At 40.2% G+C, this 258,303-nt stretch overlaps 4 protein-coding genes across 5 annotated transcripts; all 4 read right to left on the minus strand.

The window, feature by feature from the left end:
* Positions 1 to 10,138: 10,138 nt before the first annotated feature.
* LOC121947951 (putative monooxygenase p33MONOX) lies at positions 10,139 to 20,575 on the minus strand. Its single transcript, XM_042493156.1, has 8 exons — positions 20,378 to 20,575; positions 19,245 to 19,361; positions 18,459 to 18,646; positions 18,160 to 18,271; positions 17,790 to 17,905; positions 12,908 to 13,059; positions 12,573 to 12,748; positions 10,139 to 11,355 (listed from the first exon to the last, which is right to left on the minus strand). The coding sequence occupies exons 2-8, from the start codon at positions 19,270 to 19,272 to the stop codon at positions 11,150 to 11,152; spliced, it is 978 nt and encodes a 325-aa protein (XP_042349090.1). The 5' UTR covers positions 19,273 to 19,361; positions 20,378 to 20,575; the 3' UTR covers positions 10,139 to 11,149.
* A 3,929-nt stretch (positions 20,576 to 24,504) lies between these two features.
* Positions 24,505 to 25,614, minus strand: LOC121948435 (C-X-C motif chemokine 11-like). The gene is made up of 4 exons (XM_042493831.1): positions 25,444 to 25,614; positions 25,190 to 25,310; positions 24,867 to 24,944; positions 24,505 to 24,682 (listed from the first exon to the last, which is right to left on the minus strand). The coding sequence occupies exons 1-4, from the start codon at positions 25,505 to 25,507 to the stop codon at positions 24,607 to 24,609; spliced, it is 339 nt and encodes a 112-aa protein (XP_042349765.1). The 5' UTR covers positions 25,508 to 25,614; the 3' UTR covers positions 24,505 to 24,606.
* A 9,812-nt stretch (positions 25,615 to 35,426) lies between these two features.
* On the minus strand, positions 35,427 to 42,586 carry si:dkeyp-72g9.4. The gene is made up of 4 exons (XM_042493840.1): positions 42,568 to 42,586; positions 38,134 to 38,211; positions 37,877 to 38,031; positions 35,427 to 36,452 (listed from the first exon to the last, which is right to left on the minus strand). Exon 4 carries the CDS (start codon positions 36,448 to 36,450, stop codon positions 35,677 to 35,679), a length of 774 nt encoding a protein of 257 aa, XP_042349774.1. The 5' UTR covers positions 36,451 to 36,452; positions 37,877 to 38,031; positions 38,134 to 38,211; positions 42,568 to 42,586; the 3' UTR covers positions 35,427 to 35,676.
* A 2,593-nt stretch (positions 42,587 to 45,179) lies between these two features.
* On the minus strand, positions 45,180 to 189,138 carry adamts2a (ADAM metallopeptidase with thrombospondin type 1 motif, 2a). 2 transcript variants are annotated; one of them, XM_042493310.1, is made up of 23 exons: positions 188,914 to 189,123; positions 186,867 to 187,276; positions 122,682 to 122,856; positions 80,858 to 81,063; positions 68,323 to 68,406; positions 66,349 to 66,505; positions 64,586 to 64,691; positions 64,182 to 64,325; positions 63,125 to 63,257; positions 62,353 to 62,382; positions 61,136 to 61,249; positions 60,614 to 60,759; positions 60,089 to 60,267; positions 56,868 to 57,001; positions 56,649 to 56,772; positions 55,942 to 56,022; positions 54,866 to 55,029; positions 54,565 to 54,721; positions 54,312 to 54,447; positions 53,934 to 54,141; positions 53,372 to 53,501; positions 52,548 to 52,634; positions 45,180 to 49,335 (listed from the first exon to the last, which is right to left on the minus strand). In XM_042493310.1, the coding sequence occupies exons 1-23, from the start codon at positions 188,999 to 189,001 to the stop codon at positions 46,382 to 46,384; spliced, it is 6,147 nt and encodes a 2,048-aa protein (XP_042349244.1). In that variant the 5' UTR covers positions 189,002 to 189,123; the 3' UTR covers positions 45,180 to 46,381. The 2 variants fall into 2 exon arrangements, with proteins under 2 accessions (XP_042349244.1, XP_042349245.1); XM_042493311.1 differs by lacking the exon at positions 62,353 to 62,382 and having other exon boundaries at positions 188,914 to 189,138.
* Positions 189,139 to 258,303: the final 69,165 nt, after the last annotated feature.

Consider the following 258,303-nt stretch of genomic DNA (forward strand, 5'->3'; position numbering starts at 1 on the left):
CAATTAAAAGAGATTATGAAACAACTGATCTGACAAATGGCGACATTAAACTGACTGATTTACAATTCACTCAGATGTATCATTCACAAAATAGCTTCAGCACTTAAGTTGTGTTATTACCAGGTCACTGAACCATCACAACAGCTTTCCTACACTGAGGTCAGGTCATGCACTTACTGTAACGTTTCAGTGTTTTCACTCTGGTTACTCCTACTGCTTCCAGATTTCCCTGTGCGAAGGTCGTGCCAGAGCTCACATGTGATGCCAGGCAACATTTAGAGCAACAATTAATGATAAAAAGTAATTGACTTGGACAGGTTTATATGGATTTATTGCATGTGCATTTGCATGAGGCAGGTACCAAGGGAAATTAAATTCTAGGATAGTTTGATCATCTATTTAAACTATACTTGAACTGTGGTTGGAATATTCAAAAACATATGAGAGATGTCAGTAAGAGTGAGAGTTGGAGACGTTACTTATGTCAGGCTGGAACCAACAGGCACTGAGTGGATAGAAGGAGAGAGGTGGCGTGATAATGTGTAAGACAGTGTGTAGGCAGAGAAACCCATAAAAGTAATGAAGTCACAAAATTAGATTCAGCAGTTCCAGGTCTTCCTATATGGCATAAGCATCTGCCTTGAGTTTTTTTTTTTCTCCACAGTACAAAACATAATGGAAATTGTGGAGTTAAACGTATGTAGAGAGCAAAGAAAACGTCAAAAGCCATTTTGGCGAAGTACAAAAACAAGATGAAGGCAAAACTTTAAATAAGCACGTACCATATTCTCTTATTGTTTTTTAAAAATTATTCTTTTTAATTCTTTGTCAGCTAAGTTCTTTATTTGCAGTTATTTCTTATAGGTTCTTGTTAGTAAAAACACGGGGCTTGCCTAGGGCCCTCAATGTGCTAGGTCCAGCACTGAGAACCAGAGGAGTATGAAATGGGTGCTCGAGTGTTTCTCTCTGACAGCATTATGTCCACTTACTGTCCATGTCTCTGCTTGAGGAATGTATTAGCGTCTCGCCAAGTCACATGCCTCATCTCGCTTTGTCCAAACCACAATAGCCCATATAGGATCATGAAAAAATAGAACAGGGATGGACCATATAACAAGTGGCCTATTATGAGTGTATAAAAAGATTAAAAATCATATTTGCTTCGGACTGTATTCCCAGCCCCAACCCTTAAAAATTCTGCACAAAACTCTTAACACTAAAAATACTGTATCAACTGTAAACACTGTATGACAAGCTATTAAGGATTGTTTTCCTGATGCTGATCTGAAGTCCTCTATGCACAGTCCACAATTCTATAACTGAGGACTGTGCAAAGAAGTTTGATTAATGGGATTATCTTTCTTTGAAACCTATGATGCGATTCACTCAACAGCCTGTTTAACTGCTCCTAACGCAAATATCTAACCGACCAATCACGCAACCAAATGTATTTAGACACAGTCAGTATGATCTGCTGAAGTTCAAACTAAGCCTCAGTATGGGAAGAAAGGTGATTTAGGTGACTGTGGATGTGCCATGGTTGTCAGTGCCAGACGGGGTCTACTGAGGTTTTCACGCACAGCCTTCTCTAGAGTTTACAGGGATTTACATTATCAGAAAAAGAGAACCTATCAACTGAGCAGCAGTTCTCTGGGTGAATATGCCTTGTTGATGACACAAGTCAGAGAAAAAAGCCAGACTGGCTCAAGCTGAAAGGCAACGAAACTCAACTAATTAGTTATTATGACTGAGGAATTCAGAGGAGCATCTCTGAATGCATAACATGCCAAACCAGATGGACTAGAGCAGCAGAGGTCCACACTGGGTGCTACTCCTGTCAGCTCAGAACTGGAAACTACAACTGTTGGGGTTTACCAAAATTGTACAAAAAAAGATTGGAAAATCTTAACCTGGTCTGCTGAGTTTTGATTTCAGCTGCGTTATCCAGATGGTAAAGGTCAGAACTGGGCGTTAACAACATGAAAGCATGGATCTATTCTGCCTTGTATCAACAGCTCAGGCTGGTGGTGGTGGTGTAATGGTGTGGGGGATGGATGGGGGATCGTTAAAACACCACAGCCGACTTCAGGTATTGTTGCTGACCACATCCGTCGCTTCATGCCCACATCTTCTAATGGCTACCTCCAGCAGGATAATGCGCCATGTCACAAAGTTAAATCATCTCACTGGTTTCTAAAACATAGCAATGAGTTCATTGTAATAAAACAGCCTTGATCACTAGATCTCAATACAGCGGAGCACTTTTTGGATGTGGTGTTTGCTGACATATCTACAACAACTGGGAGATGCAACCGTATCAATATGGATCAAAATCTCTTAAGAGTGTTTCCAGCACCTTGTCAAATCTACAACACAAAGCCAAAACCTGGTGATAGAAAGGAGCAACCCTACCCCTAATAAAGTGTATGGTGAATGTACAGTATGTTCAGGTGAGCTGAGGATGTGCGTGAGTGAGAACTAGTGACAGAAGCCAAAGAACTGCATTCCTTTACTGGCTTAAGAGATTAATAGGTATAATTACGTGTGCTCCATGACTTTGTTATCCAATGAGATCCAACCCAAAGATCAAAGGTTCCTTAAGTACTACGGTGATATAAAATGATGGGCAAACAGTGAGGTGGTGCCACAGCTTATAAAGGAATTTCACAGAGTTTCAGCATTTTAATTCGTCTTCACTTTTAGCTTTTGAGCCTTTAAGCTTTAACTTCTGCTGTCTAGTTTGTCATGTGAGATATAATTTTACTTAATTGCTACACTGATGATTCATCTTCTCTAATTTGTCATGTACTCAATATAATTATATGCAGTGTCAATAAAGTGATACTGTCAAAGTATTTGTGAGGATACACCCAGGTAAACTACTCTCGTGTCCCTGTTGTGAGTAAGCCGAAACACCCAACCCTTTTTTAAAATGAGGTTTGATATCGAGCATGTTAAAAAAAACAACTAGTACTATAAGTACTTATAGTCATAACCTTTTAAAAATATTTTAAATATTTATTCCAAATATTTTAAAACTTATATTAAACATGTATTTTTCACTTCAGGATTCACCACCTTGATCAAACCGATCGCTTTAAAACAAATGGAAATTTGTTCATTTACAATATTGACTCAGTGAAAGAATAATAAACTATTAGTTGTAAAAAGTAGAATGCACACATGTTGGCAACAGTTGCTGCATGTTTGAGGGATAATACATGAACTGATGTGTAATCTGTAGACCAAGTTCAGAATTTCTGTAAATGGTAATAAAAATAACGATAAAACCAGGTCAACAGCCAAGTCACGGAAATAAATGGGAAAGGAGACACCTTAATCTTTGGCTTGATTCCAGGAGAAAAATATCACAGAGATTTAGATTATGAAATATTATGCACTTTGTGAGATGATTTACATCTTGGATGAGTTTAATACCCAAGATACATGTTGTGCAATTGGCCACACTTCACACACACACACACACACACACACACACTGGGCTCTATAACGTGGTGTGTGTGGTTGTGTTAAAAGCTTTCTTGTAGTTTCTCTTAAAGACATCAGTGAGTGCATCGACCGGATGTGGCTCTAGTAAGTTGAGCACCTCCAGCTGACTGTTCAAACCTTGTTGAAGGGGATCTCCCTGTCCACATCTGCTTCATGTTAGGGCCTGGGGGCCAGTACAGGAGGGCCCAACAACACACACAGCTTCTCAGTGGGGGATGGCAGGAGAATGCCTGATGAATAGCACAGAGAGACACACATAATGAGGCTGGAAACAGGGTTATATTAAACAGGTAATATTTTAGTTAAATACAGCCAGTCCTTTTTTTTCTTCTAAAAAGCAAAAGAAAAGAACAGATTTTTTCATCTTTGGGCTTAGGGATGGTATTGAGAATTTTCAAGTGTAAAAATCTTTAAAAAAATTATTTCTAAAAAGCTAAGGAAAAAGCAACATTTACAATTGTCATAATTACACATTATATACATATTTAAATTATGTTACAAATTATATATATTTTTATATAAAAATATATAGTCTTATTTGCCTTGTTTATTGAATGTTTTTTATTTTACTTTTTCTTTTTTCTTTCTTTTTTAACCTAATTTTCCAGTGATTTTTCTCTGCATTTTTACTAATTTTTTTGCTGATTTCTGGGTGATTTCTTCTCCCATTGCTCATTGCATTCTTCCCATGATTTTGAAAGACATCAATGCAATTTGCTCAGGTTTCAAAGGGTTAACGACCAAGTTGTGTTGCAAGTCTTTTGATTTTGCCAAGTTGAGCCTAAAGTCACCAGATGTGTGACTCGAGTCTGACTCGTGTCCAAGTCATGTGACTTGAGTCCACAGCTCTGACTGCTAAACAAAAACAATATGCTATCCCTTTAATTTTTTTGGAATGGATGAGCTTAAAATGAGAGAGTCAGTTTTGTTTTCTTTAGGTTTTCGTGGGCAGTTTTTTTTTTTCCGGCAGGATAGAGACACTAACAACCTCATGATAATTTCATATCAGACCGTGACATCAGCCATTGGTTTGATGACTGCCACTCTGAAGCAAATTCGGCATTTTGACCATTGCCATTTTGGCTTTTTGGAGCAAACTTTGGGCCTTAATGAAAAGTAAAGGGGTGAGTTAAATAAAAATTCACCCCCTGTGCAGTTGTGCTGTGAATGTCAGAATTAACTATAGAGACTTAAACTGTGCTTTGTACGCGGCTGTAAAAATGTTTTTGCTCTGCTGTTTGGGCATTTTAACATGGGAGTCTTTGGGGATATACTCTGTCTTGGAGCCAGTCTCAAGTGGCCAGTCGATTAGCTGCAGTTTTTGGCACTTTTTCATTGGCTTCATTGTTAAGCTTTGGAGGTTGCTGCTTGTTTCAGATTAGCAGGAAAGAGAATGAAAACACAAGGTAGAACTCAGGAAATCAGATAGCAAAGAGGTTTTGCAAATTACAAGTTGTGAATACATTAATAAAAATGGATAAAATGAGACTTCACATGCCTTACACTAAAGACAATCTTCAAAAAGTATTTCCTCTTTGAAGTGCTCAGACAATGGCAACCCCCACATACTACATTGCTTACACACTAGCTGCAAAAAAGATGCACCAATCTTCTGCTGGGACTCTTTCAGGACACGGAGATACTGTAACAGAGGTCATGTCTTCACAATTTATGAGGTACAGCAGCAGTCTGTTATTGCGTAACACAAGCACACTGATTTGATTTGTAAGTGTGACCCACATCTGTGTTCATAGTGGTAAAATTGTAACCCAATCCCCAGGTAGTGGGCATGATTGATGTTTACTTTTCACAGGATTCAGTATTTGAAGACAGCCATCAGCTTTGCTCAGGTCACAGTGTTCCTCCACCCCTGAAGTTCCCCATGCTCCTTTTTAGCGTGGTGGGTTCACCTCCGGGCCAGCTCACAGTGAATCAGCCCCAGATGTGTTTCTGGAGTTAGATGGTGTAGTGTATGACACAGGGAACCCACCCAGCAACAGACGTCATAAGAGACCCCCTTCAAATCCCTTGTTCAGTTTGGTCACCAGCTGGATTACTTTGAAAAAACCACATTAGTTATTGCTATGGTTGGTGACGCTTGTTACACAAACAGTTTGTCAATTTAAAGGTCCCGTATTCGGCTCATTTTCAGGTTTATTCTTGTGTTTTGGGTCCATATTAGAACATGTGCAAATGTGCTAATGTTAAAACAAACAAGCTCTTTTTCTCATACGGTCTGCCTCAATACACCTGTATTCACCCTCTGTCTGAAACGCTCTGTCCTTGTGCCTGTCTCTTTACGCCCCCTTCTGAAAAAGCCTAGTAAGCCCTGATTGGTCAGTGTTTTCTGGTGTTCTTCAACTGTGCCCTCAGCATCTTTGTACTGTCATTGCAGCAGGAGGAATCACCATAATAACACTGTAGCACTTTCTATCTATATCGACTGTTTCCCAGGAATTACATTGCTAGGCAACAGTTTTGGGTCTGTGTTTACTTCCTGTAACTTGATGTCATTCATATACACTGTGAATTGTATTCCACAAGAAATACAAAAGAACCCATTTCCAATGTTTATCTTTCAAGATGGAAATGGTCTACATTCTACACATTTTCATCCCAACTTGTCAATATATCACAGCTTGGTCAGCGCTGTTCATGACGCACAAGGTATCCTCCTGTGTTTTCTTTTTTTTTTTTTGATGATCCGGGACAGCATGTCAATGAACCCCTGTTAAATGCGTTGTCTTTTCAAAATACATTTCTGTTTTCACAGAAAATGTACACTTTCTGCTCCTTAGATGCATGCAGTCTTGTTTTTAAATAAACTTACAGCGAAGGCAAAACACCTCATACTAACGTTTATTCCCTAGTGCTACAAAAGCACATTTGACTCAAAATTCAAGGGGAAGCGAACACTAGGCCTCCAGATGAAATGCAGAGTTTGTTGGACTGATTCACCATGTGTCCCAAGACGCCCTATAGTGACTTTCGTCACTTGGGATTTTCTTCTGCATGCACCCCACCTCCACAGCTTTGAAAGCTGTTGGTGAGTTAGTTTGTGTACAACTTGTACATGACAACACACAACACAGACCATAAAGAGACGAGAGGCTGTGTGTCGCAAACTGTGGTGAAACCCCTGTTGAGACTCTGAATTGGCTGTATACATGCCCAAATAATGGTTCTAAAACCCAAATAATACCAGCATATCCCACGTCTTAATTGAAAAATGCTAAATTCAGAAAACAGCCTGATTTGGAATATTTAAATGGAATAAGCTGTTTATATACCAGTATCAAAAATTCTGAATATTATCATATTCAAATAACAGGGGAATAATAGTGTATGCATGTAACCGTAGCCAGTGTCTCACGCATATTTGATGACTTTTGAAGGAGAACAGGCTGATGAAGTATAGTTGTGACATCACAACTTTACAAAGGTGTAGTTTCTGAATACAGATGGTGCATTTATCTGTGGATTAAGTATTTGATACTTATAGAATCATAATACCTTTATAGTCATTGTACAAGTATGTACAACAAAATTTAGTTGCACTACCGGAGCGGAGGTCAAATATAATAAAAGTAAAAGAATAAGATAGATAGATACATAGTAAAATTAAAACCAATTTAGTTAAAAACTCACACACACCAGTTCAAACATGCAACACAGTACCAAGATATACGTAGACATGAGCAGATTTGGACCTGCTAGTATTGCACTTGTATCATACAAAAGAGAGAACATTGCCCATAAAATAAGAGTATTGCAAAAGTGTAAAAGTACTGCATGGTCAAGAATTTTATATATCATTTATACCTGTTTTATATTAAAGAAGACATGGAAATTTGATGTTTAAAATATCTGACCATTAATTGATGAGATACTGTTGGAAGCAATAAATGAAATGCATTTCCAGTAATGAAGTCTTGTCAATCCCTTACACACATTATCTTATCACAGCAGCTTCTTTATTGTAACATAGCTTGTAGCTTAGTCAGTAACATCTCATGTGCTGCTGATATAGAAAACATTGGAGACTTTATTGTCTCTTGAGGGTAATTAATCTGTGTGGGTAGAGTATCAGCAGCCCAGTATCTGTATAATACAAAATCCTTGTAATTGAATCAATGCACTCAAGAGCTGGTGAGAGGATTTCCTGGCATATTCTTGGAGTCAACCTGACATAAAGGGCTTCTACCACTCCTACATGTATTAGATGATCACAACCTTCCTCAAAGCTGACCTTTATACAGAGCACATTTAGACTCCGTTTGCCAAAACACTCAGAGAAATAACTCTGGATCACGCGAGCAAAGTGACTTGGAAAAAAAAAGTAGCTTCTTGTAAACTGGTATAGTTTCCTGTTTTTGTGACCACATCATGGTTGCTTGGCCAGACTGACAGGGCTAAGCTTTGTCAAAGGGGTGTGAGGAATTGAAATATAGCCCATAGGGTGCAAGTCATTGTTTTGAGGTTGTTATGGGAAGAATTTGGCTAGACCAGTTTTTCGAAATACAGATGAGTAAGTGAGTGTGTCGTGTCAGATTGCAGATGAGACTCTAGTGTTTGTTTTGGTGCGCGGTCACTCTGGCAGGGCGGTGCTTGTCATTGCACATCTGTGAGTGAGCTCAGAGATTTGTGTGGGATCGGAGCAGAGGTGGGGGTGGGGAGCCGGGAGGGGGGGCTACAGAACCACGTCATGTCGCACCAGAGAGTGAGAGCCATCTGTATTATGTCATGGCTGCTGGGGCACTCCACCCTTTGCTCTCTATTTCCCCGTGTCCCTCCCTCCCAGTCTACCCCACCCACTGCTTCTCTTGCCTCTGCTATAATGCTGAGTTTTGGTTTAGTGTTACTGACAGTCAGTGTTGCCATGTTGCATGCCTCCTTTAAGAGAGATACTGTATCTGTGTTTGTCCTTTTACCAAACATTGACACCATCTTCGCCCTATTGCTTCACTTTCCTCTCTCTACCTTTCATCTTGTGTCCCTCCATCCATCACTTCATTTGCCACTAATGACTGTCCAGCCTCTGAGTGGCAGCTCCCTGTCTGCACTTGCCTGTCTCATTAGATGTTCCCCTTTGCTCCTGTGGCACCACCTGAAAACCAGACGTGGACTCTCAACAGCCTGTAATTAAGTAAAGTTCCTTTAAGGAGCTTCAGCTAATTTCACAATAAATAAAAGTCAAAGTTCAAAAAAGAAATCTTGCCTCAAGCTGAGGCCTTGCCATTACACTAAATGTACTGTGAAGGAAGATACATCACTGACCTTTTCTTTGAAAGTGACTCAACACACAGTATACATGTCCTGTATGTGCATCCTGGTGCTTCTCTCTCAGTAACATCATGAGAGCAACAGGCACTCCCTGTCATAAATCTACAACAAACACACTGCTGCTGTCTCACACACAGAGCAGAGCATCAGACAATAACTGTTAAGAGCTTTAACAACGCTGTAAACTCTTCCAGTACATGGCAGAGCCGATGGGGGAGGGACTCTGCTCCCTACTGTTTCTCCCTGCTGGCTCATTGTTGGATGGCCTGGATGTTTGCTTTGATGTAGAAACAGGAGGTTGGGTGCTTAATAATGCTCAGCTATCATTTGGTATTACTGACAATAAAAGGGCTGTTGCAATAAATCAATCTCTCTAACAACAGTGAGACGACATAATTAAATCAATGTGTATGCAGTAGATGAACTAGTCAACAAAGATATTCCCCTGATTCTTTTCACCCCTGCCCTCCATGTCTGTGGGGCAACATTAATTTCCTTTCATCTCCAACACTTTTCATTTGAGGAAAAACTAATATCATAGCTATTAAATAAATCATTACATTCTGTTTTCGATTTTAATCAGAGTAATATAACTCATGGAGTATCATAAAAGGTAAACTAATGAATATTAAACTTATTTTGCAATAGCCATGTGTTTATATTTTAAGCTTGTTGCGCCATCTTCTGGCCAAATACTGTAGTTAAAAGTTGGTCAAAAGTACTTTCACCATTTCACAACAGGGGTCAAATTTCACCTTGACCATGAGTTGATATCACACCAGTGGAAAATTCAGGTCTGGTGCTGGTTGACTTTTTTACCATGATGAGAAAAATTTAGAAGACTATTACTGCTACTTTTACTTTGATGCACGGTACAGTTAATAAATATGAAAAGGGAGAACTACCACCTGTTATGGGAATTTTGCACGTTTATTATACACCCCCCCCCCCCCGCATTCATCATTTATTTTCTTTCTCACTTGTTTAAAAAAAATTAAATAATAAAAATATATTAAGCATAAGATAAGGCTGCACTTTCACAGCACAATTAATATTCTGCTTTAGTTGTGATTTGCCAGGCAACCAAAGGACAATGCCCACTGCGACACTCAGAGCTCTAAAAGGGTCACTTAAGAACACTCGTCTTTTGAGACACAATTGCCATGATACTTCTGATAACAAAATTGTGTCTCTACAATTAAAAAAAGCACAATGTTTAACACACAGAATTAATTTGTGAATTATTGTGTACTCTGTAGACACAAAGGTGTGCAGAGTATGGTATAGGAGTAGGCTGCTTGTTATATTTCCATATGGTTACACAAAGAAAATATCCACAGAACCATTTTGCTTGTTAGTATCAGATTTATTTACATATGTAAGTAGGAGATCATCTCCCTTGTGCAATTACTGGAATTCATCAACATCTTCAAATAACAGCAGAGATTCTTGTATTATGACACGGAAAATGCTAATATGAAAATGACCACTTCAATGCTTTGTATTTTTAAAGCGCGTTGGAACAAAATTGTGACGCAATACAACAAAATGTGATAAATCCAACATAATATCTACTGTTTAGAATGAGTGATGATTTAAAGCAGAACAATATTAAAATACTTAAGTTGAAATAATAATAATAAAAAAATCACTTCAGGTCATCAGTCATACTCTCACAAAATAAGATGCTCATCCATATAATTGAAAAAAAAAAAAAAGAACTGTACTCAAACACGCTGCAAAAGCAAACACGCTGCAAGTTTAGGCACAATTTCAGTCATCCCACACTAAACTCTGCATGCTCACAGAGAAAAGCACTACACTACTAGAAATCTGTTAATTGCAAAATAAAAAAAAATGAAGCAAATGAGCATTATGAATCGAAATACCTTGTCAGTTTTATGAGAGGCAATGCTTAGGTAATTAGCTTGAGCAAAGGACTGACAAGATATTTCAACTTCCATCTCATGCCTTCGTTTACTATGGAACAAGGCAATGCACGCCGATGCACCCATAACGTGACAGAATGACAGTAATAAGACAAAGCAATAACATCTTAAGGGATGGCAAATGAAGCTTCTTCATATGGTGTTTTATTTGGACCAACGAGCTGGAAGAGACAGGAAGGGGAATAATAGAAGATGGTAATCCATCAGAGTAAGTCAGCTGGGAGGAGTATCAGTGCAGTGATGTCTCTGGGGCTGGTAGGCTAATACTAAAGGTGGTCCTCATTCCTCTCAGCCTCAGTGAATTTGCAGGGAGGCAGAGGGGACAGAGAAAAACGAGAAGGTAAATGAGCAACCAGAGGGAGAAAAAATGTGTGGTTCAGAGGTGCTACTGCACAGCTGGCATGGCTTCAGAAGCCCGAAGGTGTCAAAACATTCATGTCCCGGGGTTTAAGTTTGTGTGGCCGTGTTGGCGCTCGCTTGGCCTCGATGCCCGAGATTTCAATTTTGGGGGGCATGAAGTTGGCAGGGTCGTCTACCTTGAAGTTGACCTGGGGTTTGGTGCCATCCATGGTAGTGGATTTCTGCATACCGAAGTAGGATTGCAGTGAGAAGCCTGCGAGAGAGACGAGGAGGTGGAAGATGATGTTAATGACCAAACTCCAGCTGTTATAAAGAGAACATCTTTCGTGTCTTCATATTTAAGTTACTTTAACCTCCTTACGGTTGGGTGTGGTTTCCCAAATGTGAAAAAAAGGACTCACAAAACATTAATTACACATATTGTTTGTCCCGTGTTGGTCTATGTATTAAAACAAAATAGCTCCTGTGTAGTTATACAAATGATAAAAAGGCCCCATTTTGATTTTTGGGTACTGGGACATCCTGTTGTTCAAATTTGGATCGCAGATTGAGTCCTCAACAAAGCCCAACCCTGTCACTGGAAATCCCTGCTGGCTTGAAGAGCTGTTCATTTCCAACCAGGGTTCATTGGGTTCATCGTTGGAACCAGCGCTGAATGCCAACACCGCAAAAACAAACAGCGGGGCCTCACCAGTCTGTTGTGGCATGGAGTCAGATAAAATTTTCACCACATTCCCAAAGTAAATGCTGGGCGTCCCAGTTATAAAATATCAGTTTTCTCCCATAAAACTATTTTAACAATTAAAAGTAATGTATGGCATGAATAGAATATCATGAAAATTATATACATTATAAAGTAAGTCACATTGTGAAAGGATTGTTTTTTTTACATAAAGCACATATTCATTTACTAGCTCAAATATTACAATTCATATATTTACCTTTTTTATTGTCGCATCTGTATGGGGGGAGGTGTGGGATTGTTGTCCTCTTCTTTGTCACTGTGCCTTCTGCACTAGGTTTATGCTGGTGTGGCTTTTTTCGGGATGCCATTGTAACGGTGACAGTCGTAGCTGGTGCACTGCCTTCAGATGTTACAGTTGCAGTTCATCTTCAAACTATCTGCGTCCGTATCACTGTTCTTGCGCGCTCATGAATTCTACACTGACAACTTCTTTGGAGATTGTTATGGTTTGAATGCAGTTGTTTTGTTTTTTTGGTTTGTTTGTTTGTTTGTTTGTTTGTTTGTTCACCTTCTGTCCCCTGACCATTCAAACTTTTTTTTTTTTTTTTAAATCATACCTGACGCTTTTTTATGTCCCAGAGACTGCAAAACACCCTTATGTTGGAACCGTTGGGGTTCAAGATAATGCTCTGAGATTCTCTGCTGACTACTGTCTGTTTGTACTGTAAAAAAATGACTGTAATACAGTCAAGATCCGAATGCAGGACTTGATATAAATCTCTTACCTGTGCTGGTTTCACAGCCAGGGTCAGTGGGGGACTTCTGTACCACAGGTCGATTTCCAAAGAAGCTCCACCTCTCTCCTCCTCCTCCCTCATTTCCTCCCATGTCTGTGCTGGGGTTGGGACTGTTGAGCTCTGGGGTGGTAAGAAAAGGTGAAGGGCTCAGCTGGAACCAGCTCCTATTCCCGCAAAACAAGAGTAACACATAAATATACTAGCATACACAGAAAGGATATGCCATAACAAAACATGGGCCATTTTGGGAAATGAAGCATGTTTTAATTAAGGACTCTGGTGCCACTGATTCCAACATAGCATTTCAGCAGCATGATACCTACCTGCGACTTAGAGCCGGTGATGTGTGGGGACTAACACAGGGGGTGACACTGGGGGTGACGGAGGGGGTGACAGATGGGGTGCCACTTGGGGTGGATTGTCCTGATGTTGTACACCTGTCCTCCTTGAAGTCCCCGCTTGGCATTCTCAACTTCTGCACAGACAGGAAAAAACAAGCAATTAAACAAACAATGAACAAATTATCTTCACTGACCCAGAATCAACCTGTACATTCAAAAGTAATTACAAAGGTTTTAACATTCTTAACCATGGCTGGCGGGTTGTTAACTTTGGACTTGTGCACCCTCTACAAGCAGCAAAACTCTGATCTTTATTTCCCCTCATGTCCATGTTGGACTAACGGCCCATGTTTGTGACAAATGCATTGGTCTTATTTAAATAGCAAACATGTCCTGAATACACAATGAAAAAGGTCAGAACTGTTTTTCTGCACCTGCAGACCAAAAAAAAAAAAAATGTGCGTCACAAAACCTCAGATCCTATCACCTTTGAGCATGTGGTCTAGGTGGGAAAGAGAGAGAGAGAGAGTGGGGGCAGGGGGCACAGAGAGAGGACCACTCTGTGATAAGTTTGGGGGATTTCATGAAACACATCAATATTAAACATCGCAGCCTTCATGCATGTTTTAAAAAGTTCATTACTGTAATGAATATAAACTGCTTGAAACTCATTAAGAAAACTGGCTGCTCTACCTGCAAACCACAAGTCCAGCTGAATATAACCTTTGCATTACACCTCAACCTCACCTTTTACTCAAACAATAAATATTCAAAACCAAGTTTTACATTCTGATAACCAACCAAATACATGTTCAACCATACTTGCCTTGACATTTAGATTTATTTCAGAAACTCTGGAAGAATATTTTAATGTTCAGTTTCCATTCAATGTGAGTATATTCCTATCCATATGTTGAGCATCCTTCCAAACATGTATCAGTATTGTAGTGGTCCTGTATTGTGCTCAGGGCAATGGCAGACTGCAAATGAATAAAATGAAATGCCAACATGTCTTTAAATTCCCTGCGGAAACCTTGGGTATGTAACCTGCTGGATATCATCACTGATCCAACCCAGCTGGACACCATCCAGCATATTCCAAATTAGGCTACAACAACATTTTGGCAGTTAAAACTGTGTCAGTGGATTAAAAGGTGGAGGGCATAGAAATCCCAATAATCACATGTTCAACGCTGTCTTTCTCATCCTATTTATAAAAGAAAGGCAGGTACATAGTACTGTGCAAAAGTCTTTGGCCACCATAAATGTGTTGTTTTAGCAAAGGTGTAATGAGGATATTTATATATTTGTTTTCTAGCCTCTTCATTAAGATACAAACAAAAAACATAGGGAACATGTACAATATATTAAAACACCAAAACCTCTGAATAAACTGGCTTCTTCAGACTGAGGTAAAAATTAATTGTAACCTACTTAAAGGATTATACATTGCTCCCTTTGAAATCTCTTGGGCAGACTATCTTGAAGTTTTCTTAAATAATCTCAACCTGCTTTAGCACTTCCCAGAGCTCTTCTTTAGACGTGAACTGTTTTTATTTCCTTTCTCTGTCCAGGTTATCCCACACTGCTTCTACAGTTTAGATATGGACTCTGTGCAGGACACTCCGTCACTGTCAGTTTTTCATCTGCTGTTTTATTCTCCAAATATGATTTCACTGCATTGGCAATGTATTTGGGATAACTGTCAGGCTGAAAAGTAAAAGTAAAACCATCCCAAATCCAGACGTTTTCCAGAAGGCATGGCATAGTAGATTAAAATCTGTCAGTATTAAACAACGACAATCAATATTGAGCTTTGGGCATGTCTTTAATGCAACGTAGTGTAAATACAGCAAAATACTGTAAATTTCATATTGTCTACTCTGGTAGTATTTAGTAAACAGACTGCTTAGGAGTAAACAGACTATGTATAATTATTGCAACCTTGCGCTAAAATAACAAAGCTTGAGTACTTCCAAATACAATTTCTATTATCACTTTTATAATAGCACAAGGCAGGCAGAAGCGGGGCTAGTGTGGATTATGTTTTTAAAAATCCGAGCAAATGTGAAAGTCAGTGGAACTGCAGCGAATTCATTTCCTCAACTGTGTTAACATATAGTTATCTTACTTGGTAATACACGAAGGACACAAGCCCAGGCTTGTGTTTATATTGTTTAAAAATGGGAGAAGTCTCTGGGAAACTTTTTTATTGTAATTTTTATTCTTATTTGACGTTGTCAAAATTACCGTTATGTGAAGGGCTAACATTGGTTCGCGGATGCTAAGCTAACCGTGGATAAACTGCCACATGACAACTGACGTCTTTTTACCCTATAAACCGATAGAGATACATACTGTGCTAAGGTTGCTTGAATAATGAGCTGTTACACCAGTCTTTGTGATTCTAAATCTGCTATTAAACCAACAGTAGTTTAACTAAAGCAGATGTAGTAAGAGTAAACGTTATGAAGAACTCTTCGTTGGTTTGTTTACTCGCGTTAGCTCCAATGCTAGCTAGTCTACGATGTTGCTTTGCTACCGGCCTGCTTTCCGGTCGGAATGTACAATTTAGCTAGGGCTAAATACGATCGTTTCTTGACATACCTTTTTATGATATGATTTCTTTGACGTTCCCGTCCGTTGGATGCTTTGATTTTGTCCATAATTAGCTGTTTAAACACTTTTTTTTCTCGAAACGACAAAGGATGGCGTCTGTACACACTGCTGTGGGCCTCGACAAACGTCTCATTAGTAAGCAGCTCGCTGATTGGTCCATTTGAGAAAATAAGGGGGCTCGAGCCATTTCAGGGCGTTGCCTGGCAACATTACTGCCAGAAGCCCCTGTCTGCGGAGCCTGCACAGAGCTGATTATGTAATTTGTTTACCAAGATGTTTTTTCCCCCCATCTTTACCCTGCAGTCAGTAAACAGGCTAATCAATGACAGGCAACCTATAGCTTGTTTTGAGTAATAACACGGACACCATGATTCCTTTAGTATCCTTCATTATGTGCTTCTGACCTTGAGTGTTCAGCATCTCAACATTGTGTGGCCTTATGTTGTTTTCCTTGTGACAGGTCAGCTGAGAGCACTTGAAACATGAGCATGGAGGGAGGTGGCATATTGGGCAGAGAAGCTGGCCAAGTTTAGCCAGAAAAAAAAACACAACCTTTGTGCACTGACAGCAATCGTTGCTAAACTTCCATCTGAACCCATGGTCAGAAGATAAAGCCTAACATTTCATCCTTACAGATAATTAATATTTAACTCTCAATTTTGTTTTTCTTTTTTTTTTTTTTTTTTTTTTTTTGCAAGTCATAGCTTGATGACTGAGATGTAGTCTTGCTGTCAGTGCGCAAGGGGTGTTAATGGACTGCACTATGGTCATGAAAACAAATTTCCAGAGCTTGCGTAGCAATTTCACACTTCCAAACCACATTTCAGCAATTTGTTGAAATCTAAAAAACTAAATTTTGCCAACAGTTCACTGGTGGTAGAAAAAAAATGTGAATTAAAGTAAAAAACAAAACAAACAGATAAAAAAAAACAACCTCATGTTTACTCCTGGTTTGTTACAGCCTAATAAGATCAAATTTTATTCATCCTAAGGAAAATAGCTGCATAGCAGTTGCAATAAAAAGTGGCAAATATGAAAAGCCTAAGTTAAAGGGAAACATTGGTATTTCTCCAAGACCTCATTTCCCCACATATTTGTGTCTAAACTGCTATTGGAAACAAAAACACTTCTGGAAATTGTTCCTGTATTGAGAGCCATAGCAGCAAAACAGGCTGCAATCTAAAGCAATCACAGAACATCAGTTTACATCCACTGAAAGTGTTAGTTTTTGTCACTGACAGGCTCATGTTGTTATTGAACATGTCTGATAACTGCACTGAAAAGACTCCACAGAGAAATGAAACTTTTTTTTTTTTTTTAACTTTCTGCTGGTCTGTTTGATATTGTGACCATGTCTCTCTGAGGGAGAAGAGTTGTTCTGATATCTTGCAGACTTTTTCCCATAGTCAAAATCAGCTACATATTCAGCCGTGACACTGACAACACTAGACAGTGCTTTCTGTACTCCGACACAACACACTCTAACATGCACACCTCTCTTCAACTCTCACTGATGTTTCCACCATTGACACCTTCCATGACATTTTAAAACAAGAATTCTCTTTGAGTTAGACTTGGTCACAATGACAAACAGAGGGGCAAAATGTAAGGAACAACATTTCATTTCTCTGTAGGGTCCTTTCTGTTATGTTATGCGTCACTTCCGATAACAATGTGAGCCTTTCAGTGGCAAAAACAAGCACTTTTGGTGAATGTAATTACTCTGCTTAAATTCCCACAGGGTTTACACTGCAGCCTGTTTTGCCACTGCGGCTCTCTCAACACTTGACCAATTTCAAAAATTATTTGTGGTCTCTGTTATTCACATAGACACAAAAACATTCGAAAATAGGGTCCAGCTAAAAAAAATACCTAAGTGTCCCTTTAACAATTAGGTGTAAATAAGGCTCAAATCCAACATACAAACAATACCAAAATGAGGTTACACTTCACCATCAGACACACCTGTTCAGGTTCGTCAGGTATATCTGATGAAGATCACGCCTGTGATCTTTCATTTGCACCTGAAGTTTGTAATAAACCAGCAGTAAGCAAGAGAGTGTATAGGAGATCTTTTCTGTTTTTGTGTATTTTTTTTTCACTTTTATTCAAGTTGTGCTGCCCTCTAACACACTTCTCACACCTTCAGGTGGAAAGAGATATTTTCAGTTATTCATTGCAGTGATAAAACTTACACTGCTCCTTGCCACATCAAGGCTTGTACCTCACATGTGTTCATACTCACTGGCAATGTGCCGTAAAGGCGGGTCTCCTCAGTAGAGAGCCCCTTGTGGGGAGAATACCCGGCATCGGTGAGCCCTGCCTGGTGCTCAAACTTCTGGAGGTTCTCATGGGTCTGCTCTGAGGGAGGATGGGCACACAGTCAACAGTGGAGACAATATGAGTCAGTGTTTTAACATGCTGCACTCCATTACATCCTGCTGATACGCTGAAGATTGTTTTTCCAAATCTGGCAGCCAAGGCAGCGGCCATTTGGTGCAGCTTACGTAATTCTGGGACATGTAGTAAAGAAACTTAGTTTGTCTGTGCCTTTGTATCTTCAATGTCTTAAACATTCAAATAAATTAATGTTCTTCTTTGTTTTGTTGACTTACTGATCATAAGTGAGCTCATCAAAGAGGTGGCTTTGGCTTTCACGACAGGCACTGGGGACTTGACAGGCACTGCTGCATCTACCGTCAACATCTTCCCACCACTCTCTCTTTCCTGGTCACACAAGTGAACACAGTCATGATTATCATGCAAACTGGTTACATTACAAATAGGAGCTAGTCAAATGTGCCCAGGCTGGCACCTTCAGGAAGTTTCACACAAGCCAATACAAACAGCATTTTGTTCAGGTGACCAGTTCAGAACAATGTGAACCAGATACTCAAAGCAAACGGGAAATCACCTCTGCAGTGTTCCTGAACTTGTGCTGTGGAATTACAGGGTCCTTCCATAAGATGTTGACACTGAAGTCTGAAGGGGGTGAATGTATGGGTGCATCCATGAGATCGTCATAGCTGACATTGCGCCGAGGCATTCCAATGGGAGACGAGAAAGCATTAAAGAGCCCGGACGACGTGCCAGGCTCAAGTGCTGAAAAATGAGAGTACAGAAGAAATTTTAGGACAAAAACAGCAATCCTTTTACAAGTGAATCCTTTGAAACCTGAGCAAATTGGCTTGATTTCTTTCAAAAACAAGAGAAGGAAATGAGCAACAAAAGAAGAAATTTGTCAAAAAGTACAAGAAAATTACCAGAAAATTAGCGTAAAAGAAAAGAAAAGAAGAAACACCAAATATAACAAGCAGGGCAGACAACACTTGGAAAAAAATGCTTTAAAAATATAATAATAGTGTAATTTTATTTTAAATACGTAATCATAATGAATGTATTTATATTTTTTCCATAGTTTTTTTTCTTCCTTTTTTTCCAGAAAAAAAATCTCCTGCTTTTTTAAAGATATTTTTCTAATTCTATTAGTTTCTTGCAATTTGTGGAACATTTCTTACCAAACTGTTTCATGACTTTTTCCCCACGATTTTGAAAGTCATTGCACCCATTTATTCAGGGTTCAGAGGTTTAAATACTTGTGAAAGGTATCTGACAGCAGCATAAAAAGTAATGTTGCTCCAGGTTTCAGAGAGTTAAAAAATGTTAAGAAACCACACCAAATTCTTATTGACTGCATTACCTGGAATGTCTCCCTGTTGTGAGGTCATCTGGACACCAGATCAGATGGAGCTGACCACAAGAGATTGTAGGTTGAAGGTGTAAAGGTCCACTCTGCTTAGCTTTGGGCTCCCGAACACTTAATCACACAACATAACACAGTGTTGTACAAGGATGCACGTATAAATGACTGCTCCTTTGTAAGCAAAGTGTGTCATGCAACATAACATTGATGTCAGTCGGAAATGAGGTTCCTAAATGTTACTTGCGTGTTTTTATGAGCGCATGAAACACGTCAGAGACTGACTTTGGACAGTGCATAGTGTCCTGTTACTGACTTGCTCCAAATAGAATCAAAGAGTCTGGTTACAGCTCTGTCATTAATTTCAGTTTATGTAAGAGTCATCCTCATTTACCAGACTCTCCTCAGCCAAAAGCAAAGAAAAAACAACAACAACTGTGTATTAAAGCAGGCTCATTTTCACAAGAAAATGAAACTTTTTGATTTATGGAAATAGTAGAATAGAATGGAGCATGTCATTAGTTCCTTGTGGCATAAAATACAATGAAAGCAACAGTCATTCGTCTTGCATTATGGCGTACCTGTCTACCTCTGTTATCAGTGCTCTTTATCAGCCTTGTCTGAGCTCACTTTCCGTTGCAATCCACCTGCATCTCCCTCGCTTAAATGAATGACCGTGCGCTGTATGCAAAACCCTCATGTTAATGCCGGTAGATTTCACAGTTTGCAGATCTGGACCGGTGGCATTTTGTAGCCTATTCTGGTCTACTTTGCAGACAGCTGACATCTAACCGAACTGCTGCTGTTCACGTCAGCACTGTGGGGAGCCAGATACAGTGACTTGCAAAAACAGGAACCGAAGTCACGCCAACATGGGCGTGTGGGAATAACGACCAAAAAATCTGTAAACTATAATTAGCCTTTAGGATAATAACAATTTACATTTACCGAGGCCACCTGAGTAGGCTACTAAAACCTGTCGAGTATTTAAACATGAATTAACTGGTAACCTATGTTCCATATTGTCTACACGTTAATTTTCATTGTCATTTAAAATAATAATGTTCACTTTGCAGCATTTACATGAAGTACAATAGACAATACACTTGTCGTGCAGTATATTTAACACTCACCTGTCAATATTTCCTCTCCTGTCCTGCCGAAATTATTCCACAGCTGCACTGATTTCTTTGCCACAATGACGCCGACTTGACAGACTGAACGAACAAACACTGAAGCCTATATGTTTGCTCATCGGTTGGTTCATCCATGACTTTTGGACATGCAGAGTGTAAACAGACCGCTGAGCGCCGCGTTCACACGCCACAAGATTCCAGTGAACGCACCTTTCCGACAACCGAGCCTGCGGAAGTGATCATCCGAAACTTGGAGCCCGCAGCCTGTTTGGGAAGTGGTGCAACGTAAATGCAAACGAGAAGAGTAACGTTTACTGAGCAACAATACCAACAGGCAGTGATGGGACAATAACTGAGGTCTTTTACGCTCACAATACCACAGCGTAAAAATAATTAAAAAAAACCAAACAGATATTAGACATACTTATAATAAAACGTCCTGCATTCAACATACAATTACTGTAAAGTACCAAAAACTACTTATCATGCAAAATGGTCTTTTGAAGTATAATGTAGACCTATCTTATGCAATTCAATTGTGATTATTTATGCGTGAATGTGTACATCATTTTAATATTGCAGATGTCTCTTTCTCTCTCTCTCTCTCTCTCCTCTCTCTCTCTCTCTCTGTCTCTCTCTCTCTCTCTCTCTGTGTGTGTGTGTGTGTATTATAGCCAACAAACACACCTTTGTATAATATTAATCCTACTATAAGCCACTGGGCAGCTTGTGAAATCCTGCTATGAATCATTAACACTTTCTTGATATAATATGTTAATTTACTTGTTGATTATATTTGGTGTTATTACAGTAATTTGGATCTGGAAAGAAACTTATCAACCACTTGTAATGAAGTAAGAAGTAGCCTAGACCTTTTGCTTCTGAGGTGCAGTGAAGTAGAAGTATATATAAAGTAGCAGAAAAATGAAATATTCAGTAAAAGTACAAGCACCTCAAAGTTATACTTAATTGCTTGTGTAAAGTATATTTAAACCAGGGCAACTCAAATGTCACATTACAAAACTGAGATGGGCAGGCAGTAAGTCATGGTAGCGCTAGGATTATGCATGCTAATAGTTAGGATTGAGGTTAGGGTCTCCAGGGGATGAATGCCAATGTGTGTGTGTGTGTGTTTGTGTGTGTGTGTGTGTGTGTGTGTATTTGAGGGGGTGTGGAGGATTACAGCCTATGAGACTCAACTGATCTGAGACACCCCTGTCGTCACTCAACGTGAACACATGGTGTTTGGTGGGTTATTCATCTTGTAATCTCAGAGTCTGCGTGTAGCTTTCGTGCTCCTGGTATCTGATACATGTAAGTGCCGGTACAATGTCAGAACACATATGCAGATATTTGTTTATGTTGATTAGTACTAAAGAACCCATTAACTGTGTCTACAAGGTACCTTAACTGGTTACTCCCAGGCTAATTTTGCATGAGATCACAAGATACATGACCTGACAAATACTGTATTTCTTGCATTGGCAGCTCTGAGCCACAAGATAGCACTGTTGGTTTAGGACACAAACACAGTAACAGACTTCAAACCACAAACATTTACTTATGGCTTCTGGATTTTTTTTTAAGCATTATTAACAACAATGAAATTGACAACATGCTGATACTTATCTTGTTTTAAGTAAGATAACAAAAGATAAGTGGACAAAAAGTTTGATTAATTTCAAATCTACATTAGTTGGATGTGCCTGTGTTGTTAGGCTGCAACCCTGTCTCCTAAGCTTCTTACTGAGTTACAGAGAGTCAGTTGCAGCTTTGTTGATGCTGCCTGGATGTCCTGGAAAATCCTCTGACATGAGAAAGGAATTGGTACAGTGTGTAATGCTCCTTGGCTGATGTTGAGGCTGTTTTCAGAAGGCAAGACTTTTTTGACAAAACATGTTTTATTCAGCTCAAACAAATGAATTGGGTGGTATACACTAGTTGAATATTTGTTTGTTAAATAATCTCCCTTTTTCACTGCTCTTAACATGATGATGGTAAATAGAGCTTTTGAAATCAGTCATAGTTAAAGATTGTCACCCAAGATGCCCCCCAAGATAATCAACTTGAGTGAGTTAATGTAAATGCACAAGTTCATACAAGTTTGGGAAAGAAGGGGCAAACAGCTTCTTCAGGAACAATGAACTGGGGTGTATTAAGGAAAAGGTGCACACATTAAATACCAGTTTGTGTGTGTGTGGAAATGGTGTATGCATGTTCTTTTTGCACATACTCATCACTTACACACCAGGCCCAGGTATAATGATAATAATAATGAAATAAAAAAAAAAAAATAATATGATAATATAATGCAAATATAAAATACTTCAATCAGAAAGCAGATTGTAGAAATTATCATATTAGTTTGATAAACAAAACATGTTTAAACTTTATGACTCAATGGCGTGACAGCAGATTAGGTTGATTGAACATAAAAACATTGCGTACATTAAGTAGTCATTTTGGTTTAAGTGACAATAATATACTTAATACAATAAAAGCTCTTGAAATTGACATGGAAAAGTTATGTTACTTTAACAAAGAAGAATTCAGTATTCAGTAAGAAGGAAAATTGAGCACATAACCCTGGTTTTAGCTTCACTCCACTGGCTCCCAGTATCTTTTAGAATAGATTTAAAGATTTGTTTAATTGTTTTTAAAGCTCTTAATGGTTTGGGACTGGCCTACATTGCAGACTCTCTATCATTTTATATTCCCTCACAAGCTCTCAGATCCTCTATTGCTGGGTTTTTAAATACACGCAATCATACACGCAAGAAAATAGGCAGAGCAGCTTTTGTTCACTATGCTCCAAAATATGGAACAACCTTCCAAAAGCCATAAGAGAAGCGGGCTCTGTGAGTGTTTTTAAACAACAACTGAAAATCTATTTAATAAGTCTTATGTTAAATGTTATTATTATTATTATATTGAACATGAATAAATCATATTTAATCAACATGATTTTAATATGTGCAGCCAATGTACATATTTTTTTCACACTGATTCAACAGATTTTTTTTATTCAGTAGAATATTGGGTGGAGGATCAGGCTGCTGAGATTCCTGGTCTCCTGGAGAATACAATAAAACAAGAATTTTGTAATATTTATTCAGCACATTTCATGCAAAGATGCAGCCCAAAGTGCTTAACAAGGCATGATCAGATGAAAACAAACAATAACAATACAAAAGAAACAAATGGCAATAATAGCTATAGAAATAAGTGAGACAAAAACAAACAAACAAACAAACAAACAAACAAAAATCTATTGCTATGGCCCTCCGCTACAATAGCTGTGCCCCACTGTCCCCAAACCTGCAATAATACTATTGTCTTAAAGAGGCTGTGGTGCAGTTCATTTTTAAGCAAGTCTAAAAGTAGCGACATCCTTTGTAACTAGACAGCCTAAGGCTTTGGTACAAACCACGTTGGGTCTTTTAAGGCTAAGGTAACAACTGGCCATGACCATAATGGGGTCCCTTGAAGTCTCACCTCAAGATATCTGATTGAAAATGCATTCTATGGATATCCACAAGTCTTTCTCTAAACTTGAGAAGGCTCGTTCACAGAAAATGTTTTGTTCCTTACAACCACTTTACACCTTCAAATTAAAGCTGTATATTTATCTTTTTAAGGACAACTATATTATTTGAAGAACAATAATTCACCCAACTTGTATAGATACATAACACATAGAAAGAGAATTGTTGTGGAGCTCAAAATAATAATTCAGTCTATCAGCCTATGCACATCAGATAATTAGTAATATTCACTTTAAAATATTTAATATATGGAGAGTATATTCGAATTTCTGACATCTAGTTATGACTTCTGCTTTTGGTGTGCCATACCCAAGATTTTTCTAATGGCCCCACCTGGCCACCCCTATGAAAAATTTGTATGAGTGCCATTGGCATTAGCAGCTCTGAACCACAAGGTAGCACTGTTGATATAGCACAAACAATATCAGGCTTGGAAGAGAAAACAATTACTCACTGGTCCTTAGATTTTTAAATTTTTTTATTAAAAAACACTGAAATTTTCAAAATTCAGAAAACTTGGTTTACACCACATAACGCTATTCACAAAGACGAATGAAATGAAATAATATAGAACAGAGATATAGTATAAATAGAAGATAAATAGATAAAACATTTTATTCATTTCACATCAACATTCGCTCAAGGTGCTTTTGTTTGGGGGTCAGAGGTCATCTAAGCTTCTTATTGATCTGGGGAACCAAAGTCTGTGGTGGAAGAGGGCTCAGTTGGCCCGACTGTGGTGGAGGTTTTTGGTTTCCTGAAATGACAAGAAAGCAAGAAGGACACACATAAGACACATCACAACAGTGCTGAGAAGACATCATGCCACTTATTTCAGTTGTTTCTATCAAAAATGGTGATTCAGTTACAAAAATATATATTATTAGTGATTGGGTGGTCAGCGTATTGAGACATGGATTCATGTCTATAAATCTACTTACATGATAGAAGCCATGAGTTTTTGCACTGCCTTCAACTTGGGGTTCAGGCAATAGCGAAGGCCGTTGTTGTTGGTGACACTGTTAAAAGGAAGAGTAGAGATTAGCTCAGGTTAAGTCATTCTCTTCCCTATAGGAGATAAACAGACACATGCATGACTCCAGCAAGTAGACTTATGACGAAGTTTTAGTAGAATTCATTTTAATTTTCACTTTAACTGAAGAAAAATACAAACCTCCTATTAGCACAAAAAAATCCAATTTTGAAAATCTATTTTTGTGTTTATATCACAATATTGCATTGATCAAAGACTTTAAAGTCTTACACAATCTCCACTTTGTCACAGAAGATGGTTGCTTGGTAGATCTGGACGTCCTTTATGTCAGACATTGAGGTGATTTTGTTTCTGACACGCTGACACAGACACTGCTGTCCCGTTTGACGGTCTAGAGAGAGAAAAGGGGAAAAAAGCAAACAAATATTCAATTTAATTAGTTTTTTAAAATTCTTTTTCACTGCACAAATGAACCCTACTTTGTCTGTTAGAGTAGAAAATGAAGAAAAAGTATAAAAACTTACGCTGGGCTTTAGAAATGCAGACCATGACAGCCAGGAGAAGGAATACTTTCATGATGCTGGACATGGTTGGTTTCCTCTTTGGTCAAGATGTCACTGGTGCGAGTAAAAATCTTGTTCCTTGTGGTGGAGATGACAGAAGTGCAGCTTGAAAGATTAGCAAGCAAAGTTTGTTGACAGGAGATCTGTGAGGAGTAGGGGCTGAGGGGCTGATCTTAAATACTCTTTTCAGACACAAACCTCATCATACTTCCTGTGATCATGGGAATTTTCGGAGAGTGGAATGTGAAACTTCAAAAACCACAAGAGAAAAAAAAACCCACGAAAGACAAAAAAACACTCGCTCTTTCCACTTGTCTTCTCTTGTGGTTATATTACTAATAATCTACCCAGATTCTACATTTTAAAAGTACATGTTATATGACTAATGAGAAAAAAACACAAAAACAGTTTAAATTATGAGTCTACATGTGCAACTAAACCATGACAACAAACCTATACCCACACTGTTTGTGTAAATTTTCAGACCTAAAAACAAATCCATTCGGACATGTTGCTCCCTTTTTTAATGCCATGATTAACAAAGATCCAAACAAAAGGGTCATGTCGAAATGATTTATATATATAAAAAAATCTAAATTAATGCTGGCATTTGAGTTACCTTTTTTAATTTCTCACTTACAATAAAAGGTTAATACAAAGATCATGTATAGTGCTTGGGGCCCATAGACACTGTAATATTCCCATTTATTAGCTATAGTCCCTAGTGTGACACTGCATTTTGTTATTCCTTTGTAGGCTATTAAACTCTTTCTTGTCTGGCTTTTTTTGTTTGGTTTTTGATATGTGAAAAAATAGTAACACAATCATTATTTTTTCAGATTATGTCTCTTCTGTCATAATCAGAGAAACAAAGTAAAATATAAAAGTAATAATTATTTGACATGTACATTGAATCAATACTACATTCATTTTTTATCAAATCAGTTGAGATTTGCATTGACTTTTTTGAGATTTGGTATTATAAAGTGTGGGCCGATGATCTTTACAACATCTGGCTATGTATGTATTTCATGTGCATCAGTGGTTAACACCTTCAGCGCCTGCAGCACCAAGTAAAATGTGTGAGAGTTTGGAACAATACAAAGGCTTTCATTTCTTTCCACTGTAGCTGCGTGGTAGTTACACTTTCATGACATTTGCGGTGTGAATAAGTCACTATTATCAGTATAATATGATGGATTCTGATTTTAATTTACTCATTATATTCTGAAGATGTTAGATATTATCTCCTCAGTCAGACAGACCTTCCTGTGGTCATAGGTTTGAAAGGAAAGGCTTGGTTTGAGCAGAAAGCATAGTCTGAACTTAAGTTTCAGTTTTATGTCCTCTTTCACTTTCTGTACAGTGAAGTTAACTGAAGTTACTTCACTTTTTTTTAACCTTCCCTATTTTTGATATCCTTCTCCTTTCTTCTGCCCTTTGGCAACAAAATTCCTCCTTTTTTCCTGGAATGTACTATATTATTGTAAATAACGAAAACAGGTGACTGTTAAAAGAATGATAAAGGACCCTAAAGGCAAAGCAAGGTGATTTCTCAGTTTTGAGATCAATAAAGTATATCTATCTATTTATTTAAGAATGCTGTAAAAGTCAAATACTGTATCTCCAAATTGGGGGTGTAATCCTACACAAATGTCCCACTTCGGTATGTACCTCAGTTTTGGGGTCGTAATTTGGTGAAACAAACAAACAATCAAAAAAAGGGCAGAAAATATACTTTATTTTGTAAAATCTAAACATTAATTGGTGGCTCACGGGCCAGAATTCTTACTGTAAGAGCTGAAGCACTCAACTCCTGGCATACTGTCAATAAGAAAAAAATAAATAATAAATGTTAATAATGTAATGTCTTTCTCCATCCTAACACTCTAGCCTCGTACAAACAGCCCAGCATCCCACTGCTAGCCAGCGGGGTTGCCTACACACATGCACACACGGCCAGACGTCTTTATACTGGGCAGCACAACAGACTGAGTAAAAAGCACGTGTGATGCCACATTGTAACAGAGATTAAGCACTTTGACCATTATGCTGGCAGATTCACCTAACTACAAAAATAGATAGTATTGATCTAACAAGGCCTGTTTTTCAGATATCTATCTCTGTCCCCTAAAAACCAGGGTAAGTAAAACCAAAGCTGTTTACATGGTGTGAAACAATGGATGGATCATAGAATGGGTCTACTCAGCACGGGCACAGAGGCCCTTAAGTGTTGGGGAGGGTGGCCTTCACTTGCAAAATGTCACGTTAAATTAACATGTACCAACCAGGAAGAGACACAAAATGGCAAAAAAGGACACAAAATTTCCTCAAAGAAAAACAGAATAACCACAAGGAGACACAAACCCACAAAAAGATGCCTGACAACTACAGAGACACTAAATTACCACACATGACTCTTGCTCCAATGTAGGAGAGGTTGTAGGTCCCTTTGCATATCTGTTTCCACTTTAAGCATGGTGATTGTACATCTTTTAAAGAAGTGTGATACAATACAGAGTGTATCTATTGTTCACAGTTTGTCTGCACACAACTCTCAACATGGAACTAACGGTCCTAACAGCGCAAAAAGCAAACAGTGCTAACAGCGCAAACTGTGCTAACAACAGCAACAGTATTTACAGAACTAATGGTAGTAACCAGAGGGGAACCAGAGGGCAAAGTTTCCCCAATGAAGCCGTCCCTATATCAGCGGAAACTGCCGCATGAGAGCAGTGCAGAACTGCAGTGATTAGCTAGCCAGGCGGATACACAAACAAGGACTCACATGCACTTCAATGCATGCATAGCCAGACCGTTAAACAAAAAAACAGAGGGGCTCGAATTTCAACACACAGAGCAGCATGACTTTATATTCTGGTTAGGATGCCATCAGTCCACTGTATCTTTACATGGTATTTAGTGGTTTGCTTCAATTTTAGAGCTCCATCCAGTAGGCTTTGAAAGCTCCTACAATGTCTTTAAAATCATCATAGCTGGAGATACATAGTGCTCAAGTGTTAACTCTGAGGTACATGCCATTGCCTTAAAACCAGAACTTGAAATTGGTGTAAAGTAAAAATGTGTTTTTTGCTTGATGTTCCACTAAGTTTCATTTATTAACCCTGGAAATAGACTGAGTTTGTTGAATCCTCTTTAAACCTGTCAAAGCCAAACTGTGCTAATTTTAGACGCAGGGGTCTTCCCTGACAATAAAGACCAGTGAAAGGGACTTTCATCTATTTCTACATACCGTTAGACCAAACAACAATGGTCAGATGGTCAACAAGTTTGACTTCTCTAAAACTGCTGCTCTCATGAGAGGAGAGCTCATGACACAAATTAAATCCCTTTTATCAACACAAAAAATGTGAGTAGAAAAATGTGAGTCACTTCAAAACTTTCTCTGGTTGACTTATCGGGAGATTTATCAAGCAGTGGTTTGCAGTTGTACAGTTTACTGCTGCCACCTCTGATGAACTCCATTTTCACTCTGACAGACAGACTGCACTTAGCAAGCTTGAATATTTTATACTTCCCTTCAGTTAATATTTTATGGGCTTTACTTACTGGGGACTGGAGAGTGCACCAGCTCACATCAGCAAAGTACAGCTTGCTCCTTCATACACTGACTGGCAGATGGACAGAAAGGGGCAACTCTGCGGTCCAGCTTTCAGTGGCAGTACATGTATGACCAGCAGTCGCCCTTTTGGCTTTATTTTTGGCTGTATACGGGGTGAATGTGGTTTGGGTACTTGAGGGGATTATCAGCCATAACTATTTTTAATAATTCATGTTTCCTTTTTGTGAAGCAGTACACCTCTTCACCAAAAAGCAGATACCACAAATGTGACCCTGCGTAGGAATGAACCGACAGGAACTAATAACGTCAGCAGACTCTTCCTCTGCAGACTGAGTATATAGCCTGGTGTGGTTGCACTTCTCATTTCATTTAAAAGGGATTGTAATGATCAGCAGAAAAGTTGTGATGAAATACTAAGGAAATTAAGAGAAAACGTTGACAAGAAAAAAAGATAGACTGAAAAACACAAGTAATCAGATCCTTTATTCAGAAATGCCATTTCCACTAAATAACCCATAATAAAAACAGTTTTGCATTCAAACTCCAACTGAACATACAGCAAAATGTACTTAAAATACTGACAAAATACCCCTGTGATTAGATATTTAACACTGATGCATCAAGAAGCAAATCACTGTAGCATTTTGCTGCAGTACCTGTTCAAGATAGTTTAACTACTTCAAAAAGTTTGGTAGTTTAGCCCAAAAGTTTCCAAAAAGGCTTTTGGTCCATGATAGTTGGATAGATGAGGTTCTGCCACACAAATTTGTGTCTTTGGACTTTTCTGTAATGTTTGCTTTTTGTTAAATATTGGATAATTTGCCCTTTTTGTGCATAGTGCTGTCATTTAAATGAAAACATTGGTAACCTCTGTTTTAATGGATTTTTTTAGGTTATCATACACACACACACACACACACACACACATACAAACATATAATATATAAATGTAAAATCTCATACTTAAACAATAAAACAATATATTTTATGTTTTTTTATTAATATTTTATATTTTTATTTGAAATCTGCTCTGGAAGTATAAAGTAGCATAGAATAACCTCTAAAATTTTATTTAAAGACAGTACTTGAACCCATATACTCTCTACCATACATCCTCTTTAACTGTTTATACACAGAAGTTCAGTATACTCTTCTCTGGACTTGTAGAGTTGGTTCATGAATATCTAGATTGTAAGTGACCAATTGCCTCAGCTGTTGTACAAGGAGTTTTTATGGCAAAGGGGGGAAATGGTAAACAATGGTTTTCTCTATAATCTTTACAGTTGTTCCTTTGTGTGGGGATCCCACACAAAGGATCACACAAACCAACCCTTTCCTCAGCCTCTCCACAGCATTGTCGAGACGATTCTTTTTTGTTAAAGATTGCATGTAATTCGGTTTTCAAATTGTATTCAAATACATCAGGAGGACTACAGCTAAGCTTCCTTTTTTATACAACTAAATTGGAGAGATGTTTTCTTTTTTGTTTTGCCTCAAACGCATAACTGTAAAAAATAAAGACACCTGACTGTTGTGTGGGGAGCACTGTGTTGACATCCCAAGGACAGATGAAGTGTTTTGGCTTGGCACCACAAATCTTTAAAAAGGTATATTGAAAAACCACGTTGATTATGGCATTTATTTACAAATGGTGCTGAAACAAAGGCCAAAAAGGAACCGGAGAGAGTCAATAAAATAACATTAATCTGAAACAAAAGAACACCAAACAAATGAAAACTGCAGCCTAACAGCAAGCTGCCAACTCCCCTTATGACCTCCAACTCAAGTGAACAGCATTTCAGCTTCTCAGCATCACCTAACTGGAGCTTACCATCTGTCCATAGGTATGGGGGGAATGATGAATGCAACATTTCTAAGTTACTACTAATGGCACAATTTATCTATGGGCACCCAATGATACCAGTGAGCAAACTAAATATAATGGCACATAATTTACTACAGAACTATCTCACCTATCTATCAATATCTTAACAGGGCCAAGCCACTCCCTGCTAACAGGACACAATAAGGCAAACCTGTTTGTACTATCCTTGATTGAACTCTACCCCAACAACCAGAGCAACGACAAAAAAAAACCCACACACAATAGGGCGTACAGTGATCCTATTTCAATAAACTTTTTACTCAAACAAGCTAAACAGGCATGAGTCATTTATGCACCTCGATTCATATTGTATCAAATAAAGTGAAACACTGGACTGAAAAAAATGCAACATTTTCACAGGGAGTCATTCCAAGACTGAGACAGTTGCTTTTGTCTGTCTGAAACAGTCTGCAGAGAGAAAGATTTATAATTTACATAAAACTGAGTCAACAAAATCTTAAAATGTCTTTTTATACAGATTGCTGTTATCTGGTTGGTGACAATAGGCCTCGCTTTTCATCATGGTGTGGTGATGTAAGTGTGAAAAGAGAGACAGACTTGAGAGCGAGTATGAGCGGAGGATGAGAGTCTTCGAAAGTTTCCAGCCCCTAAAAGACTGTTTTCCTGTGACAGTGAGTGTGGTTTTTCTCTTACTGGAACCATCAGCATGTATGTTTCCCCCCTGTGTCCCCACATGTCTTGCAGTTTGAACCTACTCTTAAAACTTTTAAATGATAATTATGGTTTGTCACAGAACCTTCTTTTGCTAGTTTTGGCCATCACTGCAGCTGGTTATGATAACATTGTACTCAACTCCCAAATAATGCTGAGATGTGTGAACATGATGATAAACACAGAGAAAAACTAATCTTCAGACAGTTTGTGAACACACCAACAATTCAGTCCTATTAACTAATTCATTGGTGGTCAAACCAAAAGTGAGCAACCAAAATGTTTGTAATAGCATTTCGTTCCACAGGGAATACTTTGTTTAAGCACAACTAACAGCGAGCAGTTTGGACCAATATGAACCAGGAAGATTCAAACATCTAAAGGCATGGTTACAAATTAAAAGAATGCAGGTGAGTGACGGTCACCTGCCGAGGGGATATTTATATTAAATGTTGGCAGTGCCAGATGTGACATACTTCTCTTGCACTGAGCAGAAGTGAACAGGACGCGAATATTCAAGAATGTTATTTATGTTCATGTGTGACTGAGCCCTATACAAGGGGTTTGTTGGAGGTTACGGTTACATATGTCTGAAATTAGGTTAATTGGTTAATATTTGCATCCCATTCATTCTTCCATTCAGTGCAAATAAAAAACAAGTAAAATATTTGCTTCGGGTGGTAAAGCAAACTGGCGTCTTTGCATCACATGGAGTTCAACTCTAGTGAAATTTGAACAGAGAGGTTGAAGTCTTAACCAATAGCAAAGGAGTATGTCAGGAGGAACGTGGATGGTTTGCTACGATTATATCAGCCATGAAAAATAGAAACCTAACATAAACCTCTAAAGCTTAAATATGTTTCTAAAAATATTTAAGGCGAGAAATAGCCAGTAACAGAATCTTGATTCATATTTAATATTTTCTGCTTAGTATCAGGGTTCATATACATTTTTACCAATACATTTTCAGGACTTGTCTATGAGTTTAAGGCAAATTTTTAAGCCCGTACACTCTCTGAAACAACCACAAACACTCCTTATTGGCTCTTTTTCTTTAACTTGCTTTATAGTATATACTTTTTTTTTTCAAGATTTTTTTCTGGGGCTTTTTCAGTGCCTTCATTTGATAGGACAGATAGAGTGTGAAAGAGGGAGAGAGAAGGGATGACATGCAACAAAGAACCGAAGCTGGACTTGAACCTGCGGCTGCTGTGGTGAGGACACAGCCCCTGTACATGGGGTGCCTGCTCTACTAACTGTGCCACCAGGCACCCCCTTTTTTAGTTTTTTAAATTGATTCAGAAGAGGACATAGTGGTTTAAATAGGGTATCTATTAATTAATTAGCAATTAATTAAAATTATTAATTAATTAATAAATCAATACCAAAATACGTAACTATAACTCAAAGTGCTAAATTATGACCCAGAAACATGAATTGGTAAAAAGATGAAGTGGAGTAATGGGACTCAACTTCAGCTATCAGGAACAATACGTTTACATTGAAAATTAGAGTTTAAAAGCCTTGTAGCACCACCCATTAAAACAGAAAGGTTGATGGCCCATTTTGCCTAATAAATTAATTTAGTCTCATAATTTGAAGTTTGCTACAGAGTTCTTTTTCCAGGTGTACAGGGACCTGACATTATACACACACACACACATCACAAGATCAAGTGTCTTTATAAATGAAAGTTTTATTAAACTACTCACTACACATCAAAACTACTTCTAAAACTACAAATGAATGAGTTTAAGAATCAGTAGGGATAAATGACGAAACAATGAATACAGCAAAGACACAAAGTGAATAAAATGACTAAATGAACAACAAACTCATAAATGAAGCGACCATAAAAATGAGAGGATGAAAACCAGTGAGGAACTGAATTAGATGTGACATCTGGACTTGATCAGGTGCACTAAAATAGTGCAAGATTACCAAGCAGATGAAAAATTAAGATTTAAAAAAAGTCAATGTCAAGCATCGATCAACAGCAGAGAGGCAACCTATTCCATAAAACATTGAAGGAAAAGATAAATAAGAGGCCTGATCAGAGAATAACCCAGAATTCAAACTCAAATGGGTTGCAAACTAGGTTCATCCCCACCGGAAAACAGGATTAACAAATTTTGAAGTCAATCTGGCAAGAGCTGTAGGAGAAGTAGGATTTGAAAAATAGCAAAAAATGGGGGACTTCCTGTTGGGTTTAGAGTATGGCTGCCACTGACTTTTTTGTTTGTCTTACACCAAATTTTTGTATGTCAACATGAAACAGGCCAGAGGGGCTCCTTCGTTGAAGTCTGTTAGGTGGCGCTCTTGAGCCATTTTTTGAGCCCATACAAGTAATCCGTAAAATATCAAATTTTTCGTCAGTCCTGATGTCTGTGCAAAATTTGGTGATTTTTTAAGTATGTTAAGGCCCTCAAAAATGGGTATCACATCAAAAAATAATAATAAGATAAATTCCTTCAGTTTCAATAGGGTCCTTGCCCCGTTGGTGATTGCGCCCTAATTATTGTATTGTGGCGGAGGCAGAAATGTCTGATATCAAAACAATCTTTTTTGTAAGCTGGGTAAATTGCATTTTACCATGACCTCTAATGTGCCAGTGTTCAATAAAACTTATGGCTCTTCAAGTTTCAACACAGTTTTAGGAGACTTGAGTTTGTAAAATGTGTGATGTAAGTATTTTCTAAGCCTGCCCTCTGGTGTTTCAGATTCATAACTACATCCTACATCCATGAGTGATGTTTCTGGCTGAAGCTACTCAGATAAAAACAGCTCTAATTAATCAAAGCTGATATTTAAAAAAAAATGTATACCACTAAAGTCTGAATCTTCTGTTTTTTGTAATATTTAAATGTATTTATGTGAATCAGTAATGTCACTAGTGGGCTCATTATGACACCTGCATGTTCCCCACTTTTGATAGTGACACGCAGGCGACGTGCGGCTATACCACTGTGCAACAGGTGACCTGCAGCTCACATGTTCAGGTTCAGCAGTGTCTCTTTGCTCAGCCTGTGTTTCTCAACACTTGTGTTTACTCGAGCAGGATCCCCACGACAGTTACCATAGAAACTCCACTGCCTGGCACCAGCAGCAGCGCCGAGAGAGGAGTTCATTTTCGAAAGATTCAGACATGCAAGAAAACACAGCACAGAAAAACACTCCAACAGCTTAGTTTACAGTATCAAAAGAAGGCTTTATTGATTCATAATTACTTCACAAAAACACTGGAAGATTAAAAAAAAAAAGATTTTGCAGATTTGTCAATTTTTAGGATTTTGTATGATTACCAGCATACATCAAGTGCAGTAAGGTGGTAAATAATGACATTGATATAACATTACAGATGGACAATCATGACAATATTTACTTGCCTCTGTATGTTTAACCTTTTGAGCCTCAAGCAAATTGGCTTGATTTCTTTCAAAAACATGGGAAGAAGGCAATGAGCAATTGAAGAAGAAATAAATTAAAAATTTGCAAGAATTGAGAAAAAAAGTATAAGAAAATGACCTGAAAATTAGTAATAAAAAAGGGAAAAAAAAGAAAAAGAGAGAAAAAAGAAAAAAAGAACAAAGAAAAAGCACCTTAAAATATACAGAGAATTTTGTCACTTATTTTAAATATGCAATTAGGATAATCATATGGTTTTTCCAGAGCCTTTTCCTCCGGACATTCTCCGAGAGCTTTTTTTCCATGGACATTTTTCCCTTCCTTTTAAAATGATTTTTCTAAAGCTATTCATTTCTTGCAATTTGTAGTACATTTCTTTCAAAGTTGCTCATTGCCTTTTCTCCATGCTTTTGATTAAAAAAATTAGGTTTAAATACTTGTGAAAGGTGTCTGACAGCAGAACAAGAAGAGTGATTTCGCTCCAGGTTTCAAAGGGTTAAATGTGTATTTAATCATATCCCTTTAATATTATCTGCATAATACACACATATATATATATCTCCTAATGTCAGTGTCTCATGCACTGACAGAAAAAGATCATTTTCTTGAGGAATGGAATCTTCTGTCACAATGTCCATCTATTTGCGCTCTATATCTCAGCGATGGCAGGCAGCATGCAGGCTCGTACACGCGCCTCTCTCCATGCCGACCTGCACTCAGAGATCCACTGGGAGATGATTGATTGTTTGATGGTTGGATTCTGTGTCTCCCCCTCTGCTCCTCTGTCTGCCGGGCTCCCTCTCCTGGCAAAGCTGTGCTTCGGGGAGATGTTCGCAATAGAGGTGTTAGTGCTTGTGTGTAACTCAGGGCAGCTGCTCTTGCGTTGGCGTGGGAGGTCTGGACTTGAAGCGCGGGGGATGCTGTGAGCTCTGGAGCGAGCTGTGCCTTCCCATATATTCCCATGCTGCCTTATAAACCTTCCCTCGACAACTGCCCTCCTCACACCTCCTGACGGGTTGTTCTGGTGTCCATAAAGATACTCCAGCGGGTCGGTGTTGCCAAACATCAGCTTGCCATTCAGTTCTTTCTCCTTGACGTGCTGCTTATTGATGGCCTCCTCTGTGGGGCTGATTTCACAGGTGGTCAGTGTTGTCCCGCTGAGTCGTGACAGCCGCAGCCTCTGGTGCCCGGCGTCCATCTGCCGTGTGTGGATGTAGTCTTGAGAGGCGTCCCTGGTGGGGAAGGTTGGGTGAGCCAGGTGGCAGATGGAGAGGAGGTATTCCTCCGAGGAGACGGCCTGGCTGTGGCTGGGGATGTGGAACGTGTTGGCCTCATTCAGATCCTTTACTGTCTCCTCGGTGCCCTCTCTGATTGTGGGCAGTAGGAGTGTCCTCTTGGACAGAAGTCTGGACCGTGGCCGCATAGCTGAGAGAAAGACAGGGAGGAAGGATGTCATATTTTGTGCCAAATGTTTGGGATAGGTATGTCCCGATTGGATTGGAAGGATCTGTATCAGACCAGACTTACACATTTTTCAAGTGATTGGGATCTTTTAGGCCTATTTTAAGCCAACGCTACGCCCAATTCCTTGATTGCATCCGCCATCACACAGGTGTCATAAACAGAGACCATGATTTGCAGCAGATATTCAGGTTTTATTGTAATACTGCTACTTCAATGATTACAAACTGATTTTTCTCATGTTTAACTTAAGCTGCGACGCCACTTTAAGTGAAATTTCTAATAACTTGAAGTGTGCATTGTGCAGCTGTATTATTTAGGTAAATACAAGTATTGGATCAGGACTTGGTATTGGCAGATATTCAGTATATCAAATGACTCAGATCTGATCGGGGGTAAAAAAAATTGATCAGGACATTCCTAGTTTGGGAACAAAAACAAAAAGCAATGCATAGTCAGGAAGGCCATTTTCCATAGATTTCTTATCAGTTTTACAATAATTTAATGGGATCGTATGAGGTTTTTCTTGCAAAAGCAGATTTAAACAAGGTAACTTCACATTGTAGTAACAGTGGACAATGATTGACTGTTTGTAGATGTGATTTGACCAGGTGTGATAGACTCATGGCTGTCAGGTTCTGCTTTGTTGGAAAACAGCTGATATTGCCACATCAATGTGCTATCAACCAAAGAAAACATTTGATAGGACAGCATTTCTGAGAGCCTAATCGAGAATAACATGTTTCTAATAGACGGGGAAAAAAACACATTTTTTGAAAGACAATGTTTGTTTATGCAAATGCCTCAAACTGTTTTTCCAAAGATTTAATTTTGCTGCAACATCTGGATGAATACCTGTGAGCAGCAAGAAGCAAAACAGAATCCTCTGTTTTCGCCCTGACTGTATTAATCAAATTCAATTTACATATAACCCCCCTTTCTCCCCATTTCAGACTCCAATCCCTGCTTACTTTGGAGTTGCAGTGTAAACAGCCCAAAATACAAACAATCCCAGCAAGGAGCAGGAGGAGGAAACATAAATAGATGCCTATTTTAAATGCCATCTCAGTCATGTAAAGCCACAGAATGTGTCAGCTCATATTTTGTTATGTAACCCTATATTGTTACAACCCTGAGAGAAGCCCACAATATATTTTCGTCTCGACCTCCGTGCCAAAAATAGTGCAAGCCAAACCAAAATGCCAGCCTCTCCCAGTTTCTTCCAAGGTGTAACCATTGCTAAATTTAGACCACACCTTCGGTATACAACAGCTAAAAATGGTTCCAAGGCAGCAGCTCTGTGCTCGAGCGCAGAACAGGCACCCTGTTTATTTTCACCTCATGCATTTTCAATAAAGATTTTCTGCACAATTTGCTTTCCCACTCACCTTTGTCTTTGTCAAATCCAGGTGGTCTTATCTTCTGTCCTCTGCTCTTGCAATCTCAGATGACAGTCTGCAGCTGTATCTGTCTTTTCTCTATGATGCTGTGTCTCCAGCCAGTGATGCTGCTTCGACTTGAGCGCGCTCAGCTACAACTGTCTCTGACCAGAAGCAGCGGTAGAATGCAGATTTATCTTCTCCTCACATCCCTCATCCCTCCTCCCTCTCTCTCTCCCTCCCTCCCTCCCTCTCCCCCAGCTTACTTTTGGTTTGCCCTCATTCCCTGGATCTAAAAATAGACACACCATCCATTTCCTCAGCCCCAGCACTGTCATTGGCCACTGTATTGATGGAGAGAGAAAAACAGAGTCAGAGAAAGAGGGAAGACAGAGGACTAAGACATGGAGAGAGAAAGGGAGACAGAGGGGAAAACAAAACAGGAAAAAAAGAAGGAAATTAGATGGTCTATTTTTTCTTCATTTTGTCAAGACGTGCTGTTTCCGAAAATGACTAAGTGAACACAGTAATTTTGGTAAAGCTACCAAATCTAGACATCATCTTGTGATGAGACAACTCCAGCAGTGATAAATAGTTGCATGTAATCATCTTATAGAATAAATGTTATTACAATCTGCTATAATTACTGAGAATTACACTAATCAAAATGCTGATTACAAAAGGATTACATCCAAATATGTTCTTCTCCATTCTGTTACTTTCAATCTTTTCAACGTGAAGGAATACCTTATTTTGGCATAGCCTATTTCTGGATATTTACAACATTTTATATTACAAATTTACAACATTTGTTAAGAAATAATAAGAAAGTAATCAAATATTATAAGTTACATTACTTTGAGTAATTAAAAATTACATTGCTTATTACATTTTTAACAGGATAACTAGTAACATGTAACCTGTAAGCCTACATCTCAAAAGTTTACTTCCCAACACTGGACATTACCACCATACAATGTAAAAATGTAAAAATAATGGACGGAGTTACCTTGACACCATCCATTGGTTTGAAGACTGAAGAGTTCATAATTTTGGCCATTGACGTCTTGATTTTTTGGGCCAGAAGTGACCATATTTGGGCGAGAAGCCACTGAGGAGGAACAAGGGGTGGCAGACAACCTGTCACTCAAAGCAACTTGCTCTTAATTATGGATAAATTTAAGCCTTAAAAAATTGAAATGAATGAGTTTTATAAAAATTCCACACCCATATACTTGTCATGAGCAGGAAAATTAGCCATAGAGACCAGTAAACATGTTTATCTGTGTTGTAAAGTTGGGCTTTTTAACATAGCAGACTGTTTTGGAGCCAGCAGCAAGTAGTCATTTTGCTTCATTATCACGTTAACAGAAAGACAGACATAGAAACAACTGCCAAAGTACTCAAAACTACTTCTGTGGTTGATCTTGTTAGCACAGCTGTCACCAGGACCACATTTTACAATGATGACACACATTCACTCACACACACACACACACACGACTTTGTGCCAAGAAATACAAATATAGTGCAGCTATTGTAAACATGTTTGAGACTGATTTAAGATCATGTGAGAGCTTTGCACGTGTTTACTTGTATATGTGTGTGCATGCATCACAGCTGAGACAGCTGGAAGCCTCAATCTCCTCTGTTAGATGAATTTCTCAGTCATTAACTATGATTTTGAAATCTGTAAGACACTATCTCAATTTGATCTTATACAAACGAATATAGACTACTGAAATGTGCTTCATTTAGACTTTCTGGTGGGCTAGTAGACTGCAGTTCATGTAAATTAAGATTTATGCTGACTGAATTTCGAAGACAAATTTAGAAGCCATGAATAATAAAGCCGACTTTCATCCCCCAACAATCATTTCAGCTTGTGTTAAACTGGGCACTTTGAAAAAGAAAAGGTCTTTTTGGATTTGGGGCAGATGTAACAAGAGTTGCATAAACATAAAGACAGTCCGTTGAGCAGCTTTGTGGTAAAATTGTCTGTTAGCTGTGTCTCGCTTAAGGAAAAAGATGTGATACTTAAAAGGTGACGGCAATTGTTTGGATTAGACATTTTTTTTCCCCCCAGCTCTGATTTTTTCTCTGATACACAAGACAGAAGTCGTTTTGAGGGCATTTATGTTTTGGGAGATTTGGACCTCTGACCACCGTCTTCCATCACAGGTTTGTAGAGAAAGGGTGTAATTTATTTTGTAAAAACTCCTTTCAAAGTGGTTAATTAAACACATATGATCTCTGACCACCTGCAGGAAATTTGATTTTTTTCCCTCAGATTTAACTAACAGAATTTCTTATAATGTTTATGGAGTTATATACTATATGTCAAATTCAATAATTGTCCTTTTTTAAAAAAAAAAATAGAAGTTAGTTGAGTGAACTCCTTGCACAAACATTTCACAATGAGCAGTCATGATTCATTTCCACAGTAGGTAAAACTTGTTAAAGCCATTGCACACCAAATGTATAGATATTCTCTGCAATTATATATATTATATATATATAGGGGGGTGGGAGGGGCACTTTCGGAGTGGTGTGTTTGCGTGTGTGTGTGTGTGTGTGTGTGTGGAGGTAGCTTGCCCTCTGATGAGTCAGATGAGTCACGTCTTCTTTGCATCCAACCTATAAAAAGATTCCTGGCTTTTTACGGGTCTCTTAATGGACGCATCACAAGGAACTAAATTTGCCTCAAAGACACACACACACACACACACACACACACGCGCACACGCACACACACACACACACACACACACACACACACACACACACACACACACACCACACACACACACACACACACACACACACACACACACACACACACACACACACACACAGAGAGAGAGAGTTCTGTAATACTCCTGACAGACTCTGGCAGCACACTGACTGCATTCATCAAAGTGCATTCTGCTAATGACGAACACGAGGCACAACATCAAGCAGGCTGCAACTGGAAGTAAAGTGACAGGATGTAAATTTATGAACAAAACAACAAACACAAGATTAAACACCAGTCATGCTGCTGGTATTTGTTGTTGTGTGTGTGTTTACAGGGAAATAGTCGTCTTATCGGCAGCCATATTAAAGAGATTACAAATAGGTCTATAATCTTGTTTTTTATTGGTTCTCAGCTGAATTACTCAGAGCATACGGACACTGATGCTGTGTGTACTGCAGATAAACAAACAATAGACCTCCTTCACAGATGGCATTTTAACACAGTTGTTAATAATGAAATTAATGATGGCTTAATTCTGTTTAGCTTTAATTTCAGGATCCATATCATGCATGCTGACTCTCTGTCACTCTCACTGGAGAGCCTAAATAGAGAGGAGCCATCATTTGTGTTATAAGTATCACCTGTGCTTTTCCTATGGCGAGTCGAAATGTCTGCTGTGAAAAAGGCCTATTAGCCACCGTGAATTCATTTTCTAGGACAATTACATTAAAATTGAGGTAGTGTGTATTTAAACATCAGACAACTACAGACTGATTTATTGCTATTCTATTCAAACATTGTTTACTTCTTGTTAAATACTACACTAAAAAACCTTCCTACAGAAAATAAATATTGCAAATGGGTCCAAGTGTAATGCTGTGTTTACACTAGAAGTGACAATGCAACTGCGTGACCAAGTGCATTATCGCAGAGTCCGCATGGAAGTGTTACTCAGTGCTAGTTAAAATAGTTATGGGCTTGTAACAAAGCACCTTGACTGAACCTCATGTAAAGTTAGTATTTTCTTTAAAACAATATCTAGGCTTAGCTTATCTTAGGTTTAGCGTCTAAGCCCCATTTTTACATCTCATTTCACGGCCCCATTGCATTGTCTTTTGCCTGCAAGGCACATAAAGCTAGCATAGCATCAGCTAACTAAGCTATATAAGTCAGCACCACAGCTAGGAACAAAAACATATGACTGGTAATTCCTCCACCAGGTCTCAAAATTTGAAATCCTTGTATTCTTTTTTGTCAGTCTTTGGTATTTCACCAGAACATCTTCATATGGCTACATGATCATAAAGTTTGGTATATTTTTGTATGTGAGAGTTCTCCAATAATGATACTCAGTAGCTGTATAGATAGCTACATGCATGCAGATAAGTGCATCAGGGACAGAGCTATGAGGGGGTGTGGGCTTTAAGGGCTCTAGCTCCAAATGTTTTCTCAAAAGCCCCAAATCTCTGCTAAAGAAATCTAACATTATTGAATAAATGTTCTTCTTTTGGCAAAACATTCACTTTAAAGTATTTGAGACCACATTTAGTAGGCATTGTTGGGGATTACTTGCAATTAGAGTAGCCCTGATTATTTAAAATAGATTTAAATGTAAAAGATTTTTCAGATAAACATTCATTCTGTGAGCTCTACCGTCGCAAAACCCCAAAAGCTTCGGGCACTTAATATTTAACACTTGTCAAGGACATCCAGGGCTTGGGTGCCCGTACATATATGACAAGAGAGTGAGCGTACAGCTGCCAGGCTAAAGGTAAGGGATGTGGGCCTACCTGTAACCTTGCTGTCCTGGCATTGATCCTATAGCCGGCACTCGGTCAGCTTGCTCTCTGTGGTCACACACTGCTTAGCACTGATTTTCCACTGACAGTTTATTTGAAGGCATTTAACAAGCAGAGGATAACTTAAAACAAAAACTTCATTGGAAGAAAAGAGGAAACTCTACCGTCTGTCTTCCTCATGGCACACAGAAACATCTCTCATTGACTGCAGTCTCACACCTGGTCCAAATCATCTTTAAACAAAGCCCAACCCCCCCTCTCCTGACAGCCAGGCAGGACAGCCAATAAGGACAGTGTGCCATGAAATAATATATGACAAAAACAAGTTTTGAGATAACTAATGCTGTTTCAATCCAACATCTACTATTACATTCTTTTTGATATACAGATATTTGGTGCATAGAGCTGCCCAGAAAAGCGTGCCCCCAGACCCGTGAGGTTTGGGCTGAGCCCTGAATGTCTGTGTCTGGCTCCATCCCTGATGTGCACACATACAGGTGGTTTAAGTTCTGCCCATTGTGACACATGGTTTTCAAAGAACAAAATCTAGCAGAAAAACTAAAAACAGAAAAGATTTTCTCACCCTTCTAGGCCAAGGTTTACTATATATGTACTGACTTTATACACAAACAAGTGTTTTTTTTTTTTTTTTAACTTTCCAAAGCAAAAAAACACAGGTGCTACTTATAACAGTAACGATGGCTGGTATGAGCCAGCATGAGCAATAGCATGTCCCTAAAACACACTGAAAGCCCTGAAATCATAAATTGTATAATTTACATATGTGCTTCTCCTACTGTGATATTGTGTAATGTGTGGTGCCAAGTAGCTCACCTGGTAGAGCGGGCACCCCATGTACAGTGGCTGTATCCTCACTGCAATGTTCATCAATGTTTTAGCTGTCCTATACTCACCTAACCATCAAATTCTATCCTTTCTTACAACAAAATGCAACAATTTTTGAGCAGTTTACACCAGGGATATACAATGTCAGCAAAGTATTTTCAAAATAAAAGATGATTTCAGAATGTTTTTATACACAAAATACAAAAGAAAGGTTAATCACTTTATTCCTCTCCTGCTGGTCTTGAGCCACTTCTTCGCAGTCACTTATGGATCCAGTAAGACTTTGATTCCTACAGTAGGATGCTTATATAATATGGATGATAAAAGCTTCAGCGTAAAGAGGGCTGGGCACTCCCAGTTGAAAAATGGATGAATGGAAGGGCTGTGATTGTTGAGCGTGGTTATTGATTTTTATCACTGAGCTTCCAGTGAACTGGTCACAGAGTCGTCCTCTGAAGGGTTTTCTCAGAGAGATAACATCCTCTTCCAAGATCAAGTTGCTTTGAAATATGTTTGGGGAAAATAAAATCATGGGGGTTGAGAGCATTACAATATAATACAGTTACAGTGAGTAGAATAACACAGCAGTACATCCTGATTTATGAAGCTCATAGAATTGATATTTTGAATCTTTCAACATTGAGCTATCTATTGCAACTAAAGTGCAACGTATTACCTAAAAAAAAATCAACAGATTTGGATCAGCACTTCTCTGAAATAGTCTCAACCCAAGATGAATATAATCGCAATCATAATCTTCACCACGGTGGGCTGTGATTTCATTAGACTGTATGGTGTCAGAGTTACTCTATTGCAGTGATACTCACTTTAAGGCCAACCGGCCAAATCTGGCCCCCAATAGGGTGCCGAGTAGCCCCCAGCCATTTTCTAATTTACAATATAAAATAAAGTGATTCACAGTGGAAACTGTATCTGTACTTTTAGTATACATAGGTGCCAAAGTGCATAAAATAGCATAAAAATAGACCTTGGTTATCAAATACAGTACAGTACAGTACAGTTGGTTATCAATACAGAGCATAATCTTTCAGCACTTGTGTGAGTTCAGTGTAACAGTATGTTTCCCATATCACTTGTAATCCCATTAAACGTGTTTACAGATCATTTCTACTCATAGAAACAGATCTGTCCTGGGGCCCATCTCATGCTTAAGGGTTAGTTTATCCAAATCAGAAAAATAAACAAACAAACAAACAAAACATATTGTCCCTCTGACTTCGAGGATATCTAGCTATGCAATTTGAGTTTTATTTGCAAAGGTTCTGATTATTCGCCACCCCAATACAACTGAGATGAAGGGAATCTTTTTGTGCTCAAAGTGAGGAATATCAAATCAAAAGGCCTTTCACACAGCAGACATGAAAAAAAATCACGGCAAGCCATTTCCTGGGCTTCATTTCAAATCCCATGGGTGAGAACAATGCTGCCAAAGTCAGATGTTTTGTGAAGTCATGCTGACTTGCGCTGGAGCTTTTCCATCAACAATGAAGAGAATGAGCTTATCTTTACCATGTTAGACTGCATTTTAGTGTTCAGTGACTTTATATTTTGGAAATAACATCAGTCCACAGACAGTTCTGCCCTGAACCTGATATTCTCGCAAGACTTAAAAGGCAATTTTAAAAAGTCAATAAAAAGGTGGTTTGACCACAAGCATCAATACAGTGTACATAACTACAGTGGCTAGGTCTCCCCCTATGTGTCAGACGTAGCATTACTATGCAACTGAGTTTAATTCAAGAAAAGCTTTACAGCTCACTGTTGATAATTTGAGGAGATTGCTTGCACTGGGTTAACTGACAACCAGTGACATAACAACTGCTAGCTGCAGCAAATAAGAAAAAAGGGCAGCGTGACAACTGTCAGGAAAAAAAACACAAAACACTGAAAGTTTGCAAAATACCACAGGCACTTAAACTTTAATAAATATTTAACATTAAGTTCTTTTTCATATGTACAGATATCGTACAGAAAGATCCGTAGATGCTTTTGCAGCTGCTGCAAGTTAGAGATGTACCAATAATAACATTTTTAGAAAAGAAAACAAACTGGCCCTCAAAGCTTCTATTTGGATACAGTTAATACAAACAGGCTTGTTTATCTATGATTACAATTTTGTATTTTTTTGTACATAAATGAATGCACAAGGGACAACGCTTTCAGCAATACTGACAAAAAAAAAGCACCATACTTGACTGACCGTTATAAAAGAAAAACAAAAAATGCAATCACAATAGTTTTTTTCTCTTCATTATTTTGTTTTTTCCACCTAGCTTAATGAGATATCAAAATATATCATCAAAATTCAGGAAGCACCACATGTTTGGCAATGTCCCTCAATATACTGTTATTTAACTTCCTGAGAGATGAGAGACCCTTTGCAGTCAGACAGACGTTAGCTTCGGAAAATAAAACACAATCCAGGCAGTGTAAACTTTATACAATTCAATTAAACCAAAAGGGAAACTTTGACTTGCTGATCATATCAGATTACCATATTGCTTTCAGGTTTCCAAAAGCTCCAATTTGCAGTGTGTATATGGTATTTAGAGTGTTAAACATGTTCATCTGGTCCTACAGGAGTTATATTATGTGTTTGTGGGGAAATGAGCTGCAGTCCTTGGCTGTAGTATAATATAGAGATGGAGATTTGGATTCTAGGTGGTAGATTTTGTTGCTCAACAAGTGCCAATAGGGATAATACCATTCTACAAACAACATTACACCTTATCTACATCAGCGTTGTAGATCCAGAAAACAAGACTGTGAGTGGTTTGGGGGGATAAAAGCTTGGATTTGTAAAGTGCTGGTCAAACTGGCAAACTGGATGTACACTTTTCATCCCTTCTGTTTCTCATTATTGTATTTACACAGGTGATGCGATTTGCTTCAAATCTGCAACAGTCTGTACTCTGAAGGGCTTTTCTTTGTTCGAAGCAACTGTTCAAACATTTGGCCACAATATTCTCTGTCTGCAGTCCTGACCGTCATGGGAGTGATATGACAGAAAGTGTTTTTTTTTGTGCACAAAGGCCTGATGGAAATCATCATGGCAATTCAAAATGGTTTAAACTGCACATCTCTATAAGAGAAATGAAAAGGCTCGGTCTATCATGCTGCATGGCCTCTCTTCATCCTGAGGAGAAAGTTCCTTTTTTCCTCCAGAAGCTCCTGAATGCGTTTGTTCTTGGTCCTCTCTCGAAGGTTGACCCGACGCTTTGGGATAAGATTGTTCTGGGAGATGTCGTTATCTACGCCGATGATCCTGTTATATATTATGTCAATCGAGTTGTCCTCACCGTTCTCCTCTGGTCTTTGCTGAGGTGGGGTGATGGTGGTGATGGCTGTTTTTTCTGTTGTCAGAGTTATTGTGGTGGGAGGAGAGACTGTGGCAAGGTCTGAGGTTGTTGTGGGAACAGGGAAGCTCACAGGGATGTACTCAGATAAGTCTTGCCAGGGCGAGGAAGCAAGGTCCATCATATCCTCACTGTCAATGGTTGGGATCACCATATTGAGGCCTTCGTCTAACACCATAGTGTCACTGACCACTGCCCCATTGCTGTAAGACACCGTGATGTCATCACCACTGGGAATGGTCCCACTTGTTACTGTGATATCACCACTGCTGGTAATTGTGACGTCACCATATGGCACGGTCCCACTAGGCATGTTGACTTCTTCAAAGTGAGCAGTTCCAGCTGGCGTTACGACATCACCAAAAGTGTGGGGTTTTGTGGCTGAAGTGTCATGATACCACAGTGGAGTTTCATCTGTAGTTGCTGTGTTGTTATTGATGTATGTGACATTAATCCTAGACTCGGGGAAATGCACGTCTACAGTTGTTGCATATACACTAGTACTGGAGGAGATAGTGGAAGAAAAGTACTCTCTCGGTTGTTCTGGACTTGTATATGGAATGGGAGCTGTGGTATAATAGGAATTAATTGTTGTTAGTGTTTTCTTTTTTGGATTAGTCTTTGCCTTATTCTGATTGACCTTGGCCTGAGAGTGTGTGACATTTTTGGGACCTAGTTTTGGGATCTTTTGATCTTTCATTTGTGTTTTCTTTGTAACTTTTGTCTTTGCTTGAATGCTCTTGGCCTTTGGCGGAGACTCTTTTTTGAGTGTGGGTTTGGGTTTTTTCTCTGGAGTAGTCTTCAATAGAGGAGTATCTTTGGGCATAGTCTTTGCCAGAGTCATCTTTTTGGGAGTAGTTTTTGCCAGGGTAGTCTTTTTGAGAGTAGTTTTTGCCTGAGTAGTCTTTTTGGGAGTAGTTTTTGGTGGGGTAGTCTTTTTGAGAGTAGTTTTTGCCTGAGTAGTCTTTTTGGGAGTAGTTTTTGGTGGGGTAGTCTTTTTGAGAGTAGTTTTTGCCTGAGTAGTCTTTTTGGGAGTAGTTTTTGCCAGAGGAGACTTAAGAGGAGTAGTCTTTTTGGGAGTAATGCCTGGTGGAGTAGTCTTTTTGGGAGTTGTTTTTTCTGGTGTCATTTTTAGGGGATTGCTGTCTCCTAGGGTTGTTTGTTTTGGAGTAGCGTCTGTTTTCTTTATCGGTTTAATCTTTGGTGGAACATCTTTTCTGGTAGTATTTTTAAGTGCAGTATTCTTTTTAGGATTGATTTTTGGTGGAATCACCTTTTTGGGGTTTTTCTTTGGTGGAATCTTTTTGGACTTGGACTTTAGTAGGGCGTCTGTTAGTGTACTGCTCTCTGTAGGATTTGTCATAGTTGGACTGGTTGTTGCTGTTAGGTGTGTGTTACTTATCATTCCAGATGTTGTTGGACTATTTGCCGTGCTCTGTAACTCTGGGTCTGTGTTATCATCTATGTTTGGGGCAGGTAGAGGTAGGAGATGAGTTGTAACACTGGGAGAAGCTGTAGTAATTGAGGTGGTTGCCAAGGAAAAGGTAGTGGGGAAGACAGGAGCAATGGTGGTCGCTGGAGGATGAGTGGTAACCATCTTTGTAGCATGTGGGGTAGCAAGTGGGGTAGAATGAGAAACACCTGTGGAGGGTGGAGGATGAGTGGTGATAATATGTGTCGTAATTAGTGAAGGAGGGGTGGAGTGAGGAACAACAGTGGTAGAGTTAGGAGAGGTGTTTGTTGTCTTTTCAGGATTGCTCTTTGGTGGACTATCTTTTTTGGTGGTATTTTTGGATGTAGTGTTCTTTTTAGGGGTTATCTTTGGTGGAAGATCTTTTTTGGTAGTATTTTTTGGTGCAGTACTCTTTTTAGGGTTGATCTTTAGTGCAACATCTTTTCTGGTAGTATTTTTGAATGTTGTATTCTTTTTGGAGTTGACCTTTGGTGGAACATCTTTCCTGGTAGTATTTTTTGGTGCAATATTCTTTTTAAAGTTGATCTTCAGTGGAACATCTTTTCTTGTAGTATTTTTAAGTGGATAATTCTTTTTAGGGTTGATCTTAAGTGGAATCACCTTTTTGGGATTTTTCTTTGGTGGACTCTTTTTGGGCTTGGACTTTAATGGGGTATCTGTTTTTGTACTGCTTTCTGTTGGATTTGTCATAGTTGGACTGATTGTTCTTGGAAGGTGTGTGGTAGATATCATGCCAGATGTTGTTGGATTACTTGTAGTGCTCTGTAACTCTGGGTCTGTGCCATCGCCTATGTCAGGGGCAGGCAGAGGTAGGGGGTTAGTAGTTACACTGGGAGAAGTTTTAATAATTGAGGCAGTTGTTATGGATAAGGTAGTGGGGAGTAAAGTAGCACCGGTGGTCATTGGAGGATGAGAATGAGGAACACTGGTGGTGGTGGAAGGAGGATGAGTGGTGGTCCAGGGATTGATGGTTGAAGCTGAAATGGTGGTGATGACAGCTCTGTTGGGTTGGGTGGTGCTGAAGGCAGAGCTGCTGCTGGTAGGTGGAGGGGCTGTAACACTGGGCAGGATGGCTGTGATGGGGGTGGATGTAGAGGTAGTGTTGGGTAGGGGCTCTGTAATGGTCACATTGCTGCAGGACTTGCAGCATATGCGCTGGAACTCCAGTATAGAGCAGTGGCGCTTCAGCACTTCCATACGACAAAACACGGAGCGGTCTCCATGACAACGCTGGCCTGTGGAGGAGAGAACAGAGAGCTGAGACTGGGTGCAGCCAGCGGTAGAGACTATCAAGAGGTGTGTGCTTATATGTCCGTTTGCTTGGATATGTTTTTGTAAGTGACAGAATGTGCAACAATAAGAATATTTTACAGTAGCATTAGTCTTTAGGTGCATGTTCATTTATACATAAAGTACATGCATATGTGTGTGAGTGTGTGTGCTGGTTCCACACCGTGCAGAGAACAGTAGTAAAGCCAGACCATTAGCGGAGGATGCAGAAGGAAAGAGGAGAGAAACCCAAACATCAAGAGCAGTCATGAGATTAGTCCCGAGAAACTGAAATGGAAAAAGAAGGGTTGCCAGTCTTGTGTTGTAAATGGTTAAAATTCTATTTTTTTTTTTTTAAATTTTGACTTCCTCCTGCCCATGCAGCTTTGTGTTGCCTTTGCTTCAGGTGTGCATAATTCTTCAGTTGTAAAATTTTGAATCCTATTTCACTTGACTTTTACCCTTTTTGCACCATGCCAGTACAAATAATTGCATTCTTCTGGCAATGTTTGGCCTTTTTCACAAAGTATCTAGCCAGTGAGCATTCCTGGTGAGAGAAAGATCACACTTTTTAAAACATTTTTATTGATACAACTTTGCTGTTGAGAATGACAGTAACTGAAACAATGAGATGTACGCCCCCCCTGCTCATTATATAGATATATTCTTTTCTTAAGAAAAATAATTCAACTGTATCGAAAGTTACAAGTTCACAGTCACTTTGGTAAAACACTTCATTACTTGGAAATCAACCAGTCAATCTGTTTATCGATTGAAAAAATAAAACATGAAGTACATAAATGATATCTGCTGTTTAAATGAAATACATAATTTCCATGATGATGTAAAAACTGGAATGGCACATTAAGTGTCATATGAAACATTTACAAAACATTAATAAAATTTCCCTGATAAATCAAAGTGCATATAGACGCAGTGCACGTAGTCCATCTGAATGTTTCTTCAACGTTAGCCAAACGTTAGCCAGCCCCACGCAGCAGGCCAGTGAAGCCACAAAACAGTTACCCATAGTATAGAATATTATAGAAGAAGATAACAGTCATGAACATTATTAAATACAGTCAACACCAATGTTATATACAGTCGCACTGCTAGGTCTGGCTTGGTCTCATACAGTCCAACTCCAGCAGAAGGAAACCTTGGATAGCTCGCTACATAGTCACAACAGAAATATGTGATCACAATACAATGACAAGTCTGAAGTGTTTTTTTTTTCTAGATGCCATATGTGTCGATACCCTAGGCCCTTTGTAAACCCAGTAGTCGGACATTGGTCCAACATCACCTTGGTAGGTTTGATGGTTGGCGGGTGTGAGTTTGTTAAGTTGGTTTGAAGCTGCCTCTATTCCAAGTGAAACTTTGAATGAGTAAAGCCATCTCTTTCACAGATAAATGCCATTACATTCAATCCAAGATAAGGCATTGTTCATGTGGTTAATGTTCATCAAAATAAAATGAGATCATCGGACGCTCTCAAATCAAAGTATATGAGGTATTTCTGTATCTGATCGCAATGTGTAAAAGCCCGAATGATGAATCTCCCTTACACACACACACACACACACACACACACACACACACACAGACACACACACACGCACACACACAACAATCAAACACACCTTCACTAGCAACACAAGTGAATTTAATTCGATCACGCATTCTTTAACTCACTTATCTAAGCGTACTCACACGCATCCATGCACATACACATACACACAGATGCACTCACACACATATATACACATGCATACAGGTGATGGATGCAAATGTGCATGACAAAACGTGATCCTATCCTTAAAGAAAACAAGAAGCGACAGTAAACCACTGATCCATCTGAGAGAATGGAGAGGCAACTAACTGACCAAGTCCTGCATAATATAGGTCTAACCCCTTCCCCCCGAAACACTTTACCTTTATTAAATATTCATCTGTATTCATGTAAAATCAATAAAAAAATACACATAACAGTCAAGGATCTAAGCGATCAATAGCAGTCCAAAGGTTTTAGGCAAATAAGCTACAGCTTATTCATGGTAAAACATTATTAATATTATTGTTACTCATATAGATTTAGATTTATAGGTATATATAAATACAAATATATATATATATGTATTTGTTTAAAGTCTGCAAGCACAAATAAGCTGCATTTATTGAACTTTAGTATAACAGTCAAAGAGAGGATGGCTGATGATGAGGTGAAATGGGAAGCAACCTCAATGGTCAGACTACCCTGTTTTTTTTTTCTTTGTTTGATTTTTTTAAAATTAGCCTTTCCTCAAGATTCTTCACCTTGCTGTTCCCTCCCCCAAAAATCAAAAGGTTTACTTATGTCACTTCCTGTCCCTGTGCTGAGTTCCTGTCAATCTGAGAATGGAACGTAGAGTGAGACGCCATTCTCATCTCCGAATGGAACCAGGATGTCAGATGAGCACTTTAGCAAAGATGTCCTCATTGTGACAAGATCACATTCACAATAAAGCTTTCATATTTTTTTATAACTTTTTTTTTTCTATATAGATATTTATATACCTTTTCTGTATATTTTCACACCTGTGTCTCCCCACAATGACAGTGCGCTACAAAAAGAAAAAAGCGCAGCTGCATCTTAGGAGTGGTAACCCATGACAACACGCAGCTAGCTTGCGCAAAACATGGCCGCCAAATGCAGAGGGGGTCCCCTCACACATGAACGGCTCTTCGACACGTTCTCAGGAGGTGCCCATGAAAACCTGTTCGCTTTGCCACTTCGAATCCTTTTCACATCAAATTTTTTGTTGATCTTTTGAGTTTTCGACTGGCCAGCGGTTACAACACAATGCTCCACAAAGGAGAGAGAGAGAGATAGAGAGAGAGACAGAGCAAGAGAGAACCAACTAGCACACACAGGAGCCAGAGACCTCCCCCCAGTCAGAGCCGTCTCAGACACACAGAGAGAGAGGCAACGTCCCCCCCCCAAAAGAGAAGCGAAAGCTTTGCCGCTCGCTCACGGGCGTGGGCACAGGCACGGGCCGTGGGGGAGGTCAGGGGGCCAGCCGGGGCCGACCCTGCAGAGACAGGAGGACAGAGATGGGCAGGGCCCAGCAGAGGACAGACATGCAGCTGCGGCTGCCGCTGTGGAGGCCAGGCTGGGAACTATAGAGGGAGGTTTTACGTGAAGAGATCTTCGGGAAGTTGGGGTTGGGGCGAGACAGCCACTGGATCAGGATGTTGCCGTTCTTGTTGAGGTCCGATGAGCCCTCTGCAGAGAAAAGTGGAGAGAGGGATGAAATAGTTACAGAAGGAAGGGAACTCTTCGAATGGTTATTGTTATCACCTTTCACATCTTTTTTCTGCACTGATATCAGGGCCTATTTCATATCAGGGCTTTATGTACTCCAGTGTTGGGATTAACATGTTACAACAATTCTGCTATTTTTTTTTCTTTCAAAAGAGTAAAAACTAATTTGATCAAAACATATTCACTGTGTTTATTATTCCACTATTTACATTTCATTGTAGTGATAATGGCTACAATCATTGTTAAAATCTGGCAGTCGTCTTGTTCCACATTCTGCCACAGCAACACGAAAATAACGTGTGCCTCAATAAGAGAATTGAGGCAGATATTTAAAGTAATGCAAAGGTTATTTTCCCCAGAAACTATTATTAGAGAAGTAACTAGTAACTGTAACTTATTGCTAATTTTCCATAACTTGCGCAAAACTGATGCATAATTGCAAAATCCCTGTATATTACAAGGATTTGCTGAGATCTGACAATGTGGTGACATTGATAAAAACAAGGTAAAAAAACAAGCATAATTTGGCACGATTAGCTGAGGAAAACTAAAACTTCCAAATGAGTTGAGGGATTTATTTAAAATGTGTATGATTTTTGGTGTTTCTTTCCTAATATACTGAACTCCTTTAACAATGACAGAAGTGTACTATTTACTGATGCAGGTCATGTGTGGTTTTGAGGTTCCTCAACACTCACTGGGACATGGATCCAGGCGACAGACTCTGATGGTGTCAGGCTTACTGTCCAGACACAGGCCGATGGTGTTGTCCCTGGTGTGGCACAGAGCCTGCCTCTGCTGGGTCCCATTACCACATGTCACAGAGCACTGGAGGTGCAGGACATGACCAAAAACCAACAGATTATAACAAACCACTTGACAAATACAAACAAACAAATAACTAAATATATAAATAAATAAACAAAATGTTTTAAAGTTCACAAAATGTGAAGCAGTACAAAGGCCTGTAAAGTACCCTACTGTTTTTTTAATCATTATCCCTGGTTTACTGTTAGTAGTAACAGTTAGGATCATGAACTGTTTCTCAGAGGCTTGTCAAACCTGCCAAGAATACAATTCTGAGGAAGTCTTGTGATATTTAAAACTCTGCATGTCTTACAAAAATACCAGCTGTTGGGCTTCAATACAAAAATACCAGCTGTTGGGCTTCAATACAAAAATACCAGTGCAACTATTTTCCTGCAAAAATGGGCCAAACATTTTCTTTCCATTTCCCTGACCCGTGTTCAGCCTGCGTACCTGTGACCACGGCCCGACCCTCCACTGGGTGGGGCAGGGGTGTCGGTTGCAGGGTCTGCGAGTCTCGGGCCGGTTGTCATTGCAGTGTTTATTGTGGATGGCTCGTGTGGTGTTGTCATCTGACGGCTGGACACAGGTGACCGAGCGGATTTGCATTCCAGTCTTTCCACATGGTTTGCTACAGTTCTGCCACTCCCCTGTCACCCAGCTGGAGATCATCACAGGAGAGAGAGAAACATTCAAAACATCAAAGTGCTGAAATAAACAATGACAGAGGAGAAAAGAAAGTGACAGCTGAAAGAAGAAAAAAACCCAAAAGTTGTCTCTGACAGTTTTGTTTGATTTTTTACGATTGGCAACATATAGTACAATGCATACATGGGTGGAGGGCAGGGCTTCATGTTGCAGTCTCTGGTGTCTCCTCTAGGTTTCATGTTGGATTTGTTACAGAAGCTCTTGCGAACCATCTTACTGTCAACTTTTCTTCTGCACCCGTACCGCAGGTACTGCTTCCCTACAGCAAGAGGGGACAGAAAGATTTAACAAGCGTAAGCACCATAAAAATAAAGAAAGGCATGAATCTCAGGGACATAGCAGCTTAACAACAAGTATTTTCCTTGCTCTACTGTACCTCCGCCGCAGGGTTTAGAGCAGTAGGACCATTTCTTTGGCGCCCACTCGTAGGCACTGTCCTCTACCAGCATGTTGTTCTGAATGGCAGAGTCACTGTCCATGTTCATCATGTACTTATAAGACAAATTCACATCCTCATCTCCATGTAATTTCATCTGCAACAGAAAATAGTGACAAAACTTAGGTCAGCTGACAGTACTGCAGACATTGACATTTGAGTGTAATTTGAAAAAGGTATGCAGAAAATTCTTGTGTGTAACCAAATTTAACACTATCTTCAATTTAAAAAAAAAGTGTACCATGATCAGAATTCCATGTCTGAGAGGACCAGTGGTCTGAAGTGTCTCCTTGTCATTGTCATTCTCATATTCCCATTCCACGCCCTTTTCTATGACCGAGTGGGATTCTGGGTATTCATTTTCCCCATTCAAGAAGAACAGTCCTGATGCCACATTCTTTACAGCTAGAAATGGGTGAGAAATATTCATCAATTACACATGTAATGGGTTAGATTGTGGAATGGATGAGACAAGGAATTAAGAACGTGTAGGTTAACAAATACAAAACTGAGGTATGATTGTTGCTGTGTATGAAATGTTTGCATCTTTGTTTCTGTTTTGTTTTTGTCTCTGTGTATTGAGGTATGACTATTACTGTGTAAAGCCCTATTTTGCATGGGATTATCAACTAGGGACCAACCCATGTCTGTATTTCATGTGATCCATTTGCACGAGGTTCAGCAAAGTTAGTATTTTACTCAGATTTACTGACATTATCCTTTGGATCTGATGTGCGCAGTCACTTATAACTTCACTCGACACAACACAGAAACACTGCACAGCACTATTAGCAGTGATGTACAGTGTTAACCTCCCTTTTTCTTTCAAATGTGGGTTAAAGAAACCGATTCTGCTACAAACTCACATCTTTTCCATCTCATCATCTTTCCAGATTTCTCTCTTATGATGGATTTGAGCTTCCCCTTTCTTTAAATGGGTCTCCATGCTGTGTAGCAAGATAAGTCACCTGTACCCTAAATGCAGTCGAGTTTTTATTTTAAATTGTGAATGCAGCCTCCATATTCTCCACCTCAAAAGAGGCAAAAAAGAGGGACTTATATTTACATTATCACACAACCTTGCCATACATCAAAAGGGCATGTATAATAAAAACTTCAGCCTAGACCTTTTGGGTCAATATTTTTGTTATTGCATATATTTGTTTTAATGTTATTTATTCCTTTCTATGCGGATTCTTTTTGGAAAACTATTAATAAGGTCTAATAATAATAAATTACTACTATTACACACACATGAATATAATTCAATTTAATACATACACACTGAGAGGAAAACAATGTACAGTCTTCAAATACCTAAAGTGTGTAAGGTTGCTTTCAGCTCTTGAATGAGTAGGTGTCTCGCTCCTCTGGGGATTTCAAGAACTTTGAGGAAACCTGAAAAGAAACACACATTTGGTTCATGACTCCAACATCATTTAAAGCTCATTTTACAGTTTCTTGACTAAAAGTCTCAGCTAATCCAGTAAAGAGCTCTTAATTTTAGTTAATCTTGAATTTCATTTTTCTTAAACCACGTTTAAGAGAAACGACAAATAAATCTACCTTGTATATTTGTACCTTGTACCTTACTCATTTTGACCCTTACTCGTTTCTCTGCTCACTAGTGAAAACCCTTACAGTCTTGACTATTTTAACCCAGAGTAAACATCTGATTCTGGGAACTTTGGTGATATAACTTTGTCTGTCCTGACGGCAAACGTTAGATAATATACTAATAAACCTTCAATCATGGAGTGAAGTCTGACCTAACTTCTTGGGAATGCTTGACTCGCGTGGAAACGTGTCAACTCAGAGTTCACTGAGGTTTGGACATTGTTACAAATCTTCCTCTAGAGGGCGATATTTAGCTGTCAATAACAGCACAATACACAGACTAGGAGAAAAGGACATTGGCCAACTAATTATACTGTACTTATAGGCATTATAGACAGCTGCTACACTGATGTCATGTCTGTCTTAGATTTAGATCAGGGTTATTGTGACTGTGACGGTGTGCATACCTTGTTTCTTGGCAGTGCGTGTGATGGTGTCTTTGAAGGTTTTGCAGCTGGAGTTGTCTCCTCCACACACGCCACACTTGTCCTCCTGCTTCGAGGAGCCCACCACACCGTCACAGCCCACTTTCTGTACATGAGGACATGGAAACTTTAACACGTGTCCATCTAACCACACGCAGCTGTCTTGCTTTCTCACACACACACACATGTGATATCACTCACCTCACACTCGCCACGCACACACACACTGTGCGGGTCCTTGTATGAGCAGCGTGTGCCGTCCAGGACCATTCTCTGCATGAAGACCACATCTCGGGTCTCCTTGGATTGGCAATGCAGGTGGCAGCGTTTGTTAGCTGGGGATCAAACACAAAAATGACCCAATTGGCATATTTGCAATCCGTTTTGATGATTTCATCTTTTCAACCGACATTTTACTTTCTGAATGAGCTCTCCATGAGTCAGCGTGATGCTCTGTCTCTTTGTGTCTGTCTGCGTGACTCATACTACAACTACATGAGCCTCCAGAGACAGAACCTGGCAGTCCATCGTATTGAGTGCTTCATCACGTTTATAACACATGGACATAATGCAGAGACCCTGTCTTATGGTGCTTAAAATGACACTAATAAGCAGGTGGCAGACGTGCTACTGTCTAATTATTATATGAAGAGAAAAACACTCTTTTCTCAAGTTGAACTGAAAAAGCACAGAAACGACTGGAACTAACTTTCTTCTACAACGTGGAAAATACGCTCTGATAATTGAGGGGGCTGGTGTAAAGTATGTGCATTATAGGTGTAATAACTATATTTGTGAGTGAGTCACATTTTAGGCAGATTTATGTGTGTGTGTGTGTGTGTGTGTGTATATATACATATAATTATAATAACTCATAATTAGCCACTCTATCCAAGTACCTACCAACGTTCTCTTAAGTTTAGAGGATGTTTAACAGTGCAGTGTGATATTGTAATATTTGTTTGGCCTTATAATGGTATAGTGTCCACACCATAAAGCAAAAAATTCTACTGGACACATTTTAAAGATCTTTTGTAATTTGCTCAGGTTTTCTATTATAAACACCCAAATGTTACAGTTCAGTCAAAGTAAATTGTTTCTTTTACTTTACTTAATAACGCATTACTCCCAACACTGTTCTTGAGATATTGCTTTCACCGGAGTGAGACCCAAGTGAGATCAAAGTGACCTTATTCTTTGACCTTTGACCACCATAATCAGGTCAAGTCATTATTGACTACAAGTCAAGGACATTCCTACCAAATTTGAAGAAATTCCTTAATGGTGTTCTTGAGGATGGGACAAATGGACAACCTGAAGACATAAAGCCTCAAGCCACAACTATCGCCTCTGTGGAGGCATAAAAATGGTAACTGTGTTTTAAGTTACAAAAAAAACATTCCTGATAAATTTAGCAAAAATGGGGATTAGAAGATGGGTTACAATTTTAAAATACCTTTGAAAATAAAGGACAATATACTGCCACTTATGACCCACTAGAAGTGTGTGGTGGTGTATTTATCTGCAGAGACTTTGCCCTCTGTGTGTATTTTCTGAATTTCTTGTTATTTTCTGTGTTCAGGGTGTTTTTAGACATATACCCTCACAGTGCTGAGGTGAAATCGGGCTGCAAGTGCAAAAATAGCGAGGTGAAATGCCAACGAGAGTGAATCTGACATTGGCTTTTGCACTCACTTTTACTAGGGAGCCTGTTCACAAACACTAACTGACAACCCTGCATAGTACACCAGCAAGTTGAAATAAAAGTCATCTTATTTATATTTCTCTTATGTTGTGTCTACTTGCATATTTGGTATTAAGGTAACCCGCAACCAAAGTTATTAGATTACATCACTTTAATGTTGCTTAATTTGGATTACTTTATTGGCTACATTTTTGAACAGGTGATTAGTTATCGTATTGAAATTGATTTTTAAACTAACCATTCTGAGAGCAATGAGGATTTTCAAATACGCGGTGAGGTAGCAGAACCACACAAATAAAATATATTTCCTAGCCTGTATCTATGTTTTACATGAAGCAGCAGTGGCATCAGTTACATTACACACCGAATAATTAGCTGCAGATACATTTTCTGTGTTTCAACATGCAAATAAATTTACAATGAAGATAAATAGACAATAAGTAGCTTAATTTTTGAGACCCCTAAACTAGAATTTAATGTCCTCAGGAGGTCCAAGGTGCTCATATACTTGTCACTGAAATGTTTCACACACTGCTCTATGAAGAGTCTCTGCTCTATGACAACCAATCACATCTGTGTGAAAACAGTGAAAACAGGAGATACTTTTTGATTGACAGTAATGTGATAGACCAAAGGAGACTCACACACACACACACACACACACACACACACACACACACACACACACACACACACACACACACACACACACACACACACACAGGGCAGCCTTACGCTTCATGTCTCTTTGCTCAAGAGTATATTACAGTATATCTGTTGACTTGGCAAAAGACCCAAATAGAGACAGAAAAGCGACAGTGTGTCAAACGTCTCTAAACAAATACTACAATTTCACACTCGGAGCAGACACACTTTTTCTCTCCCAACACTATCTGAAACTCAGGAGATGACAGACCATGAATGGAATTCAATTTCACCTCCCTGTTCACTATTTTCTCTCTCTCTCACACACAGACACGCACATCTACACTCGCACGCTGACACGCACTCACAAAGAAGTAATTTGAGACTGAGAAAGCCTTGCTGGAAAATATGGCATTTAGAAATGATAAGAACGACGAAAAACAATTTAGCAAGGCCCCTTTTAGCGGAGTCTGCGTAGCATGACCTCCGATTAGATATGGAGACAGCTCAGCACTTTTCTCTCAGGCTGCCCTTTAGTTGGATGATAATTTAATACCTATCAGGACGGCAGTGACACCTCCACTTAGAGACAGGGTGGCTCTTATAACCAAACATACGTTTTAAATCTTCTCAGTGATGTAAAGAGGTTTTCGATATTAAGTGGAGAACTCTGATAGTTTGTCCACATGTGCCAACTGATACATGGAGGAAGAGAGAAGAGAAGTTTAAATGACATCAGTGAATGGGTGGAGAGAGAGAAGAGTTCAAAGAAGAATGTTTTTAAAGAGATTTCCAAAGAGATGCCATGTTTTTATGGGAGGGTGTAGTCGTGACTCAAAAGCCAGCCAGATGTCAATGAACATAACAGAATGCAACCTATATATATATGTATAATCCACTAAAACCCAACCACATCCAAAATTATGTGCTTCCTTCCTCTTCATGGCTTCCGTTCATATCTAGAGCTTCTACAATGTATCGTCATTCTCAGGCTGGTATCTTTATTTTGACAGCGTCTTTCTGTGTCCACCAAACTACTTCATCCTCCTTCAGTCTGCGGGTGTATACTCACGGTCTGTGTGTTCATAAGGCAGCCAGTGGTGCTTATTGTTGCTGTGGATTTCAAAGCGGGGGTCCCAAGCATGGCATTGTTCTTCTCGCGGGTCACTGTATATGTCCTCACACTCGTTCGTGTTACACATCTGGAACTGGTATGTCGCCCCAACGCAGGTACGGCCTCCGTTAGCTGGTCTGAAAGGTTAGACACATCATCATTCAAAATGTGTGTTGTGGTTCGCTTCCTATATTCATTGGACTTCATCTAAAAACTGGGGCTTGAAATGATGCGTTTAACAGTGCAAATTATTGCAAATTGCAAATTGCAAATTATCTATGTTAATGGAACAAATTGTCACTCTCAAGAGTTACTGCAAGAAATATCATAAGTTAAGTACCAGAAATTCATCACAGTATGCTTGCTAAAACACGTTTAGAGCTTCAGCTGCATTCGGCATAATTAGGCACAGACTGAAAACTTGCAATTTCATTTTTTTACACATACAGACACATATACACACTGGGAAACACAGTTTCATACCTGGGATTGTCACAGTCGCGTGTGCGAAACTGTATTCCTCCATCACAGGTGCGGGAGCACTGACCAAACTCACTCCAGGAACCCCAGTTTCCATCTTGTTTTATGATGTCAGGTGTCAACCAGATGCAGTGACCCTTAAAGCAATGCTGCAGGAGGCATAGTAGACCAGAAACAGTTGCTAATTTGGAAACAGTGTGCTGTCAAATGACTTTTCTTCAACAGAACTTCCGTTAAAAGAATACTTTATTGCACAAATACCATTTGTATATCAATTACTCAGTGTATTACTTTGGAATCTTGAAGAAAACTTTGTTTTGTATGCATCCTCATTAAACAGAGTATAACAAAAATTGATCCCCATGACTTCAGAGAATTTTCTCTGTTTTTGGATTCTTTGTCCATGTGGAGGCATGTGAGACAAACAAAGTTTACTTTATGGTTTCAAGGTGCCACATGGTAAGTTACTGATATACAAATGGTCATTTTGCAGGTGAAGTATTCCTTTAAAGTACATATAAATACCTTCCCATTCCCGCACGTGGTGCCATCAATGGGCGGCCCTTTCTTGGTCTTGCAGAAGAAGGGATTCTCTGGGTGGCTACACCACAGCTGCTTACATGGGTCAAATGTGCGATACTGCAGGGCACAGAGAGAGAGACTCCTTCTTACAATTAAAAGCCCTGCTAAACAGTACACACACTGGGAAACAGACAGACCTTCAATAACAACAATCAACCACCATGAAAATAGAAAACAAAAAAATCGAGATGAGAAGAGAAATATCACTACAACAATAACCACAACAGTGTTATACCCAACAATAACAACATCGACCCTGCACTGCGTCACTGCACTGTACACTACGCTCCACTGAGAAACACACAGCCATTCATGCAAACTAAACCAAAGGATGAGAGAGAGACAAAACTCTCAGAATGAGACAGCCCATGGTTTAATTAGGTCACAAGGGAGGTCAGAGGGTAGAGGGCAAAAGGTTAAAAGGCCAAAAGGTGAGGTCTCATCGACCTCTAAAATTCCCCTAGACACAGATCAAGGACCAAATTCTCCTCTTTCTCTGAAATGAACCATTGATGAGGATGCCACCAAACTAACCCGCAGTCCAGTGTCTGAGGGGCCGTGCCCTCCTCCCTCCTTTCCACAGACTTTCATACCCACCATGACCCCAGGGGACCATTGCAGGTCGGAGGGCGAGTCACAATCAATGGCTACACTGTGGTAGGTAATCACCAATGACATCAGACTGGAGGATCCTAAAAGCTGAAGTGAAACATGGAAAAACAGCCTCTGTTCTGGCTCAACTTTTCCCCCCTTGCATGGGAAAGACATCTTTCCAACCTTTTCCACTCGTTTATAGTCATGAGTGTGCCAATATAATGAGGCTCTCCCTGCCAGCACTGCCGTGATTTAACACAGATTCGCAGGGAAAGAGCCGGGATATGGTGTGGTTCAACTGTTGAACGGCACCATAGCCACTGAACCAGTAAAGTCAAAGTGTTTTTAGGGATTTTACAGCCACTGTCTCTGGAAATGAGCATTTTAGAATCCTGCAGACGAACGTCCAAAATATGACGATGGGTAGAACAGAGAAACAAAGTACAGTAAAAAAGAAAAGTAAGGAGCAACATTACAAACAATTACTACTTCAGAGGACAAAGAAAAGAAAATCTGAGAAAACAAATGACGGGCCACATGTCTTCCGGGAGGAGGGGTTACCTTACCTGTGTTCCTGACTGGCCCGCCTTTTGTAGCTGAGGGGAATGGGTTTGACAAGAGAATAAAGGGTGATCTAGCAATGTGTGCAAAGCCTCTGAACAAGCCCTTTGTCAATCAAGCAACAGCTTCCCAACAGCGTGCCACAGTGGCTTCACAGTCATAAAGTGGGTGAGGGTGACTGGGGGGGTTAAGATGCCTGGCGAGGTGCTGAAGCTGGGTGAAGCTCGTCTACTGTGTGGCGGCTTGTGTTTACAAAAATACTGTTTGTGACAGGCTCATGTAAAGGCACTGTGGTATCAAGGTAAGTGTTGTGTTAAAATATTCTGTTATCATAATTAACATTAATAACAGAAAAAAGAAATAGCTATAAAAACCAATTACCTGCTTTTAAGCAAGATGCCAATCCCACCAGTGGCCGGGAGAGGAAAGCAGAGGACATCAGAAGAATGTGAATAGCTGTGTATGTGTTTCTCTTTCATTACAATGCAGATCAGAGATAGATGTCACTGCTGGGTTCAGTTCACTAGCAGAACCTTTAGAGTTTAGGAGTTCCCATACAAATGTATCTTTCACAGTGAAATTCAGCAAATTCAGAATTAATTGAAGAGTCTGAATTCAAAGTGAGTTTAGCCCAACTCTGATAATCTCCATCAACTCAGGAGATAAAGAGACACTAAGCTCGACTGGTGGCAACTGTTGTAGACGTCACCTTCAGTTAGTGTTAGTAGACTCTAGCTGTGTTAGTGAAGAGTCTGTGAGACTATGGGGATCTCTTACCGCGGTGCACATCGTGTAGCCCACACCAAAATCAAAGCGACACTGTTCGTTCATGGAGTAGTGCAAACCAGGAAGCTGAGGCAGCGATGGCCAGTTGTGGTCAAAGGGGTCGTCACGGAGACAGTCATAGGAACTGCAAGGAGAGTCAAAAAATGTTATGAAGTTATACTTACTGTGTTAATTTTTTCCAGTTTTCATGTCAGGTGTAGTATTAAAATCAGGGCTACAACTAATGATTAACTACACTTTGGAAAAACCTTTTGAAACCTCGGCAAGTTGTCTTGATTTCTTTCAAAGACGTGTAGAAGGCAATGAGCAACTTTAGAAGAAATGACACAAAAATTTGCAAAAGGTTAGAAGAAAATTACCTGAAAATTAAAAAAAAAAGAAAAAAAGAAAGTATTTTAAAAAAATGACCTAAAAAGTGCTTAAAATAATTTTATTGCAAAAACTTACTATACATTTGATATATTATGATTATTATAAATATGTTTTTTTGGAAATCATTCCCTATCTTTCCCAATAATAATTTACAAATCTACCAATGTCTTTTAACTTGTCGGACATTTTTAAAATTTTTTACCAAATTTTTAAAAGAAATCACACCAACTTGCTCAGGTTTTTAAAGGGCTAATATGATGTTTGTTGGAAAAGCTGTATGTTACAAGATGCAATGCAATGAGCCTTCTTCGCCACTAGTTCTTTGATGTCGGGTTGGTGTGTCTGGGCCTTTGGATGTAGTATGTGTGGTGGATCACGATGCCTAAAATTACCTAAAAACTTAATTAAAATGGATTTGATGGAAAGTTTAATCAGACCTTAAAATCTGGGTGACTTGAAAACCACCACTATACCATTTTGGCAGCAAGACTTGACTTGTATTATAATAACTTTCAGGATTACAGCAAAATCACACAGAATATCAGCAAGATGCAAATTCTGTCTAAAATATTGATGAAAGTGTTGACCTTTAAAAGCCATACAATGAAATGTTAGTGTGTGTGTGTGTGTGTGTGTGTGTGTGTGGGTGGGTGGGGGGGCGGTGTTAGTGTCTCACTGAAGGTAACGTCCCAGCTCTTGCATGCTACATCTGGACCAGTGAAAGCGATGGAAGGCAGCCTGCACCAGTGGAGCCATGATGCTGCCCATGTGCACCTCGTCTCCACAGCGGTTCCCCTGACCATCGTGCTCCATCCCGAGCCTGCAGAGAGACACAGGGGGAGAGAGAGGGTCAGAGGGGAAAAGAGACGAACCAGCAGATTGAGAACATGGGTGGGTGGAGACAAAGACCAAAGAACAAAGGGAGGGAGGTGGAAGCAATTCTCTCATCAGATACTGGCTGAAGTGACCAATGGACCAACACTGTAATAAATCAATACAGTCCTATAAGAGACTGCTTTGTTGTCTTTTGCTATAGCATGAGAGCAGGCTTGAAGACGTCATTATGAAAAATGCACTTACACGTGTCCGGTCTCGTGTGCAACCACAAAGGCAGAAGAGAAACCGTCCTCATGATTCAAAGTGCAACTCCTCACTGGATGGCACATGCCTGTCACTGGGGCGTAACCTAGGCAACCGGGAGGTGAGACACAGTGATTAGGACTTATTGTGTTAAGTTTGTGTTGTAATGAAAACTTATCATTGTTAATTTATTTAGGGCTATACCAAATGTAATGTTTTTTTCACGTGAAGCTTCTACTAAGGTTTTCGAGCAAACCTTCAAAAAATGCTGAACAAACAGTGTTAATAAAGTAATTCACAAGATTAGTCTTTTGTTTATTGAATTAAAATGAAATGAATGAATAAAAGTATTTTATGGTGCTGTTATTTTGCTGCAAAACCACCCTATTAATACAATGACTGAGTGCTGCATCGTGTGTGTGTGTGTGTGTATGTTTGAGAGAGTGACAGAAGAGGGGAACAGAAGTGGAAGGTGGGCTATTGCATGCAGTGTTACTGAAAGTCATAATAACTTAATCAGAATGCTGCTTTGTCACTTTTTGACTCACTCACCTGAATCCGTCACATTTTCTCCAGCCTGTTTTCATTCTGAAGTCGTTAAATAGCACTGCTCTGTCAGTGCTTTTGCCGTAATAGCGCAACATCAAAAGGCACCTTTAACATGCACGTGCAAGTTAAATTTAACTTGTCAATTTGTACATACTATTTTAACTTGAATAATATTTTAAAGGTAAACTGTGCAGGATTGCCTGTTACTTTTTGAAAACACACTCATCAGCAAGTGAAAATAAAAGCCAACCCCAGATATACTCTAATTGTCATTTAGCCTTGTTAGATTTGCATTTTTTTTTTTTGGTGTTGTGTCTCTTGTGGGCCTGCTGGAACCTTACTTAAAATTAAAAATTAAAAAACAAAACACCCCCCAAAATTTGCTGAAGATTTAAGATTTTCTGTAATATAATTTTAAATAGAAAGTTATAATAATTAAAATAAAAAATTCCAGGCATTTTTTTCTTAGTTTTTTGTTAATTTTTTAAAAAAAATCTCTCTTCTTTTTTTAAAACTAATTTTCAGGTCATTCCTTACCTTTCACTAATTTCTCGCAGTTTGTGGGACACTTCTTGCCAAGTTAGTCGTTGCCTTTCTTCCCCAAATTTGGTTGACTATACTCACTTTTGTCAGCTCAAATCTCATCAAACTAAACTTATTTATTTCAATGCATGCATGATGTGAACCACTTACACACACACACACACACACACACACACACACACACACACACACACACACACACAGCTCTTTCACACACACATACACATATGGGTGCATGTTTGTGTGTCTAATCCTAACCCTAAACCGTCGCTTTCCACGCCTACATGTGCCAATCTCCAACTCCCTGTGTGCTTGTCTGTCCTGTACTGCCTTTAATTGTGGGACTGTGGCTGGCCCTGCTCTGCCTATTGATTTTCTGCTGCTGAAGGCTGAGCCCAAGGGCAGCTGAAGGGCTTCTGGATAGCTAGGCCACTGCCTTTAGAGGCCTCTCCCCTGGGCCTGCCTGTTAGCCTGCACTCTGCTGCACAGAAAACCACCAACCACCAAAGCCACAGCGCACTATGCAGCTGTATAAGGCAGAGGAAGAAGGACGGGAGTTTTCTATGTGCACTTGCGAGTTTTAAGTCCTAAAGAGGGTGGGCGTTAAGTTCCAAATTGTGCACTATATCTTAAAAGGTAAGGGTTTGGTATTTGTTCATGTGTTTCTTTACCCTGCATGCCTGTCGGTCCAAACTCCTGTCGTGTGAGGAAGATGGCGTGATCGTGATACTCAGCGTCCCCTGTGTCCTGCTTCTGCTGCAGGAAGGCCCAGCGACACACGTTCTCCAGACTCTGAGATGGGTTCCCCAGTTCGATCAAACTCACGGACTGGGAATAAGAGAGAGACACACAAGTGGGTAAGAGAGATGAGGGTCTAAAAAAAAAAAAAATCATACAAAAACAGGGAGCTAAACCTCCTTCTTGTTTCAGTTCTGGTACCATAACATTTAATTCAACCCTGTAGGGGGCAGTGTCACAATGTTATATATTGTCAGCACATCTTGCAAATTGCTGAGGTGTACAACACACACACACACACACACACACACACACACACACACACACACACACACACATACACACACACACACACATATCGAGGGATTCACAGTACTTGCACAATAATGCTTAGGATCCGGTAGTCTTGATGGTTTCAATAATGAACATGAAACTGAGCACAGAGCTGCCGATTAATGAGCCATGCACTAAAAGTCAAAAACATGTCCAATTACAGAATATTTACTTATGATTAAATGCATAACACCGACACCAACGCAAACACCCAGATGCCAGCGATTCCTTCCATTCACCTTCACCTCTCATTCCCTTCCTCATTAGGATCTCCGCTCCCCTCCCCTTCCTCCCTTCACTCTGCTGTACAAGTCTTTCCATCTCTCACTGCTTCCTTTTTTGCCTTGCTTTCTACATTTCCTCGCCACTTTCATGCAAGCACAATGCACAGCTGAATCAAACAGTGAAGGGTGTGTAGTGTGCTGTGGAGAAGACATATGGCCTGCCTCTGCACAAACACCCCTCAGACAGAGTGCGCTGTGCGCGTGTGTGTGCTTCATCATGTTCATCAGGTGCTTGTGTGTGTGTGTTTCAGTGTGTTTTTATGATCTTTAAAGATGGATTTGGAGTGGTGTGTTGTGTTGGAGTGTGTGCGTGTGTGTGTGTGTGTGTGTGAAGTGTGTGGGTGTGTGGGTGCGCCTGCATTCAGGGTCACATAGCCAATCTGCAGGCTGTCTGGGTGCAGCGCTGTTGCCACGGTAATTGGGGATGATGGACAGCCAGAGCTTTGGCTGAAGCTGCATAGGGGCTGGCCCAGAATGACCAATGTAGGAGTGTGTGTGTGTGTGTGTGTGTGAGAGAGAGAGAGAGAGAGAGAGAGAGAGAGAGAGAGAGAGAGAGAGAGGGAGGGAGTGTGTGTTTCCACAGCTCCTGTGGGACTGTAGACATGTAGAAAGGAGAGGAAGAGATAAGGCTACAGCAGCATAAGTGTATCGCAGAGCACCTATCCAGCAATAAAATCACTTGTATCATCCTGTGGGGTAATCCCTGCCCGTCTCCATTCCTGCCATCTCTTGCTTTATCTCTCTTTTCCCCTCTCGTTCACTCTTTCTCTCCTCTCCTCTTTGCACAGACAGGAAGATAGAGTTACAGTCAAGAAGAAAAGGATGCTGCCCCCATCGTCCGGTCTCTCTGTTTATGAATGAGGGAGGGCTATCATTGATTGTTTATCTTTGCCTGGACTTCCCATGATTCTGTGCTGCAGCCTACTGGGAGGAAGGCTGATTGCATAACGGGCAGAGTTTCTATGTGCTTTGGTGCTGAACTGTGAAGGCGTGCGACTTGAAAACACTCCCCTGGGATGCTGCATGCTTTTAGTTCCTCTTTTGCTCAGTCCACTGGAATAACAGGCTCCGGGCATCAGTGCGTGCTGATGAGTGCGTGTGTGTGTTTGTTTATGAGTGTGTGTGTGTGTGTGTGTGTATGACTTGGCTGTGCTTACTGTAGGTACTTAAAGTGATTGTAGCAAAATCCTAGTATCAAAGATAGTGCTGATAGAAAGACTAGGCATCCACTTTTCAGGAACTGCATCTCAGTCGACTTTTCAGCAGAACTCGTGTCTCAGTGAGTCTTACCTTGCCGTGCCCCAGCATGATAATCCGCACCAGCACCACATTAATCTTTGCTCCCAAAGACTGGTCATGGTAGATCTCATTCACCTGGAGTCACACAAAGAAAGACAAGAGGGAACACAAGTTTCAGTAAGATAAATTTAAGAACATCCTTTCTTATATGAAAAGGGTGTAAGTTATGGATCAGTTATTAATGAGAGCAAGTTTTTGAGTTGCCAGGCTGTAATGATAGCATCAATTAATGCTCATTCAGTGCTTCCTCACCTTCTAATAAGCCACCAGGTCTGCTGTTAAAAATATGAGTGAATCATACATGCAAATGAAGATGTTTTATGATGAGTCATCAAGTTTGGAGTTGTAAATGGATATTGTATTTGCGCCTGTCGATCTTACCAGACCTGGTATCTTGCACCACCAGAGGATCACATTGGAAATAAGCCTGTGGCTTTATTGTATTATTTAATCTTAACAGTTATAGATGTATGTGATAAATGCCTTCAGGTAAAGCAGTTTTATGTGGATTTTATGACTGTAAAATCAATCTTAACCTAAATGTTAAAGGTATACTATGCAGGATTGTCAGTTACAGTTTGTAAACACTCATTAACAAAAGTGTGAGGAAAGGCCGACCCCAGATTCAGTGTCGTTTGGCGTTCTGCCTCGCTACATTTGTGTGTTTTTGGTGCTGTGTTGGATGTAAGCTGCTTACAGTCTGGCACCTGGACGCTACCTTTTTATAAAGCCCTGACCTTACCTGAGTGCTGTGGGAGTACACACCCATAAACCCCCAAATAAAGAAAAAATAATAAAATCCAGGCAGAGGGCAGAGTGGGCCATAAGTGATGACTGAGAAGGATGACTTTTGTATGAGTATATACATATATATATATATATGTGTGTGTATATATTATTTTTATATATTTTAAAAGTAAAATCCTACATAGTATAGATTTAATAAAAAGTTAAGGTTCACAGTGGCTTAGAACAGATTTAAAAACACTTCATATGCTACTTTTCCACTTTTCCACCAGAATTACCATGTTAATGCAGGCTTGTTAAACAGCCTGTGGCAGTAGACCACAGTTGTGTCTACAAATCAGCAGACTAGTATGCCTTTATGCTTTTTTTTTTGTTTGTTTTTCTGGTGTGTCATGTTCAACATCATGGATGGTTTTCTTACTTAAGGCAGTTGCTCACTGAGCCCGTTTTTTTTCCCCCGAAATCATTACACGTTAAAAATAAATACGACCTCATGTTGTGTCAGGCACGTTTGCACACTGTCTCAGAAACTTTTGTCCATCATTTAAGTTTTCAGAACAGGATTGATTTTTTGCATTTCTTGCATCCGTCAAAAGCTTCTAGAGCATTACTTCACCGAGAAACAGTGAAGAAAATGTGAGAACACAAAACATCCGCAATAAGACAGAGAAGCAGTGTCACACAGTATCCTTTCATAATTCAGATAGATAACTTTTAAGAGGTCAGATACTAATATGCAGGTGAAGGTTGATAACAAAGAGGTAGATATGGACCACAGACAGAGAGAGAGAGCAAAAGAGACAGAACGGAGGACTACTCAGTCTCTGCAGCTGCGTTGCCAAATGAAAGACAAGGGGAGAGAGTACAGACACACAGGGAGGTAATTCCAACTGTGAGAAGCATGGGAGCAAATGTGGTCTAAGAAAAGGAATAAAACGCATCAGATTCAGTGTGCAAGGTTTCTGCTTGTAATGTTTGTTTTTTGGATGACAAATTAAAAAAAAAACACCTGAAAAAAATTGACAAAGGCCTTCATTCAGTTTCTCTCTCACACTCAGTGTTGACGCTGCTTGGGCAGAGATGGGGGGTATTTTCTGGTGGCCTGTCATTGCATCAAGCAGGCAAAAGGGGTAAAATTAGTGTGTCCACCTGGGTGTTGTATTTTCCATCACTGACAATCAGAGCTGATCAGAGCTGGATCCGAGAAATACCCATGACTACTGCGGAGTCATTTGACTCATGATTGAATGCCGACTGTAACCTTTCTCAATAATCAAAAAAGCCAGATAGTATTAGTTTGGTTTTCTTCTAGTTGGAAAGGGGCGTCATTAATGATGAATTAAAGTTATAAACCTGTTATAAAAGGGTTCCTTGTTAGAAAAAGGCCTGACTAGAAAGACTGGGAGAGGACAGAAAGGCCCACCAAAAATAAAAGTTGAGGAGAGTGCAAGGAACTCAGTTTCCCACGAGCACAGATGGAGAGGAGATGAAGGAAGAAAGATGCAAAGAAAGGAAATAGCCTAATGTAAGGAAACAAGGTAATGTGTGACAAGGGAGATGCAGAGAGCTTTATACTGGCAAAACACACACAAGTGAGAGAGGGAGAGGGAGAGAGAGACAGAGAGAGGGAGAGAGAGGGAGAGGGAGAGGGAGAGAGAGACAGAGAGAGAGGGAGAGAGGGAGAGGGAGAGGGAGAGGGAGAGAGAAAGAGAGAGAGGGAGAAAGAGAGAGAGGGAGAGAGGGAGAGAGGGAGAGGGAGAGAGAGACAGAGAGAGAGGGAGAGGCAGAGAGAGGGGGAGAGAGAGAGAGAGAGAGAGAGGGAGAGAGAGAGAGGGGTAAATTGGTGCAGGAGTTGAGGCCTGCTGTCCTCAGTGGCTGTGTGTGGTGCCTAATGAGGCAAAGGGATGTAAAAACAGACAGCCGTAATGAGATGGCTGATGGACACACTGTGGAGAAAGACACACAATACTGTACACACACACACAGATGAAGAACAAAATTGAAGACACACCCAGCGAGAGAAAGGTATGAGAGAGTTGAGAAAAAATGCCACGAATAGATACAGAGAGGCAGAGGGAGCAAGACGAGAAGCTGAGCGGAGAAGGGAGAGAGAATACAGAGGCAAAGTGAAGGAAGAAGAGAGTGGAAACGATGCGTTCTTAGAAAACAAATGTAGCGTGGAGCTGGGGTTTTTAAGGAAGCCGGGAGAAATTGGGAGTAATCTAATGCTCTGTTCCATCCATGGTGTAAAGTCGGAAATTCCAGCAACCTATTCGGAAAAAAGCAGCGGAGTTATCCTTCAAGTTCTAATTTGTTAGCCACAAACTGCCTGGAATTAATTTATTTGATTACATCAACACATAAACATGGCTTCAATATAAGGCATCGCAGCTTTACATCATTTTCAGAAACCTCAGAACAAAGTTGTGTTTGATTTTCAGTGTGGGCCTTCTGTGCTATTAGAAACATCTGTCTGGTGAATGAGCACATCTACTAATGAATCTTCTGAAATGTAAAGTTTACAGCTGCCAGCATTCCAAGCTAACTTGCTAATGTAGTCAAATGTCACTAAAATTAAAGGTTTCAGGGGAAGCTGTATTTATCGTCAGGAGAGTCAAACCTTGTGGGCACCCATGTGTTGGTTTTCCAAGCTGGAACACTGGAAGTAATGGAGGCTGTAATTAGTCTGTGACAGTACTGTGACTGGGACTTTTTGACCTTCAACTGTGAATGGAACACAGCATTACGTGAAGGAAAGAAGGGAATAATACTTGAGGTCACGATCACAAGGCTATCCAGCTATTTTGGTATTGCACTTCCAGATTTGGAGAGCTTGCAAAAGACTACGGAGATTACAAATTAAAGCAGAAGAGGCTGAGATTTCTTGAGTTTTAATCAACTGTGTATATCAAAAACACTGGATCCTACACTTCCCATAATGCAACCAGCATTAACCCTGCCTGGTCAATAGAGAACCCCAGTAATGAATCCTAAAACCTGGAAATCAATTAGCATTTCAGCAGCTCTGATTCCCGAGTCAATCGTTTTTTGAATGGATCTTTGTGGTTAGAAGCATTAAATAAAGTCTGTGGTTCATTCTACAACATAAAATTCATCAATAAATACCCCACTTGCAAACTTTGAAGCTTTTATGTGTCTCAAAAAAGGCAGTTGCTAACAAGTAGCTAGAAGAGACTACAGGACGTCATTACAAGGAACTGCACCGGACACAGCTTCAAAGCCTTATAGCGGTGGCGGCACAACCGTAGTGTAGATGGTTTTGGCCCAGCATTAGCTTTTTACTTCTGGCAACTGCATTCCAGCTTCACAAATCCTGAAATTGGTGTTCATTTGTAAAGATTATCTTCCTGAACTAAATGCTTAAGTATCAGAAACATTCGTTTACCACAGGGATTATTTTCTGCAATGATCCAAAATCCGATGGAAAAATCAAATAGGCTTTTTGAGAAAGTAACCAGGGGGGCATCAGCTTCCTTGGTTGGCCTATAGAAAAACATCATCCCTGGTGCTCTCTCTGGTCACATATTTGAAACTACAAGCCAAAATTTGTCAAGTGATGCTTCATAAGTAATTTCCCCCAGACTTAACAAAGCTGTAATTCATTGTCCTGGGTAATACTTGCATAATTCCTACAGGACTATAACTGAAGTGTTTTCCTCAGGGACTTTTTGTATTCCTGAGGGATTTTTTTTGTAGTACAACTCTTTTTTATCTAGTACTCTGACATGTACGGGACCTGTATAAAAACGTCTCAGAATTTATCTTGATATAATAACTTATTAGGTGAGAAACATTCTACTGTTGTGGTTTTTCCGAGTGGTTATCTGTTATAATGAATGATATTTTATGAACTGTTAAGCATTTAAGATCCTCAACTGCAAAGTAACACGTCACTACATATAACTGTCAAATTAATGTTGTGGGATAAAAGTGCAATATTTCCCTATAAAATGTAATTGAGCTAAAGTATAAAGTAGCATAAAATGTTAATAGTTAGGTAAAGTACATATCATTTCAAAATGTATTTTAGGAGTAGGGCAGTACTGAAATTTCACTGCTGAAGATATTGGTTTAAGAGAGGTTTTTGTAAAAAAAAAAAAAAAAAAAAAAAAAAAAAAAGGAGTCTTTGTTGATGTAGCATTTCTAATGAAAACCATCAGTGAGTAGTGAGTACAGCAATCTTTTTTTCATGTCACACCAAGAGCGACATTAATGCATTTCAATGAAGTTTTTTAATGATAATCCACATGATATAACTACATGTGCTACTTTGCTCTGGATCAGTTGCAGTTTTCTTATATTTTCTGAAATATTTCTGATGTTGTTTGTTTGACAGTTTGTTGCATCAAATATTTTACACATAGACATGTTATCATGGACACATGACGACCATAACCGTGGCTTAGGCGATATGGTGCAGTCATTGATCAACAATGACCGCACCATATCGCCTAAGCCTAATATACTTGTAAATGTACTCATTTAACTTCCATAATTGAATATATACAATATATAAAGTTCAGGGGGAGAAACCAATGATGTTAAACTAATCTTATTCTCTTTGAGTATACTTTGTTGGATTATGATTTAGTTGTTGAAATGAAGTACAGAGGAGTAGGGACGAGTTTTAGAGTGAGGGACATGAGAGATGACAGGAAGGGAAATGTTTTTTTTCTAGTGACCTTCAGTTCCACGTTTTGGATGCGCCTTTTACACATTAAAAAAGATACAGAGTTGCTATGCAACCACCAAACAAAGACAGAATTCTGTTGTCTTCTCAGTTTGACCCTGTCTGAGACTGTGTGTGTGTGTGTATGTGTGAGACAGTGTGTGTCTGCAGTTTTCATCTTGCCTGTCTGGCTACCTACTGGTATTTCTGTCTCTGTGTGTCTCATTCGGTAACATTTGTCTCACTCCCTTGTTATCTTGGCAGGCTGAAGTATACGTGAGTAAGTGACACATAATGACTCCGCGTATGTGTGTGTGTGTGTGTGTGTGTGTGTGTGTGTGTGTGTGTAGTGATGTTTGTCTGAAATGATATGGACACTTGGGTGGGTCAGTTCACACTTGGCCTGATCCAGCCCATTTCCTTGACAACTGTTAGGCCAATTAGGAGCAGTTGACTTCCAGGTGACCCCGACACTACGATATCCACCTTAATGAGACACACCGCAGGGTAGTGTCCTTTCACTCCCAACTTTAGCTTTATGCGTCCTCATGCACATTAATACTTGCATATAGTTGGACACTTCTTAAGCATATGCTGTACACTAGAGGACAGATATGGCACAGTGTTCAACACCAGCCGACATTCCTGTCTTTAAGAGGCTGCACCGGGTCCCTTTCCAGACATGCCCAACTCATGCTAATCCCCTGCAGCTCTTTGTTGTCATTTGATTCCTAATCAAGACAATCTGGTAAGAACTGTGTTACCTTGTCAATAAGGACTACATAACTTAACTGTATATACATAACTGTTTTAAAATGCAAAATACTGGAATTGTAAATATGCAATTAAAAAAATACAATTAATTGTGATTAACTATTGAAATTCTGCAATTAATCGCAAAAAACTTAATAAAATAAAACCTAAATTCAATTATGAAACAATAATTTGGCAGCCTCCCTACAGTAACTTTGAGGACCCCTTTGGGATCCCGGACCCCCTAAATTGTCATAATTGTCATCGTCATGTCTAATTGTCATAAAGATTACTGACAATTAAAGGACATGACTAATAAAAAAAAACAATGACAGAGAAATGAAAAGCCAATGTAATTGTATTGTTGTAAATAAAATATGTTAGAATCTACAGTGAATGTATGCAGTTGCCTCAAGCAAACTCAGCGAACAGCATTTTGTTTTATCTCCAAGGTAAAGGATGTATGGGCCAGAGGGTTAAAGTTTAGGGCACAATGTTATGATGAAGTAGTATTTCCTGACTGTATGCATACTGCACGCAATAGTATGTACTTTTTAAGGGCAGCTGCAGTATCTCCTAAAAGTAAAAAGAAAAAGTATGCCATATGAAACGCACCAAGAATGTAGGAGAAAGATTGCAAAGTAGGAGTAAGTTGTGACACTTAAGGCACTACTTGTTGTAACACATATATTATAGGTATAATTAAAATGTTTTTCTTATAAATTAAAAAAGGATTTTGTTTATTTATGCGCATCATAATTGGAAATACAGGCCCTGTTTTACTCGTGTTTGCAAACAAAACTCATTTAATTAAACCCTCAGTGGCAGGAAACATTAATATCTTCAATCCTGCCGTTGTTGGTCTGTGCTTTTACAACCTGTTAATCAGATTGTTTTTTCAGTGTCAGTGTTGGGTTACGGACTCAATTAAAATCTGGAGCATGAAAGGGATGGAGGGTGCGGAGATGTTAACTGTGAGTTAAGAAGCAAAGCACTGCTCTTAAAGTGAGAATAAAGGAGGGACAGTTCACACTGGAACCCAAGAGCAAGAGAGACACAAGCACTTCTGTCTACTTTTAATCTGTACTTTATTAACCGCTGGCACCTCATCTGCAGGTTCACACCTCAATTTAGTAATAAAGTGACACCTTATTTTACATATTCAAATATATAGAAGGAAGAATTTGCCTAATTCTGTCTGGATTTGTCGATATCTTTGCCCTTACTAATACTAAGGGATACATACTGTGGTATTAAGATAACTGTTATTACATGGACATTTTCACATTTCTTCATACTCAGCTCAAGTGTTTACATCAACTCATCATGGAGACTCAGCTTTACTTCATAGGCGATTAAAATTTGTCAGGAATCATTTTGAAAAAACGCATTAAAAACACTCTCAGCTGCTGATGAGGCAGAACTGAGTCATCAAATAAAATTTTGCTAGAGTGCAACATAAATTAGATAAGACTTTGGACAGCTTCTCTACATCTTTTTGTCAACACACATGGGAATATTTAAAAACTGAGACCCAGAATTTTGACAGTGCTCCTTACATATCTGTGACACTTCCAGCTAACAAGGTGTCTATTATTACCTGGACTACCTCTCCTTTTCCAAGCTCTTCCTGCCACTTATTAATGTGACTTTTCACTGCCTGCAGGAGCTTTGGTAAAGACAAGACTGAACAATCTGCACCACTTCCAGACAGCTCCTGCAGAAAAGATTCCTATCACATACTGGGGGTATAAAGGTGCCGACAAAATACACCTCAGTATGCCAATATGCATCATTAAAATTAAACACACACACGTGTGTGCCTCCTTCACCAGCAGTGACTATTCATATCCACGGAGAGTGTGATTAACACTTGGCGGCATCTCTCTAAAGGTCTCCATTAATGGGTGAGACAGACAGGTAGACAGACAGATCACTGTTGGCCACTAAATCTATCACCATGATGTTCGCCACAGGAAGATTACTGCACAATGGCCTCCACTTGGCATTTGGCACGCTGCATATTTTACAGGATTTGCCACAACATTGTTGCTACAACACTCTAGCTTTCAAGCGCCCATATCAGCCCTCTTTATCATCTGTGGTTCAGGCTAGAGACAATATACAGAGAAATGTGGGGTAGAGATGCAAGCAAAAGAAGATCCCTAATTTCTGGTCAGAGGAAAAAACACACCTGCTTTTAAACTTTCTGGAAGACTTTGATATCCACAGTTTTTTTTGGTAAGCTCCAGTAGGATCAAAAGACAGAGTGCAAACAGTGTGCCACTGGTAGTATACTGTAAAAAAAAAACTTATTGTGATGAAAAAAAGCAAAATGACAAGCAGCTCCAGCTGTAGAGTACAGTATACGCAGCTGCATGTAAACAGGAGTGTTGATGGAATATTCATTTTTTTATTAAACATGTAAACAGCTTACATGTTTTTTGGCCTTTTTCAGAAAAAGTGTGTGTTTTCGGTCTCCACCACGTCTAAACAAGTTTAAACAACTGAAACATTTCTGTTAAGATAAGGGAACATAGTGACCATGGTTAAAATGAACCTCCAGTGTCAAAGTTACACTTTTAAAATAAACAAATTGTGCATATATGCACATACATGCACACTCTCATCCATTGATGGATTGTGTAACAGTAAGTGAATAATCAAGCCACGTGGTTAGACCTATTCTTGTCCATTGATGCAAAGATGCAATGTGGGAATTGGAGGTAAACACATGAGAAAGGAGTGGGAAGTAAAATTACCAATAACACACATTTAGCTCAACCTACACATTAGCACACACACACGCACTTTGACACTCCCGCTGAACTTCGCAGACAGGATTTAGTGGTTTCTGTGGGAGCGCTTTGATGTCCTGCAGACAGCAATACTACTGCCACAACACACTGTCCACCTTGTGGACAGTGTGTTGTGGGGGGGGGTCAGTCATTCAAACTGACAGAAAGACAGAACAAGAGGAAAAGGCGGGTGATGTAGAGTTTTTACAAAACAAAAAGATGAGTGAAATAACACCATGAAAAAGAACACATACATTGTAGCTTAACTAAATATCCTTTTGAACCGAAACACAAGCGCTTTATTTATTCTTTGAAAGTGACTATACAGCGGTGTAACAGTTGCTGCAACAAAAGACAGAGGATCACTGCACACACTTTTTCAGGTGTAAACATGAACATGCACACAGAAGCCTCTCTGTCAGATACACTCAATTCAGGCTGGACGTAAGCAGGACTGACTAGAAGAATTTAAGGAGAAAAGAGGTGGTAGAAGGAACTAGAATTACTGATTTGCAGTTGTGTGCCTCAGTGAACCAGTCAAGATGACCCAAGTCAAGTCCTCCCCCTAAGATCCACAATCTATACAATTAATGTCACCAGTTAAGTATCTAACCAAATGTCTCCCCTTCTGTTCCTGTGTTATGATGAGAAATGGCCAAAAAAATGCTTGGACATTGTGATGTCACTGTGACGTTGACCTTTCACCTTTTGGCTAATTCATGTCATCACTTCATCATTTTATCCTGTTAGACATTTGTGTGAAATTCTGTCATAATTAGCACATGAATTCTTGAATTATGGCCAAATACATGTTTCATGAGGTCACTGTGACCTTTGATCTTTGACTACCAAATTCTAATATGTTCGTTCTTGAGTCCAAGTAGAAATTTGTGCCCTATCTTAGGAAATTTACTCAAGGCCTTCTTGAGATATTGCATGTATGAGAAGGAGACTAATGTTAGGTCACAGTGACCTTGAAATTTTACCTATGACAACCACAATCTAATCAGTACATTGCTGAGTCCGTGTGGATGTCTGTGCCAAATTTGAAGAAAGTCCCCCAAGGCATTCTTGAGAAAGATATTGCACACACAAAAACCCCAAAATATAATGCCACCAGCAACATCTATCGCTGGCATGGAGGCACAAAAATACTGGAGTAGGTAAAGAGAAGAGGACACATCATGCCATAAATGTCATGGTTTTACAATGTCAAACAGTGTCCTTGTTTCAGAGAGGAAATGTATTTTTCTCTTTCTGTGTGGTTTAGCAGCCACACTATTACCACACTACATATCAATGCCTTTAGAGGGCACCTGTGGGAAACATATACTCTCAAATCTCTGCCTCCTTATCCTAAATTTACCTTGTCTGTCTTTCCATAAACCTGTGTTATCACTCACATTATGCTTGGAAAGTTTTTTAACATCATTGAGGATTTGTTGCCATAAACTACCCCAGCCAGGGAGGAGTAACGATGCAAAAGAGCTCAGTGTGGAGCGACTCGGTGCTGCTGAGAGAAAGACAGAGGGAAAGAAATAAAACAGAGAGAGAGAGCACACCCATCCTGAAGTGAGCAAAGCAAACTTTCAAGAAGAAAGTCGCCCAGATGCCACGCGTGGGAGGCAGCCTTTATTTATTTATTTCTGTTTATCTGGCTGTCAGTAATTTATTCCGAATGCGCTTTTTAAAATACTCCTTCTCCCTCTGTCTCTCCATCTCTTCCCCACAGATTAGAGGGGGGCTGCGACAAGGCTGCGTATTCCCTTCTCCTATATTGTCTAACAAATATCTAAAAGGGGAGGCAGAGAGCACAGCGGCTCTTGTTCTTTCTCAAGCGCTGAGCTGAGACAAAGAGGTGTGGTAGGATTTGTTGCTGTATGCTTGCACCTGCTTAACAGTCGGAGATTGGCTCCTTGCGCAGTGGGTCGCAATACAAGCAAAAGCAAACAAGGAGCACGCACACAATCATGCGTACACATGAATGCGGTGTGCGCATGCGTGCAAATGCGTGCAAACAGCACTCTCACCACAGGTTTAATTTGCAAAGATTAAAGTCTGCAGTGTGTTTAGTGTCACATCAACACATGAGCGCATGTACACACACACATACACACCTGGGAGTTTGAGTGCTTGGCTAAGTGTTGTTGTGGCCTGGAGCATACTGCCTGCTGTTTCTGCATCTCTCTCACTCTTTTTCTCCCTTTCAGACACACACAAACACACTCACAATGAATGATGACATGACACAAAGCCTGATGAAATGATATGTAGGAGCCCCTTCAGAGCACAAGGCTCACCTACATGCATGCACACACACACGCACGCACGCGCATGCACGTGTGCGCACACACACACACACACACACACACACACACACACACACACACACACTCAAACAAATGAAATCTCATCATATTCAGATAGAGAAGAAAGGATTACCCGCGGCTGATTGCTGGATGAGAACATGTAGGAAGGGAATTGAATCCTCATTCAGTTGCTCTGTGTGTGTGTGTGTGTGTGTGTGTGTGTGTGTGTGTGTGTGTGTGTGTGTGTGTGTTACCCTCTTTCTTTGACCTCTCTGTGACTTACTTCACATTCAACTCAGATGGAACAGTTTTCCCATTTAATGATTTTATTTTTTAGAATAAGTCATCGAATGTCATGTCAGGGTATTTGAGACGATAGGTTTATATGAAGATGCATTTATATGTTTGTGTGTGATAGCATGACGTTTGCGTGATGTGCAGATCCTATACTTAAATAAAAGTACTAATACCACACAGCTAAAAATTCTCCACTAAAAGTAAAAAGTTCTCTATTCCAAATCTTAATGGTGTAAAAGTATGTAAGTATTATCAGCAAAATGTGGTTAAGTATGAAAAGTAAAAGTGGTCATTTAAATAAAAATTTAAGTTAAGTCTTAAGTTTTTTTTATACTATATCTGATGTTTTTGGAATAATATTCCCTCCCAAGGCATTAATATGTGTTGCATTTTTCTGCTGTAAATACTAAAGGTCATGTTAATTTTAACTCCTTTATATCCTGCTGGGTAGTTTAATCTACAGAAATGCATCATATAATATAACATCATCATATGTTTGTAGTGTCACTGTCCTGTGAGAACAACGTAACTCCAGAAAGTCAACTTTTATGAGCTTAGAAAAATAGCCCTGTATTCAGCTTTGTAATGACGCATTTTCCAGCTGATGCAAAAGGCTTTTTAAATAGTTCTTTTAGCTTAAGAAGTAGGAGAATTTTCTCAACACATCTAGAGTTTAGAAGAAAATTAGAATTATTTTTTTGTTTTGTTTCATTGGACAGGAAAAGTATAAAAATGTAATCAGTAACTCACACAACACAAATTGTAGTGGATTAAAAACTACAACATTTGACTCTGAGATGTAGAAATATAAAGTTCCATATATGTACATCTCTCTATCTATCTCTCTATTTATCTCTCCATCAATCCACACTATATCACTTCTCTATCTGTGTTTGCTTGTGTTAGTGTGTGTGTTTGCTGGCAACACTTACAATGTTCATGAGTGTTAGCAGGTACTTTTGGACGTTCTCCTTCCCGTGAAACTGGACCACCGAGTCATCGACACCCAGCAGCACCTCGATGTTGTAGGCCCTGTCAAGGCTCTGTCTGCGCATTCGCCCTGCTCGTGTGTGGTTGATACTCTGCTCCACGCCACGGTACAAAGACTCCAGGTCCATCAGACCACCGAGATCAGCACCTGAGGACAGAAAAACAACAGGGTTATTTTAGCTATAGAAAATTGGCACCTAAATTTATTGACGAGCATTCAACTAAGCACATGTCAGCAGCAATATAACCAAATCACACAAGCAACAAGAAGATGTTTGCCAATCAGGAGCCTGAAAATAAGCTATTATCCAACGGCTATATAATGCAGCGGTGACCTCTGTAGCGCTTTCAGATGCCTCTGCAACCCCTGTATAGTGGAAGACCAGCACTATTTTGGCCATGAACGTCAGTGCAAAAATGTCGCCTAGTTTGATAATGGTGCACAATCTGACATCGCATGCCAGAAACTTCCCCGTCCACACATTAAGACATGAAAGATAAGTTTCTCAAATCTTCACACTGTACGTAAGTTTGTAAGTTTTACAAAATGTCCTTTTTCAATAACCTTAGATGCAGTTTGCATGAGGACAAAAGTCCAACATTTAAAAAAAAGTGCCTGTGAACTTATGGACCAATCCTAATTCTTTGTAACACTCTAAAAATTGACTATTTGGGTACATGTTATGCCTTTATTCTGATAGGACAGCTATAGCGTGAAAGTGGGAGAGAGAGGGGATGACATGCAGAAAAGGGCGAGGGTGGAATCCGACCCATGACCACTGCGGCAAGGACATAGCCTTTGTAAATGGGGGCGCCCACTGTACCAGGTGAGCTATAGGGCGCTCCAAAAATGAATTTTTGTGGTTTTTAAATTGACTACATTCTCATACTGTGGCTCTGGCAAGTTGATTAAACTGGAATTATCATTTGTCAAAAACAATCTGATCTAAACCCAAACTAAAGCAAGACTTAACCTTAACCTTACAATCTCTGTGGATTTGAACAATGGATGGTGGTGGCACATTGCCCATCAAAATTTTTTTCTTAATGGAAAGCAATCTGAGAACCCATCGGCTATTGGTTTGATGACAATAAGCAGCAACAATTATTTTTGGAGATCCAGTGTAGCAAGCAGCCATTTATACTACAATCTGACCACAAACTGGAACCAAAAAGCTTCTAAAACCAAAATCTTGTCCTGTTTGATTGAAAGGAAACTCACAAAAATTAACAAACATAGGTCTTATTGTTATGAATTACCTTGTCCCTTAATCTTTTCAATTTCCCCACTGAGTAGGAAATTTGTGTCTATCTGCACATATTTGCATTCAATCCAATCTGCTTCTCTCTACACTGTTAGTGTTTTCAACACGTGTGGTGTGTTAAGCATGACATTCACGTGCACAAGTTCACTCATTTGAACACTCGCATGTTGATGTCTGTGTATCTGTCTTCTGTTTTGCCTTCCAAGACACCAGTTGACAGAATCGAGCATGTGTGTCCCTCGTAACCAGCGCTAACGGTGCGGCTATCCTACACAGATCCTCTCCTAATCAACCAAATATTTCTACTCCCATCTGAATAAAAGCAGCAGATGGTGCTTGCTAAACACATGGATTAAGACAGCTCCCTCACACAGGGGCTGCCCACCCTGCTCCTTTTCTTGGCTTGCTACATGCTGGAAAAAAAATGCTAATTACACAAGAAACTCAATTTGAGGTTATTCCATCGGAAAGTGTGCAACCTACAGCAGCCCTGATTCGTTCAGATCACTGATCACGTCTCTCTTTTCGCCTACACAGGTATGGCAGACAAAGTGTTGTTTTGTTGTTTGGGCATTTTTTGGATAAACTGCAGTCCTGACTGCTACATGACTGTATTCAGTTTTAGGCGTCTGGTCTGATCCTGTTTTTCTTTTTCTTTTTTAAAGCAAAAAGTTGGAGTCAGTAAGGATACACAAGATAAATTGTCTTGTCCCCAGAGCCAAGGCCATCCTTTCCTCACTTGCTGTCCTCCCTCACCATTCCTTTGTCTCTCTCATCCTCCTGGTATGTAGACACAGCATGGCCTTGCTTGTATGGAAGCCATGGAAGGCCAAGTCATGCAGTCTTGAACATGTGGTCTCGGCGGATTCAACAAAGCACTATCCTCCCTGACTCGAGCCAAGGCCTCCCACTGCCAAGGATGACACACAACACAGCTCATGGAGCGGCGTGTGTGTTCCAAGTGTGTACGCAGGTGCTTGTGTGTGAGCGCCGCGTGGACAAACACGTCTAATTGGGCCATAAATCACTGTTCCAACAGGAGCTTTGACTAAGCTGGAGACTAACTATAATAGATATGCTGTTTTTGAGCTTTATTTGGACGAGCTGATGCAACACGTGGCATGAAGGGACAGTTGGAGCTCCAGTGTTTTGACACATGCAGTTAAACAAGTGTCGAGCGGAGGGAAAAGAAACGAGATGCGAGGGGGAAGATACGGGAAGACGAGGGGAGAGGAAGAGAGATCTGCCACCTTGTCTCCCAATCAGCAAGGGGCATCCTGCTTTCCCACTCCCTCTTATGCAACGTTTCCAAGGCAACGGGCTCATGGGTAAAACAACGACCGCATGGCTAATATTGGCTCCTGAGTCGCTCGCAGAATGAATCTGGAAGTCTGAATATGATCCCATATCTGCCCACATTCCAGTGAGTGACAGAATACCCACACAGAAAGAGAGAGATTAATATAGAGGAGAGACTATGAGAGGAGAATTTAAAGGTTTTCACACGCAGTGAACGTTTCTTCTCCTTGTTAGCAGAGGGAGCTGAATTTGAGGCGCTGCACTTTACAACAACCCTTGGCTCTTCCTAGTTATAGCTGCCTTTAACAAGCCTGATGTCATAACCACACCATCTGCTTTAAAAGACAGGTCCAGATATTTTTACCTTTTGCTTATGTAATGTTGAGACAAAACAGAAAAAAAACCCAAAACTATTGTGTTCTCACGTTTAACTCTGCGCCTTTACAAAATTGCAGTGCCTTGAAAAGCTGCGAGACAATGCAGGGACATTGCATAACACGGGGCCACAGCTGTATGGTAAGTGGAAGGACTATAGAGATAACTCAAAGTGACAGCGGCAGAGTGGGAAACAAGAAGTCACTAAACCAAAGGTTGGAAGGTGCCTGACCAGGTGGTGTGCTCTAACTGTTTAAACCTCTCTGTTTTATCGCACCTCTGTCCTTGCTTACACTTGCTGGAAACACTATTTTTCTCTCGCTTCAGCTGTTTTGGAGCAAGTTTTTCAGAGAGAACTGCGGAGGAATAAGGTGCCAGAGAGATTGAGGGAGGCGGCAAGGGAGGCGAGAGGTAGAGCTGAGGGGTGTGATGGATGAGAGAGAGAGATGAGAAGAGACCAGAAGGACCTTGGGTGTTTTGAGTTCCGCTTCAAGCTCCTGCAGTGATGGAGAATATCGCTCTCTTGTAGAACATCCGAGTCTGTCTGTGTGACTGCAGGCGAAGCATCAGGGCGCGCTGCCACGTTTCTCACAGCGATAGCTTACATTAGCCTCTGAAACCTAACTGTTATCAACCTACAGATAGGGGATTGATCGTAACATTGTTCATTTTTCTTTCCTCTCAGTCCCAAACCTCCTCCTCCCACACCTCTTACCTGCATGCACACACAAACACATGCAAGCCTTCATGTCTCTTCCAGCCTGAAACTTTCCTTTTCCTGTCCTACCTACCCATTCTCAATGCTCTTTTGCATTTTCTCTCTCCTGTCTGTATCCTATATAGACCGCCCCCCTCCACCTCCATCACACTCAAACACGCCACCCTACATGCATCCCCCTCTCTCCCCCAGTATTCTCATTCAGGTGGGGTGCAGAGAGCGGCCTTATTAGGAGACAAAGGTTCTTTGTCTTTCAACCTTTGCAAAATGTCAAGAATGTCTGGTTGCCCGCTGAATACCAGGTGGGGAGAGAGGGGGGATCAGCAGTGTAAGGAGAGACTATAAGCCACAACAGGAGAGAGAGCGAATGGTGATGATAATTCAGGTCAAGCCACATCTTACTATTGAGCAGCGGCCTTTGGTTTAAGGTGACTGTTTGGCAGTCAGGTGTGGCATATCGGTCTGCTCCGCATTCAGGAGCTCTACTGTATAATGACCTACTTCAACCTTACGATGGTCACTGACCAGCCTCAAGGTAGGTGTGCACCAAAGTGTGTGTCTCTGTATGTGTGTGTGTGTGTGTGTGTGTGTGCAAACATCTGCCTTTGGATGAATCTGATTGCTGTTGGCTCAGCCCAGTTGCCAGAAAAGAATGTTTGCATTGTACATTTCAGCAAACTATGGATAGTTAACCTCTGTTTGTTTTATACATTGCATATCAACAGTTCTATTGTGACATGGTTCAGATGATATGAATGTGAGCTGACTTTAACAGGTGGAAACGACAAACCCAGGCAAGATGGCTGCCAAGCAGTAGACTACTGCAGAACACTGTTTGAGACCAACAAACAGCAAAACCGGTGTTTCATTTGTCTGCAAATGTTGCAGATCCATGGTTTAAAGAAAGATACAATGCCAACATCTGTTCTGGCAGTTGGGTTGCTCTGTTTTATGGACCTCCAACAAAACAAAATGACTGCCTCGTGCATGGTTTATTCATGCAGCAAAATAAATTCAGTAAATACAGTATTTACATAGAGGAATATAACAAAATGTAGGGCTGCCTTTTGAAAGGCAGAGGCTCGAATCATCAGTCGGAGACCCTAAGTCAACTGAGATAGCTTCAAGTCGAGCAGTTGTTTTTTTTCTGAGCAGTGTATCTCTGAGGATGTTTTGGGCCCCAGATTTTGCTGCGGAGTGAGTGCTCTTGACTTTCACGCTACTCTTTGCAGGCAGTGGCACGAATGGTGAGGGACACTGCACTGAAAGGAAGAGAAGTGGTGATTTTACAGCCCACAGCAAGTTAATCCAATACAGTCTCTGGCTTTATCTGATATCTACTGTCATCAAAAAATGTTGTGGTGCATTTGCAATGTGTTGTTCGGTCATAAGCGTATTTACTATATTTAGTGAATGTTGCTGTCACACTGAACATCCCGCAGAGCCCATTCAGACTTTAAAACTTGGTACGGAAAACAAACGGAATTGTGGAATATTTTTATTGAACAGCAAAATCCAATTCAGCTGGCATAATTCTGAGTGGGGTACAGCCCTATCAAAATAGCAATTTATACAGTATCATATTGTAAATACACACAAACACACACAGACATACATAGCTACATGGTGACTTCACATTTATATATATAATAGCTGACTTTTCATTTTGGTTAGAACAATTTTATACACTATAAACTATAAACTTTTGCCTTCTGAGGTCAGATGACATGACATACAACTGGTTCTGTCCAGCATGTCCCAGCCTTTGCACTCAAGTATAATCTTGCAGTTTATGGTAAGGTCTTGCAGGACTGTAAGGTAAATACAACTAAGTCTTAGAAATGAAGCTGATGTAAGGGGGTTAGGGCAGCTAAATTAGAAAAGATTATGTGACTTAAATGCACGATTATGCATTTATTTTCTCTGGGTAGTCTTGGCTTTAAAAATAATGATAGATTATTTGCTTTATTGATTGTAGAAATCTATTTGAGAATTCTGCCTGTTTGTTCCAGTCCTTACAGTAAAAGTTGCCTACTATAAAAGTAATATAAAAGTAGTTATTTAAGTATTAGTTGACAACTGGTGCACACACTTTTATGGTGTCTGCCTCCACAAAGTCTTCCCTCAGGAGTGATGATTAAAATCTCAGACTTGTGTGTTTTGGTTATTTTGCTATGAGTGGCATTGGGCCTGAGGGAAGATGCTGAACTCATTAGTGCTTACCTGAGTTCAAGGCTGTCTGTCCACCTGGAGGCACAGTTATCCATACATGTGAACTAATTTACTTACAGGCACGTCTTGGTCACATAGCTCTGGGCATGGACATCTTGTCTCCCTGGTGACAGCTTTATGGGTTGTCATGGTGATGAGTGGCTTGGACAGCGGACCGTTAAAGCCGCTGTTAGCATCTGGGCAGGTAGCAACATGCCATGCTGTCCCACACAGTGTTCCCATACTGAATGCTCATTATTTCTAAGCTGCCATATGACAGCTGTAAAGGCTGCTGAGTGTGGAACACATAGTGAACTATGCTTCCAATAATCGTTCTGCCGTTAATTATTTAGATTGGCAATCAGCAATCTAATTTTACATGGACAGCTCCCTGAAGACCACAATAATTATTCATACATCAAGCACTGAACTTTGCCCATTTATTAATATCTGCTTTAGGTTAGGGCTGTTTATTTTGAACCATGATTTCTATAACGCTGAGATGTTTTTAGTGGCTGAGCTTTGGAGTTTTACGTCCAAAGATCCATTATATTTAGGCTGATGCATTGTATCTATCTGCGCTCCCTGAAGTGGAGCAGGGGACCGTTTTCAATATTGCATAAGGCAGCCTTTATAATCAGCAGGCGAGATGGCCACCTATCCTCATGGCTGCTCGGTGTGTCTGTGTGGATTTCTGGTGGTTCAGGAGACAAGGCAACCTTTAGCTCTCCCCTCTTACATAACTGTCTGTCTGTCAGAAACATAGAGTTGGCTGCTGGGGAGGTACTATGGTGCACACCGATTCCCCTTGTGTCTTGCTGTACCACCGTTTCATTAGTGGAGCTGAGCTATTTCTTTATAAAGTTACCTGCATATTCATAATGCAAAGCCGCCAAATGAAATAAGCTTTATTGTGGTTGAAATTGACAGATGTCACACTTGTGATTGGTGGTGTTATCACAAATGAGACCAAATTGAGTGGCGATATTTCCCACAATCTGCAAGGAGCCTTGTGAGCGCCTCTTGTCACATCAATAATTACAGCAAAGAAGACCAGCCCATGTAAACATTACAAACACATCTCAAAACACAGTAATCCAATCATCTCCATCCACGGAGGCAATATTGTTGGCAAAGATCAATAATGTCCCCAAACTCTCTCTCTCTTCGTTCTGTGGTTGGATCCGCGGATCTATGTAAACTGGAGAGCCTTAGTGTCCAATAAGACAGCAAAGCCAGGCTGATATAGGGCTTACTGCAGGTCTCATCCAGTCTGAAACTGACCTGTCTGCCTGTCCCTCCCTGTGTCTGTCTATATCTGCCTCAGCAAGCCAGACATTTATAAAGGTCTCTTATGAAATCAAAAAGTACGAAAACACCTCCAGCCACAACAGCACCAGCATGCAGACTACAGCGTATGCAGACAAGGTCCATTCTTCATCGACATCTCTTACTACTGTCATATCAAGCTCCACTGCCTGTCTACTTTAAGAAAACTATGGATCAATCTTACCGGGAAGCTGTGCGCGTGCATCAACAGGGAGATAAAGAGAGAGGTTGACAGCGAGGTGCAAGGTCCAGCTCCCAGAGAAGCTATAAATCTCTGCAGAGACAGCATCCTGCTGGCTTGAAGGGTTTGTGGCCCCCTTGCCATCTCTCTCCCCCAACCCTGCAACCCCTCTCTGCCTGTCACATCATCCTCTAATCTTATATATCAACCTGTCTCCTGAAAATTATGTTCATACACAATTCATTGGTTTCTAGGAAGCTTGATGCTGCTGGCTTTACATTTACATCAACATAAAGAAGAAATGTTTATGATAAACGTACCTACAAAACATTCACTGTCACCATATCTCTTTTTCCTACAATATTAGCTCTTGTAATCAAAGCATAATGGACATTTTGATGTTTAGGTTTTATGGGTAAGTATGAGTGGCAGTACTATATGCATAGAGAAGAAGGTTTTATTTAACAAAAGTTTCATGCACCCAAAGGAACCAATCTGGGAGGATTTTTGGAATTATATTACACTATCTGAAAACCCTGAATTGTTCTGTCTTCCTCGGCCTGTTTATTTTATTTTATGTTTTACATTTTATTTATCTATTCTTATCTCAAACTTTTTTTTTTGGGGGGGGGTATTTTGACTTTTGTTGTCCCTCTCTCGATCTCTTTTATTCTATAGCCATTTTATTTTGATTGTTGATTGTCCGTTCAAAACATGCTGGTTCGGAACGGGCCGACTGGCCAACAGCGGTCTTGAAAATTGCTCATCCAACAACTTAACACTCAACACTGCAAGCTGTACCCAGCATGCTATTTGTTAGTGTAACAGTTAATAGGGTCCCCTTTCAATACACGACACAGTGTGTACATAACGCACTAATAAATACAGTGTTTCCAACAGAAATACATGAGTTTTGGGTGGAGGTGCTGCCAATCACCACAACCTACACCCTTCTTTTTTATTCATTATTTTTTCTGTGTGTATATGTCCCTATGTGATCATTATGTGTCTCCTCTCTGAATTCTGAGGTTGTTACGGGTCATTCTCTGAAGCATAGGCAGAATTCTTCACGAGATTTACTCTTTTCCTCAACAGCAGTTTGTAGAATTTGAGTATTGAGATGGAGAATTGAGCAACAAACACTTTGATCGTCACACTTAAGGCCTCCTTCAATCAGTTTGTGGCCGGATCAATCTGAGTTTATCAAATCAGATTGATGGTTTAGAGGAGCAACTGCTGAAGAGGCGAGTCAAAGCAAACTTCTGCTGCTAGACCCGGCGCTACATCAGGGGATTTGAAGTTTCCATGGAAACGCAGCTGGTTTCATTTAAAGTAGTTTGAAAAAAAGGATAGACAACACTGAAACTATATGAGGTAACATTTACAGTTCCCTTCTCCACTGTGCTGCTCCGTCTGTACCAAGAGTAATCCCACCAAATTTACAAGCACCATTAAATCCGCTAAAAATGGGCTTTAAACCAATTTCCCACTGAGCAAAGCTTGTATACAGCTCTGTAACAGACGGGTGTGCCTCTATCAGTGTGTGTGGATTGTTCTGGTGTGTCCATTTCATGTCTCTGACAGGCCGGCAAACAGCTAAAGAGTAGAGAGCAGCATGGATGGAGGGCCGTGAAAACTTTATGGTGGTTACTTCTCTTCATATACTTATTCAGTCTCACTTTCAAACTCAGGGAGTGCAAATCAGGTCTGTACACTGAGGATAATCTTCACTCCTTTTTGACTGGGAAGAAACGCCACAATTTATTGAGGTCTTAAATAAAAAGCAATAAAATCAACAAATATTAAAACCCTTGTTTCCCGCTTGTTTCCCCTGTCCTCGTTGTTCATATCCTCATTTCTCCTCCCGTCACCCATAGCTCCAGGAAATGTCCTGTCCTGTCCTGTCCTGTCCTGGCTGTGAAGTACTCAAAGAACAGCCAACGCCAGCCACCTGAGACACCCAGCACCACAGTTATTATGACAGGCCAGCCAGCCAAGCATCTGTCAACCTGAGCACTGTAGGGATGGAGCAAGTGGAGATGTGGGAGGAGCAGAGGAGGGGGAGCAGTGGAGAAAAATAAAAGAATAAAAAAACAACAACAACAACAAAAACAACCAAAACCTGAGTCCAGGAAGGGTAGAGATGTACACACTTTTAGCCAGTAGGTTTTTCACTCTTCATCTTAAAGCTTTGGTTAGAATCGCAACCAATTTCTACAGCCCTACGAAGCTGAAACCTTTGGGTAAATCGCTATGTTATATCAACATAAGGAAATATGTGTTTTGTTAATTAGCAGCATTTAGAGGCTAATGAATTAAGCTGATTTGTTTTTTATAACAGCCAACTGACAATCAAACAGACTGTTAACACAAGATAAACAGGACTCATGTCATGCTAAAATATACAGAGTGCAAATGGCAGAGCCTTGGTGTTAATGCTTCGACCTGCTGTGAGATAAAAGTGTCAAACAAGGTGTGTGTCAACAGTCGTGTCTAATGCAAATGTCCCCTCTCTTTGAGTTTACTCAGATCTTTATCCCTCTGCCTTTCTCCTTCCTGCCACTCATTATTAGCTCTCAAATTATCTGATGAGATTATTCATGTCAACACCTGAATGTTTTTACAAGACGACCACCACAAGTGGACCAGTAAAAACTTGCCCTGGAGGCAAAGTCGGTGGGAAGAGCCAAATAACAAAGGCCACTAAAACAGCTCACCTGTGCAAGCGGCTTCCACAAACAGGTTACAGGTGTCTCAGTCTAATGGCCTACTGACCACCTACAAGTTCTCCTTCAACCATCCTTATCTTCACATTCCTCTCCTTTCCTGCTTCCTTCATTTCCTCTTTGATTCATTAAATGTACTTTTTTGAAAGGGTAGATATAGAGTAAGAGTGGGCGAGAGAAAGAAAAAGTCTATCTAAAGGTGTGAGACAATATGTATGCAAATGTTCTCGCCAAGCAAGTTCACCAGCAGAGCCGAGCCCCAGCATGCCTGCCAAAGGGCGGCAGGATGAGGATTTATCATCCAATATCACCTCATCACAAATGATAATGATAAACATGTAAGCCAGGCTGTAACATAGCTATATAGCATCTCTAACACAGATACATGAGCAGGGTAGTAAATCAGCAGAGATATCATTTTATTGTTTTAAACAATTAAGGCACAGAGGACTTGAATAAGATTTGGACGCAGGGTGGTGAATAAAAAATAAAGAGTGTTTTGGCATTCAAGAACTGGCATGCTCTCACACCACGAGTTATTACTGCCGAGTCGGCCCACAAACGCACAGACGGAGTTCTTTTCAATCGCACAGTCCTCTAGCCAGACGGGAGAGAATTAATAAGGCACTACAGTGTATCGGTGTTACTAAATTGGCGGTGTTTCATAACAAAGTCTTTCAGAGCAGTTATCAATTAGAAACAATTAAAAGAGCCATTCATCATTCTTACAAAGCCGGCTCTGTACAGGGAGCAGCGCTGACAGAGCGGCTGATAAAATGTAATCAAAACCATAATCAGCTAGCGCTCTTTAACAGAGGCTAATGTTGACAGAGAGGAGGCAAGTTTATGTAAAGATCACACCTCCAACGAACTCCTTTGGACAGAACGCTGCACGTGTATCAAACACATGGCCACTGGAGTGAAATCTGTGCAGAAAAATATTGTCAACAGGGGAGAAAAATAGGATAAAAACAGGTTTAAAGTCAAGCTGCGAAGATGCCTCAAAACATGCTAGAGAAATCACACAAACAAGTCCATCTTTGGCAACTGTCAGTCGGGCATGTGTCAAAGCCATGTGCTGGTCTATCTGTTGATTGACACGCAGTTTCCTGCATCGCATCATTCCCGGAAAACCCTTGCAAAGGCTTCCCATATTAATGTCCACATGAGCACTGCTTTGTTGGTAACCAAGAGAGATAGGATCTTAATGCAAAGATGCACTGGGGGAAAGTATCCCATACACAATATATCTTCTAACATCCCCAGCTTGCAGTCCCCCAGAGGTGACCGTGATGGCACAGGGTGAGGCTGCAAACCCCCCCCACCTCCCGGGCATATGGCTAATCAATGCAGCCTCTTCCGTGCAAAGGTAACTCTATCCTTGAGAAGGGAGGATAGGGGAGCTACCAGTGCGGCCTCCCCGTCTCTCTGTCCAAATGAAGCTCCCTGGTAATCAAATCCCTGCACACACAGGCAGATGGCCAATAAGGGAACAACCACCGGGGCTCTTTGATGGGATCATGACAAAGTTTTTAAACAAAGCAGAATCAAATCTGATTTCAGTATGTGGCTCCGAGTTTAAAATACTCAATGTGCCCTTTACAGCACTATCTCTGATGGTGTATGACAGAGACAGTGTTAAAGTCAGGACCACCTAAGCTGAGACCAAATCATGACCAAGACCAGAGAGTATCGAGACTGAAACAAGACCTGGGGCCAGATGCATAAAATTCTGTGTAGATTCAAGATGAAGGAATCAATGAAGGCATTCATAGTGAATAATAATGGTAATTCATAATGCTTTATGACTACACTCATAAACACACAATCTTACACTAAAACACACGGTTAACTCGGCCCTCCCCCCCAATCATCCCTTGTCACAGCCACCACAGTTAATGCATGCATAATCTAGCACCCTGCCCAGCAGTATCCACGTCTCCCTGTCCAGTGTTTGCCTTAAGCCTCAACATTGATTGTCACTTTGTGACATTAAACCATTGAGTGTATGGGTGTTGAAATAAATATATATGTAAGTAAAATGTGTGCTACTGTATGTAACTTTATTTTTTCTAAGTTAATAAAGGGGGTGCCATTTTTTTTTCGCTTAAGCACCTGTCCAATAAAATGCCTGTGCATGCTACTGCTGCACAATACACTTACGTACAACCATCAAATTGATGTGAAAGATCCAAACTTCCACAAAACCTGCAGAAAATTAATGAAAATTATTCTTCATTCACTTCTCATATTGCCATACAGCATTTATGTGTGGATGTATAAGTGCACCATGAGAGATGTCTTGTTAAAATACTCAAAAGGACTGCAGAGGTAAATTTTGCATGTGGGAATGTTCCTTTGGTTGCTATGAGCAAACAAATACAAACACACACTAAAGAGCTGAAATCAACTTAACCACCCACATTCACGGTTCCCTTTTTGCACACAATTCAGTGATATCTCCACAGCTGTGGCTTTGATGCCTCTTGAAAAAATGCGGTTGATTCTTGATGAAACCTTCAAAAAGTGGTCTTGAGATCATGGCTAAGCTCAGGTTCTACAACACTGGACACAGAGAGGCTGAGAAAACTATCATTACTGCATAGCCACAATAACATGCTGCTAAAAATGGCTGAAGATGCAATTTTATTGGGAGGACTGGATTCATTTGCGAAGGATACTCTGGTTAGGTGCCGTTTAATAGCTACATAGAAAAAATCTGCATCTGGATAGAAAGTCAAACAAAAACTGTGAACATCTAATCGGGAGAGTTAAGTCAGTTAAAAGTTAAAGATAAACTATGTAGGATTTTCCTAAAAAACAAGTCATGCGTCATGACCAACAATAAGTGAGTGGTGATTTTTCTGCATTCTGCATCCCCCCCTTATTTTCTGTGCTCAGGATGCTTTTGGGCATGAACCCATGCAGCACTCAGGTGAGGTCAGGGCTTTCTAAAAAGTAGCGACCAGGTGTCAGACCATAAGCAGCAGGCATCCAAGAGTCACAGCACCAAAAAAACGCTAGCATAGCGAGGCGAAACGCCAAATGACAGTGACTCTGGGATTGATTTGTTCTTTCATGTTCACTTTCACCGAAGAGTCTGTTGAAAAACATTAACCAACAATCCTGCACAGTATACCTTTAAGCGAAGGGAAGTGAAATAACTATGACAAGTTTAGAATTTGCCACAGCTCTGATTTGCACCTCTAAATGATGTCTTCACCATGGCAACGGCCACTGAGCCTCACAGGTATCAAAGTGCTTCGAGCAATTTACCAGACAGTAAAATTGTCATTTTTCAGAAACAAAGTTAACATATTTATAACCTATTCATAACCTTGCAGTCAGAGTAAAACAGCATTTTGAGATTTTGTAGCTTCTCTGTGACCCAGAATATGTGGGCAGGGCTTAGTAACAAGATTCAAATCAAATCAGTTAGTTTAACATTTTACAATAAGGAAAAGGAGAGGTTTTGAGCAATACCGATAATGCCTTTAAAAAAAAAAAAAAAAAAAAAAAAAAAAAAAAATTAACACTACATTTAGCATATCCCAAAAAGTATCTTCACAATTATCACAGAAATGTGACTGGAAGTGGGAAAATGTAGTTTCTAAAGTACACTATTGACTGCTAATTTACAGTGGGGAAGTATATATGGAAATTGTGGCTCCCTCCACTCCACTACTCAATAAACATAATGTAATATGGCAGAATGCCATTATAGAGTAAGATGAATGTTATGTGGATGTACTATAAGCAGTAGCCACAGTATTGAACTTAACATACAGTCTATTAAATAAGAACCTAATCATTCCCTTTGGACCCATCTGTGTAACCGCATAAGCTGGAATGGTGAAGTGACCCACCTCATTCCCACAAAGTTTTGTTAAACTTTGGACAGACTATCATGCTGATTCATGGCTGATTGGTGGGATAAAAGATTTAAGCTGATTCTTGTGAATAAACTATCGTGGTTTTATAAATAAATAAATCAATAAATAAATATAAATAAATTCTGAAACAAAGTTATATTTATGATATTTTCTAACTTTTTTAAAAGCAAATTTCTAAATCTACTAATTTCTTGCAATTTGCGGGATATATTATTTATTTAAGTTCCTCATTGCCCCTTCTCCCATTTTTCAAACCAATTTGCTCATGGTTCGAAGGTTTGAATACTTGTGAAGGCTGTGTGAACGCAGCACATGACAGGTGATTTCATTTCAGGTTTCAAAGGGTTAACTAATCACCTTTCCATCAACATGTTGACAATGTCTCAATCAGAAATACTTGGCTGAAGACAGCTGTTGGCAGTTACTGTATAAAGACGGCCCACTCAGGGGGGACTAAACAACCTGCTGTATGTCCTCCAGCTAGATTTAATAAAGAAAGGTCATTATAAAGGAAAATTTTCCACACTCGCCCAATCTAGGAACTGACAGTAACCCTGTCTCATTCTCCTCGCTCTGCAGAGCAAGTAATACCCACTAATCCCAGACACAGAAAGAGGCTGTGGGGACGAGACAAAGGGAGAGAGACAAAGAGATAAAGAGAGAGAGAGAGGGCAAGAGTTAATGTCATTATTTACAATTTTTATGCCAAACCTTTTCTTCAGCCATTCACACCCTCACCCTTAGACTCCATCATATTGGTCTGTGGGTGCAAGAAAAAGTGTGTGTGTGTGCTGTCACCAGAGCATGCCCAGGGTGGCGGACTAGACACAGACCAAAGAGTCGCAATCCCCAACAGTGTTCATTTAGAAGGGTTCACGCTGGCAGTGCGGACATACACACACGCACGCACGCACGCGTGCACACGGACACACAGACACACACAGGAAGCTCCCAGGCCCATCCTATCCAGTGTGATGTAATGAGATATCTGCTGTTTCCCATTCGAGCCTCTTCATCCTCCACAGAGCAAAACCCACTGACGGACAGGAGAAAAAGGGAAAGAAGAGGACGGGAACCAGAGGACAAGGAACAAAATCAGATATTTCTGTTTTTGTCTTCCTCCCACTCTCTGTTTAAGGGAGTAATATGTCTCCATCTCTGTCTATCCTATTGTAATGGAGTAGGTCTCACTACGCTGCCTGAGGAAATTGCCTTATAGTCCCTCTGCCCCTCTTCTATATGTGGACACGCACAAACAGACCTCACACACACATGCACACACACACGCACACACACTCTCATGGCGTTGGCCCCAGTGACACTGCTTAAATATTAATGACTTGGTTCCCTCTCATTAATAATAGCTGCAGCGCTGATTACTCTGTGAATACCACTGTGTGTGTGTGTGTGTGTGTGTGTGCGTGTTGACATGCTGGTTTGTGCATGTACACATATGGAAGTGTGCCTACTCACATCGTGCGAGCCAAGTATTTGTTCTGTCTGTCATTGGCATATTACACCGTGAATCACTCCGAAAGGATTACTGACATTGCATTACTGAGGTAAATTAAATAATACTGAATTACATAACGGTGAGGATGTTAAAGGTTAATATGCGGTGATAAATCCATTGTCAGTTTGTGTCAGAGTGTGTGTTTCTGTGTGTGAGAGAGAAAAGAAGTCGGTATGGAGGGTGTATGGATAATGTGAGCAGGACATGCACATAAACACGCGGAAAAAGAATGAAACGTGGATAAATGACACACACAAGCACACACGCATATACTTACAAGTATACAGAAACACCAACGCATTTGCTCAGTTAAGCCATGCATGAGGCATGTGAGATGCAGCTGGCTTAAGGTAGCTTAGTTCTAGAAACAACACACACACACACACACACACACACACACACACACACGCGCGCACACACACACACACACACACACGGGGGCCAACAAAAAGCATGAGTAGACATCAGTATCCACTGGGTTGTAATGGAGAACTTTGCGTCCCCCTGCTAAGAATAGTAATACTGTAGCTCTCCATGAAAGAGGAGAGAGAGGGAGGCTGCGGGAAAAAAGAGGAGTGTGATTTGATGACCTGTGTGTCCTTTAGTAATGATGAGTCAGCAGATTACAGCACACACATGGTCAATGGAAAGCAATCCAATAAAAGGTATTTCTCCAATATCAGTTGAAACTTACTGGTTGTTCTTGAAGTCATTTGCTTGTTAATTATTTGTGAATAATTGTTAATATATTATTCTGTTTTTAGATTATTTTACTGTGTTTACTACAGCCTGCTGCATGTGTGTGTGTGTGTGTATACTTATGTGGGTAACAAACTCATAGAATCCCCATTTCCCTGATGAATTACATTGAACTGCATTGAGACAAGGGGAGAAAGGAGGGGAAAAAGAGCGAGAAAGAGAGAAAGAGAAAAGGTAATCAGTGTTTCTTTCAATTGTAATGCAGTTACAGAGTGACTGAACACTGTTTAGGAATCACAAAGAAGCACAGTTTCCACATCTTTTATCACTTACTTAAACAATACAAACATCATCTTGCTTTCGTTCATTTTTTTCAGGCCGTCCTGACACCCCTCTCACCACCCGGCCCTCCTCTACCCCTCTAGCAGAGGCACGAGTCAGACTTCAGTTCCCCAACCCTCTGCCCACCCACCCCAGGTCTCTGTGGCCCTGGCTGTCGTTACCTGCATTGTCTGGCTATTGCTGATGGAAATCATCTTATTAGTACTGTGCTAATGTCTGCTCTGGATTCCTGGGACACTCCGGCTGCCCCTATTTTAATTGGCTGACTCTATTAATATTTCATTCGTTTAAACACAGCACATCACCTTTCCCTTCGCTGGCTCTGACCCCGTGGCTGGCAGCTCAGTATGTCGAATGGGGAATATAGATGGGAGGGAAATTATTTTCGAAGTGACCCACCACAATATTGCTTTGGATTTTTGCGTGTGTGTTTTACAGGATGGTTCAGGTGTGTTTTGTCAACAGTTTGAGTCACTCATTGAGGAACTGATATTGATGGCACATTTATGGATTGAAGCAAAAAGACCACTAGTTGATTAATAATTGGAAAGCTTTGGAGTACCAACACGCTATTATATGCAAGACCAGAATGCTAATTTCAGAACTGTGTATACATGCTGCTATTATAGTGACTTGCCTCCTTTTCTATTGCTGATCCATGGAGAGCAAATTCCTACTCAAAAATTTGTTTTTCTTCTATGTCCTTTAAATTTTCAAAGCTTTACTTCATTGATTTATATCTGCACAAAGTTTGTCATGTTCCTTTTCACATTCCTCTACTGAAGGGTGCAATTTCTGAGCATTTTCCTAAAATCTAAGATTCAAAATAGATTAGTTACGTCACTAATACAAAAGCAAATGGTTGTCTAATATGGACTCAGACTTCAATACAACATCTTGAAAGAAACCTGAAACCTCCAACAAAGAGCAGACTTGTCAGTACAGAGAGCAGAGTCAGCATTAGCATAGTGAAAGTTTTAACAGCAAACATGGTAGAATTTGTAGTTTTTGGATGTAAACCAGACCTTGAAGCTTACTTCCACAATCTACCAAAAACCTCATTTTAACAGATATTACTGCATATTTTACAACCACTAATGGTGCCTCAGCCACAACCAGTTAGCTAAAGTTTACTTACTTACTCTAGAGTTTTTACTTTATGTGGGAAAACAATATTAAACAGAATATTACTTATATAGCAAAGTATACATACTTTAAAATTTGTCTGGAGGGGGACTTTAATCTTTTCTGGCCTGTAACCGGATCTTTAGGTTAGGATTTTTCATAACCCAAGCAAATAGTGTATATATCAGCTATCATAATGCTGTTACAATGCCATGGGCATTTAACTCTTTGAAACCTGAGCAAATAGGCTTACTTTCTTGGTGAGACATGGTGAGAAGGCAATGAGCAACAAAAGAAAAAAAAAGACTCAAAAATTTGCAAGATCTACGAAAAATATAAGAAAATTTGTTGAAAATTTGTTTAACAAAATTAAAATAAAAAAACAAACAAGGAAATTACTTTGTAAAAAATGTATAAAAATTCCAATTTTGTTAAAATAATTTGATATATATATTGATAATTTGAAATAATTTCCCCTACTTAAAAAAATTAAACAATCCTAAATCTACTAATTTCTTGCAATTTGTTGAACATTTCTTACCAAGATGCTTACCCATGTTTTTCTCAAATTTTCTTAGAGTTTAAAGGTTTAAATACTTGTGAAATGCAACTGAAAGCAGCACAAGAAAGGTGATGTCACTCCAGGTTTTACAGGGTTTAGTATGAAATGATTTTGTTTTCATGTATTTGAAATTATTACAAATCATTTTTTCAATTTTAAAAATTTCCTGATATGGGGTAGGGGAAACTGCTGTCGGAGGGGAAACTGCTGTCGTTTAAGAGAGGGAACGATATGGGAGCAGTGGAGACAATCCAAATGTCCAATGAAACATGAACTTGATGATTCGTTGACAGAGAGAGAATAATTCAGCTACATGTGGATACACTGGAAACAGTGAACCTGACAAGCTTTAAAGTAAGATGTGGATTTGCTGCGTAGAAGCTGTAAAAATTGCAGGTGAGCACGTTTCTCACTCAGATAAGCTCTCTTTCTCTCTCTCTCTCTCTCTCTCTCTCACACACACACACACACAAACACACACACACACACACACACGCACACACACACACACACACACACACACACACACACACACACACACCTGGCAGCCCTGGGGCTACCTCCAGGACAGAACGGGTGATGGAGATGGGGGGAAGGAAAGGAAAGGGGAGGGTGATATAAAAAGATAGAAAAAAAAGAGAAGAGACATGACAGCTGACTTAATTCAACAATTCATATTTTAGCTAATTTAGAAGTTGTGCTATCATAATAACATCATTACGATTCACTATTGTTTTTGTGGCCATGTTGGTTTTGTGATTTATTTAATGCAATAACAGCAACAATGGACTGCTTCATCATTTAACAGTACAGTTATGAATCTTTTAGTCTAGTTCTGAATCGCACATCTTCTGCAATGATCAGGTACCTTATCTGCAGAGCGCAAGAGACTCTGATGTGCACTCACCGTCTAATTTTGTGGTTCACAGTGAAGCAGACATTTTCCTCTTCACGCTTGAAATGTTGAGCAACAAAAGCTGCTTGAGGTTAAATGTGACCAACTACTTTTTATGGTAAAAGTTTATCATATATACCCCCCCAAAGATGACTACAAGTTGAAGACTGCTCTGTAATGAAAAAACAAACAAAAAAACAAAAACCGAAGATATCTATGAGTGCGATTACTGTGTCATTTTTAAAGGGACACGGCACTGATTTTACACATTAATGTGTGTGATGGTCTTGAGGAGAAAAATGTTGCATTAAACCTTTTATGGTCTTTTTTTCGGCCAAAACGGTTGACTGCAACCAGCCTATAGAGAACCCCAATGAAGAGTCATGAATCTGTTAACATTTCACTTCCTCCGGCTCCTTTGTCTCAAAGTCAATGGGTTTTATCTGATATCTGATATGCTGATAAATAATAACCCATTTGGCCAATAATCGATACCCATATCAACATATCCACTTTTATCCTCACCTAATTTTAGTGATCAATAAGTGTCTTATCGTGATGGCCCACCAGCAGATGGAGAAATACAACACAATACTTTTTAATGTATGTAATATTAATTCAATGTGTAAGATAATGTAGAATACTTCAACTTATATATATGTATATATATATAGATATATATCATACATGTCATGTTATATGACCTATACCACATTACTCACATTACTCAATTAACAAAGTACTTATTTAAAGCCAAAACATGATTGTTTTTAATAAATGTAACCAGCTACCTGTGTTGCCTAAACCTAACCCCAAAGTTTTAAAGTGTAACTCTGATCATTTTATAATGTTAAAGACGTGTTTAAATCTGCGACTGTTAGCACGGTAATAAATCTTGTTTTGGGGACAGTCATATATGTCATTTGTCTGTGGAAATAAACCTAATCTGTCATATAGGTATGATTAAGTGTTGGCTTGGCCTAAAAACTACAAGTTAAAAAATGAGAAAAAATTCTGGGGGTGTGGCATAAGGGAGCAAAAGGTTACCAGACCTTTGCAACCCGTTTCTCAACTCTGCTTAAGGCAAGCGATTTGTGATTACTTTGGAGGCTACTAGCACACATCTGAATTTCAGTGCTTTGTTTTGAAAAGAAAGAAGAATGAGTAAATGGAAAAGGTGCTTCAATTTTGCTACATTTATTTCAATCCTCTTTCTAAACTCTCCATCATGACTCAGATGTTATGCTGCTAAATCAGTGGTGTACTCTGAACATCTGTTCAAAATGGTCTATTTTTACTGTCATTGCGTTGTCAAACTGTGGTTCTGACAAAGAGTTTGAGAACCCATTTTTAAGCTCTTGGTTACAAAGAAAGGAAAATACATTTTGCTCCATTGTGATGACAGATGCAGCGTTCGCTTTTGGGTGCTATTTTGAGGAATTACAGTCAGCTTGGACTTACTGGAAATGCAAAGAAGATTTTTTTTAACACAGTCCAAAGCTACACAGACACCTTCTCTTTCATAGGCATTTACATGTACCACATCTTTCTGCATAACCATATCTTGAGCTAATATGAGATTAGAGTGGAGAGACAGAAACCAACTTATTGCAATGTAAATCCCATGATGCAGTGTTTATTTGTAATCTCACTCTGAATTTGAATCATTGTTGTTCTCCATATGTTAGCACAACACTTTACCTCACATGTTTTAGCTGAATATAATCCCAGGATTCTTAATGTTGCCTGGTTTTGTTGCTTTTGATTAAAAGATTAATCTACATAAGGTATGCACTTACATGTACAATTTGGGTGTGAGCCATTAACCTGGAAGTTTGACACAGTGAGGCACACAGGAGCAGAAAAACAGTGTCAACAAGAAACTAAACAGCTTTAAAAAAAACAACAAAAAACTTACACTTGGTAACTTTTTGTGAAAATAACTAACTGATATTTGCTGAAACTTTCACTGCATCCACAAAGTATTACATGTGACAGATATTTTTGGAGAAAAAAAAAACAACTCCTGCCTACTGCTTGTAATGGCTTTTTCTAGAAGCTATTACCACGCACCAACAACAACCAGTCAGAGCTGAGGAGTCTCTAATAGAGCTGTTAATCATCTCAATCACTGCTCGTGAACAGTGGTCAAACTAGGTAGTACTAATCAAATATGAATCAAGTAACGCTGCCCCTTAAAAATCAGACATTTGAATCATCAGTCGGAGACCCCTCAGTTGACTGAAATAGCTTCAAATTGAGCAGTCGTTGTGTATTTATTTATCTATATTAATTGCTAGTCAGTGTGCTGGGCCATGTGCCTCTGGGGATGTTTTGGTCCAAAGATTTTTGCTGCAGAGTGAGTGCTCTTGACTTTCACATCACTCTTTGTTACAAGCAGTTGTGTTCATGATGCAGCGGCACGGACGAGAAAGAGACCCTGCACCGTGGGCTTCAAGATAACATTGTCTTCTCTCTTCTGCTTAAAATTGGTGAATTTAAAGTTCACAGCAACTTAATACAACACAGTCTCTGACTTTTGCTTGATATCAAGTGTCTGCAAAAAATGTTGTTGCACATATCTGATCTGTTAATGCCGTTGGGTTGTTAACATGAAATGCCACAGTAACACTGGACCCGTTCAAACTTTAAAACTTTATATGGAATAAAAATGAATTATCAAATATTCCTTTTGAATGGCAAAACCTGATGTGTCTGGTACAGCCCTAGAGCTGCTTAAGATGCATTGCCTATTCCTTGACTCAAATGTTTTTGAAACAAATTGAAAGATTTTTGTGTACTGTTTAGCTGTAGAATGAGAACATTTTTGACCCGATTGCCATATTGGAACAAGTTGAGCAATGCACCAAGCTCTGCTAATGGGCTGGAGCAATTTTCTCATTTTACAGCTAAACAGCAAACTAAAATATGTTTCTCAAAACATTTGAGTCATGAAATAGGCAATGCAGTAACACTGATCACTAATCAGCACACTTCACAAGCTATGACTGACAGCTGGGATGCACATGTATTGCACGCACAGTAACGCCATTATTAGCACTAAACTTTATCTGGCAGCCATAAAGGTGAAAATTGGTGATAGGAGGAATGTAAGCACAGGTAGGACAGTAATGTGACAGCTTTTGCTGCTAGGAGTTTGTGCACAGGCATTTGTGTGTGTGTGTGTGTGTGAGTCATGGCTGCTCCTGCGGCCTTTAACACCCAGTGATCTGTCATCCATCAGCTCAGTTCTGCACTGCTGCTGTCTCAATCACCTGACATAATATTGCACACACACAACACACTTTCTCCGTCTCTGTCCTTCTCTTATACACACACAAGCGCAGTATTTTAACAACGTGCCACCAGCGCCAAGTGTGAGTGGCACAGAAATGCACACACTGTGTCCCCACAGTGTTCCCTGATTAATGAGATGGTTTGTCTCTTCCTCAGGCCTGGACCAATCAGGCTTGAGGACACAAATCTCTCTCTGCTGGTGATACCGAAGGCCACTGGCCACTATTTATTAGCAATCTCAGCCTTGACTACCCAGACAGAGGGAGCAACACGCCTGTCACAGGAAGACACCGTGTCTGCCTCTGTGTGTGTTTTTCTTGCGCTCCAGGTAAATTCTGCTGTGGGAAATAAATACGCCCGTTAGTATCATGAAATAACAGTTTCAAAGAGCGTCGCACAAACACACAAGATATACTGAGGGATCTCCTCATAGATTGTGTGGGTGTGTCAATAGAGAGGAGGCATTAAAGCCACAAACCCATCAAAGCTGTGATTAAAGCAGATTAAAACTCCTCCACTAAAAGAATAACATCTTTTTATATCTCGACAGAATTATTCCTCCTTTTCTTACCTCTCTGGACTTAATTAGCAGGGTTTAGCAGGCTCGGTGTTTTAGCAGCTCAGCTAAACATTAGTAATTGCCGTGTTTATCCGCTTTCAGAGTAAAAATAACCCACACTGTGAGGTTGTGACAGTGTGGCTGCTTCCACCAAAGCAGTATTCCTGTTTTGTTCGCTGAAATCTGAAAACAGCTCCTCGTGGCAGATTCTTTTTTTTTCCCCCTCTGAAAGGCCTCGATGACAGCTTTGTTGGTGAAACATTTAACAGTGTTCCCAGCAGTTATTTTAAGAAGACTTTAATTGTTTACAGTGTTTCTCTTTTTAATGGCTTTAACATCATATCAGCAGCTAAATTACAGATAGTCCTGCCATGATCTTGAGCCTCTGAGGTTTGAACTGGAGTGACAAGGAGTTTAACAAGAAGGCAATTTGCCTCTCATCTCCTCATCTCTCTTTATGCTTCTCCTCTGTCCTCTGCTCACTCGCTACTCACTATCCCATTTCTGTCGTCTATCTTGTTTATCTGCCTAATAAGAGCAACCTTTGAAATCTGTGCTGACTTATTATTTGTTCATCTCCAAAGACAACAAGCTGCATATGTAAGAGACACTGCAGGACACGGATTCAAAACGCACTGCAAACATCCAAGGTATGCATGATTATTTCGCTTAACATTCCAAAAGTAAGTGATGAAATATGAGTCAAAGTAGAGTTAGGAGAAAGTCTACATCTACTACGCTCTAGTGATATCGATGCCATACAAGAATTCAAATGCAGGGAGACGTAGTGGGAGGAAACGTGGAAGAACAGGAGCCAGAACTGAACTTGGCCCGTGCTGTACTTTATGTGAGTCATTCTTTGCATAGTCAGACACGCTGTGATCTCAAACCTGGCGCAAAGTCATTACAGCAGGGAGGCCAGAGGGGATTCAGGGGCAGGAAAAAATGGGGGAAGGAGTGAAAAGATTAAAGTTTGACTCAAAGTTATGATCCCTCATTTCATCAAACCCCGTTTTTGACACTATTTATGGTTGGTATTTTTTTTAGCAACTACCATTTAATGTATTTGAGCTCTGCAATTTCCTCTTGATATTGACCGAATGCATTTCAGCTAAACAGAAGTGCTTCAACTCCTTTGTTTTGTCTTTTAATTTCCTGTCTACACCAGAGGAGGGATGCGTCGCATTGCAGATATTGACATCTGCTGCTCACAAACACTTTGCTCCTACATTTTACCAGATATTTCATCAGTGATATAATAACATACAGTGCACAATACAATAACATACAGTGTTAAGGATGGCCAGAGCTGGAAGAAAATTAGTCTGCCATTCCTGCACTGGATTAAAATTGCCTTTGCACCAGGGGCGTTTCTGGAATTTGAGGAAATTGGGGGCTCAGCCCAGCTTTATTTTGAAGCTGTTTTATACAATCTGGCACCTTATTTACTCTAAAAAAAAAAATGTTTTTATTACGATCCAGCTTAATCATGAATTGTTATGAGAAATATTAGTAGTTGTTAATAAAAGTATCGAGTAGAGAATACTTCACAAATGCTAACATTAAAAACATATTGCCTAGAGTTAGGAAAATAGTTAAATGTATGTATTTATGTTAATAATATGTATAGATTACTAGATCTGGGGCTGTTTTTCTTATTAATTAGACCTATTCTTTTTTTTATTATATAAAGCCTATATATTTAGATTCAGGGCTATTCATAAAACATTCAGAGCAGAAGCCTCAGACACATGGGCCTAAGGATGCCTCTGCTCCGCATCCATAAGGGATTCAAAGGAAATGATACATGTACTTTAATACATTTCTTTTAGTTAGCAAATAGATGCAGTTGATTTTTTTGTAGGAAGTTTTGATCCTGGTCTCAGTCTGTGTGTTCAAGGCAACAGTAGCAATTTTTTACTCAACTCAGTCAAGTGCATCTGTGAAAAATCAATGATGCTGCCTGTTACTCCACCCCCTTAAATTACAGGGCAACATCTTTTCTGGGGGTTAACTGTCCCTTTAACTTCACACCTTGCTGTAGTGACACAGAAAGGTGTGAACAGCACACTGTTCAATGAAGTCACAGGTTCAACAGAACATACTTCTGACCACAGCCAGCAGTAATGCTGGTCAAAGATGAAACAAAAATTGCTTTTAAGGCCAGTGGTAAAGCAACATTATGTAACTTTCCCACCTCAAAATAGCAGTTTCATAGTCAATCTAATAGCACACTAACTTTCAACAGGGAGAATGGGGTCAACTCCATCCCTACAGAGCGACCCAGTCGCCTGCTTTCAGCATTATGTAGCGTGCCAAGTGGGTTGCAGTTCTTTTGTGAGAAGTGTGTATGTCTTTATTACACTACATCAAGCCAGTTAGCTCCTTTGTATCTGTATGCATTTTTGTAGATGATCCTGTGTACAATAAAGAAAGTACAAAAAAAAAAGCCAGTTATCTTGTCTCTGTAATTTGATACAATGGCTGAGGCTGAGAGACAGAAAAAAAGATGGTGACGGAGGAAGCTAGGACGAGAAAAATAGAGACTGACTGAGCAAGAGGCCAGACTGTTGGAAAATAGTCTAGTAAATATTGGACTGGCTTTTACACGTTGGCAAGAGCTTTGCAAAACAGTAAACTGCAAGTCCAACACCGAACTAGCTATATTGCTGTTGGACAGGTGAGTAATATGCTTTTTTACAATCTTTATGTCTAATTTGTTGCATTTTTTTTGTTAATGGCTGTATTATTATAGTTATCGACTCGTTATTTTTTCATCGTAAACCCATTCAGCCTACCTGGACAGAGGATTAGCAGGTAGCATGTTACAGCCTGCTGTTAGCAGCACAACATTACTGTCCACTGATATGTTAGCAATGCATACTACTTGTCAGAGTTTATGTGCAGTGGTTGTGCAGACTTTGACTGTTTCAGGACAGAAAAGTCCAGTAATATCACTGTACATTGTCTTTCAAAATGGTTCTTTGGCCTCTCACAACGTCTTTGCCAGCTCTGCATCCCTCAGCTTGTCAACAAATGCACATTGTCTATGAGGGGGAGGCGTAACAGCGTTATGTGTATTTTGCGACAGTGGTGCTGCATGCAGAGACCTTTGGTGGGCATCAAAGCGAATTGAATTGCTACATAAAGGGACTTTAATTCGTTCTCTAAAAGTGAGGAAGTGGAGAAGAAAGGGCAAGCAAAGAGGAAAAAGAAAGAAAAGAGATGGCACGGATGGGTCAATAAAGTGAGGGAGGACAGGAAGAAATAGACAAGGAATAGAGGTCAAAGAAGAAAGCAAAGGGAGGGGTTAGCTTCTGTGTATGAGCAGGGTAAAAGTAGAAGAGACACACACACACACACACATAGATGAACACAAGCCAGAACACTGGGGTTTATCAGCATGATTGGGAATCTTTTCAGAAATCTCCCATAGTTCTGAGCGATGGGAGGAAGTCTGGAGAAAGGGAAGGATCACAGGGGGAACGTGGATAATATGCCAGGGAAGTAACTTTTCTCTTCCGTCAGCACATCTGCTGTGGAGGATGATCTATCTCCCTCGCATGGCTGCAGGACGACACATATGGCAGGAGAGGTAGAGATGCACATAAGCTGCTCTGTGACAACACACACACGCAGAGAGCGTGGCAGAGAAGACATGCCGGTGTGCTCTTTAATTGTCTCAGCATGATTGTGACCACAGCTGCAGAGGTCACATTACATAAAAGCAAAGGGCTTCCACAGTCACTTTCGACTGACTGTGTAAACCAGTGGCTCAATTATATCAATTACACACTCGTCAGACGCAGAGCGGAACAAACTGAACACTCTAAAACAGATGACCCCTCCCGTCTGGCTGTCCCAGTGGAGTAAAACTAACACTTCAAACTGACCCTGATCTGATTTATGTAGCTTTTGATGTGGTTATTATGAGATTATCAGCGTTGCATTACCAAAACTTGCACTATCAAATAGAATTTGTGTAATGTAATGCCAGCATAACAAGGAAACATTTATACTGCAAACTGTTCACTGTCAATGTATTTCATTGCTGCTCCTGGCAACTAAAGCATAACTAATATGCCTGACTACATAAAAGGTTTTTAATACACCTTTTGTCCTTGCTCTGCCTAAGAGTGCCTGAGGAACATTTTCTTTTCCGTGGACGGTATTTTTTTTTTTTCTTTTCTACAAGTGCACCTTAAGGTTACTGCATGTTAAGCTGATTGAGCACTCGGCCTCTGCGTTCTTTTTATGATTCATGTTTTCATGGTTATGTTTCAGAAACTCAAAGAAAATATTGTAAAAAGTAAGCACGCAGGACAAATAAATGACACATACTTTAACTTTAACCAAGTGTTTTGGCAACAGGACTGAAACTTTGTATGCTCAACCACCGAACAAGTTTAGGAATGTCACACTTCTTTAATTCAAAGACATTTAGGGTGATCCAGTGCAGCAATGTGTCATCCAAAGCATATTTGGCAAAGCAAATAAGTAGTATGGAAACATATAAACTGGGATAGCTACTGGGATTTGTCAAACTGAGGTAATCCATTCTACTGTGTAAATTCTTTGCAGTTGCACATGGAGGTAGTTATTAGAACGAACCATCCTTCTGCTTTGGGGTCGCATCCAAGGAGGGCTTTTCTCCTGAGGCCAGCATTATCTTTTTGATTCTTTCTTTTGATTCAATTATAGGTAAATAAACACCTACACAGTACACAAACACACGCATGCAAGCACGCACGCACACACACACACACACACACACACACACACACACACACACACACACAGCCACACTGCACCACACAAACCTTTGGGCTTGTAATCTTATTGTATGTAGTTCTTCAAACTCAAATTTGGCTGTGATGTAATATTGAATTTTGCAGTTATATTAAGGGTAATTTGCTATAATAAACTGTACGTATTTTAAATGAAATTGCCATGCATTCTATTTTTGCAATTAATTATGGTATCCAATTATGGATAAAATGCCGTGCATTACCCTGCATGGCCTTCCAACCACCCGAGAGGAACTAAATCATGTTGCCGTGGCCACAATACACAGGGTGTGAACAGAGCCTGCGAAGCAAAGAAAACACAATTAAAAAATATCATTAGATTATTGTAGCCTTGAAAAATGAAGACTAATAACCAAGCCCGCAGTTTGCCTCCTACCATCACCGTGTTACTGTAATTACGCCACACAAGCACACACTATTAAAGGGTCAGGGATCAACAGTGTACGGACAACCACATGACCCGTCTGGGTTTGACAGCCACTCCGGTTCATCAGGAGCAGTAAACAGAACGACACAAGTGTATTTTCAGCTCCTGCTAAGCGGGCCTTGTTTTCTTCTCCCTCTCTCCATCCTCTGATCTCTACCGCCATTCTCCACTTTTATTTGAGCTAAATCTGAACACATCAGACTAATGCTACAAGACATATCAGCCAGCTCAGTGGAAGCAAAGAACTGATGACAAACGAAGATGGAGATGATTGGATTTCTCCTTCCCACCTGCCCTCTCTCTGACATAGAGAGATCCAGAAGGTTCTTCATCACATTTAAAATAAAACCATACCTACCCATTTTTAACCAGCTGATTGTCTGAGCTGTGAACTAGTCTCTCCTTGATGCTCATGGCTAGTATTATAGCCATCGTTGAATGAAGAAGCACAGAGCTGTGTTTTATTCAATTAAACTTCCCTTGGGTGCGCAGCGGCAAATGAACTGCAGCCTAACAAACTCCCACCACCACACATCACTCTGCTAATCAGACAGCAGCCATGAGGCGCACACTCCACTTTGACAATTTCATTCTGAGTACATGGACGTCTGAGCTTTTGTCGCCATTGTGTAAACAAATAGCAGCATATTCTGTCTGTTTGTTTGTGAATATATGTATATATATATATATATATATATGTAACACATCACACACATCAGTTTACTTGGTTGTTATGGGGATGAATCTGTTGACATGATGAATGAGAAGCTATTGCAATTACAATTACATCCAATTCAGAAAAACGTTATTGTTCCGAGGGGGAAAACTTGATACGTACAGTTGCTGTGAAAAAAGATAATTATAATAAAGAAGAAATAAAAAGTTAGTAAAATTATTTTAAAAAATGTGTATTATGTGTATAAATATAAAAAGATTATAAAAGTATTATGCTATTTATTTATGTTAAAGTAAAATAATTTTACTAACCTTTTATTTCTTCTTTATTATAATTATCTTTTTTCACAGCAACTGTAACGTATCAAGTCCCACAATTACTATGGATAAACAGCATCCATTACAACTGAACAAATGTTTACTGATGAGGATCATGTGATATGGTTGAAAGCTAAAAAAAAAATGCAAGGGGATTATTCAGTAATTTTTTTCATATTTTTGTAATTTTGTGTTTTTGCTTTGAGAGAGTGGTCAACAAAATACACATATATCACGGCCATACAGATTTTACCACAGACACATACGACTAAAAGGACAAAACCACACACTTCCACTGACTCTACTGCTTCTGCACTTGAGGAACATGTTTACTCGTCACTGAAGGAGATGACTGCTGTGCACGCTGCACACACAACAAACAAGATGCTCAGAATGAGAAAACTGCTGTAATAGCGGTGAATTTACTTGGGTCTCCAGAGCGATGTAAGCCTCATTCACATGAGAGGCTCCATTAACCTCTGAATCAGCGTTACATCCGCTTTACACACACATTACTACAATAACCTACATGGTGCTTCAGCGAGTGGGTGCTCATACTGTGTAGAAGCTTTAACTTAAAGAAACAATGGGCCTCATGCAGCATCATTCTCTTACATTTCTCTTAAAGTCTCTCTTAATTTTTCTGTAAGAGAAAATATAAGAGAGGTCAACTGCACAAAAGGCTCTTCACCATCCAAATCTGCTTTTACCCGGGAATGCTCAATGCTGAATCCCACTTGATCTTAAGTCTTGCATGCAAAAAGATTTAAATAAATTTAATTAATCAAGATAATTCAAATAATTAAGAGAAAAATCAACAATACCTCATACATTAAGTATACATAAGAAGAATTTTTTGCATGAAAAATGACTCACATGATTATAAAAATAGTTGCCAGTTAATTTTCTGATTTGGCGACTAATTTTGTTTCTGTTTTAGCTGCTCTTGTATATTATCATATGGTTTGTGAGCACAAATCTTAATTTGTAAAGTAGTTAACTAATGATAATAGTGGAGTAAAAAGTGCAATATTTCCCTGTAAAGTGTAACAGGGTAGAATTGGAAAGTGGCATTAGATGAAAATATTCAAGTAACGTAATGTTCCTCAGATCTGTGCTCAAGTAAAGTACTTGAGTAAATGTATTTAGTTACATTCCAGCACTGGTCATCAGAGGGATGCACAGTAACTGAGATTACAGTAATTGGGATCAGTAGACCAAGTATAATAGTATTTCTTTCTTTCTTTTTTTCCCTGAAATTTAATAATCAAACGATTGTAATTACCGTAAAACATAATCTAAATTTGATTAAATGGTATTTATGCATATTTTAAATGTTCCTAAAATGTGAAACAATTTGGGGGCCATTTTATGTGTAATCTTGACCACTCGTAAAATGTTGTTTGACGTACAAACAAAAAAAGAAACAAATCGTGGATACAAGAAAAAATATGAATAAATTTGTTCATATATTGTTTCTTGCATGAGGCCCAATGTCACATTTTCCTGCTCAAGCGCGCATATCAAGGAAGCTTATTCAGCGATGGCAGTGGCTCCCACACTTCTCTGAGGAGCGCCAGATTTAACACAGCATGTGTGTACGTGTGTGTGTGCATGTGTACAGAGTGTGTTTGCAGCATTGTGACAGTAGTGGGAGGAAGGAAGTCACACGCCATCTCATCTTCCATGAGCTTCTGTCCCTTAGGTTGGCTGGTTACATAACTGATGCTAACACAGAACAGTGGCCACCTCCAGGGAGGTCTGCTGCACGTAATTGTAGTCACAGTTGTACCTGCTGCTGTGTGTGAGCCCTGCATTTTAGCCTACATACATCAAATTACAATACTATCTTATCTCTGCACTTTCATGGTCCAGCACCTGCAGGCACATACATTTTGCTTTTGGAATTTAAAATTTGAAATGTGCAAAGAAAAAAGTCTTGACAGCTGTATGATCCAATTATAATGCCTGAATAGGTTTTCTAACGTCATCACACACACTCTAAATACACTACCCCTAAAAACTTAATCTTTACATTGTGTGACCAATCTCACATTAAAGTTTTGAAAAGGTGAAACTTTACTGTATTTATACTTATATTCCTATTCATTTTATTAGCAACCAATGACAATATTTTTAAAAAAAATATTTTTAATGTCCACAATATTTTTAATATTCTTAAAGTCACGTAGTTAGGTTTAGGAAAAGATTATAGGCATAACACATGGTTCCTACGGCTCAAAGCAAGTTAGATTTAACAGTTTTTGAGACTTTACCCCAATGAAATTTAAGACCAATTTTACAAAACCACGAACCAACATTTTATACTTAAAGTTACCGACAATTTTGCACAAATGGTTATTGTTACTTAACATTCTGGTCCAGTGAAAAAGTAAGATCTGTTTAGGACTGTGAAATACCTGGCATTTGTTGGTGAGTTTTCTTGGCAATTTTTGTTTGTGGGATTCCACTGCCTTAATTCCCATCATGACGAGTGTAAGAGCAGGGATTTGGGATTTTGATTAAAAAAAAAATTGTTACCCTTTTTTTTGACATTTTAAACGTCAGAAATGAAACGACTCATAAAATATTAATTCCCATGTCTGAGCATTTTTAAGACATTTAAAAGACATTTTCATACCAATTAGAGCATAATGATTTAATTTAATGCCTTCTAAGACTTTTTAAGAATCCACAGAAGTCCGGGAAACAGGTTAAGAGTTAGGAGTTGGGCATTAATTGCAGGTCTGTGGCTGGACACAAACTGCAGATTACACATGCATCTACCAAACTGACATCCACGCCCCTATTTTCCTCCTGACTATTACTACTACTACTAATGCACACTTGGTACCAGTGTCTTTACTCAAAAAAAGTAAAGAATTACAAATGACTTGTTACTTTTTAAAAGCATAATGCAATACTGTGCTTAATTGCTCTGTGTAGAAAGTTCTTTGCTACACTGCTCATTACATTACTCTTGTGGTACTCTGCAACATCGCCTGAGATACACTATCACATAACTGCAAGTTAACAATCATATGCAGCCAGCTACAACTGCCTCAAAATTACAGTGTAGCAATATATCAAAGAGGCTGGCCTTCTTAACACTGCACAAAACAAATATTTATTGCCTAAAAGGCTGAAAAGCATCTCCTTGGGCGCACGTAAGGTAGTCATCCTCCAACCTCTTGAGGGGTCCTGACCCCAGATTGGGAACCACCACTTTGCTAATCACAACCTGAATCCTAGTCATGTAGGATGATCATTGCTCATAATACATATAAAAATAAAAGGGCAAGCACGTAGCTATGTAGCATGAATTCAACATTAGGAGTCTGGTACTGAAAATATGAACACCACATCAGAGGCGGCACTAAGGCGCAGTGTTAATCTTGTCAAAACACTATGATCACCATGATTATAGTGACGCTCTCACAATCACTGAGGCTGTAATAACACTATACCTCTTTATCCCTCCAAGGCTTCCCTTCTCCTCCACCTCATCCTCTCCTCACTCTCTCTTTGTCTAACAGACAGACGAAAACCCACACACAGACACACACAGACTGTGTGTGGCTCAGTGCAGCAGCGCTGGCTGGAGACTGGAGCAGAGGTCGGCCGCACCCTGCTATTATCCCAGGAGTCCTGCTCTGTTTAAAGGCAGCGCTGTGGCACAGTGAGTGATGGCTCAATGGAGGGCCTGCTGGGAGCTTACTAGCAGGTGAGGAGTCAGACGATCCAGAGGGAGAACACACACAAAGGGACGCGGTGCAAGCACACGCACAACATACACACATACACACCGGTGGACGCAGCAAAAGCTGTCAGTCTGTCATGAGTGAAACAGGCAAGAAAAAAAACCTGCAAAGGAGCACACGCATACATGCAGAGAAGCATGACTGTGCGCGCCCATGCACACGCACACACACACACACACACACACACACACATGCTGAGTGTGGTAAAAAGCCAGTCGTGCTCTGCAGGGATAGAGCCAGTGGCCACAGAGAGGGAGAGAGGAAGCAGCTGGCTGCTGAAATACTTCCCTTCCTAACACTGTAATTTCCTCCCAGAGGCACACCTGGGCCAGCACTCATTCCCACATATATACTGTATCTTTGTGTGTGTGTGTGTGTGTGTGTGTGTGCGCACGTGAGAGTATTTTTGCACCTGTGTATGTGTTTGTTCTTCTGTGTGTGTATGTTTCTGCTTGGCTGCATGTGCGCGTGTTAATGCAGGTATGCAGACACTGCTGATCTAAAGTGGATCCCTGCTGCCCAGTATAACACCCATATTATTATATGGCATTACACATTATTACATACATAAACAACATGTTAACACATGTTCCATATATAATGCAAGCTGTGAAACAGAATGTGGCGCCGCTGCTCTGCTGAACTGAAATCAGCAACAGCTGCTGCTACAGTGTGGCCAGTACTGAACAACCGGCTGATCTAAGACCAGTATTTAGTACCCCAGTAGTAGGCCAGTACATTCGGGACAACAAATGCCTTCGATAAGCTTAGATAAAATAGGTTGTAATTTAGAACCAGTGCAAAACAATTTGAAAACAACATTTTTTCAGGGGTTGTGGTGGGCTACAGAAAAAAGTTAGACACTTGAATTAACTTTTCTCGCAGTGGATGTAAGTCTTGACTGAATGTTTTCCTATTTAACACCTTCTTTTCCTGAATACGGTATACTTAAATGTTGGACAACCCATATTTATCCACGCTATAATGGTTCACTGAAGTTTCCAAATTCTGTAAAGCTTTGGGGTTTTTTTGTACTAAAAATACTCAGCCTCAGACAAACCTTGGCAGATGACATTATTTACATAGAGTATATAGGGTGAAGGAATTCCCTTATAAACTACTGGTTTTAAAGCTTAAAACAGCAGCCTAAAGACACTTAGGACAGACTGACACTAATTTGATTCACACAAGGGCTCAGACAGACAATTTTGCCTGTGGGCGAATGGGAGAGTGTGCTGAAATGGGAATATGTTGTTCAAGGAACTTGGCAAGGTAATGGAAAAGGGAAGAAACATTTTTGGGTTTTACAAAAAAGATGAGAGGCATTTTTAGGAAAATGATGTTTGAATGCAATCTACCTAATAGTGAATATAGGAAATTCCCTGATTATTACAACGTAGAGGTCTGAAAACCACACAGGATAGTTACATTAAAGGTATACTATATAGGATTTTCCTTAAACAATGTATAGACTCTTACAATAGTAATCACTTATGACCCACTAAAAGTGTGTGGCAGTGTATTTTTCTGCAGAGACTCTGCCCTCTGTATTTACTTTCCTATCTTCTTCCTTTATTCTCTGTTTGGGATGTTTAAGGGCCCCCACAGTCCTCAGGTGGCTTTATAAAAAGAAACTGACCAGGTGCCAGACTGTAAGTGGCAGGCACTGGAGAGACACAGCACCGTAAAGACACAACTATAGTGAGGCGAAATGACAAACAGGAGTGAATCTGGGTTCGGCTTTTACTTCCACTTTATGTTGCCATGTGTGTTTACAGAAAGTAACCAGCAGTCCTGCATAGTATACCAATGAAGAACTATTTCACTGATATAAAGAAGGCCCTCACATAAAATGAGGCTATCTATACAGTAAAAAGATGCAAATGCTCTTGAAATAACCACCACATTTCCAGAGAAAAAGGATGCTTTTGCTCAAGAGGTAGAAAACCTACAATTACCAGAACTCTGTGCGCCTGACGTAATGTGAAATAATCCACGTAAAACAACGGCGGCTGGCCAGATCTCGTATTACAGTTAAACGGTAATCTAAAATATGTTTCTCAAAACTTTTGAGGTGAGACATATGCAACTTACTGAATCTTGGTTCACATTTGATCATTGTGGCTAAGTTTTACCATTTGATATCCTTAATTTGGCTTCTTTTTTTAACTGTGCAGGCAGGAGTAGCGCTCACCTCCTATTCACAAACTCTGCATTATGGCAAAACGGGGCATGAAAATACGTTTCTGAAAACATTTTAGACTAGAAAAGAGCAGCGTAGTAATATTCAATCTAGGTGCTGCCTAGTTTACTGATCATGTCCGAGTTTGAGAGACAGAGAGAGAGGCAGGTGTGTGTCTTGCTCAGCTGTATACTCTTTGAGTATGAGATGGCGGCAGTAGGGTTTGTGGTGGTTGGCGGGCAATATGAAAATGCGGAAGAACAGCCTGTAATTTGAGCAACAGTCCCGAGAGCCAGCTAAACTCCTCCAAATGACATAATTTATGCCATTTGAAGAAGTTTTGCCAGGAGGGAAAGAGGGATATCTGGGCACTGGTTAAATAGAGGGAGGTTTCCCACAGTTCATCTAAACATACTACCCACATTGCTTTGACAGAAAGCTGGCTGAAAATCATTACAATATCCTTTTAACTAAATCACTTTTTTTGGGAGGTAAAACAGAAGTGAGCACACCACAAAGTCAGTATTTCTCAAAGGGAAAACTGTTGCATAACTACGGCCAGGAGAATAGGTCAAAGTTGAGGTAGACAATGTTTACAAACAACATTTTTGGTAATAATTTACTGTTAACCTTCATTTTCTTCCCAAAAAAGTTTGTATAATCTGAGGGATGTTCCTCCTCACACATCTCTTCAAGACGTATTATGCGGGATCTTTCTGAAAACAATGTAGACTCATACAAAACTAATCCATCTCAATCATCACTTATAACCCACTGTATTTTCTCCTTCTTGTGTTGCTGAGTTTAGGACAGGTCCCGCCACAAGTGACTGGGTGTCACGCCATAAGCAGCAACCAGCCGAGAGCAAGTGCCAGAAAAACCATGAATATAGCAAGAAGAAACACCAAGTGGACAAAGCTCATTAAATAATTCAGAATCTGGGTACTCATTTATGCTAGCAATGGTATTTACGAAAAAATGACCCACAATTCCTGCACAGTATACCTTTAAATAAGCCTTATAAGGACATCAGATGTCACCTTTCCGGGGTTTTCAGGTGGCTATTTGGGATTTCAACAAGAGGCACGCTGTACTGCAAAGTGTCTGCTGGGACTCCCTGTTACATACTGAAGATGAGTTCAGGCCATTTATGAGTTATGTGTGTGTGTGCGTGTGTGTGTGTGTGTGTGTGTGTGTGGGGTGTGGGGTGTGTGTGTGTGTGTGCACTGACATCTCTAAGTGCTTAGTCACGAGTCTCCTCTTAAAACCCTTGCACCATATGACTATCCTTGTGTCACACCAGCAGAGACAGAGACAGAGCAGGGGGTGAGAGAGAGAGACAGACAGAAAGAGAGTGGTTTCTCGAGGGAGACCCCCTTCATTTTCAGGATGTGAGAGGCAGACATTAAGCTTCAGTGACTAGCACCACTGGCCTCTGTCTGACCCCCTCCAATTTCCACTCAGCTCAGTTCAAAGCTGACGCGTCACTGTATCGGTGCTGTGCGACGTGGCATACACCGACCGACACAACAACAGCGACCAGACAAACAGCTCATATCAGCCCAGAGCAGTAAAGCACAATACAGTACAGCACAAAACATACAACAGCAGCAGCGCCTGAGGGGTAAAACAAACGCTGGCTTTGTGCAGATGCATGGGGTCCTGTGTAGCTGCCTCACTCCTCCGCCCAGTGTCAGTCCACCAGCTAATTGCAATCACTTTGCCCCAGACTCAACAGGGAGCCCCTCTGCCTTGGGAACAATACAGATCTTTGAAATGTCAATGAAAACAAGTCAGCTGCAAAGGACTTCATTTTGTACGTGAGCTGAATGATATGCTGGCAAAATATAACATGCAACAGTGTAACACGATGCTTGTATAGCACTGAAAGGTGTCACGAGACAAGAAAAAAGCAAGACAAGATGTCTTGTAAAACAGAGAAAAATTGTGACTTTTTATGTATAATATTTACGTGGGAGTTAAGTCCGGGTAGAAGACTAGGTGAGGGGGATTATGGGAAAAAGCCCTCTGGTAGTCCATCTGTTTGGGCATGTCTCAGTACCCTGGACCCAACACTGCATTGGCACGCATGCACATGCTTGTATACTACACACAGTTATAGCAACACACCCACACAGGCAGTCCAGTCCCGCTAGACAAAATACCAATCCCCACCCTCACTGTCCAGCCTCAGAAAAAAAACCCAACATGCCTGCAGAAACAAAGAGTTTGTTTGCGGCACACTGTAAAATCTGACAAGTTGATCTCACGTAAAATAATCCTGGAAACAGACAGAAACGGCCTTGAAAAAGTAAATCTTGCTTTACATTTGCTTTATTTCAAGGTGTTAAGTTTACTTGAAATTTAGCTGTATTTACTTAATTTGTGAAGTTCTTGCAACTTACAAATGACAAGTGAAATCACCTTGTTCTTTCTAAGTGTTAGCAGCTTCAGTAAACCACATTAGTCTGACTTAACTTGATCATATCAAAGAGGATTTTGCCAGTGAGTTCTGTTTTGTTAACATTTTTACATTTTAATATACAGATATGATTGACTAGTTTGTAACCTGCAGCATACAGATATATAGCACAGCATAATTAGTTTGCTGAGGTTGCTTAACTTTAAAAAGATTGATTTAATTAAACTTGTCATTTCTAAATTTCAACAACGCAACAAAATTAAGTAAATATTACTAAATTTCAGGTAAAGTTAACAATTTGATAGAAAGTACACATTTATTAAGATCCATAGTTATAATTACTTACATTTTTCAAGGCAATAGGTCAAAACACACTCAACTTGTCAGATTTTACAGTGGAAGGGAAGCTAAAACCCAGAGGAAAAAATGGGAAGAAAGGGAAGTAAAATTAGCAGAACAGAAAGACATTGATGAAAACCTCAGATATGAGAGAGATAAAATGGAACTGTTAGGGCCGAAGAAAAGACATATTGAAGGATGGAGCTCTGTCCGCCCAGCATGAAAAAAATGAATGGCAATCCTTCGTTTTCTATCACCACCGCAATTAATTGACAAATGTGCCACATTAATAATAAAGCTTGCTCTCTCCACTTAGGACATTGATTCACACCTTCTCAGCTTATAGTGTAAGAAACCGATCAATCTCGCCTCCTTCTTCATCTCTCTTTCTCTCGTTCTTGAGCTCTTCTATTACGTTGCTAAATATAACTTCCTTCCCTCTGTCTTTAAGCAGGAAATGAGTCCAACATTCAATAATGGGCTGTGAATTAAGACGGCTTGGCAGGGGAGATCTCCAGAAATGATTGATTGATTATTAATTAATTCGCTAATGACCCTGATTGATCGACCGGAGGAGTGATTGTCTGAGAAAGACCATGTCAGGGGAGAAAAAGGGGAGGATTTGGTTTTAAGTGAAGGATGGAGGGGGAAAGAAGGCAGCAGGATCCGTAGCGTTCTTTCTATGTGTCCACGTGGTTGTGATATTACAGTGATATGATGTAACAACTGGAAGGTAAACCTGTGTTTACATAATGTTGTGGTCTAGAATAGCTAAGATAAAAAGGAAGAAGGAGAAGAGAAACAGAGAGAGAGATCCACATCAAATGCTACAGGGAGCAGCACATGCCTGCTCGTCTGTCAGTCAGTCAGTCAGTCTGTCTGCTTGGCCTTGAAAATCCCAGCACTCAAAGCCAGACGACCACAGAACTCATGCCCACGCCATACATGCACGCGTGCGCACGCATGCGTGCACGCGCGCGCGCACACACACACACACACACACACACACACACACACTGTGGCCTGTTCTATCCTACGCTATTGATCTGCACCCCACTCTTCATTAGAAAGAAAGATTCAAAGGCAACAAGGAGCAGTGAGGCGTGTTGTGTGTGTGCGCGTGTGTGTCTGCGTGTCTGTATGTGTTTTCAGAAGTGTAAATGTATGATCAAGGGAGTTGTGTAAGCTGCATGTGGTTACATCCTGTACATGTGTGTAACTTTCTGTATAGGTTTTTTCAGCGTACTTGTGCTCACATGCGTGTGTGTGTGTGTATGTGGATGTACTGCCAGGTATCAGTAACAGTGGGAGCAGATCTGTGTTACTCTAATGCAGTCTGTCCTCACTGGGTGTTCCTATGGAAACTCTCTCTCTCTCTCTCTCTGTATATTATTAGACATTCTTGAGTCAACGGCTCAGAATAGGAAGACGCAGATCTCATGTGTTGCGATACGCTTGTTATAAAGCGCTTCGACTCTTTCTTGTACGACATGGGAGACTTGATTCTATTAGAATATTTTTGCTTTGGTGATTAGTGGAGGTGAAGATTCCTGCACTGGTCAGGGTCACAATTGATTGACTTGCAGGCATCAGATCAATCACGATGATTGGGCAGCCACTTCTACTGACACAAGCTTGAGGCATGCATTGTAGTATTATTTTTCCCAGCAAACCAAAGTCCTGACTGTACAGTTGATAAGACTGAATATCCTCTATTCTGATCATTTTTCTTCCTTTTCTTTTTCTTTGCACTTCTGTTTTGATCAACATTAAGATTTTTGGCATACAGGATAATAATGAGCACTTTTTCTCACCAAAAAAGAAAATCACTTAATCAATAATAAAACTATTAAAGTCCAGATGAAACAGCATTGTGAGAGTGTCTAGATTTAGTATTGTGACCTATTGAAACAGGACAGTAAGGTAGGATATAACTCTAGGAGGAATTTGATTTTTAATTAAGGGGTTGTGTCATAACAGTGAGGCCCAGACAGTGTAAAGCTGACGGGATACTAGTATTTGACAGGGAGAGAGGGACAAAGTCTGTCGTATGTGAATGACACTTGCTGAAATAGTCCACTGTAAAATGCCTTGTGCATAATCTGCTGCTGTCAAAAACCACTTCATCAAAGTGAGAAACTAGCGAGAGGGCCAGTAACCACGGTGTTTTAGGGAAACAAACACAGTTAAGTAAAATGCTGTTGCAAGCTAGGTAGCTTAATCTCCGCTCTATGTAGCTTAAAGGTGCAGGGTGGTTCAAGGATGGATCTTTTGTTATTAATAATTGAAACTGGCTGGGACTAGTTTAAGTAAGCACATGCCATATTTTGTTTTACAGGAAGAAAGCACTATTGGATTTTGACTTTTTTTTAAAAAGCAGAAATGTATTTATTTATTGGCAAATATTGATAAATAGATGCATAATATGAGCAGGGTGTTATCTAAAAATGTAAAAAGCCTTTTTATTATGCTTTTCCTTCTTTAGTTAAATACATATATTGTTACAATATGGATGTTTATATTAAACATGGCGAAAGTTTCAAATAATGAGTCAGCATATGTAAAAGTGATCCTTGTGAAGCCTCAGGTGATTTTTTTTTAACTCTGTTGCTCTGTTTTCTCTATGTTCTAGACGAGCTGACCTCAGGTCATGACAGCATTATTTATATGCTCATCTTCTTCAGGCACACTACTGCAAGTGTGTACATACACACAATTTACATTACATACACTGCTACATAGCTACATGCTAGCATCAGGAGAACATGTCAGCTTGGTAGCTGCTGTTGTTAATTTCTCTCCAATTTTTAAACTAAAAACACAGCAGCATCCGAAACATTAGACTGAGAATTCTGCCTGTCCCTTTGGTTTATAGAAAATAGTGAATGTTTGCGTAGTCTCCATTTCTAAATTCATTAAAATGTCTCTTTATCTGTATTCTTTATCTAAAAGGTAAAGTAAAAACACAGGAGCATACACTTTTATCAGTCATGTGACATCACCTTGAGGCAAGTTGAACAACCTCTTTTAACTGGTTAAAGGCCACATTTTGCTTTTCTCATTTCATTGTAAGGAAAAAGTATTCAAGAGTAACACGATAAAACCGATGGATAGATGAATTCTTATGATGAAAAATATAATTTGCCTTGCGTGATACTGTTCAGACCTTGAGTATTAGAGCCTATTTCAATGCATATTTGTCTTCCCTTCCTCTTATCCCAGAGCCGACGTGCTGTGTCAACCTCTAAGTATTATGCTTCCACTAAAAATAATAGCCCGTCTTGTTGTTTCACTTCATTTATTTCATCTGTAGAGTGGAAAATGGAGGCAGACACGACAAGAAACAAAAGACTTGAGTGCCAGCTGTTGATTATGGAGGCAGCCAAGGCAGCGTATAATTCTATAAAAGATACAGAGGGGCGCTACCTTACCAATCAAACACGTGCAGCTCCATATGTCGCTCCTTTCTCACTGGAAAATTAGTGCAGTGACAGGAGGATGTGTTTGAGTGTGTGTAGGTGTTATCTTTTTGACAGCAGGGTACGCTCATACTGTGACTTGCTGTCTTTGCATGCAATAGTTTGATATGATTATACAAGCAAGCATGTATGAGGGGGGAATTGTTTAAGATAAAAGAGGAGTATAGCCTGTCTTGTATTTCAAAATAGACAGATATTTATGTAGGTTTGAAATATATCAGGGACTTGGCTTGCAGTTAGTGTCATCAAATTAATTTCCACATGTCAAGTAAAGATGAGATAAATAGAGCACAGATCCGAAGTGTGCAGCATTCAGGGAAGGGTGTGTGAAAAAGGAGGATGGCACAGTTGGAGCCACAGACTGACCTCTGGAGTGGAAGTCTGCTGCCGTGCTGCTGATGGGCACTTTCTTTACGGCTGAAGAGCGATAGACGATGTGTGTCCTTCCTCCTCCTCCCTCCTCCTCCTCTTCTATCACTCCATCGCCCCCCTCCACTGGCTCGATAAAAAACTCTTCTTGCTCCATCCTGATCATACCAGCCTGAAAGAGAGCGTGGAAAATTAATTGGATGACATGAATACGCGTAGGTGAACTCTGACATCATGTTAATGCGTGTCAGACGCTCACATAACCACATAACACCCAGCATCTGCTCCTCCCTCGTTTGCCTCTCCCTCTCCTCTCTATCCATGCTTTGCGTCCTCTCTTGCCCAGTCAGGTGAGAGACAGAAATAGCCATTTTCCTGACTCCACTGTTGTTTTAGGGGCATGCTAGGAGAAGACAAGAGGAGGGGACAGCAGTGATCCCTCCTGAGGCCCTACAGAGGTCCAGAGTGACACCTGGCATCTAAAATGGCCAACACAACAGCAGGAGATGAGACTGTCCCACTCCCGTCCTGGACTAACACATTCTGTCAGGTAATTCCCCATGTCTGCCACATGCACGCACACTCACGCATACACACGTGATGTGCACAAACTCACAAGGAGAGAGTGTGGAAAAGGATGGAGAGGAGGAAGAGACTGTGCATGAGATGGCGAGAAGTTAAAAAGCATGCATACAGAACACACACGCAAAACGGAGTTGCGTGCACATAAATGGGGAAAACAAGCACTGGGAAAATTGCCCGTCACTCTCTCTTATTCCATCTGTCTGTTTAAGACAACTGGTAATTACCAAGGCAACGCACTGCTGTAGAAGAAAGCCATGGGGGAGAACACACAGAGAGGATGGGAAGGCTTTGGAGAGGGAGAGCGCAATAGAAAGAGAGTGATAAATGAAGAAGAGAGACAACATCGATACGATCAGCGCTTGTCTGCTTCACCCTCCGCTCTGACAGGAGAAGGAAAGCATGATGAGCAAGCTGAAGAGAGGAAAGTGAGCTTATGGTAAAAAAAAATACAGTGTACATTACAAAGGAATGTGTGATGAAAAGCTGTGTTTGAACTGTACTGCACAGTTTTACTGAAAGACAGAAATCCCACCCAGGGGCACAATGACTGGCTACAGATGGCTGTCTGTATTAGTCTTTTACATGTGTGGGAGAATATATACATCACTTTTAAACTATAGCCTGAAGTAAAATGAATTTTATTGTAAAAGACATGGGCCTACAGGCACTCCACATAATGACAGGAATACAGTTAAGCTGTCAAAACAAATATGAACACATTATCTAAAGTAAAGATAAAGATGGTTAAAGCTGGAGTAAGCAGTTTTCTGGAAGAAAAGAGAAAATGCAGAATTTGAAAATACACCCTTCTCCTGCAGCTCAAATGTATGTGCTTCATCAAATACTGTAACCCCGTGTTTCCCATACATCAATTTACCAAATACTGTTTCATTGTAGAGCTATGCGCAGCGCATTTATTCAGCCCCTGCCTGCCCAACTCTATCTCACTCTGTTTATTAAATCAATTAGACAAGAATTAGCTAGCAAGTCACCCTGGGCCCTCGCACTTCACTTTCCGCCGCTATAAACTACTTCGAGGGGAGGAAAGCTGGCAGCATCTGCTGAGGCGGATCTTCAGTCAGCGGCTATACAACTTGATTTCAGCCACCAAAAACCCCACAGTGGGATGTCACAGCAGACTGGTAGCTAGCCATGCTGGGTCCAACCTGTGAAATGATAGAAACAGAAAGTTTGCTAGCTTAATCTGAGTTGCTTTAGCTGCTGATTGAAGTTTCGTCTCCTGAGCAGCTACTCACAAGCTGGTCAGTAGAGGCTGGGAGTTAAGCAGAGGACAGACTCTAACCATTGTCTAAAAGTTGGGAAGTTTTATCAGTTGCAGTGAGCTGAGCTGTCTCAACCTCCTATAAATACCATTTATTTAACTTTGCATGGATAGAATAAAACAACAACAACAATGTGCATTATTTCTTTGGGGCCCGCTGTGCGAGGTGTGGTCATGAGAAGTCATTTGGCCACGTCTACATTATCTGCATGGAGCCTGAGCATTATAAAAATGATGTTTTAATTTAAGACAGCACCTGCAACCTGGAAATCTATTATATTCTTATTGTTTGAGCACTAAAGGAAGTGGAGTATAAGAACGCGTACGCTCCTTGAATTCCTCAGAGAGGCTCATTTGAAAGGAAATGGATATTAACAAAAGTGGCCCCTCAGATTGAAAAGGCGCTCTTTTTCTTGCCTTTACGCTAATTCTCTTCCATTCCTCTCTCTTGTTCTCGCTCTCTCTCCCTGTCAGTCTGAAGCTTTGGTCCCGGAAGGATGTCGACAAGCCACTGACCTGCCCTCTCACTCTCCCTCCCTCCCACCCCACCCTCCTCTTTCTCCATCCACCTCTCTCTCCCTTCTCATCCCTCCATTTCCCTGAGCCGTGGTGCGGCATTCCGATTGGAGCTGATGGATCTGCGATGGTGCATGCATTCCCACTCTAGAATACCAAGCAGTGGGGAGAGGAGAGCTGTGTCAAAGAAAAAAGATGACATGTGGGACTGGGAGACATGGTTGGATCGATCGGAGCCGGCATAGTGGGGGCGGAGGGTTAGAGAGAGGGGAAGGTGTGAGGGAGCCGAAGAACTGGACGCGTCCTTTTGAAAAGCCGAAGTGAATAAAGCATCAAAGCGTCTGCACACATTTCCATAGTGTGAAGCATTGTCTTCATCTCCTCTAAAGCAGGAGCAGCCAAGTCCTAGTCGAGGGGATTACGAGGGAGGCTTGTCCAAACACTGTGTCCAGAACAACGAAGAAATTGAGATTCATCGGCAGTACACCAGCAGCCTCAATGTGGCAACACCAGTTGGGTTAGACAAAGATGGGGTTAAGGGCCACATGGAGATAAGCTACATGTAAAGATCAAGCATGATGGCACATTGTTAGAAGGGGTGTAATGCAAAGTTTCTGTCTTACATAATTTAATCAAATGAAGACTGAACTGTAGCTGAACAAGATCTCAGAAAAAAAATGACAAACAAACAAAAAAGTCTAACTACTGTGGAAACTGTGTAAAACTTCTCTCCCACTCTCTCATCCCCTAACTTCAGTTTATTACTTTCTATCTACTATCTACTGTCAAGTCACACAAGATCGTGATAGATCCAGGCACTGAAGTGACAACACCTGGGCTAAACTTTATCCCAAAAGAAATACTGTTTGGTAGGAAGCTTCTTTTTTGTTAGCCTGTATTTGTCATACGAAGGGGAAACCAGATATCCCACCACGCGGCTGTAATCCTCCATTCACCACTCAGAATGTACAGAATATCTATAAAATCAGCACAGTTTCAAGGTGGACACCAATGTTTCTTGAGTTATGGCCAAAAGCATGCTGCATGAGGTCACCATGACGCTGACCTTTGAACTACGACCACCAGATTCTAATCAGTTCACTCTTGAGTCCAAGTGGACGAGTTTTTGAGGAAACTCCATCAAAGCCACCTTCAGATATCACAATCACAAGAATGAGACTGATGAAGTCACAGTGACCTTGACCTTTGATCTATGACCACCAAAATCTGGTCAGCTCATCGTTGAGTCCAAGTGAATTATTGTGGAAAAGTTGAAAAAATTTCCCCAGGCATTGTTGAGCATTCCTGGCCTCAGCTATCGCCGACGGGGAGGCATAAAAAAGTCTGATTCTGATGACTTTTGAGATGCCTTAAACACATTTCTGGGATTTTATCCTCAATGTCAATTACTGTATAGGCTGATTTTCACTTATTCTAGCAGTGAGTGTATGACGTCTGTCTGTTGTGTATGTCTCGACTCAGCAGTGGTACTAGTCAGCATTAATGGGCTTGTACAAAGTTCAGGCATACACTGCTACACATCAAATACATAACTTCCCCACCACTGCCACTATTGTTTAAACTTTTTTTAAAAAAAGGAATAAAACATATTTAATCAACTTTAATGTATCAGCACCCACATACATCACATTATAATCTAATCTAATCTAATCTAATCTAATCTAATTAGTAAAATAATAAGTGTGCTATCAATACTTAGTTGGACAACAATGAATTATAAACTGAAGGAATCTGCTTTGTACAGCAGAAAAATCACAGCAGGAGGGTATGCAGGAGAGGACAGTTGACCGCCAAGACGATGGCAGCTGATTTGTTGTCAGAGCAAAAAGCAAAAGTACCTATTTGGCAATATCTGGGTTTAGACCAGCCTTCTCAGCGTTCATTTGGTTCAAAGTAAGGGGAAGATATAAAGATCTAACGTCATAGATCAAAGTAAGCCATCCAGAGATATTGAGCATTACTGGTGAATATCTTTTCTTCTTCAGTGTAATCGGTAACACCAGTGTTGTCATGAGTTTATCAAATTGTCTAAAAATGTCCTTACCCTGGCAACCGTAGCGGTGCGATGTTTCTGGCTAGTTGTGTAAAGTGAATGATAGTGACAAAAACAACTGCAAAATTGTAAATGATGTTTGTGTCTGTTTGAAGCACACCATTTGATCATATCTAAATGATTTATTTGTACTTGGTTACATCTCTGGTTGATGGTCAAACACTCGCACCACTTTTTATATGTGATTGATTCTTGAATCAAATCCATCAATGCAGAGAGCTGTCTTCTACAACATTGTTTCAAACTGTATTCTCAAAAAGACATCATGCACTTACTTGAATTTATATTTCTATATATTTTCTACAGTGATTAAGAGACCATCGACTTAGTTCAACTGGTCGACTGTGTCAAAGTGAAACAGGAGACGACAGAATCTCATGTTTTTCCTTCCAAGTGGTTCCTCATCTACTGCTATGAATTGCTTCCATAATTGCAATATATTTAGCATTTTCATTCTATAACTTGGCAGTTCAGGGATCGCTGTGGCATCAGCTGCCTCGCTGGCTGCTTGTTCTCTTATTACAGTAAATTCATTGTGCTCCTTTGGGTGATGAGCCTGAAGATGTTTTATTAGGTTTGACGTGTTAAAATTTAGCTTATTAGCTCCACTCCCCTCACGAGACACTTAAATCTGACACAGTTGCTTTCTGCATCTCATCATCATCTTCATTGATTCTTAAGGATTTTCACATCATGCACAGGAAGTATCACTGCACATTTGGCTGAAAGGTTTCTGGCTAAGTCTCTGGTTCATATGGATTTCTGTTATAGATTTCCATGTTTCTGGGTATGTGTCTCCTTGTCACCACAACATCTGATCATCTGCATATACTGGAGGCAATACTGTAAACAATAATAATAATGATGGAAACATTTGCATCTAAGTATCATGGTTTCTGCATTAACAATGCCAAAATTATACTGTAAAAAAGTGTTTAGGAAATCAAACTTAAAAAGAAGATAAAAATTTCCAATTAAAAGTATGCGTAGCTAAGTCTGTGTTGTTTGGAGTAACAGGGACATTTTGTTCTGGCAGGAAATACTGCTCTTGATGTTTTCAAATGTTACTGTTTAATGCTTTGAGTGCTACAAACACTACTCAACTCATCTCAAATGTTCTGGGGTGGGTTGTGAAGTCTTAGAATTACCTGCATGGCAAGATACCACTGGACTGTGTTATTTTATGGCCCGATCTCTTTTAGACCCTTTATGATCAACTTATATGAGAATTTTACTGCCCCAGTCCAATCACACCCATACTGCCTCATGGCTTTGACTTAAACTTATAACAGTAGATGCTCTGTCATGTCTTAAAAACCACTTTATCCACAATTTAAATCAACCTGCTCAACCTGAGTCACATGGATCAATGCCACATTTCAAATTTAGGTTTTGTTTTATTCTGATGTTGAAGAAAGCCAAAGTTGAAACGCGTACATTGTTATTAATGCTGTCAAAATGCTATGACTTTGCTGCTTTGCAAACACTCATATTAACAAACAAAGACAAAGCTAGAAGGATGTCTTACTGGTGAGCTGTCTGATCTATTTCAGTTCATATTTCAATCAATTTAAAGACTTCCTTGAGTAAATCTCATTCCCAGGGAATAATGATGCAAATTACACCTGAGTAATTTGTCATCCAGATTAAAGACAGCTGTGCAAGAGATTAGCCTGCACCAAAATAATCACATTGGCTCATTATCAAAGAAAACACCCATATCTGTACCCAACCTATACTGTTTACAATTTTAGTTCATACAATTGCGTTATTATTAACTCTCATGTGGCCACTGAGATGCTGACACTAACCACAACCCTCCCTCTGAGACCTGCAGCCCATCTGCAGGCTCCAAATCTGGATCCTACACACTGAGTGTCCAGTTACAGCAGGAGGATCCTCCGTGTTTGAAGGCGCACCAAGCTCTATTTGAAGATCTGAAAGGAGTAACTCAAGTCCAGGGTAAGTGTCCTGAGGGGCACGTGAGACAGACGAGCAGCAGAAAAGCAGTATTAGAGCAAAAGAGCGGATGTTGTGGTGAGGATCAAAGTCACACCCGGCCAGGGCCCTTCAGCTCAGTACACCACAAGCAGTGTGTGAGAGTGTGTGTGTTTGATCTGATGTCACTATATGGGTGTGTATGCGCACATTTGATCTGATTCATAACCCTGCTACGCTGGCTAACTTCACACACAGTTGCACACATGCATCCACAGGCAGGCAGGCAGGGCAGACAGTCTCACACACACACACACACACACACACACACACACACACACACACACACACAAATCCATGCACAATTATAGCTTTGATAGTGACTCACTCATACTGTGTAACCCTCCAATTCATTCACCCTTTGAGTCATAAGAGAATCAGGCTTGTACAATAGTAAGGCTGATTTGAAAAATTAGACACACTTCAGAGGGAGCGCTTAAGAGGACACGTCACTGTAAATATTAATGGTGTTTTATTTAATCGCATCAGCAGCAAATTGTACCTTTATGCTTCCTTGCTAAGCGCTGAGAAAGCCAAGATTTGTGTTTGGATTATGGATATGGCTCTGACAAAAAAAAGGTAGATTTATCTGAAATTTATGAAGTCGGCGTAATGCAAAGCGATTCAAAACATTCAAGGAAGCTAAATTTATGACTATATAATCCTTGGTGAACCTTTCCTCTCTGCTGCTTTACTCCTTTAGAGAGCAAGAGGAGCGGGAAGAGAACTATAATTAGAGTTAACTATTAAGACAGATTCATTTAGTAAATTCAATTATTTGCTTAATGTCCTGAAGAGTGAGGCGATCACCCAATTATGTTAATCATGGCTATGTGATGAGAAGGAGATTAAATCCGATGTAGCAAACAAAATGCATCAAATATAAACACATGAAAGAAGGACAGCCTCGTCATACATAAAGTCCGGGTAAAATCGGAGATATATTTCTTAACACAATGTACATAAAAAAAAGAAAATAGGCTACTTGTGAACTATAGAGGAGGAAATTGTGGAGTTATGGCCAAAATACTTGGGATGTGGCATGTCTCTTACAGCATGCCCTCAGCTGAGCACATCCATTATGATCATCTGAAGCTGCAACACAGCCGCGCTCGCACAGCCATTTCATATTTTCTAGTCTATTTTTTATCTCTAAGTGCAGTACTGCAACAGGTTAAAACTACACAGACCTGTGTAAAAATTGATTTAAAATGATTGTAAAAATGACAAAATGAACACCTCATTGAACCAGAGGCAATAAAATGTAGCAGAGAATTTCACTTATAAATATATTACATCATTGCAGCCTGTTGTTAAAAGGATCCGGTTAATATCATACGCTTCCAAACCTTCCACAAACAACACAACCAAAACTCTATACACACACAGTGAAGCTGGTGGCAATGACAAAGACGGAGTCCGTGCAGAAAGTAAAAAACTCCGCCTTGCCTACGAGACGTGCGCGTGTTTCAGCTGTTAGACTGTTAAACAGTTTTTCGCCATTTTTTGGGCAGGCCTGAAATCATGGCTTGATGATATAGTGACCCCTCCTTAACATAGCCCTCCCACTAAATAAAACCTAACGCATAGCATTGGTGTCGTTTTGTTCACCCCTCTGTGTGGACAGCGAGTTTTCCACCTTTTACAATGAACAGCGACTCACTCATTCGTCAGATTTTGTGCTAAGTTAACTGCTAACTCATTCCTGAGCTCACGGTATGTGTGCTTCACTACTGGGTTAGCGGCTAACAAGTCCGAATTGTCGCAGTGGTATTTTTATTAGTCGGCTTGGGGTGTGTGTGCTTTGTACTTCTGGGCTAAGGGCTTACAAAAGAATGTCAATGTATTATTCCTCAGTTTAACGCCTACAGCGGTAACAACCTCAGCGTCTCAGAGCAGAGAATGCTGCTCCTTTTTCACATTTTTTCAGGATTTTTTGGCTTTTATTAGGTAGGGCAGGTATAGCATGAGAGGAGGAGGGAGAGAGGATGGCAATCAGCCAAGGGCCGTGGGTTGGAATAAACCCGCTATCGCTGCAGCATGGACATAGGCTTTGTAGGTGGGCTGCCCGCTTAACCAGGTGCGTTACTGGATGCCCCGAAACCTAATTTTATATTCTTGTCATTTTTTCAAACATTCAAATTTAGCTCTGCAGTTAATAACACGTTTTTCTGTGATGTGACAATCTCAGAACACATACTTATTTTTGCTCATCCCAGACTTTAAACCTTCTCATACCTTTTTCGCTCAAATACACTCACACACACATATATGCATGCAAACAGACACTGCCCTGTTTTATGCATGTGTGTGTGAGCGTGTGTGAGTGTAAGCCAGATGCCAATGTGATTTAAGCTGTGTGCAGGACTTAGCGATGAAGCCCCGTCCCTGTCACCCTGCTTAGCTCATTACTTAGAGTGGTCTCTAAAAATGGTCACACACCTACATACACACCCTCACATACATACACACGCGTGGCAGCCCTGTCCCAGTCACCCTCTATTTCTCTTTCCCTGCTTTTTCTCAACTCATTTGCAAATTGTTCATCTTTGACCTACATTTTTGATCACAGTATGTCAGCCAAACTACACACGCGCGCATGTGCGCACGCACGCACACACACAGCCTGGGGGAATTGTAAAAATGCAGCAGTGAAAGGAAGAGGAGGAGACATGAATAAACAGGAAAGGCCCTTTGTGAGTTCCCCACAATGCCACCGAGGTTTTCGTCTGTTATCTCTAGGACCATCTTTTGAGGCAGAACCCTAGTGGTGCACTTTTGGTCAACCAGTTTTGTGTTTCCGTCCACATAATCCTCTCCATATGTACACCTTCCTTCATCCACTTTCCCTTTATTGCTGCTATATAATCTGCATCGCTCTCTGCTCTCCTCTTTCCTTTTCCATCCCTCTTTTAGTTTTGCTCTCACTTTTTTCTTACAATTCCATTATCCTCCCTTACTCTGTCTCTTTCCGTTTCTCATAACACTAAGTGGTAGAGGCACTCTAAATGTGTGAGAGTGAAGACAGGGCCAGGTGTTGGAAAAAGACAGGCAAAAAACAACAGGCAATATTATTTAAACAGACTCTGGATGGCACAGGCCTAAAATAGCTGTTGTAAGCCAAATCTGGTTAGCCTGACCGCATGATCTGTGGAAATTTTGGTTCAGGGTGAGAGCACACACACACACACACACACACACACACACACACACACACACACACACAGAAACACAGTCGCTGACAGTCTGGCAGATAGACCGAGAGACGGCGTGCCAGCCAGACACACAGTTTGCAAAGGAGGCTGCCTCAGTATCCCGTTCTCGCTTTCTCTCTCTCTCTCCCAATTCCTGTTGTTATTCATCAGGACAGAAGCTCCATCCCTCTGTTTTCTGTCCAAACATAGATTATGAATCAGCAGTACCAGGAAGAGAAAAAGGAGAGGAAATAGAGACAGAATGAGCAGAGGAGTTAAAGCAGAAGAAATGTGTGATAACCAGCCAGGAAGAGGTGAAGGTGAAAGAAAGTGGAGGGTCAAAATGTGGAGAATTTGAAAGTGTCAGATGAGAATTAACATGAGTAGAGGATCAGAGAAAAGTCAAAAAGAAAAGCATGGAAAGGTTGAAAGGAATTTTGGGTTGACAAAGAGAGACAGAAAGGAAAAATATAGGATAGAATTTAGAAATTAGAAAGTCCTTTACTCCATAATCAGCTCAGCACGACATAAAGCAAAGGTCCTCCTCCTCCTCCTCTACCTCCTCCTCCTTTCTGTCTCATCCAGTCGTTCTTTTTCTCTCAGCAGTCTGACAGCTTTCCCAGACAGCCAAATGTTCTTGGCCTGACCAGCATGGAGGAGTCAGGACAAGTGTGGAGAATGTTTACAAGATCTGATCATCAGAGGCATCCACACTTGGTCTCCACTGTTGTCTTTTCATAGTGAGGCTCAGGTATTAGCAGAGGGCCTGTACTTTCTACAGAGGGTGTCAGTTTGCTGCAGAGGGCCAGAGGCTGTATAACATAAAGCTGATATATTGTTGGATCAAACTTGCTCCAAACCCAGAGGAAGGTTCAGAGTGGCTGATGTTGAGTTACATTTACAGCATCCCCAACAATGCCAAAGTGGCGTTAAGGAAAGCTCAGAACTCCAAACAGACCCTGGGGCAGTGCACCCAAGGCAATCTCTGAGGAAATGTTTGTTTAAGCCTCGGAAATCCTAATTTTACTTTCTGTAAATTAGGGAGTAAGCAGATCTTCATAATAAAACTACTGAAATGAATTCAAGAGCCTGACAAAATGAGGCCTGCATTCGCTGATTTCAAGAGTTACTGACACAATGGTGAAATACCGGGATTTGATTTCTTCTTCTCTCAACAGTATCAAAATAACTTCATTCAATAAGACTTACAGTAAAGCTGTAGTTGGTAACTTTTCTGAAAATAAACACTTGTCATGATTACTGAAACTGTCACAATATTCACACGGCATTAAATTACACAGAAAATATGTGAAAAACAAAAAACGTACCTCGGGCTACTTTATTGCCTTGTAGTGCTTATTATGGCCTCTGGAGTCCCTAACACAGGTGTCAATCAAGTGATTAACTGAACTGTAGGCAGCACGGATCATATTTAAATCTACACCGTTAATGCATTGCCTATTTCTTGCTGCAGTTGTTTGCAGAAACATATATGAGTGTTTACTGTTTAGCTCTAAAATTAGAACGTTCTGGCCAAAGCTTTTGAGCCAAAACAAAGTACTGTCTACCCGAAAGCAAAATTTGACATTTTGTGGCTAAACTGTACAAAAACACCATGAAACATCATCTACTGTAGACGAACAATGAGCAAAATGAAAAATACTCTCACAATAAGCTGAAAAGAAACAAGAACACATAAATTAGGTAAATAACAAAAAGTCTTAAAGTGAGTTTTGCTGTCGTTTATGGTGTGTGATGTGTCACTGCAGGAGGAGCTGACGACGACTGCACTCCGTGTTGCTATGCATTAAAGCTGCACCAGTAAAAACACCTGTGTGACAGCTGACATAACACAAAGGACCAGACTGGGCCTCACATAGCTCAATATAGCTGATCTGGGTAAGTTAAAAAAATGCCTCAAATAGCCCCAATAGTGATCTTTGAGATCAAATTGGGATATCTCTTATCTATTTTTGATGAAAGCATTTCCTTTCTAATAGCCAGCTCGTCAGTCTCTGTACTTTCCACTGGTACTTTCATTTCCTTATCCACTCATTACACACAGTTTATTAATTCACTTAATGATAAAGCATTACATTTGTTTTGAGTTAATATTCTATTCATTTCATTCTAATTTTTGATTCTTCTAAAAAAATCATTAATACTTCAATTTTGATCATACTTTACTTTTGTTATGATACACAGAATGAATCACATATTTCTATTTTTACTGATTAATATCACACTTTCTATTTTTAGCATTTGAAATCTCATTATTGATCTAACCTCCATCTCCTCTTACTGTTGTTTTCCAGGGGTGATTCCCCTTTCCACTGACCCTGGACCCTCTTTAAGTGGTGACAGTTCAGTTATTGGAGACATGCAGGTCAAATAATCAATGACCAGCTCTGGTTCTTGTTCTTTTTCCTCTTTTTTTCTTCTATAGTACAATGGGCTTGTTAGGGTTTCATCTCTTCTCTGTCTTTTACCTCAAGGCATTTCTGGTCTTGTGTTTGAGACTCATCAGGGCAACTGACCAGCATTCTCCTCTTATGAGGGTTATAAGGCCTGCTATGTAGCCTCTTGGATCTAGCAGCGATGTCCATTTTTGAGCCTCTAAAACACTATGGAAAAGCATGTTTCATGTCCATCACGTTTCTGCTACCCCTCCAAAGGTTGCCCAGAGTTACCTCCCTGCTTAACGCTTTTGTCAGAATTCTGGTCGCCAGGGAGGCCTTTACTGTGAAGCAGCTGCAGGTATGTTTTATACTGCATATTTGGGGTTATCAACTATATTTGTCCAAGGGCCAGAATTTTTCTAAGCAGACACCATGAGTGCCAAAAATCTTGACCTATCTAGCCTATTGTTTAATGATTTAATTAATAATGGGAAAATAATAAAAGCAGTTGTATAATTATTTGTAATAATTAAACAAAATGTTAAATAAGAGCATGTAATTTAAAATAAATAAATAAATAAATAAAATTTTAATTAGGGCTATGAGTCTGTCCCCATTCCACAAGCCACATTCTTTTTACAACAGACGGGAATTTGTTTTAGCTTCACCTATCCAATTTGCCCCGCCCAACCCACAAAACTATGGACAACCAAACCTGACATGGCCCACAAATTGACAACTTATGCACTGAAGTAGTAGGGTACAATTTTCAGGACTGAGGACAGAGACAAAGACATAGACATGGACTGAGTGTAGCGATACTTATGTGTGCTTGAGAGAGACATAGAGTGACACAGAGAGGGGTAGAGAAGGTGGAAGGTGGACTACTGCCAGCAATGCTTTTGTTACTTCTTAAAATGCTAACAATGCTGATATTTTCTGGTAAAATTTGAAGAGGAGTTGCCATGTAGATCTGATAGATGCATTGACTGATGGACATAGATAAGACTGACCTGTAAACATGACGCCATCGGACATTCCCTCTGCAAAGGAAGACTGCGAGATGTGATTGAAAGTTGTGGAGCCAGCATATTAAGATTCCTTTTATCAAACTGATATGAATTTGTTAAGTTTTCAGTGTGGAAATTGTGTAAAGATGTCAGAAAAAAAGGAATATGATTTATTGTGTGGCCAAACTAGTTTGTAAGTGTCAAGCCTGACACACATTTTAATCAACTAGAGGTTAATCTTTCCAGCTCTTTAGCCTTTGTGTGCTCCCTGCTCTTGCTGTACTAATGCCAGCATATACACACACACACACACACACACACACACACACACACACACACACAAAGAGCACGAGCCAAGCACCCATCAATCCCTCTTACCGGCCTAGCCCAGCCATCGATCAGTGTGTGTGTATTTCAGCGTGTTCACATTTGTGTGTGTGGTCTTCCGGATTGATAAATGACCCCGATTAGTGGCGACTGACCGCTCCATGATTGCAATCTAAGTGCAGCGTAACAGCTGTTCTCAGAGCAGTGTTGTCTAGAGCAGTCTGTGATTAATACAACAGCACTTTAATGAATTACAAACTAACTACAGGCCTGGGATCTGCTGGCCAGTCATAATTGCATCTCTCCACCTGTACATTTTGAGGAAGTCAATGGGGAAAAAAGTGTTAAATTTCAAGATAATCGGAATTTTGTACAATTCCAAATGACAAATCTGGTGTCATTTGTAAAAACAACAAAATGAAACAGGGAGAAAATTCTGGCGTTTCCAGATTTCTCAATTTTCAGTCTGATTCAATTGTTTGGATAAGCTGTCAGTTTGGATTGTTGGAATGTGGATAAATGTTTTTCTGTATGAACAAGACTCTGCGCTGAAACACAATAAATCTGCTTTTTTTCTTCTCACTTTCAAGAAATCCATCTTTATCTCTCACTTGTTGTCGCTCCCTTTTTTGTCTCACTCTTCCCTCCACCCTCCTAACCCTCAGTCCTGTCGACCCCTCCCTGATTCTGACAATCACACATACACACTTGCGCACACAGATCCATGCTCAGATCCACACCCATCCCCATCCTTATCTCTACTCTATCTCTATATCTCCCCATCTATTGGATATACCTGTAACCTAGCAACAGAGCAGAGCAAAGACCCTCCCCTACCTGCTCACTGCTGTGACTGCTGGACCTGACAGCCAATCAAATTGTGTCAGGGCAGCAACATGAGCCAATCAAATGGTTGCTATAACTGGGAGTTGCCCCCTGCTCTCCACCCTTTTGACCCCATATGCGGGTAAAGAAACGAGCATGCGCATGCACATGTAAGGCATGCATGTGCACCCACTACTTTACTAAGACACACACACACACACACGCACACAAGCGCCAGTCTCTTGAGGCCACCAGGAGAGATCACAGGATTGGGCTGACTTGCCTGTTGATTTCATAACAACCAAAGCTTCATTAGCAGCACGAGGAGCGCTACCTGTGGAAGCATGTTACACATGTGTGAGTGTGTGGTTGAGTGTAACTTTTTGGTGAAAAATAGCAGGCTTATACAGATACTAAACTGCTCGAAGCCTGCAGAAGATGCACAGTGTACTACTAGGTGAAATATATATCCTATCAGAGCAAGCTATCAGTGTAATGCCAGTTCACTGGGTTCTGTCAGGCCATATTTCTTCCCTGCTTGAGATCTATGGACATCAAGGTCTAATCAAATATGTCCTCTGTGCTGTTCTGTCTCTTTGACTACTGCTGATTACTTCTCAATTTACTTTTCTCTGCGTATGGTGATGTCCATATCAAATAAAATAAACTTAATGAAACGTGTTTGACTAGTAGCATCCTGATGGACTATTGTGGTACAAAGTCAACATGAGTCCGGATGCAGGCACGGGTGTTGCCATGTGCGCATAGAACATCTAGACCTGTTGTGTTCAAAGCCCCTCTTTCCCTCTTCATCTCTTCTACATGTCCTTTCCATGCTCCCTGCTGCTCCCTTTTTAGTAACAAAAATGATACCAAGATACATTACACCTTTGGCTAAATCCAAGAGACCAAAACTACAGTATATTTGTAACAAAGAATTTTGCTGCTAACAATTGCTTTACTTTAAATTTTTAAACTGCCCCAAAGAAATTCTGAACAAGAAGTGTCAAAATTCCTCAGAAACTTTTTTTTCCACCTTTTCCTCCTACAAATGGATAAATCACCTCACTGACTTGGCACAGAACCAGGATCCCAAATGATCTGGTCCCCTGTGTCAGAAACTCTGTTTTAAGTTCTATGTATTACTGTTAAATGTCTCATCCCAAAGCAAAAATCCTACTTAAAAACTGAAGGGGTTACCTACACAATTCACTTTAAGTTGTCTTAAACATTCAAGGAAAGGGATGCATTAATAAGTTTTTTAGGTATTGCATATGAATAGCACATAAGTTGAAATGAAACTTAAAGGTAAAATAGGAATAAAACAACAAATGAGGTAACGAGAGGTAAAATATATACTCAGTTAAAAGCTAAACTAAAAAGGTAAGTCTTGAGATTGCTTTTAAAAAAATAAATTGACTATGGGCATCACTCCAAATTAATCCAACCACCTTGGCCACATTCTCCCTGAGCCAATCATATTGTTTCTGTCAAGTTTAAAAACCCTTCTCCTCTTTGCTGCTGTCAGTTGTCACTTAAGAGCGAACAGATGTAACCCTCCTACACATCAAGATTGAATCTAATCGCCAGAGACCATTCCACTATTCCCCTTTTTTGAGCACTTTGTAATAAATTATTGTATACTCTGAAACATGTCTCTCCTGATTGAAATGGAAGTCATCACTACACCGATGTGTATAGTAAATGATTTCCACTGAGAAACATGCTTTCTTCACTGAGCTGTGGCGTTAAATAATGGAAAGAAAAGTGCTTTTGCAGAACATTATGGTGTCTCTATAAAGATGACCTTTCACCTGATTCCTGAGATGTCACATTCACAAAAATGAGACAGACAGACAAACTGACGACCCAAAAACTGTGAGATAACCTGACCAACAAAGAAGAGATGGATGTTTTGAGACCATGATGAGCCACATTTTTCCGAGTTTCCTGAGATTTGGGGTCTCGTAAAAGAGGCGAGGATTCAGGCAAAGCACTGCAGGTTAAAACTAACTAGAGGCTGTGCCAAACAACGACCTCCCGGGCTAAAAGACCTTCATTTTAAAATACCCAACTTTACAGAAGAAATAAATAAAAGTAAAAATTTAAATTAAATTTAAAAAAAAAAAAAAGAGATTGTGAAGGTCGAAATGCCAATCAAAGACTCTTAAAACAGTAGTCCAAAAATCAGTGGGTGACATTACAGTGGCCACATCTATTTTTTTATGTAGTCTATGACCAGAGTTCACCTCTAACTGTATCTAAGACTCAAAAAAAAGCCCCAAACAAAGGTCATTTAACCCTAATTTTGGAACATGACTTAAATTTAGGCTTGACTGTAACTTTTATAGCTCTGAACTATATCTCCAATTTGTATCCTACGAGTCTGAATGCAGTCTCAGAGGCTCAGACAGGGTACTTCTGGCTTAAGCCAAGAGGTGACCACACATTTGCTGTCCGAGCTCAGACTGTGGAACGACCTGCCTGACAGTGTGGGACTCACTGAAGCTCACTTCCTTTAGGTCTTTGCTTGAAAGTCACCTTTATAAACTTGATATATCTATTGTAGCCTTCAATTTTTGTTTGATTGTTGCTTTGTGTCATTCTCTGTATAAAGCAATTTGTAAACTTTACTAAGTTACTAAAGTAACTTTAAATCATGTTATTCTATTTCACATCATCTACAGACACATCTGTGTGGCATGGCAAATTTTCTCCTTAACATATCCCTCTTTTCATCTCCCTTCCATCCCTCTTTCCCTTTTTCTCTAACCTGTCTCCTTGCCTCCTGCTTCTTTTATTTTCACATCCCTCCCCCCTTTCCTCTGGAATCTGTCAAGTGGAAGTGGATACGCAGGAAGGAGGCGAGTGAGGGAAAAAGTCCCTCATCTACCTTTGAATTGTGAGAGCTCCCTCTCTCGCTCTGTCGACGGCTCTGGCTGCGATGCTTCTGAAGGGAGCAATCAAAGCGGGAAAATTGTGAGAATTGATCAGACTTGTTGGATAGATGGAGAGGAAGAAGAAAGACTGAAGGAGAGGAGACAGGGAAAAAGGAGAGACATTTCGGTCCACACAAATTCACACATCTGTTACTACAAACACTGATGCCTTGACTTCATCTGCACATACAGAAATACAATCCACTTACTAGTCCAGGAAAATAACCAGCATTAAAGAGTTATCAGACAAACTTTGAAAAATTCCACTATCATAGACATGTTGAAAGTGATAGACACTGAGATCTTTCATCTCTTTACAAAAAGGTATCCATGTTTCCAACAGAAAGAGACAACCAAGGCCTCCAGCTAGTATTTCAAGAATTCCAGGTATGAACGCAGATCTTTATGAGCACTGTGTGTGTGTGTGTGTGTGTGTGTGTGTGTGTGTGTGTGTGTGTGTGTGTGCATATGTATGTCAATGTGTGTGGTACAGAGTATTTCAACAGACCTTTCATCCATTACCCATCTAATAGCATTCCTGTTGCATAATATTAAATGTTTATACGATTTATAACGAAATAACTGCAACATTAATATGATACTAAATGCTTTTTATTTGACATACTATGTTATATCACAACATTTCCACACAAGTTTTTCTATAGATCGTGGTTTCAGCCTGTTTCACTTGCTTGGTGGAAACTTACTCCCAGCTCTGTGGCAATGGAAATTTCTTCTCTCATATGTCTGGCTGCAGCTTGGACTGAACCTAAACTCAACCTTACATGACACACGGATAACAACAGACTGGAAATACTTAAATTTAAGGAGACACAAAAATGAACTGCTGTTCTTCCATTCAGCAGTTTTATTACTAGTAACTGAACCCTATAAACCAAAGTTTAAAAAGTATATAATTCAAACTGTAATGTTTCAAAATGACACTGTCCTATCCTCTTCTTTGACAAATCTTACTGTGATCCAGCATTGAAATGTACCTTTAATATATAAACAGTGAGAGCTGGTAACTGCTCAAATCACTGTATTTATAACGACCTAAAACTGACCCAAAAGACTGTTCCAATTGTGTATACACCATATTTACTTTACATCCTGTTGCATAAAGGCAAAGAGAGGATTTATCACCAACTTGTCAGTGCCTCTTTTGCAAAACTATGACAGCTCTCTCCATTTAAGTGCAAAGACGAAAGAGCGTCAACTATATATACTCGAGTGGCTGCAGACGGCTGGTGCGTGAAGCATATTGGAGCCTTTAGGGGCAAACGATGGGAGCGTCAGTGAACTGAAGCCACATGGACCACAGAGCTTCTCTGTTTTCCACAAAAGTTATTCTCTATTCCTCTCTTACTCCCACTTTCATTCGTCAGTTTATAGACACAAGATAGTGTACGATAAACCACCTTTTAGGGGTTAAAAGGTGCATACAATATAACTAGTGGCATGCCTGATCCTGGGTGACTGTATGTGCAACCAGCTTGCGTGATTTGTGTGTGAGGGGAAGACCTTGTCAACTGTGGAAAAACTATAGAGCAGAAGGTAGAATTATACAGTGAACAATTCATTCATCATAAGGTACTATTTATTCTGAATTATGTGCACATATCTGGCTCAAAATCATTTGAGAATTGACCACTGGCTAACCCCACCACCTTTACTTACTGTTACAACGCCTGCCACTCTTTCCATTCTCATATGTGCAGTTTACAACTGTGGCAGATTTACAACATGGTATTCTTAGTATCTTTTGAAACAATAGGTCTTTGATAGCAGACAGGGACAGGCAAACACAGGCAGGCAACAGTTAATTTAGCAGGACAGAAATACCAATGTTCTCCTGAAGTGTAGGAGTGTAGTAAGCAGTCAATTCTTGGCTACAGTGTGGCAAGGAATGGTACCTAAGAGATTTGCTTGAGTGTAGAGAACCCCAGTAATGAGTCTTAAACCCAGATAGCCATTAGCATTTCGGCAATCCAGTTTCCTCATCTCAAAGTCAACAGGTTTTTTTGAATGGGTTTTTGGTTAAAAGCCTTAAATAAGGTCTGTGGTTAAAGCAAGTTCAAGAGAGTTTCACGTTTTGTTCTATCACATAAAATACATCTGTAAAAACCCCACTAGCAAACTTTAAAGCTTTAATTTGTCTTAAAAAAAGGCAGTTGCTAACAAGTGACCATAGGAGACTACAGAACGTCATTATGCCAAGCAGCAGCGGACAACAACCTCGTGGCGGTGGCGACATGTCGGTAGTGTAGTTCTTTTTAGCTTAGCATCGCCTTTTTACTTCTGGTGACTACTTTTAGGCTTCAAAAATTCTAAAAGTGGTGCTCATTTGTGAAGATTATCTTGCTGAACAAAACATGTAAGTTTCATAAACGTTTGTTTCCCACAGAGCGTACTTTCTGCATTTATTCAAAATACAATGGAAAAATCCTATAGGCTTTTGGAAGAGGGAACCAGGGCGACATTAGCTTCTGGGTTGGCCTTCAGAAAAATGTAACCCCGGGGACATTATATTCAGTACATACATAAAAATGTGTAAAAATACACTTTATAGTAGGACCAAATTTCAGAATAAGAGTGACAAAATGATCAAACATGAATACTTAAAGGTGCAGTCAGCCTTTCAAATACAATACACAGAATTCACCGAGTATCTTCTCACAGTCTGCAAGCTGTCTGTTCTGAATTTGTGCTGACAAAAAAATCCAGTGTTCATACACAGACCTGGCTCTGTTATTGGGAAACAAAAAAACTGGCCCAGACCAAGCCCTACAATACTACGCTGGCTACTCTTCCTCTTCCATGTCCTTGCCAATGAGCATTGGAGCCACACCATGATAGTAATGAAATGTAAATAACATCGGAGACATTACCAGAGCCCTGAAGGAACACTAACAGAAGAGGTGTACCTGTTGGGTATTAAGTACAAGTATCAGTAATATTTCTTCATGATCGCTGACTCCATCTTTAACTACAGAAAAAGGAACGTGTACAAATGCTGCATTTTTTTTTTTGCCCTCCAATGTAGATGCATGGTAGGCGTGCTCAACAGCCAAAGTGACGCCACCACCATGAGTCGAAAGTGTTCTCAAGCGCTTGTTTTTCAGGGTACAATGCCTGAGATAAACAAAGCTCAGCTTTGGATCACAGCAGCAAATACCACATGTCAAGCAACAACTGATCACAGCTGGCAGATATCGGCCCTTCTTCAGTAAATATCCACCTGTGATAACTATGGAGGAGAAGTTGATCATTGTAGTGCAGGACTACCCAGAGCGTAAAATCTGTACCACAGATAACATTTTAATACACACTTAAGAAAAAATGCTTTGAAGAAGATCAGCTCTACAATCAGGATTTCTGGTAAGTTGGCTATGATAGGTTATTGTTATTGGTTATGGTCGCTTAGCAATATCAGATGCAACCTGTCTTTGCGCTTTTGAAAGTTGGCTCAGAGTACACACAAGTAGCACCCAGCAGCCGACCTAACGTTTTCCAGACGGTTAAAGAGGCAACATATGTACCAGCTTGAAGGCAACAATCCCTCATTATGCAGTGCTGGACAGCAAGAAAACTAGAGGTGGCATATTTCACAGAAATTTGACTGAAATAACAAAATCACACTTTTTAGTGGCTACATTTGTGGCTGATCCAAAATCTGTTTTTGATCAGATAAAAACCAAAAGAAAGGTAAAATGAATTACAGCGACATTAAGAGTCCAATCAGGTGTGAAAGAAACATGTTGGCCAACATTGTGATTGGGTTGCTCTATATGATTTTATATTTATTTATTTTTTCCATATTAAGCATTTCGGGATATATACAACAACAAACTACTGCTATAAAATCTGAATTAAAGTTTTTTCTATGAAATCAGATACGATCAAATTTTACACAAATCAAATTTAAGGCTTATTACTACTTTGATGTTTCCTTGTAATAGCAGATTTAATTTTTCCAAAAATTACGTGCGGATATTTTTAGGCATTTCCCCTCTGACGTGTGAGCGCTACCACCAGAGGGCGACACTGTGACGCTCCAGGTCGGTAGAAACTCAGTGGGCAGCGAGGTCTGCAAGGTCTGTCCGGTGGGCAGAACAGAGAGAGGAAGACAGAGACGGGGGGAAGAGGCAGAATGTGTGTGGGAGAGAAAAAACACTAAACAGAAGGTGAGGCGAGACAACTGAGTGGGGGGCCATGAGACTGAGATGTACTCAGAAGAAGAGCTTGTGCGTGTATGTGTGTGTTGTGTGTGCGCATGAGGCTTATGTATGAGATCTTGCATAAGCGCAGGTGTCAGCAGGTGCATGCAAGCAGTAATACAAAGTGGTGCATTGGCATCTGTGTGTGCGGGTGTATGTGTGTGTTTTTGTGTGCCTAAGGACAATACTGCTCCCTCATTACCCAACTGTTTCCTCCAGTCCAGCACTAATGAGGAGCCTCACCGTCACCGTGGTAATCAAGGTCAAGCCTAGGCCAACACACACACACACACGCACACACACACACTTTGCAAAACTACAGTGTGGGAATGTATGTTTGTGCACAGCTGGAATTAGCAACACATTTGCAATCAGTAGTGTCACTTGATAGGGATTTACACACACACACACACACACACACACACACACACACACACACACAAAAAAAAAAAAAAAAAAAAGAGCAAGAGGCAAATGGGTGGAGTTCTGTAGGATCCCACATGATCCAAACAATTTCATAGGAAGGATATGGGTGTGATGTTATGTCCCTCCAGTGTCCTCCTCCTCCTCCTCTTTTGGTAAGATGAAGACAGAGAGACAAAAAGAACATGAGGGAGAGGATGCATGCATGAAGACAGGTAGAGTCAGGTGGAAAAAGAGGGATAGACAAAGAAGCATAAGGATGAGAGAGAAAAGAAAGGGGAGGGAGAGTAAGGCAGGGTGTGATATACAGGGGAACAAGGCTGGGAGGAGGGAGGGGGGCGAGGAGAAAAGAGAGGGAGGAGTAATTAAATGAAAAGAGCAAGACTTAGCTCTTTAGTCTCATCCCTCAAGACTGGCCTGACACTGCTACAGCTAGCTAATGTCATAGCAACAGGGAGAAGGAAAGGGTATGGGTGCGGCACAGAAGAGAGGAGAAGAGAGCAGGTAGAGGCGAGAAAGAAGAGGTAGGACCGAGCAAGGAAGGATGGGAGAGGAGGGAAGGAGGGATAGAAGAAGGAGAGAAACTGAGAGAGAGATGAACACTGCAGAGTCAAGGACAGAGACATCAGGCTAGGAGTTATGTGAATGATATAAACATGGAGGAAAGGGAATGAAACAGGAGGGGGGAGGCACAGAGAGAGAAAGAGAGGGGGGCTGGCAAAGAGCCAGAGGGATAAAGGCCATACTGTCCCCTTCTCCCTCTTCATTTCCTATCTCTCGCTCTCTTCTTCTGTTGTGCAGATGTACCTGTGTTTACCATTGTTTCTATATCTAATTATCCCCCCTGAATAATTCACTAGAGTATCAATAATTCAGCTTTAATTAGCTAAGACACACCAGACAGACTTAGACCACACTTTAACATAGACAGGACAGTTGTCAAACAGATTCATACACACACAGTGGGAGTCATTTTGGCCTTAAAAGGGAGAAAACAAAAAGCTACCATTAAAAAAGCGTAAACTAAAAGTTAGAGTTCTATTAGGATAACGTGCTTTGACTGCAGACAAAAGGGGATCTGCCACCCAAAATATGGCAGAGGTCATTCCACTACGTTCACACCCAAGGGACGTCTTTTCTTATGTAAAATCTAAACTACTGTTTTAACCCTTTGACACCTGCTTCAACATCACTTTTGTAAGAAATGTTCCACAAATTGCAAGATGTCTGTTGATTTGGAAAAACATATATTTTTAAAAGCTTGGGAAAATGTCTGTAGAAAAACCCCCAGCGAGAATTTTAACTATAACTATGTGTATAATTACCATAATTACATATTCTACATTATGTTAGAGAAATTTATTATAATTTCATAAAGCACTTTTTAATTCATTTTCTTGTTTGTTTTTCTTGTATCTTATTTAGTTTTTCTTACTAATTTCTAGTTATTTTTTGGGTAATTTCTTCTTAAGTTGTTTGCTGCCTTCTTTCCATATTTTTTAAAGGAATTAAGCCAGTCCACTCAGGTTTCAAAGGGTTAAAGTGGGGAAAAACTGTAATAGACTTAAGTGCAACAGACTGTGCTTTGTACTTTAGTAGAAAGTGGTCGTAAACTGTCAGTCTGACTCATTGCATTTCCTGTTAACTAGGCAGTTCTGTTATCTTCATTGACACAAAGGAAACTATCAAGCCATGCTGAATGTAAACTTGGGTAAAAAATGTTAATGAAGTGTAAAATTGAAATGTAAAATTTGATCGTATTTATGGCTGTTTGCTGCCTTTCAAATATGGAACTATAGGCACCAAGAAATAATGGAACCACATAGCTTTTACATTGTAATGTAAGTTTAAGATTAGGCTACAGGGGTTGGCATCAAATGAGTTTTGACAAATTGTGTTTTGGTTCTTATTTGGTTTAACTTGTTTTTTTATGCATCGAATACTTTAATTAATGCCTGGCCACCAAGAGCGAAAAAAAACACAAAATCAAGGTTACAATCCCACAACCCTGACATGTTATCGCCAGGGTTGGGTCAGATTACTTTGAAATGTAGGCATCATTAAATACAAATTACATGTCAGTTTTTTTAATTAGTAACATAATCAACTGGATTATAAAAAGGGTAATCCAATCAGATTTTTTACTTTTGGATTTGTTAAAAATTAGGACCCCAAAGTGGAGAACTTGTCCAAGAAACTTTGTATGTCAGATGTGCTTTTCATGATTAATAGAGCATTGGTTGCCATGAGATCTACTTATATATATATATATACATATATATATTTAATCACCATATTTTAAAGATTTAAGGAAAATGTTAAGTAATACTTGAAAATGTAACTGTAATCTAACTACAAATTATTTCATTATAATATGGGCTGAATAGTCATTTAGTTTTGCAGTCTGATAACATGCGCCTGATTACATGTGATCTGTTATGAAAAACGAACAGAACACTAGCACTCAATGATAAATTAACTTATTTAATGTGGGCAAAGTGAAGAAAACGCAAGCTTTCAGCTATAAAGCCATTGTCAGCGTGAACCTTTGACACACCATGCACCTCTATATATTGCTTAAGATTTTTTGGAGCTTTGTTCACTGCTATTTTTAATCATACAGTCTGTTACTACTTAATCCTGATTATCACCTTGACGACCGTAATGATGTCCAGGGACCATGCAACCTGTACCTGAGCAAATTCAGTTCACTAAGACTGAAACCCTATTTAGTTTCTTTTACATGATTGTTAATATAAAAAGTTAAGGGAATCATTAGATAGGTTTTTAAGAATTGTGGCCTTCTTTTAATATTCTGTTATTATTCTAATTGTTAATCTTTTTTACGTGCTATTAGTTCAATTAAATCAACAAATACAGCTATGGGACACAATTAAAAGCTCCACAAAAAGCAAGTAAGTGAACCTTGAGCTTTTATCTTTTATATGCATTTCCAATATAGAAAGTGACTCTACATTATCACACTGTATCCAAGCCTGTTTACAAACACTCATGAGGCTTTGTGTCATTTTTTGATGGATAGACGTAATTACATTAAAAATAATCGATTCCCCCATCAGCTCAGTGTGACTGCAGTCAGGTGGCTTTCAACTACACTTCTTTTTTTTATTATTTTCTTTTTATTATTATTATTTTTTTTATTTTATAGTTTATTTTCAACTACACTTCATACACTACATATCTAGATGTGTAACTCTTTATGACAATTATTTGGCAGCAACACTTCTGTGAAACACAATGCTGAACATAGATGAAAATGTGTTACAAACAAAATCACTTTCAAGTTGTTTAGGCATCCTGACATGAGAGTCTGACGGTCATTCACACCCAGCAAAGAGAAGAAGAGGGAATGCGGGCGGCACTGACAGCTTCATATCTCTGTCTCAGTCACCACCACCTCTCCGTCTCCTCCATGTTCTCCCAGTCTTTTTTATTTCTGTGTGAATCTTTGGCAGGTTAAGCGCAGAACTGGGACTCTTAAAGGAGCCTGTTTTATCCATCAGATCCCTCGATATTTTCCAGAGACAGTCGTTCCTACACAAACACACACACACACATACACACACATGCACGCACACATGACTCATACATAGACATCCCCAGAACAGCATCTATGTGGTAGAGACGGATTAGCAACTAGGACCAAAGCCACTATAAAAGATTCCTACCTAGAGCTTATGACTCACGTCTGTGTATGTCTGTGGAGTGTTCCTGTCTGAACAGTCTGTGTGTGTGTGTGTGTGTGTGTGTGTGTGTGTGTGTGTGTGTGTGTGTGTGTGAGTGTGTGTTCCAACCCAAATAGAGTGCACACCAAAAAGATCTGCCTCTGGATCGATTGGACTCAGACTGTGCCTCAGTTGACAGGCCGGACCTGTTGTTCTCTTGATTGATCCAGCCTCTGTGTTATGTGAGCGTGTGTGTGTGTGTGTGTGTGTGTGTGTGTGTGTCTGTGTAAAAGACAGAGAAGAAAGGCTTATAAAATGATTCAAATATGTGTGCAGATTTTGTTGGGGATTACTGTTTATCCTGTGTAACCATCATTTAAAGAAATCCTTATTTGTGTCCCTCTGAACACACAATGCTCATACTCAACCATCGTGTCCACCTCAACACGAAGTTCAGGAGGTCAAACAACATGCCGGCTTAATTTCTTTGGGTCTTTGAAGATGTTTTCTGAGTTTACACTTTACTTAGGCCTACTCTACTTTCATTTTACAGCTACAACAACTATGGCTTGATGGCATGAAACTTTGTGATATTGGAGCTGATTAGGGATGTCAACAATTAACTCTTAATCAGTTAACTGCCGCGTATATTTTTGGCCGGTTACGCATGTCAGTCAAAGATTAATATTGCTACTCTTCAGTTTAGTGCACTGCTCACCATCCACATCTGGTGGGACCTAGCGAGCGGCGCCACTCATTCAGTGATTACCGCTAGTTAACGCCCTCCAGAGTCAACAGTGTTGCTGAGAAAATAAAGTCTCCATCCTCTGGTCTCCCCCCAGTTTGCCAGGGTGAAAAAGCAGCCCGACTTTGATCCATAAAACCCATTTAGTAATGTTAACTATGTCATCATTGTTAGCAGTGATAGCACTGTTAAGGGGCATTCACACCGACAAGCATCGCGCCAGGTTCAACCGTTCCAGAAACACCTTGGAAAAACAGCTGGGAGCGCCTGGAGCGGGGCTGCGCGTGCATACTGTGTGCACTTGACCTAATGTTAAAGGCATCTTCACAAAGCTGCTATCCAACTTAATTCAGATAAAAGAGCCTACAATTTAAATCAAAAACTGTCTGATAAAAGAATAAGTGAATCAGAGTATTAACTTAGAAAGCACGCATTGTCTGCTTTTGATACTTTCAATCCTTGGAGTTGTGGGTATATTTCAGTCACCACCAAAAAAAAAACTACTTATTTTATACCCAACTTTATAAACGATTGTTGCCCTTTAGCTGTGGTCCAGTTCGTTGGTCACAGTGGCTAATTACAACCAAACCAAGAGGAGGAGCATGAAGCCTGACAGGTATTTAACATTAAATCAGTGCTACATGAACCTACATCATGGTGACTGACAGCAAGTCGTACATTATTTATCTCCTCCAACGGTCAACAAGAGCCAAGGTTATCAAATGATATGCATGAATATAAATATAGCCTATATATGTCACTGCAGAGATTACAGGATCAAAATGTGCAACTGCTACCCAAAATGTGCAAAGGTTGGCAGGTCTGCAACCATGCAAATACCAGACATTGTTTAAATCCAACCAAAAACGTTGGTGTGAAAACACTCAAAATATTGCCTCTCAAGCACTCCCAATGAATCATATCTCATAATTGGAATAAACATCACACAACATAAGTTTTCTCCACCGTTAACACCGTGTTTACAGGAAGCCCTTTAACATGCATAACACACAGGGAATGAAGCAAAGGGAAAGTTGCAAGAAACAAAAGAGGGAGAGGATAAAGCTGAGAAGCAGAAGCAGCAGGTTAGCACTAATGGTCAATGACATGTTAGCGCTGTGGCTAGGCTTAGCGCAGGCGCCTGAACTGCTGAAATATTTACACAGCGTACAGAACGAGAGACTCATTCACTTCAAATCAGCTGGAGCAGAGACAGAGAGAGAGAGCTGGGCCACTTTTCTACCTCTTCACTGCACTGAGGTAACAGCCCAAGCAGTCAAATGGACAGCACCACATGAATAATGTGCATGTGTGACTTTTTGATTTACTTATTCATTTTTGCCCCAGCATGTTGGACCTTTGCTTCTTTTTGTTTACAGGCGATGGTTTAAAGAAACTTAAAAGAAAACTTATGTGTCCTTGTTTGCTTTGTTTAGTAACCCCATTTTTTTTCTCCAACTTGTCTCTGTTCACTTTCAAAAACACAAGGGCTTTATTTAAGGTTTTGTTCTTATTCTGTTATTGCTTTTGGTTTTGTCTCTTTCACAACTCGTCTACACTCATTCCCTTCATATAAAATGAAATGGACTCTCATACATGATTGAGGGTGTATAAGAGAAAGACTGACAGGCTCCAATCAACTTCAATTTCAACACTATCAAGCAAGACCGCTCCTGCCATACTTAGTATTTAGGATCATGTTTACCGTGTGTGTGTGTGTGCTTGGTTTCTCCTTGCATGTGTGTGAGCCTGTGTGGGTGTGTGAAAGTGAACCATCCAAACTCCTCAGTGTGTTTTCTGAGCGCTTGTCAGCTTCAAAGACGGGGGTCAAACCTACAGGCACCTGACACAAGCTAACTTCACTTTCTGCTGCCATGACAACAGAAAACAAACAGAAAATGAAAACATACTGTATTTTCATAATGACAGCTCAGTGTCTCTCTCCTCTCAGACTGGACAGATGACTGGAGCGAAGGATGTGGGAACAGAGACAGAAATCTGTCACTTAAGTTCTTCCTTCTCTGTGAAATCTTTCACTCTCTTCCTGTAGTGGTGTTTTCGTTTTCACCTTTAACTGCAAAGGATTGAACTTCTTCACCTTCTCCCTCTCATTTTTTCTTCTCTTGCTCGATGGGAACCTGAGGTGGACTTTGCCTGGAAGCAAAGTTCCTCCTGAGCGAGCCTGACAGTTCCAGTTTAATATTTAACCACTGGACGGGCATTCACACGCACGGTAATGCTGCACTGTGCACGTGGAGATGGACATGCACAGAGATGCATTCATGCACAGACAAGCGAATCAAACATCCATCTAAAAATGCGAAATGTGAAGTTTGACGGTGACAGCAATAATAAAAAGAGGCAGCTGTCCCTCCAGGAGAACGTTCTGCGTCTTACATACGTGATGGGCTTTGTGGCAGAACCCACAGGCTTTAACATCAGCCGGTCACTGATGCCACCACTAATGACAAGTTGTGTTTTCAGGCAAAGCTGCATGAGGTTGTCCATTATCTCTCTCCCTACTGGCCTCTTTCTCTCCTTCCCTCCCACTCTCCCCCTCTCTTGTTCTTTCTCTCACTTTTCTTTTTAATTACCTGATGTCTCCTCTTCTGGCCCAGACGCCAATAGAGATGTGAGCGGCACCGTCTGCACTGAACCGTCTGTGTACATCTGATCTCTGATCTTTCCTCTGTCTGACTGTGTGTATGAACGATGTGTATGCGTGTGTGTGTGTGTGTGTGTGTGTGTTTCCCTAAGTGTGCCTATTAGAGGAAGTGTGTATTCTAGACAAAACCTGTCTGTACTTTCTGTCTATGGATATGATGGATTTTACAAACATTCATATAAGCATGTCTACAAACATTTTTAAACAAAGTCTTGGTTATATTTGAACCAGAACGAAAAGAAGGTTGATTTAAATTACAAGTTCTTGGGATTGGATGAGGTAATAAATATAATCCACGGAAGACTGAATCATGTTTGTTTACGATGACTTCTGGAAAGAAAACCCCTGCCTCACATACGTAAAATAATTGGCACTGAACTAACACTGCCTCTTCAGGTACAATAAGTGTACAATATATTTTAAATTTTTTTTTCTTGCCGTCAGAGAGTCTTATCCCACCAGATCCCATTGACAAAATTGCAATTTTACTCTGCAGAACACGGAAGTTGCTGATCTACCACTGCCTTTAATGGTTAGTATGTAAAAAAAAAGCAGAGAAAATATTCCAAACACAGCATACACTTAAACTGATGGATTTTTTTGTGTAGCTAAAATATGTTTTGCTGCAGCCCAAACCCACAGCAGTAGCCTATTGCTTAGCTTCCACGCCAGTAGATTTGATTGATCAAAGATGCTGGAAAAGCAACAAAGTAGACTACATAAAATAAGCACAGCAGAGACATTGGATTGCCAGTTGTCTACCCTGAAGTGAAGTAACACCACAGTGATTCAGTCTACACAAATCAATGTAATGTGTATATAGATATAGGCTTGTCCAGCTAGGGCTGCAACTCGCAATTATTTTCATTATCTGTTGGTTGGCTGATTATATTGTCAGTTTATCAATTAACCACTTGGTCTGTTTCCAGAAATAGTGAAAAATGCCCACCAACATTTAATTTAAAAGATGTTTGTTTTATAACAATAAAAAGCAATGACTTTCCAGTCTACTAAGTCCATGGCTTAGACTGACAGTGTGAAAAGCATCAGAGGCACTTTGATTGCAGTGAGAGTATATTCTTTATCAATACATAGATAGACCAACACTAACTGATGCAGTCTTTTTCAGGGTGTAGATATATAGGTATAACCCAGATGAAGACTGCTTAAATCAAAACTTGTGGGTCTATCCATGTAATAATAAAGACATTTTAACAATCAGAGTGCCTCCGATGCTTTTCAACCTATACCATGGACTTCTACACTAAGTAAGCTGGATAGTCATTGTTTTTTCATCACCAAAGCCTAGGGTCTTGCAGCAACTACATATACATTTTTTCATTAACCGTTTGTTTTGTTTGGCCAATGATCCAAAAACAAAAGATAGTCAGTTAAAACTCAGCAGATATTTACATTTTAGAGGCTGAAAACAGTTAATTTCTTTGCCATTTCTGCTTAAAAAACTTTAAATGATTAATCGTTTTTCTAACAACTGCTGCCAACTGTGTGTGCCATGTACATTCCCTTTCTACGGGTCCATGCTTTTATACTCTTCCCTGTTTCCTGTGACAGATCTCACTGGGATGCCCATTCTCTATCCCAGTGCCAAGCTCGGGTTCCCCATCTGCGACATGTGCGAGGACAGAGGCGGCTTGTTGCACTTCAAATGCAACCAAGAGGCCTCTGGCACTCTTGGCGCTGCAGCAGAGGTGACTGGATACTGAGACAGAAAGTTACCTGCCAATGAGGTCCTCTCTGTGTGGGGGTTTATGTGTGTTAGTGTGTGTTTGGCAGGGATATAAAAGCCCTCATTCTTCTTGTCATTGCTGGCATGAAAAACGCAACATGAGGAGGGTTTTACATTGTGGTTTGTGAAATGGATTAGCCATGTTAGTCATTTATCACATAAAAATACAGAGCATATGCTTTAAGGCACAAAAGATATTTTAAAAGTGTACATGTATTAGTTATTAACAAATCAAGGGGGTAGTCTAAAGATGAATAGTTTCTGAAACATGACAGTTACAGTCAAAGGCACTGATGAAATCAAGGACTCAAGATGCAAGCTCCCCTTTTTAAACTACTAAATATTTTCTCAATTTATTTATTGTTTTGTCAAAAAAGTGTCAGAGTAATTAAAATGCCTATTCCCCAGAGCCAAAGGTGACACAATGAAATTGCTTATTTTGTACGCCTAAGTCTAAAACTCCAAACATATTCAGAATACAATAAAATTAAACTAAAATTACCAATGTCATCACTTCATAACTTTTTCTATAAGGCCTTTGTGTTAATTTTTGTCGTAATTGGCATATGAATTTCTGAGTTATGACCAAAAAGATGTTTTGAGAGTTCACAGTGACCTTTGACCACCCAATTCTAGTTATTTAAGTCCTAAGTCCAAGTCGACATTTGTGCCAAATTTGAGGAAATTCCATCATGGCCTTCTTGAGATATCAAAGTCACGAAATGAGACAAACGCAAGGTCACAGTGACCTTACTTATGACCACTAAATTCTAATAAGTTCATTGTAGAGTCCAAGTAGACGAAAAAAATCTCTCAAGGCCTTTATAAGATGTCCCATTCATGAGATTGAGACAGATCGACAACTAATCATTTCATTGCTGAGTTCAAGTTGACGTTTGTACCAAATTTGAAAAACTTCCCTCAAGGCGTTCTTGAGATATGTGCGCAAGAATGAGACGGACGTACATATGCACGAATATCCTGAAAAGATAATGCCTCTGTCCACGGCTGTCGCCAACGCGGGCACATAAAAAAAGCAATAAACCTTACATGAGAGATGCTGAAACCAGATGTTTTGTGCTTTTGCTTGACAAATACTTTGAACAATTTTCAACAAATAATCAATAATTCAATTAACTACTTAACTGATAAATGTAATAATCATTTCAGCACCACAAAGACAGCAAGTCCTCCACCAGACCAGATAACCTCTGCCTATTCAGGAACACATCTCTCTGAGAACATGCCACATTGAGAGAAATATTAACACCAGACCAAGTTTCAACAAGAAAAATAAAATCCAGAGCATATGAACCGATAAAATCTGATCTCTGGTTGCACAGGGAGCATTTGAAAATGGAACTATTAAGCTCTCTGACACAGTCAACAGACTCTGTGTTTACAGTGAGGAGGTTAGATACGATCCTCTGAGGTCCATACGCTTTAAAACCAGATCTATCAGGCAGCTGTTTTACACATTCTAGCAGTGTAACGTGCGAAGATAAACGACACTTAGGGGCAGCCAAAGCATAATGTTCAATGTGAGAGTTGTTAACTTTTAAGTATGCACTAGAATAAGGACATTGTGTAAAATATAAGAGAAGAAGCTGCCGTAAAGGGCTATATAGAATACCAGATAATATTGAATGTTAAACTGCACATCAAAATTGCTATCAGACTTGTCTGGGTGGAGGCCTTCCTGTCTGTAGTCATTACATTAACTAATCAATTTAGCGGGCAATAATAAAGGTTCTTCAAATGTGCCAACAACCAAGATCATGTGATTTGCATGTTTTATTTTATATTTTGTTTAAACGTGCAGAATCTATAAAAAAATAAATAGGTCTCAAGAGATTATCATGATTATCATTACATCAGGCTTCAACTTCAACAGCTTAAAATCACAAGATGCTATATTCAAGGACTGAACTAGATATGCTACGATGAGTGACGTTTGCACTGATCAAAATAGAGTGCCTCTGATTATCAAGAACATCAGAGAAAATGAAGAGAGACAGAGAATGGAAGCTTGAGCGAGATGAGAGGATAACATCGGATTAATGATTAAGAATAGGCCAATGGAGATGTGGCAAAAAGGCTTTTTATAATCACAACTTCCTGATAGTTTTATGATCTAATGGTGATTATACAGCAAACTATGCTGTGTGATAGCCAGGAATTACCCTTATGGACATATTTTATACCATGACAAAATATATTTTGCAATAGTCAGGCATTTTGGCATATATACCATAATAGCTATGACTTCTAATATCTTTGGGTGTATTAGGCCATTGTGAGCAACACTGGAAATGCTGTAAGCTGGACTGTTTATGGAAACATTGAATTGCATGATTTTTGTATCAGTGTATCTTCATTTGTAAGGGATTTCTGTCTTGTTATTTTTTCCATATGTAGTTTCTCAATTATTTTACAAAAATGTTTACAGTGTTAAGATGTACAATAAAAAAAGAAACTATACCATAACCCTGGCATCAACTCCTGCACAGTCCAGCTGTTTGTTGTGTAACTGCTCCACTGCATTTATCCACTCACATGCTACCTAACCAGAAAAAGCACTTTACAATTTTGCCTCTTATTCACCCATTTACACACACATTTATGCACCAACAGTGGCAGAGCTGCCATGCACAGCTGGAGGTTCATGGAGAACATGCCAAATTGCTTTGAAAAACTTCACTGGTGTCAACATAACGAAAGTGACGTTTTCAAAAAAAGTGACGTTTTTTTTTTGTGAACTATTTTTCTTAGACACATATTGAACACAGTTGTAGATATCTGAGTCCTAGGTCATCCAATTTGTGACTTGAGACTGATATGAGTCTGAGTCATGTGACTTGAGTCCACAGCTCTGCTGAGTACTGTATAACTATAACTTGGCGGTATGGTAACCTATACAATAGGTAGGGTCAAACATAGGTATTGCTTTGCTGCATTTCTGCTTAACCCTGTACCACGTGCCTTTGATCAAGCATGCACACACACACACACACACACACACACACACACACACACACACACACACACACACACACTGCGGAGGTCAAATTGTCTTTGTGCCAGAAACCTTGTAGAAGGCCATACAGTGAATAGTGGCCATAACAGCTCTGCTCAGCAGGCAAGACACTAGATAGAAGGGCACAGCGCCCAGCACAGATATCTGTCAGAGCGGCTGGCCTTTTGAAAAGCATGACAACATCTATCAGCTAGAATCTTGTGCGATCTGTGTGGAGGAGATGCTTCAAGATGTGTCAAGGAAAGCACAGTGGCAATGCTATTGATATTCCTGCCAGCAGTAAGGTTACAGAGGACCGCTTTCAAATGGAACCGGCCTCTTTGAAAAGACACAACTATTTAGACACTGAGAACAGAAACATAGAAATAAAGCTGTTTTCAGTTTCACAGTTGATTTTGAATGGGTTACGTGGGGCTGCAGATGAAAGCGCGGATAAAGGACGGCAACCTTTCAAAGCAAAGTATCACACATCATAAGTTCCACGAAATCAATGCAACATCAGTGTTTAACCACTCCTGGTTGCTATGGTAACAAGAGGGGTCAGTAGGTCAGGCATTTGTATGGTTTTACAGTTCAGTGATGCCAGCCATTTATGTCACGCACACACACACACACACACACACACAGGCTCCATGTCTGCATCTATCCAACATCAACCATGACCTCCCTCATTAACTGGCATTAGCCTAATAATTCATGGAAAGGGAATGTAACTGGGAAAACTGCCACATTCCCTCAAATTCCCTCACACTTGTTTAACCCTCACTGGGTCAGGAGGCAGAGACGAGGACAACAGAAAAGGATCAGGCCTCGGGGGCTTGATCCAGATAGTGGAGATAAGGGCTGGGATGGGGACAACAAAGGAAAAGTGGTTGCGTGCTATGAAGAAGTGGAGCATAGCTGGATCTTTGGACTATCTTTCCACTAACACGTCCTCTTTGTGTCTACATACCGAACCATAATGGCTGACCTCTAAGTTTTGTCACTGTTATGATGCTGCTCTATGGAAACTGTAATTCCCCGTGTCATGTTTAAACTGGGAAATTGGTATATGGTATTCATTACACTCGGTTAATTTCCTGACCCCAGCTGCACCTGTAAGAAATCTGATCAGAAGCAAAAGATTTTTTTTTTTAATCAAATTATCTCCCAAAAAAGCTGAACAGGAAGCTTTTTGTCCAACAGCTTCACTATCCTGTGACGTGATGCACCCAGGGCTGAGTTCTCACTATTTGTATTCACACAAGTCATTACACTGGTAATGATTTCAAAAAGAAAAAGAAAAGTTGGAAAGCTTTGTTCGCCTTAATAAATACAGTACATAAACAGTGGCTTGGGGTTCAGTGAGAGAAATGCTGATATGCTGTATTTTAGATCATTACAGCTGAAATTTTGTTTTCACCAAAGACAAACACACTGTGCCGACCTGATGGTCGAACAAGATGAATGGTCAGTTCATGGGATTAGGGAAAAGAAAAGAAAAAAAAACATTTGAAAGTTTTACAGTGGACCCTGCATATAGTGATCACATCTGTCTGAGTCAAATTGATTGCAATAGACCGATGTTTATGACCTTTTTTTTCTTTTTCTTTATTTTTCAAGGTGATAGCTTTTTTAAATGCTTTTTGATATCACCGCAAGATACCCAAAACTAAATTGCACTTTCATCAGCATTCAAATGCTTTCCTCTGTGCATTTTTGTCTACTGACTGGTCCTCAAGACATTCATTGTGTGACACTGTCAGCATGCAGTTTCTTAAAAACAATGTTCTCTCGCTCTTTTTTTTTTCTTTGGTGAGGATAACGCAAAATAAAGAAGAAAAGTGCCTCTCCCCCTGTTTGGGAGTATGGCCACATATACTTTATCTTGAAATTACTTGCTCCAACTACAAAAACAATTTATTAGCCACATCATTTTATTCAAAACATCATATCCGTTTAGACTACTGACATGTTAGTACTGGCTAAGGAGACAAGCGTCATCATATTTCATATATATTATTCTATGGGTCATAAGTTTTTAAACCTAAGACTGAATGACTAAATGTCAGGAAGGTAAAAATAGATGCAGCTGAAGCCTACCAGAGAAGTACAGTATGTTCTAGCCTTGCTTAAAAACATTTGTGTTTTTGTAAGTCTGTCAGTATCTCAGACTTTATGACTCAGGAATGTTTGTCTGCAGTGTAACCCAGTAAATATGAAGAATTAGTCATTTTCAATAGTAAACAGTTCTTTAAAACAGTTGGTAGCAGCTGTCCTTGATGACAAATGCCTCATGTTAAGCAACTCCCAACAAGTATGGTCATTGCGGCGTTGTCAAAAACACAAAGTTGTTGGTAAAATCAACCAGTGATCTAGAAGTTGCTCAGCATGGAACTGCAAGTTACTAGAGGGGCCTTTACCTCGTCTCTCTATAAACTACATGTTTATATAAGTTAATTAAGATGTCTTCCATGTGTAATAGTTTTTGGCATCTACAAATGTGCTGAGGAAATGGCTTTAGGAGTCATTTTCACCCCTCAGTCTGCTCTCTCTCATTGTCCTCCTTTGTCTCGCCCCCTCAGCCGCCCGCCCTCCTTCCACTGCTGTGATCCTGTCTGGTTATTAATTCATAGTTAAATCTAAACGGTCTGGACACTCGCATAACCCTTCCACTGTTGTTCATTTTTACGCTTGGGAGGGCCACCACTGTCTACCCCATGCTACACTGATGTCCAACAAACACACATGCACAGAAAAACACATGTGCATGATCTCTTTCTCTCACACACTTGTATATTTCTGTCTCTCATTTGTATGCACAGCAACTTCTCTGTGTATTAACATTAAGAAGTCTGTTTTTATGTGTACTTCTCAACTGAATAGCAAACAGTGCACAGCTATGATCATCATATTTTTTTGGACCCTTCACAGGAAGAATGTAAATTACAGCTTCGTGTGTGCTGAAAAAGTCGAGTATTAGCATAGTTTAGCTGCCATTTCCAACGAGCCATTCTGCTATCACGGTCTCAAGTGGCCAACTAACTATAAATTTGTACACAGGTCCATGCTCACTCCTTCAACATGCTGCTTCAAAGAATATTTTCACACACTCCTGCAACACACACATATACACACAGAGTTGCACATACATACACACCCTTGCTGTCAGGATAGTGATAAATTGCAGGGAAAATGAAAAGGGGGAGCAGTAATCTGACACCTCCAGTGCTGGGCAACCAGTAATTAAATCCCTTCATTAGGTCAAATATTTGATTATGAAGAACCTGGGGGAGAATGTAGTAATGACCTCTCTTTTTTCGGGAGAGGAAAAGAGGAGAGGAGAGGAGGAGAGGAGAAACGGACAGCAGTGGCGGAGAGAGAAAAACAAGAGAAAGCAAGGTTGAGGACGGGGAAACAAGGCAAACAAAGACAGAATTGCAATAAAGTTATCTACATATTGTCTGTAGTCATTGACTATGTTCTTCACACCTCATCCCCACTTTTCCCCTCCGTATCTGTGTGTTGTTATAGTAAGTCAAAAACGCTGGCCACAGCATATTGCTAATGTGTTGATGAAGGCAGTCCAGGCCAAAGGGAGTCTCTCTCTGGTGGAAGACAGACAGTGTGCGTGTTCGACAGACGAGTGAACATCGCTGGCCTCCGCCTCAACCCTCTCTGGGAAGCTGCTAGCTTCAGCCTGCGAGTGCATCTCCTCCACTCTGCTGTGCTGTTCCTTGTACATTAGCCTGAGATAACACGGGGAGGGATTATGCACATTAAAAGGCAGGAGTGTGTGGGATTAGCACAAAGCAGCAAAATGAAAAGAAAGTGCCAGTTCATTTCATTCTCACTAGCGTTCGTGTCTATCATTTTTTACTTTGACGTGGTATCTTATTAGGATTGAAATCACAAATAAAAGATAAATGGGGTTGCTTTAAGATCTAAAATTAAAGGGATATTTTGCCAATTTTCAACCAGTACTGTATCATAACAATGTGGGTAGTACGTGTGAATGAACTGGGGTAAACTTCCCTCCATTTATCAAATGTCTGGATCTCTTTGCTCCCCTCCCTGTGAAACTCAACCAGATGACGCAAAACGTGTCATTACGAGTTTTGCTGCCTCTCTGGACTGTTGCTCAGACTACATGTTATACTGTTATACAGAAAAAATATGTAAATGGATCAAGAGACAGACCCACCCTCTCTCGCTCTAACACTAAGACCAAACTCTAATCAAACTGTAAAACTAGGCAGTACTGATCAATTATTAACCAAAATTATGTAACTATACTGCTTATTTCTTAAGACGTTTCTGAAGACGTATTTTGGTGTTATGTTTGGCTGTAATTTCCATAATAATAGCGAGAGCCTGTGAACCAGAAGTGGTGCTATACTGCTTCCTGGATAGTGAAAACAGAAGCTAAACAAGCTGAGATCAAACTTTAAAATTTAGCAGTGCTAATCAAATTTAAACAGTGATTATGCTACTTATTCTGTTTCCCTCAAATGTTTTCAGAAATATGATTTAGCTTATCATTTAACTGTAACACGATGTCGTTTGTTACCAGCCAGCTACCTTTGTGTCAAACGGATGAGTTCACATTACATCACCCACCAGCAGGAGCACTTATAAGTCAGATGCTGTGCAGCGCATTCAGCTAGTCGCAGGTTTTCTACCGCTTGAGCAAAAGCAAATCTCTGTTTTCTCTAGTCATGTAGCACCAATTTCAACAGTATCTGTCTTTTTACCTATGTCTCTGTGTCTTTCTACTTTTATAAAAAGACCATCTTTCCAGCAGTGAATTTTTTTTTATTAAATTAGCTTAAAATTTACTGATTTATTGTATAATGCACCAAAGAGAAATGCAAGTTGCATCAGCATTGTTCGCACTACATAGTTCCAAATGCTAATTTCTCTATTGATTACCTTATTAGCCAATCCTAATAGCCAAACAAATATAGAGCTAGTTCATGCTGAGGAGGTGTAGCTGTGTTGCTGTGGAGATACAGTATACAATACTGTTGATTAGGCACAATTATTCGGCCATAAATCACAGAGAGAGTGAGAGAGACAGAGAAGTCCTGCTTCTCTGGCCTCATGGGCCCACAGCGAGAGACACGGACACACCACAGTTTATACAGTACAAGTATGTAAACTATAAAAAACACTTAACCTCATCTCTTATGAGCTGCTGGCTTCCACAATTAATTAATACATGTTCATGAAAGAGTGTACCTGAACTTAAATGCTCCTGTTTCATATTTCACAGCTTTCCCTCGATCTCTCCCCCCTTCCCCTCCTGTGTGTGTGCGTGAGTGTGTGTGTGGCTGCTCGAATGCCAATGCCGTCATCAAAGGACACGTCAAAATGAAGGCTCTGGCAGAGGCTGCTATCGGGATCTCAGACTCACACACACACACACACACACATACATATAAACACGTATTAGCACACACACTGCTCCAGCTATGCTTTCATATCACGCCCTGGCAACGCCCACTGACTGCAGCATATCTCCATCGGTATCACCAAGGTTACCAGCGGTAGCCAGGGATACCATCGGAGCCGCCTGTGAAAATGTGGAGTATGGGTGTGGCCAAAGTCTAGATGGTCGACGGCATAATTTTCATATCAAAAATTCCACAATTAGGGACACAATTTTATGCTCCAGGAAACGATTTTACACAATAAAAATAGCGTGACTGCTTGTTAAGGTTTTACTGAATCGTATGATATCTTTCTTATTAACATTTCACAAAAAATTTCTTACGTGTCAAACATGCAAAGCTTGTTTTGCTTTCCCTCCACAGTCTATCACAGTTTTGTTTTTTTCATATACTGCAAAAAAAGTATTATTCCTTTCCATCTCGCAGTGAGCACTTTGCTTTTAGCAGTTATCAGCATGCTTCGCCCCAATACTAATCCAGCCATGTTATTAACAATCCAGGTGTTGTTTGATCCTTTGCACCTCAGCTCATCTCTCTGTGTGTCTCTGCACACCTCTGGCTCCAATATAACATGTGCGTGCCTGATCTAACAGACAAGTCAGTTGTATCAATAATACCGGGGTGCATGCATTAGTCAGTGAGTTAGTTAGCCAATCTGAGAGGCTTGAATTCATTGGTTTAAAGGACCCAAGATTAAAAATTGGTGTTTCCATGACAAAGGAGGGCCTCCGCCAGCATCCGCGTATCCACAGCACTGACACACAAATTGAGAAAGAATATTCCCAGGCATGCTCCAAGCTTCACTCTCTCTGCTTGGAGAGGTGTGTGTGTGTTTGTGTATATGTGTGTTTGAGAGAGAGAGAGAGATTGCTTTCCTCTTCGGGTATCAAAAACACTTGGAATATTTGGATCCATCAAGCTGAAGGACAGAAAAAAAGCGAGAGAAACTGAAAGAAAAGAAAAAAATGGGTTTTTTATATCTTTGCACCTATGTAAACATCAATCATACACAGTGTTTAACGGGTGTTTACACCAAAAAACATGCACTTATGCATAGCGTACATACACACAATTATCCAGCATGGACAATGAGTTTGTTGATTTTTTTTCTCACATCAGAATTTTAACATGATATGCACTCTTGCAAGTGACAATTACATCTGTATGGAGCTGTCTAGTGTCTCAAAGCTGCAAGAGCGTCTGAGTTGGGTGTGGTGAGAGATAACAAGACTAGCAGAGACTTCTCTGTATGCCTGTTTCCAAGTATTTCAAGGTTACATGGAGGCCATGTGAACACAACTTGGAGGCAATGTGTCAACCCTTCCCACAATGATCTACACCCTTACCCAAATAAAGGAATTAAAGGTGAAATTCAATATATTGTTAAACTGCAACTAATGATGGTTTTTTTTTTTTACACTTCTGGGTCCAATTTACTCTTAGTGCGTTTTCTTTAAACATTACTAAAATATGATCATAAACATATACTGCATTTTCCTCAAGGAAATGTGAAAATTTTTCATGTCATTTGCACAAAGTGCATAATGGCACACAATGGAGGAAAGGTGTAAGACAAAATAGTGCAAAAGGTGCAAAATACCCCCTCATGTCCTGCTCTAAAAAAGAGAATGTCAAGAAAGAAATGTGAATGTGACTTACTGAAGAAGGTCAAATATTCAAGCGTAATGTCTATCCACTACAGTCTTATTGTTACAGAAGTGTGCAGCAGTCCCTGGGGGCACTTGTTAAAAGAACTGGGTTTGTGGAGATAAGAGAAAAATGGACAAAGCAGCACATTTCTAATACTATACTTGGAGATTTACAGCAGATGGTCATATATAGAAGGATGTGAATGGATGGCCTTTTTTAGCAGAGCCAAACAGTTTCATGCTCAATGTGGATTGGTTCTTGGACTTTAAGATGTTATAGGTAGTTTTTTCTTGTGGGTAAAAATTCCATAATAACCTTTCTGCATATTGTACTTCATGTAGGGTCTGAGAGAAAATTGAACTTCTGCACCTCCACTTGGCTCTGTTTTCAGGCTTTAGACACTCTGTGACACGAGAACTTTGTTCAATCACAGGTCATTTCAGAGAGAGGGCTTTCCTAATGGCTATTCTACAAATGCAGATGTTCATGCACGTTGCTTGGTGCAGAATGCTGCAGTGTAAGTTGCTATTCCAGAATGGGCAACAACTGCCAATTAGGCTTTGGCGGTATCACGGTATTACAGTATACTAGAGTATTTTAACACATTCTCACATGTTGCCGCTTTGTCAGTGGACTTCTGTGTCTACATATTATGAGTCAGGTATCCTTCTGAGTCTGCTATTTGAGTTCTGGGATGCCGCTACCGTGATGTCAACAAATGCATATGGTGGGATGACGTTGCATGTGCTTATGTTTAGGCAACAACAGCACATGGCAACTCACACTTGAACGTCAACAAATTCACATGCTGGCATGGATGGGTAGGTTTCAGGTAAGGTATCCTCAGGTATCCCACCAAAGCCCAAACAGAAGTTTCAGCACGGGTTGAAAGCATAGAGCCACAGCGCACTGCCTCTCTGGTTGTTTTGAGACTTCGCCATCTCATTTTGTTTCCAGACAGCGCATGCAGCGAGAGAGAGAAAACTTTTTCATGCCTTTATTTGATAGGAGAGTTATAGCGTGAAAGGGGGAGAGAGAGACAAGAGATGACATGCAGCAAAGGGCCGAAGCTGGACTCGAACCCACAGCTGATGCAGTGAGGACACAGCCTCTGTACATGGGCGCCTGCCCTACCAACTGAGCCACTGGGCGCCCCAAAAGAAAACATTTTTAACTGTTAACCACAGCCAAAGGCTCATGGCTGTGGCTAATTCAAGTTCATGTTTATAGAGCTAGCAAGAGCCTTGAATCACAGTGTGTCATCTCAAAGTCGTAACGGGAAAAAAAGGAAGGTGATTCTCAATTTCAATTTGCAGCTATATAATGGGATCAGAATCACAATTATGATCAGAATGTTTGAAATGACTGAATAGAACTCGTGCATGCTGCTGTATGAAGCACGTTGATATTTTTTGGTTTTTGCCTTTTTCAGAAAACTGCTCACCCCATCTTTAGTGCATTAGCTCCAGAAACTTTTGCATGGAGTCATTTAGGAGACTGTTCCCCCTTAGGATACTAGATTCACAATAAAACAAGACTTTAATCAGCCTTTTGGACAACAAGTTAAAACTGCGTTTTACAATAACACAAGCTATGTATAAGCACAGTTTTATCATGTCAGCTAAAAGACAGAAGATTCCTCTTATATGTACTATCTTTTCAACATATTGTCCTGGGTGACTTGAGAGACAGGCAGTCTAAGCAAAAAGTTGATATATTTAGTTATTTTAAGACTTACACAGTTATCTAATGACAATATTCATTGCATTGAATTGCACTACATTCTTAAATATACTAAATCTTTTTTTAAATACCCAAAAAGGAATGGGACACAATGCTCTATCGCCATCCTCACAAATAAGTATTTAATACTATAACTGTCATCAATTTATACATTGTTTGATCCTGGTAAAAACAATGTTAGCCTGCTATAAAGTTATATATGCCTACTAATACTTAAATATGTCCTCATTAAAAAGACACCCCGTCATTGAAATGCACTGTGCGTATACAAGCACACGCAGGGGAAAAGAAAGAAGGGTTAAGGATGTAGCCTGAGGCTGTGTGAACGCATACATGAGTTTATGTTGTATTGCATGCATTTTTGGTGCTAATTAAAACATTAACACATCTACACGGTGTCCCATTCCAACATCTGATCCACAAGGTTTAGTGAATCCTCAGATCTGCGGACAAGTCCAAAGCCTGTCCTCCCATCTACATCATTATTCACTCATGCACACATGCAGCTGCACATACAGGGAAAAAAAGACCTGTATACAGAGTCTCCTCTGAGAAAAGTCACCACCGGCAAAAATTAAAGACGGGGCAAGCTATCAAACTGACAATCACTGGGGAATCCCACCACTTTCAAACAAATTAATATGTGCTTGTGCACCCATAAACAGCCATCAGAAAACATACACACACACATACACACACATGCACCCTCCTCCTACCAAGCTGAGGAATACAGTAGACACGGTAATTCACACCCTGTCTGAGCTAAACCACAGATTTCATCTAGAGGGGAAACACCAGGCTCCTCTATTGCCCCCAATTACTGCGGCCTGGAAGCGAAGTCTACACACACAGCTTTACACAATCACGTCGACTGGGAGGAAATCAGCCCCCTTTCGCTTCTGCTTTGAGCTCCGTGCTGCTGGCCAAGGCTTCAGCAAAAGCCACTTAAACTATCATATTCTGAAAGGGAGCAAAAATGGCTCAAGCTCCTTGTGGAAAAAGGATTCTATACAATTTCGTCCCGCGCATTATTCTTTTTCATGTAATATTTTCACTGAGATTAAACAGATACCTTAATCCTGAGAACACACAAGGGCTTGGTAGTTCATATGGTAGAAGGAAAGCCCATAGGTTCAATTTGTGTGCAATATTCTGTGTGCGTGCACGCGCGCGTGTGGTTTGTGCAGGCCGTTTTGCTCTCTGCAAGCTCACTCGTATTGCCGTTATACATCACAGCACAGCACCAGCGAGTGGCTGTGTCAAAAAGCCTGCCTTCCTCCCCACCATATCTCATAGTTACCTCCCCTAACCAAATTACCCCCCAACCCCCGCCCCCACCCCCCTCCTCCTCCTGTAGACACTGAGAGATGAGCTTCAGGAACAGCTGCTTCAAAAAGACAGCAGCAATGTCCAGCAGAAGAAATGAGAGGAAACAAACAACGCTCAACAAAGACCCTGGCTGTCATACTTCTGCTGAAAATCGAAAGACATTTAGAAATTAATGAGCAGCATTTATTCCATGAAAATCGAAAACCCCTGACATTTTCATATAAATACTTGTCTATTTTACTACTGTTTATCACCCGCGCTATGACTTGTATAGCCAGTTCATTTTACATTCAGTGAAAATCCTCTTGGCACACAGGAAAGCTGAAAGGAGCAGTTTGTTTGAAATAAGTAGAGGAATGCCAGCAAAGACCTGCCACTGCCAAGCAGGAAAGAAAAAGACTACCACCTACAAAGCTCACTCTCCATTAACAAACAAATAAACAAACAACCTGCACTTTCGCAGAAAAAGGTAGAGTATGATAGTGTATTAGGGAGCACATAAGCTTGTTGTTGGGGCACATATAGTTACAACTCGCTATTTGGCAAGTCATATTTCCACCCCTACCACTTGCATATCCACCTTTTTTCATCAGAATGATCTTATTCGTAAATTTGGGGTTTTTCAAACACTGTGAAACCTGCTAAAAGTAGGCGATATTCTCCTGAATATACCTTTTTTTTCTTCTAAAAGTCAAGCTGAACGTCCCAGACAAGTTGGAAAACAGGGTAAATAAACAGCAGAAAGCACTATGGAGGCCAGTGAAAATATTAGGGTAGGTACTTCTTTTTTTTTTTTTTTAATAAATCTGTTATTTATCTTGTCTCCCTTTTAGAAGAAGAGAATTCTTTATTGTCAAATTGTACATCAAAATTTGTCATCTGCATTTAACCCATCCTCTACAGAGTGGTGAGCATATGAGTGCAGCACCTTGGTCCAGGGGCACCAACAGGAGTATTACCCTAACTAGATGTTTTTAGAGAATCTGTAGCACCCAAAGGAAACCCATGCAGGAACGGACAGAACGTGCAAACTGCCATCATGTGGTGGTGACGTAATTTTTGAATTAAGTTGTTTTGATTACTACAGGTGTTGTTGGAGTTTCTACACCTTTGACGTAATTTGGGGCCACAGTCTGTGCAGAGGAGATCTTCACGATGTTGAGTTTCTGTCTATACACCCGCTCAACCAATTGCGAGCAGCATCATTGATTGTGAGCACATTGATGGCACACAACAATCAGACATGACATCAAACCCCTCCTTTTTTAGCATCAAATAACTAATTAAAAACAAACATCAGAACAAAAGAACACTTGAACATTCATCGGCATTATAAATCTAAAATGACAGAGACCATGTTTTGTAAAAATTTATTTAACCTGTATTTTGAATCATTTGTTTGTTTAACCCATGACCCATGTGCCAACATGGAGGGGGCGGGGTTTATGATATATACTCCAGCCAGCCACCAGGGGGCGATCAAGATGTTTTGACTTCAGTTTTGGGGAGCTGTCATGTCAGTCATCTTTACATACAGTCTATGGCGGAGATGGACAGAATTCTTTAGCTGTGCATCCCATAGTGCTGTAAAGCAAAAATTTGTGCATCCACCCGACTGTTTGTATTTCCATCACTGGCAATCAGAGCAGATTGGAGCTGGATCCGATTAATACCTGTGACTACTGCAGAGTATTTTGTCTCAGAAATGAATGTCTTTTGCAACCTTTCCCATTAAATACACAAGCCAGATGTTAGTGGTTGTTAGTGTTTTTTTTTTTCTTTTTGCTGTGCAGTAGGAAAGGGGCTTAACAATAAGTGACCCAAATGTACCTGAGAAGTCATTTAACAGTCTACATTTATGACTATCCAGGTGTCTCAGGCCCTGTATGACTTCAGTAACTCATCCTTTGAATTAGCCTGAACTGAATTTCTTAATGTTTATGAAGCTACAGTGGAGTATCTGAGGCCCTTTATATACTTGGATGTTACGTCTGTAAAAAAGAAAGTACTTTTTCAAACAAAATGTACTTCTGTACCTCTATTTTGGAGCATGAACACTCATTATCATTTTATCTGTGGGGGTGGAATGCAAAAACATCACAGCACTGATCGCCTAACATTGAATATTTCATCAACATAAAACAAATGAGGATGTAAGGTTTTCACCTTAATAGCAAAATGGTAAATGCCAGTCCAGGTGTGGTTGTTAGTGTTTAATCCAACATCATCTTTTTTAACAGTTTCTGCTAAAGAACTAAAGCTTCCTGTGTGACCATGCTCATGCAGAACTTGAGAGTAACACGATAAACTGGGCTCGCTGGTCATATTAGCAGTTAGAATAGTCAGTGAAAGGCAACAACAGCTTGTGGCTCAGCTGGGGCTATGACCTCTACGCACTGTGGTGGGAGGGAAAGAGAGGGATGTGAAGAGGGCAAAAGAGAGATAAAGATGGATGGGCAGTGGAGGAAGGAGAACCAGCAAGAAAAAAAAAGCCCATCAGACAGCCCAAAACATCAAGCTATTATGAGCATCTTTCTAGGCCTCTGCGGGCTCTGGACCTCCCGTCCTATCGACACACATTTAGTTCGAGGTTAATTTAACACTTCTAATGGTGATTAACCCTGCAGATTCAGAGATGCACAGCGAGCTATTACTGTGTCGTCATATTGAGATGAAAAAAAAAAGAATAACTGGAAAGATACTAGAATGGAAAACTACCAAAAATTTGTCTTTCATGTCCCCATGAAAAAAGTCTTAAGGGCCTCAGCAAAAATCAAATCCATGCTGTAAGTCTTTGGTCACCTTCATCTACAGAAATTATTGGACTACTTTGCTTTCCAACTAGACCGATTTTGGCGGGAAACCCGAGGAAGTGACAACCCTACAGTAACACTACTACAACTAATACGGTGTGAGTAATACAGAATCCCACGAAACATTTGGAGGCAAAGACAATTTTAGAGCTGATTGTGTTGAGTCATACTATGACACTATGAAACACTTATTATTTTCTATCCCAAAAATAGAGAACTATGATTTGGAAGCTGACTAAAAGAGATGTAAGGTAATTTCTGGTATTACTGTATCTCTTACAGACAAGGTAAACAAGTAATGTAGGCAAAATTGGCATTTTAAGTTAAGGTGAGACACTATAGATAAATAGGGTAAAAAATTGAACAAATAGACACCAGCATGAAAATCCTCCTTTTTAATTACTTACATTAAGACAATTTTTTTATTTCAAGTTTCCAGACATTTTATGTTTAAATATGCAAATGATGATTTAACTAATTAATATTGCACTGATTTGCAAACATCTGATTATCGAAGTCAGGTTAGATTTATTGTTTTACTTTGTTGACATATTTGAGTCTTTTTAATAGAGGGAATTTTGGATATATCTTTTCATAATAAACTAGAAAATACTCAACTTTTGCCATGTTTTTAAGAATAGAATGTGTAAATTGGGATGTGAATGATATATGAACAAACTCTTACGTAAAAAAAATTCAGGATATAGATGGAACTAAAACTGTGAAGTTTGGAGTAAGTGATACTTTCAACTCATTTTGAGAAAAGGGCTTTCAAAGATATATATTGCAAAATTATATAAATTTTTAAACCAAATGTATGACACGTGGGTAAAGAATTTACTTGATGGATATCACCATCATAATTATCCAGTTAATTACTTACATTAAGACATTTTCTCTTTCAAGTTTTCTGATATTTTATGTTTAAATTAAGCTCAAATTAGGCTTTTTTATCAAGTATGCCGTTTTTGCAGACATTTCCATAGCAGAAATCTTAAATAAAATAAACCTAAATATGAATTTTGCACATTTTGCACATTTTTCACTTGTCTGAAAGAAGTCCTGTTATGGAAGCCAAATAGCCCAACATCTCAAAATCAATCCATGCATGAAAAATGTATGTTTTGATCTGTTGTGTCTTGCCTTAAAAAGCAGCTTCTGATAAAATGCATGCAGGTCTGAGTGAGGCCTGTGTACAACTAATACTCAGTCGTCAAAAAAGGGCCGGCAATCCCTGACAAGTACAACAACTTGGACCTTCAGTGTAAGTGTATCAACACTGAATAAATCCAGGACAGCCTTCAGTTTCACAACACAACACAATCACACAAAAAGACATGAAAAATATCAGCAGTATTGGGAAAAAATACATAAAAAGAAGAACGTACTTTGGCCTTAAACAGGCTCTGCACAGAATAAGACTGCCTGGCTGTTATGACTAACCCCAAACTGAGAAATTCCTTGACAAGATAGAGCCTTGGTCAGCACAGAGTGGCCGTGGAAACAGGCCAACACAGCTCCAGAAATGCTAACTGGGAGGTCACCCTGCCCTGAAAAGAAATGTGTGCTCGGCAAACACCGCTATAATGTTAAGAAAACATACCTCCCAATTCTTCCAGTACAGAGTACCACACTAAATTCAAGTCTACAGAGATCAGACGGAACAGATTTCCTTTCATGTTTAATTATTACGTATGTTTATTTGGACTGTTTATTGATTAAATCTTCTTGAAGAGCTTCATATTTGAACAGCTGTTATTCTTTATTTCTTGTATTGTCATGTTTGGCTCAAATATGTTTGTGTTTCATGCTCAGCTGAATTGAAAAAATGGCTAAAGATGACACAAAGAAAAGGTACACACACCTTCATCTGGGCCTACACACACCATGCAAACAGATAGCAAGACAGCATAAGAGGAAGGGCACATAGCTAGACTCAGAAATGTTTTTTATTTGTCTCCCAGCCGGTAAGAGAGGTGAAGAGATGGGATGGGAAAAAGAGACGAAGTGGATGGCGGCTTCACGCTGTCACACACCAGTAAAAAGGACAGAGAGGAGGGCCCTGTCACATCGCATCAGAGTCAGCTGTAGTCACACCCACCATCCTGAGAGGAGAGGAGAGGAGAGGAGAGGAGAGGAGAGCCTAAAGAGAAGAAAAAAAACGAACACCCCCTTCTTTTCTAGTCCTCCATTAGTCTCTCTTCTTCTCCAGTATGTCTTATTTCAATTGTATCTCATTCCTCATCTAGCCTGCCTCACATGTAGCAGCCTCCCTCCACTCTCACCATGTTGCCAGTCTCACTGATTTGGCCACAATGGGGACTTGTGTGGCGGATCCCAGCCTTGAGCTACGAGACTACAGTCCGGGTGGTGGTGGAAGCGGTGGTGTGTGCGGGAGTGGGCGGAAAGTGGGGAGACGGTACAGAAAGGGAGAAAGAGGATTATAAATGAACTGTGGAGATAGAGCACAACCTGACAATAAGTCCCTTCTCCCCTGTGTGTCTGCATCTGAGTGTCAGTGTGTGTGAAGGAGAGAGGCAAAGGATTAGCTTCTGAGAAAAAAATCATTTCCCTTTGTGTTCCAAGTGATGCTGTCAATCATCACACTGTAAGAGGAGCTATGTGTGAGAGTGTGTGAGAGAGTGAGAGAGAGAGAGAGAGAGAGAGAGTGTGTTTGTGTGTGTGTGTGTGTGTGTGTGTGTGTGTGTGTGTGTGTGTGTGACGATAGCACAAGGATGCACAATTTTGGCTCTGGCCATAAACATAACCAATAATAGACTAAGTCTGACAGCAGAGCTATTCTATCCTACAGGCTGTTCTGCTCGTACAGAAACCTATTACAAGCAATGCACCGAAATTTATACGTATTACACATGTATTCATGGGCCAGTAATTTGTGTATAACCCATGATCACGTGGCCATTATGCTAATGGGAGTAAAGAATAAAGTAATATAAAGAGCAGCTAAGGAGGCAGGTTGGAGTGGATGGTCAAACAAATACAGGACTTTCTTCAGGAGCGGTGTTAAGGACTGTGTGAAACCAGGTGAACTTTGTAAGTATATAACATGATGGCGTCCAACCATGTTTCTCTTAAACCTACCCCACATAATTTTACGTTAAGTACGTAACTTTACATCAAGTACGTTACGTCATTTGTATGGTGCTTATTTGTTAGGTATCATACAAACTGCTGTATGAGGATACTGTATTATTTATCTCTGGCTCCTTCAAACCTGTTTTAATAACTAAGTAGGGCTGCCCAAAATGATGAAAATATGCAATAACATTGTTAAATATCACAATAATGATATTACTTGACACCAATAAACACATATTAAAGTGTGCTCTGTTTTCTGCTGCTTTCAGCATACTGCTGAAATACAACAAATTGCTTGTCAGATTAAAAAAATTAAAGGAAATTATTTATAACATCCTTTTATTGAATATATTAAACACTGAATTGAACACATTTTTTTTCTTTTTAAAGATTGATAGTTGCATTACAAAGCTCAGTTTTCTACTGGCACTCTCTTTCAACTAGCTCAAAAAATCTCTGAGCGCAATGTTGCAGTCTTTCATGAGGTATTAATTACTCACGTTGACATCGTGATGCAGATGAAAAAAAATATGGTGCAGTCCCTAGCTGAGCACCTTCAGAAGTTGGACTTTGTGCTACACTAAGTCACACAAATGGCACTACACACTCCAAAACTTAACAAATACATCACATGTGGGAGGTCTCAGCAGCTCCAACTCAAATGCACAAACATACAAACAGTGCAGTAGGAAACAGCTTACTATTAACATGCTTCTTCATTGATCTCTCTTCTGCTTTCCTGTCCTCTTTGCTGGCAAACCAGAGGTCAGGACTGACTACCAGCAGCAGCTAGCAAAGAGCTAACAAGAACTTTAGCTCAAGGACACTTCAACAGAGCAGAGGTGATATATAAACCATATAAACACTGATCATGATAACGACATTTCCCTCCACAAAATAGGCAATGCGTGGTTTGAGGGATCTTAATACATCACATGCTAATGTTCGAGACAGGCACTCCCTTTGAGAAAACTTTTTGTTGATACACAAGGTAGCAACTTTGTGGCAATACCTTGGACACTTAAAGCGCCAATTGACCATGAAACAGTCTCAAACAGGGGTAGGCTAATGTCACTTAATGGCGAGAAAATAGGTGCAACAAAGATGGTAAATACTAAAATATGACTTAATCCTCAGCATTATACGCATTACCAATATATGCATGCACATTTTCACCAGTAGTTAGACCTTTCCCCGGGAATGAGCAATTGATCACACACAATGTTGCTCTTCTAAAGGGAAAAGACATAATTCCAACTGGTATCATCTTGCAGTGTCACAATTATCCAAATCCGCAATTTGATTCAATTCACAAATTAAAGTTTTTTTCTAGCACTGACAGCCATGCCGCTGTTAGACTTTCTGGTCTTGATTCATAAAGATCAGCAGATCACATGGCTCAATGAAAATGCGAAAAGAATTCACAATCTTGTTTTTGATAATGATGATCAAAATCAAAAAGCTGCTTTTAATAAACGTTCAAATCAGACTTGAAATCATGAAACCCCTGGCACATATATGGGGACTGTCACTGTCACCGACACACACACGTTTGCTCTCCCCGCTCGTGCTCGTTCTCGCTTGCGTTCTCTCTCTGCACATACAATCTAGAACCAAAATGAGACACCAGAGTTTCAAAACAACCAGAGAGGTGGTGCGTCATATCTCCCTGTTACCATCTCGCACTGAAACTTCTTTAGAGGCTTTGGTGAAATGGGCTGAGCACATAAGCTAAGGGTACGCTTGATTTATAAAATTAAAGACATAATGGGAGCAACATAGGTAGACTCTTCACGCGGCACAATATCGTTTTAACTCTATCATCTTGTTTTGAAAATAAACGGTGGCAAAAATTGTAATCGAAAATAAAATCTGATTAATCGTCCAGCCCTACCCCATAGTAGCAGTAACCATTGTACTACTACTATGGTGATTATCTAGTCGGGAGGATACACACACAGGGACTCATGTTGACTAACTTGAACGTGGGGCCAGCCCCACTACCACAGCAACCCACAGAGAAGTTCCACTCACAGCACACACAGAGGGAGCCTGACTTTACTCTCTGCTAAGGACGCCATTACTCCAAAACATCTTTACATAGCACGATGTGGTTTACTGCCATATAAATGCTCTGAGTGTCGCATACAGGTCCTTTAATCTAAAGGTAACCTTAAACTCAACAGACTAGTGTCTTCATTTTATTGTAATAAATATCGGCCAACCCTACCTGCTAACTACATCACCCTCCCGAGTGTTGATAAGGCGCTTATCCCTGACCCCGATCCCCTGTAGATACATCCAGCACACCTTGGAAGGCCAGCGATACAAAAACTAAATCTCACACAGAGCTATACATGGACAAGGTCATCTCAAAGTCTACATTACATCTTGGCAAACAGATTACATAATTCTAAGGCAGTATCCAAAGCTTTCCTTGTACACTCTGGCAGACGATCAGTCACAGTGATCAAAGCGCTAGATGTGTTTCTTTGTTTCTGCTGCTTCACTCCAGCCCCCACAGAGTCAGTTATTAGAATACAATATATTATTATATAATATATTACATATGCTGGTACACTAACAATTCCCGAGGTCCTTATGCACTGGCAAAAAAACCCAAACATAATACACTGGGATAGAAAAAGTGATTATTTCTCTATTGCACAAAACAAAAACAGGCAGCGTTAGTAAGATGAGGAGGGTGTGAGTTTCTGTTATGAGGTGCGATTCTTGCCGCTTAGCTGCCTGCTGCATCAAGCGCCAAGCAAAATGATTTTCAACCACAGACACTGCATGCAGACAGACAGAGATGCAGACAGACAGACAGGCTCTGTTCCATTAAGGAACATGCAAACAGAAAATACAAATGAGACAGCTAAACAACTCAACCCAGAGGAAGTACAAATACAACTAATTAGATCTGGCTGGGACAAAATGCACACATCTTTTTAGGGGGGTCGAGTATGCACTCATGCAGTGAAAGCAACATAAAATATCCATGATCAGTAAGAGAAGTGTACTAGCTTCTGGAAGCAGGCAAGTGACCTTAGCTGAGAGGAAGAGACAATAAAAAGCTAAATTCTTCATGCTAATCAAGAAGTGTCTCTCCTCCCTCCCTTCTGACTGAGCACTGAGCAGGTGGTGACGGTTATGATGCTGCTGTTGTTCTTGTTCAGGTTTGGTCACATTAAGATTCCACCGCACTCTTTTCCTCCCTCCCCCTTTGTGTTACTGTCTTTTTCCTGCACCTACCCTCCCTCGCTCACTCCTCTCTCTCATCATCATCTCTCTCATGTTGTGTTTTGTTTGTGAGGATTATGTGGGGAAAACTTTAAGAGTACAAAGCCACCTGTGTGGTGGCTGGGAGGTAAAGACGGCGTGGCCACAGGAGACATGGGACGGGTCAGCAAGGGGTAGGCAGGCAGAAGGGTTGTTAAGACGCTGGAACATGGTGGAGGATGTCTCGTCCTGTTTCCAAGATCCTCCACAGAGGCTGCTGGGGCCTGTTAGCTAGAGAACTGCTGATGTGGCTAGCATCGATCAGTTTCCTGCACGGCCCTGCGGCCTGTGGGACTGGCTGGCCGACTGATTGACTGACTGACTAACTGACTGACTGACTGACTGACTGACTGACTGACTGACTGACTGACTGACTGACTGGAGAGCTGGTGGTGGCTGTTCAGAAGTCAGGAAAAAAAATCAAACAAGCCTGGTCTATTTTCTATTTTATTACTTATTTTATTGCCATTTACTCTGAAGAATACTGTAGTTTTATGCACTACTACTCTCTTGGCCCATCTGGACTGCAGAGAATTAACTTTATTTTGTCATTGAAACATCACAGATGCTCTCCTAAATGTGACCTCGGATACTTTGAAATGTGCTAAACATTAATGGATTCACTTTTTAAAATTTTTGACTATGAAATACTTCTTTTCCTCCATTCATTTGATATTTGTTTTTTTCTCTACCCCAACTGTGAATGTCTGGGAAGAGCTACGACACCTCAAACCTGAGCAAATTGGCTTGATTTCTTAAAAAGAGGGCAATGAGCAATGAAATAAGAAATGACTCAAAAAACAGCTAGAAATTAGTAAAACAAAAAAGTAGAGGAAAACCTGAAAACTAGTAATAAAGAAACAAAACAAAACAAAGCAATTAAAAATGAAAAAAATTTATCATAATTCTGTGACAAAATTTTAAATATGTAATTATGATAATTATTATATAGTTTTTCCCTAGCTTTTTTCTCATTTCCCTACACATCATTGCCTTGCTTTAAAAAAAAATCTACATTACCTATTTCTTGCAGTTCATGGAACATTGCTCATTGCTTTTTTGTTTTTAAAATATATCTCACCAATTCGCTCAGGTTTAAAAGGTTTTAATACTTGTGAAAGGCGTCTGAAAGCAGGACAAGAAAACTGATGTCACTCCAGGTTTCAAAGGGTTAAATCAAAGCATGGATCATTGTTTTTGAAAAAAATAAAAGTGCACAATTTATGATATTATTGGGATCACAACAAAATCAGTTCATTGTGGTGAAATTCGAAAGAGACCCTGCAGACTGCATTTTTAAAAACGAATTCAAATTGGAATATCATAATGACATCACAGAATCCAGGAAACCCCCATTTCATTATGTCATCACAGGCACAGTGCATCACTCCAGTGTTGGAGCTGATTCTAGTATGAAAACAACCTGCTGTTATTGTGACATCACAGAGGTGTTTCCCTATAATCATTGGGGTTCCACTGCTCTATTTTCTCAGATGAATCCTGTTATTTCAACCACTCAAACTAACCATGTGCTGTGAGCCAGCGCTCTGTGAATGACAGAGAGCGAGACGAAAGAGAGTCAAGGGGGCTGGTTAAGTGCACTGAGTGAGCGGCAGTAATCACAGCTCTGGTAAAAGCACTCCTTTGCTCTGTATAGTGTTCCTCAGAATTGGCCTGCTCTCTATCTGACTCTCTATCTCCCTCCCTCTCTCCCTCTCTCCCTCTCTTCCTCTATTTCTCTCTCTGTCTGATAATAGCTCTAGATTGAGTAATTGTGTGTTTGAGTGGAGCTACACTGCAGGGTGGAACCTGCAATCAGATACCAAGAACACGTTTCTCTCTCACGCTGGCTGTCTCTCCATTCATACCATGCCTCAGCAGTCTGGCCTCTCCACACCCAGCCCTCCCTCCAGCCATGCGGTTCCTGCAGGCTTTCCTCAACCATCACCCTTCCACTTCTTCTTTGTTTTTTTTCTCCCACACACAACCTACACTACACAGCCAGTGAGGGGCTGGGGTCAATAACAGCTGTGCGCCGTGCTGTAATTGATGTCATCATTTCAATTTGAGCTGATTACAGTTGAGAGCTGCTTATCGTGTGACCCGGGGTGGAATAACATACTGTAGGGCCCAGTGAGCTGCCACGCCTGACCAAGCTAAACTGCCAGACTGGCTGGATGGATGGATGGGTCGGCTCAGCCCAGGGCTTCCTTCTCTATTGACTCCTAATGTGGAGGTAATGACTGAGCGTATTCAAGGGGTATGGCTGGCGCAAGCATCTGTGCCGCTGGCATTTAGTGTAGCTCTGGGGATATTATTGTGATTGGCCTGCCCCTCTGTCAACACACTCTCACAAGATTAAGCCCTCTGCTGGCACAGAAATGGATGTATGAGTGCATGCGCTGTGTGTGTTTGCTGGCTTTGGATGTTTTGAAGTGGGGTTTTAGGGGTTACTTATCCATAGTCAGTGTATTAAATACAGTAGATGTTAGTTGGCACGCCCCCAGTTTGGAGAAACAGGCTGGAGCCCGAAACTAAAGCTAAGAAATGTACAGGGTTCCCACACATTTTCATGGACAACATTTCAAAACTTTTCCATGACTTTTCAAGGACCCACATAAAAAAAAAAAAAAAAACAAGATTGCCCTTCTTACCCGACATTTTTCAAACATATCAGATTCAAACTCTCATAAACGGAGAGAAGAAATGCTGGGAGAAAATGAAGAAACATACGTGATGGTAAACAAAACGTCCCACTTATTAGAGCTACGTTATGTCAACAGCGTCAGAAAATACATTCTCTATTATGTTACATTATGTGGCAGGTTTTCCATGAAACATTACTGGAACAATTTCACTACACATAAATAAATTTCATGAGTTTTGCTCACCCCGTCAACAGCAGTAGATTGCTTAGCTTCTGTGTCGGTACTCCTGCCTGTTTCTCCAAACTGGGGAGTGTAGACTGACATCTACTGTTTGTAATATACTGTCTATAAATAAAAACATCATACAGCCCCACTTCCAAAGATCTAAACTATCCCTTTTAGTAACTTTACAACCTCTCTAATTGTAGACATGTTACAATCACAACATCATTACATTAAATTGCGACCCTGGAGGCAATTTTCATAGTATTTGCAAAGAATGTGCAATCTACAAGCACCCACCCACAGAAAAAAAATAAATAAACCACCTGTCAATGCTTTGGCATTTCTCCTTGCTGTTGATGTCGAGTCTTTTCAATGAAAGCACCAAAATAACACCGCCGCCTTCCAGCATTCCTGCTGTGCACTAATAACACACATGAACAGACTGAAGCACACAGCCATACATAAATATGGCATATCAGAATATACAAAGGGCAACACCTGCACAGGATCAGGGCTAATTATCTGCCAACAAATGATGGCGCCCATACTATGCAAACAGCAGGCATAAAATATCCTCTAGTTAGTGAGATCTAGATCTGGCTTCTTGGCTCTAAACTTTTTTATTTATTTATGCATAGACAGCGGGCAATACCCTTAACCCTCAATACCACTTGTCTGATCAGCGCTTGGGAGCAGAGCTGCTGCTAAAAACAGACAAAGACTGCTCACTAAAGGAACACTGTCTCTTGCTGTCTCTTTCTTTTTTTGCCGGAGCTTTGAATCTGTGGGTGTTGGGGAGCAAAAAGCTGTCTGCCACATTCTTTTTCTCTCTCTTTCTCTGTCATTTCCCTGACTCTTTTAATACCATCATTAGGAGAGCTCTCCTGCTTGCTGCTACCGCTGCTGGCCAAGGAACACGAGACAGAGAGAAAGATTGAGAGAGGAGAGCGAGAGGAGCGAGGGGTGGAGACAATAAGAGAAATGTGTGCACAATTTTTTTTTGTCATGCAGCGAGGTAAAGATGATTCAGGGGAACTTTGCTTTTGGCTGCTGTGTGTCCCTGCTGTGAGTCTGAGCATCTGACCATACTGTAGGTGTACCGTGTGTTAGAGCACATGACTCCATTCCAGTCTAATGTGCATGTATGTGTAAAATCGTGCAATGTACACCACTGGGGCAACATGTGTCCTGTCATCCAGGTGTGCAGCCACCTGGATTTTAGGAGTAACCTCTAAAATGACAGACAGCGTACTTCCTCTGTTACAAACTCTGAGACATGACGTTAACTTCTTACCCAGCTGGATCTCATTTCTGGCCTGCGTGCACGCCTATCGGCTCCACAGACCTGCGTGACCCTCTGTTCCCACGTTAACCTGAAGTTGCCCTACCATTTGTCAGAACTGACTGATTTTCTCAGGTGCTGTGGCCCTGAAGACAGGAAGCATCACAATGGAGACAGATATCTGGATGTGCAACACTGCAAGAGGAGTGTGTGTGTGTGTGTGTGTGTGTGTGTGTGTGTGTGTGTGTGTGTGTGTGTGTGTGTGTGTGTGTGTGTGTTTGTCTTTCAATCCACAGTATGTCCATTATTTTAATTATATCTGTTACAGAATAGAATAGAATACAACAGGAGGACAGAACACAGCCAAATCAAACCGAATTGAGCAGAACAGAACAGAACAGAGGAGAAAAGAGCAGAACAAAACAAAACACAATGGAATGGAACAGGACAGAACCTGACGGAACGGGACAGGACGGAACGGAACAAAGGCAAAGACAAAAAGTTTTTGTTTGCGGTTTGTTTGAAAGAAAAGTACATCCTGGTGGAAGATAGGATATTTAAGACTTTTAATGACTCAAAAGGATTTAACTCCATAACCGTCTACCTATAAATTCTTTTCCATTTTGCTTTTTGAATTTTTCTGAAGATTGTCTACTCAAGATTCTTCTCTTTCTTTCACATTTTCTCTGTCTTAACTTTTGCTGGGTCACATTGGTGCATGCTGAGCATTCAGAGTTTGGAAATGGACACATATAATATAAATCACTCTCAGCTGAATTCTGTTTCTGTCTCTGCTTGCGGCTACTTAAAAGGATAAAACCACTTCACCTTGTGAAATCATGAATGGGTGTGTGGAAAACATGACTCTGACTAAGCCCTAGTAAACAGGGCTCATAAAAAAAGCACCAGCTTTCGTTAAAACAAATAATAGACAAGTTGCACTGATCCACTGATGAAAATGAATGAACCTACAAAGTGACAATTTAAGCAGAAATAGACATGTTTGTGCTGTAACTTACTTTGTATAATGATGAAGTAAATGCCGAGTGCACAATATAACAGCTATAAAATAATAACACCATCGGCATCTACACTATTCAAGTTCAGAAACTGAGATCTTGATATTTACTGTCATTTCTCACCTAAATCCACCTTGTTTTGTTGGATAAAATTCTTCCTGCAGGTTTCAAGTATTGTGTCTGACAAGATGAACATATTAAAACAAAACCACCTTCTTCAAATTCCAAGTAAGTGTAATGAAATATTACGGAAAGACAGCTCATCTTCTAGCCCCGAAGGGGTTTCTTTTTACTTATTCTGTTATCTTTAATGAGATGCTTACAGTTCACCTGTAAGACATGATTTATTTTTAATAAAGTCAACAACACATCTGAAATATGACTACAGATGAATAAAACATACAGTTGAACAAGCCACCATGCCAGCATCATGCCCTTTGCATTAGTATAGCAGAGGATAGTCTTAATGTTACATGAAACATTTCTCCTGCACCTCCAATCTTAACCACTGAATACAAACCACAAAACAAATTTCTGAAATGCACCAGATTTTCCCTTTATACTGCTGCATGCGTTAATCTCTTAAGTTCAGTCCGAGAGGATGTTCATTCATCATTTGGTGTTGTTTTATGATCTTTATCTACAAGGACAAAATAATTACTGTAAAATTTCAATACACAACATTTTCTAATTGATCATTTACAGTTCTGTGCTTTAAGGTAAATCAGGTAAACTAATAAATGGGCCTTTGTGTGATTAGTAGAAAAGCAAAAGTGTTACTAATGATATTAACAATGGCTCTGTTCTTTTCAAAGTGAGCCAGCATGCACAAAACAAGGATCCTGAACCAAAGCAGCTGAATGGAATTGTGCCATTTTTACCTCAGCCAAGGAGAACATGTTTTTGGTTTAGAGTGTTTGTGTTTGTTTATTTGTCAGCAGGATAACAGAAAAACTACTGGCCTGATTTTTCTGAAACTTGGTGGAAGTGTGTGGCATGGGTCAGAGAGGAACCCATTACATTTTGGAGCAGATCCAAAACACTGGGCAGATACACAAAATTATTTTTTGCTTTTGGTAAAATTATACTATGCTGATGATTAAAAAAACAAAAACAAAACAAAAAAAAAAACAATGTATAGACACATATAGACAAAATATCTCTAAATCATCACTTATGACCCATGAGACGTGTGTGGCCGTGTACTTATCTGCCAAGATTCTGCCAGTATTTTCTTATTTTCTGTGTTTTAGATGTTTCTGGGCATGTAGCACTCAGGTGAGGTCGGCTTTAAGTGTGTTTACAAACAGTAACTGACAATCCTGTGTAGTATATATTTAATGCTGCGAGGGCATTTGGCTTTGGCATAAATGCCATACATCTTTAAATCCAGTAGATTGTAGTAAAATTCAATCATAATAAGTCAAAGCCAATTTTAGATATACGATGACTCCATATCACAATCTACAATCATTGGTACCAGTAATCCTCTGGGGTTTCCTACACATAATGTTGCTTAGTCTTCCACAGAAAGCAGCTGTTACAGAGCTATCATTCTAATAAAAGACTGGACTATTCACCTTTGCGCTGGATGAGGTCTGCACTTCTCCGAGTGTCCTTCTAGTTTCCTACATTGAGATGTCTTGCTATTCTTCAGAACAAGGTTTACACATATTTTGATGGACAAAATTTCAAATTTTTTCACACCTTATTTAGGACCCTTTTTTTGTGCCCTACTTGCCCATAATTGTAATTTCAGCTAGCTGACAGACATAAAGGAGAGATACTCAACATAGGGCATGAATGAAGAAACATACATGATGGTAAACAATACATCACACATCGATGCATGTTACAGCTACGTTAAGCCGTTTTGTAAATTCTAGTTCCATGACTTCCAGTTTTTTCATGACTGTGGGAACCCTGTAGAAAGTGCCAGTTTTGAAACTACAAGGTAACACTGGACCCTGCATAATTCATATGCAGAATTACATGTATATACATGTATATACAACAACATTCGTCCATGAAGTGGAAACTTCCTTAGCTTATGAGTTTATATTTTTGTTTGATTCATGCACACAGACTGACACACACACAGACACAGACACACACACACACACACACACACACACACACACACACAGAAACACAGTCTGAGCAGCAGTTTAATTTCATTTTGCTCTGCACCGATGTAGGACTAAAAGCACATACACACAAACGCGCTCCCTAGTTCTCATACCGTACAGTGTGCTGCCTCCTCTCAAGCATCCAGAGAACTAACCAGCTGATCACAGCTTCTGTTCACAGAAATCCAATTCCCTCCAAAGGTCATTTGTCCATTCAAAGATTTTCCTTTTTCCCTGTGCTCTCTCATGCTCTCTCATTTATTCTGGTCATTTGCTACTTCTTGAAATCTATATCCTTTGCCCTCTTCATTTTTCCTCCTCTGCCTCTTTATTATTATTTTCTTGTATTCTGGTTTGAACCCTATCTGCCCCTGTCTTGGCTCTCTCTCTCTCCTTCCCCTCATCACACACCCTGGATCACAGCCAGCAAGAGGTTTTTGGCTGTGAATGGCAACGCAGGGCAGAGAAAGCTCTAACCAGGTGGCTGGGTCACTGAGGAAGTGGGCACAGCAGGGCAGAGCTGGGCTACGTGGCTCTGCTGAGTTTAAAAAGACAGATGTGGGCAGAGATTAGGCAGAGCCTGACAGAGCTCGGCTGTATTTCTTGGCATGCCTAAAGGGTTGTAAGAATTAATTAGTAATGACATGAGTTGTTCAGGGGCGGGGAAAAAACAAATTAAATATAAGTGGACAGCAATAATGTGATTAATAAAAGGTTTTTTTTTTTTGTTTGGACTGTTTGCTTTGGCTGTTACAGCGCTGATATCAATAATAGTTATCTAATAATTCATTGTAACAATGTTGTTTTACTCCTCCTCAGTCACAGCAATTTCAAAAGGGGAAATTCTACAAGATTATATTTCGAAAACGGTCTGATTTTAAAGGAAAGGTTCACATTGTTTCAGGCACTGTTTCTCAAAACAAAAGTCACATGTCCATAATTCCTTCCGTCCACGTGGGCCCTGAAGAGATCCCCTCGTAATGCAACTTTAATATGAGTAATGGGAGACATGATCCAAAGTTCAAAATTCAAGTTTAATTGAATCCTTAAGACTTCAGTAGTCTGAATTAGACAAATGGAGTAAACATTTTTCATAAATTACATTCTTTTTAGTTTAAAATTTGTTTCTCCTGTCAGTGTTTTATAGCTGAGCTGCAGAGGAGGGACAGTAAAATATAGATATATTTTTGCACTACAGAGACCACAAGTCTGGAAGATAAACACTCTATCCATCTAACTCTCACTGCTGAAGTCTCATATAAGCTTTGAGTGCACTTAAACAGGTGCCCTGTGCAGTTATGTTTACATTTAGTATTCCTCACCAAAATGTTGTGTAAATCATCGAGGCCTGACAACCATGTTAAATGCAAAACATGCTAGTTTGCGGTCTTCTTTGTCCTTGCCTTTGTTAGAGCATCACTATGTTACCATCGATGCTTGATCGTTGGAACAGTGTAATAACTGGCGGCAGGAATGAGACTCGTGCCCATGTGCTCGACTGCATACATGCCTGTCCTTGCGCGTGAGCCAAACAAATTAGGGACCTTGGTTTAGCATCAAGGAAATCCAAGCATTCTAAAAATGCAGAAAAGGAGGAGGATTTATATTAATATTTAATTAATTAATATTATTTATTGTTGTGGTTAAATCACTAAAAAAGCCAACATGTTTTGACTACTGCTAGTCTTCATCAGGGCTTTAAAAACCTAAATAACAGCAGGAACCAATATGAGGCCTTTACATGAGCCACATGATGAAATGACATAATAATAGTAAATAAATTAAAAATGATTTTATTATCTTTAAATTTATAATTTGGGGACCCACAAACACTGCTCTTTAGCACTACTAGTGGACAAAAACTTTAAAGGATACCATCAAGAATACATCTCTGGAGGACTGAGGATTTTGTGCCCAATCTTCTAACTCACATTAAGTCACATTAAGGAAGGGCCAATATGAACAGGAGGAATGACAACATTGAAGAAAAAATGATTTGTACACACACAACATATACATGTGTTGGGTGCCAAAGACGGTACTTTTAAGGGCACTAATGGAACTATGTTGGTATGACCGAGGAGCTATTCAATTGAAATCCATCTGCCAAATATCATTACCTGATCGTGCATCTCGGGGAGAACACCAGGTTTAGACAAGAGTTGGAAGTGTTGCAAAGCACCCCGAAGTCTGGTAGGCAGCCACGGAGCTCTGAGGCCGGCAACGGAACTCCACGAGGCCACCTGATTTGACTTCAAACAGGAGGCATAAGCACCCAAAAGTCATGAAGCCGCACATGGCGCTCCGCAGCCTCTCCTCCCTCAGCGAACTAAGACTGTTGCTGTACTGCTAATCTGCCGCAATAGTTTGGGCATCTGGTCTATGTTGTTTGTATATTATTTTAACAATATCCTAGTTTCCCTGCTAAACAAGAAGACATACATACACACAAGCAGACAGACAGACAGAAACAGAAGTTTATCTTTATGTCTGATTAGAGAAAAGCAGAGGAGCAAAATTGCATTTTAAGTCCAGTCCAAAAGTACGGGTACCAGTACTGGTATCAGTTCAAATGTCACCTGTACCCGACCCTATGAGTATTAGTTTAGACCGACTTTAAAACGTGTGAATCTCTCCTTTAAAATCCTGGCATGCCTGGCAGTGGAGTCACTCTGATCTGTTATCTTTAACCAAGAACACTTTGACAGCAACCTTTCCAAGAAATTGCCAATAGGCCCTGGAATGACAGGCCGCAGCAGCAGTGAGTTGCTGCTGGCTGGTGTCAGGCTAAGTGGGCATGTCAGGCCTGTGCTGTCCTGGCTCCCTGCCTGCTCTCTCAGCTGCTTGCTCAGTCCCCTGTGTCCTCAACCCTAAACGGATCCAGTCGCTGCTACTCAGCTCCAGTGGCGGGATGATCTGGCTGACTAATGAACACTTTTCCTAATGAGGGGAACTCCTCCCCCCAATCTCATCATTCCCTGCCCCCCCCCCCCCCCCCCGCAACCCCCCCATCCCGAGGCTTATCTCCCTTCACTTGTCCCTTCCACCTCTTCCTAGGGCACTGGTCTCCATCTTTCTGCATCCTCTCATCTCAGCAGTTCCTGTGCACATTCTTCACACTGTCTATATCTCACTTCTCTCCCTTGCCGACAGCCATTCACCAACTGTTTGCCATCTCTTTTCCTTTTCCTGTATTCATCGTCAGCTCTATTAAAAGCATTTACAATTCAGGCTCTTTGCGCAACTGTTGTGCAACCAAAATATTTTATGGTGGCAGCTTCTATTCGAATGCTGTTGTGGTGTCCGCTATTTATCCTGTGCTTAGGTATGTGTTTGTAGTGCGTAGGACAAGCGAGCGAAATGTCATTTTAAAAGCACTGTGCTGAGATATAGGCATAAATACCGAGGTTATCTGTAAAACATCTGTGTATTCCTTTAATAATCCCTTCCCCCCTTCTACATGAGCAAACTAAAAGGGGCAGAGGACAGAGGGATGAAAACATGACTCAGGTATTTCTCACAGCAGGCCTGATGTTAAAACCAGTTTAGAGGACGTTAGGGAGAGAACCAGTGTAAATCATAAGTTTGACCCCCTGAAAACCTCTGAGCTATGAGGTCAACCACAAAGACTCACCAGGGACAGAGACATGGTCAAAGGGCAAAAAGCTCTTGCTTTTTGCTGTATGGTTGTATCTTTATATCTATTCTTTAAACATAGAGTTCCCCTACACACTCACACATGCACCATCTGCCCTCCTGCATCCTCTCATGTCATTTTGTCCGCAGACAGCTTCACACCAAGCTCTATGAACACCACAGCGGTCACACAGATAAGACGTAACACAGGTTGTCCACTCACCAGGCCGTCACAGTTGCTGATAGCAACAGAGGCTCCTGGCGTGTCTGTGATGTCCCCCACGTACAAGCACTCGTCGTGTAGTGGCTCAGAGTGCCGGGTGCTGTCGCTGTCATCGTGCCACTCCATCTTGGCTCCGGGGGCCACCAGCCTGGAGTTGTGGCGCAGGCGCAGGTGGAATTCCCGGCCGAAGATTGTGACGTTGTAGTAAAGCCTTTCCTGAAAGGCCACGGGCTCTCCTCTTGGTCCTTCCCACTCATCATTGCCTACTCCTACCTCCCTCCTCCGGCGCCTACGGGACTGCCCTCCTGCCATGCGGCCAGCCGAGACGGCGTGTGACAGGAAGCGGCCCTCTGCGTCCACACTGATCGGCCTCACCAGTCCATACTCCCCCAGGACATGCTGCAGGGAGTCTGGGAACAGGACAGTTGAGTGAAGAGGGTGGGGGTGTGAGGGGGTGAGAGGGTGAGAGTGAGGATGAGGCAGAAGCAGGTGAGAAAGAGAAAAGATTTTTATTTGGTGAGTAAGATTTGAAAATGTGGAAAACAGGGTGGGAAGGAAGAACATTAGAGGTTGGAGATAAGAAAAAGAAACCACAATGTGGAGAGGAGGAGACGTCATGGGAAAGTATGGGGGATAAACAGTGGAGAAAATGGGGAGTAATAAGTGGAGGATGGAAAAAAGAGGTGGGAGGGGGGAAAAAGGGATTAGAAAAATGCCAAGCATGCCATGGAATTATTTATTCCTTATTCTGCGTCACATGGAACACAATAATAAATAAAAGAAATAAGAGCAGTAACCTCTCTCTCTCTCTCGCTCGCTCACTCACACACACTCACACACACACACACACACACACACACACACCACAAAGCACAGCCCCACCCATGAACCCAGAGGCGACCCCCGTACTTGGCAGTGCGCGTTTGGAAACGGCAGCCTCAGCAGTGCGCGCTGCGCTCCTGACACCTTCTGTGCCCTTCTCCCGTCAACAGGAAAGCCAGTACAAGATCAAGGTGCTAATTGCGGCTTTCTCACGCTGTTTTCTCGCTGTCAGGCTGCTCGATCTGTGAAAAGTGATTTCTATAACCTCGACACTGAGTAAAAAAAGGAAAACAAAACCCTCTTTTAAAGAGCTTTTAATAAAAATGATGCACATTGGAATGCATTTTGCAACAATTTATCCTAATCATCATTATAATTATCAGTGTTGTATATTACCAACATGCTAATTACTGCACTATCGGTTACAGTTAAAACGCTTGATATTGTCTTGGCTTGAGGAGCATTTCGTGTGACAGTGACAGCAGGTGCATTTTTTAGGCGACCTGAGAAATGCTCCCCGCGCCCACACACATACACACACGCACACTCATAAACACACTCTTAAAGGCCACTTTAACGTGTCAATGCCATCACAGAGACAGTTGTGCCATCACCTTATACGTGGTCCTCAAGTGCATTTATTATTATTTGCTTATCCATCTGTCATGTCTAATTTTTAAAGTTTGCTGACTGATCAAACCTAACACACACTGTTAATATTACTCAAGCTTCCACGTCAGAGGGATGATTTGATAATAGTGTGATCAATAGGCTGACATCCGACTCCAGCGTCCTGTGACAGATCGATAGATGCGACAGCGGCAGAATCAGATAATGTTAGGGCTACTTCCCTGCAAAATCCGACAGTAAACCGGTGCATCTGATGCCCCTTTACACCCCAGATATCATTATCCCCTTGGTGGAAGAAAGCAAATCACAACACTGCTTGCACCGCCGAGGGACCTCCAGAAAGACCAAACACCACAGCAGGACGCACAGAAGTTGCAAACGCGTCCTACAATGTTGTTTGCAAAAACTGCAAAAGCGTGCCAAATAAATTAAAAATACAAACACGGGAAACCGGACAGTGTTTTTGTGCCGCTACGTTGAGCTCCAGACTTCCCAGTGAGCGCATGAAAGCGCCCCGTGCAGCTCTGCTGATAAGAGATCAGCAGAAACGTAGAACAACATAAACACTGACCACGTTTAACTGTGCTGTACGTACCAACGCTACTGGCGATGTAAAGGCCGCTGGTGTGCAGCAGAAAGGCCGGTAGAATAATTAGGACAGTAAATCCAGGCGAGAGACCCATGGCAGCTCCGAACTGCGCAGGTGAGAGAGTGGGACTCCGGGCTCCAGTGTGGTGAAGTTCCCCGCCTGGCGCGACCAGCCACGCCACGACAGCAACAGCACAGCAGCCCGCAACTAGACTGCCAAGTGCACCGGGAGAGACGGAGCTCTCCTCCCCTCTCTCTCTCCTCCTCTCAGCCGAGGTCTCTCTCTCTCTCTCTCTCTCTCTCTCTCTCTCTCTCTCCCACTCACACACTCTCACTCAACTCTCCTCCTCTCTTTCCTCCTCTATGTCTCTCTCTTTCTCTCAACTCCTCTCTCACATTGTGCGTGCTCCCCCACTCTGCTCTGACAACTCCCCGACTCTACAAACACACACACACACACACATACACACACACACACACACACACGCACGCACGCACCGGGCACCGGGCGCCCACACACTCCCTGTGTGTCTCCGGGAGGATGAGAGGATATTTCAGAGCGCTGGCCGTGCTGCAGACTGACTGACTGACAGGCCCGCTGACAGCTCGCATCGACAAGAAATGCAGCGAAATTAACGAACAAGCTGCTTCATCACAACTCGCGCTCAAAAGTGATTTTTTTTTGCAACTTGGAAGCTCTTTCTGGAATCAAAACTACTGTTCAACTCTCCTCTCTGCCGATTCCCTGATGTGCTGCAAGCCTTGCATAAACTTTGAGTATCCCGTCAAGCGTCCTGGGTTGGGTGAGCAGCAGCGCCCCGTGTGGCTCTCTGGCGCAAACGCAGTCAGTTTTGCAGGGCCCAAGGGTCCAATTTACAGACAGAGAGAAAAGTCTTACTAGCCCTAACCTGCTTGCCCTCATTTAACACATCATTTACCCCTCTTGACCACTAATCTTATATTGTCACAAACACTGATGAGCAGCATAAGGCCAACAACTAATATGAATAAAACCACTTAGATTTTCAGAAATGGTTTTGTTTTTCTTTTTTTCTTTTTAAAAGAATATAGCAGGCACAAAGTAAAACAAAAAAAAACAACACACAAATAATTATCTTTGAAGTACCAAAACCAGGTAAAAAGGTGAGTCCCAATTAGCAGTATGTCATCTTCAAAAAAGCTCTGATTTTATTTATAGTCTTTGGTTTCTGTTGATTTTGCACACACATTTTCAAGGCGACACAAAACAATAAAAGAGCTCCAAAAAGCAAAATAGTGTCTGCAGGAACACAGGCTACAAAAAAAAAAAAATGGAAGTGACACAACAAAGCAGCGTAAATAATTACATATGTCAAACAATGACAAATTGCATAATGACATGCCACTCTTCTATGACACCATAAAGAGTGGTCTAGGGTCCCGACCCCAATAACAGTTAAACAAATATAATTAACAGATATATGAGAGTTTTATTTCTGGTTAAAAAACACTTTTTTCAATTTCTTAACTGTCAGTTCCTTAGCTCAATCCACTGTCACACAACCTAATATAAGACAGCCAGACAGCCAGTTGTTTAAATCTGTTTAGCCATCTACTGCAGTGCATAAATGACCATTTCAGAAAGTAATATGAGTCACATGTTGTTTATATCTCAGTCTCTTGTAAGAGCTATGGTTGGCTACATGTCAACAGGATTAATCTACCACTCAAGAATCGAACAGTTCTGCAAAATAGTCTACAAAAAGTAATTCACTCCAAATACAAATAAAGAAAAGACAGACTAAACAGACCATGAACTAAGAGATCATCAATTAACAATACTCTTGCAATTCTGAGTAAGTTGTAATTCCTGTGTGTTATATTGAAGTCAATACTGTTGAAAATCCTCGTGGTATTAATCCACAATAGGACAACTGTGGGCAACAACAAAATATTTCATAATTGATTGACTTGTTGATTATTTTCTTTGATTAATCAATTAATCATTTAGTCTATGAATATTAGTGAGTTCTGGGAGCTCCAGGTAACACTGTTGAATCGTTTGCTTTGTCTGAGTCAAAAACACACAAAAATATTCAACTTACACTTAAATAAAAAGAGGCTTGATATATGATTTTTTTCTTGATAAAATGCCTTCAGATGGGACAGGCTCCAGACGTTGTGCGACCCTGAATAGGATATGCAGTTACGGATCAGAAATGAAAGTATGAAAATCACCTCAGCAGTTACTTGATTATCAAATAAATTGTTTATGATTTAATCAACTAATGAAAGCATTGCTTCAGCAGAGTTTAATTTGCAATTAAGCTGACGTCTCTTTGCAGATAGAGTAAGTAAAATAAAAGTACTGTTTAATTTTAATGACTACCACATTCTGATGTGATTAGCTAATGTTCCTGGACAGTTAGGTTAGTTTAAATAAATGTCACTTAACTATTCATGTGAAGCGACTGGCAACTCAAATGTGTGGATTTGTAACTAAATTTTCTTTTGTCTTGCAGGCCTTGCTTTCAGTTGTGAGAAATGTCATGTTTCCTTTTTGTTTCTTTAATTATACAATAAAGGCTCAATTCTTAACTGCAGTGAATTCTTTGGAACAAATGTGAAATACTTTTTTTTGTCAGTTGTTGAGCTTGTTATTTTTGATTAATTTACACCGTCTTCTTGATTTAATTTGCATACAATGCGCATAGCATTTGATGTCTGAGCTTCAGTGAGAAAATTTGGAAAAAGCTATTGTCATTTGTATTTATTCTCTTATGTTCTGTGTACTACATATATAGTGTAATTGCTTCTGTGGTTAATAGACAATACACATGATTTAGGCAATGTGAATACAATCCAAACTAAAACACTTAAAATCGCCCTTTAAGAAACCTAAGATTAATGTCACCGACAGTGTGTACATGTATACTCTGCTGGATCACCTTGTGGCATCAACACTGACTTTGATTTTCTCACATTCTGTGATGGCCATGCCCCCTAATTACGAGTAGTTTCATGAACTACAGACTGAAGTGAAACTCCAGGGATTCCTCAATTGCCACATCATCACTGAACTTTTACAGGAAGCTCTGGAGAGCAGACTGAATTAATTTCCACCTCCGTCTCTTGAATCATCCAGGATCTTACTATGCACTATTCAGGACCTGTATGCCAGCAGCATAGTGGGAGTGAAGCCATTCTGAAGCCAATCGTCTTATTTCTTTCAATAATTTCAACTTCAATCAGTTTAATCTTGTTGCTGTAACTTAAACCATTTTGGGATGTAAACTCAGTCTATCACCTCTCCTGCAAATTACAGTCATGTGTAACTATTTAGCATCACCCAAATACATTTAGTCTGTGACTTTGTTTCTCTTCACCACACTAGGTGGCATAATCATCTTTGTAGCCTTGCAAAATGTGTGTATGGCAACTATAGAACAGTAAAGGTTAGACACATAAAACCACTTCATTAAGGTTAGAAAAATATCTTAGCAAAATTTAAATACTCACAACTAGTGTAAGACAAGACACAGTGTGCAAACTTACACTCATCCTCTACCCTGCCCTGCACACCTTTGCTTTTCAATGCAATATATAAACATCTCACAAATTCCTGCAGTGACACTGAACATAAATCACAGAGTGGGTTAACTGTCCACCTCATCTACCTACGAGGCTGAGACAAATCCACCTCTCCAAACCTACAGCATGTAATGGAACAAAACAGTATAGAAAAATAGACAAAGATCCTTTTTACAGATCCTGATAACATCATGTTTCACCCTCTCTCTGCTATGAAAGTTGCGCGGCGGTTTATTTTTTTCTGCATCACACCCTGCAGAGATGCCATAAACACCTGCAGAGGCCTGCAGACAGGAAAGAAGGCAGCAGGAGAGGATGAGCAAGGTGGAAAATGACAAAAATTGACACTGAAAAGGATAATTAAAAAATGAGAACTAGACTAGAACTAGAAGAGAACTCGATGCAGGGACGGGCAAAAGCAACCAGAGGAGAGGAAAGGTCAAAAGACAGAGAGATGGAGGGAAAAAGAGGAGAAAATGGACAAAGGTGGACATATCTGGGCCATTATGGACACATGCACATGTAAACACAGTCCAATAATACCTGGAGGTCTCTGCTATACAAACACAGACACTGACCCTCCGCTGAGAGAGAATGAGTGTGTGTGTGTGTGTGTGTTGTACAGTGAGAGGTCATCTTTCACCAGGCATCGAGATCACACCTGGCCTCTCAGTGCATAGATCTCCACAGGGCTGTTTGAGAACACACACATCACTTCAGATGAACACACACACACACAAACACCTCTAAGAAAGCCACACCCTGTGTGCCTTCAGTTGGCGTCGTCACGACACACGAAAATGTCACAATGTTCCCAAGTTTATGTACCCAGCATGCCTCTCTGTGACCAAAGGACCCCCTCCTTCCACACATCAACATCATCCCCATTACCAACCCCGTCCCTCTCCTCTGCTGCCGCCTCCATCCCAACCACCCACCACCTCCCTCACCACCACTCCTGGTCGCTTTGCTGTTGCCATGGAGATACCAAGCCCTGCACCTTGAAAAGTGCACTTGGAAGGAGCAGGGGAGAGACAGACAGTAATATCCCTCTTCCTAGACAAACAGACACACACACACACACAAACTCTTGTGTTTGTGGAGGTTATTATAGCTAGGTTTGGCAGGGCGGGGATGTGTGTGTGTGTGCAGACACGTGTTTGTGTGTTTCTCTGGGAGGTGGGTGTTCAGATGTCCGTTGCCTGTGCATGTGCAAACAGATTGTGAGTGGAGAAATAGAGCTACATGGTCAGATGAGACAAGTGGAGAAAATCTGTTGTGTTCTCGATGTGTTGCGCTGCTTTGGTGCTGTATGCGGTTAATACAGAGTCTAATTGCCATTACCATGTTAGCTGACTGAAGTGTCTATCCTCCACTTCTGTGAATTACAGTCAGTGCTGTGTGGTGGCATTCAAGTAAATTCTTAGAAAACTGTTTGTACAATAAAATGCAACGACAACAACAACAACAACAGAACAAATATAAAACCCACACTTGCACTTACTGTATTATTCATTCATTATGATTACCTCTAGTTGCCAACAGCAAAGGGGTGTCATCTTTTTTCTAAGGGATGTTCTTAATAAAAGGTGTTTTGAAATCAAAAGATGATCTGATTCTTGTTTGCTCTGATTTGTTTTTTACGGTCTGACTAAGTGCTGTAAGTGCCTTAGTCTGCCTGAGCATTATGCACCTTTTCTCACTTGTAACTTGATTATGCTGCATGTGTTAAGGACTATACAGAAAGAGCATATGCTATATTGTGTCCTGCAGGGCTGCCATGGCCCGTCTCTCCAATGACTCCTGCTGTCCTAGCAAGGTCAGGCAGCAGGCCACCATGTGTACCCATGTATTAGCATGCCTTATGAGTGCAAGGACAGGTGTTCTCAGTGTCTCAGAGAGGTTACATGATGAGGCATCAAAGCCCCATGACAGCACATCAGGCCAAAGCCATGAACCCCAGCACAGGTGGCTGCTGAAAGTCAATTCACCTTACTCCACACGGAGAGCAATGCACAGGAGACTGTAGGTCTGTGTGTGCACGCATATCTAAAAACAGCATACATCATACAGGTGCACTGTAAATGGAGTTGATAAGCCGAAAGTGTCAGAGAGTGTAAAATCTCACAAGAAAATGAATAATAATGAAACTGCATTAATATAAAGGAAAAAAACAATTTGCTTTGCTCCCTTATGTTGCAGTTTGTCTGCAAGAGTGAAAATACGAGTAAAAATACAAGTAAAAATACAAGGAGAAACATACAGGAAGCAAGACGCATAACTGAAGTTGGAGGAGAGTTAAATTTTGCACTAGTGAGGCGGATGGAAATCTAGGTGCATGCCGCACATTTTTTTATTGCTGTTTTTGACCCATTTAATTTCTAACTCATACCTGTGACATTAACAAATCCACCTCAAGTTATAAAAGTCACATTTGTTCAAAATATTCTTGATGGAAGCAAGCAGCATTGAACAACTAGAGTTACCGCCTCACGGTAGACCGTCTACCTCACAGTAGACAATGCTTAAAATATGGAGGTTGCTGCAAATAAGCTAAAAATTCGAAAACTTGGATGGTTTACACTCATCTTCAACTTGGCAGTACAGGAGAGCTATACAATCAGTACAGTCTTGGGCACCCAAGATTAGTGTCACCAATTCTGTATCTGACCAAATGTCTCCCCTTCTGTTACTGAGTTACGGCGTTAAGTGATGGCCAGAAAAGTGTTTTTGCAGAACAATGTGATGTCACAGTGAATTTGACCTTTGACCTTTTGGATACAGAAATTTATCATTTCATCATTGTATCCTATTAGGCATTTGTGTGAAATGTGGTCATAATTAAAGTAATGTGTTTTCTGAGGTCACAGTGACATCTGACCACCAATTCTAGTCACTTCATCTTTGAGTGCAAGTGGACTTTTGTGGAAATTTAAGGAAATTCACTCAAGAAGTTCCTGAGATATCACATTCACAAAAATGAGATCTACGTAAATACAGACAGATAACCCCAAAACATAATGCCTCCACCTCGGCTCTTGCCAGGGAAGCATAAAAAGGCAAAGATAAGTGTCCTTAAATTCCACAAATGAATTGTATCTCTACAACCCAACAGGCCCAGACTTAGTCAAATGTCCAATCACTCGTGAAGTCCAAATCATAACTCTAATCAGGCCAACAACCATAATGTGTGTCTGCACCTTCAGCAAGCATATCGATCATCATGAACCACAGTTAAAAGCAACTGAAGGAGAAACAAAGACTGTGGTATTGATTTTCAAGACTGTGACACAAACAATGGATTCCATAGACTATAACCAAGTGGGACGGCATACGACCATTGTATCCCTCTAATAGCTGAGTCCATATAGAGATATAAACAGTGGGTCTGGGGTACAATTTGTACAATTCCATTGCAGTAGAGATGGAGAGACATACTGAGAAATAGATACATCAATCTGCTTCATACACTGATTTCAGTTAGGGATTTTTCCCTGCAACTTTATGCTTTCACAGTGAGGTTTACTGACTGATTTTGTCAATACTTTTCACTTTTCATTGGGTGGAGAACTGTGAACGCCCATGGAGCTCGACCCGCAGGTCAATAGTTCCCTTACTTATTCACTGGCAATGCCAATACACCTCCGTCCACTGCAAGACCACCTTCAGGTGTGCATTTATTTAGTCAGTCACACACACACACACACACACACACACACACACACACACACACACACACACACACACACAGCGCCTTTGTTATTGACTGTTTATGCACCATATGTTATCTAAGCTCTCAGTGGGTGCCTGTGGCCTATTTCCCTTTCTGCCCTTAACTGATCTGATTGGCCTGGGTGCCCTTTTGGATAAGTGATCACCGCTGATCTGGAGCATGGAGGCGTGTCTGTTTTTGCGTTACCAATATCTAATACTGCACTACTAAAAAAGGGTAATCAAGTGTGTTACTACTTTGTATCATTACAGTATTATTTGATAAAAGTATGCTCAGTAGATGGGAAAAATATTCCTAAAAAACTCCTAAAAATAAAAACAGCTGTTGGGGAAATAAGCTATCTTGTTTTCTCTTCTACACTCCTCCCTCACCCAGCACTAAATTAATATTTCTTAATCTCCCACTCTCCTAAGAAGATTAGGATTCAATTTTTTTTTATTTTTCTGGATGATTTTAATCTTTGTTTGGACCTGGATTGTTCCAGTGACCAGGGAAATGGACAAGTGAATTTTCCCAGGCTGCCTCAAGTTAAAAAAGGGCCTGGATAACTGATGGCAGTCTAGCCTGTAATTCCAACAGTGCGTCGTCCCACGGAGAGGCAGCCATGCCAGCAAAGACAGACTTGCTCCCTGACCTCTGTGGCACACCGGCCACTGAATTTAACCTGACCACAGGAAGCTCAAGGTCCTGCCCAGGAATGAGTGCTATTGTCGTAGTGTAATTATCGTCGGGAAAGTATGTGACGGTTAGAGAGAGAGAGAGACGAGAGAAAGAACGAAAGATAGCAAGAAAGAGTCCATGTCTATCCCAGGAATTATTGCAAAGACTGAAGTGGGTTCTTTTTTAAGCTCCTGCCTGTCACAGTATCAGTTCAGCGAGTTCACAAAAGTGACACATTGGCAGACAGAAGATGTCTTCCCCTCTACTACAACTCAAAGGGTGCTTTCACACAGACAGTTGTGAAATTTGGGAGCATTTTGCCTAATAATTCAGCAGCGTGAATGCTTTCTCCGGACCTGGGTGCAGACCAAGAAGCCACTCGTGTGATCAGTGTGAGCTGTTCCAGAAAAACAAAACTGGTTGTGTGCAGTAGGAGCACAATTTGTACTTCCAGGAAATTCTAGCAAAAATTCATGCACATTGTGACGACATCATTGGGCCTCATTCACACAGCAACTTTCAAGTTAAATGTGTTTTGTTTTACATTAGCAAGCTTTTGGTTTTGTTTCAGTTAATGATAAGTAGCCTCTTAAACATGAATTGGTCCTTCGTGGTATTTATCCATAGTTAGAGATTAGTTTAATTGCTCTGTTGGGAAAAATGAATATGTAGTATTAATGGGTGGGCAGAAGACAACAGTCAAGCACAAGTTAATGGCACACAGTGCCATAAACTGTTACATATTTTTTTTCATATTAGGCTTTGATTACAAAATGTATTACACCAATGTACTGCAGGGCAAGTTTCCCCAAATTTGCAACATGAAATTATTTAACCTCAGATTAAGTTTGACACATTTCAATAATCAAAACAAATGACATACTTACAATCCATGTATGAGCATGCATGAGTCTGCAATTTGCAACGGTTGTCCTTTGTATAATGTGACTCTGCACAATTTGCAGTTAACATTCTACATGACATCATTCAACATGAGGGCACGTTACAGGACATAGGAAGGTGTGAGGCTGAACTGCACGTGCCGATGCCACTTAACCCAAATATGCCAGCAGCAGCACACGCACTGAGAGATCAGCTGGCTTCTCCTGTTTCTGCTTGATTTTTACGCTGAGTGGCAAGCTTTGTTTACCCCTCCTCACATCACTGTGCACTTTTCTGCATTGTAAGGCCGTTCTGGAGGTTCTAAAAAAAGCCTGAACCTACACCGCATCCGTCATTTATATCGCAATCCACCAATTCCTGGCGCACCTGGCTTTTAAAGGGAATGGGAGCTGACGCACAGATTGGTTCATTCATGTTCCGCCCAGAACACGCCCATGACTAATTTAAAGTCTAAATACAACCCCTTTGCACGTGGCGCCCAGATAATCCGCCATTTAACTAGCAAAATGGACTTTGGCATGCCCTAAATGCTTTTGTACCATGCACTTTAGACCATGCGATATAGATCGTTTGAATAGGGCCCAACGTGTCTGTACACTGCTCCATTACTATGTTAACACTTGCTACATTTTATTTTTTATTTCCTCTTCCAGTGTGTAAGAGTAGGTAGAAACGAACATGTTGCCAACATTTCTATAAAGTGGACAAAGGGACTTTTAGTCACAATACAACTCACGAGGTGGGATAATCCCTCAGAGGCATGTCCAGCTTTCAGAAGAATCAGAGGTATGATAGCACAGCCACGCGCCTGCAGACACACTCACACGTGTGGAGGTGCATTATCAGTTCTGCAGAGTGCAAGGGGGCAAGAGGGCCTTGTAATTGAATGGAAACCTTTCTTCTCCTCTCCTGAGTGGCTTCAGGGTGGAGGCTGGCGCAGTCACATGTGAGGCATTCAAATCTAAAGAGATTGGTGTGGCATTGATGTCACAGTGACACAGAGACAGAAAGGAGCTTTTACTGATGCAGCACTAATGTGAGTCGAGTGTGAATGTTATCCCTGGTGTAGTGGACTCTGTTAATTATTTGCCTATTAATGGAATATAGAGTTGATATCCACATACAGGATGTAAGCCACTGTTTATCATTATAAAGAAGCCAGAGTGTGCAAAGGTATCACCTAATGAGGCGCTGTGGAAGTAATAGGATTGTAATGCACAGGACAGTCATTAATGACTGTTTTTGTGCTGAGTCCTTGTCATTGAAATATTTTAAATAAACAACTCTATCTGTCATAGCATTTTTTTTGTGCAAAACTGTGTTGTGAGGGCTTAACAACATCATATTTGAGTCCTAAAACTGCCTAATTTTTTAACAAATATACTTATATAACTTATACTTATAAGAGCCAAAGTTGTATGTAACATCAGCAGGAATGGTTGGTGTGTTGTCTGTTCTTGTGCCCTGTGTAGCAGTTTCTGCAGGGTCAGAGGTCAAAGGGTAAAAGAGTGAGACCATCAGGGTGAGTACGGGAGCAGGCTGGCTGACAAATTAGAGCATCAGTGAGGACAGAGAGTGATAAATAGAGGATGGGACAGAGGACAAGTGAGGACATGGCCAAGAAGTCTTATGACAGAGAGAGCACGAGAGGCGGAGGGAAGAGAAAGACAACAAAAGGGGAGGGGAAAAGGATTGGCAAGACCCAGTTGAGGCTTCTTGTTTAATGCCAGCAATCATAAGTGAATTATCAGCACAAACCGTGCACATTTACACTAAGCCGACTACATTCAAAATGTAGGCCTTTCCTTTCTGGGTATAAATTCTATTGAAACTTGTTTTATTTTAATCTTGTTTGATTAATCTATGCAGTTTTATATTACTTTGCTCATATGTGTAGACATACACTCCTAGAAATTTGTCCCCATGTGAGAGCCTGTTTTGGTTTCCCTTTCATAACCAAGCACAAAGGGTTTTAACTTCAACCATCTGTGAAAGGTTCCACTCAAAACCCCTAAATTACGCTTTTCATACCAAATTAGCTCTGGTTCTTGAACTGATTTGGTTCAGGACACTCCCCAAAAGATCAGCTATGCATTTTTTGTGGCAGACTTTGACACGAGCCTACCCAAACAGGTGTTACAGCAAAGTTAAAAAGGCAGCTTTGTGTCGTCTCTATCGTCCTCCGTGATCAGTCATTCTAAATGTCATGTGGCACCGGTGTTGTGATTAAGCTGTAGTTATACTGATTGCATTTATGAATCATCACTAAATGTTTTTGCTTGTTCAGTTGTATGACAACACAGAGGGGAGTATGTATATGAGAACTACTAAATTATCGGTTCAGCTGTATATAAACACACAGCAGAGGTGATCACAAAAAACAACACCTAACAACCTGAGACTAAAGAGAGTAATCCTCCCACTGCTGAGCAGATGTTGGTTATGAAACATAGAGTTGTTGTATTATAATGGAACTGGCCAAAGTAGAGAAGATTTTTGTATTATTCAAGTAGTTTAGTGAGGACAGTGATCAGAATCACATCATTTCCCCATTTAAACAGCGCTAAAAGTAGTCTAGCAAACAAACCAGACAAGAGAACAGGCCTGCTGGAAGAGTCATCACAACTTCAAAAGGTGACATGTTGTTGTTTAGGAGCCACATCCTGCAGTTGAGTCATAAAATGGGAATGACCACTTTCTTTTGCCAGTAGATATTTATAATCTGTCAGTGGGCTAATAACTTCCACCATGACCGGACACTCCCCACATGGAAAACATCAGGATGGATTCCAATCTCCATAATTATACTCTGACATACACATGCTCGCATTCAAACAAACACAGCATGCAATATGAAAACCCAAAACCCAAAACTGACTTGAGTCGCTGTTTTGTTGTGTGGTATGCAAAACTTTGAGGCGACTGAGTAGAGACATTCAAAGAGGGAGGAAAAAGAATTATCAAGAGTCTAGCCGCAAATAAAAAACAAGAGGACAGCAAGCAATCAGCATGGTGAAAAGCACACAGTGTTCCAATCCACATTTGTCTCTGTATTATAAATACTTATCCTCGGATTAACAAAGCTAAATGTAAAATGTGTCATACTATTATTGCAATGATAATTAAACATAATCACTGCCCTAATCCTAATTAAGATCACGGCGTGTTTTGATACCATTTCAAAATAGTGGGACACTCACAGTGCTCACTGAGCCATATTTTGAATACCAGAATTTATGAAAGTAAACCTAAAAGAGACCAAACCCAGCAAACAAAAGAGCATTTCACAAGGGTGACCAAAACATTATGATCCTGGTGTTTAACAAACACAGATCATGTTCAAATTTGGAGTTGATGAGACTAGAAGGAAGGAGAGTGGGGCTGCAAAATTCTTATGTGAGACTGTGGAATTAATCAAGTTAAGTGTTTATTAGGTGTTGATGATGGTGTTTGATTCATGTGTGTTCCTGACATTTGTGTGTCTGACGGAGGAACTGCACAAGACAGGCTCCCCTAATAGGAGCTCGGTACTACAGTAGCATGTGCTGTGCAAATGTGACACTAATATGAGGCAGCAAATGTAAAGGTATGGATGTTAGGGCATCTAAACCTTCAATATTTGTGGTTCACATCCTGCCTCATATTTGTATTTACTGCTTACTGTGTAATCAATTTTTCATTTTAAACTTTACAAAGGAGAAGTTTTAAAGATGAAAAAAATTCAAATATTAAATTATAAACTGAATGTGCAGTTCCCCTCAGATTGAGGGACCGTTTCTTTAAGATCACTGTTGACAATATGCAACTTTTTTTGTGGATTGCTGTCACCACTCTAAATCCTGTTTCCAACTGCAACAAAGAACATGTTTTCAGCCAAAAAGTTCTGATAAATCCACTGTACACTACCAGTCCTACAGCAAACAACAGCAAAGTTTTGCAGTTAGCTGGCAAAAGTAGTGGAGCATTTAAAAGCTTAGAACCCAGGTACTTTCCTCAGGAGTTGTGTGGAGACCAAAACTGAGATAAAAACAGAGGAAATACTGGATTTATACTGCCAGGGGGTCAGGAACATCATTTCCAATCATTTCAAATGCTAATGTTGCTCTGTGTCTGCTAATTATGTAAACTGGCTGGTGATAATATAAAAGAAGTTTTAAAAAAGGGGCAATCATCATTCAAAGACATAACAGAATTTAATATACAGTTAGCAAAAAATCTACAACGTCATGATTGCGGGGTTTTTTTTTTGTCTGTCTTTTAGGACAGTTTTAAAGGAGCACTTCATCCTCCAACTGACCATTTGTATATCTACTACTCAACCCGTCTTACATTGAATCAGTAAGGAAAACTTCTGCCTCCAGGGTGAGCAAAGAATCTAAAAACTGAGAAAATTCTCGATGAATTGAAGTCATCGGGGTCCACGTTTAACAACAGCAAAACTATATCAAAACATCCTTTTTCCTGTGCAGCATAATCAAAGTCTCATTTATTCAGATGTATGCTCAGTACTTCCAAAACACGTGCAGTTTTGTTAAACTATCATTTCTTCAAACTAAACTGGAAGTAAAAAACAAATCCATGAAAAACTAAGTAAAACTTTTCAAAGCCAGACATTGACAAAATCAGTAATTTAATTTTCTGAACACAGGAGCTTGCTGGTCTAACAATGCTCCAATAGGTTTGTTTGTGTTATTGTGTGACTTTGGTGTTTTAAAAAGTTAGTTTGGACTTTCACCAAAGTCAGACAATAACACAAGCAAACTGATTGAGGCAGTATTAGATGAGCAGCTAATGTGTCCAGCGAGGTACATTTACCGTTTTTGTCACTTTGTCTGACTTTGAACAGATGAAGTTTCAATTTCTGTTCAGTTCCCTGTCAAAAAAGGCCCTGTGTCTGGGAAATACTGAGCATGCAGCTGGATGAGTGAGACTTGGAATATACTGCATGAGTTGTGTGAGAGTTTGTAAACAGATTTGTGATAAAGCTTTTGCAGTTTTTATTGTGAACCACTTTTACTCTAATTCATCAAGACTGTTCACCATGTTTGGATTCTTTGTTCGCTGAGGCATGTAACATGGGGTGAGTAACTGATACACAAATGGTCATGTGGGGGGTGGAATATTCCTTTAAGATCTTGTCTTGTACGACAGCCTGTTTAGAAACTGATCTAAACCTTTTATACACACACTTGGTCATTTTCAGAGATACATAACAAGGCAGACAGCAGCCACAAAGACAAATATACTGTCATGACAATCAGAATCGCTACCAGAACCATTTTCACCTAATGTGAATCACTGCAAACAAAAATGCCATGGTTTGTACCCCTTTTGTACCACGGCATGCTTCATTTGTGTGTGTGTGTGCGCGTATGTGTGAGCGTGTGTATATCCTCCGCAGCACAGAAACATTTTATGCACCCCAACACAATTTAATTTAGTTTAATCTCAGCCTTTCCACTGGGAATGCAACATATAATTAAACTTTATGGAACTGCCCTGCAGCTCATGCGGAGAAGCAGATTGTCTCACACACACACACACACACACACACACACACACACACACACACACACACACACACACACACACACAAAGACTGAGGATGCAAAATAATTTGTGTCAATGCATAATCAAATTATTATATAACTTATGATTTAAAATTCAACACCTAAAAATAAATATTGATAAATCCTGAGAACACGGCTGTGCATAATTGAAAGAACAGCATGAATAACCATGTAAACTTATAATGCATCGTTTCTATTACATGAATGTGGGGATGTGGATTTCATTGATTTGATTCCGCGCTTCATTACGTCTCCATGTATACAGGCGATCGCGGTGGATGCAATAACACCAGTTATTAGTAATGATACACAGAAATTGCTTCTGAATAGATTTTATCCAACCCTGCTCCTGTCTGTTCATAGCCTCTGAGCGCTACGTGGAGCTTTTATTAGGTTACCAAGGACATAACATGGTCATCTATCTATCTGTATGGGACTTAGCTCACTGGATTCTTATTGGAGTTTCCATGGAAAAGGCGTGGTCGGGACAGTAATGCTTCAGCGATGCTGGGGTCTGAAGGCATCGCCTCAGAGACGGAGAGAGTTCAACTAAGCCTAGATCAAACGTTGTGTAACCTGCAGACGCACATGTGCTGCACCATGGGCACCGCCATCACATGGGAGGAATGATGTGTCTACATGTGTTCATGCATCATATGCAGACACATACTGGGTACCTGATGTGTTTTCTGCACCTTGGGGAAAGGCCAGAGGCATTTTGTTCATACATCTCTCTGTATCCACCTCCGATGTGGAACAAAGACGCGCTCCTCTGAGACCTCCTGCGTCTCCCTCTCCTCTCCTCCCCTGACCTAGTTTACCTGATTGATTTCCACCCAGCTGGCCACTTGTATAACAATCCTTGCGTGTGTATGTGTTTAGTCAAGGCATCCATGCAATGTGTATGAACCAATCTAGGTTATGGTTTTTACTTTAACAATGTTTGACAAGTCATGTAAAGCGAGCACAAGCATAAATAGTTTTCACTGTAACACTCCTCTGTCACATCTCTCCTTTCCCATCTTTTCCATTTCTGTTTCTACAACTTTCTCCTCCGCTCTCCCTTAGTCTGACCCCTACTTCACAACAGATTAAGTCTGACAGCTTACAATGCAACACAACTACATCTTGTGCAAAAGTGTTTTTGAAGAAGGATGTAGCAAATTCAACAGGTTTTTATTTATTTATTTTTAGGCAAGTCTATTTCCCAAGCAACTCGACTCCTTTCTTCTCTCCAAGTAACCTCAGTACAGTCCATCTGGGTCCCACACACACACACGCACAGTTGCACGCATGCACGCACACATGCACACATGCACACACGCACACACGCACACACACACACACACACACACACACACCACACCCCCACAGAATGACGGAGTGTACCGCCAATACTGCTCCTCACACCCCCTTAATGTCCCTTTGGCCTTACAAAGTCTGTTTCTCACACAACCACACCAAATTAATATATTTACTTTTTCTTGATATCTTCTTTTGTCCCTGTCTTTCTCTCTCTCTCTCTTACACACACACATACACACTTTCATTAGCTCCACCCTTCATAGCTACGCAACTTCCAAATAATGATGCATTTATTTCATGTGATATTCAGTCACCGTTGTTTCTCTAGGCAGAAAGGAAGTCACGTGCAGTACTACTCAGAGGTAAAACAGTTTGGGCTGTACAGCCTTAACAGTGAGAGCAGCTTCATGCCAGCTCCTCAGACTGGCTTTGTTTCACTGCGGTTACAGTTAGGATTTAGAAAATTACTGGCAAGACTTGTGACATCAGCAAGGGAGTCTGAGATGTCTGAGCACAACTGCTGTGTGGGAGCTCAAAACAGTACTGCATTTTTTTGATTAAGCGTGTGAGAGGCAGGATGTACTCGTCAGAAAGCGGTATAATTCCCATGGTTGAGTTTTGTGCTCCGTACCTGTTGATTTTTCTGGTTGGCTGTCAAAGTCAGGAGGCTCACCTAAAAGCTGCCACACAGACAAAAATCAAGTTCAATGAAGTCATCTTAAGCAAGAAAGTGAGACTATCTAGATGACCAGACAAGTCATAGAACGCCAACAGTTGAGCCAGGTACTCGAAACCTGCTCATGTTTCTTGCTCTATCAGCGTTCTTTTTAATATTGTTGGCATGTTTCCAGATTTCAGCATTAAACTTTCTACGTAGTAGTACAAAGTTATTATTACCACGAGCAATGACAGCCAAACCTACAACTAAGACCCACATTCTAGGAAACTGGAACTTCCCTTTAAACCTACAGGGATCAGCTTGCTAATGCATCACGTAATACTGTAGTGAAGTAATCACAGAGCCTGATGTTTAAACATATGAACTGAATCATCCCCTGTGTAACAGGTCTGGTTTTGCAGTAGGTGAAATCTATTACAGATTAATATTTACTATGAATTTAATGATATGCTGATCAGTCTGCTTGTTGCAAATAATAACAACTGTTGTGGTGCTTTTGCTCTACAAACTAGAATTACTGCCTCGCGGTTGTACACCTCCATGCACAAGTCACGTTGTAGTTAAAGTTTATACATGTCTGTAAAAACATGGAGGCTTCTAACGCATCGTCCTCCTGGCAGCACAGCAGATCTTTTTAGTCAACGCAGTTTGAAAGTGGACACACAAGATTTGTTCCACTAAGTCAGGATCTCACTAAATCTTTCCCCTCTTGTTCCTGAGTTATGGCATCAAATAACGGCCAGGAAAGTGTTTTTGCAGAACATTATGATGTCATGTCATGTCATGATGTCCTTTGCCCTTTTGAATATAAAATGTAATCACTTCATTATGTTATTCTATTGGCATTTATGTGAAATGTTGTACCATATGAATTCATGAGTTATGGTCAAAAACATGAGGTGAGGTTACAGTGACCTTGGCTTTTGACCACCAATTTCTGATCAGTTCATTCTCAAGTCATAGAGGGCCCTAAGAAGAATTTGGGGAAACTCCCCAAAGGCATTCTTAAAATACTACATTCACAAGAAAGAGACAAATGCAGATGATCACAGTGATCAGTTTGCGCCAAATTTAAAGAAATTCCTCAAGGCGTTCTTGAGATATAACTATCATAAGAATCAAACAGATGTAAGGTCACAAAGACTTTGACCTTTTCCCTATGACCACCAAAATGTAATCAGAATATTATTGAATCCAAGAGAACATTTGTGCCAGATTTGAAGAAAATCCCTTAAGGTGTTCTTGATATATACTGCATTCATTAGAGTGGGACGTATGGACGTACAACAACCCAAAACCATAATGCCGCAGGCCATGGCTATCATTGGTGCGGAGGCATAAAAATGCAGTTGAGTAGACATACAATAAATCTTCCTATAATATGAAAGCTATCTCATAAAGTGAGACATAACTGAGATTTAGCCTGCACAGCATGCTCAGTGCAGGCAAAGACAGAAGGAGGTTGGAGGAGGGAATTTACAAAAAGTACACTATAACGAGCTATTCACAGATATTTTTGCATATTATATATGATGATCTGATTAGTTAGTTTCAGTTTATGCATGAATGAAACATTTCTGCATGAACAAACAATCTAAATGCATTCCAGTTTTAAACAAATTAAAGCACTGTATACCAGTTTTAACCTTTCACTGTTTGTATTCTCGGTAACTGAGCGTCCATTGAAAACGATGAAGTAATAGTGGTGCCGTGGTCTTGGGTCTGTGTGCTCCAGATTAGTGTTTTCTGGGCACACACACTCTGCCTAAGCCACGGGCTGTGAGTCACTGGATCGGGAGGAAGAATTCACAGCTAAACAAACGTAGGACAACAGCCAGGCCAACCCACTCTGCTGGCAGCCATGCATGGACATGAAATCACACACACACACACGTGTGTGCACATGAGCATGCACATATACTGTATGAGCTTTGCACAGGCAGCGGCACATGCACACACCTAACAGTTTCACAGTCACACACACACACGTTACTGCTACTCTTCGCTGTGTCTACTGTTTACTCGAGCAATGTTTTTTCTTTCAGTCTCAATCTTTCTGATGCAGCCTTTGATAAATTTGCCCTTTTTGCTGTTGTTATCTCTTCCACTGGTTTTTTCTCCACTTGCTGCACTTATCATGTTAGCAAGAAAATCTACAGTATCTCTCTAGCCTACGGAGATAAAGTCCCTTTTTTATGGCGTAAACGTATTGCTTTAAGTCATAAGTGGCTTACGAGAACAACAAACACACCGGTGGAGGGTCATGCAGTTCCCTGGCTATCATTTCACCACCTCCACCCCCATATACAGCGAAGGGCAAAGAGCACATTTATCTCATGGGCTATTGTATATCTTCTTACTCTGTCCTTTTTATTCCAGCCTACTGACAACATAAATGCAGGCCATTTATTTAAAAGGATTAGGAGATAAGGCTGCTTTCCACTTGACCAGGGCACCACCGCCACACAGAAATCCTCCCTTGTCCCACAGCCTGAGGCTGATACTTGTGCTAACCACTAACACCTTCATCCACAGGCAGGCAGGAGAGGGGAGGGCTGCACAGATAGAGATGATCCTAGCCAGTGGGCCTCTAGGCTGGGTGATTTATCTCATCCTCTGCCTGCTGCTTTGGGAATGTGGGAAAGGAGCATGTGGCCACCGGGGCTGAGTGTGGCAAAAGTGCCTCATCGCATCGCTCTTGTTTTCAAACTGGATCCAGTTAAAGAACAGAAAAACAAGAGAATAAGTCTTTTTTCCACACTGCACACATTTTTTTACTTTAACAGCTTTACTGTGGCTCATGTTTAGAAATTACATGCGTGGTGGCAATTTTACAAGGATATAAAATTGGTGGTGTTTAAAGCTGAACATTATAGCGAACCTGAAATACTTATTTATCATTCTATTTTCTTGTTGTTGTATACACACTGTTGACAACCACTAAAAACTCTGTTGATATAGTCTAACAAGAGAGTTTAGGACCTGTTGAGATCAGCCACATATCTCATGCCAACTGACTATTTCTGCCAATAAGGAAAACTAAAAATAGCCAGTGGGGGGAAAAAGGTATGGTCCTTATTACTCTGCAGTTCTCTATATTTCCATGTGGGGGCGTGGCAGGGGGGAATAAACTTATGGCAGAAAAGAACAAGATGCTCCATCCCTGACATTATAAAAGATCAGGGAGCTCTAAAAGGTCGCCGTTGCCATATTCTCATTCGCGGCGGTATTGACACTTGGTATTTCTCTGATCTTTTGCTCTAATTAAAAAAAGAAAGAAAAACAGTTGCCAAGGCTGCAATTCAAGTGTGTTTGTGAGCTGTGAGCGTGCCGTTGTCTATTTTGCACAGTCTTATGTGTGTTCACATGTGCCTGTGTGTGTTTAAACGCCAAGGCAACAGTAATCTGTTATGAACCCTTCAAATGCATCACCAAGTCATTCCAAGGAAATCTAACTTCTTCACTCCTCTGTTAAGCCAAAGGTCTTTCCAGGAAGTCGTAGATTACAACGTGGAAGATGGAAGATTAAAAACACAGCAAAAGACAGTTAAAGATATCTGGTGATATATTCACAGAAGTAGCATTGTGCTGATCTGCACTTTTGTATAATGAAATGTAGCCTCCCTCTGTTTTAGATTTAACTGACAGAGACTCCAGCGGTGTTAAAGAAGACGTACTTATCAGCTGCAGAATTACACATCCTCTGTCCTGTTTTTCATCTGTATTAATCTGCTCCTCAGTGTTATAATGTCCACTGTGTCAATGTTTATGCACATTCAGTCCACACTAGTTAATTAATTTGACACATCTGATAGTTTATATCAACAGTCACTACTGATTTCAGCCCCATGTGCCATAAAACAACTCTGAAAACAGCACTTATCACCTTAAAACAACTGTCACCGAGAGATCAATACTCCTGAACCATCAGAGACCTGCATGTTCATGTGTAAAACCATGGCCAGTTCAAAACAAAGCACAGAATCCTGAAACTAGAAACACAAAGCAATGTGAAGACGTCTGGGTCCTTAATTACACGAAATCTTATAAAGGCAACATGAATCAGCCATGTTCAACTGACACAACTCACACAGCGCTTGGTTACTGCTGTCAAGCCTATCAAGCTTGGCGTTTTTAACAATATCAGTAAAAGATATTCCAAAGGAAATTATAATACATTTTTGGAATAGTGTTGAAATATCAGACAGAGTAAACAAAAATGACTACAATATGCATTTGAGAGCATACCCGGTCTTCACCTGGTCTAGACCTTGACTGATTCGGGTCTGACATTGTAACATGAAACAGTGGTTTCTCTGTAAAAAAAAAAAAAACAATAAAAAAAACAATCAGCACAATGAGGACGACTAATGCCGTTGTCATGCTGTTACCAAGTGTTGTCAGGCAGTACGCTGGAACTTAGCAGGAGTTATAACAACAATGGTGAACGAGAAAGACGCTGCTAACAAGTCTGTTTTAAGTGGACATAGCACCCATCATCTTAATTTGTTTTATTTTGCATCGCTCCACTCTTGAAACCCCGGTAAAACAAATATGGTGGCATGACTAAGCATCTGGGTCCGCTCCATTTCAGGAGTGTAATCTGCCAGTAGGAGCAACCACATAGTTGTCAGCCAACAAAATAAACAAAGTTGGCCCAAAGGACAAAAGCCATGGTAGTTGACAAGGTTACCAAAGTAGGAATGGACAGTGGCAGTTTAAGGGAGGGGCTTAGCAAAGGGTCAATTTAGTATAAGATGGCAAGAAATAAAATTAAGTGTAAGCTAAAATGATCATAGCTGTTATTAACTTGTCATCCTGAGGTGTGGGTGACGGTACGGGAATGGGGGGGAAAAATAGCCAAAATCCTTGTCACAGGACCGTGTCGGCTTCGGGTAAATCCCTGTGATGCCTATGGGTGAGTTATAAGTACAAGCATGTCCTGGCACAAATGTTGGATTAAAAGGCTAGTGAGTTGTGTTGGACCAACGTTTACTGTAAGACAAGTTAAGGCAGAATGAGGCTGGAAAGAGGGGCATGGCAAGGAAAACACAGGTGACACACACACACACACACACACAAACACACACACACACACACACACACACACACACACGTACGTGATCCGTGAGTTCAGTCAGAGTTCAGTCCTGTCTTAAATACAGACCAGCTTGTAACATGCATACCTCAACTGTCCAACCTGCCTTTCTATCTCTCATTGCTTTCATTCAGTAGAAGCAACTACAATTTGTCACTTCACCACTGCAGCCACCAACAATCCCCATGAGCAAGACACGTGACAGGTGAACCCAGTATCCTTGAGCAACCCCAGACTTCTTGAGATCATGTATAGCGGAGGGCAAATGGGGCGAATGAGACAGAGACAGAGGGAGGAACTGTGCAAATATAAACACATGAACTGGTTTGTCCTCCAGTATTTCTGCCATTTAGTTTCCAGATCCATAAAAGCAGGGGCAGATCCAGAGTTCATCTCAGTTCACAGACTAACCCATACACAATATTTCTCTCTCTCTGTCAAACACACACACATACACACACACACAGACACAGACACACACAGTCTGCAAATAAAGATCACTGATATCTTTGTGGCAATGAAGCACAGAAGTACTTGGCAGCTGGAAGCGACAAGAAAAATCCACAAACACAACACACATGGCCTACTGTATACTTAAACATCTGTCTCTCCATACAGCAGCACATACTGTAGACAGCTGCAGCCTCTATGTGTCTTCAGTAGCCTACTTTCTGCTTAAATGTTTTCCTGAAGACGAGAATTTTGTTCCCCCGAAGGTCATGCCTTCAGCTACTTCACCCTATTCCCCTTTATAGCCTATATTTGAGGATTACATCAGCTTACCCTTGAATAGAAAAGTATCACAAACTGATCTGACCTTTTTCATTATTATTTGATCTATTTACTGTAATCTTTTCAACCTAAGCCATTCTTACCTTGAATATGATATGGGACTTTATTGCAACGATAAGAAAACCTGTATTCAATTTATTCCCATTTTTTAAACGTTTAAGCCAGCGACCCTGACTGTTAAACGCCTCTCTGACTTCACTTGTTAAGCAGCCTCAGCTGTAAAGCATTGCATTGAAGTCTTTCTTGAAGGAGCAATATGCTACAAGATTTCTAGAACACCTCTCAACAAGAGGTGAGTGTTTGATACAATTTCGCTGTACAGCTACGGGTTTTTTAGGTTTATTCAAAATTCTTGTTTTTCAATTCTGCTTTGAAACCAACATCGGGAGCCAGTGAGGTTGCTAAAAAAAAACAAAAGCTTATCAGTACCAGATGTGGCAGCTAATTGCGCAGGTGCATTAATTACACTGATGATGTCACAGACCTGTTTGGGATATTGAACACTGACATGCCATTTTTTTGAAGACCGTTTTGTCTGAAGCCGTTTTTTTTTAGGTTGTTTCGTCTGACACCTGACGGAGGATTTCCTGTGACCTGATGCCTTTTCATCTGATGTCTGACAGCTGATTTTGAGACCTGAGGATGTCCTGATATGGACACCGTACACACCAATTTGCTCAGGGTCCAAAGGTTTAAATTAGGACTGTCAAACGATCAAGTTCTTAAACCTGGATTAATTAAAGAATTTCAATAGTCAATTGCAATCAATTGCATTTTTAATCAGATGTTTTTGATTCCATTATTTTGTATTATAAAACAGTTTTAATGTCCAAAGGTGAAGCAATTCTTTCCAAAGTCTTGATTTGGAATCAAATGACAGCAAAAAACTGCACAGGAGCAGCATAAAGTGGGCATGTCTGTAAAGAGGAGACTTCTGGGCATCCATAGAACCCATTTTCATTCAGATATCTTGAGGTCAGAGGTCAAGTACCCCTGTGAAATGGCCATGCCATCTTTCCATCACCAAAAGCACCATTCAGGCCACTTCATGAGAAGTTAGTATGAAAGGGTTGGTTGTTGGATTCCTCAGGTCTTCTAGTTTCGGCACCATTATCATCACTCTGGCTTTAAAACTCAGCCCCGTACAGCTTCTTAAAGGCAGGAATCTTTCATTAACAAGATTAGACAAGAAATAATGCTTTAATCACCATGCGATTAAGGTCTTTAATTAACACATTAACACTGACAGCCCTTGTTTAAACACTTGAACGCAGCACAAGAAAAGTTATGTCGATCCAAGTTTCGTAGGGTTAACCAAGCATAGTCAAGAAACTATTTAGTCCAACTTGAATGTGTGCAGCTATGTTTTTGAGAAATAAAACACTCATAAGAACTTATGAGAGACTTGGCAAATTAGTTTGAACACTTAGATCACTCAGAGTTTAATAAATTCACTGCCTCATTCAAAAAAGTTGTTTTTCACTAAGTCAGTAAATTGGTTCTGCTGGGCATCACACAGCCCATGCATTTGGTTCAAACAGCTGAATGCAAAGAAAACAGACGTAAACAATGTTGGAGTTGTGCTAACTTTGCTCTGGAATTTGCTGCACAAAGAAAACACAGTTCCTTATATACAATAAAACTGTTTTTTTTCCCCAGGCACACAGCAGTGAAGCAGAAAGCAAACCACACATGTCTAATGCTGTGGGATTTAATCACACATCAGCCCTCTCCACCAGCCTACCGCTGTGCTCTCACTCCCTGATATCATGAAAAAACGGGTAATAAAAGATACTAGATCAGAACTGATAATGTTGTGTCAGTTGCTGTAATATCCACAGTGTGAGACGGTATGTATCACATCATAGTTGTTGGCTCACATCCATATGCCAATAACAGACTGGGCCTGAATGAGAGACAGGGTTTGTCCCATTGAGGAGCAGGCTGTCTGCCAGACACACCTGACACTACTGCCAAATGACCTCTGGCCTTTTCTGCTGCTCTCTGCAGAGCACACACACATGCACACACACACATGCATACACACACATGCATACACACACACACACACACACACACACACACACACACACACACTGGAAACTGGAAAATATACAAACCTTTAAACAAAATTTGAAAGTGCTGCACCCAGGGGTGGTCTTAATAGTTTAGTTACTAGGTCTTACCAGTGTGGGTGTGTATATACATGCGTGTGCGTGTGTGTGTGTGTGTGTGTGTAAACTGACACCAACTTACTCTCCATGGGATCAGCAGTATCTATTTGTATAATGAAAACAAACTAGGGTTGGGTGTTTTTGTAAACACTCCTCATTCCAAAATGCAATACTCTCCAGCTGTAAAAACACCAGGTCAGTCGTGATGCTCATTCATCATGGTCTCACTGCTGCCAAAACACACAGAATATAGTACGAAACACATGCTGTACACGAAAACATAGATTCAACAGGCAGCAGCATTCGCATCACTGTACAGTATGCACTTGAAAATATGGTTCACTTCTCATATAGTGATAAAAGACCATTAAATGATTAAGATGTTATTCTGGCTGGATTTCTTCTTTGTCAACTATGACTGGCTTCAAGGTTAAGCTATTTTTATGTGCTGTTTGATTCCTAACACAATAGTATTCAGACAAACATAGTTTGTAAATCAAAATTCACATTTCAGCCGTCAGAAAATCTTGTGACGTGTTCACATCACACATGTGCAAAACACTCGTCATAATTGCATATAATTTCAGCGCAAAGACACAAATAGACACAAATTCAAGCCAGGTCACTCAAATGACAAGACGCAAATGACACAAAAACACAATAATCAGAATTTGTTAAAGCTCAGCTTGCTCCAGAAATCCCACTGACATTATGTTGCGAAAGCCTGTCAGTGTTCATTTAGATTCTCCTGATGTTACCGAAAATGAGATATGGAGGGTGACTCAATGTCATACTGAAGAAAAGAGGACAGGGCATGGAAAAAAGTGAACAAAGCCAAAGGACTGCATGGTAGGTTCTGAAAATAAGTACTTGTGTATGCTATTTTGTTGAGTTTGTTTTTTGCAAAACATTCTGAGTAAAGTAAGATTATGGCAGGTGAATAACAGGTGACAGAATGAGTAAAGAGGTAATGTGCTGCTGTGGACACTATAAAAAATGATAGAGTTTCTGTCTCAGGTTAATTGTGGTTCAGAACACAGAGCCAACATGTTTACCATGTTCACATCACTTGATTCCAGCTGGTTAGCTAGCACAACCATAAGCACACCTGTTCAGGGCAAATATTTTCCAGTAGAAAATACTGCTTAGAGTTCAGTGTGACCAAAGCACCACGGAAAAGCCCCTGGCTTTCAAACTGAATTACATTGTGGTCAAAAATGGAATTACACTACACTTCCAGGTCCATCCTGTGTTGCCATGGGGCCCGTGAAGACTTTTTTTCCGAAGACTTATACTGGGAAAGAGACGCCTGTAAATCTGTGAAAAAATTTTTTTCAGTCCGATAACATTTCAATAGTAACTTGCAAGATTGGATCATTTTATCCCCATTGAAGTTAGTGGAGCACTAGACCGGAAGTTAACCCTTTGGCTGGTGGAAGTTAGCCGCTCTGCCGCCCTAAGTCTCAAATACATTTGTTCTGTAGGCCCTACAATGCAGAAGATCCTGGTAATCGTGCCGCAGAGATAGAGCTTTCATGGCTTCATGTGCCACTGAGGAACTTCCATAGAGATAAACAGGGACCTGCCTCCAAAGCTGTATCCAGGTTTCTTTATATATTTATGATGTGAACACAGTAACACAGCATGAAATCAATGAATTTGTAGTAAAAAAAAACAAAAACAGTAAGCTTGTTATTCATTGATTCATGCATTCTTTCATTCATTATCCATATAGGGGTTGCGTGTCTTCGGATTGTGTAAGTAAGCTGGAGAACCTGGAGAAAACCCACACTGACACAGGGAGGACATACAAACTCCACACAGAAGGGCTCCCCCACCCCAGGTTCGAACCAGTAACCCTCTTGCTATGATGCCACAATGCCAACCACTTCACCACCGTGCCTCCCCAAGTATTTCTAAGATCTTCTAAATTTATTATGAAAGGTAGCTATTCTTTTCTGGTTTGGGGACTCCAATGTCTAAATTTCTGAATCTAAAATTACAGGCCACATTCTTCATGCTTGGCTAAACTAATCCAGACTAATATGATGTTAGCCGCCAGCTCAAATGATCTCTTCCAGATACTCAGTCCTTTCAGTGAGGCTGGAGGATTTATTTGATAATCGGGGATTAAGTTACGCTGGATGACTGTCAAATTAACAATTAAATGAAGCACATATAAAAGACAAAGCCAAGTTTTAGTGCCACGTCTACAAGCATTATTGATGGAAGCAAGCCTTTAAGAGAAAACAATAACATGGATTTAGTATTTCTCTTGTGTTAGTCTGTGTATTAAAGCACCACCATCAAATCGGGAGTCATTGAGGTCTCTAGTCTTCAGTTTTGAGATCCAGTACCTTTAAATAGAAGACAGGAAACATTAAAGGGGTTGTGACTCTCTCTGGGGAAATACACTTTGCATCTACAGGCGGCGTTCAATTAAAATCCTTAAAGCCCTTTCTGCAGGCAGGGGATAGGTGACAATTACACATACGCTCGCGCGCACACACACAAACACAAGCACATTGGGAGGGGATTTAGAGAGACGGCTCCAGAGTCTGACATCAATAAACCCAATTCAAACCTCCAGCTTACATTCTGTCACAGAGCTGATTTCCTTTAACACTCAGAGCTACACAAAGAACATGTTCTGTATTGATCATTATACAAACGCGTACACACACCGAGGGTGGATTCTCTACACAAACGCACTGTATACAAACACATACAGTGCATGCTGTGTGCATACTCTCTCTTCCACTCTTTCTCACACACAAACACAAACACGTACGGAGCAAATGAAATCCCTGCCTGTCTGCGCTGGCTGTCCAGTAATGTATTCGGCTGCACACCTCCAGTATTTACCAAGCTCACTGTGTCTGGCATCTCCCTAAAGGTGAAAAAACACCTCAAAAGGCCCCTGGAGATGACCAGGTGAAATGCTTACTATTATGGCTTGTCTATAGACTCCTAAAGTATGACAGAGTACAGCATATCATCAATAAGAATATCAATGTGTAGACCGCAGTCACAACACAATTAAACATTAAAAAAAAAACAAAGGTAGAAGAAAAAAAAGGAAGTGAAATTGCTCACAAAAGCTCTTGCAGCACCAGGAACCATAGGGAACTTTCTGATACACCAATTGGCAGAAAATTACTTCTAATTGTTACGTGGGTGAGAGTGACGCAACAAACAACGCTGGCCGAGAACAACAGTTTCAGAGGTTTATTTTACAGGTGACAGGCAGTACAGATTGGGTTCAGGTTAACAGTATAACAAGTAGCAGAGGCTCGAATGCAATGACAAAAAGAAACATTGACAAACTATAAACTGACTGTGGAAAAGAGGCTGGTATGTGTACTGCAGAGCTAATGAGGGAAAGTAGAAAGAGGCGAACAGATGGGTGTGAAAGGTCAGGTGATAGGAATGGCTAAGAGTTAATAGAGTGGTGAAGGGATGACGTATTTTTGTAGGCCAACCAGGAAGTAAGCTCGTCAAAAACCTTATGAGACTTTTGAATGGGATTTTCGATTATCGCTAAAAAATAAGCTGTGTGACAAACACAAGTTTATGAGACCTACACGTTTTGTTCAGCATGATAGTCTTAACAGATGAACTCCGTTTTTGTGTGTTTTGAAGTGTAAATGAAATCACCAGAAATTAGTTAGGCTATAAACGACTACATCATGGTCGCACGACGTAAACATCACCATCCCGAATCGTTCAACTAAACACTCAACTAAAAACAAGTATAACCACAATTGAAAAATGTTATAAACAGATAAATCTACAAGCTGGAGTGTGACTGTAGCTGTAAAGCTGTAAAGGCGAATGAGTTTTCTGTGTCTGGTGTGATGACGTCTAACTTCCCCGACAACAACAGCCAATCAGCTTGTCTGCTGGCAAGTCAAAACAACTGATTTTTCCAACAATATATATGTTTTAAGTATGTTGTAAATAAAAACCTTCTTTGCCACTCAAAACCAAAATAAACCAAAATGAAGAAAAGGTCAGTTAGAACAAATTCTGGGGTCCCTCCTCAACTGTGATGAAACAGCCCAGACTTCGCTGTATATTACCATCAATTGTGAAAGACTGTTTTGTTTAAATGCAAAGGGAGGACTGAAAACAAACTGTGGAAGATGACACACAGACGCCTGAGCATGCTGTCACTTATGGTCTCTGAACCTCAGCTCATGATCCATGAGTTGTTTGGAGGAGTCTACGTTTGAAGGATGTCTAGAAGCAAGCCAGTTGTTTCAGTGTACTTTTCACTGCATTTCTCTGTGTCATTGGGTGTGGCTCTGCACTGCATTCAGTTCTCATTGAAGGGTGATAATGGTGTATGTAGGGTGATGTTTTATTCATACAACTTAAATGGGGTTTTTTTTTACCTTTAGGGTAAATGCTGTATGATGTACACAGTATAATATACAGTAAAACAAAACAAATATTTGGTTAATGAAAAAGCCAAATTAATGAATCTGCAAAATAGGCTAGGTTATCATAGGAAGTTATGACTGTCACCAACACCTCTGTAAATGTGATCATGGCAAAATGAAGCTGAAGCATTACATCACTATGTATGGTGAAGAAATTTCTGCCACCCTCTAGAGACAGGGATCATGTTGAAATTCACTGGATAAAGTAATGCATATCAAAAAACAATAGATCTCACCAAATAAAAAAAATATAGAGTAACTGAGAATCCCAGGATCTAATGTAGGGCTGGGCTACACAATATGTGTTTTTGTTTTGTCTGAATAATTATCAGTGACGTCAACTTGAGGATAAATTGTGCATGTCAAATACACACGGACACCCTGGGATCCCAGTGTAAATATGCTCTTAGGCATTACTATGTTTTATGCTTTGACAACTGTATTAAGATGTAATGACTCCTGGTGAGACTATGGATATATTATTCGATTAGATCATTTTTTATGTATATTGTCAATAAAAAAACTTCAATTCACCCCAATTTGATCATGAAAGACTGTGATTTTGTTCTTTAAATATAATTAAAACATATTCAATTATACTGTGGCTGTAGGCAACATTTTGATATGCACCACGCTGTTTACTGTTTAACCAATCAGTCAGACCCCTGGCTATAACACAGGGTCCAACAATAAGGATTGCCTGAGGGCTCAGAGCCATAAAATCAGTCAGCTGCACAATCGGGCTGGTGCTCGAAAAAGTGAGCGAGCGAGCAATGTTGCTGCGTCTGGTCTACTCTCTGTGTTTTCCCTCTGCTCTGCCTGTGTCTGTCTTTGCTTTCTACTTGCATACAAGGAGGCTTATTTACTTCATAAAAGAAATGGAGTTCAATCCTATAACAACATACAAATTGAAAAGTAAAAGAACCCTCTCATAGCATCTTGAAAAAAAACATATGACTGGATTGAGAATGATGACTCTGATGCTGCACTCTATATATTGTAGTTATGGACGCTTATAACTTTCTCGCAACTTTTATGTACTTGTTAAAGACAGACTTCCACTAACTTGCACTGTTTTTGTCATTTAGGGGAAACGTAATTTAGTTTTTGTTTAAGTATGGATGTGCATGATAAAAATGACAAAGGAAATCTGCATCTGAATCTGAATTTGTGCTTGGGGGATTTAGCTCAGTGCGCAGCGAAAGTGTGGTCAAACAATAGAGAGAGTGGCGGTGCATGCGCTCAGAGCGGACAGCTGCTGACAATCAAAGCAGAGAAGAAACAGAAAAGTTGTAAAGTGGTTGTAAATGTACAGAACAGGTTTGAGATTGTCCATAAATAAACACTGCAGCTCATCAAGACCCAAGTAAAATGAATACAAACCTATACATACAAGCACAGGTACTGTGAAAGTCTGAGTGAAGAGCTCAATTCAAATCACTTTCTTTGTTGCAAAGGGGCAATTAAAAGGCACATAGAGTAGCACTCTCAACCATTACAATAAGAACTAACTACAATTTAATCTCTTTTTTATTCGCAAGTGATATCATTATTGCAATATTCAGCAATTATTTTTCTCATATCATTCAGCCCTAATCAAAACATTAAAAGTTTGCCCTGCAAGACCAGTTGCAGCTTTTAATTAGATACCAGGGTGAACCACATTTTGTCAAAGTTGCCAATAACAGAGGAGCTCATGCGTGAATGAAGGAACAGTTTGGCGTGGTCAGAGCTTTCTGGGCTGCATGATTGGCCTGCTTTCCTCGCAGATGAAGAGGCAGCACCTCCGAGGAGGGAGGGAAAAAAAGGACAAGCGGTTAGGTAAGTGCCCGACCAAAAGTTATGCAACACTCATCGATTGAGGAGTGTAAACATACAGCAGAAGCCACTTACACTGCCTGAAGTTTGTGTTCTGTCGGCTTGCTGTCCCCGTCTGGGGAACCCTGTCTCCTCTCCAGACACCCCTAATGATTTGGAGAGTAAATGATCCGCGATAGAGTGGATTTACACAGATGGGCTTGGCTCCTGCCTGATGCATCTGCTGCACCATGGATACAGGAAAGCTACCATCACTTTCATCAGCGACCTCACTGAATTCACTTCGAATGACAGAACCTCCTCCAGCATGTGTTGCAGGAGGTCCCACTCATAGACTGTATTTAAAGATGGATGACATGCCCCCACTTACCCCTGCTATGCTGAAGTGACGTTAAAATATCCGGGATATGGGCGTTGCCATCTTGCAAGGGCGATGTCATTGAGAGCCCACATCTGCGTAGTAGTGATGTCCGTGTTGGGGGAGTTCCCACCAAAACACCTATCCGACCAGTCGCGAGCAGCTCCATTGAATGCTGTCAATCATGCTGGAAAAGCCCCTTTTGTATAATTTAAAACTCATTAAAGCCAAACATATCATAAAAACAAACACTTGAACAAACATCAGGGTGATGAGAAGTACCTTCAGTGACAAAAAGCATCATTGGGAAAAATATGTTTGGTGTGTACCTTGAGTTTTTAGTTTGGACAATGTCCATTCACTAACATGGAGGGGCGGGCATTAGGACGTGCACTGCAGTCAGACACCAGGGGGCGATCAGGATTGAATAACCTCACTTTGGGGGAGCTGTCATGTCGTCCATCTTCATATACAGTCTATGGTCCGACTACATAATGCAGACTTTCCGCTCTAATTCAACTTGAAAGGTCCCCAGTTGTTGTCAAATGGGTGATACTCCTGACGGTAAAAGTCTGCTGTCGGCTTACTGCTGTGGCTCATCCATTTCAGATAAGCATCGTCTTCCATTCAGCCAATATTGTGGGGTAATCTACTCTGAGATGTTACTAATTATTTATATGAGATCTGAAAGGCATTTAGAGACATTGAGCTGACACTTAAAGGAGCCATAAAATGTTTTTCATCCAAGACGCACACAAAACATTAGGGGGAAAGTGTTGCTGGCTTTACCGCACTGGAAAATTGGAGCGATCCACAGGCGCGACTGACAAACCAGAAATCTGACCTAGTCTGGGAAAAATGATGCTTACATCCCAACAGAGGAATGCCACGATTATGCAATTTTAGGTCACCACTGAGGAAATTATGAAGCAAATGATGTTTTACATATTATGTTTAGTCTGAATAATTGTTGGAGCTGGGTCTTTTTTTCTTCTTTGGTGGGCAAACTGTTGGTGGAGAAAAAGTGTCTGAACACAATGTTTGTGGGAGTAAACATATAAACAGCTTTTTTTTTGTCTTTTGTAATTCACAAGATGATCGGGAATCCACCCCCAGGCTAAAGACATACACACAGACACACACACACATAATAATCCAATCCACCTTCAAGCATAAAATAGACGCCTACTCAACTTAAAACTTCCAGGAAACTCCAGAGTCCTCTGCCAGCTGGACACACTGAAGTCAAAACACACGTGTAAAATGGAAAAACAGAGGGTATTTCGGGTCATAGATTTGTGTCGCATACATAAAAAAATATCACAGATGTCACTGCTCTCTTTCTCTCTCTCCTAAATACTCTCTCTCTCTCTCTCTCTCACTCTCTCTCTCTCTCTCACACACACACATAAATGATGGGCGGACCAATTCCTTTCACAGTTTTAGTTCCCCCAATATCTTAACCAGGAAATCTACAATTTTTGCAAATATGGTGTCAGTTTCTCAGTGACGCTCTGGTATAGTACATGCACATTCAACAGCTGGTCCTGCCCACCCTGAAAAACTTCTTTTCAATGCATTACAAGTCATCATGTATTAGTTTGCATTAATTTAGATAAAATATTTACTCTAATGCATTGATTCAGCATCTCACTTGTATTTAGATGTTACAGAATTGTCGCTGACCAGCAGTCTGTTGTTATTTGAGTGGCAAGTAGCTTCCAAGTTACCTTCGCAGTTTTGTCCTGCATTTATGTGGTGTCAGAATAATCTGAAAATTTCAGATCATATTTCTTGATCGGTATGCTTTACTCTTTGATATTAAACATGTTTTTTAAATGCTCTGAGCAATAAAATACAACACATCTTCTTTGTAGCATTCATTTTGTTTCCTCATTACAAATTATAGCTCATGAACAAACTGAAGTCTGAAGAACGACATTCCCAGGAGCAACTGAATGCACTTTTGGCCTTGGCTGGCGGGGGTCTCAACTCAAGTCCAATTTAGTCCGTCCTAGCACATTCACTGAGTGCCATTTCTGCATTACATTACTACACAAAAACAAGATGAGTAGTAGGATTTATATTTTTTGTAGCAGGCCTTTTTTAGGGGACCACTCTAATGCTAATGCAAATACAGCCTTAAATTTTTTCCTCAGGTATTCCAGCTAACAGGGGGTGAGTACTGCTGCAAAATTATGTTTCATCGAATTTTTGTTAAGCTGTGTATACATTTTACTGTGTGTGTGTGTATACTATGTGTATATATATTAAGATACACACACACACACTTTTCTGCAGATAGCATTAACAGCACAACTGTTGAGCATTTACGCACGTAGACTAACAATGTAATGGCACTGATGACAATGTTTCTGCAAGCTTTTGAGGTAAAGCACATCACTGAAAATGTCCAGCCGACACAGCACAAACAATAGATACTGCATGTCCTGGTGATGTCAAACATCCCCAGCTGTGTTAAGACTCTTCATAACAGTGGTGCAGAAAAGACACGTCGAGCTGCTCATTATTGCCTTTGTCCACAAAACACTGTCTGACTCTTGATCTTTTAACTGTTTTACAACTTGTTGTTTTTACTCCTTCTATCATATAATTGTGTCTTTTGTGCTGAAGCCACAACCAAAGAAATGCTGCTGTGTGTTACTCGTCTCTCTCTGGTTTACAAGACGAAGTCATAAACTATTTTGAGTCTTTACGTTTGAATATGTTTCCAAAGAGGCACTTGTTGGACAGCTTTAAGGCTGCATTTTTAGTGGTGGAATTTGCATTTACTCAAGTGATGTATTTAAGTACAGTCAGGGCCGTGGGAGCGTGGGAGAAAAGTGGGACTGATAATCCAGGACCCCATTAAAAGGGGGCCTTAAAAATGTCTGGAATGAAAAGTCTGGGTTTGCTCACAATTAGTTATTTCTACATTATTAGTGTAATAAATAAATTATAATTGCCTGAATAAATCGGTTGACAGACTGAACTTCGTAAAAATTCATAGCAGAGGTTCTCTGAGGTGCCATTCGAAGAGAAGAGAAGAGAAGAGAAGAGAAGAGAAGAGAAGAGAAGAGAAGAGAAGAGAAGAGAAGAGAAGAGAAGAGAAGAGAAGAGAAGAGAAGAGAAGAGAAGAGAAGAGAAGAGAAGAGAAGAGAAGAGAAGAGAAGAGAAGAGAAGAGAAAGAGAAGAGAAGAGAAGAGAAGAGAAGAGAAGAGAAGAGAAGAGAAGAGAAGAGAAGAGAAGAGAAGAGAAGAGAAGAGAAGAGAAGAGAAGAGAAGAGAAGAGAAGAGAAAACTGACTTTGTGAACAAAAAATTAAAAGTTGTCTGAGAGAGACATGAATCAAGAGAGGACGGCAAACTGCTTATGCACGTGCCCCAGAATTAGGTGCTATGCCGCTGAGTACTTCATCCAATACAGTTTGGTGGCAAATTTTGTACTTTTAACTCCACTACTTTTATTAATAGTTACCAGTTACTGCTCAAATTCAATAAATCAACTCATAAATTATGAGTAGTTATATATATTATAAGTAGTTAAAATTAGCCCCACTTTTACCAACTGTAGCATTAAAGTGATGAGCATATTGATGCAACAATAATTATAAATCAGTTATATAATATACATTACTCTCAAATGGAAGATACTGCATATTTTAGTACAATATTGACTGCACGACTTAATCATACATACATCATACTTAGTCAAAGTATCTGAATACTTCATCCTCCGCTGCATTATTCATGCTACAATGGTGATCAGTGGCCTGTACATGCTTCATAAACACAAGACGTATTCTCAAACACACACACACGCATGCATGTGCACACACACTCTTGGTATAAATAAAATGAGGACGCACACAGACACACACACCGTGGCCCCAGGCCATTATCCGAGGCAGGTCCAAGCGAGTATGTCAGGGTTATTGGAATGTCATTTCACTGTTTTTGGAGGGGGATCAGATTTCCAATTCCTCTTGACCTCCCTTCTCTCAGCCTCCTCCAGGGCTCCGCAGCAAATGAACAGGGTCACCATGGTAAAACAGGCCCAGCCAAACGGCTGAACTGCCGCAGGCATCCTAGCGGCAGAGTCGATACGATCTACGCAGAGCCAAAAATGCAATAAACAGCATATCATACTGTGATTAGTTTTATGTCTGTCACCATAAAATAACAGAAAGGATTTAGAACATTTTGCCGCACGCTGGAACACTTTCAGCAACAGCTGGAGTGCTGCGTTGCTTCATTTGAGGTTTGGGCGAGAGAAAGTGAGAGATGAGTTTGTGGTAAATGGAGAGTCTCTCGCCTTCATGTTTTGTGTGAAATAGTCTCAGTTTTTTAGCACCCTCTCATAGCACCTCCATTCACACATTGACCCCTTTTTCAAACCACTGTTGACAACCACATAACCCTGTAATAGAGGGTGTCAGGAGCAATCTGGAGACATTGCTCTCTGGGAGGGCTCCCTCAGATACAAGTCCGATATGTCCTACTCAGGAAGTACACTCAAGGAGGAACTTGCTGTCTCTGTTCTTGTTCTAACATTATTCTTTTTCTCACTCTCACGCACCCTCTTTCAATCTAATAACCATACCTTTATCTTACCTGAACCTTTGTTCAGTCTGTAGGTCTCAGTACGCTGTCAATGTCCTTGAGTGGATGTGTCCCTGAGCTTAAGGCAAAGAAGAAGAGGAGGAAAGAGAGAGAGAGCGAGAGGGATGAGGGATGGATGCACACACAGAGCGAGCGGATGACATAAAACAGATAATTCGGGGTCAGCAGGTTCAAAGCTCCACAGTGACCCTGGACAATTCCTGAGGCGTGCATGCATGTCATCTATATTTCATTTCAAAATATTTTTACTTTTTCTGACACTCTCTTGCTCCTCATATCACATACATTTAATCTGCAAAATGAAATGTAAACTATTATGTAAACAGAGAGAGTTCATTGATTTAAGAACAAGAATGATCTCTTCAGCTTCAGTCGGGTTTAAAGGCTCATCACAGCACGCCGGCTGCACTACTTAGTGTGATGAATGGCTCGCTTTTAGCAGCTGATGTTGGTCATTTATCAGTCGTAGTTCACCTTGACCTCTGCGCTATATTTTATACTACTGATCACTCTATCCTTTTTGAACCTTATGCACATTGGTTGGTTGTAAACTGGTTTGTGTCCTGCTATCTCTGAGATGAAATTGTACAGTTGGGATCAGAGTCCACGGGTCCTTTCCACCAGGTTGCTCTATGTGATCATCTTTGGTCAGTTCTTAGCTGCCGAACATCGCCCAACGAAACAGCCGCCCCGTTATTGAACTGAAGGGCATCCCTCCCATCCTGCAAACGAGCCTTTGATCAGCACCATGGACTGCATCCAAGGTGCCAAATTTATCAACACTAATCTAACAGCCTGACCTGGACTTAAACCAACACCAAAACCTGATTTCTCCAAGTGGCAAAAAAACATTTTCATCCAAAACAGGCTCAACAGTTTTCGGGCCACAGTGTAATGCAGCAGTTGCAGCGTTGATCTTTATGCCATTGCAATTACCCACAAAAACACAAAGTACACACTACTCACTTTCAAGAACTGTAGAAACATTATTGTGGTTTGAACTTATTTTGGCAGCTAAGGTAACATAACAAAACTTCATCTGTTAATAACCTTCAAAGTCTCATTCATGCATTTATCACATATTTAGACTATTGTACTGCCCTGGTTCTTGGTAAAAGTCCATTGCAAAAGTAAAAAAATGTTTTGATACTTACAGACATAAGAATCAGAATCAAAATGATCGATATGAGACTGTGTGCCTTGTCAAATTATCAGGTAAAACCATTTTAGTTGTTGCCATACTAACATTGCGATCTGAGGTTGACTGTGACTTTGCCATTAGTTACTTTCAAATAATCATGAATAAGGCAGAAATTAAGTTAGCAGAGACATTGTCTTCTTAAATATCCCTTTCAACAAACTATTTCTACAGCCTCTATATTTATATTTTTTTAAATATTTCATTTCACCCATAATGTCTGTCCTGTCAAACTCCTGCATTGGTTTATCCTTATATCGTGTATCACATTTGGCAAACATTGTTTCTGGAGGATGCTATATAAATAAAATGTATTAAAATTGAGCAACAACAATATTTTAATGTTTTTAGAGCAATTGAAACCCGTAGTCCATTTCAATTGAAATTCATATTCATATTCAAATTCATTGTTTTAGTTTGAAAAATCCTAAAACAAAAAAAAGTATGGAATCTGTCACTCCCCCATTGGCTACAAGAATCAGCATCTACTGATTGACACAATTGACACACACAATCGCATACTGTAGATCAACGCCCCCACCCCTCCCCTTCACATGAACACACACACAGACACACACACACACACACATACACACAAACACTTTTTGCATGCCTCTCTTTGGAACATTTCATTGTGGTTAATCGACCTATGGCCCTCTAAGAGGATGACGGAAGGTATTAGAGGACAGCCGAGAAATACCTGGGTGGACCAGGTCACTGGAACAACAGCGCTCTTATTGGAAAAGGTAATACCTCATCCACATGAATTAGGATGGACTTGTATAAGCCAAGCTGCCTCTGTGAGAGCAGGCAGAGGATCACACCAAGTAATGCATTTGTGCGCAGCAACAATGAATAGAGACTCATGCATGCATACAAAAATACAAAGTCACATGCATCACACCTCTGCACCTCTGTGTTTATAATAAGAGCAGCCTTAAAGGATCACAGTGAGCGAAAATCTCACCTGCTTTCCATCCTTTCTTTTTACTTTCTCTATAGGTTTCTGGAACATTGCAGCTGGACTGCAGGTGTGTGTCCTTCATTCAATTTTCTCTCTTTCTCGTTTTTATTGAACTCGGATCAGTTCACTGAATATTTATTATCATGACATTTTAATGGGAAAAACATGTTGCCAACATATACAATAAAAGAGTAAAGTATGCTAGTGTACAAGGTATGCACATACTTTTACGTATTTCTGGTCTTGGGCTGTTTTTCATTGTTAAACAACAGTGTGCTTCCAACTTTGTGACAACAGTCTTGGGAGAGGGCCAGTGTCAACATGATGTGATGTCTTTGAGCACTAAGCATGAATTCAAAAGAACTGGTTTTAGACTGAAAGAACTTGACAGGAATGCCAGCTGGGACCCAGGCCTTATTGCCCAACATCAGTGCCCAATCTCACCTATGGCAAATCCCCACAGCCAGCTCCCAAAATCTTGTGGGAAGCTTTCCCAGAGGTGTGGAGGCTGTCGTCAGAGCACATGAATGTCCATGGTTTTGAAAGGACATGTTCAACACATTAAACTGATCTGAGTTCAGAGGTAGAATCGCCCTTCATTCATTAAATTTCCTGGTTGGTAATCAGCATAAGATTATCACTGACTTGAGGTCAGTGGGAAAGCTCGGACATGTTGCATCACTGAGGTCACTCGCGTGTAGATGCGCCTCTTTTTGAAATGTCAAAATGGACTGTTTTATTTTCAAACGCCCATGGACAGAAAATTTACATGATGGATAATTTTTCATCGACAGCTGAGGAGGAACAGGACAGGAAGAAGACTGCTTCCTCCGCCAGAGCCGGTGAGTTTAAGCATATTTAAATGTCTTTATAAATCTCTCTCTCTCTCTCTCTCTCTCTCTCTCTCTCTCTCGCTCTCTCTCAGGCATTCATATTGAAATCTTGACACTGATTTGAGCCCCATCTTTATATAGCCAAAAAAAAGTTGTCACTAGTGTCAACATACTTTAGCCATATAAGTAATTACACAATTCCAATAAATTCAGAAAAATAGTTCCTGACAACATGTAGAGAAAATAAGAAATACTTAGGACCAGAAAAACAAAGAAAACGGTTGAGTGCATCACAGCAGAACTTGTTTCAATAGACAGCGAGTTTAAATCAATAGGATCATATTTGTCAGTGTACAGGAGTTTTCATTTGGTTTGAATATGAGGCCAGCTGAAGCTGCATTTTTTTTTTTTGCCTTGTGCTGAGGGTAAACGTCTTACGCTTTCTCTCTCTCTCTCTCTCTCTCTCTCTCTCTCTCCAAAGCTCCTGTAGCAGATATCACATTGCACCACATGTCTTGTCTTACAGATGATGAGCTATAGCCCCACATTCCTTTAGTCACCATTCCCAAACTTGAAAGATCCCCGTCTCGCACTATTTTATTGCCAAGATTCCTTATACTGCTCCATATACCTGGAGCATACCCTCTGGCTAGTAACCAATGCATTAGCTAGCCCATAAAGGCCTACTTTAGCTTCTTTGTTTCTCAGCACCAGTATCTAGAAATTGTAATAAAAGTCCTGTGGAACAGAAAAAGGGGAGCATGAAGGGGATTCCCTGATGTGCAGAGGGACCAAAGCTATGTTCACATTACAGTATAGAATATATAGTCAGCTCTTCCTTCAAATTCAGACGTAGTCTAGTTATTACTATGTGGTGAATTACACTTATTATATACCCTTTCTCTATACACTACATTAAAAGCAAGTTGGACCAACCTACCAACTGACAAAGTTGTTAACATCTGACCCCACATTTGGTAAAATGATAATATTGATATTAACTGGGAATATTTTTAATTATATTTGACAGAAACAGACAAAAACACCAGATTGCTTTGCACGATATGACTTTTTCCACTCACTCTTAACTTAACTAACTCTGAAACACAAGTATTTCTCTATGTACAGAGATACAACTTAACCACAGTTAAATCTACAAAGGACAGAAGTTACGCTACAGCTTGTGATGCTAAAATGAGTTTCTGTTTATAGCTGATTGCTTTGATTGGACACAATGGATGTTACCTAGAAACAGAAGCTAAGAAATTTGTGTTTTAATGGTGTAACCCAATCAAGTAAATCAATAGTTTGAAACTAGTTACCATATTTAACAAAGACTTTAAGCACAAAGCAAAAGTAGCTGGTGCAACCCAGTCCTTACTAAAAAAATCACACATGCACGCACACATGTGGACACAGGTACACACCCATGCCCAATGCAAAAACTTTGGTCACCGCCTGCCATGAACATGCACATATGCACCTAAATTTTCCCCCTCCACATCTCAACCTCATGTGGCATGGTGGTGAATTAAAGAGGGGAGCAGTGAGGCCATTTCCCCCTTTAATTAATAACTGTCTCTGTTATTATCAAAGCCACACTCATCTTTAGCAGGGAGGGGAGAGGAAGTCCTCCCACTATACCTCATAAAAAGCAGAGAGGGTGGTGAAAGAGAAGTTTAACGTCCACAAAAGAAGACTAAAATACAGGACGTATGAACTGTAATAGTCGTCAGCCAAAAAGTTTGGCTTTTTCTGTCACTAATACATATGATAACGGCCTGCATGCATCTGTTTTCAGTTGGCAGCTATGGCAACAGTAACACAGATTATACATCCTTTAAACTATAGTTGCATATTTATAGCATGTTTCCACATCTGTTTGTCTACATGTGGGCTCTGCTCTGTGTTACGTGTGTGTGTGTGTGTGTGTGTGCCGCGGAGGTTATCGGGACTCAGGTCTAATAACAACCTTGATACTGTTCTCACAGAGGCCTCTGAAGTTGCCTCCACTCCATCAAGTCAGTGTGTGGTTGCCCGGCAACCGAGGGTCCGGTGTTCCTGAGCGGCGCTGTTTGTTCCCTACGAATGATCCGCCAGAGAGAGGAAAGATGGGCGGAGGTGAGGATGAGAGGAGGAAAGACACAAATTGGTAAATGGAAGACGCAGCCTCAAGGGGCCCTGAATCAATGCCTGAGCAAACAAGCTCTGTCTGTCTTTCTCAGCCGCCATCTTTCTCTGTGTTAGATGCTTCACTGTCTTGTCTCGCTCTCCCTGACCCCCTTTCTCTCATATAGTCTCCCGTTTCATTTTTACTATTTTACATGCACTCTGTCAACTCATTAACTCCAATTTTTACTTTAAAATGTTCTTAATTTCCTTTGAATTATTCAGCTTTCTGTCTCACCCCACAGGCTATTGTCTACCCGATTCATTTTCTCCCCTCTCCACCATTTCTATTCACACTTTTTTGTTCCTGTGCCATTAATAAAGATTGTGTCTCCTCTCTTCTCCATCTCTCTGTGGAATACGACTGGTGAAAATGGGCTATAATCTCATATATAGCGCCTAATGATCAGAGTTCAGGGACTATGTGCTGCTAAAGGAAACCTCTGCTGTTAGCTGCACATTCTCATGAACCACTCTTCAATACACTATTACAACCTCGGCACAAGCAAGAGGATGTGCCTCACTTAATGACATTAACTAGTTCTCTCATTTTATATTAAATTTTCAAGTTTTATATTTATAGTCAGTTGTCACATGACTCTTTATGTATGACAAAATGAAAAGTTTTCAGCTTAAGCCAGCTTGTAAAATTCTGGTATTTTACAAGCTGACCCAGCTCAAATGGCTGTGATATACTGCATACAAAAATGCTGAACCAAAGGCAGACCAGCAATGATGCATTCATCCATTTAGGGTCCTGGTATGTCTGAGTGAAAAGAAGAAGTCTCAAGGATATGGTTAAAGGAAAAGTTCATACAGAATGTCAGCCCATGTTACGCTGAAGTCCTGAAGAAAACTTTGTCTGTCTTACATGACTCCACGGCGGACAAAGAACCCCCTCACCGTGGAGGCATACAAGAAAAACAACATTTTCTTCACAAATTTAAGGTACTACACAGTGAGTAACTGATAGAAAATTATCATTTTGGGGGTGAAGTATTCCTTTAATGAGCCAGTAGTTTAGTTAGTAGTGTGGTCAGTTACTACATCAGGTTTTTTCACATATGCATTTATTTGTGGCAGGCCAACACAGTTAAAATATCTGCTGCCACAAACATGTTTTTGGAGTCTGACTGTTTATTAGGAGTGCTATTGGAATATATATACCATTCAGTTATTTCTAGCACACTTGGGGAAGAGACAACGCCGCAAAATGTCAGGTGTATTGAAAGTTAAATGTAACCCTTCATTCTGCTAGGTATAAAAGTCTGCTTTCACATACAGACAGCTGCTCCTCTCACCAATCAATGTGATCTGATGAGCTGTGAATAGATGCACAGATCAATTATCCACACCGTGAGTGATAAACTGCTGCGGAGGGAAAAAATTTTTAAAAAGTCATAGAAAGCCCTGCCTGCACTTTACAGACCCGCCAAAAAGTCTGAATTTAGAGAGCACTGTTGGCTTATGAGGAAATTTGGTCACCTGCCTCTTGATGTCAGTGCAGGTGTGTGGGGCCAGCAGTATATTGAACACAGTATCGAAATTGGTGTGTTCACAAAAGCTGATGAACTGCTGCTGCACAATTATTTTATGGTTCAACCTCCCTGAAACTCTGTAACGGCCTTCTATAGAGCCACTTGACCACGACAAGACAGAGTAAAATTTTCTGCCCCAAATATTCCAAGAAAATACTTAATTAACACTCCATTAGAGTATGTTTTGGTGTTGTTACGTCACACACACCTGATCACATTTTCTCTCCTGACAGTTGCTTGTCTTGCCTCCTGAAGGTTGAAATTTATGACAGCCCTCTATTAAGAAAATTTATGAACACTAAAATGCTTGAAATTGGTTTCATACTCATATAGCAGAGAGTGTATGGACACAAAACAGGGTCAACACTATACTGGCTTGTATGACCATAACTGAATGTGAAAACATTTTGAGCAAATCATTTTAAATTTTGAATGTGCAAAAAATATCCATTCAGAAAGATTTTGAATGGATATTTTTTTAATCCATTAAGATCTGTTGGTGTGATAAACATTTCTGTGGTTTAATTTGTACTCGTAGATTTGATTCATAGCTGTAAACTTGGGAATCACACATACAATTGAGTTACATGAACTTTTTATGACCCACAAATTGATAGTTGTGGAACTGAGAGCTGAGACATTATCGTTATCGCATTCACATACTGAAAGTAATGCAAATATATTTAATTTGTTCACAAAATGGCATTTACAGCTACAGATCTTCTTACAGGTTCAAAAATGTAATCTTTTTTGTTTGATATTTTTTTACCCAATTCAGATGATCAAAGCCTTTTGAGACATTCAGATGTTGTGATAAACAGCCACGAAACTTTTGATCCTACTTTGTTTCCATAAAAAGGACCATGTAGTATGATGGTCTACAGCAGATAAGTGATGTAAAATCACTTATCTGCCAATCATATTCCAATCACTTATAAAAAGTCCAGGGAAGCAGTATAAAATAAACAAATAAATTAGATTGTTTGAAATCGGATAAGAATTAAAGGTTCATTGTCATTTTTATGGTAACATTGTGATGGAAACTAGCTACCTAAACTATATAACTGAATCAGAATCAGAATCAGAATCAGAAAAAGATTTATTGCCAGGTATAGTTAACACAATATGAGGAATTTGTTCTGGTGGGTTGGTGCAACATAAATATAGAAAAAGAAAACAGATAAAATAGAAGATACAAGTATCAAATATAAAATATAAAATATAAAATATAAAAAGTACGAGTCTTACAGTGCAAAACAAAACAAGTAACACAAGTAACAGTGTAACAGTGCAAGAAACAGAACCATGGAATTTAAGTTATATACAAGAATGTTTGGAGTGCAAGATATATATTGATATTTACATTGAAATTCACATTTATACAGGTTTGAGTGCAACTTTATGGTGTGGATGTGCCGCATGACCAGCAGCAGTGTTGGTGATGTGCATTAATGAACACATTAATGTAACGTACAGTCTATGAACTATAACTATAACTGCACTAGTATTAAGAGTTTATTATATTCAGAGTAAAGGTAATAGGCTGATATTTCAGATAAGAATGCATCTAGTGAATTACACACAGATTTTGAGTCAGGTTTTGGAATAGATGAGAAGGCAGCAAACCAACAGCATCCAAACATAGCAGCAATAGACCAAAAGTTAAAGATGATGCTCAGCAGAACAACTGTATTCTTTATGATCTTGGTTTGATCTATATTATGGCTGCATGAAGGATATTTACCCTCCGCTATGTATACTGTAAGACCAGCTGACATCTTTCTCAGCCAGACCTCCCTTTGTGGCTCTACAGTTCACACCAAAGTGCAGAAAAGAGCAATATTTCTCATACAATGTGCAATGTGAGAAATAAAATTAGGCTCTGCTGACTTTCACAAGCTGAACCAAAATAACTGTGGCTTGACCAAATCGTTCCACAAGCCAGGCTATGACAGCTGCGATCAAACTGATTCATACACTGTGGAGCATTATGTGGAAAATGTGGAGATCAAGCCTTGGTTTTTATTTTGGGGTCTGTGAAAGCGGCATGACATCAGTGCATGTCTTCAGGACTTTGTGAAAAGCAGGATTTGCTGTTCCGCAGGCTATCATTTTCGTAAACGTTATGAAAGTATCGTATTAAACCAAGCACTTGTTTGCTTTAAGTCAATGGACCCAGACAGATCTTGCTACGCAAAGGTTCAGACAAAATCAATTTGTTAAAGTTGGTCCCAAGAGAGTCAGGTTCAAAGCAAACACTAAATGTACACTGGAGCATGAGAGTGTACCTGGCCTTTCTGCCAAGTTCGGCTTACATCAGAGCTGAGACCAACCCAGCTAGGTGCCAGAACACACGCACGCGCACTAAGCTCCACAGAGGACACAATGTACTCAGCACCATCTCTAGTTTTTTTCCTCGTTTTTCACCCTTTCCCCTTACTTAACCTAATTATATCTGTCCTTATCCTCCTTTCTCCCTCCCTTGCACTGCAGTGCTGGCGTTCTCACTGCCACTAATGACACGGTGTGATCTCCACAGAGTCCCCAGCCAGTGAGCTCGGGTCACATATGTTCTATATCATCTCCTGAACACTTCCATATGGAAGCATGCCACCCATGCCAAGACCTGACACATACACAGTGCCTCAGCAGGAAGAGGGACAGAGAAAGTAAGACGGATGTACTGACAGACATAGTTGGGTGAGAGACAAGAGAGTAAACAATAAGAAAAAAATGTACTGGGAGAAAAAAAAATGGAAAGAGTGAAGATATAAACTGAAGAGTGCAGCGAGAGAGAAGGCAGAGGAACAGCCAATAAAAACCAAAACAGGGAGAGTGTGAGTATGATGGAAAAAGAACGCATACCAGGTCTAGATTTTTCCTGTCTAGCAGTTGACTAAGGCAGAAAGAGGCAGTCATAAACAGGAAAGCCCAAAATGATGAAGCACCACACTGCTACTATGTGTCTGTCCCACCAGCCCCTAACTTAGCACAACCTGTTTTTTGTTTGTTTGTCTTAACCTAACCCTTACTGAAATATAGTTTAAATAGTTAGTTCCTCACTCAACGATGAAAGACGATATTACTCTGTTGAAGCATTAAAAGAAGCATAATAGGAAAATCATGAATAGAAATCACCAGATTCATCATTAAAATCATGATGAATCCACTTTTTTAGGATGGAGAGCCCATGACATCATCAGCCATGTCTATGCTTTGGTTAACAAACCATGATTTTTTTTTATTGGGTTTTATTGATTCCAGCTCTTCGAAAAGGGTGCCAAAAGCAGAAACTAGTGCAAAACACCCAAAACGCAAATCTAATTAAAACCACATTCTGTGACCTGCTTTTTTTTTTTTTTTTAAACAGATAAGCTTTCAATCACTAAAAAGATATTTCCCACTTAGACCAAGCCTTTTGCCCAACTTGATTCAAACTGAATATACTTTTACTATACTTTTTTTCTGGTGCTTTTTGCCACATGGGCACAACAACATTAACATACTAGCTAAGGGGTAATGTAAAGTGAGCCGCTCATTATTGTAGAATAAACCCTGACATTATGATGCAGAACTTGAATATCCCTGCAGTGGTTTAGTTTGCATTTATGACCAGCTCACTGAACATTATCCTGCCTATTACATGCTACTTACCAAAGAAATCAATAATGCGACACAAAACCTTGATTTAGAATGATTTTATACGCTGGAACTCAATTTTTGTTTGCAATCATTTCTGGGTAGAAAACCTCTGCATCATGTACATAAAATGAAAAGGTCTCCACCTACTCCTGAGCTGCTAAATGCTCCACTATGTGCACCAGTGATTTGCCAACTATCCCATTGTGCAGTTGGGTGCACAGCAGATTTTAGGACTATTATACAACATCATAAATTATGTTAAATAACATTTTTACAAGCTCTCCATTGAAATCATATGCACTTGCTCTTTAAATAAATAACAACATGCATGAATATCTTAAATGCCTTCAATACAAATGTGATCTTCAATAAACTCAACAAATACACTGCCTTATATACGGCACTATTATATAACAAACACAAGCGTACACTCTCCCTCTAACAAAGCCTAATCGTTTGCTATGACCCTGAGTTAAAGAGAAATGAAGGAAGGACAAGAGATGGAGGAGACAAACAAGTTGGTTGCCATGCAGATGTGTGTGGAGGTTGTGGAAACGCTGCTCTGCCACTAATCAGCCCATCGCCCAGACAACATCAAGCCTGTTAACATTACAACTTACACGACGATGGAGGAGCAACGAGACATCCTGCTGGAAGGCAGAAAGAAAACAAAGCGATATGCATGCGGCATAAACAAACATATTAACAAGGGTTTCACAAGTTTTAAGTGATGGCAGAATTCCTAATGCAGCTCCATGTGTGAAGACGGTATACACGTGAGCATATACACACATGCTGATGCACACATAGCGACATGTAAACAGAAAGTGTGAGTGTGTTTTCATGGCTAAATGTGGTGTTTCGAGCTATTTGCAGGGCATACTCACTTCATGTGGCAACAGCCTGAGCTGCTTTTCCTCCAGGGGTGACATATGGTATGGAGTGCTATAGGGGGCAGAACAGCCTGTTCGTACATGTGTGTGTGCGTGTATGTGATACTTGAGTTGTGTCCTTCAGTGCAGCCTGTACCGAATAGGCCATAAGAGGTAAGGACATACAAAATGTTCCATGACCAAAAAACAACGTAAGCTGGTTTGACATGATGAAACTCTGACCAAGTACATACAGTATAAGCAAAATATGAATACACTAATCATGCTTAGGTGCTAATATGTTGTTTTTTGTACCATTGGCTTGTTTACACCTGGTATTAACAATTGTCTTGGGGGATCAGATCACAAGTCAACAGCTCTAAGTACAAGTATGAATGCAACCAAAGCGTTGTCAGTGCACCTTGATATCTGATCACTCAGACCAAGTCTGGAGGTGGTCTGGGACATATGGTTTAATCCTTTCAGCAGTCTGCACACTATTGTGTCCTGGGCCACACTGAAGGACCGCCTAGTCAGCTGACTTACTCTGAATAGATTGTAAAACATTAAGCATAAGTTAGGTTAAAGATGGGGGGCAGCACCCCCCAATCCTGCAATGCTAGTGGTAATATTTGGTAGCCTAATGCAGTGTGGTAGACAGTCGCATAGCCAAAAATATTAATTTAGGTGGGCCTGTGAGCTCTAAGGTTTTTAAGAACCAAAGCATAAAGTGATAAAGACAACCCGAAACATGTTTTCACTCTATATTTTAAGGTCTAATTTCAGCAGTACTACACAATAGGGTGTTAAACGGTGGCATGACAGTGATACGTTTAGGACCCAGGCGCTTCTGTTAAGGGATTTCCCACGATGAATAAACACTGCACATATAAACACAAACATGCCTCGTCACCTCAGTGTCACTATAAATAAAATATATGCGGAATAAAATATTTTTTCATGGACAAATTTAGGTGCTACATATCCTTAAACTTCACAGGTAGGCCTATTAAGAAATTAAAAATGACTTAAAATGAATTAGTAGCCACTCGCCCTGCTGATAAAGGATGCAAAGGTATCTAACATCAAAGCTGAGCAGTTTGAGTGTGATCCAGCATGTCCCATGACTTCAGAGTATTGAAAAGTCAAAAAGTCCAAATTAATAAAAAGATATGAATGAAATATTTACAAAATTCACAATTATCTTCATCCAATGAATAAAACTTCAACCCATATTTGTTGGCAGTTTCTCTTAAAAAACTACATTTTCAGTGTGGTCCCTAAGTTTACTGCTCTCCGGCTCACTGCACACATGAGAGATATGAACCTGTATTAACAGTGCAGTCTTTGTAGATCAAGCTACATACCAACACATCACAGTGCAAGGCAGCGGGGCTTGGTCTTAAATAATGAAAAAATGTCATTATATTCCAAAGTCTCTGTCAGCTCCTTTTCAAATGAAGGAATGGGTAAACTATTTAATCGGCCAATGTGCAGAGGTGCCCTGTTATTTGTTATGATCTGGTATGTCTCTTTTATTGTAAATCTGTATCTTTTATTATGTTTTGATATTTTATTGCTCTGTAAAGCACTTTGAAATGCCCTGTTGTATGAAATGTGCTACACAAATAAAGCTGCCTTGCCTTGCCGGATAACTGTGAAAAAACAAGCGCTGAACTGTGCAGCTTGTTAATGGGAGAGTAATGTCTTAGGAAAAATTATAAATCATAGTGAGATTTTTAGAATTTGCTGTTACCTCATATTTCTTAGGATTTGGTTGCGTGTGCCAGCTTTAGATTAAAGTGGTACAGGCACATCAGGGCGCACCTGTTCCGGGACATTTTTACATTAATTTATTAAATAACATGACATTTGTATCAAAAACCATTTACATACAAGAAGGATAATTATGAAGTTGATATGAGCAGCTTCAAATAGGCCTATATTTTTTAGACGGAATCTAATGTATTAGTGGCACACACTGTCATATACAGTATACCCCAGTGAAAATCAAGGAAGATGTGAGCCAAAAGAATAAAAAGTATGTTATATGTTAAGAGTGTGCCACGACTCAATTCATTTCCCTTCATTTCCTGAATCAGGTAACATTAATTATGTTCATTCTCAGCATTTTGACACTTAATTCCCCAGATTCATTTTGTTTGAACTAATCTGACAGCATCCAGTTAAGCTGCAGAAGAGAACCATGAAGAACCAATCTTGTGTTCCTGAGCCACACTGGAAAAAAAATGGTTACCAAAAAAACTTTTGTTTGCAAACTGCACAGACTTAAATAAAAACAAAAAGTAGTATAAAACATGCCACCTGTGCTTTAAAGCTCTGTAAAACAACACTAATTCCCTGTGGGTTTGTCACTACAAGTGACAAGTTTCAGGTATGTTCATTTGAGCCATTGCTTATATAAAAATATTCATTATTGCAACTTTTAAAAAACAACAAACTTGGAAGGCAATGTGAGCATACAGAAGATATGAAACACACACCCCATGTAAATCTTCCGGTAATCATTTGAACTGTTGTACCTCAAATACAGCCAAATATTCAAACTAAAAATAATCCCACAAGCGAGTGTGGGTAGTCCCTTTGCTTACTGTGCTGATTTCTGTTTTGATGCAGTGACTAACAACCTTTAATGGGATTTTGAATGTAACCTACCAAAGTCTGACTCCCACACGTCTGTAAGGGACAGTAGACAAGCGATCACAGAGAGATGTGATCCTCCCTGCGCTCCGTGAGATGAAAACAGCACAGTCACACAGTGCTTAAAGTGCGATATTGTGTTCCCATTACCCACTGATAAAGTGATGGGGACGCAGTGTGTGTGAACAATTGAAAATGTAGAAATGTTGTCCTTCATATGCCCTTTTCATTCTTTGCTGTTGAGGTCCTGTTTTCCTACAAAACATGTTGTGCTGAAAATATTGTTCATGTAACTCTTATTATTTATAGACAGTTGTTCAAGCTTTGTGGTGAGAGTGAAGTCAGGACAGTCTGGTCTTCTAATCGGGGACCATATTGGAGAATGTCTGTGTTTGTATCTGTTCTTGTACGTGAGGCAGCCAAACACGTGGTGTGCACACTAACACACAAGAGCAAACATACAAACACAGCATGGTCTGCAGATGTACCAAACTCGCAGCAGGCAAGCACGCAAATAGCATCATGTGTCATGTTTAGTCTCGAATACTTCAAATTTCTCCAAAATAAGACGCAGCCCGTTAGTGTAGGAGAACAAAAGTGTGTGTTGGGAGGATGAGATGGGCTGATGATAGTGGCTCGGTGGACATATGATCCGAAGAACTCTCATTTGCAAACATACCTGTCCTTGAATTCTCTGTTCCTTCACCACAGGTTTCCATGGAAACCGGGGAAAGCAGGGAGGTTGTCTGTGTGCGAGTGTGCGCTACTGAGAAAGGATGAGAGAGTTTGCAGGTAAGAAAGCGCTTGCATCTTTCAGAGCTCACTTCATTTTTAACACCTGGTTGTTCCCATTAGAAATTTGAGTGAGAAGAGGATGCTTGAACTGAAACGGTTGAATATGTACAGCAACGCAGTGGTTAAATGTGTTTTGGAAAGTCGCTTTTCTGCTAACAGTAAATACCTCTGGGGAAGACCTGAAGTAAACCAAGTCTTCGACTTTGCCCTTGACACTAAAGTCAAAGATCAAGCACATAAGCACTGGGCTCATTCTGAGGCAGCCCTCATCAGCCACAGCAATACCAATGATGTATTTACAAGCGACAGACAGAGAGGTCCCAGTGAATTTTTAATGAAAGCTCTGTTTGAAATTTTGAACAAGCTCAAATTGATTCATGATTTTTTAATGTGGCCTGTGGAAGCTTCCAGAATTGCTGATTGTTTCTCCCATGATGAGCAAACATCCCCAGCAATGGGTAAGGAAAAAAAGGGGGCCATGACTCAGACAAATTTCTTCCATTTTCTCCCCCCACACACTCTTAATATAAATTTTAAGAGGCCAACATCCTGTTAAGTCATCCTCATGTTATTGTAGCTATTTAATTTGATGACATACTGATGACAAACAACTTTGCAGACATGTCATTCTGGAGAGCTTCTCCCTGTTCAATTAAAACTGTCTTACCAGCTTCAACATGCCTGAACGTGACTTTGGACTTGGACGCCCAGGAAAAAAAACTCCCAACAATGATAACATCCACATGAGGTCAAACTTAAATGTAATAAAAAACGACTTTGAGGTCTTAACGCAGATGATGATCCCTTGGCTCCAGTCTCAGTGATGTCATGAGCTCTTAACAGTTCATTTCCAAAAGATTAGTTGCTTAAAAATAAGTGCTAGAGCCATGAAGCAATTAGACAAGCTTAGCAAAAAAACTTGAAGCAGGGGAACACATCTAGCTGTCTCTGAAATCAAAAAAGACACCCATCAGCACCCCTATGGCTCACTAAATAACATGCCATATCTAATTTTCTTAATCTGCACGCAGGGTCTGAAAAAAACACTAGCCAAATGTGTGTAGATTTTCAGTTTGGCGAGTAATTCTCAGAGGGTTATCTGCCACACCGGCAGGTAAATGTTTGTACAAAAAAAGTCATGTAATAAACTTTACTGAGAGTCTTTGCAGCGTTTCAGTGTCATTTAAAGGTGCACGGCTCTGCTGTTTGCTGCTCTTGTGCTCTCTGTGTGTCTCGAGCGCTGCTAATACTGCGGCACTGTTTGTCGCACGGGACATCAGCTGATCCGCTAAACTATCACTTGCTGCCATTCTGCTCCTAGATAGCATTGCACGCATGAGATATTAAGACGGAGGCCTCATAGTTCAAGTAGATAAACTGATCAAACTCTAACTGCTTAGGAAGAAATAAAGAGTTCCACTTGTGCTGTGTTCACAGACACAAAAAAATGTTAGAATTCAAAGAGTGGATAGACTGATACAAAAGGAACACGCATTAAAAGATGCAAAGTCTTCCTGAAAACAGAGAGTTCGCTGATGACAACAAGAACCTTTTTTTCATAAATTAATGTAGAGGTGATGAGTAGTCACATGTGTGAGATACTGTGCACGCTACTGCGTTCCAAAAGTTGAATTTTATTTTATCAGGACACAGCCCTGAGAAATAGTTGCTTGGAAAAGCTTGCGTGCCACAGTGGCATTGCTCTCTTTTTTAAAATCACGCCTTCAGCGCAACTGCACTGACAACAATGAATTTAAGGGTGTAAAAAATGCAGCATGTGAATGGCCCCTTACTTTTCAAATCTAGCTTTATACTCAAACAAGCAAACACACATGGTACAACATAAGGCTTTTAAAGTGCTGGTATGTGTAGTTTTTTTTTTTTTATAACTTCGGGGAACCGCTGTCAGTTCCTGTTTTGAAATAAGAATTTACAATTTCTGCAACACTGCTGGTATTTGTTAGCTTGTCATTCAGGCACAAAAAGAACAAACTTAATTCTATGTTTTAGGAAAAGTGCATTGCAATTGAGTTAAATCAGACAAAGTGTTTAGATTTTTCTAAAGTGAAAGCCACAGATCAGAGAGAGCCAGGTTTACTGTTTTCCCATAATTCCGGTTTTTATGCTAATCTAGTAAACACACACACACACACACGATAGTGGCATCGATCTTCTAACCTCAAATGTTAAATATTATTGACAAGGTAAAAAAAAGAATTACATAGAACGTGTTACAGTGACAGAGGCAGTTTTGAAACAGGAAGGGTAAACTTCTTGCCAGTGAGACAGTACAACAGCCTGTGTGTCCAGGACGAGCATGCTTTGTGAGCAGAAGGTAACTTTCACAACAAGCCCTTCTGGTTTTGGTCCCATAATAGAGAATTTGTGCTGTTCTCCAAGTGCTCTGCGTATGTTGTTGAAATATTCAAATTCAATTGATCTGGAATGAAAATCAACAACAGCAATGCGTCAAAGGGCCACAATTATTATTGCCAGCCAAACTTTAAGTCTGCTCTGGGGTTTTGTCAACACAAGATGATAGAGACATATCCAATGGAAATGAAAATTTAAATATAATCCATAAAGATCCTCCTTCAGCGACCTCATCACCTTATTTAAATATTTGAGCTGCTCTGTAAATAGTCCATCTCAAACAGCAATGTAAAATAATCTCCTGCAGACAAAACCCGGAGCAGAATGAAGTTCAGATGTGCAACAGGGGTAGTCGGGTAGAATTTCATGATCCCACTTTGCCTTATAAAGTGACAATTTGCTTATCTAAAGATTGTCCATAAGGTCACTGGAGGAGGACTTTAGGATTCAAAACTTTGCATGTTTCATCCAGAGGTAATAAATCATGAGACGGGGTAGTCAGGTGCAGCCTTTGCTTCATGGAAGAGGTTCAGGTGTCCATCCCTTCCCCTCCCTGCCCTGCCTGCACTTAATTTATATTACAGGTGTAAAGTAGTCTCAGCTCAGCTAAAGGTCTCCTCCAAAACCCTCAGGGCCATGGCTCGCCCCAGCGTGCAATAATTTATGAAAAAAGTTGCCAGGCTTTACGAGACAGGAGTGCCAAGTTTGTGATGCCTTTATCTATTCTGGACACGGACTCTGACAGTCTAAAATATAGATCAAAGATTGTGGCCTGGGTATAGATTAAGAGAATGCAGCGTTGAAAAAAAGATAACTGTAGTTTAGTTCAGTGTTTGTGCCAGAATATAATCTGTGCACAAATGTTATTGTGCTAAGAAAAAAACACCTGTTAGTGACTGAACAGTGGTGTCATGATAATATGACATTTAAGAGACGTTACCTGCCTCCATGTGTCAGTGTAAAGAAGCCTGCGGGGTGATCATTAGACCAGGGAAGAGCCATGGAGCATCTATCTGCAGCCTGACAGAGCTCTCTTCTCCGCCTCTCAATGTCACACTAACCCTCCTCTGTCCCTGGTGCATTTCCTTTAGCTGTTTTGTGTCATCTCATTCTACCTCTAAGTCTCTCCATCCCTCTCAGCCACGCTATTTGTCCACATGGCTCTCGCTTTCTCTGCATCTGCGCTACATCCGAAGGAAAGTCACATGAGAGAACCTGGTAAAGTGTATGATGGGAGCGGAGACCACGCACATCATTCAGCCCTGGCAGATATTTGTTCTCTTTCTGTGGAGGAGGGCAACACTATTAGACTGCTTAGAGCCATCCATCATCATCTGCTGTGACTCTGAGCTCGGTGGCATCTCTCTTTCAACTTTTTGGAGGTCAAGGGAACAGAGCGAGCCATCTCAGTGTTCATTTCTGCTTGCGGCAGGGAGCCGCGGGGCCTCGAGCGATGACAGGAAGGAAAAGGCCGCCATTTCTGCAAGACCAGGCAAAGGGTCAAACTAATAGACTGGTTCCTGACAACAAACACTCCACCAGGCGCGGGTTAAAGAGATGACGGGGCAGCAGGTACAGGTGCCCCCACTGGTTTTGTAACAGGAGGAGGTAGTTCAAAGGCTCCTGCTGCTTACACAACTGACATTTACCACCTCTCTGCTGTCTGTCACTGTGCTACAGGCTTCTGCGCAGCGCTACGAGGAAATAGTAGAAATAGTTTCTGTTGCCTTCCACCAGCCAGCTGGGCTAATTTGCAGGTGTACTTTTCTCTTAACCATCTGCAATGGTGGGACGCTCACCTGGAAAGTATGTTTTAGCTTACAACATGTTCAAAAGAGAGCAAAATTCTGGCACCCCAGGCTGCTTATTACCAGCTGAAGCAACATCTGACATAAGGGACTGTAGTGGGAAATTAAGAGGACTGGCATCAGTTCCCAAGGAAGTTAATAAAGCCATAAAATGTCCATCTGTGAGTCCGCAGAGTTTCAAAGAATTAAAAACACGCATACACAGAGATGCTCACACAAACAGCTGCGTTACACTCAAATGAATGCATGCAACATAAAAGACAAACAAAGGAGGAGGGAATCACTCATCGATAAAGGCACGTTTCTGATGTTGAAGCTCTTTACCTGGTCTCATGATACAAAGCCCTCATGTGATCTCTGCCGCAGGACAAAAGGCGCTTTTCCCAGAATTCTCAAGGGCTCACGCGCCAGCTGCATCATTATCTCTTCTCACCTCAGCTCTTTCCCTCCTTCCGTCTCTCACAATAGCTCCCTCTCTCAGCAAATTATTCATCAATACCTTCTTGACAAAGTTGGTTAAAACACTGATAATGCCCTTCCCTTCACCCCGAGTGATGATGAATACAGCGCAACAACAACAATCTGTTACTAACCTTTTCCTCTACAACAGGCCAGGAGTGGAAGGGGGCCAAACACAGCCTGCACGTTGTCTCGTCTGTCTGCGGAGATCAAGCCACGTCTGGTGTACTCATCTCTTTAATGCCGGATCTCTAGAGTCGAGGTCGGTTGTGCTTACATTTATCAACATAGCATCTGAGTGATTGGCAGTGCCCAGAGGGAAGTGTGGGAACCTCATTTGGCAGCATCTCTTGCTAGCATACCATACATGTCTCATCAGTCATAACACTGGCAGTGGTATCCAGGTTGGGTGCTCAGGGCTTGTCAACTAGCACTGAAGCAGGAGCTGATGCCCTGCCAAAGACTCAATGTTGTGTTATTTGATCCAGCGTGATGGACAGAATAATAAGTCAAACAGTGATCTAATTTGTTGTTGATCCGCTCCTGATATCATATCAAGTTCAAACTGCTACAGTTTTGCAGGCTGTGTGACTGTGTGTTATAGCATGGTGAATACAATAAGTAGCACAAAGGCTCTCGTACACATACAGGAAGGCACTCATTCACGCACTCGCCTTGAGGATAGCTGTGGGACATAATGACCCGAGAGAGATAAGAAGTAGTACTTGATAAAGCAACAAAGGCGACATAATGCAATGAAGAAATAAAAGCAGCCACCAGCCACAGAGGCAGCTGTCAGTACCTCTGCTCTCAGATGTTGCTCTGGTCAATAGTGATCAATATTCAGAGACAAACGCATTCAACTACATGCACACAGACACACAGTGGCTCAAAGTCTCTATGAAACCACCCCAACTCATGTGTCTCTCTACTCCTTGTCAAAGCTGTCATCAACTCACAGTCCCTAAGTTGCCTTTGTATAGTTTCATATGCACATTGAGTTGCTCTGTAGCCCATCTGCAAGTATCTGCCAAGCAGATATTATCGCCCAGTTTATCACAGATATATCGGTGTCAGTGCGTATCTTGACAACAACTTGCAGTACAAAAAATGACAAATATACAGTATCAGACAGACAGAAACAGAAGAATTCCGGCTAAATTATGGATAAATGATGCTAAATACATAAAGATTAATTTGTCAAATTCCATATTAAAGGACTATTTCACCCATAAGATGATCATTTGTACATCAATTAGTCATGACGCTGTCAACAACTGTTTTTCTCACATGCCTGGTGAATGATATTGATGCATTGATTGTTTGGGGACCAAGTTTAACAACGGCAAAACTATATCAAAAAACATCCGTATACAAACTCTCACATCACTCGTGCAGTGTTATCCAAGTCTCATTTATCCAGTTGTATGTCTAGTATTTCCCAAACATGCATTTTTGCTTAAAAAAACAACTTAGTATTGTCAATTTTATTTATATAGCACATTTAAAACAACCACAGTTGACCAAAGTGCTGCATTGGATAGGCATGCAGGATATTGGATTTTTTTGCAGATCCATGGCCATTAACCAATACCAATATCAATATATATTCACTTTAAAGTCTCCTCTCTGGTGGAACTGTTATCATATTATGCATACTTGTGATGGCCCACCAGCAGATGGAGACATGAAAACCAATGCTTTTCAGTGTATGTAATATTCAGTCGTTGTGCAAAATAAGAAAAATACTTTTTTAAGCCTAATATAGGGGTTAATGTTTTGTACTGGTTCACTTTTTCAATTAAAAAAAAATATAAGACTAAGTTTGTGGTATCAGCATGAAATCAGCATGTTGGTCGATTCTGATTTCATTTTAAAGCAACTATCTGCCGATACTGCTGAAGTGCCAATATTATCATGCAGCTGGAGTCTGGCTGTGAAGCGACCACAGAAAATGTCACTTTTGGTTCTGTATTAAATATAAAGGTTTTAGCAAAAATGCATATGTTTGGGAAGTACTAGATTTATGGACAAACTCACATTATGTCACCCACCATCAGGAGCATTTTTGATCCAGTTTGGCACAAAGTATTCTGGTGGTTTTCAACCTTCTGAACAAAAATGAATGCCCCAGCCCTTTTCCTCCTCTTTCTCTGGTCATGTAACAACAACTTCAAAAGTAAGTGCATCTTTCTACTGCGTAGACAGCCCAGTTTTATGAAAAGACTATATTTCCAGCAGCGTAAAAGTCTCAATCAATAGGTTACAGTTTCTTTAGGCAGAGGTTCCCAACCGTTTTGGCTTGTGACCCATTAAAATACAGTAATGTGTACTTATGACCTCTCATCACAGATTATCACATGTATTAGAGAACAGTTGGATTATCAATATTTTTTCTTCTCAGACTTTTTCATTTGAACATTTTTTAGTGGCTTGGAGAAAGTTCAATATTTCTTGAGGAGGAATTATTTTAAAGAAAAACTACAGTTACTTCATGTCTACAGTATTGTAACTCTGTGTCCCTTTAATCATCTTGAGACCGCTATGCGGCAGGTTCTGACTTGCGAGTTGGGAACCACTGCTTTGAGGGTTTCTAACAAAAATGATTGTTTTTCTACCTTCTGCACACAAACAAACACAAATCCACAAAACCACATGTCATCATTTACATTATTTTGTTCAGACCAGACAATTATTTGGGTAGAACTTTTTACGGCTTGAATGGAAATATAACTTATTTATAGTGACAGCTTATGCCTGATTTTCCAAGAATTCTGCCGTCTTTCACTTCCCTTCACTAAAAATTGTTTCAGACCGAAGTGTTCATGTATAAACATGAAGCCTCTTGAGGTCGCAAGTTTGTGGACAGTCAGACAAGATGAGATGTGTATCTCCAGTGCACACCAGACTGTTTTTCTCCTGTCAAACCTCACTGACCCGCCCAGCACACCCTCAACCCAGCACGCGGTGTTTTGAAAAGCGTGTCAGCTGTACTTCCAAACTATTCCTCTAACATCCGCACTCCACATGTGTGTGTGTTTGACTGAATCTGGGCTGAATTAGCTCTCCGGCTTTACTCAATGAGCTCTCCATACTCCTCGGATCAGAAATCTCTGTTGTTTACATGCAAGTGTGAGACAGACAGGCGCATAAGACAGACACCAGTCGCTGACACCAGAGATGTGTAAATTCAGCGCAGTTGCCTGACAGTGTGCATTCTCCTGGTGCGGCTGCAAACCAGCAACATCACAAAAACATAACACTAAATGCCAAGAATACTTTAACTGGTTGAATTAAGACACTCAGACATTTCAAAGTTCAGCATTGTTCTTGATTAACATCAGCCTGGTGGAGATGCATTGATATGTGGGTGCGCACACAAAGACCTTGTTATGAATGTAAGTTGCATCGGATTTTAAGTTGGTTAGTATTAGGCAAGAGGTGTTCAGAGGCGCTCGCTGTCTGAACAAACGACACTCTGAACTTTTGAACCAGAAGCCCGGATTAACAACTGACCTGGGAGCAGCAGAATCTGGGAAACTATAATTAAGGTTGATTAAAGAACATTCCTGGGGTCTGTGTCTGCATGTTAAGTGAGCTGCGGAGGTTGCAATAAGTCCACGTCACATGCACAATTTCATAGCTGGGAATGAAATATGTTCCTTCGTGGTGAAAAAAGCCACAAGGAGCCACATCAAAGTGATTACAAACAGGGAAATACACATGTGCATGCACGCAGGTAGACGTATATACATGCAAACAAAATTCCCTCACTGTATGCCATAGAGAGAGGACCGAAATGAACAGAGAGGAAAACAGCTTTGGAAAGCCAACCAGTCATTACTGCAATCATCCTTATGGCGTCCACAGTATAATTAGCTATAACAGGCAGCACTGTACCTATAAATACCAGAGACTAAACAACAGTAAACAAAGGGACAACCACAGCCAGCAACCTCTCACATTAGACTTCAGCTCCTTCCCACAAGCTCTAACAGCAGCAGCATCAACAGTAACTGTTGCAGCAGCGACAGTAAGCGGATGCTCACAATTAAACCTCACGCAAGTTATCTATTACAGAGGCAGCTACGGAGAAACAGGCACTTTGTTGAGGTCATAGTTTTTTATACAACATAACCACACCAAGCCTCTCCTCCTTCTGTCTCTGCTTCTTTTCTTTCCTCCCTTTTGCCATCCATGCTTCCCGCTCATCTGTCTCCTTCCCAACTTCAAGCAAAACCAGTGTCAATTTCATCCAGTTTGGTTTGGCCAGAGTGTTAAAACAAACCATCCTTATACTTTTGAGACCCATGGTATGACCACTGGGAAGCAGGCCCAGAAGGCAAACTGGGTCAGAGGAAGCCAGAGCATCACATCAGGAATAACATGAGACCTATGAGAGCTGCTATAAACTATACATGTTTATCAAGACTGTTAACAGGCCTACTGAGTGGCTGCAGCTATATTCGCAACTTACAGCAATGTGCAAACTGTTGTGTTAGTATCTGGCTTTTAACAAGCTTTAAACCATTCTTATTTTCTGTTAGTTACCTGGTGAGTAGGGGTGGGGGATATGGCTCTAAAATAATAATGCAATATGTCAGGGTATTTTTGCAATAACAATATTCTTGATGATATGACAAAATATTAAAAAAATATAAAATATATCTTATTACTAATTACATGAATATAAAACTGCAAAAAAAATCTGTGTTATAGTTTTTCAAGTCAATATAAACATAACAGTTTGCCTTGATAGTGTAAATAATCCAATGCCTTGTAAACGTCCAGTATGTAGAATTTAGGGGCATCTAATGGCAGAAACGGTATATACTATTCCATATAATTATGTTGTCATTTGTTTAAAATCACCTGAAATCAGAGTCTGCCATGTCGTTGTACAGTAGCCTAGAGTGGATAAATCAAGCACTGGTTCTAGATAGAGCCATCAGCATTTTTTCATCAGTCACTGTAGGCCTGCTACTTGGCAAACAGATGTTTCACCTCTGCAACCTCACCGCTAGATGCCACTAAATCCCACACACTCAAACTTTAAAATCATTTCACTTTCTCTCTGCTCGCTTTGTCTCCCTCCCCCAAAGCCAACTGGTTTCATTTTCACTTTCTATTAAGTGGGATTGCTCTTTCTGCAGACTTTTGTACAGTTATGTACAGACTCACTCTTCACCTCCCAATAATCTAATTTTGAGTTTAATTCATTTACCAAAAAAAACAAGACAAAAAGCACAATAAACAAAGTTAAAGATGAGTTTGACTGATGGCATTGTTATTATTACTTTTTTTTTTATATAAGTCTTAATAATATGGTTATCATGAACTCTTTTGGCCACTATAATTGTGGAGCGAAAATCTGATATTTTGTCCACCAAAAAAGTAGATAGATAGATAGATATTACTTTAGTTTCAGGATGATACATTCAGAGGCACATTATAATCATTTCACCTTCATTTTTGACTGAACCAAATCAGAAGCCTTCAGCCAGTCATTATGCATACAAAGGATGGTTCAGGTAGGACCAAGGTTTCACAAAACACACTGAACTTAATCTGTCTGCGTAGCCAGTCATAAGCAAGGGACTGTCACCTGCATGGAGTACAGGGATATTTCGAAAAGTCTTCAAGTAAAATTTACTTGGACAATGTAAAGGGAGGTAAGTTAAAATAGTCCACTCTTAAAGGCTACTCTGTTACATCTTATAAAGGAAATTTGTTATTTTTTATAAAGGAAATAGGGGTTGAGGGTAAATAAAAATGTATATGATGATGATAAGGTAAGACAGAATTATTAAATCACAGAACTGCAACTTCAAGCTAGGACCTTGCAGCCTGTGCACATACATTAGCAGTTATCACTTATAAGTGGGTTATACAACTGCTTTCCTCAGTGTAGCCTCAAATGAATCAACCAGAAAAGAGACAAAACTCAGACAGTTGAAATGACAAATAAATAGAGCTGTGGGCACTACGGCGAGTGCAACAAGTAGGTTAGCCACAGAAATTAAACTACCTGCTACTTCTTATAGGCCTACATGCAGCGTTTTAACAACAAAATCAAGCCGCGAACACTTGGCAGCAAAGAAAAAAGGCCGTTTTTGCACATCACACACAGTCAATACGTTGCCTCGTGACCCCTCTGACCTCCTCCGTACAGTCAGTTACAACCATTACAGTGAATTTGTTTTTGCACTCACCTGTTTGAAGTTCACTCGGAGTCTTGTACGCCATCAAGTCTTTGTCAGTATGCTTGTTCGTCCTCAAAACACCATATATCCAGTCCACTCAGCTTCTCTGTCCCACTGCGATACAAACAACGTTTTCCAAACATGGTGAGCTAAAAGAGGCTCTGAAGTCACTACTGTGACGGAGGTTGTTGTCCCAAACCGCAGAGAGGCCTCACACACCTGAGTGAAGGTAAAAGTTCCTCCGTGGACGCAGAAAACTCCTCTGGTGCATCCACCGTGAGCAGCATTTAGCATTTCCGATGTTAGCTAAACCCAGGATACACCTGTGACGTGTTTTGATTGGGACATTCACGCGCAGGTGGGCGGTGCATTAAGCTACTGATTAGTCATCGCAGGGGCGCCCAAAAGAGGGGGGGCAAGGGGGGATCATGCCCACCCTTATACAATTGCTGCACCCTGTTTTGGCAGCATAGTCTTGCAAGATTTGTTAGAAATTGACATAATTAACAACTGACATTGGCTGATATCAGAAATTAAGCTATCAGATAAAAACAGTGGCAAAATGAGGAACACACATTAAATTTGCACTGTATATAGTGTTGAATTGTTTTGAATCATATTTCATCCATCCACAGTTCCAATGTTTTCTACATTTCAAAACAAGGTTTGGGTATGCAGGGGAGAGACAAGCATGCCAACTTAGGAGACTGGAAGTGAATACCATTGTTTTTAATTGGTGCAGCTTGAAATGAGGTATCTTCTGCTGGGTTTTTTTTAAACATATTCTTATTGTTTTTAAAAAAAACATAGAAACTGTTGCACAGCGTAGCAGAGAGAAAACAATAAAATAAAATGAGCATATACACATATGCGTACATGAACACATATACAGACACTTAAACACATACAGAAAAGTTAAAGGAGCGTGCAGTTACACAAAATAAAGGCTCACCTAGGGCTCATCCCACTGTGATTGGCTACAAGAAATGCAAGAAGATAGATAAATGTGAAAGATTTATTTCCATTGTTTGGGGGGGTGGGGGGTTAATTTTTCAGATTCTTACAAACTTATCAGGAGAGCCATTCAATGTAAATTTCAAATTCTGAAGTTTAAAATGTTGCATCACCTCCCTTAGCGACCAAGTCCAGCTCAGCGGGTGAGGGTTCCTCCAATCAAGAGCGGTCAATCAGTTGTAGAGCATCTTTGTCTTCTGGTTTCCTTGTCTCAAAGTCAGTGGGTTTTATGAATGGATTTTTGGTTTGAAGCCTTGATTAAAGTTTGCGGTTAACACAAGCTGAAAAGACTTGAGAGAAGACACGTTTAGTTCCACAACACAAATATATCAGGAAGTACCCCACCTGTAAATTTTGTCACATTTTTATGTGTCTTAAGAAAGATGGCTGCTGACAATTGTCCACATGACACTACAGAACGCTATCATGCCGAACCACTAAACATGGTTTTACAGCCTTGTAGCTGTGGCGACGCTACCGTTGTGTCGTTCTTTTTAGCCTAGCAATTGCTTTTTACTTCTGGGGATTTAATTTAGCTTCACAAAAGGAGTGTTCATTTATGGAGATTATTTTATCTTGACGAACAAAAAAGTTTCATAAACGTTTGTTTACCACACAACATATTTTCTGGAATCATCCAAATTATAATCCCATGGGCTTTTTGACAAGGGAACCAGGGTGAGCTTGTGGGTTGACCTACAGAAAAATGTTATCCCTGAAGCTCTGTTTTTAGGCTACTCTACCAACATCAGCGTGGTATCAATTGTCTCAAGTAAGTCTCAGAATGAAAGCCAATACGCATATTTCCCAAAATGTCAAACCCGTCCTTTACAAAGCCAAAAAATAATGCATCACAGTGGTTTGCAGAGGTCACTGTTTTGCCATCCAGGTGAAAGCACATCTCTGCAGACATAATGATGCTGATGCTGACAACTACTCATTGCTTGTCTCTTTACTGATTTGCATTTTATTTTTTCTTTCTTTCCTCCTTGCAGCACACCACTATGTTTGTCTGAACCACGGCTCCCCATCACCATCTCCTCTCACACTCATTAGGCTTTGGAAACACACACAAGCGCATGCGTGCGCGTGCACACACACACACACACACACACACACACACACACACACACACACATATAAACAGGAGCTGTCATACTCTCCTACGGTCTTTGCTGGAGCCTGTGACCCACAGATGCAAGTGTACAGGCCTCGAGTGACAGACGAATGCTCCCCAGCCCTGAGAACAATTAGCACAGCCAGCACTGGAGACACAGAGAGAGAGAGAGACTGTCACATGGAAGCAGCTCACTGGAGAGAGACGAGAGGTTGCGACCTTGCTCCAACGCACTGTGTTCAGTCGCCAGATGCTCCACACTACAAGACTTATTGACAAAGACAGAGAGAAACAGAGACAGTGACAAAAACTGAGCTGAGTCCAATTTTCACCTCTAATTTCCAGGTATCGGGGGAGAAGATTGGAGCCTCTTCTCACGCTCGACAACAGGTAGTCTAATCCCTCAGAGGCCAAGCCACACAGCACTCTCTCTTAAAACTATGGATCATTAGACACACATAGCCTGTCACCAGCCTCACGTATATTTGCAAAAACACCTTGAAAATAGAGCAAAGTCATTACGGGTTTTAGCAACTGCCAAAAAAACAAAGTGAAAGAATTTTGCATGAATAATTGCAAGTGTTACCACAACACACAATCCATCAAAACACTGACAAGAAAGCAGATTTTTGCACGTTTGACCTCTCACACTTGGACTACAAATATACTCAGGAAATGCGGAACATTGCATTGTTTTGAGAAAAATCAGGGCATGTTTTTTTTTTTGCTTCGTTTTTTTCCACAAAATACGTGTTGTGAATTCCTGGCATGACTTCACAGGCACACACGGCCTTGTTTTCCTCTGCTCTTTGTGGATAATATATGTTAGTGGTGGCAGGGGTGCTGCTGGTGAAGGGATTGTTCATGTGTATTTTTGCAGGCAGGTGTGCCTGTTGGTTGGTGTATCCTCCATCTCAATTAGATCTGTTGTGGCTCTTCTGTCAGCCGTCCAACATGTTAAGAGAGAAAACAAGCCAACCTCATGTGGTTAATTCTTAAAAGAAAGTGCTAATATATGTGATTTTTTAAATTTATTTTTATTTTTTACTTTTTTTTAATTTCCTGTAACATTTCTCCTACCAAGATCATACACCAGCGTTATGTAAGTCAAGGCTCCTCATTAATTTTGGACCCTTTTGCATTGTTTAATTAATTCATCACATTGGTTTTGTTTGTGTGGCTTCTTCCTTTCAGATAATAATTTCAATCAGGAGGAGCCACAGAGGCACCTGATTAAGTGCATTCAGCACAACAGTATTATTTATGCTAGAGATGACTGCTGAAAACATTTATTTCAAGAATACTGCGCACCAAAGCAAGTCTGCAGGAAACATACTTACGTTTACAGTCTGTCTGCCTCGCACAGACATTTTATGATGCTTCTTTATGACCTATGACATAAACAGCACATGACATTTTAAAATATGTTAAAGGGAGCTCACCCTAAATCATAACAATAAAAGTCTGCAATGGGAAACAGGCTTTGGATGAGTCACAATAAAGGAATTGGCAAAGGGAAGCGGACAGAACAAGAAATTGTTTTTATTATTTTCCATTTAGCCATAACCTCTTTTCACATATGAGCACTGCTTAACGAGAAGGCAGCATTTTGGACAATAGCTCAAGCTACATTTCAGCTCTGTAGTCTGGTGAGTTTAACCTCACTGCACCCTGACAGCAGGTGACTTCAGTTAATGCATCACATCTGGCCACCTGGCCACCCTGCTCTTACAGGAAAAAGCCCTAAAACACAAACACAAACACACACAAAGAGACACTGTAAAACATCAGGCAGGAATCTAGTGAAAATTTAGTAGAATCAGTTTATCTTTTACAGGATTCCTACAGCTTTAAGGCAAATTTGATTTAAATCTTTTAAGACTTTGTAATGCCACTCGGAAGTAAATTTAAGACTAATTTTACAAAAAAACATTATTTGGGGGGAAACAGGAAAGAAGAACATGAGCCAACATCAGTGAGGTTGGGATGATTAAGCCCCAATGTTTACTGAAATATTAAACACCATTAATTTTTTGTTCCAGTAAAAAAACTATATCATCTACTTTAAATGTAATAAAAAAATTAAATTTTCCAATTTTGCGTTTTCCCACTCTGCATATGGAATTTTCAACATTTGAAAAACTTTTTCTATAAAACACACGTAGCCTCTTGTATTGCCCTGTACCGGTTTCAGCCGTGCCATGAAATCTAGGTGAATTTTTAGTTGAATTTGCACTTCCCCATTTTGTCCAGGGTGCAGCAACAACTAGCTAGCTGACAGTTGATCCTCTGCTCTGAGCATTTCGTGCAAAAACAAAATGTGACATTAAGTAAGAGGTTTTTACTTAATTATTTTAAAAAAATAGTTTCCAATTATTTTGAGATTTCACAATGCTACAATATAAGAACAAATCATAAAAAAAATCATACTTTCCATGTACTAAACATTTTTTAAGACTTTTGAAACTGTGAGACATTTTAATACCAATTAAGGCCTTATTTTAAGATCAATTAATTCAATGCCTTTAAAGACTTTTAAAGGATGCATTAACTTGAATCCGGTTCTAAATCCAAGGACATTTATGTCAACATCTACATGACATTTTTGTTATGCTACAGTGTGGGGAAAACTTAATTCTTCCAGTTTAACGAACAAACAATGTTTTACAGTGCACATCCTCTGTCCAAAGCTGCCGCTGGCCTTTACACATAACTCTCAGGTCTGCACCCTCCTCTCTAATAGAACAAAACCACACCCCTTGGTTTAACAAGAGCAATAAAACACACTCACACACAAGCACTGACACAAGCATGTGCTGTTTTACAGACCAGCAAATGCTCAGGTGTCAGTGACTCCACAGTAAAAGCGCATGCCAAGCAATCATCATTTAGGTCGAATTTACTCCAAATTGTTCCACTTTTCAGGTTCACTGTTCTGAGGTGATTTCCACAGAAAAAAAAAAGACTTCTTAGGATATTTCAGGTTGAAGCACAGGCTGCTGTCTTGGCTGTACGTCTGCTCTGGCAGGTCCACTCTCAGCTAGACACACACGGCTATATTTCATGTGCTCATTTCTGGAGCTTAACAACTTGAATCCACAACCATGGAACCCAAAGAAGTACTCTGAGAGCATGTTAGGAGAAGCTGGCGGAACATCACACAGGCAACTGGCCTAGTAGTCGTGCGCAGACACACACACACGCACACACATACTTAGAAACACTAGTGGGAATTTTAGAGGAAAAATATAAAAAAGAGGATGGTGGAGTGGGGGAGGAGGAATAAAGGAGGATATAGTGAAGGAAGAAAACAAGCAGGAACAAGAGAAGAGAGATAGAGGGAGTCTACATCTGCAAAGGACTTTACGGGCTTTGCAATCATGCTGCCACGTCAACACAAGACAGATAGTCTGCAAACATTGGGGTGAAGTAAAAAGGAATCTGTCTCTTCTCTCCACACTCCTCCTTCTTTCCCTCCACATGAACAACAAGCTCCTTCGTTCTCTCTAATGTCGCGCAAACACACATTTTGACAGCTGTTCCTGCGAGAAAATTCCATTGAAAACAAGAAGTAGTTCACGGCCTTAAGAAGGAAAATTGCCTCTTGGACAACCTTTAATATTCCTGTCCAACTTCCCAACTCTCATTTTAAACAGATTAACTGCGCTGAATTAAGGCAGCATGTTTAAAAAGCCCCTGGTTTCCACATGAGCACAATCAGGTGAGGATTGTTTTTACTGTCACAGTTCATTTCAGAGTAATAACAGGAAGCCCTGTGGCTCTTTGCACACAGCTTCTACTGCATTGATTGGCGTCATCGTTTGACGTATAGAAACGAGTGTGTGATAAAAACTGATTGCAGATCTATTTATTGTTATTGTTCTGCAGAACCTAACAGCATTTTATCATTGTTTGCTGTTGGCTTTCCTGTGAGCATCTGTTAAAAGTTCTCTTCGACTTGTGCGTGACTCTCTGAAGTTTCTTCTGCAACCACGTCATCATGTCCTGCACCTTGATGAAGACAAAGACAGTGTCTCACATCCCTTGAGGTCTGTTAACTGGTAATAATTTCATGGACATAGATGCGTCATTTTAGTGTGGAAGCCCACTAAGTTCTGCAAAATGTACCAGACCACCAGCTTGACGAATATGTAAATCAGATTGCGCAGTCCACAAAAACAACTAATAGACTTCAGTGGATACCACATTGATTAAAGTTTAAATGTGCAGTATCCCTTGGTGTTGTTTCATGCCAGGGAAACTATGAAGAAGAGAGACACTAAATCCTTCACACTGCACCTTAAAAGAACATAACAGGCCTTCTGTTGCTTTGCATCTTTTTGGAGTGCAGGAATGCCTTCTTTGGCATAGTCTATTTTTGGACATTTCCCTCCGTTTATTGCTCAATTCAAAACATTGGTTGGAAAAATAATCAAATGTAATAAGTCACATTAATTTGAGGAAGTAATCAAAATAGCTGCATTACTTGTTACATGTTTGACAGAGCAACTAGTAATGTGTAACCTGTTACATTTCAAAGTAACCATCCCAACACTGTAAAGAACACAACACACAAAGTGAGGAAAAAGGAAATTTCTGTTTTTATGCTTGAAGAAAAACAAAAGGCTTGGGCATGTGCAGCATTGTCACCATCACACACCTTGTCATACATGTCCTTTTGCTGCACGTCACCCCCTCTCTCTCTCCCCCTCTCAGGCTTCCGCTGTCCTATCAAATAACAGCATTAAAAAGCCCCAAAAAATTATCTTAAAAAATAAATAAATAAATAAAAATGGCGATGTACATTGAATAAATATTCTCTGCATTATAAAGTATGGAAAAACAGTCATTCTCCAGTTTGTTCAGTGGCAGTTGTTTCTTTATGTGAAACTGATTTTTGATTTAAGATTCAAAGCTTTAGTGGGCAATATACTGAATTTAAAAACGTCAGGAGTGTCGATCTGTCAGTCATGATTTTAATTAATCAACAAATTGTTTGTGTTTAAACGGTAACAATAAAAATAGTAAAGAAAAGGGAAGCCCATCACAATTTCCCAGAACTCCAGAAAAGTGTTTACAGAGGTAGTAAACCACACACACTGTATACACTAACCTCCTTGTGATCATTAGCGTCTCTAATCGGTATATCCAAGGGCACAGGTTTGGTTTCAGCATTTGGGGCAAGACCATACATATAAAAAGAGGGATTTGTGGGTTTTGAATGCTAAATTTCCAACTTTCTGGTAAAGTTTTATGTGCTAATTTATGCTTTTCTGCATCAGTTAATGGTGAAAATGTGTTAATCTTTGCCAACATAAAACTCCTCTGCTAGTTAATATTATTTTTATTTATAGTCCTCCCTATGGAACATACTAACATTTATTTACACAACTGCAACAAATATTATATAATATTATGTCCTGTGTACGGTATTGGCATTTCATAAAACCTTGGATTATTATTGTGCTCCCACTGTGCTCAAACTAAACTTTCCTGCTCAACTTTCTGTCTCACACTGTTCCTTTTCTCTCTAAATTCACTCCAGCTGATGTTATGAGCCACCAGTGACTCGTTTGGACCTGGCACTGCAACTCCTTCAGTCAATGACATGGACGGATCAGTTGTTAGCGCCTGCCTTGAGCTGATCCTTTGGCTCCACCGTGTGTCTACATATGATAAAACACAAACTGTCATTGCAGGGCTATTTTAGGTATTAAATGTTAATGTTAAATTTTATTGATCCCCAATGGGAAATTCTCTTTTCATTTGCCCTCCTGGAGAAAAATCAAAAGGTCAGGCTCGGCTACAAAACGGCACCCGTGGTGCTGATAATGGTTCTGTGTCTTACTAAAGGACACTTCAGGGGAATGAGTGTACTTGCTGACACAGAGGCTTCAAATAAAAAGGTCTTTCTGACCCACTCGTCTGGACAAATGTGTCACAGTGAGCTGTGAGCGAGCAGGTTTTAATTCCAACCAAACACCCACTGATATTCACATAATTTAATTCCACTGCTGCAGAATTC

This window comes from Plectropomus leopardus, chromosome 9, assembly GCF_008729295.1.
Source record: "Plectropomus leopardus isolate mb chromosome 9, YSFRI_Pleo_2.0, whole genome shotgun sequence".
Taxonomy (NCBI): domain Eukaryota; kingdom Metazoa; phylum Chordata; class Actinopteri; order Perciformes; family Serranidae; genus Plectropomus; species Plectropomus leopardus.

Excerpts from the sequence above, each read along its gene's own strand:
- adamts2a (XM_042493310.1), bottom strand. The coding sequence starts at position 189,001 with ATGGGTCTCTCGCCTGGATTTACTGTCCTAATTATTCTACCGGCCTTT. Across the intron at positions 55,030-55,941 it reads AGCAACCTTACACACTTTAG|CTGTAAAGAATGTGGCATCA; the intron begins GTATTTGAAGAC and ends ACCCATTTCTAG. Across the intron at positions 54,722-54,865 it reads GACATGGAATTCTGATCATG|ATGAAATTACATGGAGATGA; the intron begins GTACACTTTTTT and ends TTTCTGTTGCAG.
- LOC121948435 (XM_042493831.1), bottom strand. The coding sequence starts at position 25,507 with ATGTCCAGCATCATGAAAGTATTCCTTCTCCTGGCTGTCATGGTCTGC. Across the intron at positions 24,945-25,189 it reads TGTGACAAAGTGGAGATTGT|TGTCACCAACAACAACGGCC; the intron begins GTAAGACTTTAA and ends TCCTTTTAACAG. Across the intron at positions 24,683-24,866 it reads AAACTCATGGCTTCTATCAT|GAAACCAAAAACCTCCACCA; the intron begins GTAAGTAGATTT and ends TTGTCATTTCAG.
- LOC121947951 (XM_042493156.1), bottom strand. The coding sequence starts at position 19,272 with ATGACCTCACAACAGGGAGACATTCCAG. Across the intron at positions 18,647-19,244 it reads ACAACAGGGAGACATTCCAG|CACTTGAGCCTGGCACGTCG; the intron begins GTAATGCAGTCA and ends CTCATTTTTCAG. Across the intron at positions 13,060-17,789 it reads GCCTTTACGGCACATTGCCA|AAGTTGAGAATGCCAAGCGG; the intron begins GTGAGTATGAAC and ends CTGTCTGTGCAG.
- si:dkeyp-72g9.4 (XM_042493840.1), bottom strand. The coding sequence starts at position 36,450 with ATGCGGCCACGGTCCAGACTTCTGTCCAAGAGGACACTCCTACTGCCC.